A 288,358-nucleotide genomic window follows, 5' to 3' on the forward strand; every position below is an offset into this window, starting at 1 on the left:
CAGAGGAAAAAAGCTGCACAACACGGCTCGTTCCCAGGAACAGAAGTCCTCCCCGGCCTCTACAAAATCCACCGCATGATGCTGGGGCTCCGCTAAAGGAGTCCGCCCCAGTGGGGGCACATCTTCGAATTTTCAGCCACATCTGGGTTCACTCACAGGTGGATCCCTGGGCAATAGAAATTGTTTCTCAGGGTTACAAGCTGGAATTCGAAGAGGTGCCTCCTCGCCGATTTTTCAAATCGGCCCTACCAGCTTCTCCCCATGAAAGGGAGATAGTGTTAAATACAATTCACAAATTGTATCTTCAACAGGTGGTGGTCAAGGTTCCCCTGCTTCAACAAGGAAGGGGATATTACTCAACCCTGTTTGTAGTCCCGAAACCGGACGGTTTGGTCAGACCCATTTTAAATTTAAAATCCCTGAACCTATACTTAAAAAGGTTCAAGTTCAAAATGGAATCGCTAAGAGCGGTCATCGCCAGCCTGGAAGGGGGGGATTTTATGGTATCTCTGGACATAAAGTATGCATACCTTCATGTTCCCATTTATCCACCTCATCAGGCGTACCTGAGATTTGCGGTACAGGATTGTCATTACCAATTTCAGACGTTGCCGTTTGGGCTTTCCACGGCCCCGAGGATTTTCACCAAGGTAATGGCGGAAATGATGGTGCTCCTGCGCAAGCAAGGTGTCACAATTATCCCATACTTGGACGATCTCCTCATAAAAGCGAGATCAAGAGAGCAGTTGCTTAACAGCGTATCACTTTCTCTGGAAGTGTAACGGCAACACGGCTGGATTCTTTATATTCCAAAGTCGCAGTTGGTTCCTACGACTCGTCTAACTTTCTTGGGCATGATTCTGGATACAGACCAGAAAATTATTTATTTTCCGATAGAAAAAGCTCAGGAACTCATGACTCTGGTCAGGGACCTATTAAAGCTAAAACAGGTGTCAGTGCATCACTGCACTCGAGTCCTGGGAAAGATGGTGGCATCATACGAGGCCATTCCCTTTGGCAGGTTCCATGCGAGGATTTTCCAATGGGACCTACTGGACAAGTGGTCCGGGTCACATCTACAGATTCATCAGTAGATCACCCTGTCCCCCAGGGCCAGGGTATCTCTCCTGTGGTGGCTGCAGAGTGCTCACCTTCTAGAGGGCCGCAGGTTCGGCATTCAGGACTGGATCTTGGTGACCACGGACGCGAGCCTCCGAGGTTGGGGAGCAGTCACACAGGGAAGAAACTTCCAAGGTCTTTGGTCAAGTCAAGAGACTTGTCTTCACATCAACATCCTGGAACTGAGGGCCATATACAACGCCCTACCTCAAGCGGAGACCTTACTTCGCGACCAACCAGTTCTGATCCACTCACACAACATCACCGCAGTGGCTCATGTAAACCGCCAAGGCGGCACAAGGAGCAGAGTGGCAATGGCGGAAGCCACCAGGATTCTTCGCTGGGCAGAAAATCATGTAAGCGCACTGTCAGCAGTGTTCATTCCGGGAGTGGACAACTGGGAAGCAGACTTCCTCAGCAGACACGACCTGCATCCAGGAGAGTGGGGACTTCATCAGGTAGTCTTCGCACAGATTGCAAGTCAGTGGGGACTGCCCCAGATAGACATGATGGCGTCCCGCCTCAACAAAAAGCTACAGAGGTATTGCGCCAGATCAAAAGGCCCTCAGGCGGTAACTGTAGACACCCTAGTGACACCGTGGGTGTTCCAGTCGGTCTATGTGTTTCCTCCTCTTCCTCTCATACCCAAGGTGTTGAGAATAATAAGAAAAAGAGGAGTGAGAACAATTCTCATTGTTCCAGATTGGCCACGAAGGACCTGGTATCCGGATCTGCAGGAAATGCTCACAGAAGATCCGTGGCCTCTTCCTCTAAGACAGGACCTGTTGCAACAGGGGCCCTGTCTGTTCCAAGACTTACCGCGGCTGCGTTTGATGGCATGGCGGTTGAACGCCGGATCCTAGCGGAAAAAGGCATTCCGGATGAGGTCATTCCTATGCTGATAAAGGCTAGGAAGGACGTGACATCTAAACATTATCACCGTATATGGCGAAAATATGTTTCTTGGTGTGAGGCCAGGAAGGCTCCTACGGAAGAATTCCATGTGGGCCGTTTCCGTCACTTCCTACAAACTGGAGTGAATTTGGGCCTAAAATTAGGCTCCATTAAGGTTCAGATTTCGGCCTTATCCATATTCTTGTAAGAGGTGCGGCTGCGCGTGTGGTGGTGCCTGCTGCCGTGCAGGTGTAGTTTTGGTACTCACCAGGCGCCGCTCTCTCTCACCTTCAGGTACCTGAACCTTCAACGGACCTGGCAAATCTTCCGGCGGATCCGGACACGACGACCTAGGAGGAAGGAGATTGCTGAGTGCCGTCCTCCTAACTGTGGACCGAAACGCCCTCCGACCCCGAGAAAAATAGTGCTTTCAGGGCTAGGTGAGGGTCATCCCAGGCGTCCGGCTCAGAGCCCGAATTTCGCCTATTGGCACTCTCGCACCAGGTGGAAATTCTACCTTGCACCAGCGTGCAAGGCTCACCGTTCGCCCTGAAGGAAGGGAGACAGATAGGGACACACACAGAAGGAACACACAGACCGATGTTACTCACCGTCCTACGTCTTGTACTCCGATCTTCTCCACTTACAGGTCCCTGTAAGGAGGCAAAGAGAGAAACAGCCGTGCAGGGCCTCACTCTAACCTAGTGTGCATCCGCTACACTAACTACATAAACAAAGCCCTCAAACTGGCTCAAGTGTGGGTGGTGCAACACAAACTATGCACAAACTCTAAACAACACTATGCCCTGCACGGTAACAACACACATCAGAGTACATCAAACGGTGCGATTCCTTTAGATCCCTACCTGCACTCTGGGGGTGGACGTCGCACAGCCTACCCACCGCCTGTACCTTCCCTTATGTGGGCCTCAGGCCAAGCGAGCCTGCCTACCTAATCACCTCAGGGTGGACTGGGCCTAGTGCCCAGTATCACCTGTATTCACCTTCGGGGAAACTGCTTATTTATTGGGCCTAGCGCCCCCTATCTGCGCACGGGGATGAGGCCCGACATTACCCACGGGCCTAGCGCCCGCCTAGCTCGTCACTCGTTGGGTGACCTGTACCCAGCGTCACCTTATGCTTACCTAATTGGCCAGAATACACTAGGGCCTAATGCCCTCTAATGCCCCACAGGCCTATTGCCTGATATGCCCCTCGGGCCTAATGCCCGCCTACTAGGCTGTTGAGGTGGCATGGGCCTAATGCCCAAACCACCAAATCCAATGGTGACTCAAACCTCCTACCTGCGCCACAGGCCTAGTGCCTGAATTGTGCCCCCGGGCCTAATGCCCGTCCCTGATGGTCTAGGGAGGAAAGGAGAGGGGGTGGAAGTAGCCTCACTGAGGCCTCACCTGCTCCAAGGGGTCTCCGGCGCCCTCTTCTGCCGCTGACCCGTCCTGGCCAGCGGCGTCGCCTCCGCTGCTCCGCGTCCAGCCGCCGCTGGACATCTTCTTGTAGGAGCCGACGTCTTCCGGCCTCTTCAGTGGCCACCGGAGCTCTTCTTCCCACGGCCGTCGTCTTCTCCTCTGCGCCGGACTCTCTTCTGCGCTCCGGCGCGCCGACTCCTCTCTCCAGGTCCCGGCTGCTTTCTTCGCGCTCTTCCGCGCGCGCGGCCCTTTTCTCTTCGGCTTCCGCCTGGCGTCTGACGTCAGACGCCAGGGGCGGGGCCTATGGCGCTGCGAGCGCCGATTGGCTCGCCGTGCCCCTCTCTGATTGGCCGCCGCGATTGGCTCCCGGAGGGCGCCAATATTTGAACCTCTCCGCAGCCTCCGGTCTGGTGCAGGGAAAAGGGTAATCCCTGCACCGGACACCCGCCGCCGCCACGCACCCAGCACTGGGGACAGACAAGCTGCCCCAGCGCTGTCCCCAGCCAGGGACAGCACCACTGATGTGCCCACAGGGCACATCTCTACATTCTTTCAAAAATAATTGGCTTCTCTCCCAGAAGTACAGACTTTTATGAAGGGAGTGCTGCATATTCAGCCTCCTTTTGTACCGCCGGTGACGCCTTGGGACATTAACGTGGTGTTGAGTTTCCTTAAGTCGCACTGGTTTGAACCACTTAAAACGGTGGAGTTAAAGTATCTCACTTGGAAGGTGCTCATGTTATTAGCCTTGGCTTTGACTGGGCGAGTGTCGGAATTGGCGGCTTTGTCTCATAAAAGCCCCTATCTGGTTTTCCATATAGATAGAGCGGAATTGCGGACCCGTCCTCAATTCTTGCCTAAGGTTGTGTCATCTTTTCATATGAACCAACCTATTGTGGTGCCTGTGGCTACACGTGACTTGGAGGATTCCAAGTCCCTTGATGTGGTCAGGGCCTTGAAAATTTACGTGGCCAGGACGGCTAGAGTCAGGAAAACAGAAGCACTGTTTGTCCTGTATGCAGCCAACAAGGTTGGCGCCCCTGCTTCAAAGCAGACTATTGCTCGCTGGATCTGTAAGACGATTCAGCAGTCGCATTCTATGGAGGGATTGCCGTTACCAAAATCGGTCAAGGCACATTCCACTAGGAAGGTGGGCTCGTCTTGGGCGGCTGCCCGAGGGGTCTCGGCACTACAGCTGTGCCGAGCTGCTACTTGGTCGGGTTCAAACACCTTTGCAAAATTCTACAAGTTTGATACCCTGGCTGAGGAGGACCTCTTGTTTGCTCAATCGGTGCTGCAGAGTCATCCGCACTCTCCCGCCCGTTTGGGAGCTTTGGTATAATCCCCATGGTCCTTACGGAGTCCCCAGCATCCTCTAGGACGTAAGAGAAAATACGATTTTAAACCTACCGGTAAATCTTTTTCTCGTAGTTCGTAGAGGATGCTGGGCGCCCGTCCCAAGTGCGGACTACTTCTACAAGACTTGTATATAGTTTTGCTTACATAAGGGTTATGTTATAGTTTTCATCGGTCTTGGACTGATGCTATGTTGTTTTCATACTGTTAACTGGTTAGTATATCATAAGTTATACGGTGTGATTGGTGTGGCTGGTATGAATCTTGCCCTTGGATTAACAAAAATCCTCTCCTCGTACTGTCCGTCTCCTCTGGGCACAGTTTCTCTAACTGAGGTCTGGAGGAGGGGCATAGAGGGAGGAGCCAGTGCACACCCAGATCTAAAGTCTTAGAGTGCCCATGTCTCCTGCGTAGCCCGTCTATCCCCATGGTCCTTACGTAGTCCCCAGCATCCTCTATGGACTACGAGAAAAAGATTTACCGGTAGGTTTAAAATCTTATTTTTTGCCCCACTGTACACACAGGTAGAGTCAGGGTACAGGGTGTCACAAACACTCACACATGGAGAGTACACTGTGTCATACACGGGTGGGGGGGGTGTACAGGGTGTCACAAACACTCAGAGGTTAGGGGGGTACAGGGTGTTATATAATCTACATCGGGGTGAGCTGCACCACAATGTAATACCTCCCCCCCCCACACACACACACACACATTGTGCGACACTGCAATGCCCATGTGTACCATAATGCTGCCATGACGATGGGCCTATTTTTATGTGGAGGCCTGGAGTTGTAGCTCCAATGTTAATCTGGCCCTGATCACACTCCTCCCCTGCCGGCTACCGCATTTAGCGAATGCGCAGATGTCCGACCTGGCAGCCATAGCTTATCTCTTTACTGCCAACCTCGTCGCTAAGACCAAGTCCCGCTAAGGCTTAATTCTGAGAAACAATAAGGAATATACTTGTAGGGTCCAAAACTGCCCCCAGTGGTAAATGGGCCCCTGAGACACCATTATTGTCTAGTTCAATGATCTCTTTCCGCCCCCTAAAAATTGTTTGAATGACATCACACAGAGTCGGAATACGAGATACGATTGAATGTCTTATGTCTTATTTCTTCTTTAAAATGATTATTTCCTGCTATTGTTCAGCTACAATAAATAGAGCCTATTAAATAGAAAACATGATTATTGCAATTTCCTTTGTTACATTGTCTTTTAAGAGTATCCTCCAATGAGTTCTACCCGCCGACGGTATAAAAGAGCGTAAAGCAGACGCGACTCTCCACTATTTATCGCTGAGCTTTATAATTACACTAGAAAAGCGGCTTCCTTGTGATGCAATGAGCGTCTTTATCTGTCAGTGGAGGGTAAACCAGGTTAATAACATTTCCTTAATCTGCCTATCCCGGAAACAAATAAATTTAATTGCAGCAGATTTTCAAGGAAAATGATCAGTAAACATAATGCTAGGTAAATGTTATTTGGTTTTTCTTACAGGTTTTTAATAAAAGTCCAATAAAAATGCGCTGATTAAAAAAAAAATGTGGCGTAAAATGAAATGTCTCTGGATTTTTGCATTTAGTCCATAAATGTTCCTTTGTCTTGTTACAATTCTCCTGTTTCTTTCTTCTGTGTACTTTGTAGCCAGCAAGAGATATAGGGGGTCATTCCGAGTTGTTCGCACGCTAGCTACGTTTAGCAGCATTGCACACGCTAGGCAGCCGCCCTCTGGGAGTGTATCTTAGCTTAGCAGAATTGCGAACGAAAGATTAGCAGAATTGCTACTAAATAATTTGCTACAGTTTCTGAGTAGCTCCGGACCTACTCACAGATTGCAATCAGCTCAGTCCGTTTAGTTCCTGGTTTGACGTCACAAACACGCCCTGCGTTCGGCCAGCCACTCCCCCTTTTCCCCAGCCACTCCTGCGTTTTTACCGGGCACGCCTGCGTTTTTTAGCACACTCCCTGAAAACGGCCAGTTTCCGCCCAGAAACACCCACTTCCTGTCAATCACACTACGATCACTCGAGCGATGAAAAAAAGTCGCTCGAGCTTGTGTAAATCTACAAAGTTTTGTGTGAAAGTACTTAGCGCATGCGCGCTGCGTACCATGCGCATGCGCAGATTTGCCGTTTTTTCACTTGATCACTGCGCTGTGAAAATCGTCAGCGAGCGAACAACTCGGTATGACCACCATAGGGACTAATTCAGACCTGTTCGCTCACTAGGTTTTTTTTGCAGCACTGCAAGCAAATAGTCGCCGCCTATGGGGGAGTGTATTTTCACTTTGCAAGTGTGCGAGATCACATGTGCAGCCGAGCGGTACAAAAAAAAGTTTGGTGCAGTGTCTGAGTAGCTCAGGACTTACTCAGCCGCTGCGATCACTTCAGCCTGTCCTTGCCCGGAATTGACGTCAGACACCCGCCCTGCAAACGCTTGGATACGCCTGCATTTTTCCAACCACTCCCAGAAAACTGTCAGTTGACACCCACAAACGCCTTCTTCCTGTCAATCTCCTTGCGATCGCCCGTGCGAATGGAGTTTTCTTTAAATCCATCGCCCAGCAACGATCCTCTTGGTACCCGTGCGACGCGCCTGCGCATTGCGGTGCATACGCAGGCGCATTTTTGCCGAGTTCTGACCTGATCGCAGCACTGCAAAAATTAGCTAGCGTGCGATCAGGTCGGAATGACCTCCGTGGGACCCTATTCAGCTAATTTAGTAAAACTGCAACTACTGGCGGTCTCATTCTGGGGGCTGCCCAGCACAGGGCAAGGATGCCCAATATGCTAATGGCTGCCAGCCATGCCATCGCAATTCAATTGTGATGGCATCGCTGATTAAGAGAAGCCTCCCTGACCGCCCCGCAAATGCCTCTGCCGGTCAGTCAGGCAGAGGCGTCCGCATTAATGTGATATGAGGGCAGTGCCCGGCCTGCGGATGTACAGAGCAGGGCCCTGCGCGGGTTCACTGGCCAGGAAATCGGCGGTCTATACTGAATAAGGCCCATTGTAGACGCTACCTTTAGTTTCTGTTGTCAACAAGGTTTAGTCGCTGACTAATGTATGCCCACAGAAGAGAAGGAGACACTGTGGAAACACTACATATGATCAGAAATAAATTATATATGGGTTTCTCTGTAATTATTTTGCGTACAAGGAGCCATTGAACCATTTTTATTTCAGTATATAATTTATATAACATTTATTTTCCCGACTCCTTTATGTCTTGCTTGGCGATCTCCTACAGAGAGTTGACAGACTAAAATAAAGCTGAGACGTAAATGGGCCTGGGCGCTTCAAATTAGTACCCCCATTATATAATCGAGACTTATTATACTGTACATTTACCCAACCAGTGATCCAGCACATAGAGTGCACACTCCTAAGCCCCCTGTTCCCAGCCTAGAGGGAACCCATGCAATAGTTATTAGTGATTACAGTGTATAACATGGATACAGCGGCCTGCAGACTCGTCAAATGATTTACTTGCACACTGACTGCTGCTGGAATTGTCAAGTACAATTTTAAGCCATTGTTATGGGCAGTGGGTCACAAAGTTATACACTGGTGACACCGCCGGTGAGGGGGCGTAAATATTAAAAGGAAAAGTGCAGTTTTGTTTATTATTTACAGAAATAAATGTAAAAGACACAAAGGGGCTCATTTAGAGTTGTGCGGAAACCTATTTTGTTTTATTGTGCGTGAGACAGGCATTTTGTACTGTGACTATGCGCCAAACTTATTTACGTGCCCTGATTTTCGTATATCCCTGACTTGTATCTCCTGCAGACGTAGGCAAGGTACAGTAATGGCGTGTTCACGTAGGTGCGACTCATTTAGACTGTCAGGAGGCGTATGTATTGGGAGTGTGCGACCCCTTGGAGAAATATCCGTGTAGCTCTTTGAGGGTCATTCCGGGTTGTTCGCTCGCTAGCAGTTTTTAGCAGCCGTGCAAACGCTATGCCGCCGCCCACTGGGAGTGTATTTTAGCTTAGCAGAAGTGCGAATGTTTTTATCGCAGAGCGCCTGCAAAAAATTTTTGCGTAGTTTCAGAGTAGCTCAAAACCTACTCAGCGCTTGCGATGACTTCAAACCATTCAGTTCCGGATTTGACGTCACACACCCGCCCAGCGTTCGCCCGGCCACGCCTGCGTTTTCCCTGGCACGCCTGCGTTTTTCCGAACACTCCCTGAAAACGGTGACACCCAGAAACGCCCACTTCATGTCAATCACTCTGCGGCCACCAGTGCGACTGAAATGCATCACTAGACCCTGTGTGAAACGACATCATTCGTTGTACCCGTACGTCGCGCGTGCGCATTGCGCCGCATACGCATGCGCAGAACTGCCTTTTTTTAGCCTGATCGCTGCTCTGCGAACAAATGCAGCTAGAGATCAACTCGGAATGACCCCCCTTGTACGTATAAATAATAATAATGAATAAATAAGGAATCAAACACATGCAGGAATGCAGGTAGCTAAAAACACACCCCACATACACTAGGGAAGCCAATCCCTCCACGCTCCAGTAATCCCGCGACTGATCTGTACTGTGTGCCGCCTGAGGTCCTGACAGTACGCGCAGCGTCGCACAGCGATCTCTCAGCCTATCAGTGACTGAGATCAAGCGCATCATGTAGCTAGGAGAGCCTGAGAGGACCGGATAATGCAGCCGGAACCGAGAAGGTAAGTATTATCCCGCAGCCCCTGGTATTACCCGGTGGTGGCGGTTGCGGCGGACGCACACTCAGGATATATTTCATGAAGCGGATTTGCAATGATTAATACAGCTCTGTGATGTATTCTGTTATCGCTCTGCGGATTGGGGTGAATTTATCACACCCCACCCGCACCTAAGATGCGGATCGTGATAAATACGCCCCATAGTGATATAGTCTGCAGATTACTACATTAGCGATCTCTCTAGTGACCTGATGAACATTGCACAGATCCATCTACCATGACAAGATACATACCTGTAGTGATATAGGGCCCAATTCAGAATAGGTTGTAGTTACGCGACAAATCGCACAACTATGACCCTTTACACTAACATGCAGGGGGATGCCCAGCGCAGGTCCTGCCCCCCCCCCTGCTAACATGCGAGCGCATCGCTATACAGCTGCAAAGGCAGACAGAGGGCCGCCATCTTTTGGAATGCAGCAGTTATGTGTGACATCACGCAGCCACCGCAGCACGCATCACAAACGGTGGACACGCCTGTGTTGTCTGGAACGCACCACCTAAATGGTACGTCGATGCCCCATCACCTCCCACCCCACAGCACTTACACCGCGTTCTGAAGAGAACGCAGTTCAAAACCTCACACGCACAGGAGTTTCTGTCATGGGTGCAACGTGAGAGGTGCACCCACCGCGCACATTGCACCCACCGCGCACATTGCACCCACACCGCGCACATTGCACCCACACCGCGCACATTGCACCCACACCGCGCACATTGCACCCACACCGCGCACATTGCACCCACACCGCGCACATTGCACCCATATTTTAGTACTCACCTCTCCCCGGAGTCCAGCGTCGGGCACTGCAGCCGTTGCGCAAAAAATTGCTTCCAAAATGGCCGCTGTGCATGTGCAGTACGAATTTTGTCTCCGGAACATGGTGGGCGCCATGTTTCCGGAGACCTGCGCATGTTCGGTAGATTCCTGAGCGATGGTGTGGAGAGGAGGGGGCTGCACACAGGCCCCCTCCTCTCTTAAGACGCCCCTGCTCACACGTGCGCGTACCAACGTACGTTCATGCGCACATGTGCTCAAATCGCCTAATAGTGATTTCAGCGCAATTGCGATTCATGCGGAATCGCCCCTATATTGTGCAGATTATTACATTACTGACCTCTCTACTGACCTGCAGATCATTGCACTGTACCATCTACCCCTGACAGGTACATAGTGATATATCCTGCAGATTATTACATTACTGACCTCTCTAGTGATCTGCAGATCATTGCACTGTACCATCTACCCCCTGACAGGTACATAGTGATACATCCTGCAGATTATTACATTACTGACCTCTCTACTGACCTGCAGATCATTGCACTGTACCATCTACCCCTGACAGGTACATAGTGATATATCCTGCAGATTATTACATTACTGACCTCTCTAGTGATCTGCAGATCATTGCACTGTACCATCTACCCCCTGACAGGTACATAGTGATATATTCTGCAGATTATTACATTACTGACCTCTCTACTGACCTGCAGATCATTGCACTGTACCATCTACCCCTGACAGGTACATAGTGATATATTCTGCAGATTATTACATTACTGACCTCTCTAGTGATCTGCAGAACATTGCACTGTATCATCTACCCTCTGACAGGTACACAGTGATGTATCCTGCAGATTATTACATTACTGACCTCTCTAGTGATCTGCAGATCATTGCACTGTACCATCTACCCCCTGACAGGTACATAATGATACATTCTGCAGATTATTGCATTCATGACCTCTCTAGTGATCTGCAGATCATTGCACTCTACCATCTACCGTCTGACAGGTACACAGTGATATATCTCTTCAATTTTATGCCTATAAATACTTTTAGGAATCAGAGATGTAAAAGTAAAATGTATAATGTGATGTACTGTAATATGTACATGATAAAATACATTTACACAACACAGATATAATATAAAGCGTATATAAAACACAGAGTGGCATATGGAACGTCTCTGCAGACCGTCACATGTACGTTCCAGATAACACGGACCCTGATTTTCCCAGCAGCGAGGAGCAGAATCTGCGTAACCGGGAAAGATTCTTCCATTGTCCTTTCCCTAGCTGTCTGCAGACAGGCCCTGGGACGTATTGTGCTAAGTCACCACTCCGGCTGCTGGGGTAGCCTTTGTTCTAGCTACAGGGCCAGCGCCAGCAGGTTAAGTGCTCAGGAAATGCCAATGACACGCCTGCTCCCCCCGGATAACGTGTGCATTCACTATGCACTCCGATAGCTGCTCCTCTGTGTGACGGCTCTGTCAACAGCTCCCAAATGTCACTCCCAGTACAGGAGCCAGCGCACCGGCCGCACTGACATTCTCCTTTCATTAATAAACCGGGGGAAACTCATTCTGTATTCTAGCTCCATGGGCCGCCGAGCCGGAATGAAAATGAGTTACCTATTTTATTACTAAAAGGAGAATGTCAATATTTTACAAATAGACTTTGAGGTGACAATAGCGCCGAGCTGCCAGGCAGCGACAGAGCCCACAGACCCGGCTCCGAGTGTCCGCAGCTGATAACGGCTTCAGGTCTCTGCCAAAGGGATTGAGGACTGAGGGGAAAAGCCTACAATGGACCCCGGCCTCCTGCCCACAGCAAAACTATCTCAAACTTGTGCTGCAGAAAAGTGAGGGACAGAAAGTCATTGAAATGCTGATAAAGGTGCGATACACAGAGCGAAAAGGGCATTGTAAACGCAACGTATTCACCCAGTCGGCGGCGGCGAGACCTCGCTCTGCAGCGCGATTGTGCCTTGCTGTGCATTGTAGGCCTGACACAGGGGCTGCGAATCTCTGACACGTGTGGCTCTGATCACAGATAAGGGCCGGGGACCGCAGACGGGGCTATCGGGGGCTGCAGGCGTATTGAAGGAATGAAAGACCGGACCGACATTGCAGAACAGACGACGCGACTCGGCAGAACGTGTATAAAGAAAGAGAACAACGTACCCTATGATTACATGGAAGGTTGTTACCACATGAATGGCCGCTGGTGTCTGGGGGTCAATAGACTGAATATTAAGCATACCTCCCAACTTTGTCCCGTCAGCAAGAGGGACACATGCGCGGCTTCGCCACGCTCCCGAAAAGGGGGTGTGGTCTATGGAAAAGGGGTGTGGCTTCACGAGAGGACCCGCGGTCGCGAGCCACGCCCCGTTTTCATCACTGAGGGGGCATGCCCAGCGCTCTGTGAGCCGCTGGCATGCCCCCTCTCCCTCTGTCTGCACTGAATAGACGCTGTGCGCATGCGCATAGCGTCTATTCACCACTGCTCTGCTAAGCAGGGCAGCGAGAGACGGAGCCTCCCAACTGCCCCCCCCCCCCCCCACCGCGGGACACTGCGGCCCGCGGGTGGGACAGCGGGACAGTCCCCAAAAAACGGGACTGTCCCGTGACAATCGGGACAGTTGGGAGGTATGTATTAAGGACTTATGGGGGTTATTCAGAGTTGTTAGCAAACCAAAAAAGTTATCAATTGGGCAAAACCATGCAGCAGTGCAGGTGGGGCAGATGTAACATGTGCAGACAGACCTGGGCAAAATCATATGCACTGCAGGTGGGGCAGATGTAACATGTGCAGACAGACCTGGGCAAAATCATATGCACTGCAGATGGGGCAGATGTAACATGTGCAGACAGACCTGGGCAAAATCATATGCACTGCAGGTGGGGCAGATGTAACATGTGCAGACAGACCTGGGCAAAATCATATGCACTGCAGATGGGGCAGATGTAACATGTGCAGACAGACCTGGGCAAAATAATGGCCCTCATTCCGAGTTGATCGGTCGCAAGGCGAATGTAGCAGAGTTACACACGCTAAGCCGCCGCCTACTGGGAGTGAATCTTAGCTTCTTAAAATTGCGACCGACGTACGCGCAATATTGCGATTACAAACGAGTTAGCAGTTTCTGAGTAGCTTCAGACTTACTCTGCCTGTGCGATCAGTTCAGTGCTTTTCGTTCCTGGCTGACGTCATAAACACACCCAGCGTTCGCCCAGGCACTCCCACCGTTTCTCCGGCCACTCCTGCGTTTTTTCCGGAAACTGTAGCGTTTTCAGCCACACGCCCATAAAACGCCTTGCTTCCGCCCAGTAACACCCATTTCCTGTCAATCACAATGCGAACGTCGGAGCGATGAAAAAGCCGTGAGTAAAATTACTTTCTTCATAGTAAAGTTACTTGGCGCAGTCGCAGTGCGAACATTGCGCATGCGCACTAAGAGAATTCTCACTGCGATGCGATGAAAATCTCCGAGCGAACAACTCGGAATGAGGGCCAATATGCACTGCAGGTGAGGCAGATGTAACGTGCAGAGAGACCTGGGCAGAACCATGGCCCTCATTCCGAGTTGATCGCAGCAGGAAATTTTTTAGCAGTTGGGCAAAACCATGTGCACTGCAGGGGGGGCAGATGTAACATGTGCAGAGAGAGTTAGATTTGGGTGGGTTATTTTGTTTCTGTGCAGGGTAAATACTGGCTGCTTTATTTTTACACTGCAATTTAGATTGCAGATTGAACACACCACACCAGTGCCGTAACTAGGCATTTTAGCGCTGTGTGCAAGAAATGGCATTGGCGCCCCCCCATGCAAGACAGGGGCGTGGCTTCATGGGGGAAGGGGCGTGGCCACAAAATAATAGCAATTACTACTACGGTGCACAGTAGTCTCCATTATTCAAATTACGCTGCACAGTAGCGCCACTACACCAGGTAGAGACCCTTTTATACATTACAGCAGACAGCGTCCCCCCTTTTACACATTGCGGCAGTCAGTCCCCCTTTTTGCACATTGCGGCAGCCAGGCCCCCTTTTTACACATTGCGGCAGCCAGGCCCCCTTTTTACACATTGCGGCAGCCAGGACCCCTTTTTACACATTGCGGCAGCCAGGACCCCTTTTTACACATTGCGGCAGCCAGGCCCCCTTTTTACACATTGCGGCAGCCAGGCCCCCTTTTTACACATTGCGGCAGCCAGGACTTCTTTTTACACATTATGGCAGACGGTGTCCCCCAGAGAGAGAGAGAGAGAGAGAGAGAGGGATATGCTTACCTTCTCCCCGCTGACAGGCTCCTCGTGCTTACATCTCCCTCTGTGCAGTGTGCAGACATCGGACAAGGAGGAGGAGGGAGGGGGACTGGAGCCGCAGCAGCGCTATGTCATTGGTAGTAAGCGCCGCTGCAGCATGCCCCTCTCCTTCTGTATTGGTTGCCTGGCGCTGCTGTGGATGCTGGGATGGAGGAACCACATCCCAGCATCCACAGCAGCGCTGGGCAGCCTATACGGAAGGAGAGGGGGCTGCTGCAGCGGCGCTTACTACCAATGAAATAGCGCTGCTGCAGCTCCCTGCTCCCCCTCCCTCCTCCTCTTTCTCAGTTGCCTCCGGCGCTTCTCTCTCCTCCAGCGCGGCTGCGGCCAGGGGCAAACGCAGGATTTATCCGGGGGGGTTTCCATAACAAATTTTATATATATATACACACAATATGCATACACACACACACATATATATATATATATTTTCACACACACAGTAATGTTTAATGTTGGCACGTGTGTGTGTGTGTGTGTGTGTGTGTGTGTGTGTGTGTGTGTGTGTGTGTGTGTGTGTGTGTGTGTGTGTGTGTGTGTGGTCCATATGCAGCGGCACTCGAAATAAATAGACCAGGCAGGTTTTAGTTAACCAACGTTTCAATGCTCAGACAGCGGCTAGGTTTTGCACCCTGACGAAATGCCGCTGTCTGAGCATTGAAACGTTAGTTAACTAAAACCTGCCTGGTCTATTTATTAGAGATGAGCGCCTGAAATTTTTCGGGTTTTGTGTTTTGGTTTTGGGTTCGGTTCCGCGGCCGTGTTTTGGGTTCGAACGCGTTTTGGCAAAACCTCACCGAATTATTTTTGTCGGATTCGGGTGTGTTTTGGATTCGGGTGTTTTTTTCCAAAAACACTAAAAAACAGCTTAAATCATAGAATTTGGGGGTCATTTTGATCCCAAAGTATTATTAACCTCAAAAACCATAATTTACACTCATTTTCAGTCTATTCTGAATACCTCACACCTCACAATATTATTTTTAGTCCTAAAATTTGCACCGAGGTCGCTGTGTGAGTAAGATAAGCGACCCTAGTGGCCGACACAAACACCGGGCCCATCTAGGAGTGGCACTGCAGTGTCACGCAGGATGTCCCTTCCAAAAAACCCTCCCCAAACAGCACATGACGCAAAGAAAAAAAGAGGCGCAATGGAGGTAGCTGTGTGAGTAAGATTAGCGACCCTAGTGGCCGACACAAACACCGGGCCCATCTAGGAGTGGCACTGCAGTGTCACGCAGGATGGCCCTTCCAAAAAACCCTCCCCAAACAGCACATGACGCAAAGAAAAAAAGAGGCGCAATGAGGTAGCTGTGTGAGTAAGATTAGCGACCCTAGTGGCCGACACAAACACCGGGCCCATCTAGGAGTGGCACTGCAGTGTCACGCAGGATGGCCCTTCCAAAAAACCCTCCCCAAACAGCACATGACGCAAAGAAAAAAAGAGGCGCAATGAGGTAGCTGACTGTGTGAGTAAGATTAGCGACCCTAGTGGCCGACACAAACACCGGGCCCATCTAGGAGTGGCACTGCAGTGTCACGCAGGATGTCCCTTCCAAAAAACCCTCCCCAAACAGCACATGACGCAAAGAAAAAAAGAGGCGCAATGAGGTAGCTGTGTGAGTAAGATTAGCGACCCTAGTGGCCGACACAAACACCGGGCACATCTAGGAGTGGCACTGCAGTGTCACGCAGGATGTCCCTTCCAAAAAACCCTCCCCAAACAGCACATGACGCAAAGAAAAAAAGAGGCGCAATGAGGTAGCTGTGTGAGTAAGATTAGCGACCCTAGTGGCCGACACAAACACCGGGCCCATCTAGGAGTGGCACTGCAGTGTCACGCAGGATGTCCCTTCCAAAAAACCCTCCCCAATCAGCACATGATGCAAAGAAAAAGAAAAGAAAAAAGAGGTGCAAGATGGAATTATCCTTGGGCCCTCCCACCCACCCTTATGTTGTATAAACAAAACAGGACATGCACACTTTAACCAACCCATCATTTCAGTGACAGGGTCTGCCACACGACTGTGACTGATATGACGGGTTGGTTTGGACCCCCCCCAAAAAAGAAGCAATTAATCTCTCCTTGCACAAACTGGCTCTACAGAGGCAAGATGTCCACCTCATCTTCACCCTCCGATATATCACCGTGTACATCCCCCTCCTCACAGATTATCAATTCGTCCCCACTGGAATCCACCATCTCAGCTCCCTGTGTACTTTGTGGAGGCAATTGCTGCTGGTCAATGTCTCCGCGGAGGAATTGATTATAATTCATTTTAATGAACATCATCTTCTCCACATTTTCTGGATGTAACCTCGTACGCCGATTGCTGACAAGGTGAGCGGCGGCACTAAACACTCTTTCGGAGTACACACTTGTGGGAGGGCAACTTAGGTAGAATAAAGCCAGTTTGTGCAAGGGCCTCCAAATTGCCTCTTTTTCCTGCCAGTATAAGTACGGACTGTGTGACGTGCCTACTTGGATGCGGTCACTCATATAATCCTCCACCATTCTATCAATGTTGAGAGAATCATATGCAGTGACAGTAGACGACATGTCCGTAATCGTTGTCAGGTCCTTCAGTCCGGACCAGATGTCAGCATCAGCAGTCGCTCCAGACTGCCCTGCATCACCGCCAGCGGGTGGGCTCGGAATTCTGAGCCTTTTCCTCGCACCCCCAGTTGCGGGAGAATGTGAAGGAGGAGATGTTGACAGGTCGCGTTCCGCTTGACTTGACAATTTTGTCACCAGCAGGTCTTTCAACCCCAGCAGACCTGTGTCTGCCGGAAAGAGAGATCCAAGGTAGGCTTTAAATCTAGGATCGAGCACGGTGGCCAAAATGTAGTGCTCTGATTTCAACAGATTGACCACCCGTGAATCCTTGTTAAGCGAATTAAGGGCTGCATCCACAAGTCCCACATGCCTAGCGGAATCGCTCCCTTTTAGCTCCTTCTTCAATGCCTCCAGCTTCTTCTGCAAAAGCCTGATGAGGGGAATGACCTGACTCAGGCTGGCAGTGTCTGAACTGACTTCACGTGTGGCAAGTTCAAAGGGCATCAGAACCTTGCACAACGTTGAAATCATTCTCCACTGCACTTGAGACAGGTGCATTCCATCTCCTATATCGTGCTCAATTGTATAGGCTTGAATGGCCTTTTGCTGCTCCTCCAACCTCTGAAGCATATAGAGGGTTGAATTCCACCTCGTTACCACTTCTTGCTTCAGATGATGGCAGGGCAGGTTCAGTAGTTTTTGGTGGTGCTCCAGTCTTCTGTACGTGGTGCCTGTACGCCGAAAGTGTCCCGCAATTTTTCTGGCCACCGACAGCATCTCTTGCACGCCCCTGTCGTTTTTAAAAAAATTCTGCACCACCAAATTCAAGGTATGTGCAAAACATGGGACGTGCTGGAATTTGCCCATATTTAATGCACACACAATATTGCTGGCGTTGTCCGATGCCACAAATCCACAGGAGAGTCCAATTGGGGTAAGCCATTCCGCGATGATCTTCCTCAGTTGCCGTAAGAGGTTTTCAGCTGTGTGCGTATTCTTGAAAGCGGTGATACAAAGCGTAGCCTGCCTAGGAAAGAGTTGGCGTTTGCGAGATGCTGCTACTGGTGCCGCCGCTGCTGTTCTTGCGGCGGGAGTCCATACATCTACCCAGTGGGCTGTCACAGTCATATAGTCCTGACCCTGCCCTGCTCCACTTGTCCACATGTCCGTGGTTAAGTGGACATTGGGTACAACTGCATTTTTTAGGAGACTGGTGAGTCTTTTTCTGACGTCCGTGTACATTCTCGGTATCGCCTGCCTAGAGAAGTGGAACCTAGATGGTATTTGGTAACGGGGGCACACTGCCTCAATAAATTGTCTAGTTCCCTGTGAACTAACGGCGGATACCGGACGCACGTCTAACACCAACATAGTTGTCAAGGACTCAGTTATCCGCTTTGCAGTAGGATGACTGCTGTGATATTTCATCTTCCTCGCAAAGGACTGTTGAACAGTCAATTGCTTACTGGAAGTAGTACAAGTGGGCTTACGACTTCCCCTCTGGGATGACCATCGACTCCCAGCGGCAACAACAGCAGCGCCAGCAGCAGTAGGCGTTACACGCAAGGATGCATCGGAGGAATCCCAGGCAGGAGAGGACTCGTCAGACTTGCCAGTGACATGGCCTGCAGGATTATTGGCATTCCTGGGGAAGGAGGAAATTGACACTGAGGGAGTTGGTGGGGTGGTTTGCGTGAGCTTGGTTACAAGAGGAAGGGATTTACTGGTCAGTGGACTGCTTCCGCTGTCACCCAAAGTTTTTGAACTTGTCACTGACTTATTATGAATGCGCTGCAGGTGACGTATAAGGGAGGATGTTCCGAGGTGGTTAACGTCCTTACCCCTACTTATTACAGCTTGACAAAGGGAACACACGGCTTGACACCTGTTGTCCGCATTTCTGGTGAAATACCTCCACACCGAAGAGCTGATTTTTTTGGTATTTTCACCTGGCATGTCAACGGCCATATTCCTCCCACGGACAACAGGTGTCTCCCCGGGTGCCTGACTTAAACAAACCACCTCACCATCAGAATCCTCCTGGTCAATTTCCTCCCCAGCGCCAGCAACACCCATATCCTCCTCATCCTGGTGTACTTCAACACTGACATCTTCAATCTGACTATCAGGAACTGGACTGCGGGTGCTCCTTCCAGCACTTGCAGGGGGCGTGCAAATGGTGGAAGGCGCATGCTCTTCACGTCCAGTGTTGGGAAGGTCAGGCATCGCAACCGACACAATTGGACTCTCCTTGTGGATTTGGGATTTCAAAGAACGCACAGTTCTTTGCGGTGCTTTTGCCAGCTTGAGTCTTTTCAGTTTTCTAGCGAGAGGCTGAGTGCTTCCATCCTCATGTGAAGCTGAACCACTAGCCATGAACATAGGCCAGGGCCTCAGCCGTTCCTTGCCACTCCGTGTGGTAAATGGCATATTGGCAAGTTTACGCTTCTCCTCCGACAATTTTATTTTAGGTTTTGGAGTCCTTTTTTTACTGATATTTGGTGTTTTGGTTTTGACATGCTCTGTACTATGCCATTGGGCATCGGCCTTGGCAGACGACGTTGCTGGCATTTCATCGTCTCGGCCATGACTAGTGGCAGCAGCTTCAGCACGAGGTGGAAGTGGATCTTGATCTTTCCCTAATTTTGGAACCTCAACATTTTTGTTCTCCATATTTTAATAGGCACAACTAAAAGGCACCTCAGGTAAACAATGGAGATGGATGGATTGGATACTAGTATACAATTATGGACGGGCTGCCGAGTGCCGACACAGAGGTAGCCACAGCCGTGAACTACCGCACTGTACTGTGTCTGCTGCTAATATATAGACTGGTTGATAAAGAGATAGTATACTCGTAACTAGTATGTATGTATAAAGAAAGAAAAAAAAACCACGGTTAGGTGGTATATACAATTATGGACGGGCTGCCGAGTGCCGACACAGAGGTAGCCACAGCCGTGAATTACCGCACTGTACTGTGTCTGCTGCTAATATATAGACTGGTTGATAAAGAGATAGTATACTCGTAACTAGTATGTATGTATAAAGAAAGAAAAAAAAACCACGGTTAGGTCACTGGTATATACAATTATGGACGGGCTGCCGAGTGCCGACACAGAGGTAGCCACAGCCGTGAACTACCGCACTGTACTGTGTCTGCTGCTAATATATAGACTGGTTGATAAAGAGATAGTATACTCGTAACTAGTATGTATGTATAAAGAAAGAAAAAAAAACCACGGTTAGGTCACTGGTATATACAATTATGGACGGGCTGCCGAGTGCCGACACAGAGGTAGCCACAGCCGTGAACTACCGCACTGTACTGTGTCTGCTGCTAATATATAGACTGGTTGATAAAGAGATAGTATACTCGTAACTAGTATGTATGTATAAAGAAAGAAAAAAAAACCACGGTTAGGTCACTGGTATATACAATTATGGACGGGCTGCCGAGTGCCGACACAGAGGTAGCCACAGCCGTGAACTACCGCACTGTACTGTGTCTGCTGCTAATATATAGACTGGTTGATAAAGAGATAGTATACTCGTAACTAGTATGTATGTATAAAGAAAGAAAAAAAAACCACGGTTAGGTCACTGGTATATACAATTATGGACGGGCTGCCGAGTGCCGACACAGAGGTAGCCACAGCCGTGAACTACCGCACTGTACTGTGTCTGCTGCTAATATATAGACTGGTTGATAAAGAGATAGTATACTCGTAACTAGTATGTATGTATAAAGAAAGAAAAAAAAACCACGGTTAGGTCACTGGTATATACAATTATGGACGGGCTGCCGAGTGCCGACACAGAGGTAGCCACAGCCGTGAACTACCGCACTGTACTGTGTCTGCTGCTAATATATAGACTGGTTGATAAAGAGATAGTATACTCGTAACTAGTATGTATGTATAAAGAAAGAAAAAAAAACCACGGTTAGGTGGTATATACAATTATGGACGGGCTGCCGAGTGCCGACACAGAGGTAGCCACAGCCGTGAACTACCGCACTGTACTGTGTCTGCTGCTAATATATAGACTGGTTGATAAAGAGATAGTATACTCGTAACTAGTATGTATGTATAAAGAAAGAAAAAAAAATCACGGTTAGGTCACTGGTATATACAATTATGGACGGGCTGCGGAGTGCCGACACAGAGGTAGCCACAGCCGTGAACTACCGCACTGTACTGTGTCTGCTGCTAATATATAGACTGGTTGATAAAGAGATAGTATACTCGTAACTAGTATGTATGTATAAAGAAAGAAAAAAAAACCACGGTTAGGTGGTATATACAATTATGGACGGGCTGCCGAGTGCCGACACAGAGGTAGCCACAGCCGTGAACTACCGCACTGTACTGTGTCTGCTGCTAATATATAGACTGGTTGATAAAGAGATAGTATACTCGTAACTAGTATGTATGTATAAAGAAAGAAAAAAAAACCACGGTTAGGTCACTGGTATATACAATTATGGACGGGCTGCCGAGTGCCGACACAGAGGTAGCCACAGCCGTGAACTACCGCACTGTACTGTGTCTGCTGCTAATATATAGACTGGTTGATAAAGAGATAGTATACTCGTAACTAGTATGTATGTATAAAGAAAGAAAAAAAAACCACGGTTAGGTCACTGGTATATACAATTATTGCCGAGTGCCGACACAGAGGTAGCCACAGCCGTGAACTACCGCACTGTACTGTGTCTGCTGCTAATATAGACTGGTTGATAAAGAGATAGTATACTACTAATATTATATACTGGTGGTCAGGTCACTGGTCACTAGTCACACTGGCAGTGGCACTCCTGCAGCAAAAGTGTGCACTGTTTAATTTTAATATAATATTATGTACTCCTGGCTCCTGCTATAACCTATAACTGGCACTGCAGTAGTGCTCCCCAGTCTCCCCCACAATTATAAGCTGTGTGAGCTGAGCAGTCAGACAGATATATAATATATATAGATGATGCAGCACACTGGCCTGAGCCTGAGCAGTGCACACAGATATGGTATGTATGTGACTGAGTCACTGTGTGCTGTGTATCGCTTTTTTCAGGCAGAGAACGGATTATAAATAAAAGTGGTGGTCACTGGTCACTATCAGCAAAACTCTGCACTGTACACTACTGAGTACTCCTAATGCTCCCCAAAATTAGTAAATCAAGTGTCTAAACGGAGAGGACGCCAGCCACGTCCTCTCCCTATCAATCTCAATGCACGTGTGAAAATGGCGGCGACGCGCGGCTCCTTATATAGAATCCGAGTCTCGCGATAGAATCCGAGCCTCGCGAGAATCCGACAGCGTCATGATGACGTTCGGGCGCGCTTGGGTTAACCGAGCAAGGCGGGAAGATCCGAGTCGCTCGGACTCGTGAAAAAAAACATGAAGTTCTGGCGGGTTCGGATTCAGAGAAACCGATCCCGCTCATCTCTACTATTTATTTCGAGTGCCGCTGCATATTGACATTGTATTATGCTGTACACATCAGTACAGCCTGAACTGGAGGGTATCACTTTTTTTGTTTGTTTAACTGCATGTTTTAAGTATTGAGGTGTGCCGCATATATATATTATATATATATACAAATGGGTTCACTACGGCTGGCCGGCGGTCGGGCTCCCGGCGACCAGCATACCGGCGCCGGGAGCCCGACCGCTGGCTTACCGACAGTGTGGCGAGCGCAAATGAGCCCCTTGCGGGCTCGCCGCGCTACGCGCGCCACACTATTTTATTCTCCCTCTATGGGGGTCGTGGACCCCCACGAGGGAAAATAAGTGTCGGTATGCCGGCTGTCGGGCTCCCGGCGCCGGTATACTGAGCGCCGGGAGCCCGACCGCCGGCATACAGAAGATCACCCATACAAATACTGTACATACAAACACAGCTACTGTACACATGCACTGATAGGACGAAACGCGTTGGGGATACCTACCTCCTTTTAAGCTAAGATTTGATTTTTTACCTATAGTTGATCTTATTAATTGTATATATATATATATTCTTTTTTGAATTGAGTCCTCATAACCCTTACCATATATATACTTTAACTTATTTTTATATATGCTGGTGATATTTTTGTACTGACCCCCCTTTTTTTAACTCTGACCGTGAAATTTTTATACATATTTTTATTGTGGTTTTTCTTTATCTTTTATTGGTGCAAATGTTATTGTGATTAAAATTTACCTTTTTTAACTTTTACCCTCCTAATATTTATTGACACCATTGGTCGCTCTAAAGTATCTTATCCACCATTTCTGAGATTACTTGTAAAACACCTTACCAGTGTTTTTTATTTAAGACATGAGCTGACGCCCTTAATATATTGAAGGGAGTGTACTTTTTAGGAGTATTTATAGTTATTCTGGTCCATATACTAGTACAAATTGTTATCGCTAATTGGCGCTGCCTAGCTTCCTCCTTTTTATATATATATACTATATATATATATATATATATATATATACACACACACACACACACACATACAAACACGCACAGTGTGTATATATATATATATATATCCAAACACACACAAAGCTATATCTATAGCACACATGTATATCACAAACACACACTCATGGCTACACACACACACACACACACACACACACACACACACACCATACTCTATATAGCACACATGTATGTCACAAACACAAACAGATAGCTAGATAGGACATAAACATACACCTCTTTCACATTAAAATAAAACACAGCCTGCATCATTTTTTACAGCAAGTAAAGCAAACAGGTCACCATCATTAAAAACGCCCCCCCCCCCCCCCCCTGCAAGTCAGCCACACCCCCCCCCCCCCCCCCCTGCAAGTCAGCCACACACCTGTAGAGTAAGTGCTGACCCAGCCACTGTCATTTATAAATACACCGCTCCCCAAACCCACCTCTGGCACCCACATGCGAGACACGCCTTCTAGATGTTGCAGTCAGTAGAGAGACAGTCACTGCCTCACCCGACCAGCTCTCCGTCACAAAGCCACATGCAGACTGCCTGAGAGGAGCTGTGCTCTCCGGCTCCCCCTACTGTTCAATCAGCAGCATCCGTCCTCTATAAGGACGGATGCTGCTGCAGCGTTACAGACAGCCCGAAGAGCGTATTTGGCGGCGCACGGCGCGGACTTCAGAGGCGGCGCCGGCATGTAATGAGTCAATTTGACTCATTACATGCCGCTGGCCGTGCGCCCTCAGGGCAACTGCGCTGTGTGCCAAGCCCACTTGGCACACACGTAGTTACGGCCCTGCACCACACCCAAATCTAACTCTCTCTGCACGTTAAATCTGCCTCCCCTGCACTGCACATGGGTGGTCATTCCGAGTTGTTCGCTATTTTTTACGTTCGCACAACATATTCGCAAAACTGCGAATACGTTGCACAAAAGCGAAAATCCGCCCCCAACGTATTTTTGCAATTTCGTACGCAGTAATACACAAAGTAGGCGTAAGCCAAATGACATCGCACTAATGCGAACCCATCGCAATACCACAAACCTCATCGTATAAAACCTAACTTCTCGTAGATTTACACAATCCTCTTAAAGTTGCACACGCTTTTGGTAAAAAACGCACAGCAATGGTTTTTTTTCACTTTTAAGTTAAATAAGGCTCCACAAGCCTTCCTGAATTACGAATCCAATTAGTGTAATGATTGTTAATGGTCATGACCAATGAAGTCTCCAAATAATACCTGAAGAACACTTTGTAGGCATAATTGGCCATTAACATTATAAATTAGTCATTTTAAATATAGATGTGGTAAATGTGGATTTTTTTAATAATTTTTTTTGTAGAGGTGTAGTGTGTGAATAAATGTGTTAACATGTTTTTGAAATCAATAAGCTCCTAACTATTTTTAATGTTTATTTTCGGTTTAAATTTTAAATTCACATTCTTAAGTTACAGTACATGTCAGAAATGTTTAAGCTAACCAATTTCTGCTAGGCAACCTGCAGTTCCTTTATTGCATAAATAAACACAACACCCGATTAACTTGAAACAAAAATGTTTATTTGTACATTATTATTTTTTAAAAACAAATTTTTAGAAATAATAGTTGTTTTTTAAACAAATTTTTGCAGCAAATCCACTGTTGCCATTAAATTTTGAAGTTGCTGGCGCATGCTGGCCAGAATTCCTCCCAAACTTGTGGGATCTCCAACCGCAACATCTGAAATTAAGATGCAAAATAAACATTACTAACTTCCTCACATTACCTATTATACAAACAAGGCACAAAGCACACTTTAATGCAGGCATGTCCAAACTGCGGCCCTCCAGCGGTTTGTAAAATACATATCCCAGCATGCCTTGACCCAGTTTTGCTGTCCGAGAATGCAAAAGCTGTGTCTGGCCATGCTGGGATGTGTAGTTTTTCAACAGCTGGAGGGCCGCAGATTGGACAGGCCTGCTTTAATGGCCAAGTAACTACATCATGGATGTTTTAATGAGAAAACATTAGCAGAACAACACACAAGCCTGCTCAGCAAGGTTTTTTATTTTTTACTTAAACAAAGTGTACGACACCATGGGGTACATACAGTAATATGGGAGTTATATTGTAGATGGAACGTTACCCATAGCAACCAATCAAAATCAACATATTATCTTGTAGAAGGTGCAAAATAATTGAAAAGTGTGATCTGCTTGGTTGCTATGGCCAAAATCCCAACTTAAATAGTAATACCATCTTAGTAAATGTAGCCTCATACAGGGATTCATTCACATCTGGAGTGAAGTTCTGGGCACCGTACTACAAAAAGGATATCCTGGAGCTTTAAAAAAAGGTACAAAGGAGGGCGACCAAACTAATTAAGGGCATGGAGACGATGGAATACAAGGAAAGGCTTGAAAGACTAGGCATGTTTACATTGGAAAAGCGGAGACTAAGAGGGGATATGATCAACATCTACAAATATATAAGGGGACAATACACAGAGCTTGCGCGGGACCTGTTTTTGGTTAGATCAACACAAAGGACTCGTGGACACTCGCTCAGGTTAGAGGAGAGGAGATTCTGCACAATACGGCGTAAAGGCTTTTTCACAGTAAGGACAATACGTGTTTGGAATTCCCTGCCCGAGGGAGTTGTAATGGCGGAATCTGTCAACACCTTTAAGAATGGGTTAGATAAATTCCTATTGGATAAGGATATCCAGGGGTATGGTGCATAGTCATGCATTATAGTTACTATTTAGTCAAATCATCATGCAGAGGACACCACAAATAGGTTGAACTCGATGGACAATTGTCTTTTTTTCAACCTCAGATACTATGTTACTATGTTACTATGTAAGCAGTCTTTTCTTTTTTGGGGTTGGCCCTGCATCATCACACTGCATATCAACATCTTCAGAAGGACCACATATCGTAGCATGCTCACACTCCATGAAAGCCTGCCTTACAACATAAGGTCTAACAGCTTTCTAAATGTATAAATCCTAAATAGTAGGAGTGTAACTTTCACAACACAAATCACTGTGTCCTTAGCCTGCCTAACAAAGTGACTCCTGCGACTTTAATGTGAAAATATTGCAATACCCAGGCACAATTGTAAAAGTAAAACCATACAAAAAGTACCACTCAGGTCTAAATGTTTTGCATATAATGTATCACATACAAACCCTGTTGTGCAGCCAAACCTGTCGACATAGTGCTTGGCGACCCAGAGTGGGCATCCTCAACATTGCAGATGTAGACACTGTACATATAATGTTCCTCACACAAATGTAAATGCATCACCCATACCATGATGAAGAAGACAGCATTTAACCTTGACAAAAGATTGCCCACAGTACAACACTGCATTTATTTGAATGTGTCGTATTTTTTTTTTTTAAATAAAAATGAATGTGTGTGAACTTACTCGCCTCTGCCACTTGCCCACCTCCCTCAAGTGGCCCCGGGGCCTCTGCTGCCCATTCGGATGGCGGCGAAGGTGGCTGGCTGGGGGATGTAGACTGGATGGGTGTTGTTGGCTGGATGGGGGATGTGGGCTGGATGGGGGAAGGAGGCAGGATGGGGGAAGGAGGGTCTATTTCTGTAAGAGGATGGAAGGGGGAGGACATTACAGAGGGGGTTTGAGAATGATAGGGTGAGGGTGGTGGAGAGGATTTTTGGGACACAGAGGGGGAGGGGGGCAGAGAGGGGAATTGTGAAAGAGAGGTGTATTGGGCCGGAGAGGGTGATTGGTCGGGAGAGGGGGATTGGGAAAGAGAGTGGGATTGGGCCGGAGAGGGGGATTGGGAAAGAGAGTGGGATTGGGCCGGAGAGGGTGAGGTGGCCGGAGAGGGTGAGGTGGCCGGAGAGGGGGTGTGGGCCGGAGAGGGGGAGGTGGCTGGAGAGAAGGAGTGGGCCGGAGAGGTGGAGGTGGCTGGAGAGGGGGAGTGGTCCGGAGAGGGGGAGTGGTCCGGAGAGGGGGTGTGGGCCGGAGAGGGGGTGTGGGCTGGAGAGGGGGTGTGGGCTGGAGAGGGGGAGTGGGCCGGAGAGGGGGAGTGGGCCGGAGAGGGGGAGGTGGCCAGAGAATGGGCCTGGGAAGAAGAGGGGGATGGGGAGACAGAAGGGGAGGGGGCCTGAGAAGGGGCCTGGTGTGGGCTCCCAGCAGCAGCTTGCCGTTGTGCTCGCCCTAGAATGACATATGTAATATTTAGGTTGTAGCATATACATTTATAACATCAGCATATTCCTATTACTCTGTTCTGTCCCATGTTAAAGAGACAGGGGTAACATTAATAAGTTTTTTTAATGTTAAAACTGGTGATGTTGCCCATAGCAACCAATCAGATTATACGTAACATTTATTAAGCTGCTTCTATCAGATAATATATAGAATCTGATTGTTTGATATAGGCAACATCACCAGTTCAAAAAACCACCCACATTATAAAATTAAACCCACTGAGCAAGTTATTGGGTTCAGTTGTCAGCCTGTGTAGCAATTATGCACAACAACATTCACTTTTGCAGAAGCACCTTGCTACACAGTCAGTACTGCTTGCCCTACCCACACACACTGTGTCATGTTTATTCTACAATAGTTTATTGTAATTGTGCAAATTTTCACACTCACTTAGTGAAAGTAGGCAAAGTTTATGCTAAAATTCTCAGTGTTATTTACTGTAATATTTTACTTACTGCGCCTACGTATGTCACGGATTTGTTGGCGGAGCTCCGCCAACAGGTCCGGCGTATGCCTGCGGAGGTCGCTCCAGCGCCTCTCCAATTGAATGATGGTCCTCCTGCTGCAGGCGCGGGTTCTCAATAAGCGTCAGACCTCCGCGTAGGCCTCGCGCTTTACCCTATTTGGGACAAAGGGCCCTGCGTGGCCTACGCGGCGGTCCATTACTGCTACCAGAACGCGCAGCTCGCAGCGGGTAAAAGCTGCTGCACGCATGATGGCAATGGCGTTTTCCATATATGAGCTTATATTTATAGTGTGTGGTGGCATGTGATTGGTGGTAGATTTATAGTGTCATCTGATAAACTTTATTGATTTGTGCATTGCTGTGAAGGACAGCGGGGGTAGTTCCCTATAGCGGAAATTCGCAGTCGCGAAAGAACTTCCAAAAAAATACGTACACTCACAATTACACATACACACTCACATACATACACACACACTCACATACACACTCACACTCACACACTCACATAAACACTCACATTTTTAGAAAATTAATTGTTACAATCTGTGTACTCACCACATTTGACAAGAACAATCAGCTGCACAAAGTCACAAAGTTTACAACATTTAGGATCATATGTTGTGTATTTTGTAATGAAAACAGAAGCACACACAAAAAAAAATAAGCAAGAATCAAACAGTTATTAAACCAATTATGCAAAGTAAATATAAAAAAACAAACAAAAAAAAACCCAGCAGATTGTTTCATAATACATTGTAAGGTTAATATGTAAGAATTTTAACATAAACAACGAATAATATAGACACACACACCAAAACAATTACACTATGAACTTTCAATAGCTACCTAAATGACATCAGAGCAAACTGAACATAAACATACAGTGACTTTGGAAAATATTTTTAAAATATGTAAAAATTCACTATACCTGAAATAATCCCGCACAATGCGTGCCCTTATTTCGTTTCCCCTCCGGGAAACACTCCCCCCACCGACTGTCCGCCCAACCCCTGGCTCCTCATCAGGCAATTCCTCTGTTTGAGGAAGCTCAACACGACTCCTTACAGCGATGTTATGTATGATAGCGCACAGGACCACAATTTTACTTACCATCTCCGGCGAATACATGATGTCGCCACCAGTATGGTGGAGCACACAAAAGCGCCCTTTAAGGACACCAATCGTGCGCTCCACCAGCTGTCTAGTGGCAGTAAGCGCGGAGTTAAATGCCGTCTGTGGTCCTGGCCTGGGCTTACTGTAAGGAGTCATGAGCCAGGGGGTGCAAGGATATCCACGGTCTCCTGTTTGATGAGAATAAAAGATCAAAATTATATTTTAATTATTAAAAATTTAAAAAAAATTTTTAACAGAAATATGCAACAATACTCAACCAATAACCACATGTCTTGTCCTTCCATCGATCTTAATCTCTGCCATATCCCTGATTGTCTAATGACATGGGCATCATGGGAGTTCCCCGGGAACTTAGCATTCAGGGACAGGATCTGGAGGGATGGCCCACAACAACCATTACATTCAGAGAATGAAACAGTTTCCTGTTTCGAAAAATTTCTTCATTATGTCTTGGTGGAACAATAGCTACATGTGTGCCATCCACAACCCCAATAACGTGTGGGAAGCGACTACCACCTTCCTCAAATTGCCGCTTCACCACATCCAGGGCACCAACATCCAAAGGCATAGAAATAAATTGCTTCACTCTCTTAAGGAAAGCCTGGCTGACACGCTGCAGGACCTTACTGAACTGGCCCTGCGACATGCCAACCAGATCTCCCACAACATGCTGGTATGAACCAGTGGCCACAAAATGTAACACAGCAAGGAATTGTGTCAATGCTGGTATTGCTGTAGGATACCTAATGGTTTGTTCTAGATCACTCTCTATTATGGAGAGAGTGTCTAGGATTAGATGAGGTGGCAGTCTGTATCTACGCAACACTACATCATCAGGCATCCCAAAAAGAAGGACACGGGTACGGAAAATTGGTGGCCTAGCACGCCTCCGTTGCCTTGGATGATGAGGAGCCGGTTGGTGTTGGAGGGCTTGCGGCGGTTGGGGTGGGAGTGGTTCTGTGGGTTGGGGTGGGAGTGCTTCCGCACCAACATGGATAGACATCACCAACTTAAAAAGAAGGTAAGAATCATGACACCAAAAAACAAACGTAAAATAAACAATTGTCATCCATATTCAAAATAAAAGTGTATGGGTGTTAACTTACTGCTTGTGCGTACTCCATTTCTTATAAATTTCATTAGGATCCAAAAAAAAAAAAAAACACACAATTTAACAAATTAGCTAATTCTCCACAACATAGGTTCACATCACAAATTAAAAATCCAAAATGCAAAACAACACTACCCATTTAATGAATGCAACAATATATAGTATTGAAAATAAGTATGACTCATTTTATGAAAACAAATACAAAACAAAATGCAAAAAAACACAAAACACATATGCAACATTAAAGCGGGTGGCCTTTATTTGCAAATACAGCAAAAATCAGCCATACTTTGTCAAAAGTAAATGCTTTTAAATCTAAAAAATAAGACACCTACAAGAGACAGAAAAGGAGTCTAAGAGATCAGATAGACACTTGCAACAAACAGCAGGACACACTGAGATAGGCTACTTACCTGCTCAATATATTAAGGCAGCCAATTGGGATTTGAAACTAAAATGAAAAAAGCCCACTTGGCCTACAAAATGTACGCAAAATAATAATCACAGAGACACCTACAAGAGACAGAAAAGGAGTCTAAGAGATCAGATAGACACTTGCAACAAACAGCAGGACACACTGAGATAGGCTACTTACCTGCTCAATATATTAAGGCAGCCAATTGGGATTTGAAACTAAAATGAAAAAAGCCCACTTGGCCTACAAAATGTACGCAAAATAATAATCACAGAGACACCTACAAGAGACAGAAAAGGAGTCTAAGAGATCAGATAGACACTTGCAACAAACAGCAGGACACACTGAGATAGGCTACTTACCTGCTCAATATATTAAGGCAGCCAATTGGGATTTGAAACTAAAATGAAAAAAGCTCACTTGGCCTACAAAATGTACGCAAAATAATAATCACAGAGACACCTACAAGAGACAGAAAAGGAGTCTAATAAATAAAGTATCCAGTGTGAACAATAGAACAGACACACTGTAAAGTACAGGTAACAAAAATCTAACATATGCCATAACAATCCATTTATATGTCAAACAGTTATCCACCAAAATAGTTATACCCTGTTTTAAAAAGTAGAAACTTCCATTGCACACCCATACATACTTGGTTTGGTAATTGCCTAATTTAGTAATACTAACAAAAGAAACTTAGCAAAAAATACGCACTACGCAACACAACATTAATAATTTTTTAAGCTAACAAACGCCCATTTGTCTGCAATATACTGAAAAAATAACTCACTCAGCAAAGTTGGAGCAAACACGACCCCCTTCTCTGAAAGAGCACAAAGCTGCTTCTGGCATCATACACCCACTCACACAGGCTGCAATCCAGACTGTTAAATAAGCAGTACAATTAGTCACAGAATTAGCATAATTTACACCTGTGTGAATTACCGCAATGGACACGCAGCTATAAATAGCTACACACCTGTGCGAACAGACATGCCACTAGCAACATGGCGACTCGTGAGCAGTTGGCAGCAGAGATGGACCGCGTGCAGCAGCAGATGTCCGCATTGACACAAAGGCGCCTAGCATTGCGTAGGCAGATGATGGAATCCGCAGAGGCGGATTCTGAAGTAGCAGGACCCAGTACTAGAGACATTCCAACTTCTGATACCCAGCAGTTAGGAGAGGATACCCTGCCAGACAGACAGACTGGGGTAACTGAGGGAGATTCTGCATTAGCCGCACAAACACAAACTACACAAGCAGCTAGTGAAGAGGAAGATGGTGAGGAGGACCAGGACCAAAGCTCACAGGCTACTTCAAAGAGAAAAAAAAGTCAGCCCGCATTCACTAAGAGGGAGTTGCGTGTTTTGGTCACACAGGCCATGTCAAAAATACATCGAGGACCAAAAAACATGGGTGCTGCAACCAAAGATAGAATCTGGAGGGACATCACTGATTCTGTTAATGAAGTCGGCTCAATAGTCCGAACATCACAGGAAGTTCGAAGACGGTAAGTGTATATTGCCAGTCCATTATCTGTGCCAAGTATTCTTAAAAAGTTACTTAGATGTGATGTTGCCTATAGCAACCAAATGCATAACATGTGTACTATATATTAAAGCAGGTATTCATTATTTTACTCTACCTTGCCCCTATTTTACCCCACATATGTAGTTGGGCCGACTTCAAATCCCGCCTGAAGGGCAAGAGGTCTGCGGAGTGGAATGCCTTGAGGGCAACTGGGGGAGGGCCAGCTGCCACTATGCAGTACACAGAACTTGAGGAGATGGTGATGGACTGTGTCAGTTACGAGGAGGGGGTAGGGGTGTCTCATATGGACACGGACCTGCCTGAAATACTGATGGCACATGACTTGCCAGGTAAGTTTACACACATATTCATAAACAACTAATTAAGTGGTTCAAAAAGTCTCATGTTTAATTGTAAAAATCTTTTTCCACTCATTCTTCTATTTCCTTTGAACATAACACAGCACAGGTGGGTGAGCAGGTAGAGTCAGAGGAGGGTTATGTGGCTGAGGCTGAGGTGGAGGGACCTAGTGACTCTGGCACTGTGGGACCACAAATCCCACCAATCCAGATTCCAACTGGACCCCCCACCCAACCCTCTGCTATCCCGGCCATCCTGTCTGAAATAGCAAGGTATGGTGAGAGCCTGAATGCGTTTCAAGACAGGATGATCCGGGAGGTTAGCCAGATACCTGTCCGGCCCACTGAGCACAGAACCAGTGTGGAGCAAGGTGTAGCTCAACTCTGCCAAGGTCTGGCAGAGATCAGGCAGGGCCAAGAGCAACTCGCCTCCTCCTTCAAAGACGTTGCAAATTCCATCTTGCAAGAGCTCCAGGACATCGCTGTCTCCCTTGCCCACAGTGGCAGAGAGCCAGCCACATCTGCTCCCTCCCCTCCCTCTGCCCAGGAAGAACATCCCACTGGGCAGGGCCCTCGAAGGTCGCTTCGCAGACCAAGCCAGGAAGAACATCATCAGGCGGGGAAAAAAAAGAGAAAGTGATGTCTCTCCAGATGGGCAGCACCCATGTTTTTCATGTTGGCTCGATGTATTTTTTGTGTTGGCTTGTGTGGCCAGAATGGCAAACTCCCTCAAAGTGAAAAGATATATTTCTGTTTTGGTATATTGTAGCCTGTGAGCTTTTTTCCTGTACACCAGAGCCATCATCCTCTTCCTAGCGTGCTGTGTATTGTTGTGTTTGTGTGTTGGCTCCAGAATCTAACTCAGTTCCCCCAAAAAATATGTCTGGCTGGGTGCTCACACCATATTATTTATTAACATTAAAATTATTATTTTGTCAGAAGATGGAGTTTCCCTAGTACTGGGCTCTGCTATGTGATTTGTGTCAGTGGCATCTGCTTGCTGCTATATCCATCTTTGCCTGTGATGCTCACCTGTAGCCATGTTGTTTGGACCAATGAATATATTTTTGCAGTAAAAAAATATTTAAAACAATTATGTTTGTGTACTTTATTAAAGTTAATGCATTATGTAAAACTTAGCCCAGTAAAGTTTAGCATGGCATATAGACACTTGTGGAACAAGGGAACAATCCGAATATTCATACAAACATTGCATCTTTCAAAATGCAACAGGTATGCCTTGCACAACACTTTACTGGCCATATTAAAATAGTATTTACAACTAGGTTCTTGGGTTACTAGGGGCAACATGACATAATATTAAACATTGTCAGATCTTTGCACCAAAGTTAAACATTTTTATAAAAAAAAAAAAGTGTATGCTGCATTATGTTGCTCATGATATTTGTGATATACAAAGGAATATTTTTATGTAGTTTAGATGTTGCTGATGTAGTTTTGAAGTTTGGTTAATTCCACTTGTTTGCATTTGGTAGTATTTAAGACAAAATTAAAACATGCATTTAACATCAATGTTTAGTTAATAACTAAAACAAATCATGCCTTATTTGGCAGCGTGTCAGATTTATAGGTGCTTACAAAATAAACACGTAATGTGTCCACACAATTGCTGTTTGCAGTATTTTAGCAGATCAGTGTTTAGGAAGTAATTGGACAACAGATGAATGGGCTCTCAAATTAACTGCTAATTATTGCATACACACTTGTAACAGTACTTCGCAAATGCAGAGTAACTGCAGACCTACTCCTATGCTGCATCAAGATAGCGATCATTTGTTGTGTTAAGTTTACCATCGGAAACGCATTTCTGCTCAAAACACGCCTACTGCTGGTTGCATACTCCCACACTAGACGCCCACTTTCACGCCCATGTCGTCAGATTGCGAAGCCGCGCCTCTGTCACGCCTTCGTCACTCCTTGTTTTCGGTGGTGTAGTAAGAGAGAAATTTCTGTTAGTAATTTTGCACAGGCGTCATATCGCTGCCTTTGCGCACGCGCTGTTCAGCACCCGCGCATGCGCAGTTTGCGGGTTTCCGCCGTTTGCGATGCGATGAACCGCTGCGAACAACTCGGAATGAGGGCCATGGTTTTGCCCAACTGCTAAAAAAATTCCTGCTGCGATCAACTCGGAATTACCCCCCATGTGCAGTGCAGGGGGGGCAGATGTAACATGTGCAGAGAGAGTTAGATTTGGGTGAGCTGTGTTCAACTTCAAACTGAAATCTAAAGTGCAGTGTAAAAATAAAGCAGCCAGCATTTACCCTGCACAGAAACAATATAACCCACCCAAATCTAACTCTCTCTGCACATGTTACATCTGCCTCCCTGCAGTGCACATGGTTTTATTGCTTACTATTTTGGTCTGCTAACAAACCTGAATAACAGACAGAGGGGTGCAGATTCACTAAACCAGAGGTTCTCAAACTCGGTCCTCGGGGGCACACACAGTGCATGTTTTGCAGGTAACCCAGCAGGTGCACAGGTGTATTAATTACTCACTGACACATTTTAAAAGGTCCACAGGTGGAGCTAATTATTTCACTTGCGATTCTGTGAGGAGACCTGCAAAACATGCACTGTGTGTGCCCCCGAGGACCGAGTTTGAGAACCTCTGCACTAAACGATCATTACAGTATAATAAAATATAATATATCGTAAGAGGTTGTTGGTATATCGTTGGCCAATGATATCGGCCTGCCCACCAATCGTCCAGGTCACCTCTTGTCGAGCAGGTCCCTAACACTATGAGGCCAACATCTGGAATGCAGTGAACCCCCAAACATGACCTAGCAAAGGATCCCCCCAGGGTCAATTCAATTAAAGCCCTTTTTTCTCATAAAAGTAAATCCCGTTTTTAGGCAAAACCACATAGGATCCAGCAAAAGCACTTATTGTGGATATTGTTTCGGGACCTCGGCGGGTGACAAAAAGAAAATGCCCAATAACTGCCAGCATCGGGGTTAATTGGATAGCCCCTGGGTGATCAGTTATCTGCGGTAAATTACCCTACCACTGTGTACTCCGGTGGGCCCTTCTTGCTCGAGTCTGACCCTGGAATGCAGTGCCCTCTCCTGTAGGGCGATAACTGAAAGTCAGCTGGTACAGTATGGTCTAACAAGACATCTGTGGGCACATAGCAAATGATGAGTGCAGGGGCTTATTATCACAGGAGAGGGCCCGTGTGCAATCTCCAGCGGGGACTTCTCTGGCAGGAATGGTGCCATGCGCAATCTTGGTCGCACAACCCTGGAAGGAATTGTGTCTACTGTGCTAAATCTCCGGGAAAATGGCTCCATATTTCTGAGTATACCACAGAGAAAGTGGTGCTGGTGGCTGTATGACAAGTATTTTCACAGGGTGCAGGGTGTGTACTGTAAGACCCTTCTGACCCAGAGGTCTGTGAGCACCATCCACCACAGTGGCAAACACAGGATTTGCATAGGCGGTTTCCAGAACTGGGTGGAGCCAAGCACGGGGGTGGGGACTGAGGTGACCCAATATATGCTGGGTCCGTAAAACTAGTGTGTCTGTGTGTGTGTGTATATATATATATATATATATACATATCAACACATATATATATATACACCCACTAATATATATACACACATATATATATACATACATACATACATACATATACACATATACAAATATACATATACACATATACAAATATATATATACACATAGCATATTAAACATTCATACATATCTCCTATATATTTGCCTTGTCTGTGCCTGGCCCTCTAACGCTGGGCGGAGTAACAGCGGTGGGCGGAGTCACAGAGCCCACCCACATGTGCAGCAAGTCTCTGTGCAGAGTGTTAGCTCCTGCTGCCTGTCCGCCATCAGCAACTCGGACTCCCCGGCTGCGGCGCCAGGGGCACAACACTGCCGCCGACATACACACTTACGAGGGACGGGTGGTGCAGGAGAAGCCTTTCGTAGCCCTCCCTGACCCGAGCACACAGACCCGGCGCCTCCTCCACGCACGGCGACAGGGGGGTCAGAGGGGTCACGGGGGTGAAGTATACAGTTTTACAATTGCCCCGCCCCCCCACCTTAGGCTGTCACTACGTTCGGCTCGGTCGTGCCGCTGCCCTTCCCACCAGAACTGCCGCAGATGCAGCGGCTCATGCAGCACTGAACCAGCGCTGCGGTATGCACACCTCTGCCCCAGCCTCCCGCCGGCGCCGAACACAAGGAGAGTGTCAATGTCGTCAGAAGGGGGGACACCAAAGTGCCAGCTGTACTGCTGTGACAGGAGCTGAGTGAGATAAGCCGCTGCAGCACTCGCCTCCTGTCACAGAGAAGAGCCGGCACACACTCTCTCCAGTCTCCGGGGGCAGCCAGCATCTACAGGCAAGCTGGAAACACCCCCGGAGCGAGAGAGAAAAGACCAATGAGGCCACGCCCCTTTTAAATTTAGTCACGCCCCCTTTTCGGCCGCCGCGCGGCATGGGGGGGAGGCATATATAAACGCATGTGTATGTGTGTTGAGGAGGGGGGCTAGGGTGCTTTGGAGGGGAGGAGGAGGAGGGGGGCCCAAGCTGTCACTGTACAGGGCCCCAAGTATTCATTTGCCGCCCGTTCGCACGCCACATTCCAACGCTGCCTCCCTCCATCCCCAGACGCTCTAACTCCACAACACACGGCCGGCCCGACAGCCCACAGACGGGGGATGAAACGGACAGAGTGCGTGATACTGTGGAGGGAGATATTTCTGGACGCTGCACCAATTTCACAGGTGAGAGAGCACCGCTGTGAGTGTCGGGGGCAAACTGGGAGCCAGGAGAGAGCTCTGCCACCCCGGTCTCACCCTTCTGGTGTCCACCCCCTCCACAACTTAACATGCTCTCTTCGTCAGCTTCCTCTCTGGGAACTCCCCTCCCTACCACCCCACGTCTCTGTATCCCCTCCCTACCGCCCCGTGTCTCTCTGTCCCCTCCCTACCGCCCTGCGTATCTCTGTCCCCTCCCTACCGCCCTGCGTCTCTGTATTCCCGCCCCACATCTCTATATCCCCTCCCTACCGCCCCGCATCTCTGTATCCCCTCCCTACCGCCCGCGTCTCTGTATCCCCTCCCTACCGCCCCCGCGTCTCTCTGTCCCCTCCCTACCGCCCTGCGTCTCTGTATTCCTGCCCGCGTCTCTGTATCCCCTCCCTACCGCCCCGCGTGTCTCTCTGTCCCCTCCCTACCGCCCTGCGTCTCTGTATTCCCGCCTGCATCTCTGTATCCCCTCCCTACCACCCCACGTCTCTCTGTCCCCTCCCTAACGGCCTGCGTCTCTGTATTCCCGCCCCGCGTCTCTGTATCCCCTCCCTACCGCCCCGCCTCTCTCTGTCCCTTCCCTGCCGCCCCACGTCTCTGTATCCCCTCCCTACCGCCCTGCGTCTCTGTATTCCCTCCCTACCGCTCTGTGTCTCTGTATCCACTCCCTACTGCCCTGTGTCTCTGTATCCACTCCCTACCGCCCTGTGTCTCTGTATCCACTCCCTACTGCCCTGCGTCTTTGTATCCCCTCCCTACCGCCCTGCATCTTTGTATTCTCGCCTTGCATCTCTGTATCCCCTCCCTACCACCCTGTGTCTCTGTATTCCCGCCCTGCGTCTCTGTATTCCCGCCCTGCGTCTCTGCATTACCGCCTTGCGTTTCTGTATCCCCTCCCTACCGCCCTGCGTCTCTGTATTCCCGCCCTGCGTCTCTGTATCCCCTCCCTACCGCCCTGCGTCTCTGTATTCCTGCCCTGCGTCTCTGTATTCCCGCCCTGCGTCTCTGCATTACCGCCTTGCGTTTCTGTATCCCCTCCCTACCGCCCTGCGTCTCTGTATTCCCGCCCTGCGTCTCTGTATCCCCTCCCTACCGCCCTGCGTTTCTGTATCCCCTCCCTACCGCCCTGCGTCTCTGCATTCCCGCCCTGCGTCTCTGCATTACCACCCTGCGTCTCTGTATCCCCTCCCTACCACCCTGCGTCTCTGTATCCCATCCCTACCACCCTGCGTCTCTGTATCCCCTCCCTACCGCCCTGCGTCTCTGTATCCCCTCCCTACCGCCCTGTGTCTCTGTATCCCCTCCCTACCGCCCTGTGTCTCTGTATCCCCTCCCTACCGCCCTGTGTCTCTGTATCCCCTCCCTGCCGCCCCACATCTCTGTATTCCCTCCCTACCGCTCTGCGTCTCTGTATCCCCTCCCTACCGCTCTGCGTCTCTGTATCCCCTCCCTACCGCCCTGTGTCTCTGTATCCACTCCCTACTGCCCTGTGTCTCTGTATCCCCTCCCTACCGCCCTGTGTCTCTGTATCCCCTCCCTGCCGCCCCACATCTCTGTATCCCCTCCCTACCGCTCTGCGTCTCTGTATCCCCTCCCTACCGCCCTGTGTCTCTGAATCCCCTCCCTACCACCCTGTGTCTCTGCATCCCCTCCCTACTGCCCTGCGTCTCTGTATTCCCGCCCTGCGTCTCTGCATTCCCACCCTGTGTCTCTGTATCCACTCCCTACCGCCCTGCGTCTCTGTATCCCCTCCCTACCACCCTGTGTCTCTGCATCCCCTCCCTACTGCCCTGCGTCTCTGTATTCCCACCCTGCGTCTCTGTATCCCCTCCCTACCGCCCTGCGTCTCTGCATTCCCGCCCTGCGTCTCTGCATTACCACCCTGCGTTTCTGTATCCCCTCCCTACCGCCCTGCGTCTCTGCATTCCCGCCCTGCGTCTCTGCATTACCACCCTGCGTCTCTGTATCCCCTCCCTACCGCCCTGCGTCTCTGTATCCCCTCCCTACCACCAGGGCCGGCCCTAACCAATATGATGCCCTAGGCAAGATTTTGGCTGGTGCCCCCTAGCACCACCACTGGTTGCACCTCTTTCCCAGCACCATCACCCCTCACCCAAAGCAGTCCTTATTTTGGTGTTTGCTTTGTACCCCCTATATTTTAAATAGGAACAGTTCGCACATTTGGCGCACAGCCCAAAAAGGGTGTGTTTTTGCTGGCAAGGGGCATGACCACACAATAGTAACCCCAATTCCAATTACGCCACACAGTACTGCAACTTTATTCACATTTGATCATGCGATAGTGTTCATAATTCATATTACATCCCACAGTAGTATCACTTTACCTTATAAACGTTACTCCTCACAGTAGAGCCCCTTATTCACATTACATCACACTGAATTGCTCCTTATTCACATTACACCACACCCTATTGCTCTTTATTCATATTAGATGACACAGTAGTGCCCTTTCTATACGCAACGCTACATAGTAGAGCACCCCATACACATAATGCCACACATTAGTAATGCATTTATACACATAATTCCACACAGTAATGCCCCTTACACATTATTAATGTCCTTATAAACATAATGTGCCTTACACATTATGACAACCTTTATTAATGCCCTTTTACACATAATGTCCCTTACATATACTGTATGCCGCACATTATTAATGCTCTTATACACATAATGACACATAGTGCCCCCTACACATTTGCTGCACATTATTAGTGCCCCTATACACATAATGACACACATACACTAGTACCCTGTTACACATATGCCACACATTATTAATGCCCTTATACACATAATGACACACATAGTGCCCCTTACACATATGTTGCACATTATTAATGCATTTTTACATGACACACATAATGCTCCTTATACATATTCCGAACACTACTGCACAACCAACACACTCACATGCACACAGAACTCACACTGCCACTAACACTGTGACCTCTGCCCAGTGGCGTAACTAGAAATTTTTCTCCCCCAAGCCAAAAAATTCTTCGGCGCCCCCCCATAATTGGCACTAGGAAAGGGACAAACATGTGCGCGCCGAAGGCGCGCGACGCCAAAAAGGGGCGTGGTTTTGTTTAAATGGGCGCGGCTTCGCATAAAGAGGCGTGGCATTGCAGGAATAGACTACCTTATACCCCAGTTTTGCAACCTGCACGCCCAGACGTTAGCCACCACAGGAAAGAAAAATAATCCTGATTCATGCCCCTTCCATTGTTTGTCATTTTTCCTCCTTATAGTAATGCCCAGTATACATTATGCCACATACTGCAAAGGCCCTCAGACATTATGCCACACACAATAATGCACATGACACAATATGCACACACCGTAATGCCCCCGACACATTATGCCACACACCGTAATGTCTGTGACACATTATGACAGGAATCGCAATGCCCGTTATACATTATGCTACACACTGCAATGCCCCTGATACATTATAGCACATACCACAATGCCCATGATATAGTATACCACACACCGCAATGTCCGTGATACATTATGACACACACCGCAATGTCCGTGATACATTATGACACACACTGCAATGAACCTGAGACATTATACCACATACCACAATGCCCATGATATAGTATACCACACACCGCAATGTCCGTGATACATTATGACACACACCGCAATGCCCGTTATACATTATGCCACACTGCAATGACCCTGAGACATTATACCACATACCACAATGCCCGTGATATAGTATACAGACACCGTAATGCCTGACACATTATGCCACACACCGCAATGCCCATTATACATTATGCCACACACTGCAATGACCCTGAGACATTATACCACATACCACAATGCCCGTGATCTAGTATACCATACACCGTAATGCCTGTGACACATACCGCAATGCCCGTTATACCCTATGCCACACTGCAATGCCCCTGAGACATTATACCACATACCACAATGCCCGTGATATAGTTTGCCACACACCGTAATGCCTGTGACACATTCTGACACACACCGCAATGTCCGTGATACATTATGCCACACACCGTAATGCCCATTACACATTAAGTCCTACATTAAGGCTTCTAATTACTTTTAAATTACCTGCTCGTTGCCAGGGGTTTCATGCTCTTGGTTCCATGCACGGTGCCAGGGGTTTTCATGCTCAGGGTGTCATGCTCGTTGCCAGGTGTTTCATGCACTCGGTGTCATGCTCGTTGCCAGGGGTTTCATGCACTGGGTGTCATGCTCATTGCTAGGGGGTAGTGCTTGTTGCTAGGGCTGTGCTCCCAGTGCCACATATGTCCTCAGTGCCAGATATTCCCCCACGGTGCCAGGTACTCACATGCCCCCAGTGCCAAATATAGCCTCTCCCCCCAGTGCCACATATGCCCCCAGTGCCAGATATTCCCCCACAATGCCAGGTGCTCACGTGCCCCCAGTGCCAAATATAGCCCCCCATGTGCCAGGTACACATACAGTGCCATATATGCCCCCTCAGTGCCCCCCCAGTGCCATATATGCCCCCTCAGTGCCTCCCCAGTGCCATATATGCCCCCTCAGTGCCCCCCAGTGCCATATATGCCCCCTCAGTACCCCCCAGTGCCATATATGCCCCCTCAGTGCCCCCCCAGTGCCATATATGCCCCCTCAGTGCCATATATGCCCCCTCAGTGCCTCCCCAGTGCCATATATGCCCCCTCAGTGCCCCCCAGTGCCATCTATGCCCCCTCAGTGCCCCCCAGTGCCATATATGCCCTCAGTGCCCCCCAGTGCCATATATACCCCCTCAGTGCAATATATGCCCCCTCAGTGCCATATATGACCCCAAAGTGCCATATATGACCCCTCTGTGCCCCCCCAGTGCCATATATGCCCCCTCAGTGCCCCCAGTGCCATATATGCCCCCTCAGTGCCATATATGCCCCTCAGTGCCACCCCAGTGCCATATATGCCCCCTCAGGCCATATATGCCCCCTCAGTGCCCCCCCCCTGTTCCATATGTGCCCCCCCAGTGCCATATATGCATACCTCCCGCAGTGTCCCGCGATGGGGGGGGCAGTTGGGAGGCTCCTACAGTCACTGCTCTGCATAGCAGAGCAGTAGTGAATAGACGCTGTGCGCATGCGCACAGCGTCTATTCAGCGCAGACAGTGGGAGAGAGGGCATGCCAGCAGCTCACAGAGCGCTGGGCATGCCCCCTCAGTGACGAAGCGGGGGCGTGGCCCGCGATCGCGGGTCCTCCGCGAAGCCACGCCCCCTTTTCATAGGACACGCCCCCCGACACGCCGGAGACTCAGAGGGACACAGGAGAGGCGCACGCTGTGCCCTCCGTGTCCCTACTTCACAGCGGGGGGCTAGTGACAACAGATTGACATGCGGACGTTCATCCGCATGTCAATCTGCTCTAAATCAGTGGCGGCGCCCCCGCAGCCCCTCGCCCCCAAGCCACCGCGAGGGCTGCGGGGGCAGTAGTTACGCCACTGCCTCTGCCTCTGCTTGGATACAGATGTGTCCTCATAAATCTTGCCTCAATGCTAACGTCGGGCACATTTTTTTAATGAAAATGCATCTTATTTGCATTGCTATGTGGCTAGGATGCACAAGCAGATTCTGCTGATTAAAATGATATGCAGCATGCCTATATACTGTGTGATACTGTGGCTGTATCTGCATATGAAATGCTATACAGAATATAGGCATGCCGCATATCATTTTAATCAGCAGAAGCTGCAGATGCCCCTAGGCATATCAAATGCCCTAGGCAATTGCCTAGTTTGCCTATAGCTATGGCCGGCTCTGCCTACCACCCTGTGTCTCTGTATCCCCTCCCTACCACCCTGTGTCTCTGTATCCACTCCCTACCGCCCTGTGTCTCTGTATCCCCTCCCTGCCGCCCCACATCTCTGTATCCCCTCCCTACCGCTCTGCGTCTCTGTATTACCTCCCTGCATCTCTGTATCCCCTCCCTACCGCCCTGTGTCTCTGTATCCACTCCCTAGTGCCCTGTGTCTCTGTATCCACTCCCTACCGCCCTGCGTCTCTGTATCCCCTCCCTACCACCCTGTGTCTCTGCATCCCCTCCCTACTCCCCTGCGTCTCTGTATTCCCGCCCTGCGTCTCTGTATTCCCACCCTGCGTCTCTGTATTCCCGCCCTGCGTCTCTGCATTCCCGCCCTGTGTCTCTATATCCACTCCCTACCGCCCTGCATCTCTGTATCCCCTCCCTACCACCCTGTGTCTCTGCATCCCCTCCCTACTGCCCTGCGTCTCTGTATTCCCGCCCTGCGTCTCTGTATTCCCGCCCTGCATCTCTGTATTCCCACCCTGCGTCTCTGTATTCCCGCCCTGCGTCTCTGCATTACCACCCTGCGTCTCTGTATCCCCTCCCTACCACCCTGCGTCTCTCTATCCCCTCCCTACCGCCCTGCGTCTCTCTATCCCCTCCCTACCGCCCTGCGTCTCTGTATCCCCTCCCTACCGCCCACGTCTCTCTGTCCCCTCCCTACCGCCCTGCGTCTCTGTATCCACTCCCTACCTCCCTGCGTCTCTGTATCCCCTCCCTACCGCCCTGCGTCTCTGTATCCCCTCCCTACCACCCTGTGTCTCTGTATCCCCTCCCTACCACCCTGCGTCTCTGTATCCCCTCCCTACCACCCTGTGTCTCTGTATCCACTCCCTACCTCCCTGCGTCTCTGTATCCCCTCCCTACCGCCCTGCGTCTCTGTATCCCCTCCCTACCACCCTGTGTCTCTGTATCCCCTCCCTACCGCCCTGCGTCTCTGTATCCCCTCCCTACCACCCTGTGTCTCTGTATCCACTCCCTACCGCCCTGTGTCTCTGTATCCCCTCCCTGCCGCCCCACATCTCTGTATCCCCTCCCTACCGCTCTGCGTCTCTGTATTACCTCCCTGCATCTCTGTATCCCCTCCCTACCGCCCTGTGTCTCTGTATCCACTTCCTAGTGCCCTGTGTCTCTGTATCCACTCCCTACCGCCCTGCGTCTCTGTATCCCCTCCCTACCACCCTGTGTCTCTGCATCCCCTCCCTACTGCCCTGCGTCTCTGTATTCCCGCCCTGCGTCTCTGTATTCCCGCCCTGCGTCTCTGTATTCCCGCCCTGCGTCTCTGCATTCCCGCCCTGTGTCTCTGTATCCACTCCCTACCGCCCTGCATCTCTGTATCCCCTCCCTACCACCCTGTATCTCTGCATCCCCTCCCTACTGCCCTGCGTCTCTGTATTCCCGCCCTGCATCTCTGTATTCCCGCCCTGCGTCTCTGTATTCCCGCCCTGCGTCTCTGCATTACCACCCTGCGTCTCTGTATCCCCTCCCTACCACCCTGCGTCTCTGTATCCCCTCCCTACCACCCTGTGTCTCTGTATCCACTCCCTACCTCCCTGCGTCTCTGTATCCCCTCCCTACCGCCCTGCGTCTCTGTATCCCCTCCCTACCACCCTGTGTCTCTGTATCCCCTCCCTACCGCCCTGCGTCTCTGTATCCCCTCCCTACCACCCTGTGTCTCTGTATCCACTCCCTACCGCCCTGTGTCTCTGTATCCCCTCCCTGCCGCCCCACATCTCTGTATCCCCTCCCTACCGCTCTGCGTCTCTGTATTACCTCCCTGCATCTCTGTATCCCCTCCCTACCGCCCTGTGTCTCTGTATCCACTTCCTAGTGCCCTGTGTCTCTGTATCCACTCCCTACCGCCCTGCGTCTCTGTATCCCCTCCCTACCACCCTGTGTCTCTGCATCCCCTCCCTACTGCCCTGCGTCTCTGTATTCCCGCCCTGCGTCTCTGTATTCCCGCCCTGCGTCTCTGTATTCCCGCCCTGCGTCTCTGCATTCCCGCCCTGTGTCTCTGTATCCACTCCCTACCGCCCTGCATCTCTGTATCCCCTCCCTACCACCCTGTGTCTCTGCATCCCCTCCCTACTGCCCTGCGTCTCTGTATTCCCGCCCTGCATCTCTGTATTCCCGCCCTGCGTCTCTGTATTCCCGCCCTGCGTCTCTGCATTACCACCCTGCGTCTCTGTATCCCCTCCCTACCACCCTGCGTCTCTCTATCCCCTCCCTACCGCCCTGCGTCTCTCTATACCCTCCCTACCGCCCAGCGTCTCTCTATCCCCTCCCTACCGCCCTGCGTCTCTGTATCCCCTCCCTACCGCCCACGTCTCTCTGTCCCCTCCCTACCGCCCTGCGTCTCTGTATCCCCTCCCTACCACCCTGTGTCTCTGTATCCCCTCCCTACCACCCTGTGTCTCTGTATCCCCTCCCTGCCACCCTGTGTCTCTGTATCCCCTCCCTACCACCCTGTGTCTCTGTATCCCATCCCTACCGCCCTGCGTCTCTGTATCCCCTCCCTACCTCCCTGCGTCTCTGTATCCCATCCCTACCGCCCTGCGTCTCTGTATCCCCTCCCTACCTCCCTGCGTCTCTGTATCCCCTCCCTACCGCCCTGTGTCTCTGTATCCCCTCCCTACCGCCCTGTGTCTCTGTATCCCCTCCCTGCCGCCCCACATCTCTGTATCCCCTCCCTACCGCTCTGCGTCTCTGTATTACCTCCCTGCATCTCTGTATCCCCTCCCTACCGCCCTGTGTCTCTGTATCCACTCCCTAGTGCCCTGTGTCTCTGTATCCACTCCCTACCGTCCTGCGTCTCTGTATCCCCTCCCTACCACCCTGTGTCTCTGCATCCCCTCCCTACTGCCCTGCGTCTCTGTATTCCCGCCCTGCGTCTCTGTATTCCCGCCCTGCATCTCTGCATTACCACCCTGCGTCTCTGTATCCCCTCCCTACCACCCTGCGTCTCTCTATCCCCTCCCTACCGCCCTGCATCTCTCTATCCCCTCCCTACCGCCCTGCGTCTCTGTATCTCCTCCCTACCACCCATGTCTCTCTGTCCCCTCCCTACCGCCCTGCGTCTCTGTATCCACTCCCTACAGCCCTGCGTCTCTGTATCCCCTCCCTACTACCCTGCGTCTCTGTATCCCCTCCCTACCGCCCCGCGTTTCTGTATGCCCTCCCTACCGCCCCATATCACAGTATTCCCTCCCTTCCGCTGTGCGTTTCTGTATCCCCTCCCTACCGCCCAGCGTCTCTGTATCCCCTCCCTACCGCCTGCCTCTCTCTGTCCCCTCCCTACCGCCCCGCCTCTCTCTGTCCCCTCCTTACCGCCCCGCCTCTCTCTGTCCCCTCCCTACCGCCCAGCGTCTCTGTATCCCCTCCCTACCGCCCCTCCGTATCCCCTCCCTACCGCCCAGCGTCTCTGTATCCCCTCCCTACCGCCCCGCGTCTCTGTATCCCCTCCCTACCGCCCAGCGTCTCTGTATCCCCTCCCTACCGCCCCACGTCTCTGTGTCCCCTCCTTACCCCCCTGTGCCCATACAGGGTCCATACCACCGGCTCCTGGATACCCCCCTGACAAACCCTCACCAGGAGGACAGGAGCTGTAACTCCCTGTGGTGCCCCCCGTAGTTACCGGTATATCGGTGATGCTCCGCTGTGCCGCCTCCTCCCTATCCCTCACACAGCAAGCGCAGGGCGCAAGCCCAGCACCGAGCACATGACCGCGCTGCCCATGGCCATTGGCCCTGGGAGCAGCGCCAGGCTTCGCACCCTCCTCCTACTGCACCTGAGGGGGTGCGCACATAGCAGAGGGAACTGGTGCACCTGTGGCCGCGTGGAGGGCTCGCGTGCGCAACATGTCCGCATCACTACACCTGAAGGATGGTACGGTGTAGAGAGAGGACACAGCTGCCCCTTTTCCGCATTGTACCAGCACTCCCCTCTGTGTCTAATGACACCATATACCTCTTCATGCGGGTATGTCTATATCACATACATCCTTATCCGTGTCCTATATATTGTTACACATACAATCACATAGTTATAGGTCCCGCACCCCCTCCCCCCACACCTGCATCCACCCCCCCTCCACCTGCAGCATCTACAGACTCCCTGCCTCATCATCGTGCCCTGCAGCCACTCTTCACGCCATCGCAAGGGACTACTCCCCCCTCACCATCGGACGCCCTTTCGTCGTGCAATATTTAACCACTAACAAACCTAGGAAGGCAGGTAATACTCCATATAATACAAATATTGAACCCCAGCAAAGCGGCCTGGGGTTAAGGGGCGTAGCCCCTTTCGACGGTGTGAAGAGCGCCCGTAGGGCGCGATGAAGCACCTAGTATATATATATATATATATACATATCAACACATATATATATATATATATATATACACCCACATATATATATACACACACATATATATATATATATATACATACATACATACATATACACATATACAAATATACATATATACAAATATACATATACACATAGCATATTAAACATTCATACATATATATATATATATATACATACTGTACACATATATATATATATATATATACGCATGTATATATATTGTGTGTGTGTGTGTGTGTGTGTGTGTGTGTGTGTGTGTTTATATGTATGTATATACATGTGTATGCACATGGATATATATGTACTATAATTAAAATAAAGTAAACTTTTATTAAGCACTTACAAGTGCCACCAGGAAGATAGCAGACTGCAGAGGATGCTAGACAGCCATTAATAATACTCATGCAGCAAAAAAAAATAAAAAATTATATTTTTATCTTGCTGGAGGGGGGTTTCTGGGTGCTCGGAAACCCCCCTGCATGCACCACTGCACCAAGCACCCATTATTATATATACCCCAGTGGATAAAATCATCATTAAGAAAATGCATTCGAAAAACATGAATTATTCTTTGATTAAAAAACTGTTTAATTTATAAAGAGTTTACATTTTATTTTATTTTTTTCATTCATATATATTTTAGTCTTTTCTTACGTTGGTGGATCTGCAGAGATGGTCCCGGCGGAGGGATAATTAACCCTTACACCTTTCAACCAGTGCCATAGTGTGTCTGAGTGAATTGGCTGCAGTAAGGGGCTTTGGGACAAATTCAGGTTGGATCGCAGTATGCAATCCAACCGGAATTATTGAGAAAAAGATGTGGGTGCGTACGCATCGTCCTTTCTGCGCATGCGCCCCGCATTTTTTGTGAGAAGGGCCGCAGAAAATGCGATCGCCTCTGCCTGTCAATTTTTTTTTTTTTTCATTTATTTTTTTTAATTTGCAATCCTTACTGAGTTAGGACCTTTGTATGACTGCGTCTGACAATGTTCTCACGTCTCACCTCCCCGGTCAGAGCCTCCGGTACATTTACCCAGACGTGGGATGCTGCATATTAGCAATTTTAACTTCATTTAGGTTTAACAGATCATTTGAACACATTATATAGCGCAAGAAATTCTCTTACCACGTAACAAAGACTGAAAGGACTGCCGTAACCGCGGCCCGTGTGTGATTTTCCAGCTAAATAGAATTCTGCTGTGGTTATGCTTGAGAGGCTACATGAGCAAAGGAAAGTCTTCAGCGATTACGGGGCTTATTTATCAAAGGGCAAAGAGACTTTTTATTTGCTAGAGAAAGCGCGTGTTTTCTCCGACACAGCGGCTGGAATTAGCCGACACACTTTGTGTTAATCGAGTTAGCAGAACAAACTTTCTTTTTTTATAAACTTGATTTTTAATGAATAGGCTCCAAGTACGCAGCACATGCGTCGTTTCAGGCCTGCGCAGAAGGCTACAGTCAGACCGCGGTAATTTCAGCCTTGCCGCGTCAGTCGGGATCAAGGAGGAGCTGAGTGTCGCTCTGCCGCCTCGGTGTGATTCTCTTACTAAATCATGACTGATTCATAGTGGCGACAGATTAGAAAACAGACCCCCAAGAGCTGATATTTGTTTCGGCACTCACACAAGACAAGAAAGCTGGACAACACTTTTTATTTATTTCAAATTATATCACATGTATTTAATTTCTATTATATTTTTTTAAGTGTCTTTTTTCTGCTTTATGTATAGATCTCTTTCTGCTAATAAAATGGATTTTGTTTTCGTTTAGTGAAGGTTTGGATCCCCCTGTGCTGTATTGTAACCTGATTTATATATTTACAGGTGAGCTGATGCTCTCTGTATTACTACTTGTCTCTATTCTACAGAGGTCACTAGACTAGAACACTCTCTGTACTGTATAAAGGTCACCGGAATGCTCTTTATATACTGTATGTTGGTTAATAAGATGTTCTCTGTATTGTATATAGGGCCTAATTCAGACAGAGTTGATCGCAGCAGCAAATTTGGTAGCAGGTGGGCAAAACCATTTGGCTAATTCAGACCTGATCGCTCACTAGGGGTTTTTTGCAACTAGTGCGATCAGATAGTCGCCGCCCGCAGGGGAGTGTATTTTCGCTTTGCAAGTGTGCGATCGCATGTGTAGCCGAGCGGTACAAAAAAGTTTTGTGCAGTTTCTGAGTAGATCAGAACTTACTCAGCCGCTGCGATCACTTCAGCCTGTCCGGGGCCGGAATTGACGTCAGACACCCGCCCTGCAAACGCCTGGACACGCCTGCGTTTTTCCAGCCACTCCCAGAAAATGGTCAGTTGCCACCCACAAATGCCTTCTTCCTGTCAATCTCCTTGCGATCGGCTGTGCGAATGGATTCTTCGTTCAATCCATCGCTCAGCAACGATCCGATTTGTACCCGTGCATATGCATGCGCAGTTCTGACCTGATCGCAGTGAAAAAACCTAGCGTGCGATCAGGTCTGAATTACCTCCCATGTGCAGTGCAGGTGGGGCAAATGTAACATGTGCAGAGAGAGTTAGATTTGGGTGGGGTGTGTTCAAACTGAAATCTAAATTGCAGTGTAAAAATAAAGCAGCCAGTATTTACCCTGCACAGAAACAAAATAACCGACCCTAACCTAATTCTCTCTGCACATGTTACATCTGCCACACCTGCAGTGCACATGGTTTTGCTAACAAATTTGCTGCTGCGATCAACTCTGAATTACCCCCAAAGAGGCTTCTAGAAAGGCTCTATGTATTGTATAGAAGTAATTAGAATTCTCTGTGTATTGAACATTAATCATGATGATGCCCTGTTGTATATTCTATAGGGGGTACTTGTATGCTCTCTGTACTGTATAGAGGTAACACTTTAAATAATACAGCAGTCACTAGTTTGCTCTCTGTTTTGTATATTGGTCATTAAGATGCTCACTGTATTCTATCTAGTCGGCCACTATAATGTTCTCTAATGTCATACGACAGACTTCAGATAAGACTAACCAGTTTATGTGTACCAGGCGTTCCTTTGCTGGTTCCGAACAATCCTTCAGCTCATTGCAGGTTGACATTTTTCCACATAGGTGGCGCTGTCTTCCATCCATTAAACTCCAGTCATGTGATACAGGAATGTTCTTCTCTCTATTTTGACGTCCTATTTAAACCATCTTAAATTGTAGTTCAGTGACAGATGTTTATCCTACCTTCTAGGTGCCTGAGGTGATGGCTTCTTGGGTTTCTGGTATCTCCTGGCCTTCATGGCTGCATGGGGTTAACGTTCACCTCCTGGTGCTTTGTGCCTCTCCGTTCAGCACCGTATTAAACATATACCTCCTGATGCCTCCCTCATACCTCTATGCACTCAGAGGTATCAGTCATCAATATCCTTAACCTTCTGGGCTGTCTGTATCTCGCTGAGCCGCACTGTGTTAACCAATGTATGTCCAGACCTCTTAGTGCTTTCAAACCTCAGACCATATGACTTACTTTTCATCCCCAATGGTTACATCTGGTGCTTACACAGAGAAGTGACCTGTGGCACAGACGTAAAGCACAAACATTCTTGTGAGGGTTCCTGAATGCCCCATTAGATGCCATGCCTCTGGACTCTGGAGAAACAGTGCTGAAACAGGACTGACTAAATTGAATCCAAAAGATGCCTGTGCGTTGTGATGTCTGTATTGTATATTGGTCATTAGAATGCACTCTGTATTATATAATGGTCACTAGAATGTTCTATGTATTGTTTAATTGTTATTCTATGTTCTCTGTATTGCATACCGGTCATTACTTTACAGCTTCCTATATTGAATAGTGGTCACTAGAATGTTCTCTGTATTGTACAGTGGTCACTAGAATACTCCCCTATCTTGAATAGTGGTCACTTGAATGTTCTCTGTATTGTATAGCAGTCTCTAGAATGCTCCCTATATTGAATATTCGTCTCGAGAATGCTGTCTGCTTTTTATATAAACCACTATGATGCTCTCTGTATTGTATATATGTCAGTGGAAAGTTTTCCATATTGTATATTGTTTTCTATAATGCTTTCTTTATTGTGTATTGGTTACTGCAATGCCATCTGTATTGTATAGATGTTACTATAATTCTTTTGTATTGCACAGAAATCAATATAATGCTCTCTGCATGTTGCAAGAATGCTCTGCCACTAGAATGTGTATTGTATATAGGTCAGCAGAATGCAGTGTGTATTGTTTATAGGTCAACAGAATGCTCTGTGTATTGTTTATAAAAGAGTACTGCCTGTATTGTTTAGAGGTCTATAGAATGTTCTCTGTATTGCATATAAAATACTAGAATGTTCTCTGTATTGTGTAGCGCTCACTAGAATGCGCTCTGTATTATATAAAGGTCACTACAATGCTATCTGTATTGTACACAGGTCACTAAATGCTCTTTGTCTTGTACAGAACTCACTATAAAAGGTTCTGCATTTTATACCCGCAGACCAAAAGTTACCAGTGCTCACCGGCACATGGTGGGGTTAGCCACCCATTAGTGGCCCCTCGTCATTCATGAGAGCGGTTTACCAGCTGAGCGCACCCAGGTGCAATGAGAACAGTGCGTTATACGGCACAGTGTGTGGATCAGCTGCTTCCCCATGTATGGAGCCAATGTGCCGTCTATCTATACAGCATCACCAGCTGGCGCAGCACATCACATACAAGGGAAAAGGAGCAGAACGCTCTGCAGTCCCACAGTAACGGGAGGAGATTGCACTTCCCAGCCATAAAGAGCTTACAGTCCAAATGGTATATGACAAAATCACTTCTAAGTGCGGGCGGGGGATCAAACGAAATACAGACAAGTCTAAATAATTTTATCTGCCAGCGGAACGGCGAGCATGGTGCGTTCTCCGACTCCTGGCAGTGAGACACGAGGAGGACAGGCCCTATAGCTATAGATACGCAGGACACTGCCTTTACTATCTGTATGATTTTCTTCTACAGTCAGCGAAAGAGGGAAATAAAACCCAGCATCCAATTACTTCTAGAAGCAGGATAGCTGTGGCAGCCAATATCCTAGTACAGCGTCTGGCTCTGACAGCCGAGCTGAGAAATCTCCCTGCGAAAGGCAAGGAGTGTTTATTTTGGCTTTACTCTGAGCCGGTGCCAACGGACTGACAAATGCCACCATCAATACTTGATTGCCACTCAGAGGTCTTCCGAAGGGCTGGAGCTACGCTCGTGTCAAGGGAAAGATAATATAACTGGGAATCGATCGAGCGAGCCTCCAGTGTCAGGGACCAGAGGCAGGGCTTCTGGCTTGAGCGCTGCGGAGGACAGGTGAGGGAGCAGTGACAGGTGCTCCATCTACCTGTCTGCCAAGCAGAGGTCCTGTAAAGGGCGGGAGGGAGGCTTCTCTCAGATCTCTCAGGCCCGGGAAGGTGCAGAATAGCAGACTGCCTTACAGCGGAACCCGGGGGAAGCTCGAAAAAGAATCAGGATTTTACAAAAGCAGAACGGCATCTGTTCCTGTGTCATTGCATACAGAGCGCTTCTGAAAATAGCTCAGCCTCCATACACGTTCTGTCGCAGCACGGCGGCCTTTCAGAGTACAGCTTGTGGCTCGCTGTACGGAGGGGTTACGCCCTTGTCCAAGCCGGTACAGTGCTGTAACACAGAGAGAGCATGACGTGCATTGTATTATACCTGTAGCACAATGGACAGTACGTCATGCAGAACACTTGTACACTGATAAGCAGCCACTTCTGACCCGCCGCTCCCAATGCTTGCTGCAAACAGTACATGGGTTTATGGCCTTCTATAAGGAACACGCAGCAGTGTGACACCAAGGTCTGTTACTTACTGAGCAAGAAGAACCATACACAGAATGGAAGAGGCTGAAATTTAATGTATAGGCAGGAACAGGCGCGTCATTGGGTGAGGGTTACCTAAAGAGAAAACCAGCCGGGTCCTCCCAGCATGCTGCCATAGACCGGAGAAGAAGATGGCGATGCTGTTTTATATTAGCGATGGCCATCGGTAAGAAACCATCGATTGTTGAGCCATCGATGGTTGATTATTGGCAATGTGCAGAACTATCAGTCTGTGCGCTGCCCAAAAATTCTCCATCGATGGTGCAGCATCGTCGGACCGCCATCAATGGCAAAAACACTTGCCGTAGACCATCAATGATTGCAAAATTATCGGTGGTCGATGATCATTCATATTCTGTAAGCAAGTAACAGTGGTCATCCATGTGTTCCAGCAGACGCGTCCCGCTCAACAAGGTGAAAGTCCAATTGTACTTTGTTTGGAATGAGATCAAATCGAGGCTGCAGTATTTGTAGAGAGTAAGCTTGCGAGCAGGGCCCTCCTACCACTGTGTCTGTCTGTTATTACCCAGTTTTGTTCTATTAATGTTGTCCCAATTGTAAAACGCAACGGAATATGCTGCTCTATATCAGAGGCGTAACTAGGGGTTTTGGAGCCACACCCCCCCCCCCCCCCCCCAATAAAAAAAAAAGCCAGTAAAGCATGTGCCCCGAAAAAATGGGCGTGGTCACATACCAGAAGGGATGTGGCCACTGAAAATGGGGCGTGCCAACATGACTATCACCTACCCGCTGTGTCGCCTCTCAACACACTATCACCTACCCCTTGTTCGTCTCTCAGCACACTATTACCTACCCCCTGTGTCGTCTCTCAGCACACTATCACCTACCCCTTGTGTCGTCTCTCAGCACACTATCACCTACCCCTTGTGTTGTCTCTCAGCACACTATCACCTACCCCTTGTTCGTCTCTCAGCACACTATTACCTACCCCCTGTGTCGTCTCTCAGCACACTATCACCTACCCCCTTGTGTCGTCTCTCAGCACACTATCACCTACCCCCTGTGTCGTCTCTCAGCACACTATCACCTCCCCTTTGTGTCATCTCTCAGCACACTATCACCTACCCCTTGTTCGTCTCTCAGCACACTATTACCTACCCCCTGTGTCATCTCTCAGCACACCATCACCTACCCCCTTGTGTCGTCTCTCAGCACACTATCACCTCCCCTTTGTGTCATCTCTCAGCACACTATCACTTACCCGTTGTGTTGTCTCTCAGCATACTATCACCTCCCCCTTGTGTCGTCTCTCAGCACACTATCACCTACCCCCTTGTGTCGTCTCTCAGCACACTATCACCTACCCCTTGTGTCGTCTCTCAGCACACCATCACCTACCCCCTTGTGTCGTCTCTCAGCACACTATCACTTACCCCTTGTGTTGTCTCTCAGCATACTATCACCTCCCCCTTGTGTCGTCTCTCAGCACACTATCACCTACCTCCTTGTGTCGTCTCTCAGCACACTATCACCTACCCCCTTGTGTCGTCTCTCAGCACACTATCACCTCCCCTTTGTGTCGTCTCTCAGCACACTGTCACCTACCCCTTGTGTCTTCTCTCAGCACACTATCACCTACCCCTTGTCACAACTGAGGGCTGGTGCTGACCGGGGGAAGCCTCAGTTGTAGGGGCTGAGGTATATGTGTACCTGGGAGGCAGTACAGGGTTCTTAGACATGCAGGGAACCTTTAGAACAAATGCCCGAAGGCGTGACCAAGACAACGAAGGAAAGTTCAAAGGTTTATTAAACACAGTTCAGAGGAATACTGATGACTTGGGATCGATGGCGGAACACCGATGGAGACTTGGGATCGATGGCGGAACACCGATGGAGACTTGGGATCGATGGCGGAACACCGATGGAGACTTGGGATCGATGGCGGAACACCGATGGAGACTTGGGATCGATGGTGGAACACCGATGGAGACTTGGGATCGATGGCGGAACACCGATGGAGACTTGGGATCGATGGCGGAACACCGATGGAGACTTGGGATCGATGGCGGAACACCGATGGTTACTGGCAGGGCAGAGCACCGCTGGAAGCCGGTCTCAGGTAACTGACAGTCACAGGGAGCAATGTAGACACTGCAGAGTCAGGCTGTACTGCAGAGAAAGTTCATGGAAGAACTGCACACTGGAATCACTGTAGACCACAGGTTCTCAAACTCGGTCCTCAGGACCCCACATGGTTCATGTTTTCCAGGTCACCTGTAGATTTTTAAAATGTGACAGTTGGTGATACACAGTGCAGCTGCCGGGTGACATGGAAAACGTGAACCGTGTGGGGTCTTGAGGACCGAGTTTGAGAACCACTGCTGTAGACAATTGAAGCACTGACAACTCTTTCCAGCCCCAGGAACAAGATATTTATACCAGCTGGGAAACAGGGATTGGCTGGCTGATTAAGCAGAGTCTAGAGTGCAGCTGCTGGGTAATTAGGTAGAAACCAGAGTGCAGCTGATTGGCTGAAAAGTAACATGTGATGAAAACAAACATGGCTGCGCCCATGTTAGAACTTGGAGGGAAAGACTGTTTGTAACTTGCATGTGAAACTTAACCCTGATGCTGCCAGAATCACAGTAAGGAGATTAGAGACAATGAGATGCAGCGTCCTGCACACAGACAGTGCAGAAGGAATCCAGGCTTGGAACACTGGGACAGTCTCAGGAGACATTTGGAAGGTAAATATTGATAAGGAATTACCTGGATCGTGACACCCCTTGTGTCATCTGTCAGCACACTATTACCTACCCCCTGTGTCGTCTCTCAGCACACCATCACCTACCCCCTTGTGTCGTCTCTCAGCACACTGTCACCTCCCCCTTGTGTCGTCTCTCAGCACACTATCACCTACCCCTTGTGTCGTCTCTCAGCACACTATCACCTACCCCCTTGTGTCGTCTCTCAGCACACCATCACCTACCTCTTGTGTCATCTCTCAGCACACCATCACCTACATCTTGTGTCGTCTCTCAGCACACTATCACATACTAGCCTACCTGACCCTCTCCATGAGGGAGAAAATGCTCTGTTCCTGGACTTTCCTGGTAATGTATGATTGCCATCACCTCTGGTGAGCTAGGTAATTGATAAGAAAGGTGTTTCACCACAGGTGATGGCAATCATACATTACCAGGAAAGTCCAGGAACAGAGCATTTTCTCCCTCATGGAGAGGGTCAGGTAGGCAAGTATGCACTATCACCTACCCCTTGTGTCGTCTCTGAGCACACTATCACCTCCTCCTTGTGTCGTCTCTCAGCACACTATCACCTACCCCTTGTGTCGTCTCTCAGCACACCATAACCTACCCCTTGTGTCGTCTCTGAGCACACTATCACCTCCCCCTTTTGTCGTCTCTCAGCACACCATCACCTACCCCTTTGTGTCATCTCTCAGCACACTATCACCTACCCCTTTGTGTCATCTCTCAGCACACTATCACCTACCTCTTGTGTCGTCTCTCAGCACACTATCACCTACCCCTTGTGTCGTCTCTCAGCACACCATCACCTCCCCCTTGTGTCATCTCTCAGCACACTATCACCTACCCCTTGTGTCCTCTCTCAGCACACCATCACCTACCTCTTGTGTCATCTCTCAGCACACCATCACCTACCCCTTGTGTCGTCTCTCAGCACACTATCACCTACCCCTTGTGTCATCTCTCAGCACACTATCACCTACCCCTTGTGTCATCTCTCAGCACACTATCACCTACTCCTTGTGTCATCTCTCAGCACACTATCACCTACCCCCTGTGTCGTCTCTCAGCACACTATCACCTACCCCTTGTGTCATCTCTCAGCACACTATTACCTTCCCCCTGTGTCTTCTCTCAGCACACTATCACCTACCCCCTGTGTCGTCTCTCAGCACACTATCACCTACCCCTTGTGTCATCTCTCAGCACACTATCACCTACCTCTTGTGTCATCTCTCAGCACACTATTACCTTCCCCCTGTGTCGTCTCTCAGCACACTATCACCTACCCCCTGTGTCGTCTCTCAGCACACTATCACCTACCCCTTGTGTCATCTCTCAGCACACTATTACCTTCCCCCTGTGTCTTCTCTCAGCACACTATCACCTACCCCCTGTGTCGTCTCTCAGCACACTATCACCTACCCCTTGTGTCATCTCTCAGCACACTATCACCTACCCCTTGTGTCATCTCTCAGCACACTATTACCTTCCCCCTGTGTCGTCTCTCAGCACACTATCACCTACCCCCTGTGTCGTCTCTCAGCACACTATCACCTACCCCCTGTGTCGTCTCTCAGCACACCATCACCTACCTCTTGTGTCATCTCTCAGCACACTATCACCTACCCCTTGTGTCATCTCTCAGCACACTATCACCTACCCCTTGTGTCATCTCTCAGCACACTATCACCTCCCCCTTGTGTCATCTCTCAGCACACTATCACCTCCCCCTTGTGTCTTCTCTCAGCACACTATTACCTTCCTCCTGTGTCGTCTCTCAGCACACTATCACCTACCCACTGTGTCGTCTCTCAGCACACTATCACCTACCCCTTGTGTCGTCTCTCAGCACACTATCACCTACCCCTTGTGTCGTCTCTCAGCACACTATCACCTACCCCTTGTGTCGTCTCTCAGCACACTATCACCTACCTCTTGTGTCATCTCTCAGCACACTATCACCTACCCCTTGTGTCGTCTCTCAGCACACTATCACCTACCCCTTGTGTTGTCTCTCAGCACACTATCACCAGGGCCGGTTCTACCCCTTGTGGCGCCCAGTGCGAGAGTTTCCACTGGCGCCCCCCCCCCCCCCTCTCCGTGGCAAAACAGTTAGTGTGCGGGGGGCGTGGCTTCATAGGGGAGGGGCGTGGCCAGTTATGCTCACAGTAGCTGTGCCCCCCAGTTGATTTGCCCCCAGTAGTTGTGCCCCCTCTTTATTTGCTTCCAGTATTTGTGCCTCCTCTTTATTTGCCCCCAGTAGTTGTGCCCCCTCTTTATTTGCGCCTCCTCTTTATTTGCCCCCAGTAGTTGTGTCCCCAGTATTTGTGCCTCCTCTTTATTTGCCCCCCAGTAATTGTGCCCTCTTTTTATTTGCCCCCAGTATTTGTGCCTCCTCCTTATTTGCCCCCAGTTGTTGTGCCCCCTCTTTATTTGCCCCGTCGCTGTGCCCCCGCTTACAAACACACACACACACAAAATAATAAAAACAATACTTACCACTGCCCCGCTCCTGCTTCTTCTGCTGCTCCGTCAGTCTGGCCGCCCGCTCCTCTCTATGGGAGAGACGTCAATGACGTCTCTCCCATAGCGCCGCACAGACACTAGAGGTCAATAACGACCTCTAGTGTCTGTGCCTGGAGCCGGCTGCAGCGGACGCCCACACAGCCCACGGCGTCTGCTGCAGCCGTGGAGCGGGGAGCGGAGTGCGGGCAGGCGGCGGTGCCTCCGGGGTGACTGCGGCCGCGCCCCCAGGCCGCAGCGCCCCGGGCAAAGGCACTGCTTGCCCGCACCAAGGACCGCTCCTGACTATCACCTACCCCTTGTGTCATCTCTCAGCACTCTATGACCTACCCCCTGTGTCGTCTCTCAGCACACTATTACCTCCCCCTTGTGTCGTCTCTCAGCACACTATTACCTACCCCTTGTGTCGTCTCTCAGCACACTATCACCTACCCCTTGTGTCGTCTCTCAGCACTCTATCACCTACCCCTTGTGTCGTCTCTCAGCACACTATTACCTACCCCTTGTGTCATCTCTCAGCACACTATCACCTACCCCTTGTGTCGTCTCTCAGCACACTATCACCTCCCCCTTGTGTCGTCTCTCAACACACTATTACCTACCCCTTGTGTCGTCTCTCAGCACTCTATCACCTACCCCTTGTGTCGTCTCTCAGCACTCTATGACCTACCCCCTGTGTCGTCTCTCAGCACACTATCACCTACCCCTTGTGTCGTCTCTCAGCACACTATTACCTACCCCTTGTGTCGTCTCTCAGCACACTATCACCTACCCCTTGTGTCGTCTCTCAGCACTCTATCACCTACCCCTTGTGTCGTCTCTCAGCACACTATTACCTACCCCTTGTGTCGTCTCTCAGCACTCTATCACCTACCCCTTGTGTCATCTCTCAGCACACTATCACCTACCCCTTGTGTCGTCTCTCAGCACACTATCACCTCCCCCTTGTGTCGTCTCTCAACACACTATCACCTACCCCTTGTGTCATCTCTCTGCACATTATTACCTCCCCCTTGTGTCGTCTCTCAGCACACTATTACCTACCACTTGTGTCGTCTCTCAGCACACTATCACCTCCCCCTTGTGTCGTCTCTCAACACACTATTACCTCCCCCTTGTGTCGTCTCTCAGCACTCTATCACCTACCCCTTGTGTCGTCTCTCAGCACACTATCACCTACCCCCTGTGTCGTCTCTCAGCACACTATTACCTCCCCCTTGTGTCGTCTCTCAGCACACTATTACCTACCACTTGTGTCGTCTCTCAGCACACTATTACCTCCCCCTTGTGTCGTCTCTCAGCACACCATCACCTACCCCTTGTGTCGTCTCTCAGCACTCTATGACCTACCCCCTGTGTCGTCTCTCAGCACACTATCACCTACCCCTTGTGTCGTCTCTCAGCACACTATTACCTACCCCTTGTGTCGTCTCTCAGCACACTATCACCTACCCCTTGTGTCGTCTCTCAGCACTTTATCACCTACCCCTTGTGTCGTCTCTCAGCACACTATTACCTACCCCTTGTGTCGTCTCTCAGCACACTATCACCTACCCCTTGTGTCGTCTCTCAGCACACTATCACCTCCCCCTTGTGTCGTCTCTCAACACACTATCACCTACCCCTTGTGTCATCTCTCGGCACACTATTACCTTCCCCCTGTGTCGTCTCTCAGCACACTATCACCTTCCCCCTGTGTCGTCTTTCAGCACACTATCACCTACCCCCTGTGTCGTCTCTGAGCACACTATCACCTCCCCCTTGTGTCGTCTCTCAGCACACCATCACCTACCCCTTGTGTCGTCTCTCAGCACACTATCACCTACCCCTTGTGTCGCCTCTCAGCACACTATTACCTCCCCCTTGTGTCGTCTCTCAGCACACTATTACCTCCCCCTTGTGTCGTCTCTCAGCCCACTATCACCTACCCCTTGTGTCATCTCTCAGCACACTATCACCTACCCCTTGTGTCATCTCTCAGCACACTATTACCTACCCCTTGTCTTCTCTCAGCACACTATCACCTACCCCTTGTGTTGTCTCTCAGCACACTATCACCTCCCCCTGTGTCATCTCTCAGCACACCATCACCTACCCCTTGTGTCATCTGTCAGCACACTATCACCTCCCCCTTGTGTCATCTCTCAGCACACTATCACCTCCCCCTTGTGTCATCTCTCAGCACACTATCACCTCCCCCTTGTGTCATGTCTCAGCACACTATCACCTACCCCTGCGTCATCTCTCAGCACACTATCACCTACCCCTTGTGTCGTCTCTCAGCACACTATCACCTACCCCTTGTGTCGTCTCTCAGCACACTATCACCTCCCCCTGTGTCGTCTCTCAGCACACTATCACCTCCCCCTTGTGTCTTCTCTCAGCACACTATCACCTCCCCCTTGTGTCATCTCTCAGCACACTATTACCTACCCCTTGTGTCATCTCTCAGCACACTATTACCTCCCCCTTGTGTCGACTCTCAGCACTCTATCACCTACCCCTTGTGTCGTCTCTCAGCACTCTATCACCTACCCTTTGTGTCGTCTCTCAGCACACTATGACCTACCCCCTGTGTCGTCTCTCAGCACACTATCACCTACCTCTTGTGTCATCTCTCAGCACACTATCACCTACCCCTTGTGTCATCTCTCAGCACACTATCACCTACCCCTTGTGTCATCTCTCAGCACACTATTACCTTCCCCCTGTGTCGTCTCTCAGCACACTATCACCTACCACCGGTGTCGTCTCTCAGCACACTATCACCTACCCCTTGTGTCATCTCTCAGCACACTATTACCTTCCCCCTGTGTCGTCTCTCAGCACACTATTACCTACCCCTTGTGTCGTCTCTCAGCACACTATCACCTACCCCTTGTGTCGTCTCTCAGCACACTATTACCTACCCCTTGTGTCGTCTCTCAGCACACTATCACCTACCCCTTGTGTCATCTCTCAGCACACTATCACCTACCCCTTGTGTCATCTCTCAGCACACTATTACCTCCCCCTTGTGTCGTCTCTCAGCACACTATTACCTACCGCTTGTGTCGTCTCTCAGCACACTATCACCTACCCCTTGTGTCGTCTCTCAGCACACTATCACCTCCCCCTTGTGTCATCTCTCAACACACTATCACCTACCCCTTGTGTCATCTCTCAGCACAATATCACCTACCCCTTGTGTCATCTCTCAGCACACTATCACCTACCCCTTGTGTCGTCTCTCAGCACACTATCACCTCCCCCTTGTGTCGTCTCTCAGCACTCTATCACCTACCCCTTGTGTCGTCTCTCAGCACACTATTACCTACCCCTTTTGTCGTCTCTCAGCACACTATCACCTACCTCTTGTGTCATCTCTCAGCACACTATCACCTACCCCTTGTGTCATCTCTCAGCACACTATCACCTACCCCTTGTGTCATCTCTCAGCACACTATTACCTACCCCTTGTGTCATCTCTCAGCACACTATCACCTCCCCCTTGTGTCGTCTCTCAGCACACTATCACCTACCCCCTGTGTCGTCTCTCAGCACACTATCACCTACCTCTTGTGTCATCTCTCAGCACACTATCACCTACCCCTTGTGTCATCTCTCAGCACACTATCACCTACCCCTTGTGTCATCTCTCAGCACACTATTACCTAGCCCCTGTGTCTTCTCTCAGCACACTATCACCTACCCCCTGTGTCGTCTCTCAGCACACTATCACCTACCCCTTGTGTCATCTCTCAGCACACTATTACCTTCCCCCTGTGTCGTCTCTCAGCACACTATTACCTACCCCTTGTGTCGTCTCTCAGCACACTATCACCTACCCCTTGTGTCGTCTCTCAGCACACTATTACCTACCCCTTGTGTCGTCTCTCAGCACACTATCACCTACCCCTTGTGTCATCTCTCAGCACACTATCACCTACCCCTTGTGTCATCTCTCAGCACACTATTACCTCCCCCTTGTGTCGTCTCTCAGCACTCTATCACCTACCCCTTGTGTCGCCTCTCAGCACTCTATCACCTACCCCTTGTGTCATCTCTCAGCACACTATCACCTACCCCCTGTGTCGTCTCTCAGCACACTATCACCTCCCCCTTGTGTCGTCTCTCAACACACTATCACCTCCCCCTTGTGTCATCTCTCAGCACACTATCACCTACCCCTTGTGTCGTCTCTCAGCACACTATCACCTCCCCCTTGTGTCGTCTCTCAACACACTATCACCTCCCCCTTGTGTCGTCTCTCAGCACACTATTACCTCCCCCTTGTGTCGTCTCTCAGCACACTATTACCTACCGCTTGTGTCGTCTCTCAGCACACTATCACCTACCCCTTGTGTCGTCTCTCAGCACACTATCACCTCCCCCTTGTGTCATCTCTCAACACACTATCACCTACCCCTTGTGTCATCTCTCAGCACAATATCACCTACCCCTTGTGTCATCTCTCAGCACACTATCACCTACCCCTTGTGTCATCTCTCAACACACTATCACCTCCCCCTTGTGTCGTCTCTCAGCACACTATTACCTCCCCCTTGTGTCGTCTCTCAGCACACTATTACCTACCCCTTGTGTCGTCTCTCAGCACAATATCACCTACCCCTTGTGTCGTCTCTCAGCACACTATCACCTACCCCTTGTGTCGTCTCTCAGCACACTATCACCTCTCCCTTGTGTCGTCTCTCAACACACTATCACCTACCCCTTGTGTCATCTCTCAGCACACTATCACCTACCCCTTGTGTCATCTCTCAGCACACTATCACCTACCCCTTGTGTCGTCTCTCAGCACACTATCACGTACCCCTTGTGTCGTCTCTCAGCACACTATCACCTACCCCTTGTGTCGTCTCTCAGCACACTATCACCTACCCCTTGTGTCGTCTCTCAGCACACTATCACCTCCCCCTTGTGTCGTCTCTCAGCACACTATCATCTCCCCCTTGTGTCTTCTCTCAGCACACTATTACCTACCCCTTGTGTCGTCTCTCAGCACACTATCATCTCCCCCTTGTGTCTTCTCTCAGCACACTATCACCTACCCCTTGTGTCATCTCTCAGCACACTATCACCTACCCCTTGTGTCGTCTCTCAGCACACTATCACCTACCCCTTGTGTCGTCTCTCAGCACACTATCACCTACCCCTTGTGTCATCTCTCAGCACACTATCACCTACCCCTTGTGTCGTCTCTCAGCACACCTTCATTCAATTTTTGCACATTAAGGCAGTAGAGTCCCCTATTTACACAGTACACACACACACCACAGACACACACACACACAGCACAGACACACACACACACACACTCACCACAGACACACACACACACCCACAGACACACACACCACAGACACACACACACATACGCGCACACCACAGACACACATACACACACACACACCACAGACACACACACACAGCACAGACACACACACACACACACACACACACACACAGACACTCACCACAGACACACACACACACACCAGACACACACACACACACACACACACACACACACACACACCACAGACACACACACACACACACACACACACACACACATACACACCACAGACACACACACTCACCAAAGACACACGCACACCACAGACACACACACTACAGACATACACACACACACACACACACACACACCACAGACACACACACACACATCTCAGGACAGCCCCCTGACAGCAGCTGGGACATATGTATATAAGACAGGAGTACGGGGTCTATTCATCATCGTTTATTTTCCGCAAAAGTAGGTGAAAATTAAAATTTTCACCTACTTTTGTAGAAATGAAGGCACGGAGCCATTCATCACTCATATAATGCAGGAGATATCACAGTATCACAGATATCTCCTGGTTTCAGTTCTCCCCCTATTTCGGAACTTGATAAATGGCGTAATTTCTCCTTGTGAGTGATAGTGTGCGCCGCCCTGTACAGCACCGCAATAACTTCTGCCGCTTACACACTGGCTTGTGCAAGATCCCTCCCCACTACTGCTGCCAGCTCCGGCTACCCCCCTACAGGGCACCGCAGCCCTGTGTCTCCACACTCCCCACTGCCTCCGGCCCACCTGCCCACTGCAATTCCTCCTCCAGTCCAGTCTCCACACTCCCCACTGCCTCCGGCCCACCTGCCCACTGCAGTTCCTCCTCCAGTCCAGTCTCCACACTCCCCACTGCCTCCGGCCCACCTGCCCACTGCAATTCCTCCTCCAGTCCAGTCTCCACACTCCCCACTGCCTCCGGCCCACCTGCCCACTGCAGTTCCTCCTCCAGTCCAGTCTCCACACTCCCCACTGCCTCCGGCCCACCTGCCCACTGCAGTTCCTCCTCCAGTCCAGTCTCCACACTCCCCACTGCCTCCGGCCCACCTGCCTACTGCAGTTCCTCCTCCAGTCCAGTCTCCACGGTTCTGCTGCGGGTAGGGAGAAGTGCGAGGATGCGGGGTGACCGGGAGAGGATACGGGGTGGCGCAGCATGGATCAGAGGATGCGGGGAGAGAGGACACTGATGACGGTGACAGAGGGCACAGCACGGATAAGAGGATAAGGGGGGGGGGGGGGCACAGCACATTGCATGGATCGGGCCGGCAAATGCCAGAAGGGACGATGGCCTGATGGGCCGGTCCTCCATAACAGCCTGGCCGAGCATCTCTGCTCTACAACACAGCAGGCAGGACAGAAAGACAGGGACTGGCCGGGCAGCTCCGCCTCCTGGCGCTATGCTCGCCCACCTGACATACAGAAAGACAGGGGGTATATGCAATTGCGGTCGAATTCCCGAAAATGTCGAAAAACTGGACATTTTCGCCCCCAAAAAAATCGACAATGAAATTCAGTACTTTTCGTCAAAAAAACGGGCATTCCAAATTCGACTTTTTGAAATTCGACATTTGTCAAATTCGACATTTCTGCAATGGTACAAATGCGGCATTTCGACAAAAGTATATTCAATTGAAGATTGTAAATTCGACAACAGTGCTTTTAGACAGTAAATTCGTCATTTTCAATCCGCCACACTTTGCTGGCGGAATCTAATAAAAAAAATTAAAAACATGTTTTTTGTGTGTTTTTTTTATTGGTAATAATAGCATATCTATTTATATTAGAAGGGATTAGGTACTTGGTTTGTCTATTTAGGAGGCACAAGTATTATTTATATATTTTTTAAAATATATTTTTATTTTTATGGAATGGGGTAAAAATCAGAAAAAAAAATGCGTGGGGTCCCCACTCCTAAGTATAACCAGCCTCGGGCTCTTTGAGCCGGTCCTGGTTGCCAAACTATGGGGAAAAAATGACAGGGGATCCCCCGTATTTTAACAACCAGCACCGGGCTCAATATACGGGGGACAAAAAGCGTAGGGGTCCCCCGTATTTTTTGTACCAGCACCGGGCTCCACTAGCTGGACAGATAATGCCACAGCCGGGGGACACTTTTATACCGCTCCCTGCGGCCATGGAATTAAATACCCAACTAGTCACCCCTGGCCGGGGTACCCTAGAGGAGTGGGGACCCCTTCAATCAAGGGGTCCCCCCCCCCAGCCACCCAAGGGCCAGGGGTGAAGCCCGAGGCTGTCCCCCCCATCCATGGGCTGCGGATGGGGGCTGATAGCCTTGTTTAAAATGTAAGAATATTGTTTTTTGCAGAAGAACTACAAGTCCCAGCAAGCCTCCCCCGCAAGCCGGTACTTGGAGAACCACAAGTAGCAAAATGCGGGGGGGAAACGGGCCCGCTGGTACCTGTAGTTCTACTGCAAAAAAAATACCCAAATAAAAACAGGACACAAACACCGTGAAAGTATAACTTTATTACATACATGCCGACACATACTTACCTATGTTGACACGCCGACTCTGGCCACGTGTCCAATGTCGACGTCCGGAGTACCTGAAAATAAAATTATACTCACCTGATCCAGTGTCCGGTTCTTTTATTGTAATCCACGTACTTGGCAAAACAAAAAAACGCATTTACCCGAACCAGACGGACTGAAAGGGGTCCCTTCAGCCAATCAGGAAGCGCCACTTCGTGGCACTCTCCTGATTGGCTGTATGCACGTCGGAGCTGTCAGACGCGCATCGCACAGCCCCCTCCATTATCTTCAATGGTGGGAACTTTGCGGTCAGCGGTGAGGTCACCCGCGGTCAGCGGCTGACCGCGGGTAACCCCACCGCTGACCGCAAAGTTCCCACCATTGAAACTAATGGAGGTGCTGTGTGATGTGCTGTCTGCCAGCTCAGACGCGCAAAGCCAATCAGGAGAGTGCCACGAAGTGGCGCTTCCTGATTGGCTGAAGGGACCCTCTGTGATAGGAGTCACGGGGGGTCTCAGCATTCGGGGAAAGGGGTCCCATGTGTAAACATGGGACCCCTTTCAGTCCGTCTGGTTCGGGTAAATGCGTTTTTTTGTTTTGCCAAGTACGTGGATTACAATAAAAGAACCGGACACTAGATCAGGTGAGAATATTTTTATTTTCAGGTACCCCGGATTCGTCGACATTGGAGACATGGCAGTCAGCGTGTCAAAATAGGTAAGTATGTATGTGTCGGCATGTGTGAAATAAAGTTGTATTTTCACGGTGTGCGTGACCTGTTTTTATTTGGGTATTTTTTTTGCAGAAGAACTACAGGTACTAGCTGGCCCGTCCCCCCCGCATGCTGGTACTTGTGGTTCTCCAAGTACCAGCTTGCGGGGAGGCTTGCTGGGACTTGTAGTTCTTCTGCAAAAAACAATATTCTTTCATTTTTACACATGGCTATCAGCCCCCCATCCGCAGCCCTTGGATGGGGGGGACAGCCTCGGGCTTCACCCGTGGCCCTTGGGTGGCTGGGGGGGGAACCCTTGATTGAAGGGGTCCCCACTCCTCCAGGGTACCCTGGCCAGGGGTGACTAGTTGCATATTTAATGCCACGGCCGCAGGGAGCGGTATAAAAGTGTCCCCCGGCTGTGGCATTATCTGTCCAGCTAGTGGAGCCCGGTGCTGGTACAAAAAATACGGGGGACCCCTACTCTTTTTGTCCCCCGTATTTTTTGCACCAGGACCAGGCGCAGAGCCTGGTGCTGGTTGTTAAAATACGGGAGAACCCCTGTCATTTTTCCCCCCGTATTTTGGCAACCAGGACCGGCTCAAATAGCCCGAGGCTGGTTATGCTTAGGAGGGGGGAACCCACGCAATTTTTTGGGGGTTTTTTACCGTTTTTTAAACATTTTTAAAAATCGAATCAAATCCATCAAATCGGCCGTTTTTCGACAGCAGGACTGTCTAATTCGTTTTTTTATTGAATATGTCGAATTCCGGCACCCACCTGCCGGAATTCGACGGTCGAATTGTGTCGAATTTAAAAACGGGCGAAAAAGTGCCGCAATTCGCCCGGAATTGTATATACCCCAGGGACTGGCCGGGCAGCTCCGTCTCCTGGCGCTATGCTCGCCCACCTGACATACAGAAAGACAGGGACTGACCGGGCAGCTCCGTCTCCTGGCGCTATGCTCGCCCACCTGACATACAGAAAGACAGGGACTGGCCGGGCAGCTCCGCCTCCTGGCGCTTTGCTCGCCTACCTGACATACAGAAAGACAGGGACTGGCCGGGCAGCTCCGCCTCCTGGCGCTATGCTCGCCCACCTGACATACAGAAAAACAGGGACTGGCCGGACAGCTCCGCCTTCTGGCGCTATGCTCGCCCACCTGACATACAGAAAAACAGGGAATGGCCGGGCAGCTCCGTTTCCTGGCGCTATGCTCGCCCACCTGACATACAGAAAGACAGGGACTGGCCGGGCAGCTCCGCCTCCTGGCGCTATGCTCGCCCACCTGACATACAGAAAGACAGGGACTGGCCGGGCAGCTCCGTTTCCTGGCGCTATGCTCGCCCACCTGACATACAGAAAGACAGGGACTGGCCGGGCAGCTCCGCCTCCTGGCGCTATGCTCACCCACCTGACATACAGAAAGACAGGGACTGGCCGGGGCAGCTCCGCCTCCTGGCGCTATGCTCACCCGCCCGACATACAGAAAGACAGGGACTGGCCGGGCAGCTCCGCCTCCTGGCGCTATGCTCGCCCACCTGACATACAGAAAGACAGGGACTGGCTGGGCAGCTCCACCTCCTGGCGCTATGCTCACCCACCTGGCATACAGAAAGACAGGGACTGGCAGGGCAGCTCCGCCTCCTGGCGCTATACTCGCCCACCTGACATACAGAAAGACAGGGACTGGCCGGGGCAGCTCCGCCTCCTGGCGCTATGCTCACCCACCTGACATACAGAAAGACAGGGACTGGCCGGGCAGCTCCGCCTCCTGGCGCTATGCTCGCCTACCTGACATACAGAAAGACAGGGACTGGCTGGGCAGCTCCGCCTCCTGGCGCTATACTCGCCCACCTGACATACAGAAAGACAGGGACTGGCCGGGGCAGCTCCGCCTCCTGGCGCTATGCTCACCCACCTGGCATACAGAAAGACAGGGACTGGCCGGGCAGCTCCGCCTCCTGGCGCTATGCTCACCCACCTGACATACAGAAATACAGGGACTGGCCGGGCAGCTCCGCCTCCTGGCGCTATGCTCTCCCACCTGACATACAGAAAGACAGGGACTGGCCGGGCAGCTCCGCCTCCTGGCGCTGTACTCGCCCACCTGACATACAGAAAGACAGGGACTGGCCGGGCAGCTCCGCCTCCTGGCGCTATGCTCACCCGCCCGACATACAGAAAGACAGGGACTGGCCGGGCAGCTCCGCCTCCTGGCGCTATGCTCGCCCACCTGACATACAGAAAGACAGGGACTGGCTGGGCAGCTCCACCTCCTGGCGCTATGCTCGCCCACCTGACATACAGAAAGACAGGGACTGGCCGGGCAGCTCCGCCTCCTGGCGCTATGCTCGCCCACCCGACATACAGAAAGACAGGGACTGGCCGGGCAGCTCCGCCTCCTGGCGCTAAGCTCGCCCACCCGACATACAGAAAGACAGGGACTGGCCGGGCAACTCCGCCTCCTGGCGCTATGCTCACCCACCTGACATACAGAAAGACAGGGACTGGCCGGGGCAGCTCCGCCTCCTGGTGCTATGCTCGCTCACCCGACATACAGAAAAACAGGGACTGGCCGGGGCAGCTCCGCCTCCTGGCGCTATGCTCGCCCACCTGACATACAGAAAGACAGGGACTGGCCGAGCAGCTCCGCCTCCAGGCGCTATACTCGCCCACCTGACATACAGAAAGACAGGGACTGGCCGGGCAGCTCCGCCTCCTGGCGCTATGCTCGCCCACCTGACATACAGAAAGACAGGGACTGGCCGGGCAGCTCCGCCTCCTGGCGCTATGCTCGCCCACCTGACATACAGAAAGACAGGGACTGGCCGGGCAGCTCCGCCTCCTGGCGCTGTGCTCGCCCACCTGACATACAGAAAGACAGGGACTGGCCGGGGCAGCTCCGCCTCCTGGCGCTATGCTCGCCCACCTGACATACAGAAAGACAGGGACTGGCCGGGCAGCTCCGCCTTCTGGCGCTATGCTCACCCACCTGACATACAGAAAGACAGGGACTGGCCGGGGCAGCTCCGCCTCCTGGCGCTATGCTCACCCACCTGACATACAGAAAGACAGGGACTGGCCGGGGCAGCTCCGCCTCCTGGCGCTATGCTCGCCCACCTGACATACAGAAAGACAGGGACTGGCCGGGCAGCTCCGCCTCCTGGCGCTATGCTCGCCCACCTGACATACAGAAAGACAGGGACTGGCCGGGGCAGCTCCGCCTCCTGGCACTATGCTCGCCCACCTGACATACAGAAAGACAGGGACTGGCCGGGCAGCTCCGCCTCCTGGCGCTATGCTCAGCCACCTGACATACAGAAAGACAGGGACGTGCCGCTAGGCCACTCTCCAGTGAGCCATGACCACGTCTGCCTTATATTGTGCTAGAATGCCGGGCCATTTCAGACCCCCCGTCCGTCCCTGGGACAGCAGACAGGATGGGGGAGGGGGAGAGGACACCGGGGAGAGTATGCGGGAAGGGTCTCCTCGCACTGTCTGCAGCTATTTATATATTACACAATCAGGACCTCTCGCTGATTACTAACAGTAGACGCTAATGGCAGCTGCTCAGTATAATTTCTGTAATGCGTACTCCCTGCCGTGCAGCGCAGCCACAGGTGCATCCAAAATATATTTATCCTGCTGCCGCCTTCCCAGCGCAATTCCCTACGCCCTCCCTAATGGTCTGTCAGTCATTCTGAGGAGCAGCATCTGCACTTTCCCGTCCAGAGTTATACCCGTCCCATCTTCTTCAATGCTAGCAGGGTATTGCTGTGTAAGGGGGTCTTAGGTGCGGGGGACGTTCCTGCCTCTCAGGTGGTCACCCCAGAATGAAACAAGGGACGAGGGGCAGCGTACGGACACCTGGTCCCCTTTTCACTGCTGAGTAATCTGATCACCTCTTATTGCGACATTAAATAGATTGCCTATTGATGACATTTGCCAAAAAGAAATATTGTTGGGGCAACTTGGCTAGCAAATGACAAGCTGATACCCGCCATACGAGAGTTTTGGCCTCTTAATTCCACGAATAAAAAAAAAATTATGTTATTAATGACACCCCCCCCCCCCCCCCCCCCCCCCCCCATGTGGTATTGCCATCAGCGTTTACCATGTGGCACATTTTGTATGTTCTGGTAGGAAATGATGGACCAATGGCATTGATAACTCATTCAAGTCTATGGTGGTCATTCCGAGTTGATCGCTAGCTGCATTTGTTCGCAGCGCAGCGATCAGGCTAAAAAATGGCAGTTCTGAGCATGCGTATGCGGCGCAATGCGCACGCGCGTCATACGGCCACAACGAACGATGTAGTTTTACAGTGTCTAGCGAAGCTTTTCAGTCGCACTGGTGGCCACAGTGTGATTGACATGAAGTGGGCGTTTCTGGGTGTCAACTGACCGTTTTCAGGGAGTGTTCGGAAATACGCAGGCGTGCCAGGGAAAACGCAGGCGTGGCTGGGAGAACGCAGGGCGGGTGTGTGACGTCAAAACAGGAACTGAACAGTCTGAAGTGATCGCAAGCGCTGAGTAGGTCTGCAGCTACTCTGAAACTGCACAAAAAAACTTTGTAGCCGCTCTGCGATCCTTTCGTTCGCACTTCTGCTAAGCTAAAATACACTCCCAGTGGGCGGCGGCATAGCGTTTGTACGGCTGCTAAAAACTACTAGCGTGCGATCAACTCGGAATGACCCCCTATGTTTTTCCTTTTTACGTTAATAAGGATAATGAACTAGAGAACCCAGGTCATAAGGTCGCCTGTCCATACATCTTTGTTCCGCAGAGCTGTAGAATCGGGAATGGGCCCGAATCACACACAACCCCACGGATATGATGAATACTATGCGAAATGTTGTAGCTGTTGGATTTTTTTTTTTTTTACTGATCTCTTTTTCTTCTTTTTTCTTTTTAGCACAGAGCAAAAATCTGAATCATTTTTCACTGACTGTCAGTAAATTTACTTCTATCTGACAGCCAGCGCATCCAGCGCAGATAAATCTCAGGTTCTGGGTTTAGAGAAATTTAGTGCATCTCTCCCAGTCTGCATGATGGTTTCCAGAAAATACGTCTTCCCCGGAGAGATCCAGTCCTACTTTTGCAATCACAGTAGTCATCTGCAGACATTGGCCCTCATTCCGAGTCGTTCGCTCGGTATTTTTCATCGCATCGCAGTGAAATTCCGCTTAGTGCGCATGCGCAATATTCGCACTGCGACTGCGCCAAGTATCTTTGCTATGAAGATAGTATTTTTACTCACGGCTTTTTCATCGCTCCGGCGATCGTAATGTGATTGACAGGAAATGGGTGTTACTGGGCGGAAACAGGCCGTTTTATGGGAGTGTGGCTGAAAACGCTACCGTTTCCGGGAAAAACGCAGGAGTGGCCGGAGAAACGGGGGAGTCGTTGGGCGAACGCTGGGTGTGTTTGTGACGTCAAACCAGGAACGACAAGCACTGAACTGATCGCACAGGCAGAGTAAGTCTGGAGCTACTCTAAAACTGCTAAGTAGTTTGTGAGCGCAATATTGCGAATACATCGGTCGCAATTTTAAGATGCTAAGATACACTCCCAGTAGGCGGCGGCTTAGCGTGTGTAACTCTGCTAAATTCGCCTTGCGACCGATCAACTCGGAATGAGGGCCATTGCTGGGGAGAGGTTGGAAACCGGGCCTGCCACTCTCCATTCCAGATCATCCACTTTAATAGGCTCCCAGATGAGCTGTCCCCGGATCGCCACCAGCGGTGCTAAAATCACTGCCCTTTCCGTCTAGAATTTTGGCTGCTCCTCTAAACAATGCAGCGTAGACTGGGCAATCTTCTGAATTTTATGTTGAAGTATATTGATGTTATAAACCGGGATTCAGGGGGGAAGAAATCTGATTTCACTCCCCAATTGCTAAGCTGCATTCACTCTGACTTCATTCTTTGAATTGCTGAAATGTTGTCTCTTACAATTGTGTCACCGTATAAAGAAAAATTTGCAGCATCGTAAAAAAACAAGACAGAGCGCCAGAGTTGAAGGTAGATCCGTTGCGGAGCGTATCTTGCATGATTTCGCACTGCGCATGTTTAGACAATAAGCACATATAAGAGATGAACGCAATTGGGACATGCCCAACCCATAAGAAGGGTGAGACGGAACTGGGGTGCGCAGATTCACATAGGCCAAAATCCCGCTGTTCTGGGCCTGCGCCACTTTTGGCTCCCCTAAGGTGGTAATTAGACCACCAGCGTCCTTTTTAGGGGATCGGTATGAAATACCTACAATCAAAATCCCGACGGTCGAAATCCCGACAGCAATTGACTGACGGTCAAAGTCCCGACAAGGTCAAAATCCCAACGTGGACAAAATCCCGACGTTTAAAATACCGACAAGGTCAAAATACCGACATTTAAAAAACAGACAAGGTCAAAATACCAACATGTAAAATGTCGACAGGTCAAAATGCAGACATGAGTTTTTCACTGATTTTTGGTGTGTATGTCGACATAGGTCAACATGGACACCATATAAGTGTACCGCGTCCCCTCGCATGGCTCACTGCGCCCGACACACTATTATATTCCCCCTCCAGGTCCACTGGGATGGTAAAGTAAGAACGATTTCAATGAAAAAATAATTTTAAAAAATCATGTCGGCATTTTGACCTGTCGACATTTTGCATGTCGGTATTTTGACCTTGTCTGTATTTTAAATGTCGGTATTTTGATCATGTCAGGATTTTGACCTTGTCGGGATTTTGACCGTCAATCAATTTGTGTCGGTATTTTAACTGTCGGGATTTTGATGGTCGGTAAATTGACTGCATCACCTTTTTAGTACAGGACAGTGTGGGTAATTCAGACCTGATGGTAGCAGCAAATTTGTTAGCAGTTGGGCAAAACCATGTGCACTGCAGGTGGGGCAGATGTAACGTGCAGAGAGTTTGGGTGGGTTATATAGTTTCTGTGCAGGGTAAATACTGGCTGCTTTATTTTTACACTGCAATTTAGATTTCAGTCTGAACACACCCCTCCCTAATCTAACTCTCTCTGCACATGTTACATCTGCCCCACCTGCAGTGTACATAGGGGGTAATTCCGAGTTGATCGCTCGCTAGCAGTTTTTAGCAGCCATGCAAATGCATTGTTGCCGCCCACCGAGGAGTGTATTTTAGCTTTGCAGAAGTGCGAACTCTTGTGCAGCAGAGCGCCTACAAAATGGTTTGTGCAAATCAAGAGTAGCCCTGTAGTTACTATTCAAGGGCCTAATTCTGAGTTGATCGCAGAAGCAATTTTGTTAGCAGTTGCGCAAAACCATGGCCCTCATTCCGAGTTGTTCGCTCGTTATTTTTTTCCGCTATGGAGCGATTAGTCGCAAACTGCGCATGCGTAATGTTCGCAGCGCGCCTGCGCCAAGTAAATTTGCACAAAAGTTTGGTAAATTTACTCATGGCCTAACAAGGTTTTTTCATCGTTCTGCTGATCGTAGTGTGATTGACAGGAAGCATAAATTATATTAAACAAGGGAGCGCTGGAACAGGGTCAATTTATATCACACATTTATTACAATCCACATATAAACAGCAGATAAAATCAAGGATAATATCTGGATATTAAAACAATATAGTGCACTTATTATTCAGTCCCATGCCCTGAGCTCAAATTAATAAATGTCTATTCACGTAGACATATCCGTTCAACCAATTCTCTGACGAAACCGCCGGCCCCGTGGGCGGAGAAACGCGTAAGAGGGGCTTTCACTACTTGGATTCCGGTGCCCGGAGCTGCTTTACAAACTGATCCCGTTGCCGCATAGAGTGCTGATGAGACTTGATTGGGGACAAAGCAATAGCAGGACCGAGCGAAAGGCGGTCCGTACCCCAAGGGAAGCCGAGGCGGCTGTGAGTATCCCTTCAAAGACGCGCTGCGGCTGGGACGTAGGGGTCGTAGCATACCGCTGTGCACACACTCACTACACACCGCTCTCCCCCTACTGCTACACACTAAAGAGCTTCTCTAGTGACTGTTACAACTTGGCTGGATACAAAAAAGATTGCTTTATTTAAACCAATCTGATTTTCAAGACAACATGGCTACAGTTAGACACAATTAATGTGAACCAGCGGAGGTTGAACGGATCTGTCTACGTGAATAGACATTTATTAATTTGAGCTCAGGGCATGGGACTGAATAATAAGTGCACTATATTGTTTTAATATCCGGATATTATCCTTGATTTTGTCTGCTGTTTATATGTGGATTGTAATAAATGTGTGATATAAATTGACCCTGTTTCAGCGCTCCCTTGTTTAATATAATTTATGCTTCTTAGTAATTGGTGGAACAGTACCACCGGTGGGAGCAGCAGAGATTTGGTGTCTTCAATTATTGTTAGTAATTAACAGATTTCTTGGTGGTACAATCATAGAGCGCTGTGTTTCCTAGATTTATTTATTTGATTGACAGGAAGTGGATGTTTCTGGGCGGAAACTGGCCGTTTTCTGGGAGTGTGCCGAAAAACGCAGGCGTGTCAGGGAAAAACGCGGGAGTGTCTGGAGAAACGGGGGAGTGGCTGGGCGTGTGTGTGACGTCAAACCAGGAACGAAAAGGACTGAACTGATCGCAGTGTAGGAGTAAGTCTCGAGCTACTCAGAAACTGCTAAGAAATTTCTATTCGCAATTCTGCTAATCTTTCGTTCGCAATTCTGCTAAGCTAAGATACACTCCCAGAGGGTGGCGGCTTAGCGTGTGCAATGCTGCTAAAAGCAGCTAGCGAGCGAACAACTCGGAATCACCCCCATGGTTTTGCCCAAAAGCTAACAAACTTGCTGCTGCGATCAACTCAGAATTACCCCCCATGTGCGTTGATTCTAACGACGAAGGGACGGCATTTGACGTCACACACCCGCCCAGCGAACGTCCTGCCACGCCTGTGTTTTTTCTGCCACGCCTGCGTTTTTCTAAGTACTCCCTGAAAACGGTCAGTTGACACCCAGAAACGCCCACTTTCTGTCAATCTCCTTGCGGTGCGGCAGGCTGTGCGAATGGAATCGGAGCATACGCATGTGCAGATTATCCATTTTTTTCACTGATCGCTACGCAGCGAACAACGGCAGCTAGCGATCAACCCGCAATGACCCCCATGGTTTTGCCCAACTGCTAACAAATTTGCTTGAACTGCCATGAAAAAAAATGATAATATTATAAATTATCTTCTTACACTGCTGTAATGTTTGGACCTAATTTAGTATTACTTCCAATTACTGGATTATTCGGATGGTATCCGGACTCCAGGTCGACAGCAAAAAGGTCGACACACCTTAGGTCGACGCCAATTGGTCGACACACCTTAGGTCGACATGGACAAAAGGTCGACATGGACAAAAGGTCGACAGGAACAAGGTCGACATGGAAAAAGGTCGACATGAGTTTTTCACGATTATTTTCTTTTTTTGAACCTTTTCATACTTAACGATCCACGTGGACTACGATTGGAACGGTAATCTGTGCCGAGCGAAGCGGTAGCGGAGCGAAGGCACCATGCCCGAAGCATGGCGAGCGAAGCGAGCCATGCGAGGGGACGCAGTGCACTAATTGGGGTTCCCGGTCACTCTACGAAGAAAACGACACAAAAAAAAACATTAAAAACTCATGTCAACCTTTTTCCATGTCGACCTTGTTCCTGTCGACCTTTTGTCCATGTCGACCTAAGGTGTGTCGACCAATTGGCGTCGACCTAAGGTGTGTCGACCTTTTTGCTGTCGACCCTCAGTCCCAGACCCATTCGGATATGCTGAACAGGATCTTCAGGGAAACCAGAGAGAAGTACAGCCTTAGGCCTCAACATAGGTGTTAATATTTTCAGGCTGACCGTTATCTAACGTCTGTTCTCCCCAAACTACTCCCTCCCCGCTCCCATTCAGCAGCTCTGAAAGGAACTAACTCACTATGGCACTACGGCCCTGGGTGAACCCTTCCGTTACACTGGATCCTGGGCACTTTTTGGACACTTGGCCGACCAGTCTGATGTTCTCCAGACAAGGAGTTGCTCTTACTCCTGGTTGCGGTGGGCCGGAAGACATTACTACAACAATGGATTCATGATTCAGCCACTACTACAGCTATGGCGACTTCTAGATTTCTTTTTGGTTTACCATGGACTGGCTTGAGGCCACTTTAAATAAAGAGTCATTAACACCCGCCTGATATCGCTGCTGAGGTAATTATCCACCAAAGAGAAGGTCCAGAGCTGCTTTCAATGCACTTCATGGTATTCACACCAGTTGCAGTTAAGATCCCGGCTGTCGGGATCCTGGCGTTCAGGATATTAGCGCTTGCCCCGCTGCCGGCATTCTGGTGGGTGAGTCTGGATATTGACCGCCGCCATTCCGTCCGCCGGTAAAACGTACGTAACCCATTCACACCACTTATTGGATGCTCAGGATCCCATTCCTTTCTAATCTTTTCTCTCTAATGTCCGCTAACTGTCTTTCTTTTTCTCCTATTGCTGTTTCATTCCATTATCCTCCCCAGTTGTTCTTCTTCTTCTTCTTCTTCTTCTTCTTCTTCTTCTTCTTCTTCTTCTTCTTCTTCTTCTTCTTCTTCTTCTTCTTCTTCTTCTTCTTCTTCTTCTTCTTCTTCTTCTTCTTCTTCTTCTTCTTCTTCTTCTTCTTCTTCCTTCTTCTTCTTCTTCTTTTGCTTCTTCTTCCTCCTTCTTCTTCTTCTTCCTTCTTCTTCTCTTGCTTCTTCTTCCTCCTTCTTCTTCTTCTTCTTCTTCTTCTTATTCCTTCTTCTTCTTTTGCTTCTTCTTCCTTCTTCTTCTTCTTCCTTCTTCTTTTGCTTCTTCTTCCTCCTCCTTCTTCTTCTTCTTCTTCCTTCTTCTTCTTCTTTTGCTTCTTCTTCCTCCTTCTTCTTCTTCTTCCTTCTTCTTCTTTTGATTCTTCCTTCTTCTTCTTTTGCTTCTTCTTTTGCTTCTTCTTCCTCCTTCTTCTTCCTTCTTCTTCTTCTTCTTCTTCCTCCTTCTTCTTCTTCCTCCTTCTTCTTCTTCTTCTTATTCTTCCTTCTTCTTCTTTTGCTTCTTCTTCCTCCCTCCTTCTTCTTCCTTCTTCTTCTTCCTTCTTCTTCTTCTTCTTCTTCTTCTTCTCTCCATGATTGGATCGCCAACTCGTGGATATCGGGGACGCACTGCTTGTGCTTTAGTTTCTGTTTTATTCTTGTAGGTTTATAGATTTTATTTTAATGTTTTTTTTTATTTCTTTACTTTTGGTAGTATTAGTAACCTTGTCAAACTATGGGGGTCATTCCGAGTTGATCGCTCGCTAGCTACTTTTTGCAGCCGTGCAAACGTATAGTCGCCGCCCACGGGGGAGTGTATTTTCGCTTTGCAAGTGTGCGATCGCATGTGCAGCCGAGTGGGACGAAAAAGTTTTTTGCAGTTTCTGAGTTGGTCTGAATTTACTCAGCCCTTGCGATCACTTCAGCCTGTCCGGGCCCGGAATTGACATCAGACGCTCGCCCTGCAAACGCCTGGACACGCCTGCATTTTCCCTACCACGCCCAGAAAACGGTCAGTTGACACCCATAAACGCCCTCTTTCTGTCAATCGCCTTGCGATTACCCGTGCGAATGGATTCGTTGCTAGGAGCATTGCCCATCAATGATGCTGTTTGTACCCGTACGATGCGCGTGTGCATTGCGGCGGTGCATACGCATGCGCAGTAGTAACCTGATCGCTGCGCTGCGAAAATCGGCAGCGTGCGATCAACTCAGAATGACCCCCTACATTGTAAAGAATTAGAGTATTCTCTTTTATTATTCTTTGCTCCTGGCTTAAACTCCACGTCACAAGGCCACATAATTGCGTCCATATTTGTTATATTTGTACTTTATGGCTGTATACTCATGCCCAGCTACTTCTGGTCTCTTTGCAGTGTACGGTGTTATGGTGGTCATTCCGAGTTGTTCGCTCGCTAGCTGCTTTTAGCAGCATTGCACACGCTAAGCTGCCGCCCTCTGGGAGTGTATCTTAGCATAGCAGAATTGCGAACGAAAGATTAGCAGAATTGCGAATAGAAAACTCTTAGCAGTTTCTGAGTAGCTCGAGACTTACTCCTACACTGCGATCAGCTCAGCCCGTTTCGTCACACACACGCCCAGCATTCGGCCTGCCACTCCCCCGTTTCTCCAGACACTCCCGCGTTTTATCCTGGCACGCCTACGTTTTTCCGCACACTCCCAGAAAACGGTCAGTTTCCGCCCAGAAACACCCACTTCCTGTCAATCACACTACGATCACTTCAACAATGAAAATTCTTTGTTCGGACGTGAGTAAATCTACTAAGTTTTGTGCTAAAATACTTAGCGCATGCGCACTGCGTACCATGCGCATTTTTGCCTTAATCGCTCCGTTACGAAAATCTGCAACGAGCGAACAACTCGGAATGACCCCCCATGTGCTGTGTATTACCCTATGTGTCTGATATGCCTCATGCGTCTCCGTCTGTATCATATTGAGCCTTCAAAAAAATATGTTGAGAAAGGATCTTCAGCTTTTGTATTCTTGATGTATTTTGTGTATTATTAAAAAGTGTTACCATACATTACTTAAGTAACATGTTCAGCTATTCAAGCCACCTTTTTTATTGACTGATGGAAATATTTAGGGGGTATTTATCAACGCATGGAGAGAGATTAAATGGACAGAAATAAAGCACTAACCAATCGACTCCTGTCAGTTTTCAAACACTGTCTGTAAAATGAGACTGGGAAGCTGATTGGTTAGTGATTTAAATCTCTCTACTTTACCTCTCTGCATGCTTTGATAAATACCCCTCTTCCCCTCTTAAACCCTTCAATGCTAAGGATGAGTGAGACTCGCCCTCAGGACTGCAGGTGTTCAAATGGGTAGCGGGGGATCGTACTTAAAAGTCCCATTTATAGTTGTCGCAGGGAGCTAGAAGGGAGCGGGGCTTGGTGATGCCATAGCACCTGGTCAATGTGCCCTGCCTCTCCAGGATCGACACTTTAAATAAATCTGCCCCTATATCTCTTGATTTGTAATTAATGCTGCATCTACCGGCAATTTCCCCTAATAATACTGGTTTCACAATCAATAGAACCTGAATGTAAATCCAAACGTTGCACTCTGCTATATGTAAATGTCTGTACATATAGGGGGTAATTCAGAACTGTTCGCTAGGCTGCGTTTTCACACAGCGGGCGCTCAAGTTTAAACTGCGCATGCGTATGCACCGCAATGCGCAGGTGCATCGCACGGGTACAAAGCGGATCGCCGCTCAGCGATGGGTTTGTGCGAAGAATCCATTCGCACAGGCGATTGCAAGGAGAGTGACAGGAAGAGGGCATTTGTAGGTGGTAAGTGACTGTTTTCAGGGAATGGTTGGAAAAACGCAGGCGTTTGCAGGTCGGGTGTCTGATAGTGATGAGCGGGTTCGGTTCCTCGGAATCCGAACCCCCCCGAACTTCAGCCTTTTTACACGGGTCCGAGGCAGGTTCGAACCTTCCCGCCTTGCTCGGCTAACCCGAGCGCACCCGAACGTCATCATCCCGCTGTCGGATTCTCGCGAGGCTCGGATTCTATCGCGAGACTCGGATTCTATATAAGGAGCCGCGCGTCGCCGCCATTTTCACACGTGCATTGAGATTGATAGGGAGAGGACGTGGCTGGCGTCCTCTCCGTTTATAGAGAAGAGAGTAGAGAGTTAGAGACACTATTTAGTATTTACTAATTTTGGGGAGCATATTAGGACTGGAGTACTACTACTTGCTGATAGTGTGACCATTGACCACCAGTTTAATTAATCCGTTCTCTGCCTGAAAAAAAAAACGATACACAGTGTGACACAGTCACATACCATATCTGTGCTCAGCCTCAGTGTGCTGCATCATCTATGTAATACTGTATATCTGACTGTGCTGAGTGCTCACTGCTCACACAGCTTAATTGTGGGGGAGACTGGGGAGCAGTTATAGCAGGAGTACATATTTCTCTAACGTCCTAGTGGATGCTGGGGACTCCGTCAGGACCATGGGGAATAGCGGCTCCGCAGGAGACAGGGCACAAAAGCAAGCTTTTAGGATCACATGGTGTGTACTGGCTCCTCCCCCTATGACCCTCCTCCAAGCCTCTGTTAGGTTTTTGTGCCCGTCCGAGCAGGGTGCAATCTAGGTGGCTCTCTTAAAGAGTTGCTTAGAAAAAGTTTTTAGGTTCTTTATTTTCAGTGAGTCCTGCTGGCAACAGGCTCACTGCATCGAGGGACTTAGGGGAGAGAAGTGAACTCACCTGCGTGAAGGATGGATTGGCTTCTTAGGCTACTGGACACCATTAGCTCCAGAGGGAGTCGGAACACAGGTCTCGCCCTGGGGTTCGTCCCGGAGCCGCGCCGCCGACCCCCCTTGCAGATGCTGAAGATTGAAGAGGTCCGGAACCAGGCGGCAGAAGACTTTCAGTCTTCATCAGGTAGCGCACAGCACTGCAGCTGTGCGCCATTGTTGTCAGCACACTTCACACAGCGGTCACGGAGGGTGCAGGGCGCGGGGGGGGGGGGGCGCCCTGGGCAGCAATGTATAATACCTGTATGGCGAAAAATACATCACATATAGCCCTTGAGGCTATATGGATGTATTTAACCCCTGCCAGATATCACAAACTCCGGAGAAGAAGCCCGCCGAAAAGGGGGCGGGGCCTATTCTCCTCAGCACACAGCGCCATTTTCCCTCACAGAAATGCTGGTGGGAAGGCTCCCATGCTCTCCCCTGCACTGCACTACAGAAACAGGGTTAAAACAGAGAGGGGGGGGCACTGATTTGGCGATATGAATATATATTAAATGCTATAAGGGAGGAACACTTATATAAAGGTTGTCCCTATATAATTATAGCGTTTTGGTGTGTGCTGGCAAACTCTCCCTCTGTCTCCCCAAAGGGCTAGTGGGTCCTGTCCTCTATCAGAGCATTCCCTATGTGTGTGCTGTATGTCGGTACGTGTGTGTCGACATGTATGAGGAAAATGTTGGTGAGGAGGCGGAGCAAATTGCCTGTAATGGTGATGTCACTCTCTAGGGAGTCGACACCGGAATGGATGGCTTATTTATGGAATTACGTGATAATGTCAACACGCTGCAAGCCGGTTGACGACATGAGACGGCCGGCGAACAAATTAGTACCTGCCCAGGCGTCTCAAACACTGTCAGGGGCTGTAAAACACCCATTTACCTCAGTCGGTCGACAGACCCAGACACGGACACTGATTTCAGTGTCGACGGTGAAGAAACAAACGTATTTTCCTTTAGGGCCACACGTTAAGGGCAATGAAGGAGGTGTTACATATTTCTGATACTACAAGTACCACAAAAAAGGGTATTATGTGGGATGTGAAAAAACTACCTGTAGTTTTTCCTGAATCAGATAAATTAAATGAAGTGTGTGATGATGCGTGGGTTTCCCCCGATAAAAAAATTATTGGCGGTATACCCTTTCCCGCCAGAAGTTAGTGCGCGTTGGGAAACACCCCTTAGGGTGGATAAGGCGCTCACATGCTTATCAGAACAAGTGGCGGTACCATCTACAGATAGGGCCGTACTTAAGGAGCCAGCTGATAGGAGGCTGGAAAATATCCTAAAAAGTATACACACACATGCGGGTGTTATACTGCGACCAGCGATCGCCTCAGCCTGGATGTGCAGAGCTGAGGTGGCTTGGTCGGATTCCCTGACTAAAAATATTGATATCCTTGACAGGGACAGTATTTTATTGACTATAGAGCATTTAAAGGATGCATTTCTATATATGCGAGATGCGCAGAGGGATATTTGCACTCTGGCATCAAGAGTAAATGCGATGTCCATATCTGCAAGAAGATGTTTATGGACACGACAGTGGTCAGGTGATGCAGATTCCAAACGGCACAAAGATGTATTGCCGTATAAAGGGGAGGAGTTATTTGGGGTCGGTCCATGGGACCTGGTGGTCACGGCAACTGCTGGAAAATCCACCGTTTTTTACCCTAAGTCACATCTCTGCAGAAAAAGACACCGTCTTTTCAGCCTCAGTCCTTTCGTCCCTATAAGAGTCATATCTGCCCAGGGATAGAGGAAAGGGAAGAAGACTGCAGCAGGCAGCCCATTCCCAGGAACAGAAGCCCTCCAACGCTTCTACCAAGTTCTCAGCATGACGCTGGGACCGTACAGGACCCCTGGATCCTACAAGTAGTATCCAAGGGGTACAGATTGGAATGTCGAGACGTTTCCCCCTCGCAGGTTCCTGTAGTCTGCTGTACCAATGTCTCCCTCCGACAGGGAGGCAGTATTGAAAACAATTCACAAGCTGTATTCCCAGCAGGTGATAATCAAAGTACCCCTCCTACAACAAGGAAAGGGGTATTATTCCACACTATATGGTGGTACTGAAGCCAGAAGACTAGGTGAGACCTATTCTAAATCTGAAATATTTGAACACTTACAAAAGTTCAAATCCAGATGGAGTCACTCAGAGCAGTGATAGCGAACCGGGAAGAAGGGGACTATATGGTGTCCCGGGACATCAGGGATGCTTACCTCCATGTCCCAAAAATTTGCCTTTCTCACCGAGGGTACCTCAGGTTCGTGGTACAGAACTGTCACTATCAGTTTCAGACGATGCCGTTGGATTGTCCAAGGCACCCCGGGTCCTTACCAAGGTAATGACCGAAATGAGGATTCGTCTTCAAAGAAAATGGACGACTTCCTGATAAGAACAAGTTCCAGAGAACAGTTGGAGGTCGGAGTAGCACTATCTCAAGTAGTTCTATGACAACACGGGTGGATTCTAAATATTCCAAAACCGCAGTTGTTCCGACGACACGTCTGCTGGTCCTAGGGATGATTCTGGACACAGTCCAGAAAAAGGTGTTTCTCCCAGAGGAGAAAGCCAGGGAGTTATCCGAGCTAATCGGGATCCTCCTAAAACCAGGAAAAGTGTCAGTGCATCATTGCACAAGAGTCCTGGTAAAAATGGTGGCTTATTACGAAGCGATTCCATTCGGCAGATTTCACGCAAGAACTCTTCAGTGGGATCTGCTGGACAAATGGTCCGGATCGCATCTTCAGATGCATCAGCGGATAACCCTATATCCAAGGACAAGGGTGTCTCTCCTGTGGTGATTACAAAGTGCTCATCTTCTAGAGGGCCGCAGATTCGGCATTCAGGATTGGGTGCTGGTGACCACGGAGGCCAGCCTGAGAGGCTGGAGAGCAGTCACACAGGGAAAAAAAAAATTTCCAGGGAGTGTGATCAAGTCTGGAGAATTCTCTCCACATAAATATACTGGAGCTAAGAGCAAATTTATAATGCTCTAAACTTAGCAAGACCTCTGCTTCAAGGTCAGCCGGTATTGATCCAGTGGGATAACATCACGGCAGTCGCCCACGTAAACAGAAAGGGCGGCACAAGAAGCAGGAGGGCAGTGGCAAGACTGCAAGGATTTTTCGCTAGGCGGAAAATCATGTGATAGCACTGTCAGCAGTGTTCATTCCGGGAGTGGACGACTGGGAAGCAGACTTCCTCAGCAGGCACGACCTCCACCCGGGAGAGTGGGAACTTCATCGGGAAGTTTTCCGCATGATTGTGAACCGTTGGGAAAGACCAAAGGTGGACATGATGGCATCCCGCCCGAACAAAAAAACGGGACAGGTATTGAGCCAGGTCACGAGACCTTCAGGCGATAGCTGTGGATGTCCTGGTAACACCGCGGGTGTAACAGTCGGTGTATGTGTTCCCTCCTCTGCTTCTCATAACCAAGGTATTGAGAATTATAAGACGTAGAGGAGTAAGAACTATACTCGTGGCTCCGGATTGGCCAAGAGGGACTTGGTACCCGGAATTTCAAGAGATGCTCACAGAGGACTAATGGCCTCGGGAGCTAAGAAGGGACTTGCTTCAGCAAGTACCATGTCTGTTCCAAGACTTACCGCGGCTGCGTTTGACGGCATGGCGGTTGAACGCCGGATCCTAAGGGAAAAGGCATTCCGGAAGAGGTCATACCTACCCTGGTCAAAGCCAGGAAGGAGGTGACCGCACAACGTTATCACCACATGTGGTGAAAATATGTTGCGTGGGTGAGGCCAGGAAGGCCCCACGAAGAAATTTCAACTCGGTCGATTTCTGCACTTCCTGCAAACAGGAGTGTCTATGAGCCTCAAATTGGGGTCCATTAAGGTTCAAGTTTCGGCCCTGTAGATTTTCTTCCAGAAAGAATTGGCTTCAGTTCCTGAAGTCCAGACATTTGTCAAGGGAGTATTGCATATACAGCCCCTTTTGTGCCTCCAGTGGCACCGTGGGATCTCAACGTAGTGTTGGGATTCCTCAAATCATATTGGTTTGAACCGCTCAAATCTGTGGATTTGAAATATCTCACATGGAAAGTGACCATGCTGTTGGCCCTGGCCTCGGCCAGGCGAGTGTTAGAATTGGCGGCTTTGTCTTACAAAAGCCCATATTTGATTTTCCATTGGGACAGGGCAGAACTGCGGACTCGTCCCCAGTTTCTTCCTAAGGTGGTGTCAGCGTTTCACCTGAAACAACCTATTGTGGTGCCTGCGGCTACTAGGGACTTGGAGGACTCCAAGTTGCTAGACGTTGTCAGGGCCCTGAAAATATATATATATATATATATAATTCCAGGACGGCTGGAGTCAGAAAGTCTGACTTGCTGTTTATATTGTATGCACCCAAAAAGCTGGGTGCTCCTGCTTCTAAGCAGACTATTGCTCGTTGGATTTGTAGTACAATTCAGCTTGCACATTCTGTGGCAGGCCTGCCACAGCCAAAATCTGTAAATGCCCATTCCACAAGGAAGGTGGGCTCATCTTGGGCGGCTGCCCGAGGGGTCTCGGCTTTACAACTTTGCCGAGCAGCTACGTGGTCAGGGGGGAACACGTTTGTAAAATTCTACAAATTTGATACCCTGGCTGAGGAGGACCTGGAGTTCTCTCATTCGGTGCTGCAGAGTCATCCGCACTCTCCCGCCCGTTTGGGAGCTTTGGTATAATCCCCATGGTCCTGACGGAGTCCCCAGCATCCACTAGGACGTTAGAGAAAATAAGATTTTACTTACCGATAAATCTATTTCTCATAGTCCGTAGTGGATGCTGGGCGCCCATCCCAAGTGCGGATTGTCTGCATTACTTGTACATAGTTATTGTTACAAAAATCGGGTTATTATTGTTGTGAGCCATCTTTTTTTAGAGGCTACTTCTTTGTTATCATACTGTTAACTGGGTTCAGATCACAAGTTGTACGGTGTGATTGGTGTGGCTGGTATGAGTCTTACCCGGGATTCAAGATCCTTCCTTATTGTGTACGCTCGTCCGGGCACAGTACCTAACTGAGGCTTGGAGGAGGGTCATAGGGGGAGGAGCCAGTACACACCATGTGATCCTAAAAGCTTGCTTTTGTGCCCTGTCTCCTGCGGAGCCGCTATTCCCCATGGTCCTGACGGAGTCCCCAGCATCCACTACGGACTATGAGAAATAGATTTATCGGTAAGTAAAATCTTATTTTTAAGTACAGTGCACACTTTTGCTGCCAGAGTGCCACTGCCAGTGTGACTGACCAGTGACCACTGACCACCAGTATATTGTGATTGTCTGCTGACCACCAGTATATTGTGATTGTCTGCCTGAAAAAGTTAAACACTCGTCGTGTGGTGTTTTTATAAACGCATTCTGCAGACAGTGTCCACTGTCCAGCAGGTCCGTCATTACATAATATATACCTGTCCGGCTGCAGTACTAGTGTGATATATATATATATTTTAATTTTATCTCATTATCATCCAGTCTATATTAGCAGCAGACACAGTACGGTAGTCCACGGCTGTAGCTACCTCTGTGTCGGCAGTCGCTCGTCCATCCATAATTGTATACCACCTACCCGTGGTTTTTTTTTCTATCTTCTTGATACTAGTAGCTTACTTTAGGAGTCTGCAGTGCTGACAGACAGTGTCCAGCAGGTCCGTCATTACATATTATATATACCTGTCCGGCTGCAGTACTAGTGTGATATATATATATATTTTATTTTTATCTCATTATCATCCAGTCTATATTAGCAGCAGACAGTATGGTAGTCCACGGCTGTAGCTACCTCTGTGTCGGCAGTCGCTCGTCCATCCATAATTGTATACCACCTACCCGTGGTTTTTTTTTCTATCTTCTTGATACTAGTAGCTTACTTTAGGAGTCTGCAGTGCTGACAGACAGTGTCCAGCAGGTCCGTCATTACATAATATATATACCTGTCCGGCTGCAGTACTAGTGTGATATATATATATATTTTATTTTTATCTCATTATCATCCAGTCTATATTAGCAGCAGTCCACGGCTGTAGCTACCTCTGTGTCGGCAGTCGCTCGTCCATCCATAATTGTATACCACCTACCCGTGGTTTTTTTTTCTATCTTCTTGATACTAGTAGCTTACTTTAGGAGTCTGCAGTGCTGACAGACAGTGTCCAGCAGGTCCGTCATTACATAATATATATACCTGTCCGGCTGCAGTGCTAGTGTGATATATATATATATTTTAATTTTATCTCATTATCATCCAGTCAATATTAGCAGCAGACACAGTACGGTAGTCCACGGCTGTAGCTACCTCTGTGTCGGCAGTCGCTCATCCATCCATAATTGTATACCACCTACCCGTGGTTTTTTTTTCTATCTTCTTGATACTAGTAGCTTACTTTAGGAGTCTGCAGTGCTGACAGACAGTGTCCAGCAGGTCCGTCATTACATAATATATATACCTGTCCGGCTGCAGTGCTAGTGTGATATATATATATATATTTTAATTTTATCTCATTATCATCCAGTCTATATTAGCAGCAGACACAGTACGGTAGTCCACGGCTGTAGCTACCTCTGTGTCGGCAGTCGCTCGTCCATCCATAATTGTATACCACCTACCCGTGGTTTTTTTTTCTATCTTCTTGATACTAGTAGCTTACTTTAGGAGTCTGCAGTGCTGACAGACAGTGTCCAGCAGGTCCGTCATTACATAATATATATACCTGTCCGGCTGCAGTACTAGTGTGATATATATATATATTTTAATTTTATCTCATTATCATTAGAGATGAGCGGGTTCGGTTCCTCGGAAACCGAACCCGCCCGAACTTCAGTTTTTTTTACACGGGTCCGAGCGACTCGGATCTTCCCGCCTTGCTCGGTTAACCCGAGCGCGCCCGAACGTCATCATCCCGCTGTCGGATTCTCGCGAGGCTCGGATTCTATCGCGAGACTCGGATTCTATATAAGGAGCCGCGCGTCGCCGCCATTTTCACACGTGCATTGAGATTGATAGGGAGAGGACGTGGCTGGCGTCCTCTCCGTTTATAGAGAGTGAGACTACTAGAGTAGAGAGAGACACAGTATTATTTACTTTAGTAATTTTGGGGAGCATTAGGAGTACTACTACTTGCTGAAGTGATAGTGTGACTGTATATCTGACTTGTGGGGGAGACAGTGGGGAGCAGTTAGAGTCTGAGAGCAGGAGTACATATTTTAACGTACAGTGCACACTTTTGCTGGCACTCTGCTGCCAGAGTGCCACACTGCCATTGTGACCACACTGACCACCAGTATATATTGTGATTGTCTGCTTAGGAGTACTACTTGCAAGTTGCTGATAGTGTGACCAGTGACCTGACCACCAGTTTAATTAATCACCACCAGTTTAATATATATATATATATATATATATATAATTGTATATAATATATATATAATTGTATATGTATACCACCTACCCGTGTTTTTTTTTTTTTTCTTCTTGATACATACTACTATAGTAGCTTACTGTAGCAGTCTGCGGTGCTGCTGAGCTGACAGTGTCCAGCAGGTCCGTCATCAGTCATTACATAATAAATATATATACCTGTCCGGCTGCAGTACTAGTGATATTATATATATATATATATATATATATTAATTTCATCTCATTATCATCCAGTCTATATTAGCAGCAGACACAGTACGGTAGTCCACGGCTGTAGCTGCCTCTGTGTCGGCAGTCGCTGGTCCATCCATAATTGTATACCACCTACCCGTGTTTTTTTTTTCTCTCTTTCTTCTTGATACATACTACTATAGTAGCTTACTGTAGCAGTCTGCGGTGCTGCTGAGCTGACAGTGTCCAGCAGGTCCGTCATCAGTCATTACATAATAAATATATATACCTGTCCGGCTGCAGTACTAGTGATATTATATATATATATATATATATATATATATATTAATTTCATCTCATTATCATCCAGTCTATATTAGCAGCAGACACAGTACGGTAGTCCACGGCTGTAGCTACCTCTGTGTCGGCAGTCGCTGGTCCATCCATAATTGTATACCACCTACCCGTGGTTTTTTTTTTCTCTTTCTTCTTGATACATACTACTATAGTAGCTTACTGTAGCAGTCTGCGGTGCTGCTGAGCTGACACTGTCCAGCAGGTCCGTCATCAGTCATTACATAATAAATATATATACCTGTCCGGCTGCAGTACTAGTGATATTATATATATATATATATATTAATTTCATCTCATTATCATCCAGTCTATATTAGCAGCAGACACAGTACGGTAGTCCACGGCTGTAGCTACCTCTGTGTCGGCAGTCGCTGGTCCATCCATAATTGTATACCACCTACCCGTGGTTTTTTTTTCTCTTTCTTCTTGATACATACTACTATAGTAGCTTACTGTAGCAGTCTGCGGTGCTGCTGAGCTGACGGTGTCCAGCAGGTCCGTCATCAGTCATTACATAATAAATATATATACCTGTCCGGCTGCAGTACTAGTGATATTATATATATATATATATATATTAATTTCATCTCATTATCATCCAGTCTATATTAGCAGCAGACACAGTACGGTAGTCCACGGCTGTAGCTACCTCTGTGTCGGCAGTCACTGGTCCATCCATAATTGTATACCACCTACCCGTGGTTTTTTTTTTCTCTTTCTTCTTGATACATACTACTATAGTAGCTTACTGTAGCAGTCTGCGGTGCTGCTGAGCTGACAGTGTCCAGCAGGTCCGTCATCAGTCATTACATAATAAATATATATCCCTGTCCGGCTGCAGTACTAGTGATATTATATATAGAAACATAGAAACATAGAATTTGACGGCAGATAAGAACCTTGATTTAACCTTGATTCTTTGTAAGGATATTCATATGCCTGTCCCAAGCATGTTTAAATTGCCCTACAGTCTTAGCCTCTACCACCTCTGATGGGAGGCTATTCCACTTATCCACTACCCTTTCTGTGAAGTAATTTTTCCTTAAATTTCCCCTGAACCTCCCCCCCTCCAGTCTCAATGTATGCCCTCGAGTTCTAATACTTCTTTTCCTTTGAAGAATGTTTCCCTCCTGAACTTTGTTAAGACCCATTATATATTTGAAAGTTTCTATCATGTCTCCCCTTTCCCTTCTCTCCTCCAAACTATACATGTTAAGATCTTTTAGCCTTTCCGGGTAAGTTTTGTGATGTAGGCCATGCACCATTTTAGTTGCCCTTCTTTGTACACTCTCTAATGTATTTATATCCTTCTGGAGATAGGGTCTCCAGAACTGGACACAGTATTCCAGATGGGGCCTTACCAATGACCTATACAGTGACATTATCACTTCTTTTTTCCTGCTACTGATTCCTCTCCCAATGCAACCAAGCATCTGACTTGCCTTTCTCATTGCTTTGTTGCATTGCTTTCCTGCCTTCAAGTCACTTGAAATAGTGACTCCTAAATCTCTTTCCTCCTCAGTAGTTTCCATTATAGTACCCTTGATACTATACTTAGCCTTTGGGTTTTTGAGACCCAAGTGCATGATTTTGCATTTTTTAGCATTAAACTGTAGTTGCCACGTTCTTGACCATTTCTCAAGCCTACCTAGGTCATCAATCATTTGTTTGACCCCTCCCGGTGTGTCTACCCTGTTGCATATCTTTGTATCATCTGCAAAAAGGCATATCTTCCCTTCAATACCATCTGCAATGTCACCAACAAAGATATTAAAGAGAACTGGACCTAGTACAGATCCCTGGGGTACTCCACTGGTAACATTTCCCTCCATAGATTGCACTCCATTAACTACAACTGTCTGTTTCCTATCCTGCAACCAGGTTCTTATCCATTTCACTAATTTATAATCCACCCCCAGGCTTTCAAGTTTATTTAGCAGTCTGTGATGTGGGACAGTGTCAAATGCCTTACTAAAGTCTAGATATGCTACATCTACAGCTCCCCCTTGATCTATTATTTTCATCACAGAGTCAAAAAAGTCAATAAGATTTGTTTGGCATGATCTCCCACCAGTAAATCCATGCTGTTTTGGATCCTGTAAGTTGTTCGATTTAAGATATTCCACTACTCTTTCTTTTAATAGTTTTTCCATTACTTTCCCTACTACTGATGTAAGGCTTACTGGTCTGTAGTTACTTGCTTCTTCCTTGCTTCCACTTTTGTGCAGTGGAACTACATTTGCTCTTTTCCAGTCCTCTGGAATATCACCTGTATTTAGTGACTGGTTAAATAATTCTGTTAAAGGTGTAACCAGGACATCTTTTAGCTCTTTGAGTATCCTTGGGTGTATTCCATCTGGTCCCATTGATTTATCCACTTTTAGTTTTGAAAGTTCTGTTAGGACCTTCTCCTCTGTAAATGTATTTTCATCTACCTTATTTTTATGAATGTCCTTGCAATTTAACTGTGGCCCCATCCCTTCTTCTGTAGTAAATACTGAGCAAAAATAATTATTTAGGTGATCTGCTATTGCCTTGTCTCCCTCCACCAAATGCCCACTCTCTGTCTTAAGTCTTATTATTCCTCCATTTGATTTTCTCCTTTCACTTATATACTTAAAAAAAGTTTTGCCCCCTTTATCTACTGACTGGGCCATTTTCTCCTCAGCTTCTGCCTTTGCACGTCTGATCACTTTCTTAGCATCCTTCTGTCTGTCCAGATACTCCTCTTTGTCGATTATTATTTTGAGTCTGTTTGTATTTCCTAAAAGCCATCTTTTTTGCTTTCACACTAGTTGATACTACTTTTGTGAACCACACTGGCTTCCTTTTCCTGGTGCTTTTCCTAACCATTTTGATACAAAGGTCTGTTACACTTAGTAATGCACTTTTAATTTTTTTCCACCTCTCCTGCACCCCTTCCAAGTTCCTCCAGTCTGCCAATGAATCACTTAAACATCTCCCCATTTTTGCAAAGTCTGCATTTCTAAAATCCAACACCTTTGTTTTTGTGTGAGAGGAGTTGGATCCTGTCTTTATACTAAACCATACTGCTTGATGATCACTGGATCCCAGGTGCTCACCCACATATATATCAGATATTCTATCACCATTTGTAAGAATTAGATCTAATATTGAGTCTTTGCGAGTGGGCTCCCTCACCAATTGCTTGAGAGATGCTCCCTGTAAGGAATGTAGAAATTTGCCATATATATATATTAATTTCATCTCATTATCATCCAGTCTATATTAGCAGCAGACACAGTACGGTAGTCCACGGCTGTAGCTACCTCTGTGTCGGCAGTTGCTGGTCCATCCATAATTGTATACCACCTACCCGTGGTTTTTTTTTTCTCTTTCTTCTTGATACATACTACTATAGTAGCTTACTGTAGCAGTCTGCGGTGCTGCTGAGCTGACAGTGTCCAGCAGGTCCGTCATCAGTCATTACATAATAAATATATATACCTGTCCGGCTGCAGTACTAGTGATATTATATATATATATATATTAATTTCATCTCATTATCATCCAGTCTATATTAGCAGCAGACACAGTATGGTAGTCCACGGCTGTAGCTACCTCTGTGTCGGCAGTCGCTGGTCCATCCATAATTGTATACCACCTACCCGTGGTTTTTTTTTTCTCTTTCTTCTTGATACATACTACTATAGTAGCTTACTGTAGCAGTCTGCGGTGCTGCTGAGCTGACAGTGTCCAGCAGGTCCGTCATCAGTCATTACATAATAAATATATATACCTGTCCGGCTGCAGTACTAGTGATATTATATATATATATTAATTTCATCTCATTATCATCCAGTCTATATTAGCAGCAGACACAGTACGGTAGTCCACGGCTGTAGCTGCCTCTGTGTCGGCAGTCGCTGGTCCATCCATAATTGTATACCACCTACCCGTGTTTTTTTTTTCTCTCTTTCTTCTTGATACATACTACTATAGTAGCTTACTGTAGCAGTCTGCGGTGCTGCTGAGCTGACAGTGTCCAGCAGGTCCGTCATCAGTCATTACATAATAAATATATATACCTGTCCGGCTGCAGTACTAGTGATATTATATATATATATATATATATATATATATATTAATTTCATCTCATTATCATCCAGTCTATATTAGCAGCAGACACAGTACGGTAGTCCACGGCTGTAGCTACCTCTGTGTCGGCAGTCGCTGGTCCATCCATAATTGTATACCACCTACCCGTGGTTTTTTTTTTCTCTTTCTTCTTGATACATACTACTATAGTAGCTTACTGTAGCAGTCTGCGGTGCTGCTGAGCTGACACTGTCCAGCAGGTCCGTCATCAGTCATTACATAATAAATATATATACCTGTCCGGCTGCAGTACTAGTGATATTATATATATATATATATATTAATTTCATCTCATTATCATCCAGTCTATATTAGCAGCAGACACAGTACGGTAGTCCACGGCTGTAGCTACCTCTGTGTCGGCAGTCGCTGGTCCATCCATAATTGTATACCACCTACCCGTGGTTTTTTTTTCTCTTTCTTCTTGATACATACTACTATAGTAGCTTACTGTAGCAGTCTGCGGTGCTGCTGAGCTGACAGTGTCCAGCAGGTCCGTCATCAGTCATTACATAATAAATATATATACCTGTCCGGCTGCAGTACTAGTGATATTATATATATATATATATATATTAATTTCATCTCATTATCATCCAGTCTATATTAGCAGCAGACACAGTACGGTAGTCCACGGCTGTAGCTACCTCTGTGTCGGCAGTCACTGGTCCATCCATAATTGTATACCACCTACCCGTGGTTTTTTTTTTCTCTTTCTTCTTGATACATACTACTATAGTAGCTTACTGTAGCAGTCTGCGGTGCTGCTGAGCTGACAGTGTCCAGCAGGTCCGTCATCAGTCATTACATAATAAATATATATCCCTGTCCGGCTGCAGTACTAGTGATATTATATATAGAAACATAGAAACATAGAATTTGACGGCAGATAAGAACCTTGATTTAACCTTGATTCTTTGTAAGGATATTCATATGCCTGTCCCAAGCATGTTTAAATTGCCCTACAGTCTTAGCCTCTACCACCTCTGATGGGAGGCTATTCCACTTATCCACTACCCTTTCTGTGAAGTAATTTTTCCTTAAATTTCCCCTGAACCTCCCCCCCTCCAGTCTCAATGTATGCCCTCGAGTTCTAATACTTCTTTTCCTTTGAAGAATGTTTCCCTCCTGAACTTTGTTAAGACCCATTATATATTTGAAAGTTTCTATCATGTCTCCCCTTTCCCTTCTCTCCTCCAAACTATACATGTTAAGATCTTTTAGCCTTTCCGGGTAAGTTTTGTGATGTAGGCCATGCACCATTTTAGTTGCCCTTCTTTGTACACTCTCTAATGTATTTATATCCTTCTGGAGATAGGGTCTCCAGAACTGGACACAGTATTCCAGATGGGGCCTTACCAATGACCTATACAGTGACATTATCACTTCTTTTTTCCTGCTACTGATTCCTCTCCCAATGCAACCAAGCATCTGACTTGCCTTTCTCATTGCTTTGTTGCATTGCTTTCCTGCCTTCAAGTCACTTGAAATAGTGACTCCTAAATCTCTTTCCTCCTCAGTAGTTTCCATTATAGTACCCTTGATACTATACTTAGCCTTTGGGTTTTTGAGACCCAAGTGCATGATTTTGCATTTTTTAGCATTAAACTGTAGTTGCCACGTTCTTGACCATTTCTCAAGCCTACCTAGGTCATCAATCATTTGTTTGACCCCTCCCGGTGTGTCTACCCTGTTGCATATCTTTGTATCATCTGCAAAAAGGCATATCTTCCCTTCAATACCATCTGCAATGTCACCAACAAAGATATTAAAGAGAACTGGACCTAGTACAGATCCCTGGGGTACTCCACTGGTAACATTTCCCTCCATAGATTGCACTCCATTAACTACAACTGTCTGTTTCCTATCCTGCAACCAGGTTCTTATCCATTTCACTAATTTATAATCCACCCCCAGGCTTTCAAGTTTATTTAGCAGTCTGTGATGTGGGACAGTGTCAAATGCCTTACTAAAGTCTAGATATGCTACATCTACAGCTCCCCCTTGATCTATTATTTTCATCACAGAGTCAAAAAAGTCAATAAGATTTGTTTGGCATGATCTCCCACCAGTAAATCCATGCTGTTTTGGATCCTGTAAGTTGTTCGATTTAAGATATTCCACTACTCTTTCTTTTAATAGTTTTTCCATTACTTTCCCTACTACTGATGTAAGGCTTACTGGTCTGTAGTTACTTGCTTCTTCCTTGCTTCCACTTTTGTGCAGTGGAACTACATTTGCTCTTTTCCAGTCCTCTGGAATATCACCTGTATTTAGTGACTGGTTAAATAATTCTGTTAAAGGTGTAACCAGGACATCTTTTAGCTCTTTGAGTATCCTTGGGTGTATTCCATCTGGTCCCATTGATTTATCCACTTTTAGTTTTGAAAGTTCTGTTAGGACCTTCTCCTCTGTAAATGTATTTTCATCTACCTTATTTTTATGAATGTCCTTGCAATTTAACTGTGGCCCCATCCCTTCTTCTGTAGTAAATACTGAGCAAAAATAATTATTTAGGTGATCTGCTATTGCCTTGTCTCCCTCCACCAAATGCCCACTCTCTGTCTTAAGTCTTATTATTCCTCCATTTGATTTTCTCCTTTCACTTATATACTTAAAAAAAGTTTTGCCCCCTTTATCTACTGACTGGGCCATTTTCTCCTCAGCTTCTGCCTTTGCACGTCTGATCACTTTCTTAGCATCCTTCTGTCTGTCCAGATACTCCTCTTTGTCGATTATTATTTTGAGTCTGTTTGTATTTCCTAAAAGCCATCTTTTTTGCTTTCACACTAGTTGATACTACTTTTGTGAACCACACTGGCTTCCTTTTCCTGGTGCTTTTCCTAACCATTTTGATACAAAGGTCTGTTACACTTAGTAATGCACTTTTAATTTTTTTCCACCTCTCCTGCACCCCTTCCAAGTTCCTCCAGTCTGCCAATGAATCACTTAAACATCTCCCCATTTTTGCAAAGTCTGCATTTCTAAAATCCAACACCTTTGTTTTTGTGTGAGAGGAGTTGGATCCTGTCTTTATACTAAACCATACTGCTTGATGATCACTGGATCCCAGGTGCTCACCCACATATATATCAGATATTCTATCACCATTTGTAAGAATTAGATCTAATATTGAGTCTTTGCGAGTGGGCTCCCTCACCAATTGCTTGAGAGATGCTCCCTGTAAGGAATGTAGAAATTTGCCATATATATATATTAATTTCATCTCATTATCATCCAGTCTATATTAGCAGCAGACACAGTACGGTAGTCCACGGCTGTAGCTACCTCTGTGTCGGCAGTTGCTGGTCCATCCATAATTGTATACCACCTACCCGTGGTTTTTTTTTTCTCTTTCTTCTTGATACATACTACTATAGTAGCTTACTGTAGCAGTCTGCGGTGCTGCTGAGCTGACAGTGTCCAGCAGGTCCGTCATCAGTCATTACATAATAAATATATATACCTGTCCGGCTGCAGTACTAGTGATATTATATATATATATATATTAATTTCATCTCATTATCATCCAGTCTATATTAGCAGCAGACACAGTATGGTAGTCCACGGCTGTAGCTACCTCTGTGTCGGCAGTCGCTGGTCCATCCATAATTGTATACCACCTACCCGTGGTTTTTTTTTTCTCTTTCTTCTTGATACATACTACTATAGTAGCTTACTGTAGCAGTCTGCGGTGCTGCTGAGCTGACAGTGTCCAGCAGGTCCGTCATCAGTCATTACATAATAAATATATATACCTGTCCGGCTGCAGTACTAGTGATATTATATATATATATTAATTTCATCTCATTATCATCCAGTCTATATTAGCAGCAGACACAGTACGGTAGTCCACGGCTGTAGCTGCCTCTGTGTCGGCAGTCGCTGGTCCATCCATAATTGTATACCACCTACCCGTGTTTTTTTTTTCTCTCTTTCTTCTTGATACATACTACTATAGTAGCTTACTGTAGCAGTCTGCGGTGCTGCTGAGCTGACAGTGTCCAGCAGGTCCGTCATCAGTCATTACATAATAAATATATATACCTGTCCGGCTGCAGTACTAGTGATATTATATATATATATATATATATATATATATATATTAATTTCATCTCATTATCATCCAGTCTATATTAGCAGCAGACACAGTACGGTAGTCCACGGCTGTAGCTACCTCTGTGTCGGCAGTCGCTGGTCCATCCATAATTGTATACCACCTACCCGTGGTTTTTTTTTTCTCTTTCTTCTTGATACATACTACTATAGTAGCTTACTGTAGCAGTCTGCGGTGCTGCTGAGCTGACACTGTCCAGCAGGTCCGTCATCAGTCATTACATAATAAATATATATACCTGTCCGGCTGCAGTACTAGTGATATTATATATATATATATATATTAATTTCATCTCATTATCATCCAGTCTATATTAGCAGCAGACACAGTACGGTAGTCCACGGCTGTAGCTACCTCTGTGTCGGCAGTCGCTGGTCCATCCATAATTGTATACCACCTACCCGTGGTTTTTTTTTCTCTTTCTTCTTGATACATACTACTATAGTAGCTTACTGTAGCAGTCTGCGGTGCTGCTGAGCTGACAGTGTCCAGCAGGTCCGTCATCAGTCATTACATAATAAATATATATACCTGTCCGGCTGCAGTACTAGTGATATTATATATATATATATATATATTAATTTCATCTCATTATCATCCAGTCTATATTAGCAGCAGACACAGTACGGTAGTCCACGGCTGTAGCTACCTCTGTGTCGGCAGTCACTGGTCCATCCATAATTGTATACCACCTACCCGTGGTTTTTTTTTTCTCTTTCTTCTTGATACATACTACTATAGTAGCTTACTGTAGCAGTCTGCGGTGCTGCTGAGCTGACAGTGTCCAGCAGGTCCGTCATCAGTCATTACATAATAAATATATATCCCTGTCCGGCTGCAGTACTAGTGATATTATATATAGAAACATAGAAACATAGAATTTGACGGCAGATAAGAACCTTGATTTAACCTTGATTCTTTGTAAGGATATTCATATGCCTGTCCCAAGCATGTTTAAATTGCCCTACAGTCTTAGCCTCTACCACCTCTGATGGGAGGCTATTCCACTTATCCACTACCCTTTCTGTGAAGTAATTTTTCCTTAAATTTCCCCTGAACCTCCCCCCCTCCAGTCTCAATGTATGCCCTCGAGTTCTAATACTTCTTTTCCTTTGAAGAATGTTTCCCTCCTGAACTTTGTTAAGACCCATTATATATTTGAAAGTTTCTATCATGTCTCCCCTTTCCCTTCTCTCCTCCAAACTATACATGTTAAGATCTTTTAGCCTTTCCGGGTAAGTTTTGTGATGTAGGCCATGCACCATTTTAGTTGCCCTTCTTTGTACACTCTCTAATGTATTTATATCCTTCTGGAGATAGGGTCTCCAGAACTGGACACAGTATTCCAGATGGGGCCTTACCAATGACCTATACAGTGACATTATCACTTCTTTTTTCCTGCTACTGATTCCTCTCCCAATGCAACCAAGCATCTGACTTGCCTTTCTCATTGCTTTGTTGCATTGCTTTCCTGCCTTCAAGTCACTTGAAATAGTGACTCCTAAATCTCTTTCCTCCTCAGTAGTTTCCATTATAGTACCCTTGATACTATACTTAGCCTTTGGGTTTTTGAGACCCAAGTGCATGATTTTGCATTTTTTAGCATTAAACTGTAGTTGCCACGTTCTTGACCATTTCTCAAGCCTACCTAGGTCATCAATCATTTGTTTGACCCCTCCCGGTGTGTCTACCCTGTTGCATATCTTTGTATCATCTGCAAAAAGGCATATCTTCCCTTCAATACCATCTGCAATGTCACCAACAAAGATATTAAAGAGAACTGGACCTAGTACAGATCCCTGGGGTACTCCACTGGTAACATTTCCCTCCATAGATTGCACTCCATTAACTACAACTGTCTGTTTCCTATCCTGCAACCAGGTTCTTATCCATTTCACTAATTTATAATCCACCCCCAGGCTTTCAAGTTTATTTAGCAGTCTGTGATGTGGGACAGTGTCAAATGCCTTACTAAAGTCTAGATATGCTACATCTACAGCTCCCCCTTGATCTATTATTTTCATCACAGAGTCAAAAAAGTCAATAAGATTTGTTTGGCATGATCTCCCACCAGTAAATCCATGCTGTTTTGGATCCTGTAAGTTGTTCGATTTAAGATATTCCACTACTCTTTCTTTTAATAGTTTTTCCATTACTTTCCCTACTACTGATGTAAGGCTTACTGGTCTGTAGTTACTTGCTTCTTCCTTGCTTCCACTTTTGTGCAGTGGAACTACATTTGCTCTTTTCCAGTCCTCTGGAATATCACCTGTATTTAGTGACTGGTTAAATAATTCTGTTAAAGGTGTAACCAGGACATCTTTTAGCTCTTTGAGTATCCTTGGGTGTATTCCATCTGGTCCCATTGATTTATCCACTTTTAGTTTTGAAAGTTCTGTTAGGACCTTCTCCTCTGTAAATGTATTTTCATCTACCTTATTTTTATGAATGTCCTTGCAATTTAACTGTGGCCCCATCCCTTCTTCTGTAGTAAATACTGAGCAAAAATAATTATTTAGGTGATCTGCTATTGCCTTGTCTCCCTCCACCAAATGCCCACTCTCTGTCTTAAGTCTTATTATTCCTCCATTTGATTTTCTCCTTTCACTTATATACTTAAAAAAAGTTTTGCCCCCTTTATCTACTGACTGGGCCATTTTCTCCTCAGCTTCTGCCTTTGCACGTCTGATCACTTTCTTAGCATCCTTCTGTCTGTCCAGATACTCCTCTTTGTCGATTATTATTTTGAGTCTGTTTGTATTTCCTAAAAGCCATCTTTTTTGCTTTCACACTAGTTGATACTACTTTTGTGAACCACACTGGCTTCCTTTTCCTGGTGCTTTTCCTAACCATTTTGATACAAAGGTCTGTTACACTTAGTAATGCACTTTTAATTTTTTTCCACCTCTCCTGCACCCCTTCCAAGTTCCTCCAGTCTGCCAATGAATCACTTAAACATCTCCCCATTTTTGCAAAGTCTGCATTTCTAAAATCCAACACCTTTGTTTTTGTGTGAGAGGAGTTGGATCCTGTCTTTATACTAAACCATACTGCTTGATGATCACTGGATCCCAGGTGCTCACCCACATATATATCAGATATTCTATCACCATTTGTAAGAATTAGATCTAATATTGAGTCTTTGCGAGTGGGCTCCCTCACCAATTGCTTGAGAGATGCTCCCTGTAAGGAATGTAGAAATTTGCCATATATATATATTAATTTCATCTCATTATCATCCAGTCTATATTAGCAGCAGACACAGTACGGTAGTCCACGGCTGTAGCTACCTCTGTGTCGGCAGTTGCTGGTCCATCCATAATTGTATACCACCTACCCGTGGTTTTTTTTTTCTCTTTCTTCTTGATACATACTACTATAGTAGCTTACTGTAGCAGTCTGCGGTGCTGCTGAGCTGACAGTGTCCAGCAGGTCCGTCATCAGTCATTACATAATAAATATATATACCTGTCCGGCTGCAGTACTAGTGATATTATATATATATATATATTAATTTCATCTCATTATCATCCAGTCTATATTAGCAGCAGACACAGTATGGTAGTCCACGGCTGTAGCTACCTCTGTGTCGGCAGTCGCTGGTCCATCCATAATTGTATACCACCTACCCGTGGTTTTTTTTTTCTCTTTCTTCTTGATACATACTACTATAGTAGCTTACTGTAGCAGTCTGCGGTGCTGCTGAGCTGACAGTGTCCAGCAGGTCCGTCATCAGTCATTACATAATAAATATATATACCTGTCCGGCTGCAGTACTAGTGATATTATATATATATATTAATTTCATCTCATTATCATCCAGTCTATATTAGCAGCAGACACAGTACGGTAGTCCACGGCTGTAGCTACCTCTGTGTCGGCAGTCGCTGGTCCATCCATAATTGTATACCACCTACCCGTGGTTTTTTTTTTCTCTTTCTTCTTGATACATACTACTATAGTAGCTTACTGTAGCAGTCTGCGGTGCTGCTGAGCTGACAGTGTCCAGCAGGTCCGTCATCAGTCATTACATAATAAATATATATACCTGTCCGGCTGCAGTACTAGTGATATTATATATATATATTAATTTCATCTCATTATCATCCAGTCTATATTAGCAGCAGACACAGTACGGTAGTCCACGGCTGTAGCTACCTCTGTGTCGGCAGTCGCTGGTCCATCCATAATTGTATACCACCTACCTGTGGTTTTTTTTTTCTCTTTCTTCTTGATACATACTACTATAGTAGCTTACTGTAGCAGTCTGCGGTGCTGCTGAGCTGACAGTGTCCAGCAGGTCCGTCATCAGTCATTACATAATAAATATATATACCTGTCCGGCTGCAGTACTAGTGATATTATATATATATATATATATATATTAATTTCATCTCATTATCATCCAGTCTATATTAGCAGCAGACACAGTACGGTAGTCCACGGCTGTAGCTACCTCTGTGTCGGCAGTCGCTGGTCCATCCATAAGTATACTAGTATCCATCCATCTCCATTGTTTACCTGAGGTGCCTTTTAGTTGTGCCTATTAAAATATGGAGAACAAAAATGTTGAGGTTCCAAAATTAGGGAAAGATCAAGATCCACTTCCACCTCGTGCTGAAGCTGCTGCCACTAGTCATGGCCGAGACGATGAAATGCCAGCAACGTCGTCTGCCAAGGCCGATGCCCAATGTCATAGTACAGAGCATGTAAAATCCAAAACACCAAATATCAGTAAAAAAAGGACTCCAAAATCTAAAATAAAATTGTCGGAGGAGAAGCGTAAACTTGCCAATATGCCATTTACCACACGGAGTGGCAAGGAACGGCTGAGGCCCTGGCCTATGTTCATGGCTAGTGGTTCAGCTTCACATGAGGATGGAAGCACTCAGCCTCTCGCTAGAAAAATGAAAAGACTCAAGCTGGCAAAAGCACCGCAAAGAACTGTGCGTTCTTCCAAATCCCAAATCCACAAGGAGAGTCCAATTGTGTCGGTTGCGATGCCTGACCTTCCCAACACTGGACGTGAAGAGCATGCGCCTTCCACCATTTGCACGCCCCCTGCAAGTGCTGGAAGGAGCACCCGCAGTCCAATTCCTGATAGTCAGATTGAAGATGTCAGTGTTGAAGTACACCAGGATGAGGAGGATATGGGTGTTGCTGGCGCTTGGGAGGAAATTGACAAGGAGGATTCTGATGGTGAGGTGGTTTGTTTAAGTCAGGCACCCGGGGAGACACCTGTTGTCCGTGGGAGGAATAGGGCCGTTGACCTGCCTGGTGAAAATACCAAAAAAATCAGCTCTTCGGTGTGGAAGTATTTCAACAGAAATGCGGACAACATTTGTCAAGCCGTGTGTTGCCTTTGTCAAGCTGTAATAAGTAGGGGTAAGGACGTTAACCACCTCGGAACATCCTCCCTTATACGTCACCTGCAGCGCATTCATAATAAGTCAGTGACAAGTTCAAAAACTTTGGGCGACAGCGGAAGCAGTCCCTGACCAGTAAATCCCTTCCTCTTGTAACCAAGCTCACGCAAACCACCCCACCAACTCCCTCAGTGTCAATTTCCTCCTTCCCCAGGAATGCCAATAGTCCTGCAGGCCATGTCACTGGCAATTCTGACGAGTCCTCTCCTGCCTGGGATTCCTCCGATGCATCCTTGCGTGTAACGCCTACTGCTGCTGGCGCTGCTGTTGTTGCTGCTGGGAGTCGATGGTCATCCCAGAGGGGAAGTCGTAAGACCACTTTTACTACTTCCACCAAGCAATTGACTGTCCAACAGTCCTTTGCGAGGAAGATGAAATATCACAGCAGTCATCCTGTTGCAAAGCGGATAACTGAGGCCTTGACAACTATGTTGGTGTTAGACGTGCGTCCGGTATCCGCCGTTAGTTCACAGGGAACTAGACAATTTCTTGAGGTAGTGTGCCCCCGTTACCAAATACCATCTAGGTTCCACTTCTCTAGGCAGGCGATACCGAGAATGTACACGGACGTCAGAAAAAGACTCACCAGTGTCCTAAAAAATGCAGTTGTACCCAATGTCCACTTAACCACGGACATGTGGACAAGTGGAGCAGGGCAGGGTCAGGACTATATGACTGTGACAGCCCACTGGGTAGATGTATGGACTCCCGCCGCAAGAACAGCAGCGGCGGCACCAGTAGCAGCATCTCGCAAACGCCAACTCTTTCCTAGGCAGGCTACGCTTTGTATCACCGGTTTCCAGAATACGCACACAGCTGAAAACCTCTTACGGCAACTGAGGAAGATCATCGCGGAATGGCTTACCCCAATTGGACTCTCCTGTGGATTTGTGGCATCGGACAACGCCAGCAATATTGTGTGTGCATTAAATATGGGCAAATTCCAGCACGTCCCATGTTTTGCACATACCTTGAATTTGGTGGTGCAGAATTTTTTGAAAAACGACAGGGGCGTGCAAGAGATGCTGTCGGTGGCCAGAAGAATTGCGGGACACTTTCGGCGTACAGGCACCACGTACAGAAGACTGGAGCACCACCAAAAACGCCTGAACCTGCCCTGCCATCATCTGAAGCAAGAAGTGGTAACGAGGTGGAATTCAACCCTATATATGCTTCAGAGGTTGGAGGAGCAGCAAAAGGCCATTCAAGCCTATACAATTGAGCACGATATAGGAGGTGGAATGTACCTGTCTCAAGCGAAGTGGAGAATGATTTCAACGTTGTGCAAGGTTCTGCATCCTTTTGAACTTGCCACACGTGAAGTCAGTTCAGACACTGCCAGCCTGAGTCAGGTCATTCCCCTCATCAGGCTTTTGCAGAAGAAGCTGGAGGCATTGAAGGAGGAGCTAAAAGGGAGCGATTCCGCTAGGCATGTGGGACTTGTGGATGGAGCCCTTAATTCGCTTAACAAGGATTCACGGGTGGTCAATCTGTTGAAATCAGAGCACTACATTTTGGCCACCGTGCTCGATCCTAGATTTAAAACCTACCTTGGATCTCTCTTTCCGGCAGACACAAGTCTTCTGGGGTTCAAAGACCTGCTGGTGAGAAAATTGTCAAGTCAAGCGGAACGCGACCTGTCAACATCTCCTCCTTCACATTCTCCCGCAACTGGGGGTGCGAGGAAAAGGCTCAGAATTCCGAGCCCGCCCGCTGGCAGTGATGCAGGGCAGTCTGGAGCGACTGCTGATGCTGACATCTGGTCCGGACTGAAGGACCTGCCAACGATTACGGACATGTCGTCTATTGTCACTGCATATGATTCTCTCCCCATTGAAAGAATGGTGGAGGATTATATGAGTGACCGCATCCAAGTAGGCACGTCAGACAGTCTGTACTTATACTGGCAGGAAAAAGAGGCAATTTGGAGGCCCTTGCACAAACTGGCTTTATTCTACCTAAGTTGCCCTCCCACAAGTGTGTACTCCGAAAGAGTGTTTAGTGCCGCCGCTCACCTTGTCAGCAATCGGCGTACGAGGTTACTTCCAGAAAATGTGGAGAAGATGATGTTCATTAAAATGAATTACAATCAATTCCTCCGTGGAGACATTGACCAGCAGCAATTGCCTCCACAAAGTACACAGGGAGCTGAGATGGTGGATTCCAGTGGGGACGAATTGATAATCTGTGAGGAGCGGGATGTACACGGTGATATATCGGAGGATGATGATGAGGTGGACATCTTGCCTCTGTAGAGCCAGTTTGTGCAAGGAGAGATTAATTGCTTCTTTTTCGGTGGGGGTCCAAACCAACCCGTCATTTCAGTCACAGTCGTGTGGCAGACCCTGTCACTGAAATGATGGGTTGGTTAAAGTGTGCATGTCCTGTTTATACAACATAAGGGTGGGTGGGAGGGCCCAAGGACAATTCCATCTTGCACCTCTTTTTTCTTTCATTTTTATTTGCGTCATGTGCTGTTTGGGGAGTGTTTTTTGGAAGGGCCATCCTGCGTGACACTGCAGTGCCACTCCTAGATGGGCCAGGTGTTTGTGTCGGCCACTAGGGTCGCTAATCTTACTCACACAGCTACCTCATTGCGCCTCTTTTTTTCTTCTTTGCGTCATGTGCTGTTTGGGGAGTGATTTTTGGAAGGGCCATCCTGCGTGACACTGCAGTGCCACTCCTAGATGGGCCAGGTGTTTGTGTCGGCCACTAGGGTCGCTTATCTTACTCACACAGCTACCTCATTGCGCCTCTTTTTTTCTTCTTTGCGTCATGTGCTGTTTGGGGAGTGTTTTTTGGAAGGGCCATCCTGCGTGACACTGCAGTGCCACTCCTAGATGGGCCAGGTGTTTGTGTCGGCCACTAGGGTCGCTTAGCTTACTCACACAGCTACCTCATTGCGCCTCTTTTTTTCTTCTTTGCGTCATGTGCTGTTTGGGGAGTGATTTTTGGAAGGGCCATCCTGCGTGACACTGCAGTGCCACTCCTAGATGGGCCAGGTGTTTGTGTCGGCCACTAGGGTCGCTTAGCTTACTCACACAGCTACCTCATTGCGCCTCTTTTTTTCTTTGCGTCATGTGCTGTTTGGGGAGTGTTTTTTGGAAGGGCCATCCTGCGTGACACTGCAGTGCCACTCCTAGATGGGCCAGATGTTTGTGTCGGCCACTTGGGTCGCTTAGCTTAGTCATCCAGCGACCTCGGTGCAAATTTTAGGACTAAAAATAATATTGTGAGGTGTGAGGTGTTCAGAATAGACTGAAAATGAGTGGAAATTATGGTTTTTGAGGTTAATAATACTTTGGGATCAAAATGACCCCCAAATTCTATGATTTAAGCTGTTTTTTAGGGTTTTTTGAAAAAAACACCCGAATCCAAAACACACCCGAATCCGACAAAAAAAATTTGGTGAGGTTTTGCCAAAACGCGGTCGAACCCAAAACACGGCCGCGGAACCGAACCCAAAACCAAAACACAAAACCCGAAAAATTTCAAGTGCACATCTCTAGTGTCCGATGTCAATTCCGCTCCCGGACAGGCTGAAGTGATCGCAGCGGCTGAGTAAGTCCTGGACTGCGCAGAGACTGCACAAGATCTGTTTGTACGGCTCTGCTACACATGCGTTCACACACTTGCACAGCTAAAATACACTCCGCCAAAAGGCGGCGACACCTGCTAGCGATCAGCTCTGAATTGCCCCCATAGTGCAACGTTGTGTTTATCAAGGACATGGAAGCAGCCTTCACACGTGGAGAATTGGAATATTGCATATATAATATTTATGCCGGCTGGGCGCCTTTGTTGCATTGTAATGTGTGTTATTATTTCCCTGCTGTACGGTCAGCGTTAGTGCGTCACAGCTGTGTGTGCGACATCTGCTTTTATCCATTGAAGCCTCGTTCTCGTACAGGCAGCATCCACCTATAGAAACAGCAGGGAAGCCAGTGGTCGGACAATACATATGGTAAACAGGAAGATCTCCAAGTATTTGCTGGCTTCGCTCAGGTTCTATTTTATGCCATATTCTCTTTTCCAATAATACAAAAATAATAACAAAAAAACAAAAAAAAGTTACAAAATTGTCAAACATTTTGGTTGTGTCACATGCACTGAATGCACAGTAAGTGTCAGTAATGGGGAGTAACATGGGGGGTCATTCCGAGTTGTTCGCTCGCAAGCGGATTTTAGCAGATTTGCTCATGCTAAGCCGCCGCCTACTGGGAGTGAATCTTAGCATCTTAAAATTGCGAACGATGTATTCGCAATATTGCGATTACACACCTCGTAGCAGTTTCTGAGTAGCTCCAGACTTACTCGGCTTCTGCGATCAGTTCAGTGCTTGTCGTTCCTGGTTTGACGTCACAAACACACCCAGCGTTCGCCCAGACACTCCCCCGTTTCTCCGGCCACTCCTGCGTTTTTTCCGGAAACGGTAGCGTTTTTACCCACACGCCCATAAAACGGCCTGTTTCCGCCCAGTAACACCCATTTCCTGTCAATCACATTACGATCGCCAGAACGAAGAAAAAGCCGTGAGTAAAATTCCTAAGTGCATAGCAAATTTACTTGGCGCAGTCGCAGTGCGGACATTGCGCATGCGCATTAAGCGGAAAATCGCTGCGATGCGAAGATTTTTACCGAGCGAACAACTCGGAATGACCCCCATGGTTTGTAGTGCTGGGTATTGCGGAATGATCCACACTGTTCTGTAAATCGTACTCTACACTTCAAATCATCCGAAACATTTTACTGGTGCACAAATTCTTCCAGGACAGAAACATCACGCCACCTAGTGGCCCAATATAGCACTACAAGATCTACTGTATTTTCCTCTTAGCTGTTGTTTTAGGGATAAAACATAAACATAATAAATGTATTTCATCTTTAGGACACTGTATAGTCTTCTTCTATCTCGTTTTTAGTTTCATGATAATGACTAGATGCTATTTGGTTGTTCAAAGCAATAACAGACGTATTATTTTGTATAAGCCATTTATTTGCATATTTACTGACAATGATCTAGGGGTCTTATTTATCATAGGGAAAAAAGACCAAAGACCAAAGTCTTTCATTAACAGGTATTATCACTGGAGATACTGTAGGGCTTCTCTCTCTCTGCAGCCTGTCTGCAGCCAGTCTCTTACTCTCTGCAGCTAGTCTCTACTAGTGATGAGCGGGTTCGGTTCCCCGGGATCCGAACCCCCCCGAACCCAGGGGTGTATCTAGGGGTCCTTGCGCCCCTGGCAAAGTAAGGGACTGCCCCCCCCCACACACACACACACACACACACACACACACACATTTGGAATACAGTGTGAGTATTGGAAATGGGGCATGGTCTTGTGGGGGAAGGGCGTGGACACAATTGTAATTCCAATTCAAATTATGCCACACAGTAGTGTCCCTTATTCACATTACACTGCACAGTAGTATCTCGTATTCACGTTACACCATCCCTCCACCCTATCCCACCTTTCCCACAGCCTGACCTTAACCTGCCCCCCAAAAGCCTCTTCAGTGGTGCCTAACCTTAACCCACCCTTCCTAATCTCCCTCCCTGCAGCCTAACCCTCCCACCCTCGCAGCCTAACCCTCCCACGTGGCTTGACAGTGGAGACTTTGGCACCAACTTGATCTGGATTTTGGCATTCTGCATCGCTATCTATGTTGGGATGCCAGCATCAGCATTCCGAGCAGTGTCGGGATGCTGGCGTCAGCTTTCCAAAGGCCGGGATTCCAAACGCCGGCATCTTGACTGCATCCTGAATGAAATGCTAATGAGATGCTGTCAGATGAGCCTCAAATGGACCCAGCCATTAACCAAACACCATTAGTTGGATGGTAGAAGGGCTTCCTGTTAGAAAAGATATCAGGGTGCCATCACTTCCAAGATAAAATGATCAATTATACAATTAACTGATATACATTTCCTTGAACCTGGCCTTGAAATAGGTAAGATATGTACTTTCTTTATTACACTCAACATGTTAAAGTTTTCTCTTACTACTTACTTACTTACATCTAACATGCATGAAAATCATGTAGATTTCCAGGTACTACAGTCCCTTCTCCCAAACACTGACACTTTTTTATTATCTCCAACAACAAATAGATCTATAGCATTGTGCTATATAACAATTGCTGTGTACCTGGTGACAGTCTGTTACTACCGGCGCAGCGCCGGTGTCCGTCAGCACCGCACTGCACTAGTGATCAGACTAGTGTCCGGCAGCACCGCACTGCACTAGTGATCAGACTAGTGTCCGGCAGCACCGCACTGCACTAGTGATCAGACTTGTGTCCGGCAGCACCACACTTGTAATCAAACTCACAATAAACTACAGTTCCCAGCAGCCCTTGCTGCCGGGAGCTCCCAGCAACAAGGGCTGATGAAAGATGTAGTTTATTTTGAGTCTGATTACAAGTGCGGTGCTGCCGGACACCAGCGCCGCTCCAGCAGTGACAGACTCTCACCAGGTACACTCTGATAATACGACTTTTCTATCCTTTGGCCACGGGTGGCACAGCCAGGCGGCGCCCCCTCTTTGCTTGGCGCCCCTGGCGAGTGCCATCCTGGCCAATAGGTAGATACACCCCTGCCCGAACCTCACCCATTTTACACGGTTCCAAGGCAGACTCGAATCTTCCTGCCTTGCTCGGTTAACCCGAGCGCGCCCGAACATCATCATACCGCTGTCGGATTCTCGCGAGATTCGTATTCTATATAAGGAGACGCGCGTCGCCGCCATTTTCACTCGTGCTTTGGCGATGATAGCGAGAGGACGTGGCTGCGTTCTCTCAGTTTCTATGTTCAGGGGGCTGCAAATATCTGTGCTCAGTGTGCTGCAAATATCTGTGCTCAGTGTGCTGCAAATATCTGTGCTCAGTGTGCTGAAAATATCTACGTTCTCTGCCTATAAAACGCTCCATATCTGTGCTGCATTATGGTATATAGTAGGGGACAGTGCAGAATGTTGCTGTGACCACCAGTATATATATAGCAGTACGGTACAGTAGTCCACTGCTCTACCTCTGTGTTGTCAAGTATACTATGCATCCATACCTGTGCTGCATTTTAGTTGTGCGCAGTATATAGTAGGAGGGGACAGTGCAGAATGTTGCTGTGACCACCAGTATATATATAGCAGTACGGGTTCCGGTATGAAAGATAGATAGTGTCTAGTTAGACAGTCAATAGATAGACACCATATGTTAGATGGACATTAGGTCGACAGGGTCAATAGGTCGACATGGAAAAGGTCGACAGGTCAAAAGGTCGACAGGTCAAAAGGTCGACATGGAAAAGGTCGACAAGTCAAAAGGTCGACAGGGTCAAAAGGTCGACATGGAAAAGGTAGACACCATGTTTTTTGCATTTTTGTGGTTTGTGTGGATAGTTTTGTCATCTGGGACCCCCAATTGTAGAAAGGCATACCCTCGCGGGGCTCGCTTCGCTCGCCACGCTTCGGGCACGGTGGCTCGCTGCGCTCGCCACAAGGTTTATAACCAACTCTATGCCGACATGGATAGAGAAAGTATGAAATAATCCAAAAACATGTTACATTTAAAAAAAAACATTTGTCTATCTTTTTTATGTCGACCATTTTCATGTCGACCTTTTGACCCTGTCGACCTTTTGACCTGTTGACCTTTTGACTTGTCGACCTTTTGACACTGTCGACTTTTTGACATGTCGACCTTTTGACCTGTCGACCTTTTCCATGTCGACCTTTTGACCCTGTCGACCTTTTGACCCTGTCGACCTAATGTCCATCTAACATATGGTGTCTATCTATTGACTGTCTAACTAGACACTGTCTATCTATCAAATGGATAGGAGCAGTACGGTACAGTAGTCCACTGCTCTACCTCTGTGTCGTCAAGTATACTATGCATCCATACCTGTGCTGCATTTTAGTTGTGCGCAGTATATAGTAGGAGGGGACAGTGCAGAATGTTGCTGTGACCACCAGTATATATATAGCAGTACGGTACAGTAGTCCACTGCTCTACCTCTGTGTCGTCAAGTATACTACAAAAGTTCAGTAAAATGACCCAAAAATCAAAATTAAAAGCGTCTGATGAGAAGCGTAAAATTGCCAATATGCCATTTACGACACGGAGTGGCAAGGAACGGCTGAGGCCCTGGTCTATGTTCATGGCTAGTGGTTCAGATTCACATGAGGATGGAAGCACTCTCGCTAGAAAACTGCAGTGCCACTCCTAGATGGGCCAGGTGTTTGTGTCGGCCACTTAGGTCGCTTAGCTTAGTCATCCAGCGACCTTGGTGCACCTTTTTTTTTCTTTGCATGATGTGCTGTTTGGGGACTATTTTTTAAATCTGCCATCCTGTCTGACACTGCAGTGCCACTCCTTGATAGGCCAGGTGTTTGTGTCGGCCACTTGGGTTGCTTAGCTTAGCCATCCAGCGACCTCGGTGCAAATTTTAGGACTAAAAATAATATTGTGAGGTGTGAGGTGTTCAGAATAGACTGGAAATGAGTGGAAATTATGGTTATTGAGGTTAATAATACTATGGGATCAAAAAGACCCCCAAATTCTATGATTTAAGCTGTTTTTGAGGGTTTTTTGTAAAAAAACACCCAAATCCAAAACACACCCGAATCCGACAAAAAATTTTCAGGGAGGTTTTGCCAAAACGCATCCGAATCCAAAACACGGCCGTGGAACCGAATCCAAAACCAAAACACAAAACCCGAAAAATTTCCGGTGCACATCACTAGTCTCTACACTCTGCAGCCAGTCTCTACTCTTCTGCAGCCAGTCTCTACTCTCTGCAGCCAGTCTCTACTCTTCTGCAGCCAGTCTCTACTCTTCTGCAGCCAGTCTCTACTCTTCTGCTGCTAGTCTCTACTCTCTACAGCCAGTCTCTACTCTTCTGCAGCCAGTCTCTACTCTTCTGCAGCCAGTCTCTACTCTCTGCAGCCAGTCTCTACTCTTCTGCAGCCAGTCTCTACTCTCTGCAGCTAGTCTCTACTCTTCTGCAGCCAGTCTCTACTCTCTGCAGCCAGTGTCTACTCTCTGCAGCTAGTCTCTACTCTTCTGCAGCCAGTCTCTACTCTCTGCAGCCAGTGTCTACTCTCTGCAGCTAGTCTCTACTCTTCTGCAGCTAGTCTCTACTCTCTGCAGCCAGTCTCTACTCTTCTGCAGCCTGTCTCTACTCTCTGCAGCTAGTCTCTACTCTTCTGCAGCCAGTCTCTACTCTCTGCAGCCAGTCTCTACTCTCTGCAGCCAGTTTCTACTCTTCTGCAGCCAGTCTCTACTCTCTGCAGCTAGTCTCTACTCTTCTGCAGCCAGTCTCTACTCTCTGCAGCCAGTGTCTACTCTCTGCAGCTAGTCTCTACTCTTCTGCAGCCAGTCTCTACTCTCTGCAGCCAGTCTCTACTCTTCTGCAGCCACTCTCTACTCTTCTGCAGCCAGTCTCTACTCTCTGCAGCCAGTCTCTACTCTCTGCAGTAATACGGTCACTGGTAATAACGACCTACACAATCCTATACATATCACATCTCACAGGCGTTACACAATCCTATACATCTCACATCTCACAGGCGTTACACAATCCTATACATATCACATATCACAGGCGTTACACAATCCTATACATCTCACATCTCACAGGCGTTACACAATCCTATACATCTCACAGGCGTTACACAATCCTATACATATCACATCTCACAGGCGTTACACAATCCTATACATCTCACATCTCACAGGCGTTACACAATCCTATACATATCACATCTCACACGAGTTACACAATCCTATACATATCACATCTCACAGGCGTTACACAATCCTATACATATCACATCTCACAGGCGTTACACAATCCTATACATATCACATCTCACAGGCGTTACACAATAGAATACATATCACAACTCACAGGCGTTACACAATCCTATACATATCGCATCTCACAGGCGTTACACACTCCTACACATATCACATCTCACAGGCGTTACACAATTCTATACATCTCACAGGCGTTACACAATCCTATACATCTCACATCTCACAGGCGTTACACAATCCTATACATATTACATCTCACAGGCGTTACACAATCCTATACATATCACATTTCACAGGCGTTACACACTCATATACATATCACATCTCACAGGCGTTACACACTCCTATACATATCACATCTCACAGGCGTTACACACTCCTATACATATCACATCTCACAGGCGTTACACAATCCTATACATATCACATCTCACAGGCGTTACACAATCCTATACATATCACAGGCGTTACACACTCCTATACATATCACATTTCACAGGCGTTACACACTCCTATACATATCACATCTCACAGGCGTTACACACTCCTATACATATCACATCTCACAGGCGTTACACAATCCTATACATATCACATCTCACAGGCGTTACACAATCCTATACATATCACATCTCACAGGCGTTACACACTCCTATACATATCACATCTCACAGGCGTTACACACTCCTATACATATCACATCTCACAAGCGTTACACACTCCTATACATATGACATCTCACAGGCGTTACACAATCCTATACATATCACATCTCACAGGCGTTACACAATAGAATACATATCACAACTCACAGGCGTTACACAATCCTATACATATCGCATCTCACAGGCGTTACACACTCCTACACATATCACATCTCACAGGCGTTACACAATCCTATACATATTACATCTCACAGGCGTTACACAATCCTATACATATCACATTTCACAGGCGTTACACACTCATATACATATCACATCTCACAGGCGTTACACACTCCTATACATATCACATCTCACAGGCGTTACACACTCCTATACATATCACATCTCACAGGCGTTACACAATCCTATACATATCACATCTCACAGGCGTTACACAATCCTATACATATCACAGGCGTTACACACTCCTATACATATCACATTTCACAGGCGTTACACACTCCTATACATATCACATCTCACAGGCGTTACACACTCCTATACATATCACATCTCACAGGCGTTACACAATCCAATACATATCACATCTCACAGGCGTTACACAATCCTATACATATCACATCTCACAGGCGTTACACACTCCTATACATATCACATCTCACAGGCGTTACACACTCCTATACATACATATCACATCTCACAGGCGTTACACAATCCTATACATCTCACATCTCACAGGCGTTACACAATCCTATACATATCACATCTCACAGGCGTTACACACTCCTATACATATCACATCTCACAGGCGTTACACACTCCTATACATACATATCACATCTCACAGGCGTTACACAATCCTATACATCTCACATCTCACAGGCGTTACACAATCCTATACATATCACATCTCACAGGCGTTACACAATCCTATACATCTCACATCTCACAGGCGTTACACAATCCTATACATATCACATTTCACAGGCGTTACACACTCATATACATATCACATCTCACAGGCGTTACACACTCCTATACAAATCACATCTCACAGGCGTTACACAATCCTATACATATCACATCTCACAGGCGTTACACAATCCTATACATATCACAGGCGTTACACACTCCTATACATATCACATTTCACAGGCGTTACACACTCCTATACATATCACATCTCACAGGCGTTACACAATCCTATACATATCACATCTCACAGGCGTTACACAATCCTATACATATCACATCTCACAGGCGTTACACACTCCTATACATATCACATCTCACAGGCGTTACACACTCCTATACATACATATCACATCTCACAGGCGTTACACACTCCTATACATATCACATTTCACAGGCGTTACACACTCCTATACATATCACATCTCACAGGCGTTACACAATCCTATACATATCACATCTCACAGGCGTTACACAATCCTATACATCTCACATCTCACAGGCGTTACACAATCCTATACATATCACATTTCACAGGCGTTACACACTCATATACATATCACATCTCACAGGCGTTACACACTCCTATACAAATCACATCTCACAGGCGTTACACAATCCTATACATATCACATCTCACAGGCGTTACACAATCCTATACATATCACAGGCGTTACACACTCCTATACATATCACATTTCACAGGCGTTACACACTCCTATACATATCACATCTCACAGGCGTTACACAATCCTATACATATCACATTTCACAGGCGTTACACACTCCTATACATATCACATCTCACAGGCGTTACACAATCCTATACATATCACATCTCACAGGCGTTACACAATCCTATACATATCACATCTCACAGGCGTTACACACTCCTATACATATCACATCTCACAGGCGCTACACACTCCTATACATATCACATCTCACAGGCGTTACACACTCCTATACATATCACATCTCACAGGCGTTACACACTCCTATACATATCACATCTCACAGGCGTTACACAATCCTATACATATCACATCTCACAAGCGTTACACAATCCTATACATATCACATCTCACAAGCGTTACACAATCCTATACATATCACATCTCACAGGCGTTACACACTCCTATACATATCACATCTCACAGGCGTTACACACTCCTATACATATCACATCTCACAAGCGTTACACACTCCTATACATATCACATCTCACAGGCGTTACACAATCCTATACATATCACATCTCACAGGCGTTACACAATCCTATACATCTCACATCTCACAGGCGTTACACAATCCTATACATCTCACATCTCACAGGCGTTACACAATCCTATACATCTCACATCTCACAGGCGTTACACACTCCTATACATATCACATCTCACAGGCGTTACACACTCCTATACATATCACATCTCACAAGCGTTACACACTCCTATACATATCACATCTCACAGGCGTTACACAATCCTATACATATCACATCTCACAGGCGTTACACAATCCTATACATATCACAGGCGTTACACACTCCTATACATATCACATTTCACAGGCGTTACACACTCCTATACATATCACATCTCACAGGCGTTACACACTCCTATACATATCACATCTCACAGGCGTTACACAATCCAATACATATCACATCTCACAGGCGTTACACAATCCTATACATATCACATCTCACAGGCGTTACACACTCCTATACATATCACATCTCACAGGCGTTACACACTCCTATACATACATATCACATCTCACAGGCGTTACACAATCCTATACATCTCACATCTCACAGGCGTTACACAATCCTATACATATCACATCTCACAGGCGTTACACACTCCTATACATATCACATCTCACAGGCGTTACACACTCCTATACATACATATCACATCTCACAGGCGTTACACAATCCTATACATCTCACATCTCACAGGCGTTACACAATCCTATACATATCACATCTCACAGGCGTTACACAATCCTATACATCTCACATCTCACAGGCGTTACACAATCCTATACATATCACATTTCACAGGCGTTACACACTCATATACATATCACATCTCACAGGCGTTACACACTCCTATACAAATCACATCTCACAGGCGTTACACAATCCTATACATATCACATCTCACAGGCGTTACACAATCCTATACATATCACAGGCGTTACACACTCCTATACATATCACATTTCACAGGCGTTACACACTCCTATACATATCACATCTCACAGGCGTTACACAATCCTATACATATCACATCTCACAGGCGTTACACAATCCTATACATATCACATCTCACAGGCGTTACACACTCCTATACATATCACATCTCACAGGCGTTACACACTCCTATACATACATATCACATCTCACAGGCGTTACACACTCCTATACATATCACATTTCACAGGCGTTACACACTCCTATACATATCACATCTCACAGGCGTTACACAATCCTATACATATCACATCTCACAGGCGTTACACAATCCTATACATCTCACATCTCACAGGCGTTACACAATCCTATACATATCACATTTCACAGGCGTTACACACTCATATACATATCACATCTCACAGGCGTTACACACTCCTATACAAATCACATCTCACAGGCGTTACACAATCCTATACATATCACATCTCACAGGCGTTACACAATCCTATACATATCACAGGCGTTACACACTCCTATACATATCACATTTCACAGGCGTTACACACTCCTATACATATCACATCTCACAGGCGTTACACAATCCTATACATATCACATTTCACAGGCGTTACACACTCCTATACATATCACATCTCACAGGCGTTACACAATCCTATACATATCACATCTCACAGGCGTTACACAATCCTATACATATCACATCTCACAGGCGTTACACACTCCTATACATATCACATCTCACAGGCGCTACACACTCCTATACATATCACATCTCACAGGCGTTACACACTCCTATACATATCACATCTCACAGGCGTTACACACTCCTATACATATCACATCTCACAGGCGTTACACAATCCTATACATATCACATCTCACAAGCGTTACACAATCCTATACATATCACATCTCACAAGCGTTACACAATCCTATACATATCACATCTCACAGGCGTTACACACTCCTATACATATCACATCTCACAGGCGTTACACACTCCTATACATATCACATCTCACAAGCGTTACACACTCCTATACATATCACATCTCACAGGCGTTACACAATCCTATACATATCACATCTCACAGGCGTTACACAATCCTATACATCTCACATCTCACAGGCGTTACACAATCCTATACATCTCACATCTCACAGGCGTTACACAATCCTATACATCTCACATCTCACAGGCGTTACACACTCCTATACATATCACATCTCACAGGCGTTACACACTCCTATACATATCACATCTCACAAGCGTTACACACTCCTATACATATCACATCTCACAGGCGTTACACACTCCTATACATATCACATCTCACAAGCGTTACACACTCCTATACATATCACATCTCACAGGCGTTACACAATCCTATACATATCACATCTCACAGGCGTTACACACTCCTATACATATCACATCTCACAGGCGTTACACAATCCTATACATATCACATCTCACAAGCAATACAAAGAGTGCGGCAGAGCGAGAGAAATATTTCTTCGGCTGATTACTTGCAAATTTCGCACCTGCACGCTGCATTTTAAAATTCTCTAATTGGCTTTTTCTCATTAAGTCATTAAAATACAGAAGATCCTGTAAGGTCTTAATATCAGATTCATGCTGACGGCTTTGGTAGTGAATGATACACAGAGTTTGCTTAAACTGACGTGTAACCCCCAGAATCTGACTGCACGCCCTGGGGGACTGTTGCTGTCGGTATTGTCTGAAACTCACTTCTTGGGATATTAGTTCATGATGATATCTGCCAGGGTTGACTTGCAAAACACCTTCTGGCATGGCTCTCTCTCCTTCACCACTACACCACTCTGCAATCTCTCTCCTTCACCACTACACCACTCTGCAATCTCTCTCCTTCACCACTACACCACTCTGCAATCTCTCTCCTTCACCACTACACCACTCTGCAATCTCTCTCCTTCACCACTACACAACTCTGCAATCTCTCTCCTTCACCACTACACCACTCTGCAATCTCTCTCCTTCACCACTACACCACTCTGCAATCTCTCTCCTTCACCACTACACCACTCTGCAATCTCTCTCCCTCCTGGGGTAGTGCTCTCCTCTGCAATCTCTCTCCCTCCTGGGGTAGTGCTCTCCTCTGCAATCTCTCTCCCTCCCGGGGTAGTGCTCTCCTCTGCAATCTCTCTCCCTCCTGGGGTAGTGCTCTCCTCTGCAATCTCTCTCCCTCCCGGGGTAGTGCTCTCCTCTGCAATCTCTCTCCCTCCCGGGGTAGTGCTCCCCTCTGCAATCTCTCTCCCTCCTGGGGTAGTGCTCTCCTCTGCAATCTCTGTCCCTCATGGGGTAGTGCTCTCCTCTGCAATCTCTCTCCCTCCCGGGGTAGTGCTCTCCTCTGCAATCTCTCTCCCTCCTGGGGTAGTGCTCCCCTCTGCAATCTCTCTCCCTCCTGGGGTAGTGCTCTCCTCTGCAATCTCTGTCCCTCATGGGGTAGTGCTCTCCTCTGCAATCTCTCTCCCTCCTGGAGTAGTGCTCTCCTCTGCAATCTCTCTCCCTCCTGGGGTAGTGCTCTCCTCTGCAATCTCTCTTCCTCATGGGGTAGCTCTCTCCCTGCAATCTCTCTCCCTCCAGGGGTAGTTGTCTCCCTGCAGTCTCTCTCCCTCTAGGGGCAGATCTTTCCTCTGCAATCTCTCTCCCTCCTGGGGTAGTGTTCTCCTCTGCAATCTCTGTCCCTCATGGGGTAGTTCTCTCCCTGCAATCTCTCTCCCTCCAGGGGTAGTGCTCTCCTCTGCAATCTCTGTCCCTCATGGGGTACTGCTCTCCTCTGCAATCTCTCTCCCTCCCGGGGTAGTGCTCTCCTCTGCAATCTCTCTCCCTCCAGGGGTAGTGCTCTCCCCTGCAATCTCTGTCCCTCATGGGGTACTGCTCTCCTCTACAATCTCTCTCCCTCCTGGGGTAGTGCTCCCCTCTGCAATCTCTGTCCCTCCTGGAGTAGTGCTCCCCTCTGCAATCTCTCTCCCTCCTGGGGTAGTGCTCTCCTCTGCAATCTCTGTCCCTCCTGGAGTAGTGCTCTCCTCAGCAATCTCTCTCCCTCATGGGGTAGTTCTCTCCCTGCAATCTCTCTCCCTCCAGGGGTAGTTGTCTCCCTCCAATCTCCCTCCCTCCAGGGGTAGTTCTCTCCCTGCAATCTCTCTCCCTCCAGGGGTAGTTCTCTCCCTGCAATCTCTCTCCCTCTAGGGGCAGATCTTTCCTCTGCAATCTCTCTCCCTCCTGGGGTAGTGTTCTCCTCTGCAATCTCTGTCCCTCATGGGGTAGTTCTCTCCCTGCAATCTCTCTCCCTCCAGGGGCAGTGCTCTCCTCTGCAATCTCTGTCCCTCATGGGGTACTGCTCTCCTCTGCAATCTCTCTCCCTCCCGGGGTAGTGCTCTCCTCTGCAATCTCTCTCCCTCCAGGGGTAGTGCTCTCCCCTGCAATCTCTGTCCCTCATGGGGTACTGCTCTCCTCTACAATCTCTCTCCCTCCTGGGGTAGTGCTCCCCTCTGCAATCTCTGTCCCTCCTGGAGTAGTGCTCCCCTCTGCAATCTCTCTCCCTCCTGGGGTAGTGCTCTCCTCTGCAATCTCTGTCCCTCCTGGAGTAGTGCTCTCCTCAGCAATCTCTCTCCCTCCTGGGGTAGTGGTCTCCTCTGCAATCTCTCTCCCTCCTGGAGTAGTGCTCTCCTCAGCAATCTCTCTCCCTCCTGGGGTAGTGCTCTCCTCTGCAATCTCTCTCCCTCCTGGAGTAGGGCTCTCCTTAGCAATCTCTCTCCCTCCTGGAGTAGTGCTCTCCCCTGCAATCTCTCTCCCTCCTGGAGTAGTGCTCTCCTCTGCAATCTCTCTCCCTCCTGGGGTAGTGCTATCCTCTGCAATCTATGTCCCTCCTGGGGTAGTGCTCTCCTCAGCAATCTCTCTCCCTCCTGGGGTAGTGGTATCCTCTGCAATCTCTCTCCCTCCTGGAGTAGTGCTCTCCCCTGCAATCTCTCTCCCTCCTGGGGTAGTGCTCTCCTCTGCAATCTCTCTCCCTCCCGGGGTAGTGCTCTCCTCTGCAATCTCTCTCCCTCCTGGGGTAGTGCTCTCCTCTGCAATCTCTCTCCCTCCCGGGGTAGTGCTCTCCTCTGCAATCTCTCTCCCTCCTGGGGTAGTGCTCCCCTCTGCAATCTCTCTCCCTCCTGGGGTAGTGCTCTCCTCTGCAATCTCTGTCCCTCATGGGGTAGTGCTCTCCTCTGCAATCTCTCTCCCTCCTGGGATAGTGCTCTCCTCTGCAATCTCTCTCCCTCCTGGGGTAGTGCTCTCCTCTGCAATCTCTCTCCCTCATGGGGTAGCTCTCTCCCTGCAATCTCTCTCCCTCCAGGGGTAGTTGTCTCCCTCCAATCTCCCTCCCTCCAGGGGTAGTTCTCTCCCTGCAATCTCTCTCCCTCCAGGGGTAGTTCTCTCCCTGCAATCTCTCTCCCTCTAGGGGCAGATCTTTCCTCTGCAATCTCTCTCCCTCCTGGGGTAGTGTTCTCCTCTGCAATCTCTGTCCCTCATGGGGTAGTTCTCTCCCTGCAATCTCTCTCCCTCCAGGGTTAGTGCTCTCCTCTGCAATCTCTGTCCCTCATGGGGTACTGCTCTCCTCTGCAATCTCTCTCCCTCCCGGGGTAGTGCTCTCCTCTGCAATCTCTCTCCCTCCCGGGGTAGTGCTCTCCCCTGCAATCTCTGTCCCTCATGGGGTACTGCTCTCCTCTACAATCTCTCTCCCTCCTGGGGTAGTGCTCCCCTCTGCAATCTCTGTCCCTCCTGGAGTAGTGCTCCCCTCTGCAATCTCTCTCCCTCCTGGGGTAGTGCTCTCCTCTGCAATCTCTGTCCCTCCTGGAGTAGTGCTCTCCTCAGCAATCTCTCTCCCTCATGGGGTAGCTCTCTCCCTGCAATCTCTCTCCCTCCAGGGGTAGTTGTCTCCCTCCAATCTCCCTCCCTCCAGGGGTAGTTCTCTCCCTGCAATCTCTCTCCCTCCAGGGGTAGTTCTCTCCCTGCAATCTCTCTCCCTCTAGGGGCAGATCTTTCCTCTGCAATCTCTCTCCCTCCTGGGGTAGTGTTCTCCTCTGCAATCTCTGTCCCTCATGGGGTAGTTCTCTCCCTGCAATCTCTCTCCCTCCAGGGGTAGTGCTCTCCTCTGCAATCTCTGTCCCTCATGGGGTACTGCTCTCCTCTGCAATCTCTCTCCCTCCCGGGGTAGTGCTCTCCTCTGCAATCTCTCTCCCTCCAGGGGTAGTGCTCTCCCCTGCAATCTCTGTCCCTCATGGGGTACTGCTCTCCTCTACAATCTCTCTCCCTCCTGGGGTAGTGCTCCCCTCTGCAATCTCTGTCCCTCCTGGAGTAGTGCTCCCCTCTGCAATCTCTCTCCCTCCTGGGGTAGTGCTCTCCTCTGCAATCTCTGTCCCTCCTGGAGTAGTGCTCTCCTCAGCAATCTCTCTCCCTCCTGGGGTAGTGGTCTCCTCTGCAATCTCTCTCCCTCCTGGAGTAGTGCTCTCCTCAGCAATCTCTCTCCCTCCTGGGGTAGTGCTCTCCTCTGCAATCTCTCTCCCTCCTGGAGTAGGGCTCTCCTTAGCAATCTCTCTCCCTCCTGGAGTAGTGCTCTCCCCTGCAATCTCTCTCCCTCCTGGAGTAGTGCTCTCCTCTGCAATCTCTCTCCCTCCTGGGGTAGTGCTCTCCTCTGCAATCTCTCTCCCTCCTGGGGTAGTGCTATCCTCTGCAATCTATGTCCCTCCTGGGGTAGTGCTCTCCTCAGCAATCTCTCTCCCTCCTGGGGTAGTGGTATCCTCTGCAATCTCTCTCCCTCCTGGAGTAGTGCTCTCCCCTGCAATCTCTCTCCCTCCTGGAGTAGTGCTCTCCTCTGCAATCTCTCTCCCTCCTGGGGTAGTGCTCTCCTCTGCAATCTCTCTCCCTCCTGGGGTAGTGCTATCCTCTGCAATCTATGTCCCTCCTGGGGTAGTGCTCTCCTCAGCAATCTCTCTCCCTCCTGGGGTAGTGGTCTTCTCTGCAATCTCTCTCCCTCTTGGGGTAGTGCTCTGCCCTGCAATCTCTCTCCCTCCTGGGGTAGTGCTCTCCTCTGCAATCTCTCTCCCTCCTGGGGTAGTGCTCTAATCTGCAATCTCTCTCCCTCCTGGGGTAGTGCTCTGCCCTGCAATCTCTCTCCCTCCTGGGGTAGTGCTCTCCTCTGCAATCTCTCTCCCTCCCGGGGTAGTGCTCTCCTCTGCAATCTCTGTCCCTCCTGGAGTAGTGCTCTCCTCTGCAATCTCTCTCCCTCCTGGGGTAGTGTTCCCCTCTGCAATCTCTCTCCCTCCCGGGGTAGTGCTCTCCTCTGCAATCTCTGTCCCTCCTGGAGTAGTGCTCTCCTCTGCAATCTCTCTCCCTCCTGGGGTTGTGTTCTCCTCTGCAATCTCTCTCCCTCCCGAGGTAGTGCTCTCCTCTGCAATCTCTGTCCCTCCTGGGATAGTGCTATCCTCTGCAATCTCTCTCCCTCCTGGGGTAGTGCTCTCCTCTGCAATCTCTCTCCCTCCTGGGGTAGTGCTCCCTTCTGCAATATCTCTCCCTCCTGGGGTAGTGCTCTCCCCTGCAATCTCTCTCCCTCCTGGGGTAGTGCTCCCTTCTGCAATCTCTCTCCCTCCTGGGGTTGTGCTCTCCTCTGTAATTTCTCTCCCTCCTGGAGTAGCGCTCTCCTCAGCAATCTCTGTCCCTCCCGGGGTAGTGCTCTCCTCAGCAATCTCTCTCCCTCCCGGGGTAGTGCTCTCCTCTACAATCTCTCTCCCTCCTGGAGTAGCGCTCTCCTCAGCAATCTCTCTCCCTCCCGGGGTAGTGCTCTCCTCTGCAATCTCTCTCCCTCCAGGGGCAGATCTCTCCTCTGCAATCTCTCTCCCTCCAGGGGTAGTGCTCTCCTCTGCAATCTCTCTCCCTCCAGGGGCAGATCTCTCCTCTGCAATCTCTCTCCCTCCAGGGGCAGATCTCTCCTCTGCAATCTCTCTCCCTCCAGGGGCAGATCTCTCCTCTGCAATCTCTGTCCCTCCTGGGGTAGTGCTCTCCTCTGCAATCTCTCTCCCTCCCGGGGTAGCGCTCTCCTCTGCAATCTCTCTCCCTCCCGGGGTAGTGCTCTCCTCTGCAATCTCTCTCCCTCCCGGTATAGTGCTCTCCTCAGCAATCGTTCCTCCTCCTGGGTCAGTGCTCTCCTCTGCAATCTCTCTCCCTCCAGGGGTAGTGCTCTCCTCTGCAATCTCTCTCCCTCCAGGGGTAGTGCTCTCCTCTGCAATCTCTCTCCCTCCAGGGGTAGTGCTCTCCTCTGCAATCTCTCTCCCTCCTGGGGTAGTGCTCTCCTCTGCAATCTCTCTCCCTCCAGGGGTAGTGCTCTCCTCTGCAATCTCTCTCCCTCTAGGGACAGATCTTTCCTCTGCAATCTCTCTCCCTCCTGGGGTAGTGCTCTCCTCAGCAATCTCTCTCCCTCCTGGGGTAGTGCTCTGCTCTCCTCAGCAATCTCTCTCCCTCCCGGGGTAGTGCTCTCCTCTACAATCTCTCTCCCTCCTGGAGTAGCGCTCTCCTCAGCAATCTCTCTCCCTCCCGGGGTAGTGCTCTCCTCTGCAATCTCTCTCCCTCCAGGGGCAGATCTCTCCTCTGCAATCTCTCTCCCTCCAGGGGTAGTGCTCTCCTCTGCAATCTCTCTCCCTCCAGGGGCAGATCTCTCCTCTGCAATCTCTCTCCCTCCAGGGGCAGATCTCTCCTCTGCAATCTCTGTCCCTCCTGGGGTAGTGCTCTCCTCTGCAATCTCTCTCCCTCCCGGGGTAGTGCTCTCCTCTACAATCTCTCTCCCTCCTGGAGTAGCGCTCTCCTCTGCAATCTCTCTCCCTCCCGGGGTAGTGCTCTCCTCTGCAATCTCTCTCCCTCCCGGTATAGTGCTCTCCTCAGCAATCGTTCCTCCTCCTGGGTCAGTGCTCTCCTCTGCAATCTCTCTCCCTCCAGGGCCAGATCTCTCCTCTGCAATCTCTCTCCCTCCAGGGGTAGTGCTCTCCTCTGCAATCTCTCTCCCTCCAGGGGTAGTGCTCTCCTCTGCAATCTCTCTCCCTCTAGGGACAGATCTTTCCTCTGCAATCTCTCTCCCTCCTGGGGTAGTGCTCTCCTCTGCAATCTCTCTCCCTTCTGGGGTAGTGCCTGGGGTAGTGCTCTCCTCTGCAATCTCTCTCCCTCTAGGGGCAGATCTTTCCTCTGCAATCTCTCTCCCTCCAGGGGCAGTGCTAAAGCAAATTTTTATTTATGTTTTTGATCTGTTATCACCATTCTGAGGTGACAATATCAAAACAGGCATTGCGGCATTTGAGGGCATTACGTGGCTTCTCCATGCACACTTACCGCCTGAGTTATCACCGCCGGTAACCCTGTGATGTTATTCTGGCCATAGTGCTTTACTCCCTGCAGATAACTCTGGACCTCAGCATGAAATCCTTGTTTCACTGCTTCTAAATAAACTAATGTTTCATTTCCATTGAGTCTCCGACAGGGCCCGTAATTTGTTTAATGCATTCATACATCACCATTCACATTTATGCTGGAACTATCCACGACAGAGTCTCTATGGATGGCAAACATCAGCCTAATAATGTCATTTAAATATTATTCCCATGCATGTGTGAGTCCTTTCAGTGACTTTAATTAACAAAGCGGACTATGTTTCATGTAAGGTATCCCCCAGTGTACACGGCACTAATACACAGGTAGCACTGCGCACTGTGCATTGATTCAGTGGCTGGATGACTACAGAGGATGGGGAGGGGTGCGGGTCACAATAATTTGTGATAATTAAACTTGTCACTTGATAAAGAATGAAACGTCCGGATCTAGACTCCTTTCCAGCAATTACTGTCACCTCCGCTCTGCTAATTTTATGCCCAAAGAGTTTGTGATAAAAAAGCCTCATTAGAATAATCTTTGTCCTGGGTGTTCTTCATGTTCCGCTGTTATAAACCCATGTATTCCACTGTAACAATGTGCCGTACAAGTGCACTAATTGTCTGCGCACAGAGTGGAGGCAGCCGTTGCATGGGTGATACCAGTAGTTGGTAGAGCAGTGGTTAGCATTGCTTCCTCGCAGCGCTGGTATCTTGGATTAGACTTTGACCATGGCATTATCTGTGTGCTGTGTATTGTGAGAGGTCCTTCCAGTTTACTCCCACAGTCCAGAAACACAATGGTGGGTTTATTGGTTTCTAATTAAACTGAGACTATGGGTGGTCATTCCGAGTTGTTCGCTCGCTAGCAGTTTTTAGCAGCCGTGCAAACGCTATGCCGCCGCCCACTGGGAGTGTATTTTAGCTTAGCAGAAGTGCGAACAAAAGGATCGCAGAGCGGCGGCAAAGTTTTTTTTGTGCAGTTTTAGAGTAGCTCAATACCTACTCAGCGCTTGCGATCACTTCAGACTGTTCAGTTCCTGTTTTGATGTCACGAACACGCCCTGCGTCGTTTTTCCGAACACTCCCTGAAAACGGTCAGTTGACACCCAGAAACGCCCATTTCATGTCAATCACTCTGCGATCTGCAGTGTGACTGAAAAGCTTCGCTAGACCCTGTGTGAAACTACATCGGCCGTTGTAAAAGTACTTTGCGCGTGCGCATTGCACCACATACGCATGCGCAGCAGTGCCGTTTTTTGCCTTATCGCTGCACAGCGAACCAAAGCAGCTAGCGATCAACTCGGAATGACCACCTGTGTGTCTGCGATATGGAAATTAGACAGAATGATAAAATAATTATTTGTGCAGCGTTGCGTGGACTGGTCGCCAGGCCTGGTATCCTATTTACTACCACAGATGATGCAGCAGCTGGGTGGAAATAACGAGAAAAGTCTCTACAATTATGTAAAGTCATATAGGCCCACACATCTGCAAGTACTGGGGCAATTCCCCGTTTTGCTGATGCTTGGGTTGGGGGATCAGGGAAACACAACATGTTGTAAATCCTCTATTCGTCGATTCCAACTAATATATGATTGGATTCGCGAGTCGAGGATTTTTAACATGTTGTTTTTTGAAGATTCCCAACAGATCGCTGACCGGATTTGGAATCGCATGGACAGAAGACATCGGAGGAACGACTTGGGATCTGGTTAATCTTATCCTTGAAGTTGAAAGAAAGATCTGGGAGTCTGATGATGGTCAGTGAGGCCGGTGTGCTCAGAAAACCCAATGATGTAGGCTGAGAAGAGATATTTCATGGTTCAAAGGTTAAAAATATGTTTGTTTGGTAGGATATTTTTATTGTACGTTATTTAGAAAGTGCCATGTTCATCTGAACTAGACATTGAGGGTCTCGCAATACAAATTATATACAATTAAACTGAAGGGATATAGGGGGTAATTCGGAGTTGATCGCAGCAGCAAATTTGTTAGCAGTTGGGCAAAACCATGGGGGTCATTCCGAGTTGTTCGCTCGTTGACGATTTTTGCAATTGAGCGATTAAGGCAAAAATGCGCATGTTACGCAGTGCGCATGCGCTAAGTATTCTAGCACAAAACTTAGTAGATTTACTCACGGCCGAACAAAGAATTTTCATTGTTGAAGTGATCGTAGTGTGATTGACAGGAAGTGGGTGTTTCTGGGCGGAAACTGGCCGTTTTCAGGGAGTGTGCGGGAAAAACGCAGGCGTGTCAGGGAAAAATGTGGGAGTGTCTGGGCGAACGCTGGGTGTGTGTGTGACGTCAAACCAGGAATGAAACTGACTGAACTGATCGCAGTTTAGGAGTAAGTCTGGAGCTACTCAGAAACTGCTAAGAAATTTCTATTCGCAATTCTGCTAATTTTTCGTTCGCAATTCTGCTAAGCTAAGATTCACTCCCAGTAGGCGGCGGCTTAGCGTGTGCAATGCTGCTAAAAGCAGCTAGCGAGCGAACAACTCGGAATCACCCCCATGTGCACTGCAGGTGGGGCAGATGTAACATGTGCAGAGAGAGTTAGATTTGGGTGGGTTATATTGTTTCTGTGTAGGGTAAATACTGGCTCTTTATTTTTACACTGCAATTTAGATTTCAGTTTCTACACACCCCACCCAAATCTAACTCTCTCTGCACATATTACATCTGCCCCACCTGCAGTGCACATGGGGGGGTCATTCCAACCAGTTCACTCGCTGCATTTTAACGCAGCAGAGCGAACGGGTCCCTGCTGCGCATGCGCTGGCGCCATAGTGCGCCTGCGCATGTGGGACGGCTGAAGGCCGTAGCAAGATAGCGATCATCTCTGCCTGCACGCTAAAGCTGCGCTGGCCGGGAGTTACTCCTGAAGTGCAAAGGCATCGCCGCTGTGCGATGCCGTTTCACTTCTGCGGGAGGGGGGGGGGGGGGCGCACTGACATGCGGGACGGACTAGCCCCGTGCTGGGCGTCCCCCCGCATGTCAGGAAAGATGATCGTAGCTGTGCAAAATTTTGCATAGCTACGATCAACTCGGAATGACCCCCACATGGTTTTACCCAACTGCTAACAAATTTGCTGCTGCGATCAACTCTGAATTAGGCCCACTGTCATTATGGCGACACAACATGTTGGACATGAATTAGGCGCAATGTAATCTGCCCACGTAGTTTACTGTCAGTGTCGGCAGCCAGGGTCCACGATGCAGGGTAACAATGCACGAGGAACCACTGTAACCTGCAAACACATTTTGAGCGTCGTGCACCTGGGATGCCACTGGACCCAAGAAAATGGATGGGCCCCTTTCTTATGAAAATGATACAAAAATGCTGCTCCTACTGTGTACTGGCATTGGGTACTGGCTCGCCCTGCCTGTACCAGTGTTGGATGAACACGCAGATCTACTGAGATGTTAAAACTAACTCCACGCGAGAGGAACTCATATAAATTACATGAAATATGCCACTTTTTACAAGTCAGCATAGACATGTGCAATGAGCAAGACATATCGGTGTAATTATAAGTTTCCAGCCAGCTAAAACTCTTCCATAGAAGCCGACCTGAACGCACAGCGCGTCTTCCAGATCTGATGAATACGTAGCCTGTGGCTCATTGTAATTGCAGTTATTATGGTGGGTAAATGGTACCATCTAGTCTGTATGCCAGCAAGTTTTATATCCACAATCCAACTTATTTTACATTGCAAAAGTCAATGGTGTTATGTGCAGTAAAGAATATAATATATGTACATGAGTTTTTCAACAGCGCAGCTAAAATATCACTCTCAAAGAGCATATATAATTTACAGCGTGGCTTAGTATCCGAATCTCACAGAAGAGGGCAGTAAAAATATTGACTATAACTACAATTTCCTCTTCTTCACCCTATTGCAGGCTGTAAAATGCAGTCACTCTACTGCAGAAATAACAGCGTTTACCGTCATTCCCAAATATTTAAAATTGGGCAAATAGACATAATGGATGACTCTGATGAAATCAATGGTACTTGGAGAAACGCGTTGCTGAAACGCGTGACAAGTTTGAAAGCATTGTCTTCTCTTTGTAGAGGACTTTTGGCACGGCTGTAATCGTGGAACAGGAATGAAAATTAATCTGAATGAGTAAAGGGAATAATATGATGGTTATTTATCAGAGGTTTGGGATCAATAGTAAGTGACGTAGCATCGGCAGAAGGTTGCAACAAGGTTCAAAGGTTAGCGCTGGCAGAGTTCAACTGAGGTCAATGTTTCAAATGAGGTTGGTACACAGAAACGTATAACATACAGCGTGCGGGACACGATGATTCCATGACACTAAGGATGAGTCCTTATTACAGCACCAAGCACCAATGATACAGTTATTACCGGATGGAATTTCAAGCTTTCAAAAACGTTTCACCTCTGGGTTTACTGTGAAAATGTGAATTTGAACATTTTACACAATATAACCAAAACTCAACTTGCTCCAGCGCATCCCCCCAACCCACACAAGTAAAACTTGTCTCATAGTCCCTATTTTACACAGGTTTTATACTAAGGCCATAAGTTGTCCACTTGCGTAGTAAGTGTTGTGATGCTGCTGATGTTAGTGGCTTATTACAGCTTTCTGTATTTGGCCAGGACTGTGTGATGGGATCACGGGAGGGCACAATGTAATAATATACTAAGTTCTGGAGGGAAGGGGGGGGGGGGGGGGAATGGGGCTTTTATATAGGGTACAAGACTCTAGATGCATCATTGCTTGGAGAGTGATAAAATGGAGAGAGCTAAATGACCAGCCAATCAGCTCTTAACCATAATTTTTCAAACACAGCCTGTGACAGATAGAAGCTGATTGACTGGTATTTTATTCCACGCTCCATTTTATTACTCTCCAAGCGATGATGCATTTGGCAGTATATGTGGGTTATAGTACACATGGGGCTATTATATGGGGTACAGGGCTATGTGTGTGGGGGCATAAGGTTATAGAACACACGGGCCCATTATATGGGGTACAGGGCTATGTGTGTGTGGGTATAGGGTTATAGTACACATGGGGCTATTATATGGGGTGCAGGGCTATGTGTGTGGGGGCATAGGATTATAGTACACATGGGGCTATTATATGGGGTACAGGGCTATGTGTGTGGGTCCATAGGGTTATAGTACACATGGGGCTATTATATGGGGTACAGGGCTATGTGTGTGGGGGCATAGGGTTATAGTACACATGGAGCTATTACTGTATATAGGGTACAGGGCTATGTGTGTGGGGGCATAGGGTTATAGTACACATGGGGCTATTATATGGGGTAAGGGCTATGTGTATGGGGGCACAGGGTTATAGTACACACGGGCCCATGATATGGGGTACAGGGCTATGTGTGTAGGGGCATAGGGTTATATTACACATGGGCCCATTATATGGGGTACAGGGCTATGTGTGCGGGAGTATAGGGTTATAGTACACATGGGGCTATTATATGGGGTACAGGGCTATGTGTGTGGGGGCATAAAGTTATAGTACACATGGGGCTATTATATGGGGTACAGGGCTCTGCGTGTGGGGGCATAGGTTTATAGAACACATAGGGCTATTATATGGGGTACAGGGCTATGCGTGTGGGGGCATAGGGTTATAGTACACACGGGCCCATGATATGGGGTACAGGGCTAAGTGTGTGGGGGCATAGGGTTATAGTACACATGGGCCTATTATATGGGGTACAGGGCTATGTGTGTGGGGTCATAGGATTATAGTACACATGGGCCCATTATATGGGTTACAGGGCTATGTGTGTGGGGGCATAGGATTATAGTACACATGGGGCTATTATATGGGGTACAGGGCTATGTGTGTGCATAGGTGCATTATATGGGTTACAGGGCTATGTGTGTGGGGGCATAGGATTATAGTACACATGGGGCTATTATATGGGGTACAGGGGTCTGCGTGTGGGGGCATAGGTTTATAGAACACATAGGGCTATTATATGGGGTACAGGGCTATGCGTGTGGGGGCATAGGGTTATAGTACACACGGGCCCATGATATGGGGTACAGGGCTAAGTGTGTGGGGGCATAGGGTTATAGTACACATGGGGCTATTATATGGGGTACAGGGCTATGTGTGTGGGGGCATAGGGTTATAGTACACACGGGCCCATTATATGGGTTACAGGGCTAGGGTTATAGTACACATGGGCCTATTATATGGGGTACAGGGCTATGTGTGTGGGGTCATAGGATTATAGTACACATGGGCCCATTATATGGGTTACAGGGCTATGTGTGTGGGGGCATAGGATTATAGTACACATGGGGCTATTATATGGGGTACAGGGCTATGTGTGTGCATAGGTGCATTATATGGGTTACAGGGCTATGTGTGTGGGGGCATAGGATTATAGTACACATGGGGCTATTATATGGGGTACAGGGGTCTGCGTGTGGGGGCATAGGTTTATAGAACACATAGGGCTATTATATGGGGTACAGGGCTATGCGTGTGGGGGCATAGGGTTATAGTACACACGGGCCCATGATATGGGGTACAGGGCTAAGTGTGTGGGGGCATAGGGTTATAGTACACATGGGGCTATTATATGGGGTACAGGGCTATGTGTGTGGGGGCATAGGGTTATAGTACACACGGGCCCATTATATGGGTTACAGGGCTATGTGTGTGGGGGCATAGGATTATAGTACACATGGGGCTATTATATGGGGTACAGGGCTATGTGTGTGGGGGCATAGGGTTATACTATACATGGGGATATTATATGGGGTACAGGGCTATGTGTGTGTTGGGGCATAGGGTTATAGTACACATGGGGCTATGATATGGGGTACAGGGCTATGTGTGTGGGGGCATAGGGTTATAGTACACACGGGCCCATTATATGGGGTACAGGGCTATGTGTGTGGGGGCATAGGATTATAGTACACATGGGGCTATTATTTGGGGTACAGGGCTATGTGTGTGGGGGCATAGGGTTATACTATACATGGGGATATTATATGGGGGACAGGGCTATGTGTGTGTGGGGGCATAGGGTTATAGTACACATGGGGCTATGATATGGGGTACAGGGCTATGTGTGTGGGGGCATAGGGTTATAATACACATGGGGCTATTATATGGCATACAGGGCTATGTGTGTGGGGGCATAGGGTTATAGTACACATGGGGATATTATATGGGGTACAGGGCTATGTGTGTGTGGGGGCATAGGGTTATAGTACACATGGGGCTATGATATGGGGTACAGGGCTATGTGTGTGGGGGCATAGGGTTATAATACACATGGGGCTATTATATGGGGTACAGGGCTATGTGTGTGGGGGCATAGGGTTATACTATACATGGGGATATTATATGGGGTACAGGGCTATGTGTGTGTGGGGGCATAGGGTTATAGTACACATGGGGCTATGATATGGGGTACAGGGCTATGTGTGTGGGGGCATAAGGTTATAGAACACACGGGCCCATTATATGGGGTACAGGGCTATGTGTGTGTGGGTATAGGGTTGTAGTACACATGGGGCTATTATATGGGGTGCAGGGCTATGTGTGTGGGGGCATAGGATTATAGTACACATGGGGCTATTATATGGGGTACAGGGCTATGTGTGTGGGTCCATAGGGTTATAGTACACATGGGGCTATTATATGGGGTACAGGGCTATGTGTGTGGGGGCATAGGGTTATAGTACACATGGAGCTATTACTGTATATAGGGTACAGGGCTATGTGTGTGGGGGCATAGGGTTATAGTACACATGGGGCTATTATATGGGGTAAGGGCTATGTGTATGGGGGCACAGGGTTATAGTACACACGGGCCCATGATATGGGGTACAGGGCTATGTGTGTAGGGGCATAGGGTTATATTACACATGGGCCCATTATATGGGGTACAGGGCTATGTGTGCAGGAGTATAGGGTTATAGTACACATGGGGCTATTATATGGGGTACAGGGCTATGTGTGTGGGGGCATAAAGTTATAGTACACATGGGGCTATTATATGGGGTACAGGGCTCTGCGTGTGGGGGCATAGGTTTATAGAACATATAGGGCTATTATATGGGGTACAGGGCTATGCGTGTGGGGGCATAGGGTTATAGTACACACGGGCCCATGATATGGGGTACAGGGCTATGTGTGTGGGGGCATAGGGTTATAGTACACATGGGCCCATTATATGGGGTACAGGGCTATGTGTGTGGGGTCATAGGATTATAGTACACATGGGGCTATTATATGGGGTACAGGGCTATGTGTGTGGGGGCATAGGGTTATAGTACACAAGGGCCCATTATATGGGTTACAGGGCTATGTGTGTGGGGGCATAGGATTATAGTACACATGGGGCTATTATATGGGGTACAGGGCTATGTGTGTGGGGGCATAGGGTTATACTATACATGGGGATATTATACAGGGTACAGGGCTATGTGTGTGTGTGGGGGCATAGGGTTATAGTACACATGGGGCTATGATATGGGGTACAGGGCTATGTGTGTGGGGGCATAGGGTTATAGTACACACGGGCCCATTATATGGGGTACAGGGCTATGTGTGTGGGGGCATAGGATTATAGTACACATGGGGCTATTATTTGGGGTACAGGGCTATGTGTGTGGGGGCATAGGGTTATACTATACATGGGGATATTATATGGGGTACAGGGCTATGTGTGTGTGGGGGCATAGGTTTATAGTACACATGGGGCTATGATATGGGGTACAGGGCTATGTGTGTGGGGGCATAGGGTTATAATACACATGGGGCTATTATATGGGATACAGGGCTATGTGTGTGGGGGCATAGGGTTATAGTACACATGGGGATATTATATGGGGTACAGGGCTATGTGTGTGTGGGGGCATAGGGTTATAGTACACATGGGGCTATGATATGCGGTACAGGGCTATGTGTGTGGGGGCATAGGGTTATAATACACATGGGGCTATTATATGGGGTACAGGGCTATGTGTGTGGGGGCATAGGGTTATACTATACATGGGGATATTATATGGGGTACAGGGCTATGTGTGTGTGGGGGCATAGGGTTATAGTACACATGGGGCTATGATATGGGGTACAGGGCTATGTGTGTGGGGGCATAGGGTTATAGTACACATGGGGCTATTATATGGGATACAGGGCTATGTGTGTGGGGGCATAGGGTTATAGTACACATGGGGCTATTATATGGGGTACAGGGCTATGTGTGTGGGGGCATAGGGTTACAGTACACATGGGGCTATTATATGGGGTACAGGGCTATGTGTGTGGGGGTATAGGGTTATAGTACACATGGGACTATTATATGGGGTTCAGGGCTATGCGTGTGGGGGCATAGGGTTATAGTACACATGGGGCTATTATATGGGGTTCAGGGCTATGTGTGTGGGGGAATAGGGTTATAGTACACATGGGGCTATTATTGGAGAGGTATTGTTTCTGCAGGCAAAGGGAATAGGAAGCATATCTACAGCAACAGAAGACAATGCAGATCAAAACCAAATAAACATAGGCAGAGAGATGAACATAGGCCCTCATTCCAAGTTGTTCGCTCGCTAGTTGATTTTAGCAGCTTTGCACACGCTAAGCCGCCGCCTACTGGGAGTGATTCTTAGCATAGTAAAATTGCGAACGAAAGATTAGCAGAATTGCGAATAGACACTTCTTAGCAGTTTCTGAGTAGCTCCAGACTTACACGGCATCTGCGATCAGTTCAGTCAGTTTCGTTCCTGGTTTGACGTCACAAACACACCCAGCGTTCGCCCAGACACTCCTCCGTTTCTCCAGCCACTCCCGCGTTTTTCCCAGAAACGGCAGCGTTTTTCCGCACACTCCCATAAAACGGTCAGTTTCCGCCCAGAAACACCCACTTCCTGTCAATCACATTACGATCACCACAACGAAGAAAAAACCTCGTAATGCCGTGAGTAAAATACCAAACTGCATAGCAAATTTACTTGGCGCAGTCGCACTGCGGACATTGCGCATGCGCATTAGCGACTAATCGCTCCGTTGCAAAAAAAAAATAACGAGCGAACAACTCGGAATGACCACCATAGCTAGGTACAGGAAAAGCACAAATAAAACTCTAAAAGCTATGTGTGCAAATACCAGGAGCAGGCCATGGTGCAATGAAAATCATGGCTGGGATATAGCTAAACCGGGATATACTTTATTTAGGAAGGACAGAATTGTAAAAATCGGAGGAGGGGTAGCAATGTATGTAAAAAAAAAGCATAAATACTACCTTAATACAAAGTATTGGAAAAAAATTGAGAACCTATTGCAGGACATACCTAAAATGGCATTAAAAGGAGAGGTAATAATCATGGGAGACTTTAATCTTCCTGATGTAAACTGGGAGGTGTCTGTTGCTAGTTCCACTAGATAGAAGTAGGGATATTTTAAATTCCTTGCAGGGAGCATCCCTCCACCAATTGGTGAGGGAGCACACTCGGAAAGACGCAATATTTGACTTAATACTTACAAATGGAGACAGAATATCGGATGTAAAATAAGATTTTACTCACCGGTAAATCTATTTCTCGTAGTCCGTAGTGGATGCTGGGACTCCGTAAGGACCATGGGGAATAGCGGCTCCGCAGGAGACTGGGCACAACTAAGAAAGCTTTAGGACTAACTGGTGTGCACTGGCTCCTCCCACTATGACCCTCCTCCAGACCTCAGTTAGGATACTGTGCCCGGAAGAGCTGACACAATAAGGAAGGATTTTGAATCCCGGGTAAGACTCATACCAGCCACACCAATCACACCGTATAACTCGTGATATTATACCCAGTTAACAGTATGAACATAACAGAGCCTCTCAACAGATGGCTCAACAATAACCCTTTAGGTAACAATAACTATATACAAGCATTGCAGACAGTCCGCACTTGGGACGGGCGCCCAGCATCCACTACGGACTACGAGAAATAGATTTACCGGTGAGTAAAATCTTATTTTCTCTAACGTCCTAAGTGGATGCTGGGACTCCGTAAGGACCATGGGGATTAAACCAAAGCTCCCAAACGGGCGGGAGAGTGCGGATTACTCTGCAGCACCGAATGAGAGTCCTCCTCAGCCAGGGTATCAAATTTGTAGAATTTTGCAAACGTGTTTGCCCCTGACCAAGTAGCAGCTCGGCAAAGTTGTAAAGCCGAGACCCCTCGGGCAGCCGCCCAAGATGAGCCCACCTTCCTCGTGGAATGGGCTTTTACAGATTTAGGCTGCGGCAGGCCAGCCGCAGAATGCGCAAGCTGAATTGTGCTACAAATCCAGCGAGCAATAGTCTGCTTCGAAGCAAGAGCACCCAGTTTGTTGGGTGCATACAGGATAAATAGCGAGTCAGTCTTCCTGACTCCAGCCGTCCTGGAAACATAAATTTTCAAGGCCCTGACTACGTCCAGTAACTTGGAGTCCTCCAAGTCCCTAGTAGCCGCAGGCACAACAATAGGTTGGTTCAAGTGAAAAGCTGATACCACCTTAGGTAGAAACTGGGGACGAGTCCTCAATTCTGCCCTATCCATATGGAAAATCAGATAAGGGCTTTTACATGACAAAGCCGCCAATTCTGATACACGCTTGGCCGAAGCCAAGGCCAACAACATTACCACTTTCCACGTGAGATACTTCAAATCCACAGTCTTAAGTGGCTCAAACCAATGTGACTTTAGAAAATCCAACACCACGTTGAGATCCCAAGGTGCCACTGGAGGCACAAAAGGGGGCTGAGTATGCAGCACTCCCTTAACAAAAGTTTGAACTTCAGGTAGTGAAGCCAGTTCTTTCTGGAAGAAAATCGAAAGAGCCGAAATCTGGACCTTAATGGAACCCAGTTTTAGGCCCATAGTCACCCCTGACTGTAGAAAGTGCAGGAAACGACCCAGCTGAAATTCTTCCATTGGGGCCTTCCTGGCCTCACACCACGCAACATATTTTCGCCATATGCGGTGATAATGGTTTGCGGTTACTTCTTTTCTAGCTTTAATCAGCGTAGGAATGACTTCCTCCGGAATGCCCTTTTCCTTCAGGATCCGGTGTTCAACCGCCATGCCGTCAAACGCAGCCGTGGTAAGTCGTGGAACAGACAGGGCCCCTGCTGCAGCAGGTCCTGTCTGAGCGGCAGAGGCCATGGGTCCTCTGACATCATTTCTTGAAGTTCCGGGTACCAAGCTCTTCTTGGCCAATCCGGAACAATGAGTATAGTTCTTACTCCTCTTCTCCTTATTATTCTCAGTACCTTTGGTATGAGAGGAAGAGGAGGGAACACATAAACCGACCGGTACACCCACGGTGTCACTAGAGCGTCCACAGCTATCGCCTGCGGGTCTCTTGACCTGGCGCAATACTTTTCTAGCTTTTTGTTTAGGCGGGACGCCATCATGTCCACCTGTGGCCTTTACCAACGGTTTACAATCATTTGGAAGACTTCTGGATGAAGTCCCCACTCTCCCGGGTGGAGGTCGTGCCTGCTGAGGAAGTCTGCTTCCCAGTTGTCCACTCCCGGAATGAACACTGCTGACAGTGCTAACACGTGATTTTCCGCCCATCGGAGAATCCTTGTGGCTTCTGCCATCGCCGTCCTGCTTCTCGTGCCGCCCTGTCGGTTTACATGGGCGACCGCCGTGATGTTGTCTGACTGGATCAGTACCGGCTGGTTTTGAAGCAGGGGTTTTGCCTGACTTAGGGCATTGTAAATTGCCCTTAGTTCCAGAACATTTATGTGTAGGGAAGTCTCCTGACTTGACCATAGTCCTTGGAAGTTTTTTTCCCTGTGTGACTGCCCCCCAGCCTCGAAGGCTGGCATCCGTGGTCACCAGGACCCAGTCCTGTATGCCGAATCTGCGGCCCTCTCTGAGATGAGCACTCTGCAGCCACCACAGCAGAGACACCCTGGTCCGTGGAGACAGGGTTATCAGCCGATGCATTTGAAGATGCGATCCGGACCATTGGTCCAACAGGTCCCACTCAAAGGTTCTGGCATGGAACCTGCCGAATGGAATTGCTTGGTAGGAAGCTACCATCTTTCCCAGGACTCGCGTGCAGTGACGCACCGACACCTGTTTTGGTTTCAGGAGGCCTCTGACTAGAGATGACAGCTCCTTGGCTTTTTCCTCTGGGAGAAACACTTTTTTTCTGGACTGTGTCCAGAATCATCCCCAGGAACAGTAGACGTGTCGCAGGAACCAGCTGTGACTTTTGGAATGTTTAGAATCCAGCCGTGCTGTTGTAGCACTTCCCGAGATAGTGCTACCCCGACCAACAACTGCTCTCTGGACCTCGCCTTTATCAGGAGATCGTCCAAGTATGGGATAATTAAAACTCCCTTTTTTCGAAGGAGTATCATCATTTCGGCCATTACCTTGGTAAATACCCTCGGTGCCGTGGACAGGCCGAACGGCAACGTCTGGAATTGGTAGTGACAATCCTGTACCACAAATCTGAGGTACTCCTGGTGAGGATGGTAAATGGGGACATGCAGGTAAGCATCCTTGATGTCCAGTGATACCATGTAATCCCCCTCTTCCAGGCTTGCAATAACCGCTCTGAGCGATTCCATCTTGAACTTGAATTTTTTTATATATGTGTTCAAGGATTTCAAATTTAAAATGGGTCTCACCGAACCGTCCGGTTTCGGTACCACAAACATTGTGGAATAGTAACCCCGTCCTTGTTGAAGTAGGGGCACCTTGACTATCACCTGCTGGGAATACAGCTTGTGAATTACCTCTATCACAGCCTCCCTGCCTGAGGGAGTTGTTGGCAAGGCAGATTTGAGGAAACGGCGGGGGGGAAATGTCTCGAATTCCAGCCTGTACCCCTGAGATACCACTTGAAGGATCCAGGGATCTACTTGTGAGCGAGCCCACTGATTGCTGAAGTTTTTTAGACGGGCCCCCACCGTACCTGGCTCCGCCTGTTGAGCCCCAGCGTCATGCGGCGGACTTAGAAGAAGAAGCGGGGGAGGACTTTTGTTCCTGGGAACTGGCTGTATGCTGCAGCTTTTTTCCCCTACCTCTGCCTCTGGGCAGAAAGGACGCGCCTCTACCCCGCCTGCTCTTTTGGGGACGAAAGGACTGTACCTGATAATACGGTACTTTCTTTGGTTGTGAGGGGACATGTGGTAAAAATGCTGACTTCCCAGCCGTTGCTGTGGACACTAGGTCTGAAAGACCATCCCCGAACAAATCCTCACCCTTATAAGGCAAAACTTCCATGTGCCTTTTAGAATCTGCATCACCTGTCCACTGCCGTGTCCATAACCCTCTCCTGGCAGAAATGGACAGTGCACTTATTTTCGATGCCAGCCGGCAAATATCCCTCTGTGCATCTCTCATGTATAAGACAGCGTCTTTAATATGCTCTATGTTTAGCAATATAGTGTCCCTGTCTAGGGTGTCAATGTTTTCTGACAGGCAATCTGACCATGCAGCAGCAGCACTGCACATCCATGCTGAAGCAATAGCTGGTCTCAGTATAATACCAGTGTGTGTATATATAGCCTTCAGGAGAGCCTCCTGCTTCCTATCAGCAAGCTCCTTCAGGGCGGCCGTATCCGGAGACGGTAGTGCCACCTTTTTTGATAAGCGTGTAAGCGCTTTATCCACCTTAGGGGGTGTTTCCCAACGTGACCTATCCTCTGGCGGGAAAGGGTACGCCATTAGTAACTTTTTAGAAATTACCAATTTTTTATCTGGGCAAGCCCACGCTTCTTCACACACTTCATTTAATTCTTCAGAAGGGGGAAAAACTACTGGGAGTTTTTTCTCTCCAAACATAATACCCTTTTTTGTGGTACCTGGGGTCACATCAGAAATGTGTAAAACATTTTTCATTGCCTCAATCATGTAACGAGTGGCCCTACTGGACATAACATTAGTCTCTTCGTCGTCGACACTGGTATCAGTATCCGTGTCGACATCTGTGTCTGCCATCTGAGGTAGCGGGCGTTTTAGAGCCCCTGATGGCCTTTGAGACGTCTGGGCAGGCACGAGCTGAGAAGCCGGCTGTCCCGCAGTTGGCATGTCGTCAAACTTTTTATGTAAGGAGTCGACACTTTCACGTAAATCCTTCCACAAGTCCATCCACTCAGGTGTCTGCCCCGCAGGGGGTGACAACACATTTATAGGCACCTGCTCCTCCTCCACATAAGCCTCCTCATCAAACATGTCGACACAGCCGTACCGACACACTGCACACACACCGGGAATGCTCTGACAGAAGACAGGACCCCACAAAGCCCTTTGGGGAGACAGAGAGAGAGTATGCCAGCACACACCAGAGCGCTATATAATACAGGGATTAACTAAATTATATCCCCTTATAGCTGCTATATGTATATTGCGCCTAAATTTAGTGCCCCCCCCTCTCTTTTTTACCCTTTCTGTAGTGTAGACTGCAGGGGAGAGCCAGGGAGCTTCCTTCCAGCGGAGCTGTGAGGGAGAAATGGCGCCAGTGTGCTGAGGGAGATAGCTCCGCCCCTTTTTCGGCTGACTTTTCTCCCGCTTTTTAATGGATTCTGGCAGGGGTATTTATCACATATATAGCCTCTGGGGCTATATATTGTGATATATTTGCCAACCAAGGTGTTTTTATTGCTGCTCAGGGCGCCCCCCCCAGCGCCCTGCACCCTCAGTGACCGGAGTGTGAAGTGTGTATGAGGAGCAATGGCGCACAGCTGCAGTGCTGTGCGCTACCTTGGTGAAGACTGATGTCTTCTGCCGCCGATTTTCCGGACTCTTCTTGCTTCTGGCTCTGTAAGGGGGCCGGCGGCGCGGCTCCGGGACCGAACATCAATGGCCGGTTCCATACGGTCGATCCCTCTGGAGCTAATGGTGTCCAGTAGCCTAAGAAGCCCAAGCTACCACCAGTTAGGTAGGTTCGCTTCTTCTCCCCTTAGTCCCTCGCTGCAGTGAGTCTGTTGCCAGCAGATCTCACTGTAAAATAAAAAACCTAAAATATACTTTCTTTCTAGGAGCTCAGGAGAGCCCCTAGTGTGCATCCAGCTCAGCCGGGCACAAGATTCTAACTGAGGTCTGGAGGAGGGTCATAGTGGGAGGAGCCAGTGCACACCAGGTAGTCCTAATTCTTTCTTAGCTGTGCCCAGTCTCCTGCGGAGCCGCTATTCCCCATGGTCCTTACGGAGTCCCAGCATCCACTTAGGACGTTAGAGAAAAGTGGGTGAAGACGTGGGATCCAGTGATCATCAAGCAGTATGGTTCAGCATAAAGACAGAGACTGACTCGTCCCATACAAAAAGGTGTTGGATTTTAGGAAGGCTGATTTTGTAGGGATGGGAAAATGTGTAAGTGTTTCTTTTGGTAGAGTGGAGGAACTTGGAAGCAGTGCAAGAGAGGTGGGAAACATTAAGTGCAATATTAAAGGCAACAGACCTTTGTATCAAAAGTGTTAGGAAAAACACAGAGAAAAGAAAGCCAGAGTGGTTTGTTAAAGAAGTAGCAAGTATTGTGAAAGCAGAAAAGATGGCTTTTAGGAAACATAAGCAGACACAAAATAATGAAGACAAAGAGATATGTCTTGTTAGACAGAAGGAGACTAAGAAGTTAATCAGATGTGCAAAGGCACAAGCTGAGGAGAAAATGGCGCAGTCAGTGGGTAAAGGAGGCAAAACTTTTTTTAGGAATATAAGCGAAAGGAGAGACTGGGAGTCTTGTTGAGGGAGACAATGGGGGTAATTCTGAGTTGATCGCAGCAGGAATTTTGGGGGTCATTCCGAGTTGTTCGCTCGTTGCTGATTTTCGCAACGGAGCGATTAAGGCGAAAATGCGCATGCGCATGGTACGCAGTGCGACTGCGCTAAGTATTTTAGCTCAAAACTTAGTAGATTTACTCACGTCCGAACGAAGAATTTCCATCAATGAAGTGATCGGAGTGTGATTGACAGGAAGTGGGTGTTTCTGGGCGGAAACTGACCGTTTTCTGGGAGTGTGCGGAAAAACGCAGGCGTGCCAGGATAAAACGCGGGAGTGTCTGGAGAAACGGGGAGTGGCTGGCCGAACGCAGGGCGTGTTTGTGACGTCAAACCAGGAACGAAACTGACTGAACTGATCGCAGTGTAGGAGTAAGTCTCGAGCTACTCAGAAACTGCTAAGAAATTTCTATTCGCAATTCTGCTAATCTTTCGTTCGCAATTCTGCTAAGCGAAGATACGCTCCCAGAGGGCGGCGGCCTAGCGTGTGCAATGCTGCTAAAATCAGCTAGCAAGCAAACTCGGAATGAGGGCCTTTGTTAGCAGTTGGGCAAAACCATGTACACTGCAGCAAGGAAAGATATAACATGTGCAGAGAGAGTTAGATTTGGGTGTGGTGTGTTCAATCTGCAATCTAAATTGCAGTGTAAAAATAAAGCAGCCAGTATTTACCCTGCACAGAAACAAAATAACCCATCCAAATCTAACTCTCTCTTCAAATGTTATATCTGCCCCCCCTGCAGTGCACATGGTTTTGCCCAACTGCTAACAAAATTCCTGCTGTGATCAACTCAGAATTACCCCAATGTAATAGCAGATCATCTTAATAATTATTTTTGCTCAGTATTCACTACTGAAAGAGAGGGGAAGGGGCCACAGTTAAGTTGCAGGGATATTCAGGAAAATGAAACAAGTACATTTACAGAGGAGAAGGTCCTAACAGAACTCTCAAAGCTGAAAGTGGATAAATCGATGGGGCTAGATGGGATACATCCAATGATACTAAAAGAGCTTAAAGAGGTACTGGTAGCACCAGTGACAGAATTATTCAACCAGTCATTAGCTACAGGAGTAATTCCAGAGGACTGGAAAAGAGTGAGCGTAGTCCCACTGCACAAAAGTGGAAGCAAGGAAGAGGCAAACAACTACAGACCAGTGAGTCTTACATCAGTAGTAGGGAAATTGATGGAAACACTCTTAAAAGAAAGAGTTGTAGATTATCTCAAATCCGGCAATTTACAGGAGCCCAAAAAGCATGGATTCACTGGGGGGAGATCATGTCAAACTAATCTTATTGACTTTTTTGACTGTGTGACTAAAGTGATGGATAAAGGTGGAGCCATGGATATAGCTTATCTAGACTTTAGTAAGGCTTTTGACACTGTTCCACATCGCAGACTGCTAAATAAACTTGAAAGCTTGGGATTGGATACTAGGATTATTAAATAGAAAAGATCTTGGTTGCAGGATAGAAAACAGAGAGTTGTGGTAAATAGAGTGCATTCACAGGAGGGAAATGTTACCAGTACCCCAGGGATCTGTACTTGGACCAGTGCTTTTTAATATCTTTGTGACATTGCAAATGGCATTAAAGGGAAAGTATGCCTTTTTGCAGATGACACAAAGGTATGCAACAGGGTAGACACACCAGGTGGGGTGAAACAAATGATTGAGGACCTAGGTAGACTAGAGCGATGTTCAAGAGTGTGTCAATTACAGTTTAATGCCCAAAAATGCAAAATCATGCACTTGGGTCTCAAAAATCCATAGGCTAAATATAGTATTAATGGCACTATACTGGAAACTACTGAGGAGGAAAGGGATCTAGGAGTCACTATCTCAGGTGACATAAAGGATAAATATAGTATTAATGGCACTATACTGGAAACTACTGAGGAGGAAAGGGATCTAGGAGTCACTATCTCAGGTGACATAAAGGATAAATATAGTATTAATGGCACTATACTGGAAACTACTGAGGAGGAAAGGGATCTAGGAGTCACTATTTCCAGTGACATAAAGGATAAATATAGTATTAATGGCACTATACTGGGAACTACTGAGGAGGAAAGGGATCTAGGAGTCACTATCTCAGGTGACATAAAGGATAAAGATAGTATTAATGGCACTATACTGGAAACTACTGAGGAGGAAAGGGATCTAGGAGTCACTATTTCAGATGACATAATGGATAAATATAGTATTAATGGCACTATACTGGAAACTACTGAGGAGGAAAGGGATCTAGGAGTCGCTATCTCAGGTGACATAAAGGCTAAATATAGTATTAATGGCACTATACTGGAAACTACTGAGTAGGAAAGGGATCTAGGAGTCACTATCTCAGGTGACATAAAGGATAAATATAGTATTAATGGCGCTATACTGGGAACTACTGAGGAGGAAAGGGATCTAGGAGTCACTATCTCAGGTGACATAAAGGATAAATATAGTATTAATGGCGCTATACTGGGAACTACTGAGGAGGAAAGGGATCTAGGAGTCACTATTTCAGGTGACATAAAGGATAAATATAGTATTAATGGCACTATACTGGGAGCTAATGAGGAGGAAAAGGATCTAGGAGTCACTATTACAGGTGACATAAAGGATAAATATAGTATTAATGGCACTATACTGGAAACTACTGAGGAGGAAAGGGATCTAGGAGTCACTATTTCAGGTGACATAAAGGATAAATATAGTATTAATGGCACTATACTGGGAACTACTGAGGAGGAAAGGGATCTAGGAGTCACTATCTCAGGTGACATAAAGGATAAATATAGTATTAATGGCACTATACTGGAAACTACTGAGGAGGAAAGGGATTTAGGAGTCACTATTTCAGGTGACATAAAGGATAAATATAGTATTAATGGCACTATACTGGAAACTACTGAGGAGGAAAGGGATCTAGGAGTAACTATTTCAGGTGACATAAAGGATAAATATAGTATTAATGGCACTATACTGGAAACTACTGAGGAGGAAAGGGATCTAGGAGTCACTATCTCAGGTGACATAAAGGATAAATATAGTATTAATGGCGCTATACTGGAAACTACTGAGGAGGAAAGGGATCTAGGAGTCACTATCTCAGGTGACATAAAGGATAAATATAGTATTAATGGCACTATACTGGGAACTACTGAGGAGGAAAGGGATCTAGGAGTCACTATCTCAGGTGACATAAAGGATAAATATAGTATTAATGGCACTATACTGGAAACTACTGAGGAGGAAAGGGATCTAGGAGTCACTATTTCAGGTGACATAAAGGATAAATATAGTATTAATGGCACTATACTGGGAAATACTGAGGAGGAGAGGGATCTAGGAGTCACTATTTCAGGTGACATAAAGGATAAATATAGTATTAATGGCACTATACTGGGAACTACTGAGGAGGAAAGGGATCTAGGAGTCACTATTTCAGGTCACATAAAGGATAAATATAGTATTAATAGCCCTATACTGGAAACTACTGAGGAGGAAAGGGATCTAGGAGTCACTATCTCAGGTGACATAAAGGATAAATATAGTATTAATGGCACTATACTGGGAACTACTGAGGAGGAAAGGGATCTAGGAGTCACTATCTCAGGTGACATAAAGGATAAATATAGTATTAATGGCACTATACTGGAAACTACTGAGGAGGAAAGGGATCTAGGAGTCACTATTTCAGGTGACATAAAGGATAAATATAGTATTAATGGCACTATACTGGGAAATACTGAGGAGGAGAGGGATCTAGGAGTCACTATTTCAGGTGACATAAAGGATAAATATAGTATTAATGGCACTATACTGGGAACTACTGAGGAGGAAAGGGATCTAGGAGTCACTATTTCAGGTCACATAAAGGATAAATATAGTATTAATAGCCCTATACTGGAAACTACTGAGGAGGAAAGGGATCTAGGAGTCACTATCTCAGGTGACATAAAGGATAAATATAGTATTAATGGCACTATACTGGAAACTACTGAGGAAGAGAGGGATCTAGGAGTCACTATTTCAGGTGACATAAAGGATAAATATAGTATTAATGGCACTATACTGGGAACTACTGAGGAGGAAAGGGATCTAGGAGTCACTATTTCAGGTCACATAAAGGATAAATATAGTATTAATGGCACTATACTGGAAACTACTGAGGAGGAAAGGGATCTAGGAGTCACTATCTCAGGTGACATAAAGGATAAATATAGTATTAATGGCATTATACTGGAAACTACTGAGGAGGAAAGGGATCTATGAGTCACTATCTCAGGTGATAAAAGCAGGTAAGCAATGTAACAAGGCAATGAGGAAGGCAAGTCAGATGCTTGGTGCATTGGGAGAGGAATCAGCAGCAGAAAGTAGTAATAATGCCACTGTATAGGTCATTGGTGCGGCCTCATCTAGAATACTGTGTTCAATTCTGGAGGCCATATCTTCAAAACTATATTAATACATTGGAGAGTGTACAAAGAAGGGCAACTAAAATGGTGCATGGCCTACATCACAAAACTTACCCAGAAAGACTAAGAAATCTCAATATGTATAGTGTGGGGCAGAGAAGGGAAAGGGGGGACATGATAGAAACTTTCAAATATATCAAGAGAAGCAATAGGACACGAGGACATTCACTGAGACTAGAGGGAAGGGAAAGTTCAGGGGAAATTTGAGGAAAAATTACTCCACAGAAAGGGTAGTGGACAAGTGGAATAGACTCCCATCAGAGGTGGTAGAGGCTAAGACAGTACAGCAATTTAAACATGCATTTGATAGACATAAGGATATCCTTACAAATAAATTACAAAGAAATAAGGATCAAATAAGGTTTGAGATAAAAATATGGTAAAAAAAAAAGGGCAGACTAGATGGGCCAAGTGGTTCTTATCTGCCATCAAATTCTATGTTTCTATGTTTTTATATCGGGTACAGGGCTATGTGTGTGGGGGCATAGGATTATAGTCCACATGGGGCTATTACATCGGGTACAGGGCTATGTATGTGGGGGCATAGGGTTATAGTACACATGGGGCTATTATATGGGGTACAGGGCTATGTGTGTGGGGGCATAGGGTTATAGTACACATGGGGCTATTATATGGGGCACAGGGCTCTGTGTGTGGGGCATAGGGTGATCATATACACAGGGCTATTATATGGGGTACAGGGCTATATGTGTAGGGCATAGGGTGATCATATACACAGGGCTATTATGTGGGGTACAGGGTGCGGTAGTATATGAGACAGAAAGCTGTGGCTATATGGGGATGGGCATTTGACTACTATGAACAGTATTTACTTTCTACCAATCCATATACGTTATAGGATATTGCCACCCACTGTTTACCACACTGTGTGCCATGCTGTGCCATGCTGTTATATGCCCCCTGTGAATGATACATTGGCCAGCGCTGCCCATTACTTAGCGTTAATGCAATACCGTGCACAATGATGCAGTGACAATTCTCCACTATACACTTTAATGGACTTGGTTTTTTTTAAGGAATGTCTAAGGCCTGAATAATGTCATGATGTGCACAAGCTCTTAGGGTTCTATTCAGCTCTCAAATCTCCACTTAATGCGGAAACAAGCATTTTCCTGAATAGCAGGGGAAAAACTGGAGGAAAAAAATATATTGTGTCAGTATTGTCTAAAAATATTCGGGGCAAAATCAACACAAACAGAGTCCTAAATGTATCCGTGGATTACAAAATCACTTTCAGAAGGAGGCGGATAAACTGCTGCCACAAACAAGGCCAGGACGCCAAAGGACGTCTCATGCAGAACCCGTTGTAGCCAGCAGGGGGTGATACAGAGCAGATTTATTGGACCCTGGCTTACAGTCCATTGAGGATGGCAGGCTATATCTGTATACTGTTGTTCCCACACATTGTATTGCCTGTGCACATAATACATCAATGCAATTTATGCAGAATTCAGGAGCCAGTCAGCCATATTTAGGAGCCATCTGGACATTCCAAGGTGCCAGGAAAAAAATGTGCATCTTCAGAGATTAATAGACATTACCTGCACTAAGGTTAGACGTTATCTGTGTAATTTAGGGCGCAATGGCCTCCCGGCTATAGATATATATTACCCTTGATGTGTGTAATGTGAGCTTTCTCCTTCTCCCACAATAATAATACTCTATTATGGGACAGTTCACTGCCAGGATTTATATTGGTTACTATAATAATTTGGGACAATGGGTTTCCTACTGAGCTAAGGACACACATCATCCGGGAGAGAGTTTTCCCCCTCGTCAGTATTCTGCCGGCGCTCTCACCTAACTGTATAATTAATACATCCTACCGATAAACGGAGAGGAATTGGGGAGCGGAATAAAGAACATAAAACACGCGGCCAAAACTATTCACAGTGAGCTTTTCTCCATAAAACAAGAGTGCACTTAATCTTGCTTTTGCTACAGGAGAGGGAGTAGTCTGTCTCTCTGCGAAGGCCCCAAAAATGAATAACATTATAGGAAGAGATGCATTTAATGCAGGGACATATATTGCTCTGGAATTCTCGCTACACCAGGGGCCTGGCGCAATAACAGGAGACCCGCACAAGGTAGGGAACAGGTGGCCCAGCGGGGCGATGCTGAGATTTATTACAGGGAATAGCAGACATTTATAAACCAGGAGAACAGAGTACCTAGGATTTATGGCGGTCACCTGGATCCGGGAAATGTATGGCTGCCTTATGCAGCGGAGCGTGGAGTGATATATACCTGCCAGGGAGGGGAAAAGGCATTATCCGCTATATGTTATTCCTGAGCAGCAAATATTCATTAAACAGGAGCCTGTGTTTGTGCAGAGCATTATTACGCACTACACAATATTATCAGCAAAGCTCTCCAGTATTGTCATTTGTACAGCAAAAAAACACAAAACCCTAGGACTTACGGCGGCTTTACGGAGGAATAAACTGGAGAGTCAGCAAGTCTTTCTGCTGCGGGGAGATGTATTGTTCCAACGTCGCAATGCAATGTGACATTAGCCGGATATTTCATCTTTACAACCGCAGCCCAGAATATAAGGCATGCAGTCATGTAAATCAGGGAACAGAAGACGGTGATATTGTCTGCAGCCGCCACACCTGGAACATGCTCTGCGGAATAGTGACGCAACGGTCACTATGTGTTACAGTAACAACATTCCTATTCCATTGGATCTGTTGTGTTACAAGGTTTCAGGAGAGAACTCAGGGGGTCATTCCGACCCGATCAATCGCTGCACAGCGATCGGGTGGACATGCATATGCGACAGCGCCGCAGTGCGCGGCGCATGCTGGACGGCCGGAGGCCGTTGTACCGTAGTGATTGCCTCTGACCAGGGCCGGCTCCAGGCCTACTAGCACCCTGAGCGAGAAAATGTAAAAGCGCCCCCCCATGCGCGCGCCGAAGGCGTGCGCGCTCCCGGAAAAGTGGGTGTGGCCTCTGGAAAAGTGGGCGTGGCCTCATAACTTCATATCATCAAACTATAAACATATTTTCACACAATTAGCAGCCTTACACATAGCCACAGTAGTGTTCCTTACACACAATGTCTCCAGTATAGTGCCAGATACACATAATGTGCAGTACCAGCTACACATGACATGCCCCGCAGCAGTGCCATCTACACATGACATGCCCCGCAGCAGTGCCAGCTACACATGACATGCCCCCCAGCAGTGCCAGCTACACATGATAGTGTTCACTTTTTAGGGCATGGTGCTGATCACAGGGAGGGCACATTTTTAAGTTAGGAGGGCAAAATGATGTACATACTGCTTGTTGTTCCCATACCTATATGTCAAAGCATGGACAGTGCGCGCCGAAGGCGCGCAGCAAAAATTAAGGGGCGTTACTTCGTGGGGAAGGTACGTGGCCACATAATAGTGGCAATTTGCATTACACCACACAGTAGTGCAGCTAATACACACTGCACCAGGTAGAACCTCCTATACACTTTGCGCCAGGCACAGCACTGAGACACATTGCACCAGGGAGAGCACTGAGACACATTGCCTAGCCACAGACGCCTAGCGGGAACACTACATGACATGCTCCCCAGCAGTGCCAGCTACACGTGACATGCCCCCCAGCAGTGCCAGCTACACGTGACATGCCCCCCAGCAGTGCCAGCTACACGTGACATGCCCCCCAGCAGTGCCAGCTACACGCGACATGCCCCCCAGCAGTGCCAGCTACACACAACATGCCCCCCAGCAGTGCCAGCTACACGCGACATGCTCCCCAGCAGTGCCAGCTACACGCGACATGCCCCCCCCCCCCCAGCAGTGCCAGCTACACGTGACATGCCCCCCCAGCAGTGCCAGCTACATAAATGGCCACACAGTGCCAGATATGCACCCACAGTTCAGATACATAAATGCCCCCAAAGTGCCAGATACATAAATGCCTCCACAGCGCAGATATGCCCCCCACAGTGCCAGATACATAAGTGCCCACACAGTGCCAGATACATAAGTGCCCCCACAGTGCTAGATAAAAATGCCCACACAGTGCCAGATATGTCCCCACAGTGCCATATATAAAAATGCCCCCACAGTGCCAGATATGCCCCCACAGGGCCAGATACATAAATGCCCCCAGTGCCAGATACATAAATGCCCACATTGCCAGATGCATAAATGCCCCCAGTGACAGATGCATAAGTGCCCACACAGTGCCAGATGCATTATTGCCCCCCACAGTGTCAGATACATTAATGCCCCCACAGTGCCAGATACATTAATGCCCCCAGTGCCAGATATGCCCCCACAGTGCCAGATAAATAAATGCCCCCCACAGTGCCAGATAAATAAATGCCCCCCACAGTGCCAGATAAATAAATGCCCCCACAGTGCCAGATAAATAAATTCCCCCAGTGCCAGATAAATAAGTGCCCCCACAGTGCAGATATACCCTCACAGTGCCAGATACATAAATACCCCCACAATGCCGATATGCCCCCCCAGTGCCAGATACAGAAATGCCCCCACAGTGCCAGATACATACATGCCCCCACAGTGCAGATACATAAATGCCCCCACAGCGCAGATATGCCCCCACAGTGCCAGAAATGCCCCCACAGTGCCAGATACATTAATGCCCCCTCACAGTGCACAGATAAATGTCCCGTCCCCCCGCAGTGCCAGATAAATGAATGCCCCCCACAGTGCCAGATAAATGAATGCCCCCCACAGTGCCAGATAAATGCCCCCACAGTGCCAGATAAATGCCACCCACAGTGCCAGATAAATGCCCCCCACAGTGCCAGATAAATGCCACCCACAGTGCCAGATAAATGCCCCCCACAGTGCCAGATAAATGCCCCCCACAGTGCCACATATGCCCCCAGTACCTGCTGTGCCGAGGGAGGGGGAGTGCTGCTGTGCGCGCCCGCTGTCTGTGCTGTCTGCGCGCGCTGAGCGACGCCGGTGTCTGACATCAGATGCCGGCGCCGCATAGCGCACACAGCGGCGGCGCACACAGCAGTGTCAGCCGGGACAGCAGGGGAGATCAGGGCCGGCTCCAGGCTCCGACATGGCGGCGCCAGCGCACGGCGCCCATTAAGGGTGGCGCCCTGCGGGGCCGCTCGAGTCGAACATGCCTCGAGCCGGCCCTGCCTCTGACTGATTGACAGGCAGAGGCGGTCGCTGGGCGGGAGGGGGCTGGATAGCGGCGCGGTCCGGCCAACGCAGGCGTGGCCAGACCGTTGTGTGGGCGGGCCGCGGTGTCTGCGTGACGTCACACGCAGCCGCTGCGACCCGGGCAGCGAAGAAGTTCTCCCGGCCAGTGGCAGGAGCTGCGCTGGCCGGGAGTTACTCCTCAAATGCAAAAGCATCGCCGCTGTGCGATGCTTTTGCATTTCTGCGGGGGAGGGGGGCCGGCACTGACATGTGGGGCGGACTAGCCCTGTGCTGGGCGTCCCCCCACATGTCTGAGTGTCTGATCGTAGCTGTGCTAAATTTAGCACAGCTACGATCAACTCGGAATGACCCCCATAGGTCTTTAATATCTTACAGGAATTTTATGTGATTTTGTTATATTTATTATTATTATTATTATTATTATTATTATTTTTCAAACACACAAATTTATTATGCATGGAACATAATAGCAAGAATTAAATAGAAAAGAGGGGTTACGAAGGTCATTTTGAGAACTGGCCATCGGAGAATTCCGGATCTTAGAGGCCGTTACACGTCATCCTGCTTGGTCAATTGTCTATTGGGACTAAAGTAAAAATAAGCCTAATATTAGGGGAAGGGGGACCCCACGCTGGTAGTTCCCGCTGACGCTTCTCTCATCCGTATGACACTCTAATGCAATATTATATGGTGTATCACAAATACAGCTGTATGGTAAGACGAGTTTCTGGCAATCTATATTTTACCTGTTACTGAAGACCTGGAGGTGCTGGGGTGGGCCTGGCAATTAGGCAGTAACGAAGCCTCGAGTACTGTATCGTAGCCTCAGTGTAACAGCGACTTTTCCTTGTTAATGTAAAATGTGTAATAAACGTGCGCTACTTAATGATTAAAAGAAATAAATGTAGTGAACAATTCACCTGTAGTCAATGCATGAAGTGGGGATTTAGAGCTGGAGGTATGGAAAACGGCCAGGGGTCACCCCAGAAGCTTTAGGGACTAGGGTCGTGTAAAATTCATACATGCTTGTTTACCACTCCTGCCACCAGCTGAGATTGCAACATTCAGCCAAAAAATGTGTTCTATACCATCAGTGTCACTCTCAGTTATTTTTCTGCCACCCCTCTGAGGTTTTTTTGTATGGGATCCCCTTAAAACAAGCTTTTGTCACTTGAGTGGCCCATATTTTTTTGTATCTATTTTGCAACCCCTTTGTATCTCCTGTGCTTGAGAGTCGTTTTTTACCTATATGGCCATTTCTCTGCGGCCGGGGACCTCTGAAGAAATTGAGTCTTCCCGGGCGTCTCTCCAGCTCACCTCCCCTGCATCTCTCCAGCTCCCCTTCCTCTCTCTCCAGCTCATCCCCCTGCATCTCTCCAGCTCCCCTTTCTGTCTCTCCAGCTCACCTCCCCTGCACCTCTCCAGCTCCCCTTCCTCTCTCTCCAGCTCATCCCCCTGCATCTCTCCAGCTCCCCTTTCTGTCTCTCCAGCTCATCCCCTGCACCTCTCCAGCTCCCCTTCCTCTCTCTCCAGCTCATCCCCCTGCATCTCTCCAGCTCATCCCCCTGCACCTCTCCAGCTCCCCTTTCTGTCTCTCCAGCTCATCCCCCTGCATCTCTCCAGCTCCCCTTTCTGTCTCTCCAGCTCATCCCCCTGCATCTCTCCAGCTCCCCTTCCTGTCTCTCCAGCTCATCCCCCTGCATCTATCCAGCTCACCTCCCCTGCACCTCTCCAGCTCCCCTTTCTGTCTCTCCAGCTCATCCCCCTGCATCTCTCCAGCTCCCCTTTCTGTCTCTCCAGCTCATCCCCTGCACCTCTCCAGCTCCCCTTCCTCTCTCTCCAGCTCATCCCCCTGCATCTCTCCAGCTCATCCCCCTGCACCTCTCCAGCTCCCCTTTCTGTCTCTCCAGCTCATCCCCCTGCATCTCTCCAGCTCCCCTTTCTGTCTCTCCAGCTCATCCCCCTGCATCTCTCCAGCTCCCCTTCCTGTCTCTCCAGCTCATCCCCCTGCATCTATCCAGCTCACCTCCCCTGCACCTCTCCAGCTCCCCTTTCTGTCTCTCCAGCTCATCCCCCTGCATCTCTCCAGCTCCCCTTTCTGTCTCTCCAGCTCACCCCCCTGCATCTCTCCAGCTCTCCTTTCTGCCTCTCCAGCTCACCCCCCCTGCATCTCTCCAGCTCCCCTTTCTGTCTCTCCAGCTCATCCCCCTGCATCTCTCCAGCTCCCCTTTCTGTCTCTCCAGCTCAACTCCCCTGCACCTCTCCAGCTCCCCTTTCTGTCTCTCCAGCTCAACTCCCCTGCACCTCTCCAGCTCATCTCCCTGCAACTCTCCAGCTCCCCTTTCTGTCTCTCCAGCTCATCCCCCTGCATCTCTCCAGCTCATCCCCTTGCATCTCTCCAGCTCCCCTTCCTGTCTTTCCAGCTCATCCCCCTGCATCTCTCCAGCTCACCTCCCCTGCACCTCTCCAGCTCCCCTTTCTGTCTCTCCAGCTCATCCCCCTGCATCTCTCCAGCTCCCCTTCCTGTCTCTCCAGCTCACCCCCCTGCATCTCTCCAGCTCCCCTTTCTGTCTCTCCAGCTCACCCCCTGCATCTCTCCAGCTCCCCTTCCTGTCTCTCCAGCTCACCTCCCCTGCACCTCTCCAGCTCCCCTTTCTGTCTCTCCAGCTCACCTCCCCTGCACCTCTCCAGCTCCCCTTTCTGTCTCTCCAGCTCACCTCGCCTGCACCTCTCTAGCTCCCCTTTCTGACACTCCAGCTCACCCCCTGCTTCTCTCCAGCTCCCCTTTCTGCCTCTCCAGCTCATCCCCATGCATCTCTCCAGCTCCTCTTTCTGTCTCTCCAGCTCATCCCCCTGCATCTCTCCAGCTCCCCTTCCTGTCTCTCCAGCTCATCCCCCTGCATCTCTCCAGCTCACCTCCCCTGCACCTCTCCAGCTCCCCTTTCTGTCTCTCCAGCTCACCTCCCCTGCACCTCTCCAGCTCACCACCTGTATCTCTCCAGCTTCCCTTTCTGTCTCCCCAGCTCATCTCCTTGCATCTCTCCAGCTCCCATTCCTGTCTCTCTCCAGCTCACCTCCCCTGCACCTCTCCAGCTCCCCTTCCTGTCTCTCCAGCTCACCCCCTGTATCTCTCCAGCTCCCCTTTCTGTCTCTGTAGCTCACCCCCCTGCATCTCTCCAGCTCCCCTTCCTGTCTCTCCAGCTCACCCCCTGCTTCTCTCCAGCTACCCTTCCTGTCTCTCCAGCTCATCCCCTGCACCTCTCCAGCTCCCCTTCCTCTCTCTCCAGCTCACTTCCCGGCATCTCTCCAGCTCCCCTTTCTGTATCTCCAGCTAATCCCCTGCATCTCTCCAGCTCCCCTTCCTGTCTCTCCAGCTCACCCCCTGCTTCTCTCCAGCTACCCTTCCTGTCTCTCCAGCTCATCCCCTGCACCTCTCCAGCTCCCCTTTCTGTCTCTCCAGCTCATCCCCCTGCATCTCTCCAGCTCCCCTTTCTGTCTCTCCAGCTCACCCCCTGAACCTCTCCAGCTCCCCTTCTTGTCTCTCCAGCTCACCCCCTGTATCTCTCCAGCTCCCCTTTCTGTCTCTGTAGCTCACCCCCCTGCATCTCTCCAGCTCCCCTTCCTGTCTCTTCAGCTCACCCCCTGCTTCTCTCCAGCTACCCTTCCTGTCTCTCCAGCTCATCCCCTGCACCTCTCCAGCTCCCCTTCCTCTCTCTCCAGCTCACCCCCCTGCATCTCTCCAGCTCCCCTTTCTGTATCTCCAGCTCATCCCCTGCATCTCTCCAGCTCCCCTTTCTGTCTCTCCAGCTCACCCCCTGAACCTCTCCAGCTCCCCTTTCTGTCTCTCCAGCTCACCCCCTGAACCTCTCCAGCTCCCCTTTCTGCCTCTCCAGCTCATTCCCCTGCATCTCTCCAGCTCCCCTTTGTGTCTCTCCAGCTCACCCCCTGAACCTCTCCAGCTCCCCTTTCTGCCTCTCCAGCTCATTCCCCTGCATCTCTCCAGCTCCCCTTTGTGTCTCTCCAGCTCACCCCCTGTATCTCTCCAGCTCCCCTTTCTGTTTCTACAGCTCATCCCCCTGCATCTCTCCAGCTCCCCTTCCTGTCTCTCCAGCTCATCCCCCTGCATCTCTCCAGCTCCACTTCCTGTCTCTCCAGCTCATCCCCCTGCATCTCTCCAGCTCCCCTTTCTGTCTCTACAGCTCATCCCCCTGCATCTCTCCAGCTCCCCTTTCTGTCTCTACAGCTCATCCCCCTGCATCTCTCCAGCTCCCCTTTCTGCCTCTCCAGCTCATCCCCCTGCATCTCTCTAGCTCCCCTTCCTGTCTCTCCAGCTCATCTCCCTGCATCTCTCCAGCTCCCCTTTCTGTCTCTCCAGCTCACCCCCTGAACCTCTCCAGCTCCCCTTCCTGTCTCTCCAGCTCACCCCCTGTATCTCTCCAGCTCCCCTTTCTGTCTCTGTAGCTCACCCCCCTGCATCTCTTTAGCTCCCCTTCCTGTCTCTCCAGCTCACCCCCTGCTTCTCTCCAGCTACCCTTCCTGTCTCTCCAGCTCATCCCCTGCACCTCTCCAGCTCCCCTTCCTCTCTCTCCAGCTCACCCCCCTGCATCTCTCCAGCTCCCCTTTCTGTATCTCCAGCTCATCCCCTGCATCTCTCCAGCTCCCCTTTCTGTCTCTCCAGCTCACCCCCTGAACCTCTCCAGCTCCCCTTTCTGTCTCTCCAGCTCACCCCCTGAACCTCTCCAGCTCCCCTTTCTGCCTCTCCAGCTCATTCCCCTGCATCTCTCCAGCTCCCCTTTGTGTCTCTCCAGCTCACCCCCTGTATCTCTCCAGCTCCCCTTTCTGTCTCTACAGCTCATCCCCCTGCATCTCTCCAGCTCCCCTTTCTGCCTCTCCAGCTCATCCCCCTGCATCTCTCCAGCTCCCCTTCCTGTCTCTCCAGCTCATCCCCGTGCATCTCTCCAGCTCCCCTTCCTCTCTCTCCAGCTCATCCCCCTGCATCTCTCCAGCTCACCTTCCCTGCACCTCTCCAGCTCCCCTTTCTGTCTCTCCAGCTCATCCCCCTGCATCTCTCCAGCTCCCCTTTCTGTCTCTCCAGCTCAGTCCCCTTTGTCACTCCCCTGCATCTATCCAATGCATTCCCCATGTTTCTGCCCAGTGCCCCAACAGTGTCTTCCCAGACCCCTCTTACCTTCTTGTCTGCGCCACAGTGCCTGGTGGTGCCTGATCCTCACAACATTATGACGCCATCTATACAGTCCGTGCTGTAAAAAACAAAACCACCCAAGGAGCCGCCGTGACCTTAGGGGGAGGCGGCCGTAACCCAACAGACACTAGTGCCACATAGAGAAGGGCTCAGCTGTTGTATAACCCAGAAACACCTCACATCCGGCATAAATAATACATGACACCAGGACGCTATTCCAATATTCATGCACATGCCCAATGTTTACTCGTCTGTGTATGTGTCTGAGTCACACCACACACGTGGCCACATCGGACTCCAAATAAGCCCCTTTAATCAATGTACCAAGGACCAGCAAACTCACTGAGCAACCAGAAAATTTATTTAAAAAAATTCTGCCTTCAAACAGCAGTTAAAAACTCAGAAACACAATTCTGCTGCCACTTGACAGCTACAGTAAATTGACAATTTGTTAATGTCCATAGCACCATATGTAACAATAAAATCTAGCAATGCTTTCCACAGTTTGTTTCCATGGATACAAATGTCTCTAATGAAAGTCACTTATCACGCACCTGTCAAAAGGCAGCAACATTGCATTTCTGAGTTCTCAACAGGTAATTTCGGGCAGAATTCCGGAGTTTCTCATACTGGTTGTGAATAACTGACCTTCCATACCAACCTATGTAGTCATGGAAACTGTTTCTGCATTTCACAGTTCATTTCCATGGCTACAGGTGTTCCCAAAGAGTAGCTCCACTTAGAAATTATTTTGCCTAATTAAAATCATGATGCTGGGTACTACAACATACTGGACTGAGTGTGAATGCAAGAAAAATTGAGGATTCAAATGAAACATTAGAGGTTTAAATTAAACCATTTCATTATAAAGTGCACAATATTTTTAAAGGCATCGGTCGCTGTGCATTTTTTTCTCTCAAAATAATCGTAAATTTAGCAGGAAACATAGGGGGTCATTCTGAGTTGATCGCTAGCTGAAAATGTTCGCTGCGCTGCGATCAAGTAAAAAAAACGGCACTTCTGCACATGCGTATGCGGCGCAGTGCGCATGCGCGACGTACTTTCACAACGGCTGATGTAATTTCACACAAGGTCTAGAGAAGCATTTCAGTCGCAATGGCCGCCGATGAATGATTGACATGAAGGGGGCGTTTCTGGGTGTCAACTGACCGTTTTCAGGGAGTGCTCGAAAAAATGCAGGCATGCCAGGGAAAACGCAGGCGTGGCTGGGAGAACGCAGGGCGTGTTTGTGACGTCAAATCCGGAACTGAATGGTCTGAAGAGATCGCAAGCGCTGAGTAGGTCTGAAGCTACTCTGAAACTGCACAATATTTTTTTGTAGCCGCTCTGCGATGCAAGCGTTCGCACTTCTGCTAAGCTAAAATACCTCCCAGAGGGCGGCGGCTTAGCGTTTGCACGGCTGCTAAAAACTGCTAGCGAGCGATCAACTCGGAATGACCACCCATATAAGGTACACAGGTGGATGCAATGTCCATTTTTGCTTTTTTTTGTACTGGTCATGCGTCAGAGTCGTACTGCGCACGCACAGCAACATTGCAGTGAGCGTTGGGGTGAGTGATGGGGAGTGAGCATTGGGGTGAGTGATGGGGAGTGAGCGTTGGGGTGAGTGATGGGGAGTGAGCGTTGGGGTGAGTGATGGGGAGTGAGCGTTGGGGTGAGTGATGGGGAGTGAGCGTTGGGGGTGAGCGTTGGGGTGAGTGATGGGTAGTGAGCGTTGGGGTGAGTGATGGGGAGTGAGCATTGGGGTGAGTGATGGGGAGTGAGCGTTGGGGTGAGTGATGGGGAGTGAGCGTTGGGGTGAGTGATGGGGAGTGAGCATTGGGGTGAGTGATGGGGAGTGAACGTTGGTGTGAGTGATGGGGAGTGAGCGTTGGGGTGAGTGATGGGGAGTGAGCGTTGGGGTGAGTGATGGGGAGTGAGCGTTGGGGTGAGTGATGGAGAGTGAGCGTTGGGGTGAGTGATGGGGAGTGAGCGTTGGGGTGAATGATGGGCAGTGAGCGTTGGGGTGAGTGATGGGGAGTGAGCGTTAGGGTGAGTGATGGGGAGTGAACGTTGGTGTGAGTGATGGAGAGTGAGCGTTGGGGTGAGTGATGGGGAGTGAGCGTTGGGGTGAGTGATGGGGAGTGAGCGTTGGGGTGAATGATGGGGAGTGAGCGTTGGGGTGAGTGATGGGGAGTGAGCGTTGGGGTGAGTGATGGGGAGTGAGCGTTGGGGTGAGTGATGGGGAGTGAGTGTTGGGGTGAGTGATGGGGAGTGAGCGTTGGGGTGAGTGATGGGGAGTGAGCGTTGGGGTGAGTGATGGGGAGTGAGCGTTGGGGTGAGTGATGGGGAGTGAGCGTTGGGGTGAGTGATGGGGAGTGAGCATTGGGGTGAGTGATGGGGAGTGAGCGTTGGGGTGAGTGATGGGGAGTGAGCGTTGGGGTGAGTGATGGGAGTGAGCGTTGGGGTGAGTGATGGGGAGTGAGCGTTGAGGTGAGTGATGGGGAGTGAGCGTTGGGGTGAGTGATGGGTAGTGAGCGTTGGGGTGAGTGATGGGGAGTGAGCGTTGGGGTGAGTGATGGGGAGTGAGCGTTGGGGTGAGTGATGGGGAGTGAGCGTTGGGTGAGTGATGGGGAGTGAGCGTTGGGGTGAATGATGGGCAGTGAGCGTTGGGGTGAGTGATGGGGAGTGAGCGTTGGGGTGACTGATGGGGAGTGAGTGTTGGGGTGAGTGATGGGGAGTGAGCGTTGGGGTGAGTGATGGGGAGTGAGCGTTGGGGTGAATGATGGGGAGTGAGCGTTGGGGTGAGTGATGGGGAGTGAGCGTTGGGGTGAGTGATGGGGAGTGAGCGTTGGGGTGAGTAATGGGGAGTGAGCGTTGGGGTGAGTGATGGGGAGTGAGTGTTGGGGTGAGTGATGGGGAGTGAGCGTTGGGGTGAGTGATAGGGAGTGAGCGTTGGGGTGAGTGATGGGGAGTGAGCGTTGGGGTGAGTGATGGGGAGTGAGCGTTGGGGTGAGTGATGGGGAGTGAGCGTTGGGGTGAGTGATGGGGAGTGAGTGAGCGTTGGGGTGAGTGATGGGGAGTGAGCGTTGGGGTGAGTGATGGGGAGTGAGCGTTGGGGTGAGTGATGGGGAGTGAGCGTTGGGGTGAGTGATGGGGAGTGAGCGTTGGGGTGAGTGATGGGGAGTGAGCGTTGGGGTGAGTGATAGGGAGTGAGCGTTGGGGTGAGTGATGGGGAGTGAGCGTTGGGGTGAGTGATGGGGAGCGAGCGTTGGGGTGAGTGATGGGGAGTGAGCGTTGGGGTGAGTGATGGGGAGTGAGCGTTGGGGTGAGTGATGGGGAGTGAGCGTTGGGGTGAATGATGGGGAGTGAGCGTTGGGGTGAGTGATGGGGAGTGAGCGTTGGGGTGAGTGATGGGGAGTGAGCGTTGGGGTGAGTGATGGGGAGTGAGCGTTGGGGTGAGTGATGGGGAGTGAGCGTTGGGGTGAGTGATGGGGAGTGAGCGTTGGGGTGAGTGATGGGGAGTGAGCGTTGGGGTGAGTGATGGGGAGTGAGCGTTGGGGTGAGTGATGGGGAGTGAGTGTTGGGGTGAGTGATGGGGAGTGAGCGTTGGGGTGAGTGATGGGGAGTGAGCGTTGGGGTGAGTGATGGGGAGTGAGTGTTGGGGTGAGTGATGGGGAGTGAGTGTTGGGGTGAGTGATGGGGAGTGAGTGTTGGGGTGAGTGATGGGGAGTGAGAGTGACTGCAGATTTGTACGCAGTTGTAAAGGCTCACGCGGGTTACTTGCGGCGGCTATTCTCAGTAACCATAGTGATGCCTGGATGATCAGTGATGCGACAGATGGTGCGTCTTTCCACACAAGCGGCGGATCAGAGACGCGGTTGGTGGGGGTCTCTGTACAAATCCCCACGGCAGCATGAAGAGCATATTTCCGCAGAACAAACCTGAATCAGGCCGTTATAGTGACGTATATTAGAATTAATGAGTCAGACACAGTTCCCTGTTACATGGGGCATATTTACTAAAAGGATTTTCAGAACATCCTCCGCAAAATGCAGTTTTATGAGGACTTCCGCGTTACTGTCCCCCGCATTTATGTAACGAGGTGCCGCAGCAAGTGCAGTGTTAGATGTCTGCTGCCTTCCCTCTATTTTTGTGCACATGGGTTTCTATGAGGACTTACAAATCCTTTGGATGGCAGGGGTGGGGAGAGAAGGCGGGGCACTGTTGCGAGAGGGGGGGTCCGGAGGTGGCTGATTTCCTGGTGGCCTAATATGCCCCCCTGTAAGCCACTGTTTTCTTGTTTGCTCATTTGTTAATGTACTTTGGGGATCATTCCGAGTTGATCCCTCGCTAGCTAGTTTTAGCAGCCGTGCAAACGCTATGCTGCCGCCCACTGGGGAGTGTATTTTAGCTTAGCAGAAGTGCGAACGCCTGTGCAGCCGAGCTCTGCAAAAACAGTTTGCGCAGTTTCTGAGTAGCTCTGAACCTACTGAGCGCTTGCGATCACTTCAGCCTATTCGTGTCCGGATTTGACGTCATACCCCCGCCCAGCGAACACCCAGCCACACCTGCGTTTTTTCAGACACACCTGCGTTTTTGCAAACACTCCCTGAAAATGGTCAGTTGACACCCAGAAACGCCCCCCTCCTGTCAATCTTTTTGCGGCCAGCAGTGCGACTGAAAACTTAGCTAGAATCTGTGCACAACCACAAAGAGCTTTGTGCCCGTACGTCGCACGTGCGCATTGCGGGCCATACGCATAGGCATAAATGCCGTTTTTTTTACCTGATCGCTGCGCTGCGAAAATCGGCAGCGAGCGATCAACTCGGAATGACCGTCCTTTGTTAGGTGCTGCGCCAGCAGGAGGCTACCTCATTTTTTGCAATCACGCTAAAATTGCTGTTCGACCTTAATTTCAGCGTGGTCATGGGGGATGGGGTGTGGAGGGCTGATAGCATGCTGGGCGGCCTTACCCCGCGATGGGCGGACCCCAGCATACGATCCAAAGGATTGCAAATTCCGCTACTTAGAAGAACTTGCAATCCTTTCTCCTGTCCTGTGCCTGGGTCCTGATGAAGGTTTATCCCTTAGCAACCAGCAGTGAAACCTTGTGCGGAATATGGCATCACCCCCTCACTCAGCAAACTCGGAAATATCTTTAAATCTAGATAGTTTTGTGTAATAGAAAGCAAAGACCCAGTGACGGCTGCAGTTTATCCCTCAAGTTCTGCGCGTTCCTCCGACAATAAAGGCGCCTTTCTCATGCTAATAGGGTCCCTTTGTCAGCGGTAATTTGCAGTATAGATTATGTACACAACCTGTTATGTGCCATAAATCCTGTTTTGTGGCCCATTGCCTTCAGTGGCAGAATCTCATCCACTCCCACTTCCATTTCCACCGCGTGGAGCTGAGAAAATAACTCTATTTTAAGTCGAATAAAACAATGATTAAATTCTATGTTCTTTGTGCTGTTTCCAGCATTGCGCAGAGAAAGATGCTATTAAAGTAATCCCAGAATCATTGAAGGCTTTTCTGGTAGATATTTTTTATTATTATAATGGTGGCAAAGCGGAAAATCAGCAGTAATGCGAGCGTTGTAGCCCAGATGAGTTTTAGCTGATAAATCACACACGACTCGCATGAGTCTCCATTAAGGGGAGGTAGCGTGCAATGAGTCCCCAGACGCCTACAGGTAGCCCTTACACACAGCAAAGGCCGGTACTAGTCATTACAGCAGCCCTTACACACAGCACAGGCCGCTACTAGTCATTACAGCAGCCCGTACACACAGCACAGGCCGGTACTAGTCATTACAGCAGCTCTTACACACAGCACAGGCCGGTACTAATCATTACAGCAGCCCTTACACACAGCACAGGCCGGTACTAGTCATTACAGCAGCCCTTACACACAGCACAGGCCGGTACTAATCATTACAGCAGCCCTTACACACAGCACAGGCCGGTACTAGTCATTACAGCAGCCCTTACACACAGCACAGGCCGGTACTAGCTATTACAGCAGCCCTTACACACAGCACAGGCCGGTACTAATCATTACAGCAGCCCTTACACACAGCACAGGCCGGTACTAGCTATTACAGCAGCCCTTACACACAGCACAGGCCGGTACTAGTCATTACAGCAGCCCTTACACACAGCACAGGCCGGTACTAGTAATTACAGCAGCCCTTACACGCAGCACAGGCCGGTACTAGTCATTACAGTAGCCCTTACACACAGCACAGGCCGGTACTAGCCATTACAGCAGCCCTTACACACAGCACAGGCCGCTACTAGTCATTACAGCAGCCCGTACACACAGCACAGGCCGGTACTAGTCATTACAGCAGCCCTTACACACAGCACAGGCCGGTACTAGCTATTACAGCAGCCCTTACACACAGCACAGGCCGGTACTAGTCATTACAGCAGCCCTTACACACAGCACAGACCGCTACTAGTCATTACAGCAGCCCGTACACACAGCACAGGCCGGTACTATTCATTACAGCAGCCCTTACACACAGCACAGGCCGGTACTAGTCATTACAGCAGCCCTTACACACAGCACAGGCCGGTACTAGCCATTACAGCAGCCCTTACACGCAGCACAGGCCAGTACTAGCCATTACAGCAGCCCTTACACACAGCACAGGCCGGTACTAGTCATTACAGCAGCCATTACACACAGCACAGGCCGGTACTAGTTATTACAGCAGCCCTTACACACAGCACAGGCCGGTACTAATCATTACAGCAGCCCTTACACACAGCACAGGCCGGTACTAGCCATTACAGCAGCCCTTACACACAGCACAGGCCAGTACTAGTCATTACAGCAGCCCTTACACACAGCACAGGCCGGTACTAGACATTACAGCAGCCCTTACACACAGCACAGGCCGGTACTAGTCATTACAGCAGCCCTTACACACAGCACAGGCCGCTACTAGCCATTACAGCAGCCCTTACACACAGCACAGGCCGGTACTAGCCATTACAGCAGCCCTTACACACAGCACAGGCCGGTACTAGTCATTACAGCAGCCCTTACACACAGCACAAGCCGGTACTAGCCATTACAGCAGCCCGTACACACAGCACAAGCCGGTACTAGTCATTACAGCAGCCCTTACACACAGCACAGGCCGGTACTAGCCATTACAGCAGCCCTTACACACAGCACAGGCCGGAACTAGTCATTACAGCAGCCCGTACACACAGCACAGGCCGGTACTAGTCATTACAGCAGCCCTTACACACAGCACAGGCCGGTACTAGTCATTACAGCAGCCCGTACACACAGCACAGGCCGGTACTAGTCATTACAGCAGCCCTTACACACAGCACAGGCCGGTACTAATCATTACAGCAGCCATTACACACAGCACAGGCCGGTACTAATCATTACAGCAGCCATTACACACAGCACAGGCCAGTACTAGTCATTACAGCAGCCCTTACACGCAGCACAGGCCAGTACTAGTCATTACAGCAGCCCTTACACACAGCACAGGCCGGTACTAGTCATTACAGCAGCCCTTACACACAGCACAGGCCGGTACTAGTCATTACAGCAGCCCTTACACACAGCACAGGCCGGTACTAATCATTACAGCAGCCCTTACACACAGCACAGGCCGGTACTAAACATTACAGCAGCCCTTACACACAGCACAGGCCGGTACTAATCATTACAGCAGCCATTACACACAGCACAAGCCGGTACTAATCATTACAGCAGCCCTTACACACAGCACTGGCCGGTACTAGTCATTACAGCAGCGCTTACACACAGCACAGGCCGGTACTAATCATTACAGCAGCCATTACACACAGCACAGGCCGGTACTAGTCATTACAGCAGCCCTTACACACAGCACAGGCCGGTACTAGTCATTACAGCAGCCCTTACACACAGCACAGGCCGGTACTAGTCATTACAGCAGCCCTTACACACAGCACAGGCCGGTACTAGCCATTACAGCAGCCCTTACACACAGCACAGGCCGGTACTAGTCATTACAGCAGCCCTTACACACAGCACAGGCCGGTACTAGTCATTACAGCAGCCCTTACACACAGCACATGCCGGTACTAGTCATTACAGCAGCCCTTACACACAGCACAGGCCAGTACTAGTCATTACAGCAGCCCTTACACACAGCACAGGCCGGTACTAGCCATTACAGCAGCCCTTACACACAGCACAGGCCGGTACTAATCATTACAGCAGCCCTTACACACAGCACAGGCCGGTACTAGTCATTACAGCAGCCCTTACACACAGCACAGGCCGGTACTAGTCATTACAGCAGCCCTTACACACAGCACAGGCCGGTACTAGTCATTACAGCAGCCCTTACACACAGCACAGGCCGGTACTAGTCATTACAGCAGCCCTTACACACAGCACAGGCCGGTACTAGCCATTACAGCAGCCCTTACACACAGCACAGGCCGGTACTAGTCATTACAGCAGCCCTTACGCACAGCACAGGCCGGTACTAGTCATTACAGCAGCCCTTACACACAGCACAGGCCGGTACTAATCATTACAGCAGCCCTTACACACAGCACAGGCCGGTACTAGCCATTACAGCAGCCCTTACACACAGCACAGGCCGGTACTAGTTATTACAGCAGCCCTTACACACAGCACAGGCCAGTACTAGTCATTACAGCAGCCCTTACACACAGCACATGCCGGTACTAGCCATTACAGCAGCCCTTACACACAGCACAGGCCGGTACTAGTCATTACAGCAGCCCTTACACACAGCACAGGCCAGTACTAGCCATTACAGCAGCCCTTACACACAGCACAGGCCGGTACTAGTCATTACAGCAGCCCTTACACACAGCACAGGCCGGTACTAGACATTACAGCAGCCCTTACACGCAGCACAGGCCGGTACTAGTCATTACAGCAGCCCTTACACACAGCACAGGCCGGTACTAATCATTACAGCAGCCATTACACACAGCACAGGCCGGTACTAGTCATTACAGCAGCCTTACACACAGCACAGGCCGGTACTAGCCATTACAGCAGCCCTTACACACAGCACAGGCCGGTACTAGTCATTACAGCAGCCATTACACACAGCACAGGCCGGTACTAATCATTACAGCAGCCATTACACACAGCACAGGCCGGTACTAGTCATTACAGCAGCCATTACACACAGCACAGGCCGGTACTAGTCATTACAGCAGCCCGTACGCACAGCACAGGCCGGTACTAGCCATTACAGCAGCCCTTACACACAGCACAGGCCGGTACTATTCATTACAGCAGCCCTTACACACAGCACAGGCCGGTACTAGTCATTACAGCAGCCCTTACACACAGCACAGGCCGGTACTAGCCATTACAGCAGCCCTTACACACAGCACAGGCCGGTACTAGTCATTACAGCAGCCCTTACACACAGCACAGGCCGGTACTAGTCATTACAGCAGCCCTTACACGCAGCACAGGCCGGTACTAGTCATTACAGCAGCCCTTACACGCAGCACAGGCCGGTACTAGTCATTACAGCAGCCCTTACACACAGCACAGGCCGGTACTAGCCATTACAGCAGCCCTTACACACAGCACAGACCGGTACTAGCCATTACAGCAGCCCTTACACACAGCACAGGCCGGTACTAGTCATTACAGCAGCCCTTACACACAGCACAGGCCGGTACTAGTCATTACAGCAGCCCTTACACACAGCACAGGCCGGTACTAGTCATTACAGCAGCCCTTACACACAGCACAGGCCGGTACTAGCCATTACAGCAGCCCTTACACACAGCACATGCCAGTACTAGTCATTACAGCAGCCCTTACACACAGCACAGGCCGGTACTAGTCATTACAGCAGCCCTTACACACAGCACAGGCCGGTACTAGTCATTACAGCAGCCATTACACACACCACAGGCCGGTACTAATCATTACAGCAGCCATTACACACAGCACAGGCCGGTACTAGTCATTACAGCAGCCTTACACACAGCACAGGCCGGTACTAGCCATTACAGCAGCCCTTACACACAGCACAGGCCGGTACTATTCATTACAGCAGCCCTTACACACAGCACAGGCCGGTACTAGTCATTACAGCAGCCATTACACACAGCACAGGCCGGTACTAGTCATTACAGCAGCCCTTACACACAGCACAGGCCGGTACTAGCCATTACAGCAGCCCTTACACACAGCACAGGCCGGTACTAGTCATTACAGCAGCCCTTACACGCAGCACAGGCCGGTACTAGTCATTACAGCAGCCCTTACACACAGCACAGGCCGGTACTAATCATTACAGCAGCCCTTACACGCAGCACAGGCCGGTACTAGCCATTACAGCAGCCCTTACACACAGCACAGGCCGGTACTAGTCATTACAGCAGCCATTACACACAGCACAGGCCGGTACTAGTCATTACAGCAGCCATTACACACAGCACAGGCCGGTACTAGTCATTACAGTAGCCCTTACACACAGCACAGGCCGGTACTAGTCATTACAGCAGCCATTACACACAGCACAGGCCGGTACTAGTCATTACAGCAGCCATTACACACAGCACAGGCCGGTACTAGCCATTACAGCAGCCCTTACACACAGCACAGGCCGTTACTAGTCATTACAGCAGCCCTTACACACAGCACAGGCCGGTACTATTCATTACAGCAGCCCTTACACACAGCACAGGCCGGTACTAGTCATTACAGCAGCCATTACACGCAGCACAGGCCGGTACTAGTCATTACAGCAGCCCTTACACACAGCACAGGCCGGTACTAGTCATTACAGCAGCCCTTACACACAGCACAGGCCGGTACTATTCATTACAGCAGCCCTTACACACAGCACAGGCCGGTACTATTCATTACAGCAGCCCTTACACACAGCACAGGCCAGTACTAGTCATTACAGCAGCCCTTACACACAGCACAGGCCGGTACTAGTCATTACAGCAGCCCTTACACACAGCACAGGCCGGTACTGGTCATTACAGCAGCCATTACACACAGCACAGGCCGGTACTAATCATTACAGCAGCCATTACACACAGCACAGGCCGGTACTAGTCATTACAGCAGCCTTACACACAGCACAGGCCGGTACTAGCCATTACAGCAGCCCTTACACACAGCACAGGCCGGTACTAGTCATTACAGCAGCCATTACACACAGCACAGGCCGGTACTAATCATTACAGCAGCCATTACACACAGCACAGGCCGGTACTAGTCATTACAGCAGCCCTTACACACAGCACAGGCCGGTACTAGCCATTACAGCAGCCCTTACACACAGCACAGGCCGGTACTAGTCATTACAGCAGCCCTTACGCACAGCACAGGCCGGTACTAGTCATTACAGCAGCCCTTACACACAGCACAGGCCGGTACTAATCATTACAGCAGCCCTTACACACAGCACAGGCCGGTACTAGCCATTACAGCAGCCCTTACACACAGCACAGGCCGGTACTAGTTATTACAGCAGCCCTTACACACAGCACAGGCCAGTACTAGTCATTACAGCAGCCCTTACACACAGCACATGCCGGTACTAGCCATTACAGCAGCCCTTACACACAGCACAGGCCAGTACTAGCCATTACAGCAGCCCTTACACACAGCACAGGCCGGTACTAGTCATTACAGCAGCCCTTACACACAGCACAGGCCGGTACTAGACATTACAGCAGCCCTTACACACAGCACAGGCCGGTACTAGTCATTACAGCAGCCCTTACACACAGCACAGGCCGGTACTAATCATTACAGCAGCCATTACACACAGCACAGGCCGGTACTAGTCATTACAGCAGCCTTACACACAGCACAGGCCGGTACTAGCCATTACAGCAGCCCTTACACACAGCACAGGCCGGTACTAGTCATTACAGCAGCCATTACACACAGCACAGGCCGGTACTAATCATTACAGCAGCCATTACACACAGCACAGGCCGGTACTAGTCATTACAGCAGCCATTACACACAGCACAGGCCGGTACTAGTCATTACAGCAGCCCGTACGCACAGCACAGGCCGGTACTAGCCATTACAGCAGCCCTTACACACAGCACAGGCCGGTACTATTCATTACAGCAGCCCTTACACACAGCACAGGCCGGTACTAGTCATTACAGCAGCCATTACACACAGCACAGGCCGGTACTAGTCATTACAGCAGCCCTTACACACAGCACAGGCCGGTACTAGTCATTACAGCAGCCATTACACACAGCACAGGCCGGTACTAGTCATTACAGCAGCCCTTACACACAGCACAGGCCGGTACTAGTCATTACAGCAGCCATTACACACAGCACAGGCCGGTACTAGTCATTACAGCAGCCATTACACACAGCACAGGCCGGTACTAGTCATTACAGCAGCCATTACACACAGCACAGGCCGGTACTAGTCATTACAGTAGCCCTTACACACAGCACAGGCCGGTACTAGTCATTACAGCAGCCATTACACACAGCACAGGCCGGTACTAGTCATTACAGCAGCCCTTACACACAGCACAGGCCGGTACTAGTCATTACAGCAGCCCTTACACACAGCACAGGCCGGTACTAGTCATTACAGCAGCCCTTACACACAGCACAGGCCAGTACTAGTCATTACAGCAGCCCTTACACACAGCACAGGCCGGTACTAGCCATTACAGCAGCCCTTACACACAGCACAGGCCGGTACTAGTCATTACAGCAGCCCTTACACACAGCACAGGCCGGTACTAGCCATTACAGCAGCCCTTACACACAGCACAGGCCGGTACTAGTAATTACAGCAGCCCTTACACACAGCACAGGCCGGTACTAATCATTACAGCAGCCCTTACACACAGCACAGGCCGGTACTAATCATTACAGCAGCCCTTACACACAGCACAGGCCGGTACTAGTCATTACAGCAGCCCTTACACACAGCACAGGCCGGTACTAGCCATTACAGCAGCCCTTACACACAGCACAGGCCGGTACTAGTCATTACAGCAGCCCTTACACACAGCACAGGCCGGTACTAATCATTACAGCAGCCCTTACACACAGCACAGGCCGGTACTAAACATTACAGCAGCCCTTACACACAGCACAGGCCGGTACTAATCATTACAGCAGCCATTACACACAGCACAAGCCGGTACTAATCATTACAGCAGCCCTTACACACAGCACAGGCCGGTACTAGTCATTACAGCAGCGCTTACACACAGCACAGGCCGGTACTAATCATTACAGCAGCCATTACACACAGCACAGGCCGGTACTAGTCATTACAGCAGCCCTTACACACAGCACAGGCCGGTACTAGTCATTACAGCAGCCCTTACACACAGCACAGGCCGGTACTAGTCATTACAGCAGCCCTTACACACAGCACAGGCCGGTACTAGCCATTACAGCAGCCCTTACACACAGCACAGGCCGGTACTAGTCATTACAGCAGCCCTTACACACAGCACAGGCCGGTACTAGTCATTACAGCAGCCCTTACACACAGCACATGCCGGTACTAGTCATTACAGCAGCCCTTACACACAGCACAGGCCAGTACTAGTCATTACAGCAGCCCTTACACACAGCACAGGCCGGTACTAGCCATTACAGCAGCCCTTACACACAGCACAGGCCGGTACTAATCATTACAGCAGCCCTTACACACAGCACAGGCCGGTACTAGTCATTACAGCAGCCCTTACACACAGCACAGGCCGGTACTAGTCATTACAGCAGCCCTTACACACAGCACAGGCCGGTACTAGTCATTACAGCAGCCCTTACACACAGCACAGGCCGGTACTAGTCATTACAGCAGCCCTTACACACAGCACAGGCCGGTACTAGCCATTACAGCAGCCCTTACACACAGCACAGGCCGGTACTAGTCATTACAGCAGCCCTTACGCACAGCACAGGCCGGTACTAGTCATTACAGCAGCCCTTACACACAGCACAGGCCGGTACTAATCATTACAGCAGCCCTTACACACAGCACAGGCCGGTACTAGCCATTACAGCAGCCCTTACACACAGCACAGGCCGGTACTAGTTATTACAGCAGCCCTTACACACAGCACAGGCCAGTACTAGTCATTACAGCAGCCCTTACACACAGCACATGCCGGTACTAGCCATTACAGCAGCCCTTACACACAGCACAGGCCGGTACTAGTCATTACAGCAGCCCTTACACACAGCACAGGCCAGTACTAGCCATTACAGCAGCCCTTACACACAGCACAGGCCGGTACTAGTCATTACAGCAGCCCTTACACACAGCACAGGCCGGTACTAGCCATTACAGCAGCCCTTACACACAGCACAGGCCGGTACTAGTCATTACAGCAGCCCTTACACACAGCACAGGCCGGTACTAATCATTACAGCAGCCATTACACACAGCACAGGCCGGTACTAGTCATTACAGCAGCCTTACACACAGCACAGGCCGGTACTAATCATTACAGCAGCCATTACACACAGCACAGGCCGGTACTAGTCATTACAGCAGCCTTACACACAGCACAGGCCGGTACTAGCCATTACAGCAGCCCTTACACACAGCACAGGCCGGTACTAGTCATTACAGCAGCCATTACACACAGCACAGGCCGGTACTAATCATTACAGCAGCCATTACACACAGCACAGGCCGGTACTAGTCATTACAGCAGCCATTACACACAGCACAGGCCGGTACTAGTCATTACAGCATCCCGTACGCACAGCACAGGCCGGTACTAGCCATTACAGCAGCCCTTACACACAGCACAGGCCGGTACTATTCATTACAGCAGCCCTTACACACAGCACAGGCCGGTACTAGCCATTACAGCAGCCATTACACACAGCACAGGCCGGTACTAGTCATTACAGCAGCCATTACACACAGCACAGGCCGGTACTAGTCATTACAGCAGCCCTTACACACAGCACAGGCCGGTACTAGTCATTACAGCAGCCATTACACACAGCACAGGCCGGTACTAGTCATTACAGCAGCCATTACACACAGCACAGGCCGGTACTAGTCATTACAGCAGCCATTACACACAGCACAGGCCGGTACTAGTCATTACAGTAGCCCTTACACACAGCACAGGCCGGTACTAGTCATTACAGCAGCCAATACACACAGCACAGGCCGGTACTAGTCATTACAGTAGCCCTTACACACAGCACAGGCCAGTACTAGTCATTACAGCAGCCCTTACACACAGCACAGGCCGGTACTAGTCATTACAGCAGCCCTTACACACAGCACAGGCCGGTACTAGTCATTACAGCAGCCCTTACACACAGCACAGGCCAGTACTAGTCATTACAGCAGCCCTTACACACAGCACAGGCCGGTACTAGCCATTACAGCAGCCCTTACACACAGCACAGGCCGGTACTAGTCATTACAGCAGCCCTTACACACAGCACAGGCCGGTACTAGCCATTACAGCAGCCCTTACACACAGCACAGGCCGGTACTAGTAATTACAGCAGCCCTTACACACAGCACAGGCCGGTACTAATCATTACAGCAGCCCTTACACACAGCACAGGCCGGTACTAATCATTACAGCAGCCCTTACACACAGCACAGGCCGGTACTAGTCATTACAGCAGCCCTTACACACAGCACAGGCCGGTACTAGCCATTACAGCAGCCCTTACACACAGCACAGGCCGGTACTAGTCATTACAGCAGCCCTTACACACAGCACAGGCCGGTACTAGTCATTACAGCAGCCCTTACACACAGCAAAGGCCGGTACTAGCCATTACAGCAGCCCTTACACACAGCACAGGCCGGTACTATTCATTACAGCAGCTCTTACACACAGCACAGGCCGGTACTAGTCATTACAGCAGCCCTTACACACAGCACAGGCCGGTACTAGCCATTACAGCAGCCCTTACACACAGCACAGGCCGGTACTAGCCATTACAGCAGCCCTTACACGCAGCACAGGCCGGTACTAGTCATTACAGCAGCCCTTACACGCAGCACAGGCCGGTACTAGTCATTACAGCAGCCCTTACACGCAGCACAGGCCGGTACTAGTCATTACAGCAGCCCTTACACACAGCACAGGCCGGTACTAGCCATTACAGCAGCCCTTACACACAGCACAGACCGGTACTAGCCATTACAGCAGCCCTTACACACAGCACAGGCCGGTACTAGTCATTACAGCAGCCCTTACACACAGCACAGGCCGGTACTAGTCATTACAGCAGCCCTTACACACAGCACAGGCCGGTACTAGTCATTACAGCAGCCCTTACACACAGCACAGGCCGGTACTAGCCATTACAGCAGCCCTTACACACAGCACATGCCAGTACTAGTCATTACAGCAGCCCTTACACACAGCACAGGCCGGTACTAGTCATTACAGCAGCCCTTACACACAGCACAGGCCGGTACTAGTCATTACAGCAGCCATTACACACACCACAGGCCGGTACTAATCATTACAGCAGCCATTACACACAGCACAGGCCGGTACTAGTCATTACAGCAGCCTTACACACAGCACAGGCCGGTACTAGCCATTACAGCAGCCCTTACACACAGCACAGGCCGGTACTATTCATTACAGCAGCCCTTACACACAGCACAGGCCGGTACTAGTCATTACAGCAGCCATTACACACAGCACAGGCCGGTACTAGTCATTACAGCAGCCCTTACACACAGCACAGGCCGGTACTAGCCATTACAGCAGCCCTTACACACAGCACAGGCCGGTACTAGTCATTACAGCAGCCCTTACACGCAGCACAGGCCGGTACTAGCCATTACAGCAGCCCTTACACACAGCACAGGCCGGTACTAGTCATTACAGCAGCCCTTACACGCAGCACAGGCCGGTACTAGTCATTACAGCAGCCCTTACACACAGCACAGGCCGGTACTAATCATTACAGCAGCCCTTACACGCAGCACAGGCCGGTACTAGCCATTACAGCAGCCCTTACACACAGCACAGGCCGGTACTAGTCATTACAGCAGCCATTACACACAGCACAGGCCGGTACTAGTCATTACAGCAGCCATTACACACAGCACAGGCCGGTACTAGTCATTACAGTAGCCCTTACACACAGCACAGGCCGGTACTAGTCATTACAGCAGCCATTACACACAGCACAGGCCGGTACTAGTCATTACAGCAGCCATTACACACAGCACAGGCCGGTACTAGCCATTACAGCAGCCCTTACACACAGCACAGGCCGGTACTAGTCATTACAGCAGCCCTTACACACAGCACAGGCCGGTACTATTCATTACAGCAGCCCTTACACACAGCACAGGCCGGTACTAGTCATTACAGCAGCCATTACACGCAGCACAGGCCGGTACTAGTCATTACAGCAGCCCTTACACACAGCACAGGCCGGTACTAGTCATTACAGCAGCCCTTACACACAGCACAGGCCGGTACTATTCATTACAGCAGCCCTTACACACAGCACAGGCCGGTACTATTCATTACAGCAGCCCTTACACACAGCACAGGCCAGTACTAGTCATTACAGCAGCCCTTACACACAGCACAGGCCGGTACTAGTCATTACAGCAGCCCTTACACACAGCACAGGCCGGTACTGGTCATTACAGCAGCCATTACACACAGCACAGGCCGGTACTAGTCACTACAGTAGCCCTTACACACAGCACAGGCCAGTACTAGTCATTACAGTAGCCCTTACACACAGCAGAGGCCAGTACTAGTCATTACAGCAGCCCTTACACACAGCACAGGCCGGTACTAGTCATTACAGTAGCCCTTACACACAGCACAGGCCAGTACTAGTCATTACAGCAGCCCTTACACACAGCACAGGCCGGTACTAGTCATTACAGCAGCCATTACACACAGCACAGGCCGGTACTAGTCATTACAGCAGCCAATACACACAGCACAGGCCGGTACTAGTCATTACAGCAGCCCTTACACACAGCACAGGCCGGTACTAGCCATTACAGCAGCCCTTACACACAGCACAGGCCGGTACTAGCCATTACAGCAGCCCTTACACACAGCACAGGCCAGTACTAGTCATTACAGCAGCCCTTACACACAGCACAGGCCGGTACTAGTCATTACAGCAGCCATTACACACAGCACAGGCCGGTACTAGTCATTACAGCAGCCCTTACACACAGCACAGGCCGGTACTAGTCATTACAGCAGCCCTTACACACAGCACAGGCCGGTACTAATCATTACAGCAGCCCTTACACACAGCACAGGCCGGTACTAATCATTACAGCAGCCCTTACACACAGCACAGGCCGGTACTAGCCATTACAGCAGCCATTACACACAGCACAGGCCGGTACTAGTCATTACAGCAGCCCTTACACGCAGCACAGGCCGGTACTAATCATTACAGCAGCCATTACACACAGCACAGGCCGGTACTAGTCATTACAGCAGCCCTTACACACAGCACAGGCCGCTACTAGTCATTACAGCAGCCATTACACACAGCACAGGCCGGTACTAGTCATTACAGCAGCCCTTACACACAGCACAGGCCGGTACTAGCCATTACAGCAGCCCTTACACACAGCACAGGCCGGTACTAGTCATTACAGCAGCCCTTACACACAGCACAGGCCGGTACTTGCCATTACAGCAGCCCTTACACACAGCACAGGCCGGTACTAATCATTACAGCAGCCCTTACACACAGCACAGGCCGGTACTAGCCATTACAGCAGCCCTTACACACAGCTCAGGCCGGTACTTGCCATTACAGCAGCCCTTACACACAGCACAGGCCGGTACTAGCCATTACAGCAGCCCTTACACACAGCACAGGCCGGTACTAATCATTACAGCAGCCATTACACACAGCACAGGCCGGTACTAGTCATTACAGCAGCCATTACACACAGCACAGGCCGGTACTAGTCATTACAGTAGCCCTTACACACAGCACAGGCCGGTACTAGCCATTACAGCAGCCCTTACACACAGCACAGGCCGGTACTAGTCATTACAGCAGCCCTTACACACAGCACAGGCCGGTACTAGTCATTACAGCAGCCCTTACACACAGCACAGGCCGGTACTAGTCATTACAGCAGCCCTTACACACAGCACAGGCCGGTACTAGTCATTACAGCAGCCCTTACACACAGCACAGGCCGGTACTAGCCATTACAGCAGCCCTTACACACAGCACAGGCCGGTACTAGCCATTACAGCAGCCCTTACACACAGCACAGGCCGGTACTAGCCATTACAGCAGCCCTTACACACAGCACAGGCCGGTACTAGCCATTACAGCAGCCCTTACACACAGCACAGGCCGGTACTATTCATTACAGCAGCCCTTACACGCAGCACAGGCCGGTACTAGTCATTACAGCAGCCCTTACACGCAGCACAGGCCGGTACTAGTCATTACAGCAGCCCTTACACACAGCACAGGCCGGTACTAATCATTACAGCAGCCCTTACACACAGCACAGGCCGGTACTAATCATTACAGCAGCCCTTACACACAGCACAGGCCGGTACTAGTCATTACAGCAGCCCTTACACACAGCACAGGCCGGTACTAGCCATTACAGCAGCCCTTACACACAGCACAGGCCGGTACTAGTCATTACAGCAGCCCTTACACACAGCACAGGCCGGTACTTGCCATTACAGCAGCCCTTACACACAGCACAGGCCGGTACTAATCATTACAGCAGCCCTTACACACAGCACAGGCCGGTACTAGCCATTACAGCAGCCCTTACACACAGCACAGGCTGGTACTAGTCATTACAGCAGCCCTTACACACAGCACAGGCCGGTACTTGCCATTACAGCAGCCCTTACACACAGCACAGGCCGGTACTAGTCATTACAGCAGCCCTTACACACAGCACAGGCCAGTACTAGTCATTACAGCAGCCCTTACACACAGCACAGGCCAGTACTAGTCATTACAGCAGCCCTTACACACAGCACAGGCCGGTACTAGTCATTACAGCAGCCATTACACACAGCACAGGCCGGTACTATCCATTACAGCAGCCCTTACACACAGCACAGGCCGGTACTAGCCATTACAGCAGCCCTTACACACAGCACAGGCCGGTACTAGTCATTACAGCAGCCTTACACACAGCACAGGCCGGTACTAGCCATTACAGCAGCCCTTACACACAGCACAGGCCGGTACTAGCCATTACAGCAGCCCTTACACACAGCACAGGCCGGTACTAGTCATTACAGCAGCCTTACACACAGCACAGGCCGGTACTAGCCATTACAGCAGCCCTTACACGCAGCACAGGCCGCTACTAGTCATTACAGCAGCCCTTACACGCAGCACAGGCCGGTACTAATCATTACAGCAGCCCTTACACGCAGCACAGGCCGGTACTAGTCATTACAGCAGCCCTTACACGCAGCACAGGCCGGTACTAGTCATTACAGCAGCCCTTACACACAGCACAGGCCGGTACTAGCCATTACAGCAGCCCTTACACACAGCACATGCCGGTACTAGCCATTACAGCAGCCCTTACACACAGCACAGGCCGGTACTAGTCATTACAGCAGCCCTTACACACAGCACAGGCCGGTACTATTCATTACAGCAGCCCTTACACACAGCACAGGCCGGTACTAGCCATTACAGCAGCCCTTACACACAGCACAGGCCGGTACTAGTCATTACAGCAGCCCTTACACACAGCACAGGCCGGTACTAGTCATTACAGCAGCCCTTACACACAGCACAGGCCGGTACTATTCATTACAGCAGCCCTTACACACAGCACAGGCCGGTACTAGCCATTACAGCAGCCCTTACACACAGCACAGGCCGGTACTAGTCATTACAGCAGCCCTTACACACAGCACAGGCCGGTACTAGTCATTACAGCAGCCCTTACACACAGCACAGGCCAGTACTAGTCATTACAGCAGCCCTTACACACAGCACAGGCCGGTACTAGCCATTACAGCAGCCCTTACACACAGCACAGGCCAGTACTAGTCATTACAGCAGCCCTTACACACAGCACAGGCCGGTACTAGCCATTACAGCAGCCCTTAAGGGAGCATAGGCGCCAAAATGGCGCTGCGGCGATATAGGGGGGAGGGGTGGCACACGCGACCGCGGGCCAACGGCGGGAAAGAGGGGACGGGGGCAGGTATGCCGTCCTCCTTTTCACACCTGGGGGGACAGGGCAGCCAGTAGGGCAGCAGGGGGGAAGAGGGGGCAGGAAGGGGTTAAAAAGCAGAGGCAGGAGGGGAAGCGGCATTGCTACAGAGGGAGACGGACGGAGATAGATGCGGCCGGGAGAGCAGCAGCGGGAGCAGTATTAACAGAGGCCTTACCTCGTTGCCGGACAGAGCTCGATGCAGACGGGAGAGCAGCAGCGGGAGCAGCATTAAAGAACACGTCACCTCTTTTAAACCAGCGGGTCTGGGTCGCAGCACCTCCAGCTCAGAGCAGCAGCAGCCGTCCATCAGCTCCAAGAGGAAAAGACAGCGGGGAAAGAGCACCAGCAAAGCGCCCAGGAGCGGGACACATCCAGCCAGACGAGGTACCGCAAGCCCCAGGGTAGCGACAGCAGGGTATTATGGAGCCACTGGCAGCAAGGTCAAGCAGAATCAAAAAAGCCCCCAGTCGCTTCAGAGAAGAGGGAGAGGAGAGCATCCGGAAGAAGGGGAACAGAAGAGTGAGGAAGCAGCAGCACTTGCAGCGTGGAGGAGCACAGGCAGAGGGCGCACCCCCTAGTGGTCGGAGGGCGAAAGAGCGGTCCCTGGCAGCCCAAAGCAGAAGAAAAAAAGAGGCATCATACAGACAGAAGGGAGAGCAGCATGGGGAGGAGATCCAAGCACCGGCAGCGTACGACAGCATTCCAGCAGCGGCAGAATCAGACGGGGCGGAGTCAGGCGCAGAGGCGCAGAGCGTCACGGCCCACTCAAGTCAAACTGGCGCGCCACGGATGTCAACTCAACAGAGGGGCAGCGGCATTGCGGCAGCAGCGCTGGGCTCATCCGCGGGCACACCAGCAGAATGGGTACAGCAGGCATCTACGCAGCTATTTAAGGAGCTGGCGCAATTCCCAGCGGCCGCACCAAGGAGATCAAGGGAGCGGGAGTCAGCACATCACGGCAAGGGTGAGAGTCAACGCAGACGACGCGCGGCGAGGGATCACGGTCACCGTCATCACCCAACCCGTTACCTTTCACCCGCGAGAAGCATCCGCCACTACTCAAGGTCGATTGGAAGGGCATCGCCGGCGACGGCCAGCGGCGGCCAAGTGTCGCCAGCAAGGAGCTACCGCACGCAGCACCGGGATTGCCGGGGCTGCAGCTGCGCACGGCGATCAGAGCGGAGGGAGCAGCCTTACCGCGACAGGGAGCAATTTCTTCAGGAGGAATACAGCGGCTCAAGCAGGCGTCATCGCAGCCCACAGCGATCTTGTTTGGGGAGCACGAGGCAGTGGGACCAGGAAGCAAGGGTTTTCATTAGCACAGACTCAACACTGCAAAGGAGCTACCCTAACCGCGGGCAGCAGTTTGGCACGCCGCGGAGAGAGCATCGCGAGAGGCGCGCGAGCAGCCGGGATCAGAGGCAAGGAGGCGAGAGCACGGCCTACGCTTCGTTCGGCGTGGCGCCATCATTTCCAGCGGTTCACGCAGAACATGCCCAGGTGACAGGGTCATCTCCTTGCGCCAAGGTCGGCGCAGGATACGCAGCACCCAGATGGACAGCGACGGGGTCATCTCCTTGCGCCAGGATCGGCACAGGACATGCAGCACCCAGAGGGACAGCGACGGGGTCATCTCCTTGCGCCAGGGTCGGCGCAGGACACGCAGCACCCGTAGAGACAGCGATCGAGGACGCGGCGCTCGGGATCGGTAAGAACAATGTCGACAATAATGACTTGCATAATGTTTGTATGACCCAAAATACTTGTCAGAATGCGCAGAGTATATGCAGCGATTTATGCAACGCAGCAGGGGGGTCGAGTCATAGCAGTTTCCATAGAATGTGTGTTATGCCAGGAAGCGCGCAAGGGGTACAGCGTAGCAGTATTGATGTCGATAAAATGACAGGAGCGCAGAGGGGCGGGGTAGAGGCGCAGTCAGACGCAGATTTGGGGCTAACCCCGGCGGAGTCGGACGAGGACGACGCATGCAGGGTGTTGAGGGAGCAATGGCTGGCAGCAGTTGCGAAGTGGAAGAGTAAGAAGGGCAGCATTCCCGGGGCTGACGCAACCAGGGAAAAAATGGGTGTGGTAGAACATGATAAGGCAACAGCTTTTGTGCAGGGAACCGCAGGCCTAGTATGCGCCTTCGGTTCAGTAGCGGCCCACTTGCCGGCGCTGACTAGGAAGGAAATCGAAAAAGGGGCTTTTATAGATATATGTTCACTGACGGAGGCAGGGCTAAAGGCCAAGGAGGCAGCGAAGCCAAAGGGAGAAAGGCAGTCAGAAAGCTATAAGACAATTGAGCATTGGCTGAGTGGTATGTTTGCCTATACAGCTTGTTATACGGAGGCGTACCCTGAAGCAGCCGCGGGCATGCTGAGGTACACAAACTTCATTTACTCGGTGTATAAGGAACACGGGGGGACGGTATGGAGAAAATATGATGAGCGTTTTAGGGCAAGGGCGGTGGGCGGGAAGCCCATTGATTTCGGCGTCAGGGACGTTGACGAATGGTTGAAAGCCCAGTCGGCAGGGGCCCCAGAAAAGGTCTTAACTACACATAGGCCGTTTGCAGGGAGGCCTAGCGCGCAGAAACCAGATCATAAATGCTGGGCATTTAATGAGATGCGGTGCACTCGCGCGCAGTGCAAATTTAAGCACGCATGTTCAATCTGCGGCGCGAATCACGCAGCCAAAGAGTGCAGCAGACAGAGGGGAAATAACCAGAAAAAGGTACCCGCAGCGGCAGGGCCTAACAAAAGCAATTAGTCCAGTAAACTCGAACAGGATCCTGGCATGGCTGGCCAGGTATCCCAAGAGCCAGGAAGCCAATTTGCTGCGGGCGGGGTTCGGGGACGGGTTTAGGATACCCATAACTAAGGAAGTCGCGCCCTCCGGCAGCTCCAGAAATTTAAAGTCTAGCAGGGAGCAGCCACGAGCGGTGCGGGAAAAAATTATCAAGGAGCTAGCTTTAGGGAGAATGGCAGGGCCTTTCGTAGCCCCCCCAGTGGCGGGGCTAGTTATATCACCGTTGGGGCTGGTCCCCAAGAAAGCACCGGGGAAATTCAGGCTCATTCAGCATTTGTCCTATCCAGAAGGGGCGTCGGTAAACGACGCTTTGGACAGGGACGAATGCTCAGTGCAGTACCAGTCCTTCGACTCGGCTGTCAGGTCGATCCGGACACAGGGGAAGGGGGCCCTGATAGCAAAATTAGACATCGAGTCTGCCTTCAGACTGCTCCCCCTACATCCTGAGAGTTTCAGGCTCATGGGGATAAGCTTTGACGGGTTTTTCTTCATTGACAAATGTTTGCCAATGGGTTGCGCTATTTCGTGCGCATATTTCGAGGCTTTTAGCTCTTTCCTGCAGTGGTGCTGGGAGGAGCGCACGGGGTCAAGAGCTATAGCACACTACCTGGACGATTTCCTGGTGGCAGGGCCTCCAGATTCGACACGGTGCGCCCACCTTCTGAGCGAGCTGCAGGCCATGCTGGAGGAGTTCGGCGTGCCTATCGCAACAGAGAAGACGGAGGGGCCCAAAACGGTCCTATCCTACCTGGGGATAGAGATTGACACAGATAGACAGGAGTGCAGGCTCCCCGAGGAAAAAATACGGAGGCTGGAAAGGGAAATCGGGCTGTGCGTAAAGGCAAAAAAGGTTACGTTGGGCCAGCTGCAATCATTATTGGGAAGCCTCAATTTTGCATGCAGGGTGATCCCAATAGGTAGGATTTTTAAACGGCGGCTCGAGCAAGCCACCGCTGGCGTTGCAAAGAGACATCACTTTGTGCGGATCAACAGGGATTTGAGGGAGGACCTGCGAGTATGGGAGGAATTCCTCCTACATTTCAATGGAGTGCGTATGTGGCCCAAAGTAGTACGGTCCAATCACGCAATGCATCTATTTACGGATGCCGCAGGGGGGACAGGCTTCGGGGCATACTGGCAGGGAGAATGGTGCGCGCAGGTTTGGCCCACATCGTGGGAGGAGGCGGGGCTCACCAAGAACTTGGCGGCCTTGGAGTTGTTCCCAATAGTCGTAGCAGTGACAATATGGGGGGAGAGACTCGCCAACAGGCAGATTCAATTCTGGTGCGATAATATGGGGGTGGTTCAGGCGGTGAACAACCAGAGGGCCTCATCGCCACCAGTCGTCAGGTTGATCAGAAAATTGGTGCTAGCATGCTTGCATCATAATATTACATTCAGGGCGAAACACGTGCCGGGGGAGAAGAATGTGATAGCAGATGCGCTGTCTCGGCAGAACTGGGAAGCTTTTAGGGCAGCTGCGCCAATGGCAAACGCGACTGGCCTAACATGCCCCTCATGTCTCTGGCAGATAGTCAAGCCGAATTAGGCAGGCTGGTGGAGCGGTCGCTGGCGCCAAAGACGTGGAAGGCATACAAGGCTGCCTGGAGATCGTGGCAAGAGTTTCAGGCGGCGGAAGGCACCGGGGGAAAAAATGCGCAGCAGCAGCTGCTGGCTTTCATAGCTAAGCTCAGGCGCGAACAGGCATCCAAGGCCAGGACGAGCGCCATGCTAGCAGGTATCGCGTTTTTCGATAAGTTAGCAGGGAAAAATGACGAAACAAAGTCGTTTACGGTACGTACAATCATGAGGGGCTGGGCCAGGGCAGAGGTTAGGAGGCCAGACGCAAGGGAACCCATTACAATGGAGAGATTGAAGACGCTGCTGGCATGCATCCCATCAGTGTGCAGGGATCAGGGCGAAGCGGCGCTGTTTGGGGCCGCATTCGCGATGGCTTTTAGCGGAGCATTCAGGATTAGCGAGCTTGTAGCGAGATCTAAGCTCACAAACGGCGACGGGCTGCAGTACAAGAACGTCGTCATAACCGAGCAAGCTGTGTTATGCAAAATACAGAAGTCGAAGACTGATCAGGAGGGTAAGGGAAAATGGGTTCAGTTGCGCAAGCACACGGATATTGCGGCATGTCCGGTGGCGGCGGTCAAGGCCTTCCTAGACCACAGGCCACGAGGTGGGGATAATTTTCTCATACACACGGACGGGTCACCACTAACTAAATATCAGTTTACGGCGGTCCTGAAAAAATGCGTAACGGCCAGCGGATGGCAGGCCGATAGGTTTAGCACTCATTCATTCAGAATCGGTGCCGCCACGTCGGCAGCTAGCGAGGGCTGCGCTGGCGAGGAGATCAGAGCGCTGGGCCGGTGGAAATCAGATCGCTATAAAGTTTACGTCAGGCCGGTTACCAGCAATCTAACATCTAATTAAATCTCCCCCCCCCCCCCCCTCCGCAGGGAGCAAAGAGGCGAAGCGCATTTGGATCGTCGGCCATTCCTACATTCACTGGGCGGAAAAGAGGGCCGCCGGCAGGCCCTACGGCAGGCAGCTGGGGCTGGCAAGGAGCGCGGGACGCGTGTTTTGGTTCAGGCGGAGGGGGATGAGGTGGCACAGCCTCAGGGAGGTGTTGCTGGGAGGTGAAAAAACGGCGGGCAGCCCAGACACAATAGTCATTCATTTAGGGGGTAACGATTTGGGGAACACGAAGTCCCTTGACATGGTAAGAAGCATGGGCACTGACCTGGCATGGGCCAAAGCACGTTGGCAGGCAGCGAACATCGTGTGGTCCAGCATCATACCTAGGCTCACATGGCGCGGGGCGCGAAAAGGGGCTGCCATAGAAAGGACCAGGAAAAAGGTGAATGTAGCAGTGAGTAAGTGCGTGAGGGCGATGGGTGGAAAGGTCATCCGTCACCCGGACATCAGTCAGAAGGTAAAGGGCTTGTACAGGGCAGACGGGGTGCATTTGTCGGACGTCGGCATTGACTTGTTCAACAACGCTTTGCAGGAGGCTTTGGAAGTCGAGGTTAGGGAGAATGGCAGGGTGGGGGGGTTTTCGGTAATCGGGCAGACCCCGAAACCTCAGTGGCGGGAGGAAGCGGTGCGCAAGGCAGGTGGAGGACGGGAGCCAGCTGAGGTTGCAGATTCACCGACGGCGACGTGACGCATGCCAGGCTCCAGCTGTCGACGGCGGGCCGACGGCGGCTCACCAGGCCAGAGGAATCTGCGGGGGCTGGCTCACTAGCGGGGGCGTTGCTGAGGGCCTACGGCGTAGGTATGTGGCACGCCCCGTCGTAAATCAATGATCGGCATTGATAGGGTTTTTTGTGCCTTGCCCACCGTTTCTCTGCCCCTACCCTGGAAAAAAGTGTAAGTTGTAAATAAGGTAATGGTTAATAAAGAACTGTGGCCAATGATTCAATCCCAGATCTTGTCTCCGAGTATTATTTCGGTAGGGACGACAGGGGGGTTGGTTAGCAGGGGCGCAGCGGACCACCCTCTCCCCCTTAAGGGAGCATAGGCGCCAAAATGGCGCTGCGGCGATATAGGGGGGAGGGGTGGCACACGCGACCGCGGGCCAACGGCGGGAAAGGGGGGACGGGGGCAGGTATGCCGTCCTCCTTTTCACACCTGGGGGGACAGGGCAGCCAGTAGGGCAGCAGGGGGGAAGAGGGGGCAGGAAGGGGTTAAAAAGCAGAGGCAGGAGGGGAAGCGGCATTGCTACAGAGGGAGACGGACGGAGATCCCACCCACCCCCTGTGTTAGGAACTGTATTGTTTTGTATATGCCTGTCAGCATTTGGAGTGTCTATGTCTGTCAGCATTTTGCGTGTTATATATATATATAAAATAAAAAATAAAATAAATAAATAAATAAATAAGAACTTGGAAAGGAAATGGGACGTTTTTACGAATGCAATTTGTGGTCGACAAAGTCTTGGTTATGCATGTTGTTTTGTCACAGTTGGTAAGAGGACGGCAGGAGGAAGCGGTGCGCAAGGCAGGTGGAGGACGGGAGCCAGCTGAGGTTGCAGATTCACCGACGGCGACGTGACGCATGCCAGGCTCCAGCTGTCGACGGCGGGCCGACGGCGGCTCACCAGGCCAGAGGAATCTGCGGGGGCTGGCTCACTAGCGGGGGCGTTGCTGAGGGCCTACGGCGTAGGTATGTGGCACGCCCCGTCGTAAATCAATGATCGGCATTGATAGGGTTTTTTGTGCCTTGCCCACCGTTTCTCTGCCCCTACCCTGGAAAAAAGTGTAAGTTGTAAATAAGGTAATGGTTAATAAAGAACTGTGGCCAATGATTCAATCCCAGATCTTGTCTCCGAGTATTATTTCGGTAGGGACGACAGGGGGGTTGGTTAGCAGGGGCGCAGCGGACCACCCTCTCCCCCTTACACACAGCACAGGCCGGTACTAGTCATTACAGCAGCCCTTACACACAGCACAGGCCGGTACTAGCCATTACAGCAGCCCTTACACACAGCACAGGCCGGTACTAGCCATTACAGCAGCCCTTACACGCAGCACAGGCCGGTACTAGTCATTACAGCAGCCCTTACACACAGCACAGGCCGGTACTAGTCATTACAGCAGCCCTTACACACAGCACAGGCCGGTACTAGACATTACAGCAGCCCTTACACACAGCACAGGCCGGTACTAGTCATTACAGCAGCCCTTACACACAGCACAGGCCGCTACTAGCCATTACAGCAGCCCTTACACACAGCACAGGCCGGTACTAGCCATTACAGCAGCCCTTACACACAGCACAGGCCGGTACTAGCCATTACAGCAGCCCTTACACACAGCACAGGCCGGTACTAGTCATTACAGCAGCCCTTACACACAGCACAGGCCGGTACTAGTCATTACAGCAGCCCTTACACACAGCACAGGCCGGTACTAGTCATTACAGCAGCCCTTACACACAGCACAGGCCGGTACTAGCCATTACAGCAGCCCTTACACACAGCACAGAACGGTACTAGACATTACAGCAGCCCTTACACACAGCACAGGCCGGTACTAGTAATTACAGCAGCCCTTACACACAGCACAGGCCGGTACTAATCATTACAGCAGCCCTTACACACAGCACAGGCCGGTACTAGTCATTACAGCAGCCCTTACACACAGCACAGACCGCTACTAGTCATTACAGCAGCCCTTACACACAGCACAGGCCGGTACTAGCCATTTCAGCAGCCCGTACGCACAGCACAGGCCGGTACTAGCCATTACAGCAGCCCTTACACACAGCACAGGCCAGTACTAGCCATTACAGCAGCCCTTACACACAGCACAGGCCGGTACTAATCATTACAGCAGCCCTTACACACAGCACAGGCCGGTACTAGTCATTACAGCAGCCCTTACACACAGCACAGGCCGGTACTAGCCATTACAGCAGCCCTTACACACAGCACAGGCCAGTACTAGCCATTACAGCAGCCCTTACACACAGCACAGGCCAGTGGCGTAAGTTCGTCCTAGACGCCCGGAGGCAATATAAATACAGGTGCCCCCCTATATAGAGGCAAAAAAATTTTTTTTATATATATATATATATATATATATATATATATACATACACACCACACCAATATTGATCCTGCAGGCTATATATATATTTATATATATATATATCCTGCCATTCTTTGCAAGCATAATGGCGTATGCATGAAGAAATTTCCAAAGGACAGCTCTTGCGGTGAGAGCTATTCTTTGCCATGATACAGTAGAACTTCCCGGTGTATGATCCGGAGTCCTATCTGTGCATGCGTGGGCTGATGCGCCCCACTAGGGGGTGCTGGGAGGGGTCCAATGGGTAATGTGATAGAAGCCCATCTAAAGATGGTGTTGCCCACCGCATCCAAGCCCTGGGGTCTAGGCTTGGTGGATAAGTAGTAAGCCGCCAAACCTCTGAAAACTGCATTTTTGGAGGTTTGGCTGCATTTTTAACCTTGTGCCAATGATACATCCCTGCAGACCAGTGCCAGTTTGGGGTCCACATGGGCCTGGAGCTGAAAGTGAGTCTATTATGTGACCGATACTGCGGGAGGGGAGGCAATCATTTTGCTGGCTGTCGGGATTCCTAGCGGTCAGGATACCGACACCAGAATACCGTCTCACAGGTCTTATTCCCATTCGTGGGTGTCCACAACACCAATAGAGTGGGATGGGAACCACCGAGACCACTGCGTTGCGAGCGCAACAAGCAAGGGCCTTCATTGCGCACGCCCCCTGCCAGAATTCTGACGGACGGGATGCTGCTGTCAGGATGCTGACAGACGGCATCCCGTCTGTCGGTAAAACATATGTATTCCCTGCGGGAGGACAATTAATTATGGGAGGAAGATGGGGAGGGATGGTCGCGGGCGGGCAGAAGGACTTGGCAAATGGGGGGGCGATGGAGTAACAGAGGTCTGGAGGACGGGATGAGGCAGAATGGGGGTCATTGTATATATGACAAAAATGCAGATTCATTAAACGGGCATTGAAACGTTGCACTACTTCAATTGGTGTCAGTGTGCAAATCATTGGAGTGCCGCACCACCTCTATTTTGCTAAACTACTTTGCTGTGAGGGCACCCAATGTATTAGTCTATTATGTGGCTGTGCCAGACCCCTACCTCTATCTATATATACAAACATACATACAGTATACTGGCAGTGCACTTATACAGGGAGAAAGGGAGCATAGATGGATACCTTGTGTAGTGAAAGAAGGCTCTTCTCTCCTCCCCAATTACCAGAGGCAGAGCGCAATAAGAAGTGTAATCCAAGGCAAGCGTGGTACCAGCTCTTAAACTCCGCCTCGCACGTGTGTCCATCCATCCCGTCCCCCCCTTCCCCACAGCAGCGAGGCAACGGTAGCAGCAGCTCCTCTCCTACCTCCCACAGCAGGCGCGCACCAGCGTACTCTCCTGGGGTTTGCGCTGTAGTGGCGGCTTACAGGAATGAGTCAGTTCAGTGACGTAACTAGAAATTTTTCTCCCCCAAGCCAAAAAATTATTCGCCCCCCCCCCCCCTCCATAATTGGCAGTATAGAGTGTGTGGCTTCATTGGGATGGGCATGGCTTACCATAAAGGGGTGTAACATTGCAGGAAAAGACTGCGTTATACCCCAGTTTTCCAACCTGCACGCCCAGGCGGGAAAGAAAATTAATCCTGATTCATGCCCCTTACATTATTTGTAATTTTTCCTCCTTATAGTAATGCCCAGTATACATTATTCCACATACTGCAATGGCCCTTAGACATTATGCCACACACAATAATGCACATGACACAATATGAACACACCATAATGCCCCCGACACATTATGCCACACACCGTAATGCCCCCGACACATTATGACAGGAATCGCAATGCCCGTTATACATTATGCTACACACTGCAATGCCCCTGATACATTATACCACACACCGTAATGCCTGTGACACATTATGACAGGAATCACAATGCCCGTTATACATTATGCTACACACTGCAATGCCCTTGATACATTATAGCACATACGTCTTTGACACAGTATAACACACACCACAATGAGCCTGAGACATTATACCACATATCACAATGCCCGCGATATAGTATACCATACACCGTAATGCCCGACACATTATGACACACACCGCAATGTCCGTGATACATTATGCCACACACCGTAATGCCCATTATACATTAAGTTCTACAGTAAGGCTTCTAATTACTTTTAAATTACCTGCTCGTTGCCAGGGGTTTCATGCTCTTGGTTCCATGCACGGTGCCAGGGGTTTTCATGCTCAGGTTGTCATGCTCGTTGCCAGGGGTTTCATGCACTGGGTGTCATGTTCGTTGCCAGCGGTTTCATGCTCTTGGTTCCATGCACGGTGCCAGGGGTTTTCATGCTCAGGGTGTCATGCTCGTTGCCAGGGGTTTCATGCACTGGGTGTCATGCTCGTTGCCAGCGGTTCCATGCACGGTGCCAGGGGTTTCATGCTCAGGGTGTCATGCTCGTTGCCAGGGGGTTCATGCACTGGGTGTCATGCTCATTGCTAGGGGGTAGTGCGTGTTGCTAGGGCCGTGCTCCCAGTGCCACATATGCCCTCAGTGCCAGATATTCCCCCACAGTGCCAGGTATATGCACCCAGTGCCAGATATTCCCCCACAGTGTCAGGTATATGCCTCCAGTGCCAGGTACATGCCCCCAGTGCCAAATATACCCCCCCAGTGCCACATATGCCCCCTCAGTGCCTGCTCCCCCACAGTGCCAAATATTCCACCACAGTGCCACCTATGCCCCCTCAGTGCCAGCTATATGCCCCCAGTGCCAGATATTTCTCCACAGTGCCAGGCATATGCCCCCAATGCCAGATATTCCCCCACAGGGCCAGGTATATGCCCCCAGTGCCAGATATTCCCCCACAGTGCCAGGTGTATGCCCCCAGTGCCAGATATTCCCCCCACAGTGCCGGGTATATGCCCCCAGTGCCAGATATTCCCCCACAGGGCCAGGTATATGCGCCCAGTGCCAGGTATATGCCCCCAGTGCCAGATATTCCCCCACAGGGCCAGGTATATGCCCCCAGTGCCAGATATTCCCCCACAGGGCCAGGTATATGCGCCCAGTGCCAGGTATATGCCCCCAGTGCCAGATCTTCCCCCATATGCCCCCAGTGCCAGATCTTCCCCCACTGTGCCAGGTATATGCCCCCAGTGCCAAATATACCCCCCTCCCCAGTGCCACATATGCCCCCCGCCCCAGTGCCAGGTCTCCCCCCCCAGTGCCAGGTATATGCCCCCCAGTGCCAGGTCTTCCCCCACAGTGCCAGGTATATGCCCCCAGTGCCAAATATACCCCCCTCCCCAGTGCCACATATGCCCCCCGTCCCAGTGCCAGGTCTTCCCCCCCAGTGCCAGGTATATGCCCCCCAGTGCCAGGTATATGCCCCACAGTGCCAGGTATATGCCCCCCAGTGCCAGGTCTTCCCCCCCAGTGCCAGGTATATGCCCCCCAGTGCCAGGTCTTCCCCCACAGTGCCATGTATATGCCCCCCAGTGCCAGGTCTCCCCCCCCCCAGTGCCAGGTATATGCCCCCCAGTGCCAGGTATATGCCCCCCAATGCCAGGTATATGCCCCCCAGTGCCAGGTCTTCCCCCCCCAGTGCCAGGTATATGCCCCACAGTGCCAGGTATATACCCCACAGTGCCAGGTATATACCCCACAGTGCCAGGTATATGCCCCCCAGTGCCAGGTCTTCCCCCCCAGTGCCAGGTATATGCCCCCCAGTGCCATGTATATGCCCCCCAGTGCCAGGTCTCCTCCCCCCCCCAGTGCCAGGTATATGCCCCCCAGTACCAGGTATATGCCCCCAGTGCCTGCTCCCCCCTTGTGTTGGAGGGACATGGAGCGCATCGCGCGTCTCCTGTGTCCCTCCCTGGCTCTCTCCCCCGGCCGGTCTAATACAGGAAGTGCCGGTTCGTGAGCCAATCAGAGCTCACGAATGGCACTTCCTTAGACCGGCCGGGAGAGAGCCAGGGAGGGACACAGGAGACGCGCGATGCGCTCCATGTCCCTCCAACACAGCAGGGAGGGAGACATCAGATTGACATGCGGGCGCTCGTCCGCATGTCAATCTGTGTAATGTCAGAGGCGCCACTGCGAGGCGCCCTCTGCGGGTCAGGAGCCCGGCGGCAGCCGACTCCGCTGCCTCCCGGACTTCCGCCCCTGGCACAGGCCGGTACTAGTCATTACAGCAGCCCTTACACACAGCACAGGCCGGTACTAGTCATTACAGCAGCCCTTACACACAGCACAGGCCGGTACTAGTCATTACAGCAGCCCTTACACGCAGCACAGGCCGGTACTAGTCATTACAGCAGCCCTTACACGCAGCACAGGCCGGTACTAGCCATTACAGCAGCCCTTACACACAGCACAGGCCAGTACTAGCCATTACAGCAGCCCTTACACACAGCACAGGCCGGTACTAATCATTACAGCAGCCCTTACACACAGCACAGGCCGGTACTAGCCATTACAGCAGCCCTTACACACAGCACAGGCCAGTACTAGCCATTACAGCAGCCCTTACACACAGCACAGGCCGGTACTAGTCATTACAGCAGCCCTTACACACAGCACAGGCCGGTACTAGTCATTACAGCAGCCCTTACACACAGCACAGGCCGGTACTAGCCATTACAGCAGCCCTTACACACAGCACAGGCCGGTACTAGCCATTTCAGCAGCCCGTACGCACAGCACAGGCCGGTACTAGCCATTACAGCAGCCCTTACACACAGCACAGGCCAGTACTAGCCATTACAGCAGCCCTTACACACAGCACAGGCCGGTACTAATCATTACAGCAGCCCTTACACACAGCACAGGCCAGTACTAGCCATTTCAGCAGCCCGTACGCACAGCACAGGCCGGTACTAGCCATTACAGCAGCCCTTACACACAGCACAGGCCAGTACTAGCCATTACAGCAGCCCTTACACGCAGCACAGGCCGGTACTAGCCATTACAGCAGCCCTTACACGCAGCACAGGCCGCTACTAGTCATTACAGCAGCCCTTACACGCAGCACAGGCCGGTACTAATCATTACAGCAGCCCTTACACGCAGCACAGGCCGGTACTAGTCATTACAGCAGCCCTTACACGCAGCACAGGCCGGTACTAGTCATTACAGCAGCCCTTACACGCAGCACAGGCCGGTACTAGCCATTACAGCAGCCCTTACACACAGCACAGGCCGGTAATAGTCATTACAGCAGCCCTTACACACAGCACAGGCCGGTACTAGTCATTACAGCAGCCCTTACACGCAGCACAGGCCGGTACTAATCATTACAGCAGCCCTTACACACAGCACAGGCCGGTACTAGTCATTACAGCAGCCCTTACACACAGCACAGGCCGGTACTAGCCATTACAGCAGCCCTTACACACAGCACAGGCCAGTACTAGTCATTACAGCAGCCCTTACACACAGCACAGGCCGGTACTAGTCATTACAGCAGCCCTTACACACAGCACAGGCCGGTACTAGTCATTACAGCAGCCCTTACACGCAGCACAGACCGGTACTAATCATTACAGCAGCCCTTACACACAGCACAGGCCGGTACTAGTCATTACAGCAGCCCTTACACACAGCACAGGCCAGTACTAATCATTACAGCAGCCCTTACACACAGCACAGGCCGGTACTAGTCATTACAGCAGCCCTTACACACAGCACAGGCCGGTACTAATCATTACAGCAGCTCTTACACACAGCACAGGCCGGTACTAATCATTACAGCAGCCCTTACACACAGCACAGGCCGGTACTAGTCATTACAGCAGCTCTTACACACTGCACAGGCCGCTACTAGTCATTACAGCAGCCCTTACACACAGCACAGGCCGGTACTAGTCATTACAGCAGCCCTTACACACAGCACAGGCCGGTACTAGTCATTACAGCAGCTCTTACACACAGCACAGGCCGGTACTAATCATTACAGCAGCCCTTACACACAGCACAGGCCGGTACTAATCATTACAGCAGCCCTTACACACAGCACAGGCCGGTACTAGTCATTACAGCAGCCCTTACACACAGCACAGGCCGGTACTAGTCATTACAGCAGCCATTACACACAGCACAGGCCGGTACTAGTCATTACAGCAGCCCTTACACACAGCACAGGCCGGTACTAGTCATTACAGCAGCCCTTACACACAGCACAGGCCGGTACTGGTCATTACAGCAGCCATTACACACAGCACAGGCCGGTACTAGTCACTACAGTAGCCCTTACACACAGCACAGGCCAGTACTAGTCATTACAGTAGCCCTTACACACAGCACAGGCCAGTACTAGTCATTACAGCAGCCCTTACACACAGCACAGGCCGGTACTAGTCATTACAGCAGCCCTTACACACAGCACAGGCCGGTACTAGTCATTACAGCAGCCCTTACACGCAGCACAGGCCGGTACTAGTCATTACAGCAGCCCTTACACACAGCACAGGCCGGTACTAATCATTACAGCAGCCCTTACACGCAGCACAGGCCGGTACTAGCCATTACAGCAGCCCTTACACGCAGCACAGGCCGCTACTAGTCATTACAGCAGCCATTACACACAGCACAGGCCGGTACTAGTCATTACAGCAGCCCTTACACACAGCACAGGCCGGTACTAGCCATTACAGCAGCCCTTACACACAGCACAGGCCGGTACTAGTCATTACAGCAGCCCTTACACACAGCACAGGCCGGTACTTGCCATTACAGCAGCCCTTACACACAGCACAGGCCGGTACTAATCATTACAGCAGCCCTTACACACAGCACAGGCCGGTACTAGCCATTACAGCAGCCCTTACACACAGCTCAGGCCGGTACTTGCCATTACAGCAGCCCTTACACACAGCACAGGCCGGTACTAGCCATTACAGCAGCCCTTACACACAGCACAGGCCGGTACTAATTATTACAGCAGCCATTACACACAGCACAGGCCGGTACTAGTCATTACAGTAGCCCTTACACACAGCACAGGCCGGTACTAGCCATTACAGCAGCCCTTACACACAGCACAGGCCGGTACTAGTCATTACAGCAGCCCTTACACACAGCACAGGCCGGTACTAGTCATTACAGCAGCCCTTACACACAGCACAGGCCGGTACTAGTCATTACAGCAGCCCTTACACACAGCACAGGCCGGTACTAGTCATTACAGCAGCCCTTACACACAGCACAGGCCGGTACTAGCCATTACAGCAGCCCTTACACACAGCACAGGCCGGTACTAGCCATTACAGCAGCCCTTACACACAGCACAGGCCGGTACTAGCCATTACAGCAGCCCTTACACACAGCACAGGCCGGTACTAGCCATTACAGCAGCCCTTACACACAGCACAGGCCGGTACTATTCATTACAGCAGCCCTTACACACAGCAGAGGCCGGTACTAGTCATTACAGCAGCCCTTACACGCAGCACAGGCCGGTACTAGTCATTACAGCAGCCCTTACACGCAGCACAGGCCGGTACTAATCATTACAGCAGCCCTTACACACAGCACAGGCCGGTACTAATCATTACAGCAGCCCTTACACACAGCACAGGCCGGTACTAGTCATTACAGCAGCCCTTACACACAGCACAGGCCGGTACTAGCCATTACAGCAGCCCTTACACACAGCACAGGCCGGTACTAGTCATTACAGCAGCCCTTACACACAGCACAGGCCGGTACTTGCCATTACAGCAGCCCTTACACACAGCACAGGCCGGTACTAATCATTACAGCAGCCCTTACACACAGCACAGGCCGGTACTAGCCATTACAGCAGCCCTTACACACAGCACAGGCTGGTACTAGTCATTACAGCAGCCCTTACACACAGCACAGGCCGGTACTTGCCATTACAGCAGCCCTTACACACAGCACAGGCCGGTACTAGTCATTACAGCAGCCCTTACACACAGCACAGGCCAGTACTAGTCATTACAGCAGCCCTTACACACAGCACAGGCCAGTACTAGTCATTACAGCAGCCCTTACACACAGCACAGGCCGGTACTATCCATTACAGCAGCCCTTACACACAGCACAGGCCGGTACTAGCCATTACAGCAGCCCTTACACACAGCACAGGCCGGTACTAGTCATTACAGCAGCCCTTACACACAGCACAGGCCGGTACTAGCCATTACAGCAGCCCTTACACACAGCACAGGCCGGTGCTAGCCATTACAGCAGCCCTTACACACAGCACAGGCCGGTACTAGTCATTACAGCAGCCCTTACACACAGCACAGGCCAATACTAGCCATTACAGCAGCCCTTACACACAGCACAGGCCGGTACTAGTCATTACAGCAGCCCTTACACACAGCACAGGCCGGTACTAGTCATTACAGCAGCCCTTACACACAGCACAGGCCGGTACTAGCCATTACAGCAGCCCTTACACACAGCACAGGCCGGTACTAGCCATTTCAGCAGCCCGTACGCACAGCACAGGCCGGTACTAGCCATTACAGCAGCCCTTACACACAGCACAGGCCAGTACTAGCCATTACAGCAGCCCTTACACGCAGCACAGGCCGCTACTAGTCATTACAGCAGCCCTTACACGCAGCACAGGCCGGTACTAATCATTACAGCAGCCCTTACACGCAGCACAGGCCGGTACTAGTCATTACAGCAGCCCTTACACGCAGCACAGGCCGGTACTAGTCATTACAGCAGCCCTTACACGCAGCACAGGCCGGTACTAGCCATTACAGCAGCCCTTACACACAGCACAGGCCGGTACTAGTCATTACAGCAGCCCTTACACACAGCACAGGCCGGTACTAGTCATTACAGCAGCCCTTACACGCAGCACAGGCCGGTACTAATCATTACAGCAGCCCTTACACACAGCACAGGCCGGTACTAGTCATTACAGCAGCCCTTACACACAGCACAGGCCGGTACTAGCCATTACAGCAGCCCTTACACACAGCACAGGCCAGTACTAGTCATTACAGCAGCCCTTACACACAGCACAGGCCGGTACTAGTCATTACAGCAGCCCTTACACACAGCACAGGCCGGTACTAATCATTACAGCAGCCCTTACACACAGCACAGGCCGGTACTAGTCATTACAGCAGCCCTTACACACAGCACAGGCCAGTACTAATCATTACAGCAGCCCTTACACACAGCACAGGCCGGTACTAGTCATTACAGCAGCCCTTACACACAGCACAGGCCGGTACTAATCATTACAGCAGCTCTTACACACAGCACAGGCCGGTACTAATCATTACAGCAGCCCTTACACACAGCACAGGCCGGTACTAGTCATTACAGCAGCTCTTACACACAGCACAGGCCGGTACTAGTCATTACAGCAGCCCTTACACACAGCACAGGCCAGTACTAGTCATTACAGCAGCCCTTACACACAGCACAGGCCGGTACTAGTCATTACAGCAGCCCTTACACACAGCACAGGCCGGTACTAGTCATTACAGCAGCTCTTACACACAGCACAGGCCGGTACTAATCATTACAGCAGCCCTTACACACAGCACAGGCCGGTACTAATCATTACAGCAGCCCTTACACACAGCACAGGCCGGTACTAGTCATTACAGCAGCCCTTACACACAGCACAGGCCGGTACTAGTCATTACAGCAGCCATTACACACAGCACAGGCCGGTACTAGTCATTACAGTAGCCCTTACACGCAGCACAGGCCGGTACTAGCCATTACAGCAGCTCTTACACACAGCACAGGCCGGTACTAATCATTACAGCAGCCCTTACACACAGCACAGGCCGGTACTAGTCATTACAGCAGCCCTTACACACAGCACAGGCCGGTACTAGTCATTACAGCAGCCCTTACACACAGCACAGGCCGGTACTAGTCATTACAGCAGCCCTTACACACAGCACAGGCCGGTACTAGTCATTACAGCAGCCATTACACACAGCACAGGCCGGTACTAGTCATTACAGTAGCCCTTACACGCAGCACAGGCCGGTACTAGTCATTACAGCAGCCTTTACACACAGCACAGGCCGGTACTATTCATTACAGCAGCCCTTACACGCAGCACAGGCCGGTACTAGTCATTACAGCAGCCCTTACACGCAGCACAGGCCGGTACTAGCCATTACAGCAGCCCTTACACGCAGCACAGGCCGGTACTAGTCATTACAGCAGCCCTTACACGCAGCACAGGCCGGTACTAGCCATTACAGCAGCCCTTACACACAGCACAGGCCAGTACTAGTCATTACAGCAGCCCTTACACACAGCACAGGCCGGTACTAGTCATTACAGTAGCCCTTACACGCAGCACAGGCCGGTACTAGCCATTACAGCAGCCCTTACACGCAGCACAGGCCGGTACTAGTCATTACAGCAGCCCTTACACGCAGCACAGGCCGGTACTAGTCATTACAGCAGCCCTTACACACTGCACAGGCCGGTACTAGCCATTACAGCAGCCCTTACACACAGCACAGGCCGGTACTAGTCATTACAGCAGCCCTTACACGCAGCACAGGCCGGTACCAGCCATTACAGCAGCCCTTACACACAGCACAGGCCGGTACTAGTCATTACAGCAGCCCTTACACACAGCACAGGCCGGTACTAGTCATTACAGCAGCCCTTACACACAGCACAGGCCGGTACTAGTCATTACAGCAGTCCTTACACACAGCACAGGCCGGTACTAGTCATTACAGCAGCCCTTACACACAGCACAGGCCGGTACTAGTCATTACAGCAGCCCTTACACACAGCACAGGCCAGTACTAGTCATTACAGCAGCTCTGACACGCAGCACAGGCCGGTACTAGTCATTACAGCAGCCCTTACACACAGCACAGGCCGGTACTAGTCATTACAGCAGCCCTTACACACAGCACAGGCCGGTACTAGCCATTACAGCAGCCCTTACACACAGCACATGCCAGTACTAGCCATTACAGCAGCCATTACACACAGCACAGGCCGGTACTAGCCATTACAGCAGCCCTTACACACAGCACAGGCCGGTACTAGCCATTACAGCAGCCATTACACACAGCACATGCCAGTACTAGTCATTACAGCAGCCCTTACACACAGCACAGGCCGGTACTAGTCATTACAGCAGCCATTACACACAGCACAGGCCGGTACTAGTCATTACAGCAGACCTTACACACAGCACAGGCCGGTACTAGTCATTACAGCAGCCCTTACACACAGCACAGGCCGTTACTAGCCATTACAGCAGCCCTTACACACAGCACAGGCCGGTACTAATCATTACAGCAGCCCTTACACACAGCACAGGCCGGTACTAGTCATTACAGCAGCCTTTACACTAGAGATGAGCGCCTGAAATTTTTCGGGTTTTGTGTTTTGGTTTTGGGTTCGGTTCCGCGGCCGTGTTTTGGGTTCGAACGCGTTTTGGCAAAACCCCACCGAATTATTTTTGTCGGATTCGGGTGTGTTTTGGATTCGGGTGTTTTTTTCCAAAAACACTAAAAAACAGCTTAAATCATAGAATTTGGGGGTCATTTTGATCCCAAAGTATTATTAACCTCAAAAACCATAATTTACACTCATTTTCAGTCTATTCTGAATACCTCACACCTCACAATATTATTTTTAGTCCTAAAATTTGCACCGAGGTCGCTGTGTGAGTAAGATAAGCGACCCTAGTGGCCGACACAAACACCGGGCCCATCTAGGAGTGGCACTGCAGTGTCACGCAGGATGTCCCTTCCAAAAAACCCTCCCCAAACAGCACATGACGCAAAGAAAAAAAGAGGCGCAATGAGGTAGCTGTGTGAGTAAGATTAGCGACCCTAGTGGCCGACACAAACACCGGGCCCATCTAGGAGTGGCACTGCAGTGTCACGCAGGATGGCCCTTCCAAAAAACCCTCCCCAAACAGCACATGACGCAAAGAAAAAAAGAGGCGCAATGAGGTAGCTGACTGTGTGAGTAAGATTAGCGACCCTAGTGGCCGACACAAACACCGGGCACATCTAGGAGTGGCACTGCAGTGTCACGCAGGATGTCCCTTCCAAAAAACCCTCCCCAAACAGCACATGACGCAAAGAAAAAAAGAGGCGCAATGAGGTAGCTGTGTGAGTAAGATTAGCGACCCTAGTGGCCGACACAAACACCGGGCCCATCTAGGAGTGGCACTGCAGTGTCACGCAGGATGTCCCTTCCAAAAAACCCTCCCCAATCAGCACATGATGCAAAGAAAAAGAAAAGAAAAAAGAGGTGCAAGATGGAATTATCCTTGGGCCCTCCCACCCACCCTTATGTTGTATAAACAAAACAGGACATGCACACTTTAACCAACCCATCATTTCAGTGACAGGGTCTGCCACACGACTGTGACTGATATGACGGGTTGGTTTGGACCCCCCCCAAAAAAGAAGCAATTAATCTCTCCTTGCACAAACTGGCTCTACAGAGGCAAGATGTCCACCTCATCTTCACCCTCCGATATATCACCGTGTACATCCCCCTCCTCACAGATTATCAATTCGTCCCCACTGGAATCCACCATCTCAGCTCCCTGTGTACTTTGTGGAGGCAATTGCTGCTGGTCAATGTCTCCGCGGAGGAATTGATTATAATTCATTTTAATGAACATCATCTTCTCCACATTTTCTGGATGTAACCTCGTACGCCGATTGCTGACAAGGTGAGCGGCGGCACTAAACACTCTTTCAGAGTACACACTTGTGGGAGGGCAACTTAGGTAGAATAAAGCCAGTTTGTGCAAGGGCCTCCAAATTGCCTCTTTTTCCTGCCAGTATAAGTACGGACTGTGTGACGTGCCTACTTGGATGCGGTCACTCATATAATCCTCCACCATTCTATCAATGTTGAGAGAATCATATGCAGTGACAGTAGACGACATGTCCGTAATCGTTGTCAGGTCCTTCAGTCCGGACCAGATGTCAGCATCAGCAGTCGCTCCAGACTGCCCTGCATCACCGCCAGCGGGTGGGCTCGGAATTCTGAGCCTTTTCCTCGCACCCCCAGTTGCGGGAGAATGTGAAGGAGGAGATGTTGACAGGTCGCGTTCCGCTTGACTTGACAATTTTGTCACCAGCAGGTCTTTCAACCCCAGCAGACCTGTGTCTGCCGGAAAGAGAGATCCAAGGTAGGCTTTAAATCTAGGATCGAGCACGGTGGCCAAAATGTAGTGCTCTGATTTCAACAGATTGACCACCCGTGAATCCTTGTTAAGCGAATTAAGGGCTGCATCCACAAGTCCCACATGCCTAGCGGAATCGCTCCGTGTTAGCTCCTTCTTCAATGCCTCCAGCTTCTTCTGCAAAAGCCTGATGAGGGGAATGACCTGACTCAGGCTGGCAGTGTCTGAACTGACTTCACGTGTGGCAAGTTCAAAGGGCATCAGAACCTTGCACAACGTTGAAATCATTCTCCACTGCACTTGAGACAGGTGTATTCCATCTCCTATATCGTGCTCAATTGTATAGGCTTGAATGGCCTTTTGCTGCTCCTCCAACCTCTGAAGCATATAGAGGGTTGAATTCCACCTCGTTACCACTTCTTGCTTCAGATGATGGCAGGGCAGGTTCAGTAGTTTTTGGTGGTGCTCCAGTCTTCTGTACGTGGTGCCTGTACGCCGAAAGTGTCCCGCAATTTTTCTGGCCACCGACAGCATCTCTTGCACGCCCCTGTCGTTTTTTAAAAAATTCTGCACCACCAAATTCAAGGTATGTGCAAAACATGGGACGTGCTGGAATTTGCCCATATTTAATGCACACACAATATTGCTGGCGTTGTCCGATGCCACAAATCCACAGGAGAGTCCAATTGGGGTAAGCCATTCCGCGATGATCTTCCTCAGTTGCCGTAAGAGGTTTTCAGCTGTGTGCGTATTCTGGAAAGCGGTGATACAAAGCGTAGCCTGCCTAGGAAAGAGTTGGCGTTTGCGAGATGCTGCTACTGGTGCCGCCGCTGCTGTTCTTGCGGCGGGAGTCCATACATCTACCCAGTGGGCTGTCACAGTCATATAGTCCTGACCCTGCCCTGCTCCACTTGTCCACATGTCCGTGGTTAAGTGGACATTGGGTACAACTGCATTTTTTAGGACACTGGTGAGTCTTTTTCTGACGTCCGTGTACATTCTCGGTATCGCCTGCCTAGAGAAGTGGAACCTAGATGGTATTTGGTAACGGGGGCACACTGCCTCAATAAATTGTCTAGTTCCCTGTGAACTAACGGCGGATACCGGACGCACGTCTAACACCAACATAGTTGTCAAGGACTCAGTTATCCGCTTTGCAGTAGGATGACTGCTGTGATATTTCATCTTCCTCGCAAAGGACTGTTGAACAGTCAATTGCTTACTGGAAGTAGTACAAGTGGGCTTACGACTTCCCCTCTGGGATGACCATCGACTCCCAGCGGCAACAACAGCAGCGCCAGCAGCAGTAGGCGTTACACGCAAGGATGCATCGGAGGAATCCCAGGCAGGAGAGGACTCGTCAGACTTGCCAGTGACATGGCCTGCAGGACTATTGGCATTCCTGGGGAAGGAGGAAATTGACACTGAGGGAGTTGGTGGGGTGGTTTGCGTGAGCTTGGTTACAAGAGGAAGGGATTTACTGGTCAGTGGACTGCTTCCGCTGTCACCCAAAGTTTTTGAACTTGTCACTGACTTATTATGAATGCGCTGCAGGTGACGTATAAGGGAGGATGTTCCGAGGTGGTTAACGTCCTTACCCCTACTTATTACAGCTTGACAAAGGGAACACACGGCTTGACACCTGTTGTCCGCATTTCTGGTGAAATACCTCCACACCGAAGAGCTGATTTTTTTGGTATTTTCACCTGGCATGTCAACGGCCATATTCCTCCCACGGACAACAGGTGTCTCCCCGGGTGCCTGACTTAAACAAACCACCTCACCATCAGAATCCTTCTGGTCAATTTCCTCCCCAGCGCCAGCAACACCCATATCCTCCTCATCCTGGTGTACTTCAACACTGACATCTTCAATCTGACTATCAGGAACTGGACTGCGGGTGCTCCTTCCAGCACTTGCAGGGGGCATGCAAATAGTGGAAGGCGCATGCTCTTCACGTCCAGTGTTGGGAAGGTCAGGCATCGCAACCGACACAATTGGACTCTCCTTGTGGATTTGGGATTTCAAAGAACGCACAGTTCTTTGCGGTGCTTTTGCCAGCTTGAGTCTTTTCAGTTTTCTAGCGAGAGGCTGAGTGCTTCCATCCTCATGTGAAGCTGAACCACTAGCCATGAACATAGGCCAGGGCCTCAGCCGTTCCTTGCCACTCCGTGTGGTAAATGGCATATTGGCAAGTTTACGCTTCTCCTCCGACAATTTTATTTTAGGTTTTGGAGTCCTTTTTTTTCTGATATTTGGTGTTTTGGATTTGACATGCTCTGTACTATGACATTGGGCATCGGCCTTGGCAGACGACGTTGCTGGCATTTCATCGTCTCGGCCATGACTAGTGGCAGCAGCTTCAGCACGAGGTGGAAGTGGATCTTGATCTTTCCCTAATTTTGGAACCTCAACTTTTTTGTTCTCCATATTTTATAGGCAGAACTAAAAGGCACCTCAGGTAAACAATGGAGATGGATGGATTGGATACTAGTATACAATTATGGACGGACTGCCACGGTTAGGTGGTATAAAAAAACCACGGTTAGGTGGTATATATTGTAATACAATTATGGATGGACGGACTGCCTGCCGAGTGCCGACACAGAGGTAGCCACAGCCGTGAACTACCGCACTGTACACTGGTTGATAAAGAGATAGTAGTATACTCGTAACAACTAGTATGACTGACTATGACGGTATAAAGAATGAAAAAAAAACCACGGTTAGGTGGTATATATTGTAATACAATTATGGATGGACGGACTGCCTGCCGAGTTCCGACACAGAGGTAGCCACAGCCGTGAACTACCGCACTGTACACTGGTTGATAAAGAGATAGTAGTATACTCGTAACAACTAGTATGACTGACTATGACGGTATAAAGAATGAAAAAAAAACCACGGTTAGGTGGTATATATTATAATACAATTATGGATGGACGGACTGCCTGCCGACTGCCGACACAGAGGTAGCCACAGCCGTGAACTACCGCACTGTACACTGGTTGATAAAGAGATAGTAGTATACTCGTAACAACTAGTATGACACTATGACGGTATAAAGAATGAAAAAAAAACCACGGTTAGGTGGTATATATTATAATACAATTATGGATGGACGGACTGCCTGCCGACTGCCGACACAGAGGTAGCCACAGCCGTGAACTACCGCACTGTACACTGGTTGATAAAGAGATAGTAGTATACTCGTAACAACTAGTATGACACTATGACGGTATAAAGAATGAAAAAAAAAACCACGGTTAGGTGGTATATATTATAATACAATTATGGATGGACGGACTGCCTGCCGAGTGCCGACACAGAGGTAGCCACAGCCGTGAACTACCGCACTGTACACTGGTTGATAAAGAGATAGTAGTATACTCGTAACAACTAGTATGACTGACTATGACGGTATAAAGAATGAAAAAAAAACCACGGTTAGGTGGTATATATTATAATACAATTATGGATGGACGGACTGCCTGCCGACTGCCGACACAGAGGTAGCCACAGCCGTGAACTACCGCACTGTACACTGGTTGATAAAGAGATAGTAGTATACTCGTAACAACTAGTATGACACTATGACGGTATAAAGAATGGAAAAAAAACCACGGTTAGGTGGTATATATTATAATACAATTATGGATGGACGGACTGCCTGCCGACTGCCGACACAGAGGTAGCCACAGCCGTGAACTACCGCACTGTACACTGGTTGATAAAGAGATAGTAGTATACTCGTAACAACTAGTATGACACTATGACGGTATAAAGAATGAAAAAAAAACCACGGTTAGGTGGTATATATTATAATAATACAATTATGGATGGACGGACTGCCTGCCGACACAGAGGTAGCCACAGCCGTGAACTACCGCACTGTACACTGGTTGATAAAGAGATAGTAGTATACTCGTAACAACTAGTATGACTATGACGACGGTATAAAGAAAGAAAAAAAAATACCACGGTTAGGTGGTATATAATTATACAATTATGGATGGACGGACTGCCTGCCGAGTGCCGACTGCCGACACAGAGGTAGCCACAGCCGTGAACTACCGCACTGTACTGTGTCTGCTGCTAATATAGACTGGTTGATAAAGAGATAGTATACAACAATATACTACTATACTGGTGGTCAGGCACTGGTCACCACTAGTCACACTGGCAGTGGCACTCCTGCAGCAAAAGTGTGCACTGTTTAATTTTAAATTAATATAATATTATGTACTCCTGGCTCCTGCTATAACAACCTGCAGTGCTCCCCAGTCTCCCCCACAATTATTATAAGCTTTTATACATTGATGTGCAGCACACTGGGCTGAGCTGAGTGCACACAGACTGAGTCACACTGTGTGACTGCTGTGTATCGTTTTTTTCAGGCAGAGAACGGATATAGCAGAGAACGGATATATTAAATAAAAGTTAACTTAACAACAACTGCACTGGTCACTGTGGTAAACTCTGTCTGCACAATCTCTCTCTCTCTCTCTCTCTTCTAATCTATTCTAATGGAGAGGACGCCAGCCACGTCCTCTCCCTATCAATCTCAATGCACGTGTGAAAATGGCGGCGACGCGCGGCTCCTTATATAGAATCCGAGTCTCGCGAGAATCCGACAGCGTCATGATGACGTTCGGGCGCGCTCGGGTTAACCGAGCAAGGCGGGAAGATCCGAGTCGCTCGGACCCGTGAAAAAAAAAGTGAAGTTCGTGCGGGTTCGGATTCAAAGAAACCGAACCCGCTCATCTCTACTTTACACACAGCACAGGCCGCTACTAGTCATTACAGCAGCCCTTACACACAGCACAGGCCAGTACTAGTCATTACAGCAGCCTTTACACACAGCACAGGCCGGTACTAGTCATTACAGCAGCCCTTACACACAGCACAGGCCGTTACTAGTCATTACAGCAGCCCTTACACACAGCACAGGCCGGTACTAGTCATTACAGCAGCCCTTACACACAGCACAGGCCGGTACTAGTCATTAGAGCAGCCCTTACACACAGCACAGGCCGGTACTAGTCATTACAGCAGCCCTTACACACAGCACAGGCCGGTACTAGTCATTACAGCAGCCCTTACACACAGCACAGGCCGGTACTAGCCATTACAGCAGCCCTTACACACAGCACAGGCCAGTACTAGCCATTACAGCAGCCCTTACACACAGCACAGGCCAGTACTAGTCATTACAGCAGCCCTTACACACAGCACAGGCCAGTACTAGCCATTACAGCAGCCCTTACACACAGCACAGGCCAGTACTAGCCATTACACCAGCCCTTACACACAGCACAGGCCAGTACTAGTCATTACAGCAGCCCTTACACACAGCACAGGCCGGTACTAATCATTAAAGCAGCCCTTACACACAGCACAGGCCGGTACTAGTCATTACAGCAGCCCTTACACGCAGCACAGGCCGGTACTAGCCATTACAGCAGCCCTTACACACAGCACAGGCCGGTACTAGTCATTACAGCAGCCCTTACACACAGCACAGGCCGGTACTAATCATTACAGCAGCCCTTACACACAGCACAGGCCGGTACTAGTCATTACAGCAGCCCTTACACACAGCACAGGCCGGTACTAGTAATTACAGCAGCCCTTACACACAGCACAGGCCGGTACTAATCATTACAGCAGCCCTTACACACAGCACAGGCCGGTACTAATCATTACAGCAGCCCTTACACACAGCACAGGCCGGTACTAGTCATTACAGCAGCCCTTACACACAGCACAGGCCGGTACTAGTCATTACAGCAGCCCTTACACACAGCACAGGCCAGTACTAGTCATTACAGCAGCCCTTACACACAGCACAGGCCGGTACTAATCATTACAGCAGCCCTTACACACAGCACAGGCCGGTACTAGTCATTACAGCAGCCCTTACACACAGCACAGGCCAGTACTAGTCATTACAGCAGCCCTTACACACAGCACAGGCCGGTACTAGTCATTACAGCAGCCCTTACACACAGCACAGGCCGGTACTAATCATTACAGCAGCCCTTACACACAGCACAGGCCGGTACTAGTCATTACAGCAGCCCTTACACACAGCACAGGCCGGTACTAGTAATTACAGCAGCCCTTACACACAGCACAGGCCGGTACTAATCATTACAGCAGCCCTTACACACAGCACAGGCCGGTACTAATCATTACAGCAGCCCTTACACACAGCACAGGCCGGTACTAGTCATTACAGCAGCCCTTACACACAGCACAGGCCAGTACTAGTCATTACAGCAGCCCTTACACACAGCACAGGCCGGTACTAGTCATTACAGCAGCCCTTACACACAGCACAGGCCGGTACTAATCATTACAGCAGCCCTTACACACAGCACAGGCCGGTACTAGTCATTACAGCAGCCCTTACACACAGCACAGGCCGGTACTAGTAATTACAGCAGCCCTTACACACAGCACAGGCCGGTACTAATCATTACAGCAGCCCTTACACACAGCACAGGCCGGTACTAGTCATTACAGCAGCCCTTACACGCAGCACAGGCCGGTACTAGTCATTACAGCAGCCCTTACACGCAGCACAGGCCGGTACTAATCATTACAGCAGCCCTTACACGCAGCACAGGCCGGTACTAGTCATTACAGCAGCCCTTACACGCAGCACAGGCCGGTACTAGTCATTACAGTAGCCCTTACACGCAGCACAGGCCGGTACTAGCCATTACAGCAGCCCTTACACACAGCACAGGCCGGTACTAGTCATTACAGTAGCCCTTACACACAGCACAGGCCGGTACTAGTCATTACAGCAGCCCTTACACGCAGCACAGGCCGGTACTAATCATTACAGCAGCCCTTACACACAGCACAGGCCGGTACTAGTCATTACAGCAGCCCTTACACACAGCACAGGCCGGTACTAGTCATTACAGCAGCCCTTACACGCAGCACAGTCCGGTACTAATCATTACAGCAGCCCTTACACACAGCACAGGCCGGTACTAGTCATTACAGCAGCCCTTACACACAGCACAGGCCGGTACTAATCATTACAGCAGCCCTTACACACAGCACAGGCCGGTACTAGTCATTACAGCAGCCCTTACACACAGCACAGGCCGGTACTAGTCATTACAGCAGCCCTTACACACAGCACAGGCCGGTACTAGTCATTACAGCAGCCCTTACACACAGCACAGGCCGGTACTAGTCATTACAGCAGCCATTACACACAGCACAGGCCGGTACTAGTCATTACAGCAGCCCTTACACACAGCACAGGCCGGTACTAATCATTACAGCAGCCCTTACACACAGCACAGGCCGGTACTAGTCATTACAGCAGCCCTTCCACACAGCACAGGCCGGTACTAGTCATTACAGCAGCCCTTACACACAGCACAGGCCGGTACTAGTCATTACAGCAGCCATTACACACAGCACAGGCCGGTACTAGTCATTACAGTAGCCCTTACACGCAGCACAGGCCGGTACTAGCCATTACAGCAGCCCTTACACGCAGCACAGGCCGGTACTAGTCATTACAGCAGCCCTTACACGCAGCACAGGCCGGTACTAGCCATTACAGCAGCCCTTACACGCAGCACAGGCCGGTACTAGTCATTACAGCAGCCCTTACACACAGCACAGGCCGGTACTAGTCATTACAGTAGCCCTTACACGCAGCACAGGCCGGTACTAGCCATTACAGCAGCCCTTACACGCAGCACAGGCCGGTACTAGTCATTACAGCAGCCCTTACACGCAGCACAGGCCGGTACTAGTCATTACAGCAGCCCTTACACGCTGCACAGGCCGGTACTAGTCATTACAGCAGCCCTTACACGCAGCACAGGCCGGTACTAGCCATTACAGCAGCCCTTACACGCAGCACAGGCCGGTACTAGTCATTACAGCAGCCCTTACACACAGCACAGGCCGGTACTAGTCATTACAGCAGCCCTTACACGCAGCACAGGCCGGTACCAGCCATTACAGCAGCCCTTACACACAGCACAGGCCTGTACTAGTCATTACAGCAGCCCTTACACACAGCACAGGCCGGTACTAATCATTACAGCAGCCCTTACACACAGCACAGGCCGGTACTAGTCATTACAGCAGCCCTTACACACAGCAGCGGCCAGTACTAGTCATTACAGCAGCCCTTACACACAGCACAGGCCGGTACTAATCATTACAGCAGCCCTTACACACAGCACAGGCCGGTACTAGTCATTACAGCAGCCCTTACACACAGCACAGGCCAGTACTAGTCATTACAGCAGCCCTTACACACAGCACAGGCCGGTACTAGTCATTACAGCAGCCCTTACACACAGCACAGGCCGGTACTAATCATTACAGCAGCCCTTACACACAGCACAGGCCGGTACTAGTCATTACAGCAGCCCTTACACACAGCACAGGCCGGTACTAGTAATTACAGCAGCCCTTACACACAGCACAGGCCGGTACTAATCATTACAGCAGCCCTTACACACAGCACAGGCCGGTACTAATCATTACAGCAGCCCTTACACACCGCACAGGCCGGTACTAGTCATTACAGCAGCCCTTACACACAGCACAGGCCAGTACTAGTCATTACAGCAGCCCTTACACACAGCACAGGCCGGTACTAGTCATTACAGCAGCCCTTACACACAGCACAGGCCGGTACTAATCATTACAGCAGCCCTTACACACAGCACAGGCCGGTACTAGTCATTACAGCAGCCCTTACACACAGCACAGGCCGGTACTAGTAATTACAGCAGCCCTTACACACAGCACAGGCCGGTACTAATCATTACAGCAGCCCTTACACACAGCACAGGCCGGTACTAGTCATTACAGCAGCCCTTACACACAGCACAGGCCGGTACTAATCATTACAGCAGCCCTTACACACAGCACAGGCCGGTACTAGTCATTACAGCAGCCCTTACACACAGCACAGGCCGGTACTAGTAATTACAGCAGCCCTTACACACAGCACAGGCCGGTACTAATCATTACAGCAGCCCTTACACACAGCACAGGCCGGTACTATTCATTACAGCAGCCCTTACACACAGCACAGGCCGGTACTAGTCATTACAGCAGCCCTTACACACAGCACAGGCCGGTACTTGCCATTACAGCAGCCCTTACACACAGCACAGGCCGGTACTAGTCATTACAGCAGCTCTTACACACAGCACAGGCCGGTACTAATCATTACAGCAGCCCTTACACACAGCACAGGCCGGTACTAGTCATTACAGCAGCCCTTACACGCAGCACAGGCCAGTACTAGTCATTACAGCAGCCCTTACACACAGCACAGGCCGGTACTAGCCATTACAGCAGCCATTACACACAGCACAGGCCGGTACTAGCCATTACAGTAGCCCTTACACGCAGCACAGGCCGGTACTAGTCATTACAGTAGCCCTTACACGCAGCACAGGCCGGTACAAGCCATTACAGCAGCCCTTACACACAGCACAGGCCGGTACTAGCCATTACAGCAGCCCTTACACACAGCACAGGCCGGTACTAGTCATTACAGCAGCCCTTACACGCAGCACAGGCCGGTACTAGTCATTACAGTAGCCCTTACACGCAGCACAGGCCGGTACTTGTCATTACAGTAGCCCTTACACGCAGCACAGGCCGGTACTAGCCATTACAGCAGCCCTTTCACACAGCACAGGCCGGTACTAGTCATTACAGCAGCCCTTACACGCAGCACAGGCCGGTACTAGTCATTACAGCAGCCCTTACACACAGCACAGGCCAGTACTAGTCATTACAGCAGCCCTAACACACAGCACAGGCCGGTACTAGCCATTACAGCAGCCATTACACACAGCACAGGCCGGTACTAGTCATTACAGCAGCCCTTACACACAGCACAGGCCGGTACTAATCATTACAGCAGCCCTTACACACAGCACAGGCCGGTACTAGTCATTACAGCAGCCCTTACACACAGCACAGGCCGGTACTAATCATTACAGCAGCCCTTACACACAGCACAGGCCGGTACTAGTCATTACAGCAGCCCTTACACACAGCACAGGCCGGTACTAGCCATTACAGCAGCCTTTACACACAGCACATGCCAGTACTAGTCATTACAGCAGCCATTACACACAGCACAGGCCAGTACTAGTCATTACAGCAGCCCTTACACACAGCACAGGCCAGTACTAGTCATTACAGCAGCCCTTACACACAGCACAGGCCAGTACTAGTCATTACAGCAGCCATTACACACAGCACAGGCCGGTACTAGTCATTACAGCAGCCCTTACACACAGCACAGGCCGGTACTAGTCATTACAGCAGCCCTTACACACAGCACAGGCCGGTACTATTCATTACAGCAGCCCTTACACGCAGCACAGGCCGGTACTAGCCATTACAGCAGCCCTTACACACAGCACAGGCCGGTACTAGTCATTACAGCAGCCCTTACACACAGCACAGGCTGGTACTAGTCATTACAGCAGCCCTTACACACAGCACAGGCCGGTACTAGTCATTACAGCAGCCCTTACACACAGCACAGGCTGGTACTAGTCATTACAGCAGCCCTTACACACAGCACAGGCCGGTACTAGCCATTACAGCAGCCCTTACACGCAGCACAGGCCGGTACTAGTCATTACAGCAGCCCTTACACACAGCACAGGCCGGTACTAGTCATTACAGCAGCCCTTACACACAGCACAGGCCGGTACTAGTCATTACAGCAGCCTTACACACAGCACAGACCGGTACTAGTCATTACAGCAGCCCTTACACACAGCACAGGCCGGTACTAGCCATTACAGCAGCCCTTACACACAGCACAGAACGGTACTAGACATTACAGCAGCCCTTACACACAGCACAGGCCGGTACTGGCCATTACAGCAGCCCTTACACACAGCACAGGCAGGTACTAGTCATTACAGCAGCCCTTACACACAGCACAGGCCGGTACTGGCCATTACAGCAGCCCTTACACACAGCACAGGCCGGTACTAGCTATTACAGCAGCCCTTACACACAGCACAGGCCGGTACTAGTCATTACAGCAGCCCTTACACACAGCACAGGCCGGTACTAGTCATTACAGCAGCCCTTACACACAGCACAGGCCGGTACTAGTCATTACAGCAGCCCTTACACACAGCACAGGCCGGTACTAGCCATTACAGCAGCCCTTACACACAGCACAGGCCGGTACTAGTCATTACAGCAGCCCTTACACACAGCACAGGCCGGTACTGGCCATTACAGCAGCCCTTACACACAGCACAGGCCGGTACTAGCTATTACAGCAGCCCTTACACACAGCACAGGCCGGTACTAGCCATTACAGCAGCCCTTACACACAGCACAGGCCAGTACTAGCCATTACAGCAGCCCTTACACACAGCACAGGCCAGTACTAGTCATTACAGCAGCCCTTACACACAGCACAGGCCGGTACTAGTCATTACAGCAGCCCGTACACACAGCACAGGCCGGTACTAATCATTACAGCAGCCCTTACACACAGCACAGGCCGGTACTAGTCATTACAGCAGCCCTTACACACAGCACAGGCCGGTACTAGTCATTACAGCAGCCCTTACACACAGCACAGGCCGGTACTAGTCATTACAGCAGCCCTTACACACAGCACAGGCCGGTACTAAAAAAACATAGAATTTGTCGGCAGATAAGAACCACTTGGCCCATCTAGTCTGCCCCTTTTTTTTTTTTATATATTATTTTTTTTTATCACTAACCTTATTTGATCCTTATTTTTTTGTAAGGATATCCTTATGTCTATCCCATGCATGTTTAAATTGCTCTACTGTCTTAGCCTCTACCACCTCTGATGGGAGGCTATTCCACTTGTCCACTACCCTTTCTGTGAAATAATTTTTCCGCAAATTTCCCCTGAACCTCCCCCCCTCCAGTCTCAGTGCATGTCCTCGTGTCCTATTGCTTCTCTTCATTTGGAGAATGTTTCCCTCCTGGACTTTGTTAAAACCCTTCATATATTTGAAAGTTTCTATCATGTCGCCCCTTTCTCTTCTCTGCTCCAAACTATACATATTGAGATTTCTTAGTCTTTCTGGGTATGTTTTGTGATGTAGGCCATGCACCATTTTAGTTGCCCTCCTTTGTACAGTTTCTAATGTATTAATATCCTTTTGAAGATATGGCCTCCAGAACTGAATACAGTATTCTAGATGAGGCCGTACCAATGACCTATACAGTGGCATTATTACTTCTTTCTTTCTGCTGCTGATTCCTCTCCCAATGCAGCCAAGCATCTGACTAGCCTTCCTCATTGCCTTGTTACATTGCTTACCTGCCTTTAAGTCATCTGAAATAGTGACTCCTAGATCCCTTTCCTCCTCAGTAGTTTCCAGTATAGTGCCATTAATACTGTATTTAGCTTTAGGATTTTTGAGACCCAAGTGCATGATTTTGCATTTTTTGGCATTAAACTGTAATTGCCAGACTCTTGACCATTCCTCTAGTCTACCTAGATCCTCAATCATTTGTTTTACCCCACCTGGTGTGTCTACCCTGTTGCATACCTTTGTGTCATCTGCAAAAAGGCATACTTTCCCTTTAATCCCATTTGCAATGTCACCAATAAAGATATTGAAAAGCACTGGTCCAAGTACAGATCCCTGGGGTACTCCACTGGTAACATTTCCCTCCTGTGAATGCACTCCATTTACCACAACTCTCTGTTTTCTATCCTTCAACCAAGATCTAGTCATTACAGCAGCCCTTACACACAGCACAGGGCGGTACTAATCATTACAGCAGCTCTTACACACAGCACAGGCCAGTACTAGCCATTACAGCAGCCCTTACACACAGCACAGGCCGGTACTAATCATTACAGCAGCTCTGACACGCAGCACAGGCCGGTACTAGTCATTACAGCAGCCCTTACACACAGCACAGGCCGGTACTAGTCATTACAGCAGCCCTTACACGCAGCACAGGCCAGTACTAGTCATTACAGCAGCCCTTACACACAGCACAGGCCGGTACTAGTCATTACAGCAGCCCTTACACACAGCACAGGCCGGTACTAGTCATTACAGCAGCCCTTACACACAGCACAGGCCAGTACTAGTCATTACAGCAGCCCATACACACAGCACAGGCCGGTACTAATCATTACAGCAGCCCTTACACACAGCACAGGCCGGTACTAATCATTACAGCAGCCCTTACACACAGCACAGGCTGGTACTAGTCATTACAGCAGCCCTTACACACAGCACAGGCCGGTACTAGACATTACAGCAGCCCTTACACACAGCACAGGCCAGTACTAGTCATTACAGCAGCCCTTACACACAGCACAGGCCGGTACTAGCCATTACAGCAGCCCTTACACACAGCACAGGCCGGTACTAGCCATTACAGCAGCCCTTACACACAGCACAGGCCAGTACTAGTCATTACAGCAGCCCTTACACACAGCACAGGCCGGTACTAATCATTACAGCAGCCCTTACACACAGCACAGGCCAGTACTAGTCATTACAGCAGCCATTACACACAGCACAGGCCGGTACTTGCCATTACAGCAGCCCTTACACACAGCACAGGCCAGTACTAGTCATTACAGCAGCCCTTACACACAGCACAGGCCGGTACTAGCCATTACAGCAGCCCTTACACACAGCACAGGCCGGTACTAGTCATTACAGCAGCCCTTACACACAGCACAGGCCAGTACTAGTCATTACAGCAGCCCTTGCACACAGCACAGACCGGTACTAGTCATTACAGCAGCCCTTACACACAGCACAGGCCGGTACTAGTCATTACAGCAGCCATTACACACAGCACAGGCCGGTACTAGCCATTACAGCAGCCCTTACACACAGCACAGGCCAGTACTAGTCATTACAGCAGCCATTACACACAGCACAGGCCGGTACTAGCCATTACAGCAGCCCTTACACACAGCACAGGCCGGTACTAGTCATTACAGCAGCCCTTACACACAGCACAGGCCAGTACTAGTCATTACAGCAGCCCTTACACACAGCACAGGCCGGTACTAGTCATTACAGCAGCCCTTACACACAGCACAGGCCGGTACTAGCCATTACAGCAGCCCTTACACACAGCACAGGCCGGTACTAGTCATTACAGCAGCCCTTACACGCAGCACAGGCCGGTACTAGTCATTACAGCAGCCCTTACACACAGCACAGGCCAGTACTAGTCATTACAGCAGCCCTTACACACAGCACAGGCCGGTACTAGCCATTACAGCAGCCCTTACACACAGCACAGGCCGGTACTAGTCATTACAGCAGCCCTTACACACAGCACAGGCCGGTACTAGTCATTACAGCAGCCTTACACACAGCACAGGCCGGTACTAGTCATTACAGCAGCCCTTACACACAGCACAGGCCAGTACTAGCCATTACAGCAGCCTTACACACAGCACAGACCGGTACTAGTCATTACAACAGCCATTACACTCAGCACAGGCCGGTACTAGTCATTACAGCAGCCCTTACACGCAGCACAGGCCGGTACTAGTCATTACAGCAGCCCTTACACACAGCACAGGCCGGTACTAGTCATTACAGCAGCCCTTACACACAACACAGGCCGGTACTAATCATTACAGCAGCCCTTACACGCAGCACAGGCCGGTACTAGTCATTACAGCAGCCATTACACACAGCACAGGCCGGTACTAGTCATTACAGCAGCCCTTACACACAGCACAGGCCGGTACTAGTCATTACAGCAGCCCTTACACACAGCACAGGCCGGTACTAGTCATTACAGCAGCCCTTACACACAGCACAGGCCGGTACTAGCCATTACAGACGCCGCAACAACTTGCAGGAGAAGTTCTGAGTCGGTATGCTACGTCTTTGTGCCGGCAGGCAGAGGGCAGGGTTGGCATGAAGTGACAGCGGGTGTGGTATTGAAAGTCGACAGTAACTAGGTCGACAATGTCTAGGTCGACAGGGTCCGTAGGTCGACATGTTCTAGGTCGACAGGTCAAAAGGTCGACATGAGTTTTTAATGTTATTTTGGTGTCGTTTTCTTCGTAGAGTGACCGGGAACCCCAATTAGTGCACCGCGTCCCCTCGCATGGCTTCGGGCATGGTGCCTTCGCTTCGCTCGGCACAGATTACCGTTCCAATCGTAGTCCACGTGGATCGTTAAGTATGAAAAGGTTCAAAAAAAGAAAATAATTGTGAAAAACTCATGTCGACCTTTTGACCTGTTGACCTAGAACATGTCGACCTAAAGACCCTGTCGACCTAGACACCCTGTCGACCTAGTTACTGTCGACCAATAGTGTTCGACCTAGACATTGTCAACCTAAGGGTGCAGGCCAGACTTGCCTACCCTCCCGCATTCAGCGGGAGGCTCCCGATTTTTCGATGAGCCTCCCGCTGCCCCGCAGCCCTTGCCTGCCCTCACGGTTTTTTAATTAGATCCCTGTAAATCCAGACTGCGCATGCGCGAGTCCGGAAATGCGGGGGGCGGGGCCTGCACGTAAGAGGTCAGAGCCGTGGTGGCCGTCCTGCCTCCTGCTGTGCACACAGAGCCGGCATGCCTGAGCGGAGGCAGGAGAATGATCAGCAGAGCAGCTGGTCTACTGACAGCCAATGCTCTGCTTCCCTGCTGTTGGCCCCGCCCACCTCACTCACAGGGCTGCGTGTAGCACACTGCCCATCTTACCTCCTCCTTCTCCTCATGTTCCTGCCCAGTGCTGCTGCCTCCCTCCACCACACTGTCCCGGCTCCTGCTCTTCACAGGAAGGAGCAGCCATAGCCAGGTGGGTGCTGTATGTGCTGGGGGTTTTATGAGAAAGGGGGGATGTGTATAATGTGGTCGGGGGAGGGGTGTGTGTGCTGTGCATGATATAATGTTACATGCAGGGCCGGCCCTAACCAATATGATGCCCTAGGCAAGATTTTGGCTGGTGCCCCCTAGCACCACCGCTAGTTCCGCCTCTGACCTTGCACCTCTTTCCCAGCACCATCACCCCCCACCCATAGCAGTCCTTATTTTGGTGTTTGTACCCCCTATATTTTAAATAGGAACAGTTCGCACATTTGTCCCAAAAAGGGGTGTGTTTTTGCTGGCAAGTGGCATGGCCACACAATAGTAACCCCAATTCCAATTACGCCACACAGTACTGCAACTTTATTCACATTTGATCATGCGATAGTGTCCATAATTCATATTACATCCCACAGTAGTATCACTTTACCTTATAAACGTTACTCCTCACAGTAGAGCCCCTTATTCACATTACATCACACTGAATTGCTCCTTATTCACATTACACCACACCCTATTGCTCTTTATTCATATTAGATGACACAGTAGTGCCCTTTCTATACGCAACGCTACATAGTAGAGCACCCCATACACATAATGCCACACATTAGTAATGCATTTATACACATAATTCCACACAGTAATGCCCCTTACACATTATTAATGTCCTTATAAACATAATGTGCCTTACACATTATGACAACCTTTATTAATGCCCTTTTACACATAATGTCCCTTACATATATGCCGCACATTATTAATGCTCTTATACACATAATGACACATAGTGCCCCCTACACATTTGCTGCACATTATTAGTGCCCCTATACACATAATGACACACATACACTAGTACCCTGTTACACATATGCCACACATTATTAATGCCCTTATACACATAATGACACACATAGTGCCCCTTACACATATGTTGCACATTATTAATGCATTTTTACATGACACACATAATGCTGCTTACACATATTCCGAACACTACTGCACAATCAACACACTCACATGCACACAGAACTCACACTGCCACTAACACTGTGACCTCTGCCTCTGCTTGGATACAGATGTGTCCTCATAAATCTTGCCTCAATGCTAACGTCGGGCACATTTTTTTTATGAAAATGCATCTTATTTGCATTGCTATGTGGCTAGGATGCACAAGCAGATTCTGCTGATTAAAATGATATGCAGCATGCCTATATACTGTGTGATACTGTGGCTGTATCTGCACATGAAATGCTATACAGAATATAGGCATGCCGCATATCATTTTCATCAGCAGAAGCTGCAGATGCCCCTAGGCATATCAAATGCCCTAGGCAATTGCCTAGTTTGCCTATAGCTATGGCCGGCTCTGGTTACATGATACTTTCTGGTAATAAGGGGGGGGGGGCTGTGTGATATGTAATGTGCTACCAGGTGTAATATGGGAGGGGATTGTGCTGTATATAATATAATGTAATATGGTGCTGTGTACGATCTGTGACAGAGCCGTAACTACGTGTGTGCCAAGGGGGCTTGGCACACAGCGCAGTTGCCCTGGGGGCGCACGGCCAGCGGCATGTAATGAGTCAAATTGACTCATTACATGCCGCCTCTGTGTGCGCCGTGCGCCGCGCTGGAGGAGAGAGACCAGCGCCGGAGGCAGCGGACAAGGAGGAGGAGGGAGGGGGGGGGAGCAGGGAGCCGCAGCAGCGCTATGTTATTGGTAGTAAGCGCCGCTGCAGCATCCCCCTCTCCTTCCGTATTGGCTGCCCTGTCTCTCTCTGTCTCTCTCTGTCTCTCTCTCGGACACCGCCTGCCGCAATGTGTAAAAAATGGGACTGGCTGCCGCAATGTGTAAAAAATGGGGATAGCTGCCGCAATGTGTAAAAAATGGGACTGGCTGCCGCAATGTGTAAAAAAAGGGATGGCTGCCGCAATGTGTAAAAAATGGGACTGGCTGCCGCAATGTGTAAAATGGGACTGGATGCCGCAATGTGTAAAAAATGGGACTGGCTGCCGCAATGTGTAAAATGGGACTGGCTGCCGCAATGCGTAAAAAATGGGGACTGGCTGCCGCAATGTGTAAAATGGGGTCCTGGCTGCCGCAATGTGTAAAATGGGACTGGCTGCCGCAATGTGTAAAAAGGGGGACTGGCTGCCGCAATGTGTATAAAGGGGGACACCGTCTGCCGTAATGTGTAAAAACGGGGACGCTGTCTGCTGTAATTGTAAAAAAGGGACGCTGTCTGCCGCAATGTGTAAAAAGAAGGACCGGCTGCCGCAATGTGTTAAAAGGGAGACTGGCTGCTGTAATGTGTAAAAAGGGGGACTGGCTGCCGCAATGTGTAAAAAGGGGGACACTGTCTGCTGTAATGTATAAAAGGGGCTCTACCTGGTGTAGTGGCGCTACTGTGCAGCGTAATTTGAATAATGTAGACTACTGTGCACCGTAGTATGAATTGCTATTATTTTGTGGCCACGCCCCTTCCCCGTGAAGCCACGCCCCTAGATTTTTTTAGCGCGCCTACGGCGCGCTCTGCCCCTATCTTACATGGGGGGGGCGCCACTGTCGTTTCTTGCACACAGCGCTAAAATGCCTAGTTACGGCACTGATCTGTGATATGGGGGAGGAGGACTGTGTGAAATGTAATATGCTACCAGGTGTAATATGGGAGGGGATTGTGCTGTATATAATATAATGTAATATGGTGCTGTGTACGATCTGTGATATGGGGGAGGAGGACTGTGTGAAATGTAATGTGCTACCAGGTGTAATATGGGGGGGGGGGGGGATTGTGCTGTATATAATATAATGTAATATGGTGCTGTGTACGATCTGTGATATGGGGGAGGAGGACTGTGTGAAATGTAATGTGCTACCAGGTGTAATATGGGGGGGGGGGGGGGGATTGTGCTTTATATAATATAATGTAATATGGTGCTGTGTACGATCTGTGATATGGGGGAGGGGGACTGTGTGATATGTAATGTGCTACCAGGTGTAATATGGGGGGGGGGGGGATTGTGCTGTATATAATATAATGTAATATGGTGCTGTGTACGATCTGTGATATGGGTGGGGGGGGGGCTGTGTGAAATGTAATGGGCTACCAGGTGTAATATGGGGGGGGGGGGATTGTGCTGTATATAATATAATGTAATATGGTGCTGTGTACGATCTGTGATATGGGGGAGGAGGACTGTGTTATATGTAATGGGCTACCAGGTGTAATATATATGGGGGGGGGGGAATTGTGCTGTATATAATATAATGTAATATGGTGCTGTGTACGATCTGTGATATGGGGGAGGAGGACTGTGTGAAATGTAATGTGCTACCAGGTGTAATATGGGGGGGGGGGGGATTGTGCTGTATATAATATAATGTAATATGGTGCTGTGTACGATCTGTGATATGGGTGGGGGGGGGTTGTGTGATATGTAATGGGCTACCAGGTGTAATATGGGGGGGGGGGGGGGGGGAGGGATTGTGCTGTATGTAATATAGTGTAATATGGTGCTGTGTACGATCTGTGATATGGGGGAGGAGGACTGTGTGAAATGTAATGTGCTACCAGGTGTAATATGGGGGGGGGGGGGATTGTGCTGTATATAATATAATGTAATATGGTGCTGTGTACGATCTGTGATATGGGTGGGGGGGGGGCTGTGTGAAATGTAATGGGCTACCAGGTGTAATATGGGGGGGGGGGGGGATTGTGCTGTATATAATATAATGTAATATGGTGCTGTGTACGATCTGTGATATGGGGGAGGAGGACTGCGTGATATGTAATGGGCTACCAGGTGTAATATATATGGGGGGGGGGGGGGGGGGGATTGTGCTGTATATAATATAATGTAATATGGTGCTGTGTACGATCTGTGATATGGGGGAGGAGGACTGTGTGAAATGTAATGGGCTACCAGGTGTAATATGGGGGGTGGGGGGGGATTGTGCTGTATATAATATAATGTAGTATGGTGCTGTGTACGATCTGTGATATGGGGGAGGAGGACTGTGTGAAATGTAATGTGCTACCAGGTGTAATATGGGGGGGGGGGGGGGGGGGGGGGATTGTGCTGTATATATTATAATGTAATATGGTGCTGTGTACGATCTGTGATATGGGTGGGGGGGGGCTGTGTGATATGTAATGGGCTACCAGGTGTAATATGGGGGGGGGTCGAGGGATTGTGTTGTATATAATATAGTGTAATATGGTGCTGTGTACGATCTGTGATATGGGGGAGGAGGACTGTGTGATATGTAATGGGCTACCAGGTGTAATATATAGGGGGGGGGGATTGTGCTGTATATAATATAATGTAATATGGTGCTGTGTACGATCTGTGATATGGGGGAGGAGGACTGTGTGAAATGTAATGGGCTACCAGGTGTAATATGGGGGGGGGGGGGGGGGGATTGTGCTGTATATAATATAATGTAATATGGTGCTGTGTACGATCTGTGATATGGGGGAGGAGGACTGTGTGAAATGTAATGGGCTACCAGGTGTAATATGGTGGGGGGGGGGGGGGGGGGGATTGTGCTGTATATAATATAATGTAATATGGTGCTGTGTACGATCTGTGATATGGGGGAGGAGGACTGTGTGATATGTAATGGGCTACCAGGTGTAATATGGGGGGGAGGGGGGGATTGTGCTGTATATAATATAATGTAATATGGTGCTGTGTACGATCTGTGATATGGGGGAGGAGGACTGTGTGAAATGTAATGTGCTACTCGGTGTAATATTGTGGGGACTGTGTAGGTTGTGTATACTTTAATGTAATATGGGTCCGGGTGTACTGGCTGTAATATGGGGGACTGGGGCTATGTATAATGTAATGTAATATGGTACTTGTGCAAGGTGTGTGCCACTGGAGGCGCAGGACCACCGGCAACACCCACCTGGCCGCTCTGTCGCACTGTGGGGTCCGGCCCTCCTCCCCCCGCCATCACTGCTACTCTCACCTAGGTAGCCAGGCAGCGCTGCAGCTCCTCCTCCGCTCCCTTCCTATGTGGTGGGAGAGATGACGTCTCTCCCAGCCCACCCCCAATGCCCTGTGCTGCGAAGAGTGCAGCATAGGGCGGGAAGAGGAGAGGCATGCCGGCTTGTCAGAGGGGAGTCTCTCTCTCTCTCTCTCTCTCTCTCTCTCTTTCCCGCCTGGCATAATGTGTAAATAAGGTGGACTGCCTACCATAATGTGTAAGAAAAATAAAGAAGGCGAGGGGGGGTGGGGGGGGGGGACTGCCTGACGCACTGTGTAAAAATAGGGACTTTGCCTGCCGTAATGTGTAAAATGGAGTTCTGCCTGCCGTAATCTGCAAAAGGGAGCTCTGTGGCCACGCCATTCCCCATGAAGCCACGCCCCTAAACTTTTGGCGCGCACGCGCCTACGGCACACACTTGCCCAGTTTTTTATAGGGTGGTACCGATGCTGTTTCTTGCACACAGTGCTAAAAAAAATGTCTAGTTAAGGCACTGACTGGGGCTGTGTATAATGTAATGTTAAGTGGTACTGGGTGTACTGGCTGTAATATGGGGGAGTGGGGCTGTGTATAATGTAATGTAATATGGTACTGGGTACAATATGGGGGGGCTGTGTATAATATAATGTATTATATGCTGGGTGTAATGTGTAATATACTGTCCGTTTCTTCTCAGAAATGTACACGGTATCATAATTTAGTTCACCTGTATTATAACTCTAGTGTACCTATAGTATTACCCTTTTTTTTTTTTTCTTTTCTTTTTTTTTCTGTGCTGCTTTTAGTACTAATTTTCACCTGCCATTGCAGGACACACCCCTGAATGGCAATAAATACTCCTATAGGTAGTCCTCAACACGCACATTGGGCGCAGCATGACACCCCCCTTCAACGGCGCGCCACGCTTTGTGCGGCGTATTCTGCCGACGCCTGGAATCTCCCTGAAATTAGTTTTTAAAAGTAGGCAAGTATGGTGCAGGCATGGCTAACACCTAGAAGCGGGCTGGGCTGTCTCCAGGAAGTGGGCAGGATAATAGGCAGGGCTATCACATGAAGATGGACAGGGATAACTCTAGAAGGGATTTAGTAAGGACAGATCACTCAGTAGTCCACTACAAGAAGATCAGGCCTGTCCCCGACACTTTTACTTGTCCCGTTTGAATATACTGTAGCAAAAATAAATAAATAAACGGACTAAACATTTTTTAAATCTTATTGATTTCATTCATGTGGACACTAACACTGGTCTGTAACCGTAGCACTGGTACCTCAAGGACCCAACCAGGTACTATTTATATTATGCAGGGGCACTGCAGGAATGAGGGGTTCTACCATAAGACTGAAGGATGAAAATCTACAGAATATGGTGTCCTCACACTTGCTAGAGGCCAATAGCATTGGGATGGCAGCAGTTGTGGAATGGCAGTAGCAGTGGGGTGGCAGTAGCACTGGGACGGCAGCAGCAGTGGGACGGCAGTAGGTGTGGAATGGCAGTAGCAGTGGGGTGGCAGTAGCAGTGGGGTGGCAGTAGCAGTGGGGTGGCAGTAGCACTGGGACGGCAGCAGCAGTGGGACGGCAGTAGGTGTGGGACGGCAGTAGCAGTGGTACAGCAGTAGGCGTGGGACGGCAGCAGCAGTGGGATGGCTGTAGCACTGGGACGGCAGTAGCAGTGGGACGGCAGCAGCAGTGGGATGGCTGTAGCAGTGGGACGGCAGCAGCAGTGGGACGGCAGCAGCAGTGGGACGGCAGCAGCAGTGGGACGGCAGTAGGTGTGGGACGGCAGTAGCAGTGGGACGGCAGCAGCAGTGGGACGGCAGTAGGTGTGGGACGGCAGTAGCAGTGGGACGGCAGTAGCAGTGGGATGGCAGTAGCAGTGGGACGGCAGAAGCAGTGGGATGGCAGTAGGTGTGGGACGGCAGTAGCAGTGGGACGGCAGCAGCAGTGGGACGGCAGTAGGTGTGGGACGGCAGTAGCAGTGGGACGGCAGTAGCAGTGGGATGGCAGTAGCAGTGGGACGGCAGAAGCAGTGGGATGGCAGTAGGTGTGGGACGGCAGTAGCACTGGGACGGCAGCAGCAGTGGGACGGCAGTAGCTGTGGGACGGCACTAGCAGTGGGATGGCAGTAGCAGTGGGGCGGCAGTAGGTGTGGGACGACAGTAGCAGTGGGACGGCAGTGGGTGTGGGACGACAGTAGCAGTGGGACGGCAGTGGGTGTGGGACGGCAGTAGCAGTGGGACGGCAGTGGGTGTGGGACGGCAGTAGCAGTGGGACGGCAGTAGGTGTGGGACAGCAGTAGCAGTGGGACGGCAGTGGGTGTGGGACGGCAGTAGCAGTGGGACGGCAGTAGGTGTGGGACAGCAGTAGCAGTGGGACGGCAGTGGGTGTGAGACGGCAGTAGCAGTGGGACGGCAGTGGGTGTGGGACGGCAGTAGCAGTGGGACGGCAGTAGGTGTGGGACAACAGTAGCAGTGGGACGGCAGTGGGTGTGGGACGGCAGTAGCAGTGGGACGGCAGTAGGTGTGGGACAGCAGTAGCAGTGGGACGGCAGTGGCTGTGGGACGGCAGTAGCAGTGGGACGGCAGTAGGTGTGGGACAGCAGTAGCAGTGGGACGGCAGTGGGTGTGGGACGGCAGTAGCAGTGGGACGGCAGTAGGTGTGGGACAGCAGTAGCAGTGGGACGGCAGTGGGTGTGGGACGGCAGTAGCAGTGGGACGGCAGTGGGTGTGGGACGGCAGTAGCAGTGGGACGGCAGTAGGTGTGGGACAGCAGTAGCAGTGGGACGGCAGTGGGTGTGGGACGGCAGTAGCAGTGGGACGGCAGTAGGTGTGGGACAGCAGTAGCAGTGGGACGGCAGTGGCTGTGGGACGGCAGTAGCAGTGGGATGATAGTAGGAGTGGGAAGTAGTTACACCAGTAGCAGTTGCAGAGTGTCCCTCAGGCCGCCCACATGAAACTTCAGCCTGTAGGTAGGACAATGCCCAAAAAGCGACACTCCCCTGCTGAAATCGGGACAATTGGGATTTCTCACACGCCAGGGGCAGCGGCCGCCGCGCTTACCCCTGCGTGGCTGCTGGTCCGTTTGGCGGTCCCTACCTCCGGCGGTCCTCGGGTCCCGGCATCTGGCTGGCGCGGCTCCCGACGGTTCCCTGGAGCGTGGGCGCCGCCATGACTGCCGGCGTCACGTGGGCGGGGAGCGGGTGACGTCACCAACCCGCTTCACCAATCCAGTAGGGGCGGGAGATTCAAAACCAGACGTCGGGCAGAGCCTCGGCGCCTGAGTATCGTCTCTTTTCTGAAGTGGATGCCAGAGCTCCCGTACGCAGTGTGTTCCCCAGCAGCTATACTCCAGTGCTTCCAGCATTCAGGGAGCCTTCCTGCAGCACAGTCTCCAGTGATCCTAGCAACTAGTGTGTTCCTCTGCAGTGCAGTCGCCAGCGCTTCCTGGATTCAGCATGACCTGCGAGCTGAACCAACTTTAGTGTTTCCAGCGTTCAGTGTCTTTAAACATCGCTCACGAATTCTTCAGTGTCTTTCATCATCGCTCACAAGTTCTTCATTCATCAGTGTCTTTAAACATCGCACACAAATTCTTCAGTGTCTTTCACCATCACTCACAAGTTCTTCATTCTTCAGTGTCTTTCACCATCGCTCACAAGTTCTTCATTCATCAGTGTCTTTAAACATAGCTCACAAATTCTTCAGTGTCTTCCATCATCGCTCACAAGTTCGTCATTCATCAGTGTCTTCAAAACATCGCTCACAAATTCTTCAGTGTCTTTCATCATCGCTAACAAGTTCTTCATTCATCAGTGTCTTTAAATATTGCTCACAAATTCTTCAGTGTCTTTCACCATCGCTCACAAGTTCTTCATTCATCAGTGCCTTTAAACATTGCTCGCAAATTCTCCAGTAGCCTTTGACATTGCCCACAAGTTATCTTTCTTTCATGTGTCGCTGTATTGCTCCCGTCCCATAATAAAGTTCCTCAGCATTTTTCACCAATCCTAACTATCAGAGTCTTATATGAGGAAAACCTATATCCGACCATCTCTGCTCCGACCCAGCTGTGGTTCCTCTTCCCGACCATCGGAAGAACCCCCGAGTTCACAACATCCCCAACCCAAGTCAGTGACAGTATACTCAGGCCACATGGACCCGGGGGATCGGAGCCCAGAGGAAAGCGCCATCCAGGACCTCGTTTCCCGAGTTTAAAGTCAGTAGGTGGCACAGAGCCAGGTGATGCAGTATCTCCAGGAGTTATCCGGCCGGCTGGATCAAATTCAGGCTTCTCTGGCTTCAGTAGTTCCGGCTCCAGCTCCAGTGCCCGCTCCAGTGGTTGTCCCTAGTAATGTTCAATCCCTGTCTGGAACCAGGTCACGCCTTCAGCTCCCCACTCCCTCTCGCTATAATGGGAATCCAAAGAATTGCCGTGGTTTTCTCAACCAATGCGAGGTACATTTTGAACTTCTCTCACACAACTTCCCCACAGATCGGTCCAAGGTGGCGTACATTATTTCCTTGCTTGAAGGTTCAGCGTTGGATTGGGTGTCTCCGTTATGGGAGCGGTCTGACCCTTTGGTTTCCAGTTACACCAATTTCATCACGTCATTCTGAAGGATCTTCGATGAGTCCGGCAGAACGACCGCTGCTTCTTCGGACTTGCTCCGAGTCCGACAAGGCTCCCGTTCAGTGGGACAGTATGTGATTCATTTCCAAACCATAGCCTCAGAACTGCGCTGGAATAATGATGCTCTCCGGGCCGCTTTTTGGAATGGGCTCTCCGACCGTCTAAAAGACGAACTGATCACTAGGGATCTGCCAGATTCCTTAGAACAGTTGATCTCACTCTGTGTAAAGGTGGATCTTCGTATGCAGGAACGAGGTGGCGAACGTAGTCAGTCAGAACGATCCAGATTCCGGTCTCTCCCGTCTAAGCAAACGGTTACCACAAGTCCAGACGAACCTATGCAAATTAATCGATCTCGGCTGTCCCCGGAAGAACGACAGCGCCGTCGTGAGGGTAGACTCTGCCTCAACTGTGGAGCTGCGGATCATTTTCTCAAGTTTTGTAAGTCCCGTCCGGGAAACGGGCAGTCCTAGCTTGTTCCGGAGGAGTCGAGCTAGGGGTTACATCTAAACCTTCTCCGACAGTGGACTGTTTACTCTCCGTGTCTCTGTTTTCTGGGTCTATAGCCAAACCTGTTAAGGCTCTGCTGGACTCTGGGGCTGCAGGGAATTTTGTTTCTCTTTCTTGTGTCCAAAATCTGGGTTTACAGTTACAGTCCGTCGAACGACCTATTACGTTGACTGCTATCAATGGTACCCAAATTTCTAATGGTCTTATTTCAAGTCGCACAGTGCCAATCAAACTGCAGGTTGGAGCTCTGCATCAAGAACATCTGGAGTTCCTAGTGATTCGGGAGATGCCTCACGATCTGGTTCTTGGTCTTCCTTGGCTTAAAGTACACAACCCTCACGTCGACTGGAAGTCGTCACAAATAGTATCCTGGAGTTCATTTTGTCATTCTAATTGTCTCACTCCTGTCTACCTGCTCCGTGTATCTTCCAAGTCGGATGAGGAGCTCATTCCGGAGGCCTATCGGGAGTTCACAGACGTGTTTTCGGAACAGGCGGCCGATCAGTTACCACCCCATAGACCCTGGGACTGTCCCATGGAGCTCATCCCAGGGAAAATGCCACCCCGGGGACGCACTTATCCCTTATCATTACCCGAGACCCAAGCCATGTCGGACTATATCAAGTCTAATCTGCAGAAAGGATTCATTCGCCCCTCTACCTCCCCGGCGGGAGCAGGCTTCTTTTTTGTGAAGAAGAAGGATGGAGGGTTGAGACCATGTATTGACTATCGTGGCCTAAATGATATCACCATTAAGAACAAATATCCTTTGCCGCTCATCACGGAGCTATTTGATAGGGTTCGCGGAGCCCATGTCTTCACCAAGCTCGACTTAAGGGGAGCCTATAATTTGATACGTATCCGACGGGGGGATGAATGGAAGACGGCCTTCAATACCAGGGACGGGCATTACGAATATCTGGTAATGCCGTTTGGCCTCAGCAATGCCCCTGCCGTCTTCCAAGGATTTGTGAATGAAATCTTCCGAGATATGTTATACCTAAGTGTAGTGGTATACTTGGATGACATTCTGATATTTTCTAAGAATCTCACAGAGCACAGAGTACAGGTCAAGGAGGTACTTCTTCGTCTACGAAGGAATCATCTCTACGGCATGATCTCCAAATGTACCTTTGAGGTTCCTTCAATTCCATTTCTTGGTTACGTCATCTCAGGTACGGAGCTTCGCATGGATCCGGAAAAACTTACTGCCATTCGGGACTGGACTCAGCCTCTTTCCTTGAAAGCGGTACAAAGATTTCTGGGTTTTGCGAATTACTACCAGAAATTCATGGAGGGATTCTCTACCATTGTGGCACCTATTACTGCCCTAACCAAAAAGGGGTCTGACCCAAGTCACTGGTCTTCTGAAGCTGTAGCAGCGTTCGCCCGGTTGAAAGCAGCCTTTATGTCCGCTCCGGTACTCCAGCAACCGAATTTTTCAAAACCATTCTTCTTGGAGGTCGATGCTTCCTCAGTAGGCATCGGTGCCGTGCTTTCACAGTACTCCTCTGACATCCATGTGGCTTCCATTCTCGCAAGTTCTCTCCTGCTGAACGAAACTACACCATTGGAGACCAGGAACTCTTGGCAATAAAATCTGCCCTGGAAGAATGGAGATACCTATTGGAAGGTGCTAAACACCTAATTACGATTTACACCGATCACAAGAACTTGCTGTATCTCAAGACAGCCCAGTGCTTGAATCCCCGTCAAGCTAGATGGGCGCTCTTCTTCACTCGATTCTCGTTCGTCATTAAGTACCGGGCCGGGACTTTTAACACTAAGGCTGATGCTCTATCTCGTTCCTTAACGGCTTCGGATGAGGAGAATTCCGTTGAAAAGGCTTTGATTCTCAGTCCAGTTTCTATTTCGGCAGCTCCCATCGCTTTGGGTCCTCCTCCTGGGAGAATGTCTGTACCAGCTAAATTTCGACCGAAGTTGCTGCAGTGGGCTCATATCTCCAAGTTTTCCGGTCATCCTGGAGTTCAAAAAATGTGGGAGTTTCTACGAAGGTCATACTGGTGGGACACTATGAAGAAGGACATACAAGATTATGTCAACTCATGTCCTCAATGTGCTCAGCACAAAATTCTTCGTCTGCCTCCTGCGGGGTTGCTTCATCCACTGTCCATTCCTAAGAGGCCTTGGACCCATATTTCTATGGACTTTGTCACCGAATTGCCCCTCTCCAAGGGTCACAATACCGTCTGGGTGATTATTGACCGCTTTTATAAGATGGCACATTTTGTTCCTTTGACCGGGTTACCGTCAGATCCCAAATTGGCTTTATTATTTATCCGTGAACACTTCCGCCTGCATGGGTTACCTCAGGAAATAGTCTCTGATCGGGGGGTGCAGTTCACTGCAAGATTCTGGAGGGCCCTCTGTTCAGCCTTACAAATAAAACTCAAGTTTTCATCTGCCTACCATCCTCAGACCAATGGGCAAACTGAACGCGTCAATCAAGATTTAGAGACTTTTCTCCGCGTTTATCTCTCTCCTTCGCAAGATGATTGGGTGGAACTGTTGCCCTGGGCCGAGTTTGCTCAAAGGGGGTCATTCCGAGTTGTTCGCTCTGTATTTTTTTCTCGCAATGGAGCGATTAGTCGCTAATGCGCATGCGCAATGCCCGCAGTGCGACTGCGCCAAGTAAATTTGCTATGCAGTTAGGTATTTTACTCACGGCATTACAAGGTTTTTTCTTCGTTCTGGTGATCGTAATGTGATTGACAGGAAGTGGGTGTTTCTGGGCGGAAACAGGCCGTTTTATGGGTGTGTGCCAAAAAACGCTACCGTTTCTGGGAAAAACGCGGGAGTGGCTGGAGAAACGGAGGAGTGTCTGGGCGAACGCTGGGTGTGTTTGTGGAACGAAACTGACTGAACCGATCGCAGATGCCGAGTAAGTCTGGAGCTACTCAGAAACTGCTAAGAAGTGTCTATTCGCAATTCTGCTAATCTTTCGTTCGCAATTTTGATAAGCTAAGATTCACTCCCAGTAGGCGGCGGCTTAGCGTGTGCAAAGCTGCTAAAAGTAGCTTGCGAGCGAACAACTCGGAATGACCCCCATAATCATTTGTACCACTCTTCCACTGGTGAGTCCCTATTCTTCATTAATTATGGATTCCATCCTCAAGTTCCAGAATCACCCGTCTGTCCTCCGGAAGATGTTCCTGCTGCAGCCTCTACTCTTCGGCACTTCAGTCAAATCTGGAGTAGGGTTCACGTTAACCTCAAGAAAATCTCCGGCCGCTACAAATTCTTTGCGGATAGGAAGCAACGGGCAGCTCCCCAATACAAAGTTGGTGATAGGGTATGGCTCTCTACCCGCAATCTCCGTTTAAGAGTGCCCGCTATGAAGTTTGCCTCGAGGTTCATTGGTCCTTACCCCGTGTTGCAAGTTCTGAACCCGGTTGTCTACAAATTGGGTTTGCCTTCCCACTTTCGGGTACCAAATTCCTTCCATGTTTCTCTCCTTCGTCCCCTTATTTTAAATCGGTTCCATTCAGAGTCCCCTAGGCCAACCTCTGTAGAGACTGAAGCCGGAACGGAATTTGAAATCAAAGCTATTCTTGACTCCCGTTATCTTCACAAGAATCTGCAGTACTTGGTAGAATGGAAAGGTTATGGCCCTGAGGAGAGGAGCTGGGTCAAAGCTACTGAAGTTACGGCTCCCCGACTGGTGCGGATCTTCCATTCCAGACATCCAACAAAGCCCTGTCCAGGGGCCACTCCTGGAGGAGGGGGTACTGTCACACGCCAGGGGCAGCGGCCATCGCGCTTACCCCTGAGTGGCTGCTGGTCCGTTTGGCGGTCCCTACCCCCAGCGGTCCTCGGGTCCCGGTGTCTGGCTGGCGCGGCTCCCGACGGTTCCCCGGAGCGTGGGCCCCGCCATGACAGCCGGCGTCACGTGGGCGGGGAGCGGGTGATGTCACTAACCCGCTTCACCAATCCAGTAGAGGCGGGAGATTCAAAACCAGACGCCGGGCAGAGCCTCGGCGCCTGAGTATCGTCTCTTTTCTGAAGTGGATGCCAGAGCTCCCGTACGCAGTGTGTTCCCCAGCAGCTATACTCCAGTGCTTCCAGCATTCAGGGTGCCTTCCTGCAGCACAGTCTCCAGTGATCCTAGCAACTAGTGTGTTCCTCTGCAGTGCAGTTGCCAGCGCTCCCTGGATTCAGCATGACCTGCGAGCTGAACTAACTTTAGTGTTTCCAGCGTTCAGTGTCTTTAAACATCGCTCACGAATTCTTCAGTGTCTTTCATCATCGCTCACAAGTTCTTCATTCATCAGTGTCTTTAAACATCGCTCACAAATTCTCCAGTGTCTTTCACCATCGCTCACAAGTTCTTCATTCATCAGTGTCTTTAAACATCGCTCACAAATTCTTCAGTGTCTTTCATCATCGCTCACAAGTTCTTCATTCATCAGTGTCTTTAAACATCGCTCACAAATTCTTCAGTGTCTTCCATCATCGCTCACAAGTTCTTCATTCATCAGTGTCTTCAAAACATCGCTCACAAATCCTTCAGTGTCTTTCATCATCGCTCACAAGTTCTTCATTCATCAGTGTCTTTAAACATTGCTCACAAATTCTTCAGTGTCTTTCACCATCGCTCACAAGTTCTTCATTCATCAATGTCTTTAAACATTGCTCACAAATTCTTCAGTGTCTTTCATCATCGCTCACAAGTTCTCTTTCTTTCATGTGCCGCTGTATTGCTCCCTTCCCATAATAAAGTTCCTCAGCATTTTTCACCAATCCTAACTATCAGAGTCTTGTATGAAGAAAACCTATATCCGACCATCCCTGCTCCGACCCAGCTGTGGTTCCTCTTCCCGACCATCGGAAGAACCCCCGAGTTCACAACATCCCCAACCCAGGTCAGTGACAGGATTTATAGTTACACCTGCCAGGTGCTTTTAATGTTGCCCCCCTTCTCCTCCGGGCAGCCTGTCTTACACACCAGACCCAGCCTGGAAAAGGCTGTGGGCGAGATTCAGAGGTGGCTGCTACATCTGCTCTGGCACCTGCCGCTGGAGCTGCCGATAATATGCAGTGCTAGTGTCAGCCCCCCCCCTAGTGTACTAGCGTGTGCAGGAATGTCCGAGCACCGAGACGCCCACTTTCTGTATGCAGTAACACCATGGGTGATTCTTTCTACCATCCCGTGCACCATCAACACTTGCACCTCTCCCATGGCACTGCAGGCCACCTCCCAGTCACCACCCAGGCACGCCCATCGTCTTGCCACTACCATCAGTCCCGTACGCATCAGCGCCTTTGTGCTCACACTCAGAGTAACGCATACACCTTCAGGGTTTATAGAATATTCTGCATACGTGCAGATAATCTTTGAACCATGTGAATGTAGTGTAGTGTGTGTAGTTTGCATGTGCTTTACGTGCGCCCCTGATTCGGGCCATGTGCAGGCCATTGCTTTGCCTTCGTTCGACTCCTCTCTCTGCATTCAGTGACTTGATATCGCTTTGTTCCAGAATTGAATTTATTGCGGAAAAAAAGCCCTTAACCACACCGAGATTTATAGGAGAAGCAGAAATTAAAATAGCAACTAGCTAATTGGTTTTTATCCAGCAATAAATCTCCAGAAAATAACACAACTCCACGGAACAGCAACGCAACTCTCCTGAGAAGTCTGAGCGTGGGGAGCAATCACGGGAAATATCTACTGAGCTGCTAAAGCAAGACAGACATCACAGAGGAGAGGAAGCGGATGAGCTCGCACAAGATTTCCGGCCTGGTTCTGAGTGTCACGCAGAAGTGTCGGCAGCAGCGTCTATTAGTGCTCGTCCCTTGGTGTCTTGATGCAACTTCCGCTTCATAGTCCTTCCCTTGTGCACATCCTGTCAGGTCTGGGTGTGTTCCTGGACTGAAGTCTAGGGTTGGAGTTGGAGGATAGGCACTAAAATTCCTGTTTGGGCACCTAAACCACCTCAGGAGGCTGTGATAAGAAATGACCCCCCCGCAGCTAACGGACATCTAAACGGAGCAACAATTGAATTGCTCCATTTTGCACCCCCTAGTGGTAGTCGCAGGGGAAAACAATTGAATCACCCCCAGAGAGTCCACTCACACTGCTGGATGTGAGAGCTGTTGCAATGGCAACCCATCGGTGCTCCAGGAAGTCCCTTTATAGGGACTGCTTGCTGAAGATTGGCTGCCACCTCTGGGGAACCAGGAACCGGATTCTCATTGGTAGTGCAGCGGTCAGCTGACCAGAAGGAAGATGGCTGCGCCCTTAGTCCAGAGCTAGAGGGGTTTCCCACATGGAGAATGCCAGGACCAGCTGCACAGATAGGATGCAGAAGCCGGTGGCGGACCCCCAGCAAGACCCAACAGCACCTGGACAGGTAAGTGGCACAGTATGTGACTGAGATCTCTGGGGAAAGTCGTGACACGTCCATTTGGCCAAATTGAGATGCCCACTATCAGCGTCCATACATGCTGTAATACCGATTGGTGCATCCTTATATGCCACCATCGGTCACACCATTGAAACTTGCATCTGCCCTATGGCAGGTGCAGCTTCTCTGTCTGCCTGCGTCTGCAAATGCAGCCGCCTGCGATGTCATGCCCATGTCACGGACCATTTCACTGCGCACTACTCGCCTCCTCCTAGTCACCGCCCTGGAAGGAAGGCCCGTATATAATACTTAACACTATCTGCCTCAATAATAACAGCCCCACTGTGTGACGTGTGCACCGTAGGGGTTTCTAGAACTTTTTGCACAAGCAGTTTCTCAACTACGCTGAGTATTTCCAACTAGCTACCCCCAAGAATATCTGAATAGGTGAAAACAAGGGAGAACGTGCTGGGCTACAGTATAATATTGAGGTGGACGACATGAGAACATTGTGTGTTATTTTCCTACATGAAGATCTTGCAAGGCAGCCACGCCAGGTTAGTCTGTAATATCAGACGTGGCACCAGATTTGTAGCCATGTAGGTTTCTTTATTAGGCTTAACCAACCAACAATGAGTAATGTGACGTATCATGTGACATAGGAACCATGATATATCATTTTCCTATGTATAACCTATCAATGTCTGTCCTGTATGAAAATGTTTTTTGCAAACTTTATGCTAACATGCCGTTCTGTAACTAACTCCATGTTATAATCTATGTTTACCCAGCAGGAGGCACTGGGTAGCTGGTACTGTCTTTCTGGCCAAACACATGAGGTGTCAAATTCTTCTGAAGGAAGGTAATAGAAATTTCTCAAGATGTCATTTGGTCAGGAAATCTCTTTCCTGACTAAGACCATAAATTAGCACCAGTATATGGACAAGTCCCTGATCTTAGGCTTCAAACAGAATGAAGCAGGTAACTAAATGACAGTGTTGGTCTGGCAGAGAAACCCTGGAATTTGAGCACACAAAGGACCTTCAGAACATAGACTAAAAACAATCAATTCTTTTGAAAGGATTAAATCCCATGGGTGGGTGGGTGGGGGGGAGGGGGGGGGTTGGCAAGGAGTGACAGGGGAGTGTGTCTGTCACTGACAGTTACCACTTTTACACTCGCAGGAAAGTTCATTCCCGGGAATGTGTCCCGGTATATTTGCCGGGACACATTCCCGGGAATGACCCTTTCACATTAGCGGGCTGACCCGGCATATTGCCGGGTCAGTGACGTCACCGCCGAGTCTCCCAGAGGCGGTGCTTGGAGATAATCTTCTCCAAGCACCGCCTCCTCCTATGAAGAGAACGGATGCCGGGTCGCCTTGACCCGGTATACCCGTTTACACTGGCAGCTTCCCGGGACGGTCCCGGGTTCAACCCTGCTTTTGACCTGGGATGAAATCCCGGGATGCTCGTCCCGGGAAATTGTCCCTGTACCCATTTACACTGAGAAGAATCCCGGGATGATGCGCGTTCACGTGCAATATCCCGGGATTTTTCTGCGAGTGTAAAAGGGGTTAGTTGTCATTCTCTTAAGGTAGCCAAACAGCTTGGATTCCAAATGTATCAGAAGCCGCTTTACTCCAAGGAACATTGCTCAATTCTGAGGTAATATATGAACTATGGGGGTAATTCCAAGTTGATCGCAGCAGGAATTTTGTTAGCAGATGGGCAAAACCATGTGCACTGCAGGGGAGGCAGATATAACATGTGCAGAGAGAGAGAGATTTGGGTGTGGTGAGTTCAATCTGCAATCTAAATTGCAGTGTAAAAATAAAGCAGCTAGTATTTACCCTGCACAGAAACAAAATAACCCACCCAAATCTAACTCTCTCTGCAAATGTTATATCTGCCCCCCTGCAGTGCACATGGTTTTGCCCAACTGCTAAAAAATTTCCTGCTGCGATCAACTTGGAATTACCCCTTATGTTTTATCCTTTTTATTTTCTTTGAAATAGTCTGTAATCTGTGAGTTCTTTTAAATAAACATATACTCTCTGTAATTTTTTTTTGTAATAGTAAATTTTGAAGTTATTCTTGAAATGAAAGTTTCTATTTCTGATATTCTGTGTTCTTACCTATGGCCTTGAGAGGCACATGCTACTGATTTTTAAAGTGTATATACTATGAGCGGAACCGAAGGGCCGCTGTGGTAGGAGTTTCCTCCTGGAATCCCCATGGTGGTGGCAGACCGTTATGTTTTATTGTTAGAATAATTTGCCAAAACACTGTCACAACCGCCCGATTTGGAAAGAGTTCTGAGCATGGCTGCGATCGTGACCACTAGGCTTAACCAACCAACGATGAGTAACATGACGTATTATGGTTACCATTGTTTCACAGACACTGGAGCAAATGTAGAACAGATCAGAAACTTGTGAAACACAGTGAAGCAGAGGGAAGGTATTTGTCAGTCGGAGCAGAAAACCAACAACAACCAGCAGCATTTTAGGATTCTCTATATCCCACACAATACCTGGATAGGACAGATACATTTCTATATCAATTGGCAAGATTGTCATCTGTGAAAGAAGGAAGAGAAATAAGCAATTGTGGCTCACGTTCAGCATATAAATACTCGCAGCTCACACAGCAATTTCACGACAGAGCCATTCCCCAGCAATCCTGCAAAAACCTTTTTACTTTCTTCGTTGTAATGGAAGTTCTGCTTGTAATCTCATTTCTTCCACTTTACTGCAATAAATGGCTAAAAACATTCAGAATCATTTGACGTACAGTAGTAAGGAATAACAATTAAGGACCAAATATAGACACCATAGGAATATATACACACACACACTTATATATACCAATACGGCATGGCCGTGAAGGGGTTGGTCAACTTAACATATGATTGTAATATTTTTGAACCTCAGATGAATTACAGATTGAAGTGTTATCAGGTGATTGCTGAATTTGTATTTTATATATATAAATATATATATATATATATATATATTAGAGATGAGCGGGTTCGGTTCCTCTGAATCCGAACCCGCCCGAACTTCATGTTTTTTCTCACGGGTCCGAGCGACTCGGATCTTCCCGCCTTGCTCGGTTAACCCGAGCGCGCCCGAATGTCATCATGACGCTGTCGGATTCTCGCGAGGCTCGGATTCTATCGCGAGACTCGGATTCTATATAAGGAGCCGCGCGTCGCCGCCATTTTCACACGTGCATTGAGATTGATAGGGAGAGGACGTGGCTGGCGTCCTCTCCATTTAGATTAGAAGAGAGAGAGTGAGATTGATTTGAGACAGAGACACTTGATTTACTGGAGCTTAGGAGTACTGTAGAGAGTGCAGAGTTTACTAGTGACTGACCACAGTGACCACCAGACAGTGCAGTTTTATTTAATATAATCCGTTCTCTGCCTGAAAAAAACGATACACAGTGACTCAGTCACATACCATATCTGTGTGCACTGCTCAGCCCAGTGTGCTGCATCATCTATGTATATATCTGACTGTGCTCACACAGCTTATAATTGTGGGGGAGACTGGGGAGCAGTGCCAGTTATAGGTTATAGCAGGAGCCAGGAGTACATATTATTAAAATTAAACAGTGCACACTTTTGCTGCAGGAGTGCCACTGCCAGTGTGACTGACCAGTGACCTGACCACACTGACCACCAGTATAGTTAGTAGTATACTATATTGTGATTGCCTGAAAAAGTTAAACACTCGTCGTGTGACTTGTGTGGTGTTTTTTTTTTTATTCTATAAAAAACTCATTCTGCTGACAGACAGTGTCCAGCAGGTCCGTCATTATATAATATATACCTGTCCGGCTGCAGTAGTGATATATATATATTTTTATACCATTATTTATCATCCAGTCGCAGCAGACACAGTACGGTAGTTCACGGCTGTAGCTACCTCTGTGTCGGCACTCGGCAGTCCATCCATAATTGTATACCACCTACCCGTGGTTTTTTTTTCTTTATTCTTTATACATACTACATCTCATTATCATCCAGTCTATATTAGCAGCAGACACAGTACAGTACGGTAGTCCACGGCTGTAGCTACCTCTGTGTCGGCACTCGGCAGTCCGTCCATAATTGTATACCACCTACCCGTGGTTTTTTTTTCTTTCTTCTTTATACATACATACTACATCTCATTATCAACCAGTCTATATTAGCAGCAGACACAGTACAGTACGGTAGTCCACGGCTGTAGCTACCTCTGTGTCGGCACTCGGCAGTCCGTCCATAATTGTATACCACCTACCCGTGGTTTTTTTTTCTTTCTTCTTTATACATACATACTACATCTCATTATCAACCAGTCTATATTAGCAGCAGACACAGTACAGTACGGTAGTCCACGGCTGTAGCTACCTCTGTGTCGGCACTCGGCAGTCCATCCATAATTGTATACCACCTACCCGTGGTTTTTTTTTCTTTCTTCTTTATACATACTACATCTCATTATCATCCAGCCTATATTAGCAGCAGACACAGTACAGTACGGTAGTCCACGGCTGTAGCTACCTCTGTGTCGGCACTCGGCAGTCCGTCCATAATTGTATACCACCTACCTGTGGTTTTTTTTTTCTTTCTTCTTTATACATACATACTACATCTCTTTATCAACCAGTCTATATTAGCAGCAGACACAGTACGGTAGTCCACGGCTGTAGCTACCTCTGTGTCGGCACTCGGCAGTCCGTCCATAATTGTATACTAGTATCCATCCATCTCCATTGTTTACCTGAGGTGCCTTTTAGTTGTGCCTATTAAAATATGGAGAACAAAAATGTTGAGGTTCCAAAATTAGGGAAAGATCAAGATCCACTTCCACCTCGTGCTGAAGCTGCTGCCACTAGTCATGGCCGAGACGATGAAATGCCAGCAACGTCGTCTGCCAAGGCCGATGCCCAATGTCATAGTACAGAGCATGTCAAATCCAAAACACCAAATATCAGTAAAAAAAGGACTCCAAAACCTAAAATAAAATTGTCGGAGGAGAAGCGTAAACTTGCCAATATGCCATTTACCACACGGAGTGGCAAGGAACGGCTGAGGCCCTGGCCTATGTTCATGGCTAGTGGTTCAGCTTCACATGAGGATGGAGGCACTCAGCCTCTCGCTAGAAAAATGAAAAGACTCAAGCTGGCAAAAGCAGTAGCACCGCAAAGTACTGTGCGTTCTTCGAAATCCCAAATCCACAAGGAGAGTCCAATTGTGTCGGTTGCGATGCCTGACCTTCCCAACACTGGACGTGAAGAGCATGCGCCTTCCACCATTTGCACGCCCCCTGCAAGTGCTGGAAGGAGCACCCGCAGTCCAGTTCCTGATAGTCAGATTGAAGATGTCAGTGTTGAAGTACACCAGGATGAGGAGGATATGGGTGTTGCTGGCGCTGGGGAGGAAATTGACCAGGAGGATTCTGATGGTGAGGTGGTTTGTTTAAGTCAGGCACCCGGGGAGACACCTGTTGTCCGTGGGAGGAATATGGCCGTTGACATGCCTGGTGAAAATACCAAAAAAATCAGCTCTTCGGTGTGGAACTATTTCAACAGAAATGCGGACAACAGGTGTCAAGCCGTGTGTTCCCTTTGTCAAGCTGTAATAAGTAGGGGTAAGGACGTTAACCACCTCGGAACATCCTCCCTTATACGTCACCTGCAGCGCATTCATAATAAGTCAGTGACAAGTTCAAAAACTTTGGGTGACAGCGGAAGCAGTCCACTGACCAGTAAATCCCTTCCTCTTGTAACCAAGCTCACGCAAACCACCCCACCAACTCCCTCAGTGTCAATTTCCTCCTTCCCCAGGAATGCCAATAGTCCTGCAGGCCATGTCACTGGCAATTCTGACGATTCCTCTCCTGCCTGGGATTCCTCCGATGCATCCTTGCGTGTAACGCCTACTGCTGCTGGCGCTGCTGTTGTTGCTGCTGGGAGTCGATGGTCATCCCAGAGGGGAAGTCGTAAGACCACTTTTACTACTTCCACCAAGCAATTGACTGTCCAACAGTCCTTTGCGAGGAAGCTGAAATATCACAGCAGTCATCCTACTGCAAAGCGGATAACTGAGGCCTTGGCATCCTGGGTGGTGAGAAACGTGGTTCCGGTATCCATCATTACTGCAGAGCCAACTAGAGACTTGTTGGAGGTACTGTGTCCCCGGTACCAAATACCATCTAGGTTCCATTTCTCTAGGCAAGCGATACCGAAAATGTACACAGACCTCAGAAAAAGAGTCACCAGTGTCCTAAAAAATGCAGCTGTACCCAATGTCCACTTAACCACGGACATGTGGACAAGTGGAGCAGGGCAGGGTCAGGACTATATGACTGTGACAGCCCACTGGGTAGATGTATGGACTCCCGCCGCAAGAACAGCAGCGGCGGCACCAGTAGCAGCATCTCGCAAACGCCAACTCTTTCCTAGGCAGGCTACGCTTTGTATCACCGCTTTCCAGAATACGCACACAGCTGAAAACCTCTTACGGCAACTGAGGAAGATCATCGCGGAATGGCTTACCCCAATTGGACTCTCCTGTGGATTTGTGGCATCGGACAACGCCAGCAATATTGTGTGTGCATTAAATATGGGCAAATTCCAGCACGTCCCATGTTTTGCACATACCTTGAATTTGGTGGTGCAGAATTATTTAAAAAACGACAGGGGCGTGCAAGAGATGCTGTCGGTGGCCAGAAGAATTGCGGGACACTTTCGGCGTACAGGCACCACGTACAGAAGACTGGAGCACCACCAAAAACTACTGAACCTGCCCTGCCATCATCTGAAGCAAGAAGTGGTAACGAGGTGGAATTCAACCCTCTATATGCTTCAGAGGTTGGAGGAGCAGCAAAAGGCCATTCAAGCCTATACAATTGAGCACGATATAGGAGGTGGAATGCACCTGTCTCAAGCGCAGTGGAGAATGATTTCAACGTTGTGCAAGGTTCTGATGCCCTTTGAACTTGCCACACGTGAAGTCAGTTCAGACACTGCCAGCCTGAGTCAGGTCATTCCCCTCATCAGGCTTTTGCAGAAGAAGCTGGAGACATTGAAGGAGGAGCTAACACGGAGCGATTCCGCTAGGCATGTGGGACTTGTGGATGGAGCCCTTAATTCGCTTAACAAGGATTCACGGGTGGTCAATCTGTTGAAATCAGAGCACTACATTTTGGCCACCATGCTCGATCCTAGATTTAAAGCCTACCTTGGATCTCTCTTTCCGGCAGACACAAGTCTGCTGGGGTTGAAAGACCTGCTGGTGACAAAATTGTCAAGTCAAGCGGAACACGACCTGTCAACATCTCCTCCTTCACATTCTCCCGCAACTGGGGGTGCGAGGAAAAGGCTCAGAATTCCGAGCCCACCCGCTGGCGGTGATGCAGGGCAGTCTGGAGCGACTGCTGATGCTGACATCTGGTCCGGACTGAAGGACCTGACAACGATTACGGACATGTCGTCTACTGTCACTGCATATGATTCTCTCCCCATTGAAAGAATGGTGGAGGATTATATGAGTGACCGCATCCAAGTAGGCACGTCACACAGTCCGTACTTATACTGGCAGGAAAAAGAGGCAATTTGGAGGCCCTTGCACAAACTGGCTTTATTATACCTAAGTTGCCCTCCCACAAGTGTGTACTCCGAAAGAGTGTTTAGTGCCGCCGCTCACCTTGTCAGCAATCGGCGTACGAGGTTACATCCAGAAAATGTGGAGAAGATGATGTTCATTAAAATGAATTATAATCAATTCCTCCGCGGAGACATTGACCAGCAGCAATTGCCTCCACAAAGTACACAGGGAGCTGAGATGGTGGATTCCAGTGGGGACGAATTGATAATCTGTGAGGAGGGGGATGTACACGGTGATATATCGGAGGATGATGATGAGGTGGACATCTTGCCTCTGTAGAGCCAGTTTGTGCAAGGAGAGATTAATTGCTTCTTTTTTTGGGGGGGTCCAAACCAACCCGTCATATCAGTCACAGTCGTGTGGCAGACCCTGTCACTGAAATGATGGGTTGGTTAAAGTGTGCATGTCCTGTTTTGTTTATACAACATAAGGGTGGGTGGGAGGGCCCAAGGACAATTCCATCTTGCACCTCTTTTTTCTTTTATTTTTCTTTGCGTCATGTGCTGTTTGGGGAGGGTTTTTTGGAAGGGCCATCCTACGTGACACTGCAGTGCCACTCCTAGATGGGCCCGGTGTTTGTGTCGGCCACTAGGGTCGCTTATCTTACTCACACAGTCAGCTACCTCATTGCGCCTCTTTTTTTCTTTGCGTCATGTGCTGTTTGGGGAGGGTTTTTTGGAAGGGACATCCTGCGTGACACTGCAGTGCCACTCCTAGATGGGCCCGGTGTTTGTGTCGGCCACTAGGGTCGCTAATCTTACTCACACAGCTACCTCATTGCGCCTCTTTTTTTCTTTGCGTCATGTGCTGTTTGGGGAGGGTTTTTTGGAAGGGACATCCTGCGTGACACTGCAGTGCCACTCCTAGATGGGCCCGGTGTTTGTGTCGGCCACTAGGGTCGCTAATCTTACTCACACAGCTACCTCATTGCGCCTCTTTTTTTCTTTGCGTCATGTGCTGTTTGGGGAGGGTTTTTTGGAAGGGACATCCTGCGTGACACTGCAGTGCCACTCCTAGATGGGCCCGGTGTTTGTGTCGGCCACTAGGGTCGCTAATCTTACTCACACAGCTACCTCATTGCGCCTCTTTTTTTCTTTGCGTCATGTGCTGTTTGGGGAGGGTTTTTTGGAAGGGCCATCCTGCGTGACACTGCAGTGCCACTCCTAGATGGGCCAGGTGTTTGTGTCAGCCACTAGGGTCACTTATCTTACTCACACAGTCAGCTACCTCATTGCGCCTCTTTTTTTCTTTGCGTCATGTGCTGTTTGGGGAGGGTTTTTTGGAAGGGCCATCCTGCGTGACACTGCAGTGCCACTCCTAGATGGGCCCGGTGTTTGTGTCGGCCACTAGGGTCGCTAATCTTACTCACACAGCTACCTCATTGCGCCTCTTTTTTTCTTTGCGTCATGTGCTGTTTGGGGAGGGTTTTTTGGAAGGGCCATCCTGCGTGACACTGCAGTGCCACTCCTAGATGGGCCAGGTGTTTGTGTCAGCCACTAGGGTCGCTTATCTTACTCACACAGCGACCTCGGTGCAAATTTTAGGACTAAAAATAATATTGTGAGGTGTGAGGTATTCAGAATAGACTGAAAATGAGTGGAAATTATGGTTTTTGAGGTTAATAATACTTTGGGATCAAAATGACCCCCAAATTCTATGATTTAAGCTGTTTTTTAGGGTTTTTTGAAAAAAACACCCGAATCCAAAACACACCCGAATCCGACAAAAAAAATTCGGTGAGGTTTTGCCAAAACGCGGTCGAACCCAAAACACGGCCGCGGAACCGAACCCAAAACCAAAACACAAAACCCGAAAAATTTCAGGCGCTCATCACTAATATATATATATCTCCTATATATTAGCCCTGTGACTCTGTGCCTGCATTTCTAACGCTGGGTGGAGACACAGCGGTGGGCGGAGTCACAGAGCCCGCCCACCACATGTGTAGCAAGTCTCTGCTCCTCCTCCCCCCGCCCCGCCATCAGCCACTCCGACTCCCCGGCCGCGGTGCAGAGCGAACAACAACTGCTGCTGCTGCCACAGGCATACACATTAGGAGGGACGGGTGGCGCAGGAGAAGGCTTTCATAGCCCTCCCTGCCCCGCGTACACAGACCCGCCGCCTCCTCCGCACACATCCAGCTGTCCGCTCTCCTGCTGTGACAGGAGCCGAGTGCTGCAGTGACGACATCTCCTGCAGCACTCGCCTCCTGTCACAGAGAAGAGCCGCCACACACACTCCAGTCTCCGGGGGCTGCCAGCATCTACAGGCAAGCTGGAAACACCCCCGGAGCGAGAGAGAACATACCTGCGAGACCACGCCCCTTTTGCATTAGGTCACGCCCCATTTCATCCACCGCGCAGCACGAGCAGGGGGGGAATGTGTGTAATAGTAGCACAGACTGCCTCTGAACACAGTACTGTTTACCAGCCTGCAGCAGCCGCCCACAGCCCCAACGGTGAGTCCCTCCGGCCATCCTACCCACTGTATCTATGTCTGGTCACCACTTTGCAAATGTCTCCGCTAATGGTGTCCATCCTCTCCACTACTTCCCTCCCCCTCTCTTCATCAGCTTCCTCACTGGGGACCCTCCCTACTGCCCCGCATCTCTCTGTCCCCTCCCTACCGCCCCTCATCTCTCTATCCCCTCCCTGCCGCCCCGCGTCTCTCTATCCCCTCCCTACCGCCCCACATCTCTCTATCCCCTCCCTACCGCCCCACATCTCTCTATCCCCTCCCTACCGCCCGCATCTCTCTGTCCCCTCCCTACCGCCCCTCATCTCTCTATCCCCTCCCTACCGCCCCGCGTCTCTCTATCCCCTCCCTACCGCCCCACATCTTTCTATCCCCTCCCTACCGCCCCACATCTCTCTATCCCCTCCCTACCGCCCCACATCTCTCTATTCCCTATGCCTCTGTATCCCCACCCTACCGCCCCGCTTCTCTCTATCCCCTCGCTACCGACCCGCGTCTCTGTATCCCCTCCCTACCGCCCTGCCTCTCTGTATCCCCTCCCTACCGCCCTGCCTCTCTGTATCCCCTCCCTACCGCCCTGCGTCTCTCTATCCCCTCCCTACCACCCTGCGTCTCTCTATCCCCTCCCTACCGCCCTGCGTCTCAGCGTTTCCTCCGTACCGCCCCGCGTCTCTCCCTTCCCTACCGCCCCACGTCTCTGCGTCCCCTCCCTACCGCTCCACGTCTCTCTATCCCCTCCCTACCGCCCCACGTCTCTGTGTCCCCTCCCTACCGCCCCACGTCTCTGTATCCCCTCCTCCCTACGCCTCTGTATCCCCACCCTACCGCCCGCTTCTCTCTATCCCCTCCCTACCGACCTGCGTATCTGTATCCCCTCCCTACCGCCCTGCCTCTCTGTATCCCCTCCCTACCGCCCTGTGCCGCTGTATCCCGTCCCTACCGCCCCGCATCTCTGTATCCCCTCCCTACCGCCCCCGCATCTCTGCATCCCCTCCCTACCGCCCTGCCTCTCTCTAGCCCCTCCCTACCGTCCCACGTCTCTCTAGCCCCTCCCTACCGTCCCGCGTCTCTCTATCCCCTCCCTACCTCCCCGCGTCTGTGTCCCCTCCCTACCCCCCTGTGTCCCATACAGGGTCCATACCACCGGCTCCTGGATAACTCCCTGACAAACCCTCACCAGGAGGACAGGAGCCATAACCCCCTGCGGTGCCCCCCGTAGCTACCGGTATATCGGTGATGCTTCGCTGTGCCGCCTCCTCCCTATCCCTCACACAGCACCTGAGGGGAGGGGACTGGTGCACCTGCGCCCGCGTGGAGACATTGCGTGCGCAACATGTCCGTGTTGCTACACCTGAAGGATGGTACGGTGTAGAGAGAGGACACAGCTGCCTCTGCTCCGCATTGTACCAGCACTCCTCTCTGTGTCTAATGACACCATATACCTCCCCATGCGGGTATGTCTATATCACATACATCCTTATCCGTGTCCTATATATTGTTACACATAACATCACATAGTTATAGGTCCCGCACCCCCCCCCCCACACCTGCATCCACCTCCCCCTCCACTCGCAGCATCTACATACTCCCTGCCCCCCCCCCCGCACCCGCTACATTCTGTACATCGTGCCCTGCAGGCACTGTTCACGCCGTCGCAAGGGGCTACACCCCCTTCACCATCGGAAGCACTTTCGTCTTGCAATATTTAACCACTAACAAACCTAGGAATGCAGGTAATACTCCATATAATACAAATATTGAACCCCAGCTAGGCGTGCAGGAGTTAAGGGGGCGTAGCCCCTTTCGACGGTGTGAAGAGCGCCCGTAGGGCGCGATGAAGCGCCTAGTATATATATATATATATATACTGTATATTTGCCTGATCGCTGAGCCACAGGTAGGAGAGTGCGCTGGCTATGGGGTGCTTCAAAGAACGCCTCTGGCTGTGACGTGAATCCATCTGTGCGCATACAAGGACGCCCCTGTCGGCAGCACCAACCGACACGAAGAATATTCGAGTGGCCATGGCCGCCGTTGTCACTGGCAGATACATCGGCAACACCCACTCGCCACGACTATTAGCCACCCCCTCCAATTACCACCCAGAAACATGAAACACCCGCCTAGATTGCGGTGAGAACCATTGAGGAACACGTGCGCCTGCGGCCAGACTGCGCATGTCAGAGATTGGACACACAACTGACGATTTAATATACAAAAATAATGTGAAATGATATGTACACCATAAATATATCCATCATGTGGACTGGTGAATTCATACACCGCTAACATGACCCGACCACTGGACATGATCATAATACAGAGGCATGAGGTGCTGTAGAATGCCTCCAGCCCTTAGCAGATTCTGTAGTACATACCGTCCTTAAGTTGTATATGTTTATTTTTTGCATCTGACACTGTAGAACAGTAGGTGTATACTTTGTTGTATATAAGAGTCGACGTGAGAGCTGACACATAACTCTAATCCCTTTCCCCGAATGCTGTAACGGTCTTCATATCCCATTCCGTGGCTAATGATCCCATTTCTTCTGTAGGACAGCGATACACAAACACTACAAATCACCAGCTTTACCGTATATATAAGACGACCTGGCGAATGGATCTCTCTAATGACAATTGTTCCACATTTGTTGAATAGCCACATAATCAGCAGAGACACAGGACGGAGATTGAGATGCGAGTTGGCGGTTCATCCATCTCATCACTCTCTAATTGCTCTCTTCCTCTTGCGCAGTATTATGGGGTTGCTACCTGCGACGAGCAGAAAAAAGCCCCTGGACGGGAACAATTCCGCTTAGCGCTATCTATGGCTAGGAATATTTTTAGTCATGTAGCGTCACAAGAAATAAAAACAAGAATCTGCAGAAAATGACTCCCAGAAAATATCAGATGAAGCGCTGAGGACCAGAAACATAAATAACTCTGCCCCCCAGAGCTTGCAATCTATCCAAGCAGCAGTGCGCGCGAGAGAGAAACCTGTGCATGAGATAGGGAATCTCTCTGTGCCTCCAGAACATTCCGTATCTACATAATAATATTTAATGGCACAAGAGGAAGCAGTGTGGAGACTATGCAGTATATGCCCACAGTCTTTTATTCCATCATTTCCATCATAACCGGAAAGGAAAGGGCAGTTTCGGACTGGGGCATCAGGGGGATGCAGTTGTGGGATCCAATGTTTGGGGGGGGGGGAGGCCAGTCTCCAGAGGGGGTGTGGCCAGCGCCGGCTCTACCATTAGGGAGCTTTAGGCGGCTGCCTAGGGGTGCCATCCACTTTAGAGCACCACTGAATTCATCTAGCAAAAGACTTAAAGATGGGGGGGGGGTTTGGAAAACAAAGAGCATGCAAATATATGTATGTCTGTGCGTATACACAGAGGCAGAACTCTGGGAGGCAACAGAGTCATCTGCCACCGGGCTCCTGCTCTGAAGGGGGCACCCCTCCTCCCATTCTGTGACACCATTTAATTAATTGATAGCTGCCGCTATCTCTTCAGTGGCCGACTTCCTCACTGGTCCCTGCACCTTACAAATCACACCCTTTTTATTATACTGTAGATACACATTTTACAAGTGTCACACCCAGGATTAGAAACCACGACCTATTACACTGGAAGCAGACACCTTACTGATGAAGCTGTTTGCTCCTGTGTAGGAAATATGAGAATTCTAACTATATGAAGATACTTCTCTGACAATTACACGTAACTTCATATAGTTATAATTCTCATGTTCCCTCTACAGGAGCAAATATCTCCATCAGTAAAGTGTCTGCTGTTAATGTAACAGGTCATGGGTTCTAATCCTGGGTATGACTGCTAAGAAATGTGTCATTTAAAATAAAAGACAATTAAATGTATAAATACAGTATATACATTTTTTTCAGAACACTCCACACACACACACACACACACACACACACGCACACACACACATATACGCACACATACATACATACATACATACATACATACATACATTTATTTATCTTAATATAGGAAATAGGGGGGCACCAATATTTATCTTGCCTCCGGGCAACTGGGACGAATTTACGCCACTGTGTATACACATACAACTTTATGGGATGTAGATGGCATCCAGGCGGACCAGATGCTGGTGTTTAGAATACTGGTTCCAGAATCCTGACAGCCGGTGTTAGGCTGCGGGGAGGGAGGGATAGGGTAAAGAGGTAAGGTTAATTCATTTCATTTAAAATGACGTTGTTATTATTATGGGATGCCACTGTTGATATTCTGACCGTGTATGTATGCCCACTTAGTGGCCACCTGCATCTCCCCTCCGGGAGGTGTGTGTGAGGGGGTTGCAGGTTTGGGGGTGCCAGGCTGAAGGTTTGCCTAGGGTGCAGAGAGACCTTGCACCGGCCCTGGGTGTGGCCAGCTGCCACAAAGGCTTGGATAACCAGTAGAGAGTGTATGGTCTAGGCCCCTTGATATATTATCATACGGGTTTAGTATGAAATACCTACAATCAAAATCCCGACGGTCAAAATACCGACAACAATTGGCTGACGGTCAAAATCCCGACATTTAAAATACAGACAAGGTAAAAATACCGACATTTAAAATGTCGACAGGTCAAAAAGTCAACACATGTTTTTCATTGGGTTTTTTTGGGAATGCATGTCGACATAGGTCGACAAGGACACTGTATAAGTGTACCGCGTCCCCTCGCTGCGCTCGGCACACCATTATATTCCCCCTCCAGGTCCACTGGGATGGTAAAGTATGAACAAGTCGGATTTTAATGAAAAAATCACGAAAAACTCATGTCGACTTTTTGACCTGTTAACATTTTAAATGTCCGTATTTTGACCTTGTCGGGATTTTGATCGTTGGTCAGTGGTTGTCGGTATTTTGACCTTGTTGGGATTTTGACCTTTCCAGGATTTTGACCTTGTTGGGATTTTGACCATCGGGATTTTGATTGTGGGTAAATTGACCGCATCCCTGTCATACCCCCCCAACTGTCCTGATTTTCGTGGGACATTCCCGTTTTTGGGTCCGTCCCACTGTCCCTTCCGCGAACCACAGTGTCCCGCAGTGAACGGTGGTGGTGGTGGGGGGGGGGCTAAGCTCAGAGCAGCGGTGAATAGACGCTGTGAGCACGCGCACAGCGTCTACTCCAGTGAGCCAGAGGGACTGGGGGCATGGGCAGCAGGTCACAGAGCGCTGGCCGTGCCACCAGTGTGATGAAAATGGGAGGCGTGGCTCGGTATTGCGGCATTTACGTGAAGCCACACCCCCTTTTAATCAGGTTAGTCCCCCTTTTTGGTCCTGCCTTCAGGGCTACGGATGTTCTGAGGTATGTATTATGTGGCCGTGTAGCTGTATTGTGTAATGAGAATTGTGCTAATTGTTACCTCAGCTCTGATTATGTCTTGTTACTGTGATGTTATGCAATGTTCTGTGTACCCTGTTCTGTGCTACTGTTGCTGCATAGATGTACGGCGCTACAGACCCCTTGTGGCGACTTACAAGTAAAATGTAATAATAAGGAGTTGGTCTCTACGGCTACAGCAAAGGACGGCCAATGACACCCCTGTGGGGGACGGGGGGGGGGGGGCAGGCTAGTGACTGATAACGCACAGACATAGGGTCTCTGAGTTACAGTGAGGAATGAGCAGCAATCGTCCAGATGTTCTCTCCTTACACAGAGACAAACCGCACCGACTGCTGAAATCCTCTGCATCTGATGCAGGAGTTGCCATCAGCCTTTATCCCTGAGCGTGGAGGTGTATGCATATTAGGGAAGCGCTGATACACCAGTGTTACTTTTGCAATTAGAAAACTGCTTACAGTGCTCTTTTCAGTAACGTAATTAGAGGGAATTTAAATTCTGTAAGTAATATATAATCACTGACAATGACTGCTAAACGCTCAGCGCGAGGCACGGCGCAATAGCAGAATTTGGGTTTTATTTAATGCCATCCTAATGGGATATTAATTACTCCGCAGTCTAGTGTGGCGGCCGCTGTCTTCCTGTGACTGTCTGTATTATGCTGGCCATCTATCCACAGTCTCTCAGATACATCTGATGTCACCAGTTATTACAGGGTGTTCTATGGTACTTACCTGATATGCTGCCTACACCCAGACAAGCAGGTCCTTCTCCTGAGACAGGCAGCACTGGGGCGACTGAGCGCCAGAACTCAGGTCTACACATTATATTTATCCTGATGGGGAACTGCATAGGGATGGCCAATGGTGTGTTATCCATCGATAGTACCATCAAAGACAGGGGGGACTGGAGCTGGAGAGACATGGGGGTCGGAGCTGGAGAGATGCAGGGGGGTCGGAGCTGGAGAGATGCAGGGGGGACTGAAGCTGGAGAGATGCAGGGGGGTCGGAGCTGGAGAGATGCAGGGAGGGGAGAGCTAGAGAGACATGGGGGCCGAAGCTGGAGAGATGCAGGGGGGACTGGAGCTGGAGAGATGCAGGGGGGTCTGAAGCTGGAGAGATGCAGGGGGGACTGAAACTGGAGAGATGCAGGGGGGACTGAAGCTGGAGAGATGCAGGGGGGTCGGAGCTGGAGAGATGCAGGGGGACTGGAGCTGGAGAGATGCAGGGGGGACTGGAGCTGGAGAGATGCAGGGGGACTGGAGCTGGAGAGATGCAGGGGGTCGGAGCTGGAGAGATGCAGGGGGGTCGGAGCTGGAGAGATGCAGGGGGGACTGAAGCTGGAGAGATGCAGGGGGGTCTGAAGCTGGAGAGATGCAGGGGGGTCGGGGCTGGAGAGATGCAGGGGGGACTGAAGCTGGAGAGATGCAGGGGGCTCTGAAGCTGGAGAGATGCAGGGGGGTCGGAGCTGGAGAGATGCAGGGGGGACTGAAGCTGGAGAGATGCAGGGGGGTCTGAAGCTGGAGAGATGCAGGGGGGTCGGAGCTGGAGAGATGCAGGGGGGACTGAAGCTGGAGAGATGCAGGGGGGTCTGAAGCTGGAGAGATGCAGGGGGGTCGGAGCTGGAGAGATGCAGGGGGGACTGAAGCTGGAGAGATGCAGGGGGTCTGAAGCTGGATAGATGCAGGGGGGTCGGAGCTGGAGAGATGCAGGGGGGTCTGAAGCTGGAGAGATGCAGGGGGGTCGGAGCAGGAGAGATGCAGGGGGGACTGGAGCTGGAGAGATGCAGGGGTCGGAGCTGGAGAGATGCAGGAGGGTCGGAGCTGGAGAGATGCAGGGGGACAGGAGCTAGAGAGACATGGGGGCCGGAGCTGGAGAGATGCATGGAGGGGGAGCTGGAGCTAGAGAGATGCAGGGGGTCCGGAGCTGGAGAGATGCAGGGGGACTGGAGATGGAGAGACATGGGTTCTGGAACTAGAGAGACATGAGGGCCAGGGCTGGAGGGATGCAAGGAAGGGGGAGCTGGAGCTAGAGAGATGCATGGGGCCCAGAGGTGGCGAGACAAGGGTTCTGGAAGTAGAGAGACATGAGGGCCGGGGCTGGAGGGATGCAGGAAGGGGGAGCTGGAGCTAGAGAGATGCAGGGGGCCCAGAGCTGGCGAGACATGGGGGTTGGAGGTGGAGCGACATGAGGGCCGGGGCTGGAGAGACATGAGGTCTGAAGTGACGCAGTTGGGCTGGAGATGAGGAGACATGGGGGCTGGAGAGATGCAGGAGAGCTGGAGCAATGCAGGAGGGCTGGAGTTGGGGAAACAGAGGGGGACTGGAGCTGAAAAGATACAAGGGAAGCTGAAAAGACACATGGGGTGGCTGGAGAGACACAGGGGAAGCTGGAGAGACACAAGGGAAGCTGGAGAGTTACAGGGGGAGCTGGAGAGACACAGGGGGAGCTGGAGAGTTACAGGGGGAGCTGGAGAGACACAGGGGGAGCTGGAGAGTTACAGGGGGAGCTGGAGAGACACAGGGGGAGCTGGAGAGTTACAGGGGGAGCTGGACAGACACAGGGGGAGCTGGAGAGGTACAGGGGAAGCTGGAGAGACACAGGGGGAGTTGGAGAGTTACAGGGGAAGCTGGAGAGACACAGGGGGAGCTGGAGAGATACAGGGGAAGCTGGAGAGACACAGGGGAAGCTGCAGAGTTACAGGGGAAGCTGGAAAGACACAGGGGGAGCTGGAGAGTTACAGGAGAAGCTGCAGAGTTACAGGGGAAGCTGGAGAGACACAGGGGGAGCTGGAGAGTTACAGGGGAAGCTGCAGTAGTTACAGGGAGACACAGGGGGAGCTGGAGAGACACATGGGGAGCTGGAGAGTTACAGGGGAAGCTGGAGAGACAAAGGGGGGGCTGGAGAGTTACAGGGGAAGCTGCAGAGTTACAGGGAGACATAGGGGGAGCTGGAGAGACACAGGGGGAGCTGGAGAGTTACAGGGGGAGCTGGAGAGATACAGGGGAATCTGGAGAGACACAGGGGGAGCTGGAGAGTTACAGGGGGAGCTGGAGAGACACAGGGGGTGCTGGAGAGTTACAGGGGGAGCTGGAGAGTTACAGGGGAAGCTGGAGAGACACGGGGAGCTGGAGAGTTACAGGGGAAGCTGGAGAGACACAGGGGGAGCTGGAGAGTTACAGGGGAAGCTGGAGAGACACAGGGGGAGCTGGAGAGTTACAGGGGGAGCTGGAGAGACACAGGGGGAGTTGGAGAGTTACAGGGGAAGCTGGAGAGACACAGGGGGTGCTGGAGAGTTACAGGGGGAGCTGGAGAGACACAGCGGGGGCTGGAGAGTTACAGGGGAAGCTGCAGAGTTACAGGGAGACACAGGGGAGCTGGAGAGACACAGGGGGAGCTGGAGAGTTACAGGGGAAGCTGGAGAGACACAGGGGAAGCTGGAGAGACACAGGGGGAGCTGGAGAGTTACAGGGGAAGCTGGAGAGACACAGGGAAAGCTGGAGAGACACAGGGGGAGCTGGAGAGTTACAGGGGGAGCTGGAGAGATACAGGGGAATCTGGAGAGATACGGGGAGCTGGATAGATACAGGGAAATCTGGAGAGATACAGGGGGAGCTGGAGAGTTACAGGGGAAGCTGGAGAGACACAGGGGAATCTGGAGAGTTACAGGGGGAGCTGGAGAGACACAGGGGGTGCTGGAGAGTTACAGGGGGAGCTGGAGAGTTACAGGGGAAGCTGGAGAGATACAGGGGGTGCTGGAGAGATGCGGGGGAATGAGCTGGAGAGACACAGGGGGTGCTGGAGAGTTACAGGGGAAGCTGGAGAGACACAGGGGGAGCTGGAGAGACACAGGGGTAGCTAGAGAGTTACAGGGGGAGCTGGAGAGACACAGGGGGAGCTGGAGAGTTACAGGGGGAGCTGGAGAGATACAGGGGAAGCTGGAGAGACACAGGGGGAGCTGGAGAGACACAGGGGTAGCTGGAGAGTTACAGGGGGAGCTGGAGAGACACATGGGGAGCTGGAGAGACACAGGGGGTGCTGGAGAGTTACAGGGGGAGCTGGAGAGACACAGGGGGAGCTGGAGAGACACAGGGGGTGCTGGAGAGATGCAGGGGAATCTGGAGAGACACAGGTGAAATTGGAGAGTTACAGAGGAAGCTGGAGAGACACAGGGGGAGCTGGAGAGTTACAGGGTAAGCTGGAGAGACACAGGGGGAGCTGGAGAGTTACAGGGGGAGCTGGAGAGTTACAGGGGGAGCTGGAGAGACACAGGGGGAGCTGGAGAGTTACAGGGGGAGCTGGAGAGACACAGGGGGAGCTGGAGAGACACAGGGGTTGCTGGAGAGATGCAGGGGGTGCTGGAGAGACACAGGTGAAGTTGGAGAGTTACAGGGGAAGCTGGAGAGACACAGGGGGCGCTGGAGCTGGAGAGATACCTGGGTACTGGAGCTGGAGAGATCTCTGAGACATAGTTATTGGTATAATGGGCTTTGAGGCATATGAAGCAGCATGAGAGGCACTTTATTACAGTGGGTAGAAATTGTCCTGAAATCTGACAAATAAAATGGTTATGACCAGCGGCGACTGCAGGGCCAACCTCATAGTGCAGGAGGGGTCGCTAAGCACATATTTTACATACAACACAACATGTGCGTAATATATGTGCCGGCGTCTTATCCTGGAGGACGGCAGCGGTGTGTGTATTAGGCGCTGTGTGGTCGGCGCTGCAGTCGCCACTGGTTATATCCTGATTTCGGTTTTGTCCATGCCCCCCCGGTTACTGCCCAGGTCACGCCCCCTGTCTGGGAATTTAAAAAATGAAAAGACGGCAGCGCTACTTTATACCAGGCACTGTACTTAGGAAACTCACAGTGACCACAGGGGGAGGTGGGTGTGATATTACTGTATGTTCCAGTAACATTACAGCTGAATCAATACAGAAAGACAGCTTGCTCAGTAATTAAATATCCCAGGCTGACCATTCCGTTAACCCTTAATGACGGCACATCATAAACTGTCACTCAGAATACTCATTTTACTCATCTAGATTAACTCAGATGAGACAGAATCAATAGTGGAATTTTGATAACTTAAGGTACTTATACAGCCCTGGCACAGTCATATACGTGAATGGGCTTTCGTGTAAGTGTAGCAGAAACCTGGGAACAAGAGGCAGATCTGCTATAGCGGCGGGTTACCTCCTCCTCAATACTGGGCGCTATAATATTTACTACCATTTTTTTTAACTTTTATTTTTTTATAACTTTTAACCCATCAAAATATTTTAATACAGACATATCACAGCGAGGTGCTGCCGCTCCTGAGAAATAAGTGGGAAAAAGTTTTGGGGGCTATTTTGGATAGAACGTGGTGTGACGCCCTGGGGAGTTCTAGTGAGATCTGGTTCTCACTGCCCTATATGTCATGAGGGAGCGGGTAACTTCTTGCACTTATTATGGGGGTGTCCCGTCATTAGTTAGGACAATAACCTCTATGGGAGTCCCACGGAATAGCCTTACCCCTGTAGCATGTGTGTTCGGGGTTATAGGGGAAGATAAATTAGATAAATATGCCAGACAATACAACCTTAACGTGTGTGTGCTTGCCAATGTTTGCATTGCAGCGGTGCCATTGGCCAAGGTGCAGGGCTAGCAGGGAGCCTGGAATGGCACCTGGTGGACAGTAGCAACATCCAAAGGACCAAGCACGTACCCTGCAATGTATAGAGCCGGCCAGTGTATCCGGGAACCTGTCGGTGGCCCTGCCCTCTCCCTTGATGTAATATGTTCGGGGTCTTGCATAAGGGAGCCATGCTCAGTCGGACCATTAGCTACTATACAGCCAACTTCCAATCTGGTGGTTATACATAAAATACCTCTAATTTGGTGGCTATGGTATTCTCAGGCCTCCAGTCTGGTGGCTAGTGAATGCAGTTTCCCCAATCTTGATACTCGATGAACTAGGCTATTTTATGCAGGATTGTTGGCAGGCATTATGGTATCAGAAAATCACCTACTGAAATAGTTCATTTTTAAAAATGCCAAATGTCAAACGCTGCCAAACATCGCCGTTCAGGACTCACTGGCAGTTGGTGAGTCTTCCCGATATGAAGACTCACCAACAGAGCCGCCACTGCTGAGGAGAAACATGAGGAAGGAGAACCCTGCCTATGTCAAGGAGAACTAGAAGCATGGATACTGCTGGGGAGGAACATGAGGAAGGAGAACCCTGCCTATGTCAAGGAGAACTAGAAGCATGGATACTGCTGGGGAGGAACATGAGGAAGTAGGGCCCTGCCCAAGACAAGGAGGTCTGTTAGCATGCTAGTGCTGAGGAGGAACAGGAGGAAGGAGGGTCCTACCCAAGAACAGAAGCACTGGAAGCATGGATACTACTGGTGAGGAACATGAGGAAGTAGGGCTCTGCCCAAGACAAGGAGCACTGGAAGCATGCATAGTCCTGGGGAGGAATATAAGGAAGGAGAGCCCTACCCAAGAAAAGGAGCACTGGAAGCATGGATACTACTGGAGAGGAACATGAGGAAGTAGGGCCCTGTCCAAGTAAAGTAGTACTGGAAGCATGTATGGTGCTGGGAAGCAACATGAGGAAGAAGGGCTCTGCCCAAGACAAGAAGCACTGGTAGCATGGATAGTGCTGGGGAGGAACATGAAGAAGGAGTAACATGAAAAAGGAGAGCCCTACCTGTGCCAAGGTGCACTAGAAGCATGGATAGTGCTGGGGAGGAACATGAGGAAGGAGGGCCCTGCCTGTGATAGCTTACAGATAAGGAGTGGGTTGAACAGTTGAAAGGTGACCTTGGAAGAAGAAGAGGTTGTGGAGGAGACAGAGCTGCACTTACGGAAACAGTTTGACATAAAACATGACCACAGACTCTGGGCAAAAGTTTTCAGGAGGCAGCTGGTGAAATTTCCCTCAAGAAAAGTATTGAAACATTTGTGTTATTAATTATGCAGTTATATTATATACTTGGTCGGCGCACACCACTGAATGAGCTCTTTGTTGCGAATGAATAACACTAGCATAAAGAAAACAAAATATTCCAGACCTCCCCCTCGGGTGATAATGCCTTCGGTTCTGAAAGATTATCCCTTTGCTTTTTCAATAGCAGTATTATCAAAAAGAAGCTCAGTAGGCGACCACACAACTGGAGCAGCCATACGCTGCATCCGACACGTACTACGGTGGAAAGTAATTTACTATCAGATACATAATATTACAATGCACAATAGAGAGGAAAGTGTATCAAGATGAAATAAAGTCCAAGGCTCAGGAGACTAGAGAGCAAGGCACAAGATGTTCTCGCTCTGAGACGTGTCAATGGCATCACTCCCCTGTGACACCCACAATTCAGTTCTATTTACCTCCCGATGGGCTACAAAGCGAAACAGAATTTTCACAAGACAGCGGCAGTTCTGTAGCTAGCTCTAAGGATGCACTTATAGACAATCACAGGAACACGCCGTATCTCTTCTGAATCTGGCATATGCAAAGACACCAAACATCAGGGGCCCTATGCCGACTGGGAAGACTTTATCCATGACAATGTAGTCGTATGGGTTTTATCATACGTCTATTGTACAGGATCAGCTACTTGACTGCATTTTAAAGTATCTTTCAAACATCATGGACTCCGGCATGCTCCACTCCCTGTGCTCCGCTCCTGCCCATTGCAGAAACTGTGCCTGCTATCTGAATCATTTCCATGCTGATACTCCACAGGACCATCTTCTGCGGTGGGTCCATGTCAGAAATCTCAATCATGGTCATGCTCTGGTCACATAGTACCCAACACTTACAGTTAAATTCAGAAAGGCGAAGGCTGATGATTGGTGGACAGGCCTCCTTTAATATAGGGAAGGGCGAGGATCTGTGAGATTCTTGCAAAAGAACACACAGAGTAAGCCACAACTTAATACGGGTTGAACACGATGGGCAATTTGCCTCTATTCAACCTCAGTTACTATATTACTATGTTACTATGTAACTAGTGGTGAAACGCGTTGGTCCTACCTGTTAAATAACACTTGTTTAATAAACTCAGGAATGAGAAGGATGATGATTGGTGGACAGACCTCCTTTAATATAGGGAAAGGCGAGGAACTGTGAGATTCTTGCAACAGAACACACAGAGTAAGCCACAACTAGTGGTGAAACGCGTTGGTCCTACCTGTTAAATAACACTTGTTTAATAAACTCAGGAATGAGAAGGATGATGATTGGTGGACAAACCTCCTTTAATATAGGGAAGGGCGAGATTCTTGCAAAAGAACACGGAAAGTAAGCCACAACTAGTGGTGAAACGCGTTGGTCCTACCTGTGCTATCCATGCTTTGCTCAGGACAAAGTTATTTATTTGATACTAGCCGCCGTACTTGGCTCCACTCGGGTGGAAGTCGGTGATGACAGAAATCGGTTACCTAGGGATTTTGGTAATATATAGGGTGGGGTGGGATTATGATGCTTCCATGGTACAGAGTACACATGTGCCACAATGTTCTGATTGGTCGCTATTGAGGCACCTACGGCTGTTTAATGAGAAAAATAGAAGCTCTCATAAACCCTATATATTGCGCACCTGAAGTGTGTCAGCCAAAGAAGTCCAAAAACTAATAATAAAATAGAATTAATTAAAAACAATTGTATATGCTATATCACTAAAAACATAACATGTATTTAAGTAGCAATACTGTAACAATAAGCTGATTTTTCAAGCAATTGCAAACACTATTATATCCTTGTATCAAATTGAGCTGTTAAAAAGTACTGTCGTTATTCAGGTATAATACCGGGCGTCCCCGGATCTGATAATTGACATTTGATTGGAATTGCTGTGATGGAAAACCAATTGAGCTAAATATAGCCGCTGAGATGGAATAGCTGGTTATAGTTACCAAGTCCAGTAAAGTGGTGGATGACGTGGGCCAATTGCTGACTAGCCGCTGATCTGAAATAAATCACCCGCGGTGAGGTACCTTAAGCTGCCGTATCCATGCTGCGTGAATACAAGTAGTGGATGGAACTGTCAGTGTCGGCGGTATATGGACCTACGGCTGTTGCTTGTCGACTTGCTGAGAGCAATGCAAGAAACAACTTTCCACGGAGCTCCGCCCACAGCCCCCTGGTGACCAATCGTGATGATACTTAGACTAAAACCTGCCTAGTAAAATTACCTACACAGCGGTGAAAAACGCATCGCAATCGCCTCAGTGGTTTTGGAGTTTATCGCAATCAAACAAACAAACAAACAAACAGAAGTTCTAATTTCTAAGATGTACAGATAGATAGAAGATAATATTGGGCGTCATTCTGAGTTGTTCGCTCGGTAAAAATCTTCGCATCGCAGCGATTTTCCGCTTAATGCGCATGCGCAATGTCCGCACTGCGACTGCGCCAAGTAAATTTGCTATGCAGTTAGGAATTTTACTCACGGCTTTTTCATCGGTCAGGCGATCGTAATGTGATTGACAGGAAATGGGTGTTACTGGGCGGAAACAGGCCGTTTTATGGGCGTGTGGGAAAAAACGCTACCGTTTCCGGAAAAAACGCAGGAGTGGCTGGAGAAACGGGGGAGTGTCTGGGCGAACGCTGGGTGTGTTTGTGACGTCAAACCAGGAACGACAAGCAGTGAAATGATCGCAGAAGCCGAGTAAGTCTGGAGCTACTCAGAAACTGCTACGAGGTGTGTAATCGCAATATTGCGAATACATCGTTCGCAATTTTAAGATGCTAAGATTCACTCCCAGTAGGCGGCGGCTTAGCATGTGCAAATCTGCTAAAATCCGCTTGCGAGCGAACAACTCGGAATGACCCCCCTTACTCATTATTTTACTACGTTTACATTCTTAATTCATTAGTTATTTTTTTTTCTGTATATTATTTAATCCATCATTTGTTTTTTTGTTTATTTCTTCTTTTGCATATGTTTATTTATACACTCACTAAGGGGGAGATGTATAACTAGACCTTGGAGAGAGATAAAGTAGATGATGGTGATAAAGTACCAGCCAATCAGCTCCTAACTGTCATGTTACAGGCTGTGTTTGAAAAATGACAGGAGCTGATAGGTTGGTACTTTATCTCTCTCCCACTAACAGTGTATCCTGTGCATTGCACGACATGTTGCTTACATTACTCAGAATCATATTAACCCAAATACAGTAAGATAAAGACACAGACACCATTGTGGTGTTTTAGATTAATGTCACATTTTATTGACCAATGCATAATGAAATTGATGGCGGAAATAAACAACGGACAAGGAAACACAATCAGCCACACAAATCACACATTGGTGCTCAACTCCCCCATATATCAGAACCCACACATTCAGGTGGTGTAGCCATTTCCCAGTCAGGACAACTGGCCTACTACAGATCACATCATCAGAAGGAGAGCGGTCCCACCAAACGAAACATTAACAAGCCACAAACTGTTCACGCAACCAGGTCATGGCTGGCAGCACGCCCCCGAGTCTGTGTACGCCAGGAGGACGAGCTGCACATCCAGCCCCTATCTCTATGTGCCAGGCAGCCGCACAGAGCACCAGGAGGCAGAGGCGTAACTAGGGTTTTCGGAGCCCAGGGCAAGATGAAGAGTGCCCCCCCCCAAAAAAAAGAAAAAAGAAAAAACAAAACACACCAAAAGGAGTATGTGCGCGCAACGAAAAAATGGGCGTGGCCACGCACCAGAAGGGGTGTGACCACTGAAAATGCCCCACAGTGCCAGTTACATGCCCCACAGTGCCAGTTACATTGCCCCACAGTGCCAGATACATGCCCCACAGTGCCAGTTACATTGCCCCACAGTGCCAGTTACAATGCCCCACAGTGCCAGATACATTGCCCCACAGTGCCAATTACAATGCCCCACAGTGCCAGATACATGCCCCACAGTGCCAGTTACAATGCCCCACAGTGCCAGATACATGCCCCACAGTGCCAGTTACAATGCCCCACAGTGCCAGTTACAATGCCCCACAGTGCCAGATACATTGCCCCACAGTGCCAGTTACAATGCCCCACAGTGCCAGATACATGCCCCACAGTGCCAGTTACAATGCCCCACAGTGCCAGATACATGCCCCACAGTGCCAGTTAAATGCCCCACAGTGCCAGTTACATTGCCCCACAGTGCCAGTTACATGCCCCACAGTGCCAGTTACATTGCCCCACAGTGCCAGTTACATTGCCCCACAGTGCCAGATACATGCCCCACTGTGCCAGATACATGCCCCACAATGCCAGTTACATGCCCCACAGTGCCAGATACATGCCCCACAGTGCCAGTTACATTGCCCCACAGTGCCAGATACATGCCCCACAGTGCCAGTTACATGCTCCACTGTGCCAGTTACATGCCCCACAGTGCCAGATACATGCCCCACAGTGCCAGATACATGCCCGACAGTGCCCCCCCCCACCCGCTCACTCACCGGTTCCCGTGGCTGTGCTATGTGAGGGGAGGAGAGCGCAGCGCAGCGCCTCTCCTGCCCCTCACCGCTCCAGGTCTCCAGCGGCAGCGGCTATGTGGCGCCGGTTCGCTAGCCAATCAGAGCTCGCGGAACGGCAGCCAATCAGGAGCCGGTCCGCAAGCTCTGATTGGCTAATGCCGCTGGAGACCAGACACACGCAGCGCGGTGAGGGGAGGGAGAGACGCTGCGCTTTCCTCCCCTCACATTGCGGTGTGACGGGGGTGAGTGGGGCATGATGCCCTGGCCGGCGGCGGTGCCCCCCTCTGCTGGGCCTGCCAAGGTGCCCAGGGCACGTGCCCCACTCGCCCTACCCTAGTTACGCCTCTGCCGTGGCCGCCCATAAGGCCATCGGCTCTTCTGGCATTTGCCAGAAGTGCCAGAGGGACAGTCCAGCCCTGGACTAAACATATTAACACATACAAAGTACACTCAGAGATACGTGAAATTGAAAATAAGAATGTTAGTTGTGGCTTTCTTCTGTCCTATGGTATAGTTAGGGGACAAGTTTGTGGGGTCTTAGCTGATGCTAGGCATATTAAGTACCTCTCTGATCTGGTTCACCCTCCCTATTTCTCTATTGTGTGTGAATATACTGCATAGGTTCACTTCACTCAAATGAAGACCGCAAGCAATGGATTCCTGATATAGTAGTTGATATACATTACACACAGTACGCGTAAACATGATAACTCAATTATCTATTATACACTGTAAACCTCTCTCTCGAAGAGCTCCTTACTCTGGAACTCTTTTCTCTTTTCATACAGCTTAAACCTCTCCCTCTAACTGCTCCTCACTCTGGAACTCAACCCTCTCTCACACCATAGACCTCTCTAACTGACTGCTCTGTAACTCTAACCTCACTGTCACACCGTAAACCCCTATCTCTTATCACTCCTTACCTCTGGAACTCCATCTTCTCTCAAACCATAAAGCTTTCTCTCTCTATGGGGCCTATTTGTCAAATCATATTTACAGGATATTCCGCAAAAACACCAGTTTTTGGGGGACACCCACAAATATTAAGTATTCCTCAAATGTACCATGGAGGGAACGCAGCAGGTTTCTATTGGAGGCTGCAAAGCGGTCAGCTGTACCAAGCTATGTGGCCTCTGGAGTCCCAAATAGAGTGAAGAGACCTACTGCATCTCAGCCTTTCGGGCCCCTATCCCTGCGGGTGTATATTATTAATACAACGTGGTGAAACTTAGCAGTGATAAGAAATGACAATTATCAGGTCTGAAACACAATCATCTCCTATATAATAGGCCAGGTCTGTGACTCTGTGCCTGGCCGTAACGCTGGGCGGAGTCACAGTCACAGCCAGGAACAGTCCCCTTCCTCGGTCCGCCCATCCCTGCCCAGTTCCCTCCCCGTCTCCGCCCACTCCCCTCTCTCCCTCCTCCCCGTACAGTTACTGCTCCCCGGTGACACTGCAGCCGCTCACTATAAGCGGCACTCGCAGTAACCACTGCTGCACAGTCCGGAGGAGAATGCCGTGGACGACCACTGACATCCGCCCCCGCCCCCCTCCCACCCGCGGCACCCACAGAATCCAATACATCCACCCCCCACCCGCGGCACACGCCCCGCACCCTCCCACCCGTGGCACCCACAGCATCCACCACATCCGCCCCCCACCGGCGGCACACGACCCGCACCACCCCGCACCCTCCCACCCGCGGCACCCACATCATCCACCCCACCCACGGCACATGCCCCTCCCCCACCCGCGGCACTTCCACCCCCTCCCCCATCCGCGGCACTCCCGCCTCCTCCCCCACCCGCAGCACCCCCCCCGTCCCTCCCCCACCTGTGGCTCCCACAGCACCCACCACATCCGTCCCCCACCAGCGGCACACGCCTCTCCCCCACCCGTGGCACTCCCACCCCTCCCCCACCCGTAGCACCCACAACCCGCAAAAACCCCCACCCCTCCCCCACCCGCGGCACCCCTGTACCTCCCCCACCCCACCCCCACCTCTCCCCCCCCACAGCATCCACCACATCTGACCCCCACCCGCAGCATATGCCCCTCCCCCACCCACGCCATCCCGCACCCCCTCCCACCCGCAGCACCCACAGCATCCACCACATCCACCCGCAGCACTCCCACCTGTAGCACCCACCACCCCTCCCCCACACGCGGTACTCCCGCACCCTCCCCCACCCGCGACACCCCCTGCCCCTCCACCACCCGCGGCACCCACCACATCCGCCCCCCACCCGAGGCACACACCCCTTCCCCACCCGCGGCACTCCGGCCCCCTCCCCCACCCATAGCACCAACAACCCGGAAATCCCCCGACCCTCCCCCACCCACGGCACCCCCGCACCTCCCCCGCATGTCCCCATACCCACCACTCCCCCCCCGCACCCACCACCCTACCCGTGGCATCCACCACATTCCCCTCCCCCACCCAAGCCCCCCATCCACCCACGGCACCCACAGCATCCACCACATCCGCCCCCCACCCGTGGCACATGCCTTTCCCCACCCGCGCCTCTCCCACCCGAAGCACCCACACCCGCAGCACCCCCCACCCTTCCCCCACCCGCGGCACTCCCGCCCCCTCCCCCACCCGCAGCACCGTGACCCACCACATCCATCCCCCACCCGCGGCACACGCCCCTCCCCCAACCGCGGCACTCCTGCCCCCACACCCACCAATAGCACCCCACCCCTCCCCCACCCGCGGCACCCCCGCACATCCCCCACCTCACCCCCTCGCTACACCCCCGCACCCTCCACCACCCCACCGGCCCCTCCCCCACCCGCAGCACCCACAGGATCCACCACATCCGCACCCCACCCGCGGCACACTCCCCTCCCCCACCCGTAGCACCCACACCTCCCCCACCCCCATACCCACCTTTTCCCCCCGCTACACCCCCGCATGCAACACCGCACCTGCCCCTCCCCCACCCCCCACACCATCCGCCCCCCACCCGCGGCACACAACCCCCCTCCCACCCACAGCATCCACCACATCAACCCCCACACGCTTCTCCACCACCCACGGCACTCCCGCCCTCTCCACCACCCGTAGCACCCCCTGCCCGCAGCGCATCCGGACCCCACCACACCCCCGCAGCGGCCACTCCCCCAAACACAGCACCTCTGGCCCCCTCCCCCACCCACATCATCTATAGACACCTTCCTCCATTCGCGGACCTACCACACCTTCCCCTCCCCCACCCGCAGCACCTCTGGACCACCACCCACACCACCTCCGGACCCCATCCACGGCTCCTCTGCAGCCACCCCTCCTCCACCCGCACCACTTCTAGAACCCATCACACAACCTCACCCCCCCTGCAACCCCACCAAACACCCCCCCACTATATCGCCCCTCCCCCACGCACAGCACCTCCAGACCCCCTCCCCAGACCCCATCCGCACCCCCCCACCCCTGGCACCCCTCCCCCACCTGCTGCATCCCCACACCCGCCCCCCACACCCGAAGCACCCCCGCACCTGCCCCTCCCCCACCCGCCACAGCAGCACACCCGGACCTCCACAACAGCTGTAACCCCGCACCCGCCCCTTACTCACCCACAGTGCCCATGGACCCCCTCCCCCATCCGTGGCATCCCCGCACCCTCCCCTGGCTGCGGCACATCCAGATCACCTACCCCACTCGCAACACCCCCACACACGCCACTCCCCCAACCACAGCGCCTCCGGCCCCCTCCCCCACCCACATTATCTACAGACACCCTCCCCCATCTGCAGACCTCCCTCACCAGCCCCTCCCCCACTCGCAACACCTCTGGACCACCACCAAAAGCACCTCCAGACTCCCTCCCCCATCCATGGCTCCCCTGCCGCCACCCCTCCCCCATCCACAGCATCTACATACCCCATCCATGCCATCCCACACCCACACGTCCCCCACCCACAGCACTTCTGAAACCCATCACCTAAGCATACCTCCCCCTGCACCTCCAAACGCACCCCCCTACATTGCCCCTCCCACACACATCACCTCCAGACCCCCTCCTTCATTCACAGCCCCCTGCACCCACCCCTCCCCCACCAACAGCATCTACACTCACATTCTGCACCCGCCCCTCCCCCACCCGCAGCACCTCTAGACCCCCTCCCTCATCCGCGCCCCCTCCACACCTCCCCCTCCCCCACCCACAGCACCTCTGCACCCTTTCCGCCATCCGTGCCACTGCACCCACACCTCCCCCACCCGCAGCACCTCCGGACCCCATCCACGGCTCCCCTGCAGCCACCCCTCCACCCGCAGCACTTCTAGAACCTATCACCCAACCTCACCCCCCCCTGCAACCCCACCTCCCCAAACACCCCCCCACTATATCGCCCCTCCTCCATGCACACTACCTCCAGACCCCCTCCTTCATCCACAGCCCCCCGCACCCACCCCTCCCCCACCAACAGCATCTACACTACCCTTCCGCACCCGCACCTCCCTCACCCGCAGAACCTCTAGACCCCCTCCCCCATACGCGCCCCCTCCACACCTACGCCTCCCCCACCCACAGCACCTCTGCACCCTTTCCGCCATCCGTGCCACTGCACCCACCCCTCCACCACCCGCAACACCTCTGGACCCCCTCCCGCACCCTCCCCTCCACCACACGTAGCACCTCGGACACCATCCGCAGCCGCTACAAGTGATTCCCTGAATCGGGGTGATCAGCGGCACGGATAGGCACCTCCACCTCACTGAACCCACCCTCTTTCCAAACCCCCCCCACACACACTGAACTTCTGTGAGTATAGTTGTGGGTATTGTGTGTATAAGCTGCACTGCTACCTGTGGGTATTGTATGTATAAGCTGCGCTGCTACCTCTGGCCACTGTGTGGATACGTGGCTCCGTTACCTGTAGCCACTGTGTGTATAAGCTGCGCTGCTACCTGTGTCCATTGTGTGTATACGCAACACTGCTACCTGTGACCACTGTGTGTATAAGCTGCGCTGCATACACTAGCAGTATATACTACACTATGTTATTCATTGTGCCCTGTGGCCACTCTTCACGCCCTCACAAAGGGCTACGCCCCCTTGACAATTGCACGCGCTTCCCTCTTGCAATATTTACCCACTAGCATAAAACTTTTTGCAGGTAATACTCCATATAATAACAATTATAGCACAGCTGAAGCCCGTGCATGGGTTAACGGGTCGTAGCCTCTTGCAACGGTATTTTCTGTCTAACACCTTGCCTCTCTTTATCCTCTCCCTACCACCCTGCATCTCCCTATCCTTTACCCATCGCACAGCGTTTCTGTACATTCCCTTTCTCCCCCCCTACTCCTCTCTATCTTCTCTCAACCGGACCTCATTTCTGTATGCCCTCTATGCTGCCCTGCATTTCTGGATCTGTTATCTATCGGCCTGCGTATGTTCAAAGGCATGCAGGGGTTAACGGGGCGTAGCCCCTAACGACGGTGTGAAGAGCGCCTGTAGGGCGCGATGAATCACCTAGTTTAGAAATATACCCCTATGACTGCTCCTTACCTCTGGAAATACTTTATCTCTGTCACACCTTACACCTTTCCTCTAATCGCTGACATGTTCTGCAGATTATTACATCACTGACCTCTCTATGGATCTGCAGAACATTACTCTGTTCCATTTTCTCCCTGACAGGTACATAGTGATATATACTGCAGATTATTACATCAGTGACCTCTCTAGGGATTTGCAGGGTATTGCTCTGTCCCATCTACCCCCTGACAGATACATAGTGATTCCCATCTACATCTCTGATCTTATCTCGCTTTACACTCCCACCCGTCCTCTTCGCTCTGCTAATGCTCGCCGACTCTCCTGCCTACGGATTACTTCCTCCCACTCCTACCTCCAAGATTTTTCACGTGCTGCACCACTTCTCTGGAATTCCCTACCTCTCCCCCTCAGACTCTCCACCTCTCTACAAAACTTCAAACGGGCTCTCAAGACCCACTTCTTCACCAAACCCAGCCAAATCTCATCCTAAACCTCTGTTCCACGCTCTCTATGTACCCCATCTGTCTCACCCCTGTCTGTCTACCCCTCCCCTTTAGAATGTAAGCTCTCACGAGCAGGGCCCTCTTCCCTCATGTGCTTACCCTTTTCTTACTTTAATAAACTTCAGCTGCACCAAATCCAGCAGTCTTCTGCCACCTGATACTTATTCCAGTGTCATTTGCTGATGTAGCTATGTTTATTTACCCTGTTCTTGTCCTATATTGTAGTCAACTGTAAGTTGCTGTTTTCCTGGTTGATTATTTGTTTATGTACTCTGTAATTGGGCGCTGCGGAACCCTTGTGGCGCCATATAAATAAAGGATAATAATAATAATAATAATAATAATATTATGCAGATTATTACATTACTGACCTCTCTATGGATCTACAGAACATTGCTCTTTTCCATCTTCTCCCTGACAGGTACATAGTGATATATTCTGCAGACTGTTACATTACTGACCTCTCTAGTGATCTGCAGAACATTTCTCTGCCCCACCTACCCTCTGACAGATACATAGTGATACATTCTGCAGATTATTACATTATTGCTCCATGTATCCCCTGACAGATACTGTAAATAGCACAGAGCATCTCATACACAACATAATTTAGATAATATCACACTTCCCATCCAGATGATATACAGTTCTTAAGGGACAGCCCTAGCTCCTTTCCGGCTATTTACAAATAACACCAATTATGCAGATCTATCATTTTGTCCGTCAAGGGAAACATAAAATGGGCCTATTTGTGAAAGCGGCCTGGAGACCCAGCTCAGGCTCCACGCTTGATATGCGCAGACAGTTCTGCAGTCACCGCGGCCAGTTATCACGTTAGAAGCATCTACGAGACGTTTTACAAGTGTCGGAACAGAAGAGACGACTACATTGTGGGAGACGTGCAGGCTTTTTCCTGGCTCTTCTTCCTCTGTGTTTGAAGACGTATAAAGTACAAGTATTGGACAAAGACATCTTGGTAATTACGCGGCGCCTACAATAACGCTTGTTTGTATTCTCCATGTACAAATCACACAAAGTTTGTCTCGGCTGGGGACGGCAAAGGTGTTATTGTTCCCCAATAATTATCTAACAGAGCAGAGAAAATTCCTTTCGTCAAAGCTCTCGCCAGGTCTGAAAAGGCGCAATGTTTAATTCAAAGCTAAGTAACGAGTTCCCCTGCCACCAGCAAACGCAGACGAGGTATACACAGAGAAAGCATTGAGGTTTTATTCACACAATAGAAGTACTTAGGTTCAGTATCGACATTCAACAACGGAATCCTGGAGCACTGCGGAGCGGCCATTGGCGACCTTTGCGGTTTTTGTCAAGCGTAGCGCCTGAAGGAAATGAAATGACGTTTTTGCAGCGTAATGTACATTTCATTAGAGCTGTTTCTTTCCAAAGAGAGTTCAGGAGAACACAACAAAAAATAACCTTTAACGTTTTACGGCGCAGCTGGCCACCCACCAAAAACCCCTCAGACCCGGGCGAGAGTCTGCGGTTCTTCAGTGAGACGAGTGTTCTCAGGTGCAGAATAATAGCGGATGGGAAGAGACTCCTTCTGCCAAGTGTTTGCGCACTTCAGTTCTCTGCCGCCCTACTAGTCTGTACAAACTGTGCAGGAAGCAGGGGGTGGATGTAAGGGGTGAAACCAGGACTGCAGAGTGTAAGCCTGCGAGCAGGGCCCTCTCACCTCTCCGTCTGTTATTGCCCAGTCTTGTCTTATTCTTCCTAATTGTAAAGTATGTTGTAACTGTTAATAAATAGATATCTATGCGCTGTTCAAAATACACTTACCTGTTACTGCCAAGTGATGCGTTCTAAGCTGGGTACACACTTGTACAATCACACTTTGTGATGTCATTTTACTGTCAATTTCACTTATGATGGGAAATCCCAACTAGCCGATTAGCGCGTATGCCAGGCATGTCCAAACTGCGGCCCTTCAGCTGTTGAGAAACTACACATCCCAGCATGCCCTGACACAGCTTTAGCATTCTCCGACAGCAAAACTGTGTCAGGGCATGCTGGGATATGTAGTTTCACAACAGCTGGAGGGCCGCAGTTTGGACATGCCTGGCGTACGCAGCCCAGCTGCAAAGACAGGCGCTACCCACCATGTTTTGGGCTGCAGCGGTTGAATGTGATGTCACGCAGCTGCCGCGCCCACACCTCGCAAATGTTCCAGACATGCCTGCGTTGTCTGGACCCCCCCAATGCCGCGCAAGGCCCCTTAAACACCCCCTCCCGCCCCGCGAACACCTCTGCCTGTCAATCAGGTAGAGGCGTTCGCAGATGGGAGACGCCATCGCATTTCACAGTGTGTGCACGCGCAGTGCGGCTTCTGCATGTGCGCACACTTCAAAAGGCCCCAGCATGCGAACGCAATCGTACCTGCGTTCCATGCTGAATCGGGTTCTATAGCCCCAACGCTGGTGCTCCGACACAAAGGAGTCTGTATTGTACACTAGCCATCAGGAAGGTATCTGCATTGTACACTAGCCACCAGAGAAGAGCATGTATTGTACACTAGCTACCAGAGAGGAGTGTACACATTGTACACATACCCAGAAAAAGGGTATGTACTGTACACTATCCAGCAGGAAAGGATATGTATTGTATACTAGCCACCAGTAAAAGATATATATTGTATTCTGGCCACCAGGAAAGGTTATGTATTGTACACTAGCCACCAGGATTGTGTCTCTATTGTATACTAGCCACCAGAAACGTTTATGTGTTGTACACTAGCCACAAGGAGAGGGTCTGTATTGTACACTAGCCACCAGGAGAGGCTGTGTAATGTACACTAGGGACCAGGAAAGTGTCAAAGCCACTGTATAATAGCCACAATAAGGTATCTATCATGTAAAATAACCACTGAGAAGAGGCTGAAGTGTACACTAGCCCTCAGGAGTTGGTCTGTCTTGTGCACTAGCCACCAGGAAAGGGTCTGTTTGCTGTGAGGCTTAGCAAACGTCTGTATGAAACAGAAGACAGAATATGTGACTTATTACTGGTGATACTAATAGTATTTTCCATGACGTTTACTGACTCATCTGATTAAAAGGAGGCATCATAATAAACAAGATGAGAACAGAAAATGCCATAAGAACCAGGCATGTTTTCTGTACAAGTACATTGCTGCAATGTGAAAGTGTTCCTCATTAATGTATTCAGAGGAAGTGTCAGATGTCAGGCTGCATTTACCATATAGAGCACTGAGGCACTTGCCTAGGGCGCCGCACATCAGGGGGGCACCACGGAGCTCCTTGTATGCTCATTTTCTCTCTGCCTTTTTCAGCAGATATAATGGGAGCTGGTGAGAGTCTGAGGAGCGTATGCTTCTCGCTGAATGCCCAGGGTGGTGCCAGCTGTGCAGACATGACCTTTCCTGCTGCTCCAGCGCAGTGATAAAGCTCTGTAACATAACGGCACCCAGGATCCAGCAAGACGTGTATTATAGTGATACATGAGCCTCCCCCCCTATAGACTCATCCTGCCTGTTGTATCTGCTGTAGTGAGAATAAGTCAGTGCATTTTACCATCACGCCGCTCCTGAGCCACTTCATCCACCTGCATGGAAGGATAAAGGGGGAGATAAATGGTGACATAATTATGTAAATATAAGTTGCGTGGGAGCAGGATACAACGTGTGAAAGCCAGAACACGGGGCACATACTGCAACATGCAAGGCAGCAAAGTGTATACCACACAGGGTTCTAGCAATCCATTTGCAATCTCCCTGTTCTTTTCCATTCAATTATACCTATGTGTTATTATGAGTGCTCATCCCGAATGCAGTCATATTTAATCATGCTATTGTGTTTAATACCTGAGCAGCTTCATACGAGCTCTGCATACACAGGAACATAAAGCAGATGCCCGGAGGGGAGATTTCTCTCTGACTGCAGCGGAGTCTAAGTAGGTTTCCATAATTCCTTGTGCTGGCTGCTGGGTGACCTACTTCTCGCAGCTCAGCAACCATGCTGCTGAGAGGGGTTATGCTGAGAGTCTTGTCGCATTCCTTGTGAGGGCGAGATGAATAGACACAAACCGTTAACTTAAGGCGCATTTGTGAGCGGCAAGTGCCAGGCGGGCCGGCGGCCTTCTTCAAGTGGTTCCTTTTCTTGTCAGAGTCTTGTGTACAAATATCCACTTTCGCAGTCTATGCGCCTGTATACAGGGATAAGGTTACGCCGGTTATGCTGCGTTGTTGGTGTAGTCTGGCACCGTCATAATGGGATGGTATCGGGATCCTGACGCTAGGGATGACTGCGGTCAGAATCCAGACGCCTGTTAGGCGAGTATTGTAAACCTAACCCTCTACCCCCCTAACACTAACCCTGCCTACGCGCAGCCTAACCCTATGCCCCCCTCCCCCCCACAGACTAACCCTAACCCTGCCTACACGAAGCCTAACCCTATGCCCGCCCCCCACAGACTAACCCTAACCCCGCCTACGCACAGCCTAACCCTATGCCCCCCTCCCCCCCACAGACTAACCCTAACCCTGCCTACGCGCAGCCTAACCCTATGCCCCCCCTCCCCCCACAGACTAACCCTAACCCCGCCTACACGAAGCCTAACCCTATGCCCCCCCCACAGACTAACCCTAACCCTGCCTACGCGCAGCCTAGCCCTATGCCCCCCCTCCCCCCCACAGACTAACCCTAACCCCGCCTACACGAAGCCTAACCCTATGCCCCCCCCACAGACTAACCCTAACCCCGCCTACACGAAGCCTAACCCTATGCCCCCCCTCCCCCCCACAGACTAACCCTAACCCTGCCTACGCGCAGCCTAACCCTATGCCTCCCCTCCCCCCCACAGACTAACCCTAACCCCGCCTACACGAAGCCTAACCCTATGCCCCCCCACAGACTAACCCTAACCCTGCCTACGCGCAGCCTAACCCTATGCCCCCCTCCCCCCCACAGACTAACCCTAACCCTTCCTACACGAAGCCTAACCCTATGCCCCCCCTCCCCCCCACAGACTAACCCTAACCCCGCCTACACGAAGCCTAACCCTATGCCCCCCCCACAGACTAACCCTAACCCCGCCTACCCGCAGCCTAACTCTATGACCCCCCTCCCCCCCACAGACTAACCCTAACCCCGCCTACCCGAAGCCTAACCCTATGCCCGCCCCCCACAGACTAACCCTAACCCCGCCTACACGCAGCCTGACCCTATGCCCCCCCCCACAGACTAACCCTAACCCTGCCTACACGAAGCCTAACCCTATGCCCGCCCCCCACAGACTAACCCTAACCCTGCCTACACGCAGCCTGACCCTATGCCCGCCCCCCACAGACTAACCATAACCCCGCCTACACGCAGCCTGACCCTATGCCCCCTCCCCCCCCCCACAGACTAACCCTAACCCTGCCTACACGAAGCCTAACCCTATGCCCGCCCCCCACAGACTAACCCTAACCCCGCCTACACGCAGCCTGACCCCATGCCCGCCCCCCCACAGACTAACCCTAACCCCGCCTACACGAAGCCTAACCTTATGCCCGCCCCCCACAGACTAACCCTAACCCCGCCTACACGCAGCCTGACCCTATGCCCGCCCCCCACAGACTAACCCTAACCCCACCTACATGCAGCCTGACCCTATGCCCGCCCCCCACAGACTAACCCTAACCCCGCCTACACGCAGCCTGACCCTATGCCCCCCACCACAGACTAACCCTAACCCCGCCTACACGAAGCCTAACCCTATGCCCGCCCCCCACAGACTAACCCTAACCCCGCCTACACGCAGCCTGACCCCATGCCCGCCCTCCCCCCCCCCCCCCCCCCCCCACAGACTAACCCTAAAGGGCTCCGTACACTAGAATGATATTGCCCGATTTCATCCGATTTCGGGCAATCGGCCCGATATGTCGGATGAAATCGGGCATTTTGGAGGTATTTCTGATCGGATGCGCGTTCCCGTGAGCATCGGATCGGATCCTCCAGATTGACTGTGCTGCACTAGTGATCATGTCCGACCCCACAGGCGTGGCTGGCATCGGCCAAGATATATCGTATGCAAACGGACAGCATCCGATGTATCTTGGGTGATCCTGCCTCCCGGGAGGCTGCTGGGAGTGATCGCCTGCGACATGACGGTCAGACATGTCACATAAGTGTATGGGGCCCTTAACTCTCCCCCCCTCCCCAGCCTAACCTAAACCCCCCCCCACTTAGTGCCTAACCCTCCCACCCCACCGCCTGACCCTAACCTCCCCTATACTGCCTTAACCTAGCACAGCCTGGCAGTGTGAACATTTGCCACTGCTAATGCACGGTGAAAGTGCGGATGTGTGGCATCGCGGGGCGGCTTCTTTTGGAGCAGCTCTCACCACTGAATTGCTCCGGGGGGGTTGGAATTGAAATGTCAGCAATTGGGATGACAGCGGTCAGAATACCCTCCCCCCTCAGCAGCCTCCCTTCCTTAGCAGCCTAAACCTAACCCCTCTCCCTGCAGACTAAACCTAACCCCCCTCCCTGCAGCCTAAACCTAACCCCCTCCCCGCAGCCTAAACCTAACCCCCCTCCCCGCAGCCTACACCTAAAACCCCTCCCCGCAACCTAAACCTAATCCCCCTCCCCGCAGCCTAAACCTAATCCCCTCCCTGCAGCCTAAACCTAACCCCCCTCCCCGCAGCCTAAACCTAATCCCCTCCCCGCAGCCTAAACCTAACCCCCCTCCCCACAGCCTAAACCTAACCCCCCTCCCCGCAGCCTAAACCTAACCCCTCTCCCCGCAACCTAAACCTAACCCCCCTCCCCGCAGCCTAAACCTAACCCCCCTCCCCGCAACCTAAACCTAACCCCCCTCCCTGCAGCCTAACCCTAACCCCCCTCCCCGCAGCCTAAACCTAACCCCCCTCCCTGCAGCCTAAACCTAACCCCCTCCCCGCAGCCTAAACCTAACCCCCCTCCCCGCAGCCTACACCTAACCACCCTCCCCGCAACCTAAACCTAACCCCCCTCCCCGCAGCCTAAACCTAATCCCCTCCCCGCAGCCTAAACCTAACCCCCCTCCCCGCAGCCTAAACCTAATCCCCTCCCCGCAGCCTAAACCTAACCCCCCTCCCCGCAGCCTAAACCTAATCCCCTCCCCGCAGCCTAAACCTAACCCCCCTCCCCGCAGCCTAAACCTAATCCCCTCCCCGCAGCCTAAACCTAATCCCCTCCCCGCAGCCTAAACCTAACCCCCCTCCCCGCAGCCTAAACCTAACCCCCCTCCCCGCAGCCTAAACCTAACCCCCCTCCCTGCAGCATAAACCTAACCCCCTCCCCGCAGCCTAAACCTAATCCCCTCCCCGCAGCCTAAACCTAATCCCCTCCCCGCAGCCTAAACCTAACCCCCCTCCCTGCAGCCTAAACCTAACCCCCTCCCCGCAGCCTAAACCTAACCCCCCTCCCCGCAGCCTACACCTAACCACCCTCCCCGCAACCTAAACCTAACCCCCCTCCCCGCAGCCTAAACCTAACCCCCCTCCCCGCAGCCTAAACCTAATCCCCTCCCCGCAGCCTAAACCTAACCCCCCTCCCCGCAGCCTAAACCTAATCCCCTCCCCGCAGCCTAAACCTAACCCCCCTCCCCGCAGCCTAAACCTAATCCCCTCCCCGCAGCCTAAACCTAATCCCCTCCCCGCAGCCTAAACCTAACCCCCCTCCCCGCAGCCTAAACCCCCTCCCCGCAGCCTAAACCTAACCCCCCTCCCCGCAGCCTAAACCTAACCCCCCTCCCTGCAGCATAAACCTAACCCCCTCCCCGCAGCCTAAACCTAACCCCCCTCCCCGCAGCCTAAACCTAACCCCCTCCCCGCAGCCTAAACCTAACCCCCCTCCCCGCAGCCTACACCTAACCCCCCTACCTTTGGGCGCTCCAGACAGGTGCCCTGCCATCAGTACAGCTGCTCGGAGTGCTCTCAGGACGCTCCCAGCAGTGTCGCACATTCCAACGCTTTCCACCCATGTGACATCATGCGATGAGGGGTTGGGGCTGACACAGGGCAGCACAGAGCCCTGTTACGACAAAGGACATACTTCTACATTTACCTCAGACTTCCTGCCACTGTTTCCACTGGAAGACACGACATGCAGCCCCTTTAGACTCTCCCTGCAGAAAACAGGTGTTAACAGAGAGCACTAGCTTGCACCCAGCTGCATAGCAAATATAGATACAAATTCTGTCAATATGAGGAATATTTTACATATACAGGATATGGCACTAAACAGTCATTTTTTACAAGGCCATTGCGTTTCACCCCCCACACCTGTTCTGGCGATGCCATCTTTCCCGTGATGTATTAGGAAACATGGCGTATGCGCGAATACTCTCTTAGGAAAGCTGGAGCCGCTGGATGAGTATAGTGAGGGGGCCGCTGCGCAGACACCCCGTCTCATAGTAGATACCCACTGTGCTTTCTGTGTCCTTAATATCTTGCAATGCAGAAGGATAGTGCTTTCTAAAACATACCCAGAGAACGCGGTGACGCTCGCCTGCGTGTCACAAGCGTCTGCTATTCTCAGGGATGTGGCCTGATTGCTGAGTTTATATGTAGCTATTATATCACCACAGTAACATTGCAGTAAGACTGGACAACAGCGCAGGTGCAGTTTGGGGGAGTAGAGGGCCCGTGTGCACTATGCAGGCTCCGTTTGGGGCCCCTCCTCTATAGCAGCAACTTTGTGCCAGGTTCTACTGTGCATGCTGGTTCCTGTAGTGCTACTTAGAGATCAAAGGGGTGGCTCTTAGGTAAGCTAGACTTCAATTTGGATGTATTATTTCTGTATGGGCCTTTATCATGAGGCCTTACAATAGACAATTACATGACCCTAAGTGGGCACAGTTCCCATGCGGTGTTGGGACGGACAGTAATCAGAGAAGTCATGAAGGGGCTCAGCAGCTTACCATGTATTTGCAAATGCATGCAACAAATGTCTCTGAATTTCTATTACCATATAGTTTTCGAGTATTGTTATAAGTACTGTTTAGAGTGCAGGCAGGGGGACACCTGGGGGGAGAGAGCCCCCTTCTTTTTGTTTTGTGTTTGCTGTGTGTTTCATGCACCTAAGTGCTGCCGAGTGATTGAGCAGCTTCCACCGTGTCTACTGTGCATGCGCAAGATATTTGGAAAATGGTCACCGCGCCATTTTCCCAGCGAATTCTGTCTCCGGCGCCAGCCGCCCCGCGACTCTGTAGGGGTAAGTGTAATTATATGGGTGCCGGGTGTGCATCGGACAGCACTGCACACCCCGCACTCACTATAGACATACCAGTGAGCACAGCGCTAATACTCTGTGGTTAATTGTCATAGCTTGGAAATAATTTGGAGAGAGATAAACCGCCAACCAACCAACTCCAGCCAATGTTCAAAGACAGCCTGTAACGTGGCAATTAGGAGCTGATTGGTTAGTGCTTTATCTCTCTCTACTTTTTCTCTTTTACCAAGTTTTGATAAATATCCCACGGGGAAGCCTATTTAACAAGGATTGTGCCAGTATAAATACTGCGCAACGTACGGGTACAAAGGCATTTGTTGTATTGCACAGGTTCTAACGAAGTTTTCAAGCGCACTGACGGTCGCAAGAAGATTAACAGGAAGGGGGCGTTTCTGGGTGTCAACTGACCGTTTTCAGGGCGGGTTTGCAAAAACTCAGGTGTGTATGAAAAAACGCAGGCGTGTCTGGGTGTTCGCTGGGCGGGGGTATGACGTCAAATCCGGACACGAATAGGCTGAAGTGATCGCAAGCGCTGAGTAGGTTCAGAGCTACTCTGAAAATGCACAAACTGTTTTTGCAAAGCTTGGCTTCACATGCGTTCGCACTTCTGCTAAGCTAAAATACACTCCCCAGTGGTCGGCGGTATAGCGTTTGCACGGCTGCTAAAACTAGCCAGCGAGCGATCAACTCGCAATGACCCCCATAGGCATGATGAATACTATATACCGTGGATCATACTTCAGTATACACAATTTCCTAAACGGCAGAACGCACGTCAGCGACTCAAGAGCTGATTTCATCGAAGACCAAAAACAAAGCCCAACGATTTATTGCAGCGGCGGTAAATCTTGCTTTCTCCCTGGTGGAAGCCATTTGTCACATCTGCATCCCTATGCTAATAGGAGACAGAATTACTGATTCTGGTGCAATAGGCCGGCGACTAATCTTATAATGCAGAGCATGACACGCGTCGCTCGGAATAAAGATACCCAGAACCATTTGTCTGCCATAATGCATAAATAGCGACACTTTCCTAAACTTTCCCTGTACTTTAGCACATAGCTAAATCCATGGCGTCCTCTGCAAAGTGTTTCCATCTGTGTGTGTAATGTATATTAATAGTGATTTACTAAAGCCTCCCCCACACCCTGCTGCGTTCTCCATAAATTAAGTGTCAGACAAATGTTAGTCTCTCATATGTAAGGAAGAGAAGGCAGCGTCTGCGTGGAGGCTTTGTCCAGATAGTATTTGGTATGTATCACTGGGGCCCAGCAATGTTTCCACATTAACTCCAAAGCGTGCTGGGCTTGTGATAACGCGCTTCTTCTTTTAATGTCTATATCGGTAACATCAGCAATTCTGTCGGAACACTTGTCTCCTCGAGTTCAGTGTGGAATACAAATAGATTGGGGACTGAGCGGTTATTATCTTTCTCTTGTCAGCAAAGACGTCGCTCGCAGAGGTTTTTTTATTTTTTTTAGCTAAAATCCGTTTAATCATGTGCTTGATTTGTTAATGGCATTCAGATCCAGTGCTGACGCCTGCAGGAACGGTTCCCCGCCACCGCAAGCCAACAGTCCAATCAGACATCCAGATCAGGTTTCTGTTGCATATATGGCAAAAAAAAAAAAGATGCCCGATCCAGACCTACATATAGAGGAGACGCATCAGGGGCTGTGCGCTGTAGGTGGTCACAGTCCTCGGCCATATGCGTAAGCCGGAGCTCACTGACACTGGGCGTTGGGTCTCCTCTGCTGGGTCCAAGAAGTCTGCATCTGGCGACGCAGACCCTATCTATCTATCTATCTATCTATCTATCTATCTATCTATCTATCTATCTCTATCTATCTATTTATCCATCCATTAATCTATCTATCTATCTATCTATCTATCTATCTATCTATCTATCTATCTATCTATCTATCTATCTATCTATCTATCTATCTATTTATCCATCCATTAATCAATCAATCTATCTATCTATCTATCTATCTATCTATCTATCTATCTATCTATCTATCTATCTATCTATCTATCTATCTATCCATCCATTACTCTATCTATCTATCTATCTATCTATCTATCTATCTATCTATCTATCTATCTATCTATCTATCTATCTATCTATCTATCTATCTATCCATCTGTCTATCTATTTATCTATCTAGCTATCTACCTATCTATCTATCTATCTATCTATCTATCTATCTATCTATCTATCTATCTATCTATCTATCTCTCTCATATCTATCCATCTAGCCATCATCTATCTATTTATCCATTAATCCATCCATTAATCTATCTATCTATCTATCTATCTATCTATCTATCTATCTATCTATCTATCTATCTATCTCTACATCCATCCATATCCATCTAATCTATCTATCTATCTATCTATCTATCTATCTATCTATCTATCTATCTATCTATCTATCTATCTATCCATCCATCTATCTATCTATCTATTCATCTATCTGTCTGTCCATCTATCTATTCATCTATCTATCTGTCTGTCCATCTATCCATTCATCTATCTATTCAATCATCTAATCTATCTATCTATCTATCTATCTATCTATCTATCTATCTATCTATCTATCTATCTATCTATCTATCTATCTATCTATCTATCTATCTATCTATCTATCTATCTTTATTTCTATCTAATTGTAGGAGAAGAGATAAACCCCTTTCCTTAAGACATTCTGAGTCCCGTCATCCTGCCGTCGGCCCTCTCGGGGATGAGGCCTGGATCTGGGAATGAACCAGTGAAGCCAATGCCGTTACGTATCTATTCCAGGTGCCCCAGATTCCTGTATACATTGTCACACACTGCGCCAGCCATATGGGCGACGCTTACATCTGTATCTTACAATACGTCACCATACGCCGGTGTATGAAGTCTGCCTAGCCTGGGACCATTGCAGGGTTAATGGGTGTTTCCTGTAAATGTTTGCCCCCTGCTAGCAGAGTACCGGCACCGTGTGATTGGTCAGAGCTGACCTGAAATCCTGCCATCTCCCCTCTCTCCCAGGCATTAATATGTAAGTCATGTTTCCCCCTCTGGTTCTGTTCCCTCCGTTCTGGAGATGTAAGAGGATGTTTTGTGTCTCTGGTTTTATATGTGAACAAAAAGGTCTTTTAACGAGATTAAGTATTGAACAAATCTGGGAGGTTGGAGCTTTCAGGGAGCGCTGACGTCACCCCATGTGGGGCTGAAAGCTGGCTGCGCCTCCGTAAACTGCGTCACGTACTTACGTTGTGCCAATGTCATGGACCTCTCCCTCTCTAGGTGGCACTGAGGCTGGCATGCATGACCTGCAGTGTGCCATGTCTGTGTATTGTACTGGCCGCGTGCAAGTTTCCCTGGATAACTAAAATCTGATGGCGTGGAAGCTAAAGGTAAGGGCGGAAAACTTTGCAATCTGCGGGCGACATGTAGCGCAGTCACAGTCAGGTTCCTCTGTTTGGCCCAACCGCCATGCGGCTAGTGTTTGAGGCAAGTCTACGCTCAGACCCAGAACAACCACTATATATATACTGTATGTATGTATGTATATTTGTATTTAAGACATGTATTTCCAGCTTTGGAGAACGAGAGTCCAAATTGAGCTACATGCACGGCCGACAGCGAGGGTCGTTAAAAACCTGCAGGCCGCGCATTGCTCGGTGGCGGCATACACACTTGGCGAGAAAGCAAACGACTTCGCTCAGTAAGGGTGAAAATGAGCGACGTCGTTTACTTTCTCGGCAAGTGTGTATGCACCTTTAGTTTAATACCGCATACTTCCATCTATATAACGCGTCGCTTAAAGGCCCATATAGACGGGCTGATACAGGAGAGATGTGTGCTGAGCGTGCGGGGGGAGACGGAGAGGGGGGGGGGGGGCGCTCATTTCACCCAGCGGGTGAAGTGAGCGACCCGCTAGATTGGCCTGCATGCAGGCCAATCTAGCAGCAGCGATAGCGATGCGCGGGGCTATGCATCGCTGTAGGGGGTACACACGGAGCAATAATGCTGAATTCTAAGCAATCTAGTCAGATTGCTTAGAATATCGCTCCGTGAGTACCCCCCTTAAGAAGTGGAGTTTCAGAATAAGGTCTCCCTTGTGCAACAAGCGCTCACTACCTACCCGGGCGGCACCGAGCAGACACACGGAGAGACAGGGACATGTTTAATTGGACAGATATAACGTAAGCCCTGGAAGAGCACATAGGTCAGCAGACTTGATATATACAGGCCTGCAGAAGCTGCGTAACACAGGAAAATGTCAATATTAACCCAGTGGACGTGTTGGTAGATTTAACCACTGGCTGAGTTTATGGCTCTGGGTGGTTAATTTCTGCTCAAAGTATAAAGTGCCTGATGGTCCTGCAGATACTGCATCAATAGTGCTCATCCATTCACTCAGCCGTGCTACACTTGTGCTCCTGCAGTGCCCCCTGCTGGCCGCAGTCATGTTACCAGCACAAAACAAGACTCGCGGGGATACGTCTCTAGGTTTCTGCAATGCCATGACCACCTATATCCCATTGCGGCCTGGACCATGTCTCACGCAGATAATTTAATTCTATTTTTAAAGTGCACAAATTGCGCACAGCGCTGTACAGGGTAAACATAGAGAACAGTAACAGGGTGACAGAACATAAATCCAATACACAATGGCTGATCTTCAGTTGTGTTAAAGTAAATGCACAATACAGATGGCATTCTGCCTGATTCTTGTATCGTTTTGTTTCTAGATGAGTTATCTGTGTGTGAGCATCTCAGAGGCGTCTGTAGGTAAAATGACAACAGCACAGTACCGGGAGAAAGTTGCCATGGAATTCAGTGCCAAGTACATCTGCCATATTCACACAGTGGGGTAAGTTATGCTGCACAGAACCCTCTGCGTTTCGCCAAAACTCATGGGGCTATTATTATTATTATTATTATTACATTTTATTTATAAGGCGCCATAAGTGTTATGCTGCGCTGTACAAAGGACAGTACAGGGAGAAAAAACTCAGCATTACAGTAAATAAATAACAGAAATATAGTACAGGTAACAGAGAGCACCACAATCCTCATACACAATACAGCTTAGATGTAAGTAGTGAGGGAGTAATCATTGTACTACTAGGAGCTGGCGGCCATAGATAGAGATGAGCCTTTACCAGCAGGAGAGAAAGCGGTAAAGATGGTCGCTGAGTAGGAGAGAGCTGCGAGTGATATGTGAGGAGAAGACAACAAGAGGAAAGAGGGCCCTGCTCTGAAGAGCTAACAATCTAGTGGGAAGGGGCGACAGACAGATGACATGAGGTGCAAGCAAGCGGGAGGAAGCCTGATGGCAGGGTGTAAGCAAAGCAGAGATGGTCAAGGCATGAGGCAGGGAGATGGAGAAGCAGCCTCATCACTGTGTTATGCATCGGGAGGGCTACGCTTTGCTGAATAGGTGGGTTTTCAGTGCCCGTTTGAAGCTTTGCAAGGTCGGGGAGAGTCTAATGGAGCGGGGGAGAGCGTTCCACTGAAGGGGTGCAGCACGGGCATAGTCTTGAACTCGAGCATGGGAAGCAGTGACCAGGGCAGTGGAGAGGCAATGGTCATTGGTCGAACGTAGGGGGCGGGAGGGAGTATGAAGGGAGAGGAGGTTGGAGATGTAGGGAGCAGTGGAATTAGAGATGGCCTTGTATGTGAGGGTGAGGAGTTTGAAGAGGATTCTGTAGGGGAATGGGAGCCAGTGTAGATTTTGTCGAAGGGGAGTGGCAAATGTGGAGCGGCAGGAGAGGAAGATGAGCCTAGCTGCGAAGTTCAGGACAGATTGGAGGGGAGCAAGATGGGAGCAAGCGAGGCCAGTGAGGAGAACATTGCAGTAGTTGAGTCGTGAGATGACCAGTGAGTGGATGATAAGTTTAGTTGCACTCTGGGAGAGAAATGGCCTGATGCGAGCAATGTTGCGTAGCTGGAACTGACAGGATTGTGCCAGAGCTTAAATGTGGGGTGCAAAGGAGAGGGAGGAGTCAAAAGTTACGCCCAAGCAGTTGGGGAACGGGGAACGGGGGAGATGATGGTGTTGTCAACAGTGATAGAGATATTGGTAGGGGGTGTTGCTCTGGATGGGGGAAAGATGATGAGTTCAGTTTTGTCCATGTTGAGCTTCAGAGAGCGCTCAGAAATCCAGGAGGAGATTGCGGAGAGGCAGCTGGAAACCTGAGAGAGGACAGAGGGGGACAGATCAGGAGAGGAGAGGTAGAGTGGTGTGTCATTAGCATAGAGGTGGTATTGAAGGCCATAGGAGTTAATGAGCGCACCCAGGGAAGAGGTGTACAGGGAGAACAGAACGGGGGCTAGGACAGAACCCTGAGGGACACCAACAGGAATGATGGAAGGGTGTGAGGTGGTGCCGGAGGCAGACACAGAGAAGAAGCGGTTAGTGAGGTAAGAGGAAAACCAGTGAAGGACAGTGCTAGAGAGGCAAACGTTTTGGAGTGTGCGGAGGAGAGGATGATCCACGGTGTCAAAGGCAGCACAGAGGTCCAGAAGGATAAGCAGAGAGAAGTGGCTCCTGGATTTGGCCGAAAGCAGGTCATTGATGACTTTCACCAGGGCAGTCTCGGTGGAGTGGAGTGGGCGAAAGCCAGATTGTAGTGGATCGAGGATGGAGTTGTCAGAGAGGTAGCTTGTGAGACGGCTGTAGACCAGTCGTTCAAGTAATTTAGAGGCGAATGGGAGAAGAGAGATGGTGCACTAGTTAGTGAGTGATGAAGGGTCGAGGTTTGTTTTTTTGAGAATAGGTGAGACAAGAGCATGTTTGAATGGTGAGGGGAAGATGCAGGTAGAGAGCGATAGGTTAAAGAGGTGAGCAAGGTGGGAGCAGGCAGTGGGGGGGAGGGAGCGGAGAAGACGGGAGGGGAGTGGTCCAGGGGGCAGGTGGAGGGGGGGAGGATAAGATGAGGGAGTGGACTTCCTTGTCTGAAGTGGGATGGAAGCAGGACAGGGTGGGATAGATGGAGGGGAGGGATGATGGGGCAGAGGGGCAGCAGAGGGAAGACGGGAGGAGATGTTATGTCGGATATCCTCAATTTTGAGGGTGAAGAAGGAGGCAAAGTCAGTGGCAGTGAGGGAGGATGGGAGGGGAGGAGGAGGGGGGTGAAGGAGAGTGTTGAAAGTTTCAAAGAGACGGCGTGGACAGGAGGACTGAGAAGAGATGAGTACTTGGAAAAAGGATTGTTTGGTGAGGGAAAGAGCAGAGCTGTAGGAGGAGAGAATAAACTTGAAATAGAGGAAGTCCGGCAGAGAGTGAGATTTCCTCCAGGAGCGTTCAGCAGAGCGTGAGAATTTTTGTAAGAAACGTGTTAGTTTGGTGTGCCAGGGTTGGGGTTTGGAGCGGCGGAGGGGGACAGAGTCGAGAGCAGCGGTTAGGGAAGAGTTATAGAAGGAGGCTGTCTGGTTGGGACAGGTCATAGTGGAAAGAGGAGAGAGGAAAGTCTCGAGGGAGGACATGAAAGTGGGGTCGAGAGACCCGAGATTGCGTCTGGTGGTGGTGGGTCTGGGCGTGGAGAGGAGGAAGGAGGATGAGAGGGTGAAAGAAAGCAGATGGTGGTCAGAGAGAGGGAAGGAAGAGTTAGAGAAATCAGAGAGATCACATCGGTGGGTGAAGACAAGGTCTAGGTAATGGCCGAGATTGTGAGTAGGGGTGGAGGTCCATTGAGAAAGTCCAAAGTAGGTGGAAAGGGCGAGAAGATTAGTGGACGCAGCATTAGTGATGTCAATAGGGATGTTAAAGTCACCGAGGATGATAGAGGGGAGGTCAGAGGAGAGAAAGTGGGGAAGCCAGGCAGCAAAGTTGACAAGGAAAGGGGAACAGTGGCCAGGGGGGCGGTAGATCACTGCCACAAGAAGGTGAATGGGGTAGAAGAGGCGGATAGTGTGGACCTCAGAGGTGGAGAAGGTGAGGGAGGGCTCAGGTGGGATGACACGAAAGGTGCAGTTAGGGGAGAGAAGGATGCCCACGCCTCCACCCTGGCAACCATCAGGTCTGACCGTGTGGGTGAAGGAGAGGCCTCCGTAGGAGAGGGCAGCAGGGGAGGTGGTGTCAGAGGAGGAGAGCCAGGTTTCAGTGATGGAGAGAAGGTGAAAAGAGTGGGAGATGAAGAGGTCGTGGATAGTTGGCAGCTTGTTGCAGATTGATCTAGCATTCCAGAGTGCACAGGAGAAGGGAAGGGAGGGGACAGGGGAGATAGGAATAAGGTTGGCTGGGTTCTGAATGCATGCGGGTGATCTGGAAATTGGGGGGTGAGACCTGGCAGTGAGGATTGGTATGTGACAGGATCGAGGTTCGAGGAGCCATAATTCGGTACAGTAATGTTGTTCAGAGGAATAGAATGGTGTGGGTGTAATATAGAATGAACAAGGAGAAGTAGTGAAAACAAAGACAGTGCAAACAGAATTTTAAGAAATAATGGAAGGAACGGAAAGGCTGAGATGGATACACAGTGGTTGTAGATTGTATACAGAAAGCAATGTGTGAGAGCAGTATGGCTGGTAGATAATCAGACAGGGAGGTCAGTGTCCAGGCTGTGCAGGCTGCAGGCGTTGCTGGTAGTGGATTAGGTAACTCAGTGTAGTATGTTGATTACAGTTTCTTTTTTGGTGGTGGGGAAGATAGTCTGCTGTCCTTCTGTTCCTCTCCTGTGCATCTCCGAGCAGTGCCGTAACTAAACATTTTAGCGCTGTGTGCAAGAAATGTAATTGGCGCCCTCCCCCCATAAAGTAAACCGGCGGCAGTGCGCGCCAAAGGCGCGCGCAAGAAATATAGGGGTGTGGCTTCACGGTAAAGGGGTGTGGCCACAAAATAATACCAATTCATATAATGGTGCACAGTAGTCTCCATTATTCAAATTACGCCGCACGGTAGCGCCACTACACCAGGTAGAGCCCCTTTTTACACATTACGGCAGACAGCATCCTTTTTTTACACATTACGGCAGACAGCGTCCCCTTTTTACACATTACGGCAGACAGCGTCCTCTTTTTACACATTACGGCAGACAGCATCCCCCTTTTTAGACATTACGGCAGACAGCTTCCCCCTTTTTACACATTATGGCAGACAGCGCCCCCTGTTTACACATTACGGCAGACAGCGTCCCCTTTTTACACATTACAGCAGACAGCGTCCCCCTTTTTAGACATCACGGCAGACATCGTCCCCCTTTTTAGACATTACGGCAGACAGCATCCCCTTTTTACACATTACGGCAGACAGTCCCCCATTTTACACATTACGGCAGACAGCGCCCCCTTTTTACACATTATGGCAGACAGCGTCCCCTTTTTACACATTATGGCAGACAGATTCCCCTTTTTACACATTATAGGGTGGGATGTACTAAGCTTGTCCACAGCGCTAAATGGCCTATTACCGCTCCGGGCACTCTTCTCCATGTTTACCTACCTCTCCAGGCGCCCGGCGCTGCCTTTCTCTTATAACGTTATCTCTGCTAATCACCGCCGGTGAACAGTCCGTTTTTTTGGGACTGTCCCGCTGTCCCACCCACGGGCGGCAGTGTCCCGCGGTGGGGTGGGGGCAGTTGGGAGGCTCCTGCACTCGCTGCTCTGCTAGGCAGGGCACAGGAGGAGAGGGGGCACGCCAGCAGCTCACGGAGCGCTGGCCATGCCCTCTCAGTGACGAAAACGGGGCGTGGCTCGTGATCGTGGGTCCTCCGCAAAGTCACGCCCCCTTTCATAGACCACGCCCCTTTTGGGAGCGCACGCGGCTTCGCCGCACATGTGTCCCTCCTTCATACAGAAGAAAGTTGGGAGGTATGCCATAGATATATAATGTATCAGCATAAGTTTTGGTAATGATATTATTCAGTGATGTCACTGCTTCCTAGTGACTGGATAGGCTGCACTCTCAGTGATGTCACTGGCTCCTAGTGACAGGATAGGCTGCTCTCTCAGCGATGTCACTGATTCCTAGTGGCTAGATAGGCTGCACCTGCAGTGATGTCACTGGTTCCTAGTGACTGGATAGGCTGCACTCTCAGCGATGTCACTGGCTCCTAGTGACTGGATAGGCTGTGCTCTCAGCAATGTCACTGGCTCCTAGTGACTGGATAGGCTGCACCTGCAGTGATGTCACTGGCTCCTAGTGACTGGATAGGCTGCACTCTCAGTGATGTCACTGGCTCCTAGTGGCGGGATAGGCTGCACTCTCAGTGATGTCACTGGCTCCTAGTGACTGTATAGGCTGCACTCTCAGTGATGTCACTGGCTCCGGATAGGCCGCACTCTCAGTGATGTCACTGGCTCCTAGTGGCAGGATAGGTGACACTCTCAGTGATGTAACTGGCTCCTAGTGACTGTATAGGCTGCACTCTCAGTGATGTCACTGGCTCCTAGTGGCAGGATAGGTGGCACTCTCAGTGATGTCACCGGATCCTAGTGACTGGATAGGCTGCACTCTCAGTGAAGTCATTGGCTCCTAGTGACTGGATAGGCTGCACTCTCTGTGATGTCACTGGCTCCTAGTGACTGGATAGGCTGCACTCTCAGCGATGTCACTGGCTCCTAGTGACGGGATAGGCTGCACTCTCAGTGATGTCACTGGTTCCTAGTGACTGGATAGGCTGCACTCTCAGCGATGTCACTGGGTCCTAGTGACTGGATAGGCTGCACTCTCAGTGAAGTCACTGGCTCCTAGTGACTGGATAGGCTGCACTCTCTGTGATGTCACTGGCTCCTAGTGACTGTATAGGCTGCACTCTCAGTGATGTCACTGGCTCCTAGTGACGGGATAGGCTGCACTCTCAGTGATGTCACTGGTTCCTAGTGACTGGATAGGCTGCACTCTCAGCGATGTCACTGGCTCCTAGTGACTGGATAGGCTGCGCTCTCAGTGATGTCACTGGCTCCTAGTGACTGGATAGGCTGCGCTCTCAGCAATGTCACTGGCTCCTAGTGACTGGATAGGCTGCACTCTCAGTGATGTCACTGGCTCCTAGTAAATGGATAGGCTGCGCTCTCAGTGATGTCACTGGCTCCTAGTGACTGGATAGGCTGCGCTCTCTGCGATGTCACTGGCTCCTAGTGACTGCATAGGCTGCACTCTCAGTGATGTCACTGGCTCCTAGTAACTATATAGGCTGCACTCTCAGCGATGTCACTGGCTCCTAGTGACTGTATAGGCCGCACTCTCAGTGATGTCACTGGCTCCTAGTGACTGAATAGGCTGCACTCTCAATTATGTCACTGGCTCCTAGTGACTGTATAGGCTGCACACTCAGTTATGTCACTGGCTCCTAGTGACTGTATAGGCCGCACTCTCAGTGATGTCACTGGCTCCTAGTGACTGAATAGGCTGCACTCTCAATTATGTCACTGGCTCCTAGTGACTGTATAGGCTGCACACTCAGTTATGTCACTGGCTCCTAGTGACTGGTAGGCTGCACTCTTAGTGATGTCACTGGCTCCTAGTGACTGGATAGGCTACACTCACAGTGATGTCACTGGCTCCTAGTGACTGGATAGGCTGCACTCTCAGTGATGTCACTGGCTCCTAGTGACTGGATAGGCTGCACTCTCAGTGATATCACTGGCTCCCAGTGACTGGATAGGCTGCACTCTCAGTGAAGTCACTGGCTCCTAGTGACTGGATAGGCCGCACTCACAGTGATGTCACTGGCTCCTAGTGACTGGATAGGCTGCACTCTCAGTGATGTCACTGGCTCCTAGTGACTGGATAGGCTGCACTCTCAGTGATGTCACTGGCTCCCAGTGACTGGATAGGCTGCACTCTCAGTGAAGTCACTGGCTCCTAGTGACTGGATAGGCCGCACTCTCAGTGATGTCACTGATTCCTCGTGAATAGATAGGCTGCACACTCAGTGATGTCATTGGTTACCAGTGGATTGATGGGCTGCGCTCTTATGCTAATCATACATGGTCATATAAAATGCCTGTCAGACATTTCCTCTGACAGCCTGACACCCATCAGATATCATGGCCATACAATGTACATCATCTCACAGTGTAAGGTCACACTATATCTGAGTCCTCCCCCGGAGAGGAGACATTTCTCCATTCGTCTGCTGTGAAGGTGCAGGAGAAATGACCCTTGGTTGGCTGCGGCAGCGCATACACTGCCCAATGCGGACGACTTTTAACTGTAAAATATTGCATCATACGAACATGCTGGATGACTCAGTGCCACGGTGCGTCGGTGCCACCCTCAGGGCTCTGTGTTCTGTTTGGTGGCACTGTTTGCAGACCCCTACTTACATCCCTGAGCATCTCTTTCTTCAATGTAACTTTTCTGTTTTCTCCCAAAAATATGGTTATTTTAGCTTTGTTTATATTAGAATGAGGGGACATCAAAACTGCACCCATAAAGCTAATTTGGGGTTTTCAGGCCTTCAGTCTGAGAGCAGTCTAATGAGTGCCTGCACCTATAGGAACCTAATATAAGCTGTGTTGAGGCTTAGCTCAGGGACCAGGGTCTCACTACCTGGGGAAACAGGCAGCAGACATATTATGAGTTGGTGGTAGGGGCATTAGGCTCTACCACCCTAAGAAAGGGAATCTATGATGTTTAGTTAGTGCCCAGATGGGCTAGGATTGATTTTTATGTTTTGTTTTTATCCTGCACATTAAAACTAGCCACGGCTAGATTTTACAAAAACCCTGGACTGGTGTGCTGTTTTCCTGGCTGCCGTGTGTTTGGAGGTACCCATCTACCCCAGGAGAGGGCACCCTTATCCTAAACTCCTCACATATGTTAGACCTTTATGTGTGACAGTTTTACGTAAAGTGCTCCTAGAAATCAGCATCTCCACCAAATTTCCACATGAAGTTGCAGAACAGGCACCATTAACATTAGGACGAAACCTAAAGACTGCCAGCTCTGGGTAAAAATAGCCATGTGCCGCTCTGCCACTTCGCGCAACAAGGGGCGTGTGCTGCTCTGCATAGCAAGAGCCAGTCATGTACTGCTCTGCACAACAAGATCCATGTGCCACGCCCTACAACAAGAGCCATGTGCCGTTCTGTACAACATGAGGCATGTGCCACGCCCTACAACAAGAGCCATGTGCCGTTCTGTACAGCATGAGGCATGAGCCACGCCCTACAACAAGAGCCATTGCCGTTCTGTACAGCATGAGGCATGTGCCACGCCCTACAACAAGAGCCATATGCCGTTCTGTACAACATGAGGCATTTGCCACGCCCTACAACAAGAGCCACATGCCTTACTGTACAGCAGGATATTTGCTTTAACTAATGCCCCTTTCAGACATAAGCCTAAAACCCGGGTTTTTGCACATTAATGCACATCGTCTGAAAGGTGTAACCCAGGTCTTGATGACCCGAGTAACGCCTGAAAGAAATTGATTGGCCGGGACAGTAGCGCTTTGAGATGAGATCACCTCCCAGAGCCCACTGAATGCAGGAAGACCTGGGTCACTGGTAGACCCAGGTTCGGTGTGAAGGGTGGCGACCTGAGAATATCCCGGCCCGTCACCCATGTGTAAAAGTGATAGCCCCAGCTTTAACCCGTGCTCTGTGTCCTGGGTCCAAGCTGGGTAATTAATTCTGAAAGTGGCTTTACCTACTTGTACTAGGTCATTGCCGTTCGGTGGCTCTTGGATATTGCACATTTGTACCTGGTTAGTAAATAACCCCCATTGTGTGCCACTGTCCGTGTAACAGTGATCACCTGTCTGGTGGGATTAGATCATATGAAGCACAATTAGCAATAGATGACAAGAAGACATGTCCTG

General features: G+C 49.8%; 1 protein-coding gene across 4 annotated transcripts; it reads right to left on the reverse strand.

The window, feature by feature from the left end:
* Positions 1 to 25,227: 25,227 nt before the first annotated feature.
* On the reverse strand, positions 25,228 to 179,347 carry LOC134965765 (uncharacterized). Of its 4 annotated transcripts, none has more exons than XM_063942120.1 (9): positions 178,680 to 179,344; positions 31,837 to 31,930; positions 31,406 to 31,505; positions 31,224 to 31,323; positions 31,042 to 31,141; positions 30,624 to 30,643; positions 29,312 to 29,684; positions 27,105 to 27,863; positions 25,228 to 25,409 (listed from the first exon to the last, which is right to left on the reverse strand). In XM_063942120.1, exons 7-8 carry the CDS (start codon positions 29,650 to 29,652, stop codon positions 27,131 to 27,133), a joined length of 1,074 nt encoding a protein of 357 aa, XP_063798190.1. In that variant the 5' UTR covers positions 29,653 to 29,684; positions 30,624 to 30,643; positions 31,042 to 31,141; positions 31,224 to 31,323; positions 31,406 to 31,505; positions 31,837 to 31,930; positions 178,680 to 179,344; the 3' UTR covers positions 25,228 to 25,409; positions 27,105 to 27,130. The 4 variants fall into 4 exon arrangements, 3 of the variants coding, with proteins under 3 accessions (XP_063798190.1, XP_063798192.1, XP_063798191.1); XM_063942122.1 differs by adding an exon at positions 28,939 to 28,960 and having other exon boundaries at positions 29,494 to 30,643; XR_010188509.1 differs by having other exon boundaries at positions 29,494 to 30,643; positions 178,680 to 179,347.
* Positions 179,348 to 288,358: the final 109,011 nt, after the last annotated feature.

The sequence above is a fragment of the Pseudophryne corroboree genome, chromosome 10 (genome assembly GCF_028390025.1).
Source record: "Pseudophryne corroboree isolate aPseCor3 chromosome 10, aPseCor3.hap2, whole genome shotgun sequence".
Lineage (NCBI taxonomy): Eukaryota > Metazoa > Chordata > Amphibia > Anura > Myobatrachidae > Pseudophryne > Pseudophryne corroboree.

What these genes read in the sequence shown, in the direction of transcription:
- LOC134965765 (XM_063942121.1), bottom strand. Translation starts at nt 29,652, where the DNA reads ATGACTCCTTACAGTAAGCCCAGGCCAGGACCACAGACGGCATTTAAC. An exon ending in ATTGTGCGGGATTATTTCAG is followed by an intron (nt 27,864 to 29,311) that starts GTATAGTGAATT and finishes ATGTCATTCTAG; the next exon opens with GGCGAGCACAACGGCAAGCT.